The 231,656-nt window shown below is 41.2% G+C and overlaps 6 protein-coding genes across 23 annotated transcripts; 3 read left to right on the top strand and 3 right to left on the bottom strand.

Annotated features, from left to right (window-relative positions):
- Positions 1 to 1,165: 1,165 nt before the first annotated feature.
- Positions 1,166 to 45,238, bottom strand: setd5 (SET domain containing 5). 11 transcript variants are annotated; one of them, XM_044175230.1, is made up of 27 exons: positions 44,738 to 45,232; positions 42,018 to 42,143; positions 27,454 to 27,723; positions 26,458 to 26,561; positions 24,594 to 24,696; positions 23,747 to 24,009; positions 23,210 to 23,268; positions 22,897 to 23,084; positions 22,653 to 22,691; positions 22,253 to 22,543; positions 21,457 to 21,605; positions 21,182 to 21,299; positions 20,750 to 20,859; positions 18,670 to 18,919; positions 18,325 to 18,408; positions 17,996 to 18,157; positions 17,516 to 17,893; positions 17,114 to 17,374; positions 16,438 to 16,555; positions 15,897 to 16,126; positions 11,257 to 11,313; positions 10,620 to 11,105; positions 10,119 to 10,211; positions 5,021 to 5,307; positions 4,762 to 4,883; positions 4,469 to 4,557; positions 1,166 to 3,754 (listed from the first exon to the last, which is right to left on the bottom strand). In XM_044175230.1, exons 6-27 carry the CDS (start codon positions 24,007 to 24,009, stop codon positions 3,191 to 3,193), a joined length of 4,398 nt encoding a protein of 1,465 aa, XP_044031165.1. In that variant the 5' UTR covers positions 24,594 to 24,696; positions 26,458 to 26,561; positions 27,454 to 27,723; positions 42,018 to 42,143; positions 44,738 to 45,232; the 3' UTR covers positions 1,166 to 3,190. The 11 variants fall into 11 exon arrangements, 10 of the variants coding, with proteins under 10 accessions (XP_044031165.1, XP_044031192.1, XP_044031173.1 ...); XM_044175257.1 differs by having other exon boundaries at positions 23,747 to 23,979; XM_044175238.1 differs by having other exon boundaries at positions 26,458 to 26,558.
- A 1,764-nt stretch (positions 45,239 to 47,002) lies between these two features.
- On the bottom strand, positions 47,003 to 52,623 carry si:dkey-19e4.5 (UBA_like_SF and PTH2 domain-containing protein). Of its 2 annotated transcripts, none has more exons than XM_044175287.1 (7): positions 52,388 to 52,623; positions 51,352 to 51,465; positions 50,473 to 50,544; positions 50,288 to 50,362; positions 49,631 to 49,728; positions 48,641 to 48,755; positions 47,003 to 48,434 (listed from the first exon to the last, which is right to left on the bottom strand). In XM_044175287.1, exons 2-7 carry the CDS (start codon positions 51,457 to 51,459, stop codon positions 48,348 to 48,350), a joined length of 555 nt encoding a protein of 184 aa, XP_044031222.1. In that variant the 5' UTR covers positions 51,460 to 51,465; positions 52,388 to 52,623; the 3' UTR covers positions 47,003 to 48,347. The 2 variants fall into 2 exon arrangements, with proteins under 2 accessions (XP_044031222.1, XP_044031231.1); XM_044175296.1 differs by lacking the exon at positions 52,388 to 52,623 and adding an exon at positions 52,233 to 52,369.
- Positions 52,624 to 53,144: 521 nt separating this feature from the next.
- plxnb1b (plexin b1b) lies at positions 53,145 to 163,173 on the bottom strand. 4 transcript variants are annotated; one of them, XM_044175159.1, is made up of 39 exons: positions 162,693 to 163,173; positions 142,124 to 142,194; positions 100,977 to 101,065; positions 98,448 to 99,615; positions 93,610 to 93,792; positions 88,394 to 88,522; positions 87,980 to 88,080; positions 86,214 to 86,346; positions 83,808 to 83,964; positions 80,957 to 81,065; positions 77,117 to 77,225; positions 75,089 to 76,045; positions 73,855 to 73,989; positions 73,614 to 73,736; positions 73,288 to 73,381; positions 72,946 to 73,112; positions 72,542 to 72,693; positions 72,230 to 72,335; positions 70,943 to 71,079; positions 70,452 to 70,628; positions 70,117 to 70,351; positions 68,149 to 68,391; positions 66,145 to 66,324; positions 65,856 to 66,004; positions 64,338 to 64,438; positions 63,778 to 63,995; positions 63,500 to 63,678; positions 63,337 to 63,403; positions 61,815 to 61,961; positions 61,510 to 61,675; positions 60,950 to 61,053; positions 60,117 to 60,201; positions 59,453 to 59,619; positions 58,086 to 58,246; positions 57,766 to 57,913; positions 57,343 to 57,407; positions 57,018 to 57,093; positions 56,857 to 56,931; positions 53,145 to 55,931 (listed from the first exon to the last, which is right to left on the bottom strand). In XM_044175159.1, exons 4-39 carry the CDS (start codon positions 99,603 to 99,605, stop codon positions 55,827 to 55,829), a joined length of 6,798 nt encoding a protein of 2,265 aa, XP_044031094.1. In that variant the 5' UTR covers positions 99,606 to 99,615; positions 100,977 to 101,065; positions 142,124 to 142,194; positions 162,693 to 163,173; the 3' UTR covers positions 53,145 to 55,826. The 4 variants fall into 4 exon arrangements, with proteins under 4 accessions (XP_044031094.1, XP_044031110.1, XP_044031103.1 ...); XM_044175175.1 differs by lacking the exon at positions 100,977 to 101,065; XM_044175168.1 differs by lacking the exon at positions 142,124 to 142,194.
- Positions 163,174 to 170,549: 7,376 nt separating this feature from the next.
- On the top strand, positions 170,550 to 179,560 carry ube2v1 (ubiquitin-conjugating enzyme E2 variant 1). 4 transcript variants are annotated; one of them, XM_044168874.1, is made up of 4 exons: positions 170,589 to 170,894; positions 172,572 to 172,720; positions 176,476 to 176,601; positions 178,208 to 179,560. In XM_044168874.1, the coding sequence occupies exons 1-4, from the start codon at positions 170,873 to 170,875 to the stop codon at positions 178,352 to 178,354; spliced, it is 444 nt and encodes a 147-aa protein (XP_044024809.1). In that variant the 5' UTR covers positions 170,589 to 170,872; the 3' UTR covers positions 178,355 to 179,560. The 4 variants fall into 4 exon arrangements, with proteins under 4 accessions (XP_044024827.1, XP_044024809.1, XP_044024817.1 ...); XM_044168882.1 differs by lacking the exon at positions 170,589 to 170,894 and adding an exon at positions 170,970 to 171,142; XM_044168864.1 differs by lacking the exon at positions 170,589 to 170,894 and adding an exon at positions 171,387 to 171,453.
- A 15,516-nt stretch (positions 179,561 to 195,076) lies between these two features.
- LOC122865961 (transcriptional repressor scratch 1-like) lies at positions 195,077 to 199,045 on the top strand. Its single transcript, XM_044175042.1, has 2 exons — positions 195,077 to 195,602; positions 197,280 to 199,045. The coding sequence occupies exons 1-2, from the start codon at positions 195,446 to 195,448 to the stop codon at positions 198,089 to 198,091; spliced, it is 969 nt and encodes a 322-aa protein (XP_044030977.1). The 5' UTR covers positions 195,077 to 195,445; the 3' UTR covers positions 198,092 to 199,045.
- A 20,392-nt stretch (positions 199,046 to 219,437) lies between these two features.
- LOC122866214 (transcription factor 15-like) lies at positions 219,438 to 221,989 on the top strand. Its single transcript, XM_044175568.1, has 2 exons — positions 219,438 to 220,095; positions 221,217 to 221,989. Exons 1-2 carry the CDS (start codon positions 219,631 to 219,633, stop codon positions 221,280 to 221,282), a joined length of 531 nt encoding a protein of 176 aa, XP_044031503.1. The 5' UTR covers positions 219,438 to 219,630; the 3' UTR covers positions 221,283 to 221,989.
- The last annotated feature ends 9,667 nt before the right edge of the window (positions 221,990 to 231,656 follow it).

Raw genomic sequence — 231,656 nt, 5'->3', positions numbered from 1 at the left:
TAGGAAATTTTCTTGGATGGATGTGTTAAGTTCAAACACAGATGGACTTTGAAATTAGTTAAGGTTATTCGTAATGTTAAGTGATGGAGATGATTTAAATACAGTTTTGAAAGAGAAATCTGAATAATTATGTTGAAAGAATACAGAATTTCTTTACTTGTATTGAAAAATGGATATTCAGCCTTTTTACCCATCGATGAGTTAAGATGAAAAGGTGTATTTGTTGGAAAACATTGTGAAAGGTTGATTGTAATGTTATGCTCTAATTATGGAGTATGGTCATAGATGCTTTTCTTGCAATTTTCGTATCAATTTAGGCTAATGATATTTTGTAAAGACTATTTTTGAAGAAAAGGATGATTGTAATATTTTGTATATATGGTATCTATGGTAATTTATTGATCACATGACATCAATGTATTGTATAAAAGGAAACCATAAGCAGCCTCAGGAAGCACCCTGATGAAGGCAAGATAGGCGAAAATGAATTGAAGCTCGCACTGGTCTGCATCTTGCTATGTGTGCATTCTCAAAGTAAGAAAAGGAAGTTATGTTTAAAAATCATTGAAGTGTATCCACACCAAAATCTAACTAGCCCATGGCCTCTTCTATTGCCACACTCAGGGTTTTGACATACCCATACACGAAGATGATTTTTTGTTTTGTCTGATGTTTTGTTGGTTTTTATACTACGGTCCTGAGAGAAATGACATTTCAATTGACCTGTATTTTTTTATGGTTTAAAGTAAACTTGAGTTTTCCACTGAATTTCATTAAAATGGTACCAGGTTTTTAAATATATCCTGGTAACTAGCAAACAGAAGCAAAAACCAACATCACTGTGGCCTAAAGAATCCATTCTGCTGGGTGAAACCAGGCTTTGCAATGGGCAGAAAAAGAGATCATCAATCAGAGCTAGGCCTTAAAACAGCAGGAGACATTTATGCATCCTCAAGCGCTGTGTCCACTGTAGTCCTAAAATGAATCTTGGAAGATACAAAAAACTTGTCCAAAACAGTTCAGACATCTACCACAATAATGAAGTCACAGTGTAAAAAGTGAATGATTGATTTGATGAAATACCATTATCATCCGCGCTTGGACTGCTGTGACGTGTGCAAAAGTGACTCCCTCAAATGACACATCACAATGGCAGTTTTCAAAATACATTACCATCATGATTATTTTATTATCAAAATGCATTACATCTCTTGCTTCTTAAACCTTTTGGAGGGGAACAATTGAAATAGTTACTTCTATGATCTGTGTAAAAATAAAACCAAACCAACAGAATGACCTTTACAAAACAAAAAGAGAATGCAGCATCTGGTTTTTGGAGGAACCCAGGAACAGACCCAATGATTAGCTTCCAACCACCTGTCAAAGTTGGTCACTCAGACCCTAAAAACAAATGTCATGCGATAAATTCAGTGTACTATATTTTCTCCATACAGGTCTGTATCACATTTCTTTCTATACAAGTACACATGATGATACATATTGTCCTATTGTGTCTTTTAGGTTGTATTTCTTTCATTTTAAAGGTGCTGGTTAATTTTGGGTCACAATTAGATTTTTTCAAACTGTCAAACATTCATGTAACATGAGTACCCTTCTGTGTGTTGGTGGACTGGGGGGGAGTGGTGGTGGGTGTGGTCGGTCCTTGAAGTCTTCCACACATACACGGCTGTTATCCACATCCGGTCAAAAAGAAAAGTCTCGGGGAGGAGAGGGCGACTCCTGCTGCCGCCCAGCTGTCAGCTTAACGTCGGTTTGAGGTCCCACTGCGGCGGTCAGGAGAACTGTCTCTTTCTTACTAGTCAGTTTGTGAGGATCAGAGTTAAAAGGAAAAATAAAAATACAGCATTCTGTGGAAAGGGAAGCAGCTCTCACAGGAGAAAAATAGCAGCTTTTTTACCTAGGTTTTATAAACAATCCAAACACTCATTCAAAGATCCCTTTTCCGGTTTTCCTTGGTGTCACACGGAATGCAAGGATTGGTCAGAAGAAATACACATATATATATATATATATATTTAAAGAAATTCTGCAGAATAAAAACAGTCAAACCCAACATTTTAGCTTAGAAATAAAGTTGGATTATTCGCCTCTTATTTTGTTCCTGCATTCCATTGCTATATGATTAGTATGAATTTGGAGAAAAATAAAACTGAATTCAACTGATATCATGACAAGATGAATGCAGCAATATGTGGGGAACATAACTGGATTTCAAATTTATTGGAAAAAACAAGAATGCAGCACCATGATTCATAAGACCTGTATGTCTCAAGTACAATATCAGAAGTCTACAGTGAAGTTTTCCTAATGTGAAATCAAAACAGTCCAGTGGGGATGAGAGAACAGGATCGAACCCAAAACAACAGAAAATTGGAACAGACGGAGAACCTCGAGAAAAAAAGGGCTGTTTTCATTTTTAGTGAGAGAACATGGAAGCTGGTAATCATATGGAATGATCCTATCCAAGGAGAACCCCTTCTCCCCGCCTCTGTAATGCATCTTTAGAACGGATGATTAACATGTCGCCTCTGCTTGCATTATTTCCCCCTTTATAAATCAAACACTTATTTACTGCAGCACAGACTCGGCCACTCGCCAAATCAAAAAAGTAACATTGACCAATTTTTTTTTAAAAATAAAACAACTCTTGCTTTCAGTTACATATGCATCTCAGCATTTATCCAACCTGGGTACCATGACGACAGGTACAGCATTTTATAAGTTTGTACAGACATTTGTGTGGAAGTTTTTACTTTCCGACATTATAGAGCCTGTTTGCACAGTCCGGCACATGAGGAAACATTGGGGACAATTTCAAGTTACATGTGATTTCTTGTTTGTTTTTTTCCAGAATGTGTTATCCAAATCGCTTTTCCACTGATTCCGTAATGATGTCCAAAGTCAATGATTAGCTTTGTGCAGAATGCGGTAATTTGTTTTTTTTTTCGGAAAACAAAAAAGAAAAGACAGAAAATAAGAAAAGGAGAAATCCGTAAAGAAGTCCTTGCTCCTCTTAGGTCTGTACATTTCCCCTCCCCAAACTCCCTGAGCCCCATTTCACCACAGCTTTAGGGGTTGAGGAGGTATACACCTTCATACACACTCACACGCACTCACACATACATACACACACACACACACACACACACACACACACTTGAACAAGGTCCTAAAAGCTTCCTGACTGTGTCCTTACTCCGGGTCCCTGGAGGGGGGAGTGCTGGAACTGACTGAGGCTTGTCCCTCGCTGTGGGTAGTGTGTCGGTCCAGAGGCCGACAGCAGCCTGGAGCCGGCCTGCAGCGCCGTCTGGCCAGGGCTGCCTGACTTCAGGCTGCGAGAGGCCTGCTGCTGACTCCCTCTGGAGGCCTGAGCACCCAAGTCTATTTTAGTCTGCCCGGCCCTGGGTCCCGGGGTGTGGGTCCCCAGCAGGCCGCTGCTGTTCAAAAGGCTCGCTTTTAAGTGGCTGCTGCTGTAGCCGTGGCCTCCGTCCACGTTACTGCCGCCACTCTGCTGGTGTAGAGAGCCCGCTGGCGGCCTGGAGTCTGAGGAAGAGGTGGGGGTGTGACTGGGATAGGAGGATGGAGGGTGGTCCTGGGACAGTCCAGGGTGAGAGGAAGAGGGGCGTGGGTAGAAGCTCTGGCCTGATGAGGGACTGTAGGAACCCCGGAATGGAGAGTTGGAGGTTTGCTGGAGGAACGACGGGCTGTCGGTCTGCTGGTGGCTTTCTGATGACTGAACACACACAAAAGACACACACACTCTTTTGTGACTAACATATTTCTAAGGCTGCATTCGTGTCATGTGGAAAAGAAGGTAGTGAAGTGAAAGATTCCCATGGTTACAAAATTCAAGTATTCATGCCATTGGACAAATCAAGATGGCATCTGCAGGTATTAACTAACAATGAATTTCATTTACAAACTGAATAAATATTTATCTTGTTTGTGGGGCTAAAAACAATGTGCATATTCAAAAAAAAAGTGCTAAATGAGGGTTTATAAATCTTTGATGGACTTCTGTATTATTTACCAGCAAGTTGGATATATAAGACTTTCAGAAAAATGCCGGATTCCAACTGATAATTAGCAATTGAATGTTTATGTAAATGTTATAGGTCTGAAAATGCTAATTACTTCCATATGATTTAAATGCAGCATTGGCCTGACATGGCGGGTAACACATCAAAAAAACAAATAAAAATGTTGCCAAAATGCATTGAAGATATGATGACTGAAAACCAACAGGAATGTTTTCAGTGACACACTGACCTCATTAACAATACAATTAAATCGAGTGTGTCTTGAATACAAATAGCAACACAGAAATAGACACTAAACAAGGCAAATGGTTATCAGGCAGCTTGTATACTAATATCACTGTCACAAATAACTTGTCCGCATACTGGTGTTTGGGAAAGAAGTGATATAAATGGTTTGTACAGGCTACCTGGTGTGAGTACACAGAGGGACTGTATCTGTGTGGACTCTTCATGGGAGAAGCCATGCATGCTGCCTGCATCTCATATCGATCTGCATCTGAAAACACAGAAAGGAGGATCAATTCCAGCACTGAAAAAAAAAACCTGTTCTCATTAGGGAAGTTAAAGCACAAGATATACTGATGTAAATTTACTTCTGTAGTTATTCTTATGTATATTCTTGTTTTTGATACACCATAGTTGTGGCTTCATCAGCCCAATTTGTGTGCAGGGATCCCTGAAGTTTCTAATGTCTTCATACCAGATTCCTTCTCTGTAGAGCCATCACTCCTCTTGTGAATCCGTTCCATCTTGATGCTTCTTAGCACTCGCTCCAGAACCCCCTGACCTTCCCTTAGACGTTCAACAGTAGTGGGGACCATCCTTGGAAAAATCAAAAAATAAAGGTTATCTACCAGTCAGCTCTGATGAAGAACAAATCCTGAACACTATCAGATCAGTTCAAAACATGACTTAAGAACTTCCAGGTGATGTCACATGTACTGAGAGGTGTCTCTCACCACTGGTTGTTGCTGTCCTGGCGTCTGGACTGCACTGACGAGCCCTGGTGGTCTGGAGGACTGACCTCCTCTATCTGTGGGATGGAGGTGGTGTGTGTTGAGGAAGAGAATGAGCTGTGTGGGGAGGCCAGGGACTGCATCTGCTGATGGGAATGGGAATGATGAGAGTCCTGGCTGTAGTGGGAGCCAGGCCGGGTGGGGGTGCTACCCAGAGACGAGCTACTGCCGACTGGCTCTGAGTCGCGACTGCTGCCCTGCTTCCTCTTACGGTACTCCAGCAAAGACACCTGAGGCAGCAGACAGAGGTGAGGTGCTATTAAATACCTGTTGTTGGAAGGACTGAAACACAGTCTGTTGAGCAGGTTTAACATACAACTTCATGTCATTCACACTGATGCTGGGTCGCTGACTGAATCATATCATTCACCAAAACTGAGTGATGGGCAGACCGCATGCACCACACCAGAGAGGACTCACCTGGAAACAGTATAACTATTCCATATGACAGAAAGAAAAACACCTTAATCACCATGGAAATTACCTTTGACATGACAATGACACTGTATGCATCTTTTTTTTGTTCCATTCCATTAACATACTTCTAGTCATGAGAAAGGCTCAAATACAACATACTTTGGATCACTTTGTGTTCTGAATGCACTGTTAGTAACATACAGCATCTAAAGCTTTGACAAAAGAGCAGGCAACTTTAAATGCACCACGCCATGATGCAACCACATTGAAACAACTAATACACAAACACTCATTTCAATGTCCACAGAAAGTTCAAGCACACACACAACATATACACACACCTCCACTATTAACAATGAGAATGAGAGCACTCATCCCAGCTTAATGTCGTCATAACAGAAAACGCTTGTGGGAACAGAGGGGGGTATATGAAAGAGGCAGATGAGCGGGATGATGACCACACAGTCAGATACTGACATGGATGGCTCTTTGCAATTGCGTAATATTACATATAGGGGAGACTGCAGGTCAAACCAAAGCCATACTTTTGTATCAAAAAAGGTCTCGGATTGGTTTTCTGTTCCAGTACCATAAAAACTGTTTAAAGGAAAACTACGGTTAATTACAACTAGAGTTTTATTTTGAGTCATCACTTCTATTGGTTCTGATAACATTGTACTCGCCAAAGTAATTGCTGAGATCTGACAAACACCTGGGTTAGTCAAACTTATTTTGAAGAGATAACAAAGGCGAATGGGAAAAATATTGTCTAAACTGCCTGTTATAAACATCCATTACAGACTTTGTTTCAACTTTGACCTACTGTACTTGCCACAGCTGTTAACAGTGCATCTGGAAAGTATTCACAGCACATCATTTTTTCCACATTGTTTTGTTAAGCCATATTCCAAAATGGATTAAATAAATTATTTTCCTCAAAATTCTACAAACAATACCCCATAATGACCACGTGAAAGAAGCTTGTTTGAAATCTTTGCAAATGTATTAAAAAAAAAAAACATGTACATAAGTATTCACAGCCTTTGCTCAATACTTTGTTGAAGCACCTTTGGCACCAATTACAGCGTCAAGTCGTTTTGAGTATGATGCTACAAACTTGGCACAACTATTTTCGGGTAGTTTCTCCCCTTCTTCTTTGCAGGACCTTTTAAGCGCCATCAGGTTGGATGGGGAGCGTTGGTGCACAGCCATTTTCAGATCTCTCCAGAGATGTTCAATCGGGTTCAAGTCTGGGCTCTGGCTGGGCCACTAGAGGACATTCACAGAGTTGTCCCGTAACCACTCCTTTGTTATGTTGGCTGTGTGTTTAGGGTCGTTGTCCTGTTGGAAGATGAACCTTCGCCCCAGTCTGAGGTCCAGAGTGCTCCGGAGCAGGTTTTCATCAAGGATGTCTCTGTACATTGCTGCATTCATCTTGCCCTCGATCCTAACTAGTCTCCCAGTTCCTGCCGCTGAAAAACATCCCTTCAGCATGAGGCTACCACCACCATGCTTCACTGTAGGGATGGTATTGGCCAGGTGATGACGGTGCCTGGTTTCCTCCAGACAAGATGCTTGCTATTCAGGCCAAAGAGTTCAGTCTTTGTTTCACCAGACCAGAGAATTTAGTTTCTCATGGTCTGAGAGTCCTTCAGGTGCCTTTTGGCAAACTTCAGGCGGGCTGTCATGTGCTTTTTACTGACGAGTGGCTTCTGTCTGGCCACTCTACCATACAGGCCTGATTGGTGGAGTGCTGCAGAGATGTTTGTTCTCCTGGAAGGTTCTCCTCTCTCCATAGAGAAACACTGGAGCTCTGTCAGAGTGACCATTGGGTTCTTGGTCACCTCCCTGACTAAGGCCCTTCTCCACTGATCGCTCAGTTTGGCCGGGGCGCACAGCTCTTGGAAGAGTCCTGGTGGTTCCAAACTTCTTCCATTTACGGATGATGGAGGCCACTGTGCTCACTGGGGCCTTCAATGCTGCAGAAATTTTTCTGTACCCTGCCCCAGATCTGTGCCTCGACACAATCCTGTCTCAGAGGTCTACAGACAATTCCTTGGACTTCATGGCTTGGTTTTTGACGTGCACTGTTAACTGTGTGACCTTATATATACAGACAGGTTTGTGCCTTTCCAAAACATGTCCAATCAACTGAATTTACCACAGGTGCACTCCAATCAAGTTGTAGAAACATCTCAAGTATGATCAGTGGAAAAAGAAAGCACTTGAGGTCAATTTTGAGTGTCAAGGCAAAGGCTGTGAATAGCAGCCATTCAGAGACCCCACAACAACATCCAAAGAACTGTAGGTCAGTGTTCATGACTCCACCATAAGAAAGAGACTGGGCAAAAATGGCCTGCATGGCAGAGTTCCAAGACGAAAACCACTGCTGAACAAAAAGAACATTAAGGCTCGTCTCATTTTTGCCAGAAAACATCTTGATGATACTCAAGACTTGGGGATAATACTCCGTGGACTGAAGAGACAAAAGTTGAACTTTTCAGAAGGTGTGTGTCCCATTACATCTGGCGTAAAAGTAACACCGCATTTCAGAAAAAGTAGAACAGTAAAATATGGTGGCGATAGTGTGATGGTCTGGGGATGTTTTGCTGCTTCAGGACCTGGAAGACTTGCTGTGATAAATGGAACCAGGAATTCTGCTGTCTACCAAAAACTCTACCAAGGATGTCCGGCCATCTGTTTGTGACCTCAAGCTGAAACGAACTTGGGTTCTGCAACAGGACAATGATCCAAAACACACCAGCAAGTCCACCTATGAATGGCTGAAGAAGAACAAAATGAAGACTATCGCAAATGCTTGATCGCAGTTGCTGGTGCTAAGGGTGGCCCAACCAGTTATTAGGTTTAGGGGGAAATCACTATTTCACACAGGGCCATGTAGGTTTGGATTTTGTTTTCCCTTAATAATAACAACCTTCATTTAAAAACTGCATTTTGTGTTTACTTGTTATCTTTGACTAATATTTAAATTTGTTTGATGATTTGAAACATTTAAGTGTGACAAACATGCAAAAAAATAAATCAGGAAGGGGGCAAACACTTTTTCACGCCACTTTATGTACATGTAAGTTTTTTGTTTTTTATTTTTAATAAATTTGCAAAGATTTCAAACAAACTTCTTTCATGTTGTCATTATGGTGTATTATTTGTAGAAATTTGAGGAAAATAATGAATTTAATCCATTTTGGAATAAGGCTGTTACATAAAAAAGAGAAGCACTGTGAATACTTTCCGGATGCACTGTACACTCAGTTTTCCTGTGCAATAAGGGGCTATTAGCAACATTTCAGGTGTGTTCACTTTTAGTTTTATCCCTAAATAAAGTGGTTTAGATCTGGCTAATCTATTGGCTAGTTAAGGTCAGTGTTCATGACTCCACCATAAGACCAGACACTATTGGCTAGTGTACAACCTGTCTGATCATCTGACTGCTTATCATTAGACCTATTTAAATCAACGATGTTGCCACATCTCAAGATCTCAGTAAATACTATGGTGAGTACAATGTCTTATAGAACCAATAGCTGGAGGTACAAAAATAAAATTCAAGTTGTAATTATAGTTTGTTTGTAATAACATCATTTTCCTTTAATGCATTAACTTTTGTTTATCTGTTGTCTAGATGGGTCAACTGACCCAATTCTGACTCAACTTGAGTCATTAGTCACTTCAAGCTGAATTTTAGTGTGAGCGAGCAAATTCTAAATAATAACTGATCTGACTTATCTGAATATCACACAGCATATGATTCCATACACACAGTAACATTAAATATGGACAGGTGACATTTCTTTGAAAAATGTATATCCATTATTTTGGCTGGTGAACATTAATCTGGACCTTCATTTTTACTCTTTGTAACAAGGATTGATGTTGGTACTTTTGAAATATGTAGTGGGCATGTATGGAAGAGCAGGATGTGAGGTATTTTAAGATCACATATCATGTTTTAGATATCTTCTTTCTAAATATCTAGCGTGGCTTGTCTGACATGTGATGAGTTCTGGGCCAACATTGCTAGTGGCCATTGATTTTTCAAGTGCAATCCCTTATATCTACCCTCACATTTAAAGGACTATGTGATGTGATCAGCTGCATAAACATGTTAGCTCAGTGTTATGTGACTAGAAAAACCTATAAAAACTCCAAGAGGCATCCATTTGTCACATCTTTAATTCACCCTGAGCCCCAGAACTTTCCCATGGTACCTTGTGATATTGCATGTTTTTTGCTTTAAACCACACTGGTAAATTTAGCCTTGCTAGGGGTGGATGGATCATTGATCACAGTTTGGAAAGAGCCATGGATGAGATGGAGCAAAGACACATGGGCTTCATCTCAAAACCATCATGAGAATTCATGAACCACCGGCCTCTTGTTTTGAAGGCAATGGATGAACCTTTACACACTTCAATGAATTTGACTGAAATGGCATAATAACTTAAAACTCCTGCTCAAAACCTTAGAGTCATAATTCAATGTAGGTTTGGAGGAGGGGAGGGGACAGAGCTGTCGGAGCATGGGGTGGGTGTTGTATGCAGATGCAAAGAAACAATATTTACATGCACACTTCTAAAGATGTAGTTGTAGGGAGAATATTCACCATATTTTGTACTGGCTTGTATTCACTTCTTACAGCTATAGCCTGGTAATCTGGCTTCCCTGTCAGCAGACTAATGGTATGCTGGTTGGCCCTCTGCCTTGGAAGAAAAGTGGAAGAGAGACTTGGCAAAAAGTGTCAAGGAGCAGCGAGGGGGAGGAAGGGGACTGAGGGAGAGGAGGGGGGAGGGAAGGGTCAAAGCTACAGAGTCGAAATCATTTCAGATATACACATAGAATGGTTAAATATGTTTTTTTAAATGCCTGTTGCTTTTGGATTTGACCACCTGACACAAGGGACCAATTGATATATTTAAGACAAAGTCAACGGGCAAACACAGAGCAAGGGGAAAAGCACATCATGAGGTTTGGCTTTTCAGTTTGCACATATCACACTCAAAGTCATTCGTGCTTGAAAAGAACAGATGAAACTCCTTAAGATTTACCTGAAAAACTGATTAAAAACATTTTTCACATTCTTATCATTAAGATGTGGAGAACTTGCCTTCTTCTTTTGTGGTGGATTGCTGGTGTGAGGAGGTGTGCCGCTATCTGGGTAGCCTCCCCCATAATGAGGCTCGCCATAGGGTGACATGGGGCTGGGGCCCACATCTCCTAGCAGCCCCTGGCCGCTTATGGAACTGTGGAAGGACTCTGCTGGGGAGAAGCCACCTTCTGACTGGGAGAGGCGGTGGTCAGTGGCCACAGGGTTCCCCAGGTTTGCGTTGAGGGGCGAGCAGGTGTATATGAGGTTAAACTCTGTCCTGAAGGCCTGCTCCCTGTTTTGGGGGGTTAGGTCTGAGGAAGGACAGGACACTGGGTTTAGGGAACTGGTCCCTACAGATGATGGACCCTGGGAATCGTGGCCTGAAGGGCCTCCAGGAAGGGAAAAGTCATCTGAGGCAACAGCCACAGGGCTCTCCAAGCTGGAGGGGAGTGACAGGTCCGGGAACTGGGGCCGAGGGACATCAAAGTCTGTCTGAAGACAAGGCTGAAGGCAGAGAAAGAATAGAGAGAAGTGGAAAGACAGAGGGAGGGGACAAAATTAATTAAGACAAATTTGAGTAACAAGTCAGCAGTTAGTAGCATTTAACGGTTTGCATTAGCAATTAAGAGTTAGTGGCAGAGAAATGGGAGTGTACCTCAGGAGAGATGGACTCCGGCCGGTGAACAGGAGACGCCTCAGGGGATGATATGTTCTAGAGAGAAAGCAAAGTTTATTAGAAACTTCATAGTGTCAAACACACATGATGTGTTTGAAATATAAATTATGGAAATCTTGGAATCTGCCCAAGTATATTAACAGCAAATTACATTTCATTGGTGTTAAAGTCTAGCAGTTCTTGTTACTGTGTTTAATTAAAAACAAATATTTAATTATGTCAAGCACCAAAAGGTTAATTTGCATACAAACAGTTTATCCTCAATGATTAACCATGTTCCCCAGTTATAATTTTGAATAATTACAACACTAACTATACTCTAGGGGGGGTTAAATTGACTGACTTGCCCTTTTACACTGGACAAAAAGACCCGCTAACATCTGGCTTTTGTCTTCAGTTTTAAAGGGTACAATCGCCATTCACTCCCAGGTCAAATGACTCTGCAGTACACACTCAACTCAGCTTTATTTATGTAGCACCTTTCATACAAACATGTAGCCCAAAGTGCTTTACATAGTAAAATTACCACCCCACCCCCAAAAACAACTCTAAACATTTTTTAAGACTAAAATCACATTAGATTAAATTACAATAAAACAATAAAGTGATAGAAGTCAATACATAGAACTCAAGAGAATAAAAAATAAAATAAAAACCAAGGATAAAAATAATGTAAAAAACAACTTTACTCCAAATTAAAATTAAAAGCCAGATTAAAAAGATAGGTCTTTCTTAATTTCCTTTTTAAAATACCGAGAGAGGTTGCCATTCTAATATCCAGAGGCAGTGAGTTCCACAGTTTAGGGGCATAAGAACAGAAGGCACTCAGATACACAGATACTTTTATGGGATACATAAGGAACATTTTAAAGAAAAGCGGTGCAGGACCTTAGTAATCTGGCTGGAATATAAAATGAGAGAAGGTCTCTGATGTAGGGAGGAGCAAGCTCATTTAAAGCTTTATAAAAGAAGTAAAAGAAAATCAATTCTAAAAGATACAGGTAACCAGTGCAGAGTCTTAAGTACTGGGGTCTTATTTAGTTAAGACTCTGGCCACAGCATTCTCAACTAGTTGTAGTTTTCTTTAGTTGTAGTTGTAGTTACTAGTTGTAGACTTTTTGGGTAATCCAGTAAAAAGTGAATTACACTAGTCTAAACGGCTAGTAATAAAAGCATGAGTGAGTATTTCAGCATCTTTCTGAGTTAAAAAAGGTCTGACATTGGCAATATGGAAAAAATATGTTTTAATGATCTTGTTAAAATGAGAAATAAAATTTAAATAAGAATCTAAAATCACTCCCAGGTTTGGGATGTTAGATTTAACCTGTATACTAAGACCACCAAGCATTGAGTGCAGTTTTTTTCTCGTGGTGCTTTTGGTCCTATTAATAGAATCCCAGTTTTTTCTTCATTTAGCTTTAAAAAGTTTTTACCCATCTATACATTAATGTCAGAGAGACAGGCAACGAGAGCAAGCAGTGCATTGGGGTCATTTGGAGAGACCGAGATGTACAATTGCATGCCATCAACATAAAAATGGTAGTTGGTAGACACGGTGATGGTTAATAATGTTTCCAAGTGGGAGCATATATAATGAAAACGAAATTGGGCCAAGAATGCTTCCTTGAGGAATGCCATTATCAATACTTTGAGTCTCTGATACATGAGCACCCAGGCTGACAAAAAACTGTCTATCAGTTAAATATGACTGAAACCAAGCTAAAACACTGTCAGAGAGACCCACCCATTTCTCGAGTCTGTCAATACAAATTTTGTGGTCGATTGTGTCGAATTCTGCACTGAGGTCTAAGAGAGGAAGGACAGTAACATTGTTTGCATCCACAATAATTCTCAGGTTATTTACAACTTTCAGTAGTGCTGTCTCTATGCTGTGGTTCGTTCGATAACCAGATTGCAGTCTTTCTAAAATGCTGTTGTTGTTTAGATGAACAAGTAGTTGATTAAAAACTATTTCCTCTAAAAGTTTACCAAGTAAAAGTAGATTAGAAATGGGTCTGTAACTGCTTAGTTCAGAGTGATCTAGATTGGATTTCTTGTGGAGAGGTCTTACCATTGAAGTCTTGAAAGCTGTGGGGAAGATACCTGAATTAAGAGAGGAGTTTATTATACTTGTTTCTTTGGAGAGGCTATGGAAGCAGGATTTAAACAGTTTGGTTGGGATGGGGTCTATGACACACATGGAAGACTTCATCCTGCTAATTTCTTCACTGATGGTGTCTTCTCACATTATATCTAAGGATGACATCATAGATGGGGGACGACGGGCAGGGAGAGCCCAGGTCGTTTGAGTGTCTGCATTTACAATGCTTGGTCTTAAAGAGACGATTTTGTCTTTTAAAAAAATGAAGCAAATTCTTCACATCTAAGAGTTGAGTTATTATAAAGACTGAGAGCAGGCGATGGATTTAGAAGACAGTCAATTGTGGGGAAAAAAGCACCATGTGATTATTTTGTTTTTCTGAGATAATCTTTGAGAACTGGGCTGTCTTTCTTTCCTGACTGCATTATTGTACATTTTAACTTGATCCTTAAAAATATCTATAAGTGAACATGTAGTTTGCTTTTCCTCCACCGTTTCTCAGCTTTTCGACAAATTGCTGCAGTTGTAGACTTGTTTTTGTTTGCGCAGGAGCAACTGTATCTAATGAGAATCTTAATTTATCATTAAAATTGTCCACAAGGTCATCAATTGAGCCAGTGGTGGATGGAGGAAAGGTGTTCACCAGATCTGAAAATCAATAACTTCATTGTTAACTTCATTGTTAATATTACGTTTCACAACGACAGTCTCTGGACGGTCATGTGATTCAGAGAGAGTGGTGTTAAAAAAGACACAGAAATGATCAGAGACAGGGACCTTGTCTAGTGGAGTATAAAAACGTGAAATTAGGAGAAGACTAACAACGTAGCTGAAGCAGTTGAAGTCAGCCAGGTTTCAGTTAAAAATTAAAAGCTATGGACATGTTCAGACAAAAGAAATCATTAATATAAAACATCTTGCTGGAGAGGGATCTAATATTCAAAGGCGATGTGAGGATATACCCCGATATTTCTTTGTGTTATTGCGACAGCCGACTATTACAGGAATGGAGAATATTTCACTCTTCACAACTGTAGAAGTTTGGTAGGAACAGGAGGGTATTGTTAGGGTTTGACTTTGCGAAGTGACTGATCTATGACTGATTCCTAGATGTCAGTGTTTTGATGGTTTACAGGACTTCGGTGTGAGATCTATATTGTGGGCTAATCAACAAAAGGAATGCCCATTGCACAGGTCAGTCCTTTCAGCCAGATATGCAGGTGGCGCATTCGGCTGAATTTCACATCTCTGAACTGAGGAGAAGGCAGGGGTCTTTAGAGTTTCAGATTAATTAGAGTTTTAAAGTCATCCTTCAACTTTTGTTGAAGATTGATGTCATTAGACCCAACACGTGTGACCACTGAGCAGCTATCTTTTTAGCCTATACTGAGGCAGTGTCAATAAAACTGGACAAAAGAATAACCTTCTGTTTTAATTCATCTGATAGTCTGCGGATGTCTTCTTTGAGGTGAGTGATACTCCTATTTGCTTTTTGTTTGCGGCAGTCAGGACACGGCATGGCAAGGAATGTCAGCTGGGAATAAATCACTCGAAAGGAAAAGCCGATAAAAGGACCGAGGCATGAGATACGCAAGATAAAAAGTAACAAAATAAAAGTTGTTATAAAATGATTAAGATCACTAAAACCATGTTTAAAACCACTATTGAAAGCGACTACAGTCAAAATTTGCTGCTGTCAGCATGAAGGCACAAGTCAACAGGTGCTGCTCAAGTGCAACACAATGGTACGGGTATTTATCGTCTCCGGCTCCGATCGGCAGTGATGTAAACATGACACCCGGATGGACACGCAAATTTTCGCCCCTTTACCAGCGCGACTCTTTCATCTGTTTCTATCTGCGGATGTCTATAAAGGTCTCATCCATATGTTTATGTAGTAGCATGCTAGGCCAACAGTCCGTCAGCTGTGACTTTATATTCACGCTGTGATGTCTTTCAGAGCACACAAACACCATAAACACACCTGTCACCTGCCCAGCACTGTGCAGTTAACCAGAAACACTGCGGCTACACCTTAATTTTACACAGTCTATATGGGTTACACATAGCCACCACAGTAACATTGTCACTGGCCTCCATGCTGCTTTCTACTATTTATTAACCTTGTTTTCCAGCACGCTTGTGATGTTGAAAGCGAGACAGCAGAAAAAAAAACAAAACAGAAAAGGCAAACTCGTCTACTGGCAATATGAAAGGAGTCAATCGCCTATTTTTGGCAGGTTTATCCGCGTTTAAAAAACCTGGTGTAAAAAGAGTATACTCTGCCAAGAAAAAAAGGCCCATCTGTAGAGGTCATGGATGTTGCAGCTAAAAACCCAAACAAGCTAGGATGACTGACATTACAACAGGGACTAGACTTGTAATTATGGGCAGGAGAATAGATTTTCATTTAGAATGGGTTTCATTTAACAATTTCACATGTACTATGTGAGCTCTGACAGACAACTGTCAGAAACAGTATTTGTGGATCTAGGTGTTTATGTGGTTGTGCCCCTACTTCAAATTGCAGAGGTGTATTGCAGCGGCTGGCAGGCAGTGAGGGCATGGGTGAGTAGGCCAGGCCGTTATGCAGCAGGGAGCCACAGGAGGTGTGGAGCAGCTGGTGGAGGGAGTCCTCTGGGAGCGGCGGTGTGATAGGTGACAGCGGGCGAAGCAGGTGATCCAAGGGTGGTGGTGTCGTCTCTGCCATATACTTGGAGCGGCGCTTCTTAAACGGTGTGTTGAGTTCTGTGATTTTTAAAACAAATGTGGAAAAAATACAATTGCGTTGGAAGAACAGGAAAGAATACTTCTATCAAGAAGATATAAAAAACATAAAAAAAGAAAAAGAAAAGCATGATGAGACAATAGTAAAATATAAAATACTTTTATCTGGACTGCAGTTACATGACGAACACACCCTTATTTTAGTTATACTTTCAGGAATAATACCACCCAGTTAGTTCTGAACTATAGCTTATTCTTCATCTTCCAGCTTGGTGATTTCAGAAAATGCAGCAGTAAATGAGTCATCCAGATGGAGGTGGGGATGTACATACCACTGGACAGGGGGTTGGGGGTAGATCTGCTACTGGTACTTTGCTGGGAAGAGGTGGACTCTGTGCCGTCCTCCACACTGGCTGAACAGCTCTCATCCTCCAGCTGCTTTATCCATCTCTGCATAAAGACAACAGTAATGTTGGGTTAAAAAACAACAACATTTGTTTTGATTTCACAACTAGATGAGCTTTTTTAGACCTCACATTAAAAAAAAATCTTCATTTAACCAAATACCTTTGAAAGTCTGGAGGTTTATAAAAGAAGAAAAGTTTGGACGATAGAATTTAATATATTTTATAATAGAGGGTGATTGTAAATCACATGTATTCACAATTGTGTCTTTATAGACAGGTAGGATTAATTTTATGACCAATTTAAGGTACAATGGTTGTAAAAACAACTGTAGATTTTCCCCCTTTTCACCAAAAACAGCATCATACTTAAAGTGTGCAAGATTTCAAGACTTTAAAAATTGGATTCAAGAGTAAAAATGTTATACTTAACTGTATTTCAGACATTTTAAAGGTTTCAGCTTTTGATTCATTGTTTAAGGACCTGCAAACAAGCTTGTAACAGCACTAGCACTCAGCGTGAATTTGCTAAGAATGACCACATTTGTATACATTTTATATTCATATACTCCATCTTTCTATAATACCTTGCAGCATCTCTCACCTTCTTGTAGCAGCCATAAGTGCCGTCCATTTGAAGTGGGCGGGGCCGCCGTCTCTCAGGGTTGAAGGGGGAGCCGAAGCGGACGTAGTGTCTGGGTGTGGTGCAGATGAGTGATGAGTGAGAGAGGCCTGGCAGCATGTTGAGGGTGGTGGCCAGCACCGTGGGGTCAGTGGTTATCCGCAGCGGGCGCTCAACAGGCACCTCTTGGTGGACCTTCTCCCCTCCAGGGACCTTGTCATTCAACCACTCTGTCACCAAGTACTGAGAACAAAGAGAAACATTAATGGTTAACTCTGCATTTGCATGGAATATATGAAATAATAAATATGATTAGGAAAGCACTACCATAGAATAGTCAAACTCCTACAAATAATTTCTATAAATCTTCTAATGTCCTCTAACCTTCTTGGTCTTGGGATAGCGCAAGTTGCCTCTATTTATGCAGTTTAGACTGTGGCCATCTCCATCTAGTAGATGACCCCCCAGACCACTCTCTCCGCTGCCATGTTCAGCACCATATGGGCCCTGAGATCCCTCCTCGTCCAGAGCAGCACCCTGATCAGCTGATGACGCCGTTGCTGCCATCGCTGCAGCTGCAGCAGCTGCTGCTGCCTGCTGGGCGAGGGCTTGACGCTGCCGCCGGGCACGCTGGGACGAACTTGACCGGTAGCGAGAGATCCGACTTTTGGGCCGAGGTTTGGTAGGTCGTGCAGGTTTGGGGGGAGCAATTGGGGCAGGCAGGTTGGGTAATGAGGTCTTTTCTTCAATTGATGGCACTTCCTGTAAGAGAATGTATGAATAGAATAAATTAAATAGACGCAACACCATAAAAAAAAAATTAAATAAAAAAAAGATACAGATGAAACAATTTGATTCACTCACCATGACATAGGTGGTGCGTCGTGTGCTGACCCCCACTCCAGTGTTCTGGGGTATGGGGGTGTTCTCTGCGGGGTTTCCTGCCCCGTCCTCAGTTTCCTCACCCTCCTCCTTTACCTCTGCTCCTCCCACTCTCCTCCGCCTCCTTTCCAGGATATTACATGTCTACATGAACAGGCATAGACACAAGGGAGGGGAGTTACACAGGCAATGTCAGAGAATTACCTGAAACATTTTGTCTTTTGAATTACTGATATATTGCTGGAATTGGAACCCATCATCACACAGAACAAAAATATCTAGCTGTATTGGAAAACAGTTAAAGGTCATACTCTTTTACTGGCGATGGCGACCCCATTTTCATCCACCTCTCCTTCCTCTCCCTCTTCAACCTTCACCTCATCCAGCAGTCTCTCCTAATTGCACAGACAGGCAGCACATGAGGAAAACATCTTACCCAGCAGGAAGTACAAGCAATGATTGGCTAATATATTGGCTAATTATATTTAAGAACTGCAGGCCTAGTGTTTAGAACACTTTATTTTCCCTTTGTGGTCACATTAATATTTGATTGAGTTAAATCTAAGGCTATCATTGGACTGATATCTTTGTTAACCAGATTTATTTGGAAGATCCCTTCATCTTAGCTAAACACACACACACACACACACACACACCTCCGCGTCACTGGTCCCCTGGAGTTCTTTGGCCTCCTGGTGCTGGTCCAGGGTCTGGTTGCTGTCACTGGCAAGGCAGCCCTCCAGCTCTCTTCTCCGGGCTTTTCTCCGTCGGGTCTCAGCACCAACCAGAGGGGAGGGAGGAGGCAGTGAGGGGGGGCTCAGCAAGCTCTCCCTGGGTCTCAGGTTGTGCTTCTGCACCGGGCAGTTCTGGTTGCCCTTATGGCAGGCACAGTCCACTTTGTAATTACTGGTGGTTTGTTATGAGAGAGGAGAAGATTACACTGGAGAAAATCCCTTAGGTTAAGTATGGAACATAAGACATTGTGTAGCAGCAACAAGTTAAAAAACTGTTTTCAGGTAAACCAAAGGAAAACTATTACCCGCTCCACACCATTCATATTTACTGTATGTTTCTAGACAGGAATTGGTCCAATACCACTTATACTTGATATCAATGTTAAATGGCCATCATATGTACAGTGGTGTGAAAATGTGTTTGCCCCCTTCCTGATTTCTTATTTTTTTGCATGTTTGTCACACTTAAATGTTTCAGATCATCAAACTAATTTAAATATTAGTCAAAGATAACACAAGTACACACAAAATGCAGTTTTTAAATGAAGGTTGTTATTATTAAGGGAAAACAAAATCCAAACCTACATGGCCCTGTGTGAAATAGTGATTGCCCCTCCCCATTAAAACCTAACTTAACCGTGGTTTATCACACCTGAGATCAATTTCTCTAGCCACACCCAGGCCTGATTACTGCCACACCTGTTCTCAATCAAGAAATCACTTAAATAGGACCTGCCTGACAAAGTGAAGTACACCAAAAGATCTTCGAAAGCTAGATTTCATGCCGAGATCCAAAGAAATTCAGGAACAAATGAGAAAGAAATTCATTAAGATCTATCAGTCTGGAAAAGGTTCTAAAGCCATTTCCAAAGCTTTGGGACTCCTGCGAACCACAGTGAGAGCCATTACCCACAAATGGCGAAAACATGGAACAGTGGTGAACCTTCCCAGGAGTGGCCGGCCGACCAAAATTACTCCAAGAGCGCAGCGACGACTCATCCAAGAGGTCACAAAAGACCCCACAACAACATCCAAAGAACTGCAGGCCTCACTTGCCTCAGTTAAGGTCAGTGTTCATGACTCCACCATAAGAAAGAGACTGGGCAAAAACGGCCTGCATGGCAGAGCTCCAAGACGAAAACCACTGCTGAGCAAAAAGAACATTAAGGCTCGTCTCATTTTTGCCAGAAAACATCTTGATGATCCTCAAGACTTTTGGGAAAATACTCTGTGGACTGACGAGACAAAAGTTGAACTTTTTGGAAGGTATGTGTCCCATTACATCTGGCGTAAAAGTAACACGCCATTTCAGAAAAAGAACATCATACCAACAGTAAAATATGGTGGTGGTAGTGTGACGGTCTGGGGCTGTTTTGCTGCTTCAGGACCTGGAAGACTTGCTGTGATAAATGGAACCATGAATTCTGCTGTCTACCAAAAACTCCTGAAGGAGAATGTCCGGCCATATATTTGTGACCTCAAGCTGAAGCGAACTTGGGTTCTGCAGCAGAACAATGATCCAAAACACACCAGCAAGTCCACCTCTGAATGGCTGAAGAAGAACAAAATGAAGACTATGGAGTGGCCTAGTCAAAGTCCTGAACTGAATCCTATTGAGATGCTGTGGCATGACCTTAAAAAGGCAGTTCATGCTCAAAAACCCTCCAATGTGGCTGAATTACAACAATTCTGCAAAGATGAGTGGGCCAAAATTCCTCCACAGCGCTGTAAAAGACTCACTGCAAGTTATCGCAAACGCTTGATTACTTCATTTAAAAACTGAATTTTGTGTTTACTTGTGTTATCTTTGACTAATATTTAAATTAGTTTGATGATCTGAAACATTTAAGTGTGACAAGCATGCAAAAAAATAAGAAATCAGGAACGGGGCAAACACTTTTTCACATCACTGTATATGTTTTATGGACCTGTGTTGCTTTCTATGGTTGGATGTTTTCTAGTGGTTGGTTCAAAGAGATATGGGCTGAGGAGCAGTACTAACCAGCTATTGAACTCATAGTCAAATCCAATGGTGACCTCAGCGTCCTTTGTGATTTGGCTGATGGCGTAGATACACAGGTGGATCATGCCCTCAGCAATCATGTGCCGGACCTGGGGAAGGGAACAGATGAAGTTCTTCGTAAAAAATAAAATAGGTTTATTTCTTAGAATCCTTTGACACAACTTAAAAGGTACACAGAAAGGAAACATAATTGGCAAGCATTGAGATTTTTAAAAATCAGAGTCAGAATCAGAAATACTTTATTAATCCTTGAGGAGAAACTCTTTTGTTACAGCTGCTCACGATCACATCAGTGCACACAGGAATAGAAGCAAATCAAAATATAATAAACTATAATACAGGCAAGATAAATTAAGTACAAAGTGGATATAAGTTTAAATTTAAAATAAGTGAAAAAGCTTGGTGGCTAACCTCAGCATTGGGTGTACAGGACCTCCTGATGAAGCGGGCGTCATTTCCGAAGGTCCTTGCATCAACACACATCTCTACGTCATTAAACTTTGAGTAGAACAGCACAAATGGGTAAGGTCTGGAAAAATATGACGACAATGGTGAAAAGCGGTATACAGGTGGTACAACAGGTGACAACATTGGAATCTTTCTGAATGTAACCAGCTGTCTTTGGACCCAAATACTGAATGCATATAGCACAGTAGTCCAATAACACATATACCATGATCTCTTACTTTTTGAAGAAGTGCCCGTTGACTTCAAACTGTTGTTTGAGCATGACTTTTCCCCGATATTCAATGATGAGTGTGTCTGGTTCCAGGTTCTTGGCTGCTCGGAGGATCTTCCTGTGTTTCTGCACCCGCGTTACCCGCCCCAACTGGAGCTACAAAAGAGCAAATCACAAATTATTCATTTGCAAATGCAGGTAAATACTAGACACATATTAAGAGGCGACTGTGGCTTAGTAGTAGAGTGGGGGGTCGTCCACCAATCGGAAGGTCGGCGGTTCGATCCTTCGAAGTGTCCTTGGGCAAGACACTGAAATTGCTCAACCCAAATTGTAGTTGCAGTTGCAGTTCTGCCATCGGTGTATGAATGTGGGTGAATGGGGTGAATGTGATATGTAGTTGCAGCGCTTTGAGTAGTCAGAAAAACTAGAAACTAAAACTAAACTAACAAGACTTACATAATTGTGAAGGTTATTTGCCATGCAGGCAGAGCATGCCTGCAAAACCAGTAACTAAGATGTAATCAGGCTATTTATCAGATTCATCAAGTTATTTATCAGATGGACTAGACTTGTCTTTAACATTAGTCAAGAAAAAGCTAACTTGCTTTCTTTGATTTTCTATCAGTCAGTAAAATGGTTTATATAATGTGTTATTATGGGCTTAATTATTACTGGCTAATTACAGTGCATCTTTTGCAATGTTATTGTTGTACATGCATGCATTGTGACATGTAAGTAGAATCAATATATTGTTTGGTCCCAAAGTGCAATTGTGAATTTGTATCAGGACTTGGGCTGACCTGCATCTGTGAGCCCAGGACTGTGTTGTTACAGGCCAGCTCAGTGCGGTTGATGGTGTCCATGGCGTCGACTGAGGCGTGGATCTGTGTGGTGGAAGGAGGCGTTGTGGTGCCACTCTCAGTCTTTGAGACGGTGGTGCTGGCAGCGCGGTGAAGCTGGAGAAGAGTCTGGACATCAGCGCTGTACTGGTTGGCCAGAGCCTCCTCATACTGGTCCGTCCACTGGCGGATCCTGCTCTCCCATCCCTCGGCTGTGTTCTCATCCAACACGCTGGCCTCCGTCGTTGAGTTCTAGACAGAAGAAAAGATGGAGCAGGTTGAGTTTTTCTCTACAGAAAAAGAGAAGCACGAGGCTGATAGCACTGACTGAAGCATAACATAAATGTCAGGTGAATCTTACCTTCATCCTCATGGACTTCCTAGAACCCTCTCTGAAAGCCTGAAAGAAGGAAACCCATTTCAATACATGGACATGTTAAGCAACCACTATTCTACAATCAAAAACAAAATTGAGGTATTCTCAATGTGGTGAGCTTGTAACAAAAAATTAAAAGCTCCATATTGGGCTTTGATCTTAGCTTATCAATTTGTCAATAGATACACTAGATTTTTGCTAGACTCATACCAATCCAAGGTTTGCATACCTTGACTTTCTTGCCCTTCGGCGTTCCACGGGCCTTCTCCGTGCTCTTCTTCCTCTTTTTGGATTTGCTCCTTTTGACCCGGTTGACAGTAAGTTTGATGCTGGTGGGTGTATGCTGGGTGGCGGTGTAAGAAATAGTGGAGGGCGACACCTCTTCGTCACCACTCTCAGTGGCACTGCTCTCTCCAGCTACAAAAAACCCCAAACAAACAAAAGAAATGATCAGATATCATGGGAAAATAACGTCTTCATTTATATTGCACTTTACAAACTACTATAGGAAAATTAATTTACCAAAAACAGAGACAATCTACCTGAGACATTTTCCGTTTTTCTGTGTTGGCCTTCTGCTCCTTTCCTCCTGTCGAGTCCGCTACAACAAAAAAGGCAATGAAACACTTAAAGCACATGATGTAAAATGGGTCAAATCATCTTTACAAAGCACATGACAATGTTGAATCAAAAAATCGAAGCAACGAAATTGCTGAACAGACTTTTTTGGAAATGGCAGTAGATTCTGCCAGTGTAACTTTAAGACTTTATGTTTGAGGACTAATCACACCTATGTTTGAGGTTTAGAATCAAACAGTAAGATATTTTAATTGGATTATACAGCTGAAAAATAGACAGTGCGTTTGACTTGAAATTTTAACATAAAATATATAATATCTAGGCTGTCAAAATTGTACTTCTCTTCTCAATGGCCAAACTTTGTTTTGCTGCACTTCACTGTCCTTTCTCATAAATTTCCAAGACTGTTTGGAAGGTCTGATCATTACACACTTGCACCTGATGCAGCAGCTGGAACTTGTGCTCCAGGATCCCGACTGAGCAGGTTTTCCATCTCTCACCTGCAGTTGTCACATTTGATGAGCAGGCCATCAGGTGTCAGGCTGCAGTGACACCAGCTGGCCACAGCCCCGTCCTCCTCTGAGGAGCTGTCGCTGTCTGCTGAGTTGTCCTCAGTAGTTTCGTGATAGTGGGAGCCGCGTACCACGCCGTTGAGATCCATGCGGGGAATGATGGTTTGGGAGAGCGGGGAGGCGGGTGGGGTGGGGGGAGGGGGCGCGCCATAGTTGTGATCCTGACAACACACAACGGAAGACTGTTGCATCTTCAAACAACGGGTGTTCAGGCAAAAAGGGAAACGGAAAATGGAGACGAATGAAAATGAGGGCAAAAAAAAACAGGTATGTGAAACAGTACAGCTGTTAATAACGGAAGTAGGTTGTGGTTACAGACGACTAATAGGATAGACATTCATGTATTTAATTAAAATAGAAGCACCACCGATCCTTAGTTTTACTTTAACAGTTGTAAACTGAGTTATTATTTGAGCTTTTAAAATTCAATTTTCAATTAAATTTTATTTATATTGTGCCAAATCATAACAGAAATTATCTCAGGGCACTTTTCATATAGAGCAGGTCTAGACCATATACTTTATAATATTTACAGAGACCCAACAATTCCCCCCATGAGCAAGCACTTGGCGACAGTGGCAAGGAAAAACTTGCTTTTAACAGGCAGAAACCTCAAGCAGAACAAGGCTCTGGGTAGGCGGCCTCGACCGGCATTACAAAAATGTTTGTAATTGTAGCCAACTTATCTTTGATTAATAGAGATGAATACTAATTTCATACAATACGTGATGCTATGATTAGAATTGATGATCAGAACAGAGCTGTATGAACTCACAGCATATGGTAGTCCCCGATACCCATGACTCTGTGCGCTCCCACAGCTGTGGTTGTTGTAGTTTTTCTCATTCACGGCAGGGCTCGCTTCAACTGACTCAGGGCTGGAAAATAACGAAAATGATCATTTTAAAGAAATAAAAATAAAACAGGAATTATATGTATAAACAGCAGATATTTTCCACTATGCTTTTCCAAAGCTGTTATGTAAACAACTGTTTAAATAAAAGACATCAATCAGTCACTAGATGGCACCAAGACCCCAAAGTTGCTCTCCAGCCTGGGAGATTGAACAGCAATTTAGGAAATGGAATGCGGGCCGCCATTATGTTATGCAACTCCTTTTGCCCTTTAACTGAGGTCTGGTCAGACAGTGAATAACCTTGCCCCCCCCCAGGTCCTCCAATTCTGGAGCAAAGTTAATGTCAAAAGAATCAAAATGTGTTACATTTATATCCCTGGATTTTGTATATGTCAGCAGAGATGGTATATTTTTTTCATGTGTTAGAATCAATCCTCCTGACTGAGGTTTGGAGGAAACTAAAGGGTGCTGTGAACAGGGGTGGATGGGAGAGAGACCAACTGCATTCCATAAAACCTCAGTCACGTGAGCAGGCTTACCTACAGAGAAGTGGCAACTGTTCTTACTTAAGCTGTCTGTGGACATTTCCTCAAACACCACTCGATACAGCTATAGGGCCTGATGTGGAGATATGATACAAGCCTACCTCCCTTACACAGAGGGAGGGCTGGACGATACAAATTCAAAAGTAATCACAATAATAGAAAGAAAAATCAATTACAGAGATGATAATTAAGCTCCTGAGGTTGAGTTGTCTGTCCAGACAGAAATGTGCAAATGATTACAAGATAACTGAAACCTTTATTAGCATGTTAAACAAAAATGTGCTGTTTCATTCAATTTGACATAATATATACAGATAGGTAACAAATTAAAGGAAAAACCAACATGAAGTGTCTTAGTATGGAGTCAGGCCACCACGAGCCTCCAGAACAGCTTCAGTGCTCCCTGCCAAGTCTGTGGAACTCTACTGGAAGGATGAACACCATTCCTCCACCATATAACCCCTCATTTATATATACACACAACCTTTATTTAATCAGGTAATCTCATTGAGATCAAGATCTCTTTTGCAAGAGAGACCTGAGTACAGCAGATAGAAAGAAAAACAAACATAGCCAGACATAAGAAAAGGACATATAGCATTATAGACAGTCACATACGTCACTATAGATTTGAAGATGAAAGTTTATATTGTATCATTTGGTCTTATGGAGATGGTGATGGAGAGCATGGTCTTGCAAGTTGGTCCAAAATCTTCTGTAGGTGTGAAACTGGGTTGAGATCTGGTGACTGAAAGACTAGGGCATTTTATTCACATCATTTTCATGTTCACCAAACCATTCAGTGAGCCCTGGTGCATGAAAGCATCTGCAGTTGATATGTTTCTCCATTAATTTATTCAGGTTTTTCCTTTAATTTGTCCCCAGTCTGTACTTGCACAGGCCCGGTGCGACTATTCAAACTATCACATAACACATAACAGATAGTGATAGTTTCAAATTAAGATACGACAGCCTTGCAAATTCTCTGGTAAATAAAACTAAAATAAAAGTGAGGATGTTCTGCTCTCCATGTTGAGTGGGTGGAACATTGTGGTAGAGTGAATTAACTGCAATCACTAAAACTTCTGAATTTGAAGTGGCTTTGATGGGGAAGACAAAATGCCAGCCGTGGTATTTTTGTTTATCGTCCAGCCCTATACAGGAGTCAGTGCTACATTGCTTCATTTTTAGATGGTTTTGAGTTCATGTGCAACCAGCCTGACTGAAGCATCACATACTGTATTTCCTTTATTTCTGTCTGGTAAAGTTTAGTCTTTGGTGGACTGCACTTCCCATCTCTTCGGGTCTCTCCAGCAGACTTTGTGGAGAAGACAGAAAACTGCTGACAGGATATTGGAAGGAAGCATATTTATCACATCCTAAGGTGCTACAGTTGTAGAGAAATGTGAACAAAGGGGAGAGTTCTGCAACGTTGCATGGACATACTGTGCTGCTTTGGGCAAAAGAGCTGTACTACTCTATTAATGATGTAATGATGGGTTGAAATCTATTATCACAACATTATTTATTATACATTTTCTAGAGTGAATAACTTAAGCTGTTTTTCATTAGTTGGGAAACCCTGGGACCTCCTCAAAAACCACTGGAGGTTACTGACATCAAACCTATAATGGAACGGGAAAGGAAATTTTCTACTACTTGTTTCCATAGTTTTGGCCATTGATTAGTTTTGACTATTGATTATGATAAAAAAAAAATCACCAACCTGATTGCTGAGATCTGGGGATGTGGCAACATCTCCAGAACAAGCGTTCATGAGGGCAAGTGACATGAGTGGTCAGATCACATAGGTTGTTAACAAACCCCCCCAGTTTAACCATATTATCTACAGTACTTAGTCAGACATGAAAACAAGAGTTAACAACCTGAAATGTTCAGTATAAAGCTCCACTGCATTTAAAAACAATGAGTATGCACAACTATGTGCACACAGTAGGTCAAAGGTCAGGTGCTGTTCAGTACCATGGGACATTTCTGTTTTTAACTTCAACCATTCAAGTTGGTGTAGATTGATCAGGTTAAACAGGGACTTTGTTTACAACCTGTGACACGTGTTCTATTTGAGCAATGTTACTGCATCCACAGATATCAGCAAGTGAGATGGAGAGTAAAATGTTGTAACACGTATAACTGATGGTCAAAACAACAAAAATGAGACCCAGGTTGCAAATAAAGACTATTTGAGTCCCACCCAGCTGGTAGTGAGGACTTACTCTGATCCAGCAGCCATATCTGAGTAAGACGTTTCAGGTGTGGTGACTCCCAGTGCGATTACTATGCTCATGACGTCCAGCACAGCGACACGTGGGAGGGGGGGAAGAGGGGGAGGAAGGGGAGGGGGAGGGGAGGGACAGGATGGGATGGGATGGGGGGGGAGGAGGAGAGATGAGGAGAGGAATCACAGGGTCCCAACTACAGCACCAGACCACTCCAGAGGTGGGGCACCGCCGAGCCGTAGCCCACGGCTCACGGTCATGGGGGACCTGAGGAGAGAGGACAACAGACAGAGAGACCATCAGTTATACACACATACACAGCCTGGATGCTGACAAACAGCCTGCTACGTGACTCAGCGTGTCATGATGATGGAAAAAACCTGCACTTCACTGGCCACTGTGCAACTGATAAATTCTGGACTGATGCCCCACACAGCTGATATTCTTGTGTAATATACATCCTGTATTTACGTTTAACATATTACATTTTGTGAATAGCTGATTAAATTGATAACAGCTTTTATGGCACCTTGGGGACAGGTACAAGTGGAAAGTGAAGAACAGCATTCCAAAAACCCGAGATTTATGGGCCAATTTAGGGCTGAGCAATATTGCTTATAAATATCTAAATATTTTTAAGCTATGCCGCGATATACGATATATATCTCGACCTTCCATTTTCTCCAAAATAACATACCGTAAATTCTCAAATAGTGGCAGAGCCCTTTATTTCTCTCACCTGCAGAGGCCAGATGATACCAGGCCTTTATTTTCAAGCAGGCTTAAAGACAGGTCTTAATTTCTAATCCCCTCTGTTTGATAGTATATTTGATTATGTTTTAGTATGACGCCTTTTCTGATCTGCTCCTGTGTTGCCATGTTAAAGTTACTGTTTGTTTTTAATATTATTTTAATCATTTCCAGAAAAAAGTGATCAAATATATACAACATCTATGTAAATAAGTAATTTCACCCTTATATTGATTTAATAGCTTGTCACATTGGCTTTAGGAGTGATAACTGAAAACAAATAGTACCTATTATTGGTATCTGACATTCATTCAGACTAGAAGGTTATTGAACATGAACCAGTTCATCATTTCAACTAGGAACGTGACTTTGACGAGGCCACTCCAAAAACACTTTTGGAGGTATAAAATAATAAATAATAAAAAACACAATACTAATCTTTACCTACATACACAAATCTTTGTTGACCCGACATTGATTCATCTTTTCTGACGCATTAAAATATTGGTGTCCAGGACACCGTGAGTTTACCACTGTCCGACGAACACACCCATGCTCTCTGTCTCACGCACGCACGGGCAGTTCTGGGATGATAGACGACTTCACTCGCGGCTGCTTTAAACATATGACTGGCTGAAAAAGGCAATGAATCACAGTGGTAAGATCATCAATAATGACACGCTTTATTTGATGGTAGCCTACATCAGAGCAGATTGTAAGCCTGTATAAATCAGCTACCTGCCACCTGTAGATTCCTAAGTCCCGTAAGTTTTTTCCCTTCTGTTACCTACTCTCATATATGGCCTCTCTGGAATCTGATAGACGAAACTTTGTCGTAGCGACGACTTTACTCTCATAATCTCCAAATGTAGCTGCTGCCATCTTGTGGCACTCAATTTTTTTTTAAAAATGTATGCATTCTTCATTCTGCACTGGGGGCTGTTTTAGGTGAAGGGATAGATTTGTGGTACTGCTGGCTTCAGAAGCAATCGTTTTGTGATATATTTTGCAGAGGGTAGTAGTTTGTTTCACATCTGCCCTCCAGAAACTGAACCACCTCCATATGAACGACCCGCTGTTATTTGTCTGGAACTGAAGTTAAGTCAGTCAGGACAACGATGATTAATTAGTTTGGGGAGTGCAAGTCTCCTGCATGTACGCACAAACAAATTACTAAAATAACAAGCAACGAATAACTTGAATATGGCGATATGGTCATCTGCCATAACGCCCATTAAATGATACTCTAATATATCGGATATATTCGATATAGGCCTATCACCCAGCCCAATTCATTGCCTATTTAATTAATTCCACGTAGTGCATTATTTTAAATCAGAATTACACATTAAATAGTCAGTCAGACACAGTTACTGACTAGTAAATGACTATCAACATAAAATGAAGGCCTGTTCAAAAGTGGAAGCACTGTCATATAAACGGGGCACCTTAATTAGAGATCATAAGAGCTGTCTCAGTTGACACTGACAGAGGGTTGTCAAGTCCACATAACCCCAACAATACAGAGGGAAACCATCCTTACACACCTAATGAAGAACCAAATTTGCTGACTCATGCTGACAATGAAGGCTTTTGTGTGAGAAGCAGCAGAGATCTTTCATCTGCCTGCGTCTAAAATGATAACTTGATATGGACATGATGCGATAGGCCTGTGTCTCATCCATACTGAGGCTTCCAGCATGGAGGGGAGGCTATTCAAAGAGCAGAAAAACAACCAGGGGCTTTACAGCTCTGCTTACACAGAGCCTCCCATTAGGATGCACTACTAAAGGAAGCCAGCAGGAAGCGCCTTCCTCCCAGGCGCCTGGAGGGGTGAGTCATCCAACATGAGGCCTGGCCCTCTTGTCATGTGACCACACTCTGCTCAAACACTGATCCACACTCCTCGCTTGCTCGCTCTTCCTCCCTTTCCACTCAGCCACCCCAGTCAGACACAAGAGCCAGAGACGGCAGCCACGGCTGCAGATAGAGGAACAGGCCCTCCTGTGCTCCATTCACACGCTGAGTAGAGGATTTGGCTTATAGCAAGGTCATCCCCAGGGCAAACACATGCAAATTTGTTACCTCACAAACACCAGACTGATCAGATTCACCACAATACATGTCCAAAAAGCAAAGCCTGTCTTACACAACAGAAAATAACCCTATAATTCAAACATAGGCTGGTTTACAAGTCGAGAGCCACAGCAACAGGATGCATGACATTTCTTTAGTGGTCCCTTGGCTACAGCAACTGCTGCCCTCACTCTCCAGCACCAAGGAAACCACAGCAAGGCTGGGGACTTCCAATAATGTCAAGGTCAGTTCAACGGTGCTCACTGTCAAACGGAGAATGTCAGCCCCATCCAGCTGGATACACACACTGGTAGGTAGCAACAAGAAATGTCAGATAGCGTTCGGTTACAAAAGCATAACATTCTGCTACAACTCAAATGGCATCAATGAGAACAAGGACATCCAGGTGAGGATATACAGAGACAGCTACTGGATGGTTCATTTTTGGTTACCGGAAAGAAGAAGAATTAAGATTTTGGTTATTCAAGAACTGTTCCTCTTTAAGAATGACTCAAATAGACAGATAAGAGAACAGCATGAAAGGGGGCATGGAGGGTTAACACAAGTTTGTAACATACTTAGATGGTGCCCCATCCACAGCCTTTTCAAAAACCACTGACTGTTTATTATCCCTGTGGATGATAGCCACCTCGCTCCTACCTAATTCACAAAGGGAGTCACTATTTGGGCCTCTTCCAAAAGAACCAGACGGTGAACTAGGGAGGTAAATTCCATACGAAGAAGGAAAGCCTTTCTTTACCTCGCTCCCTCCTCCTCCTCCCCCACCTCCCTCTCTTCCTTGTTCGTTCCTCTGGCCATGAATCCCAGGCTCAAATTACCAGCAGGCTCAACAAAGTCTTTTCACTTCCACTAGAACAGAGGCCATTTTGGAGACAAGTCCAAGAGGGAGGGACATGCACACAAAATGAACAGCAAAGGAGACCCTCTCTTTCTCTTATCACCTCTCACATAACTCTCTCTCCCCTCTTCCAGCTTTGTTAAACCCTGGCAGAGGTGCATTGTACTACCTAAAAAAAGCTATTTGATCATCCTTTAATAAATGTGTCTCTGGGGTATTATAGCAAGTATATTTCATATAGAGAGAAAACCAACAGTGAGAGCATATGCACAGCAGTTCAAAGGCATGGACAAAAAATTCCACACCTCGTCTGAACAGAGCTCAGCACATCAAGTTTTGTAAGCGTTTAACATATTTAGGGGACAAAAATAGACAAGCCATGCAGATACAGTTCCTATAAAAAGTATAACCCACCCCATGGGCTTAAAATTATATTGATTCACAACACTGAATCATAGTGGATGTAATTAGGCCAACATGACAAAAACATCTCTACATATTAATGTAATGGAATTTAAGAACAAATATAAAAACACAAAACAACTGTTGCCAGGGTGGCTCACGAATAGTAGCTTAGTGACAGTTTTTTTCACCAACAGCTTCCCATTGCCACTCTGACATCTGTTACCTCCTCCTGCAGCATTTACTATCCAATATTTAATTTAAGTGTCCATATTATAAGTGTAAAAATTATCTACTATATAGTGCTCTAAGAAATTCCCACAAGTGTCCATAACATGTACACTGCTTTGGTATAAATTCAACAATGCAATGTTTTGCCTTTGCTCCTGAGATGATAGATATGAAAATTACAGTTATGTGACACTGTCTGTGATGGCACAAAATGATAATAATGATATGTTGATAAGTATGCAAACTTTCTATTTTACTAAGCTCAGAGTACCATATGGAGTAGTGGTTAACAACAAATTGTTTTTAACTTTTTAAAAAGATTAGGATTCATGCTAGTGCAATTTTCAAATTACAGTTACTGAAATTTTGATTAGCCAAAGGTTGTTGTCTTAACAAGTTTTAAGAGGCAAGAGTTACTGGCAAAATGATGCCTGTCAGGGGCTAGTTTACCGTTAGCTAATTAACGTCTGTGAGTTGGCCAAACTACAGAATGAAACTGTAGGCTGTTGTCTCGTAAGTGTGCTCTCCGGTGTCTGTACTATTTATGGTCTGGGATGGGCGATGTCAAGAAAGAAACACCAACATATATGAAAAGTAAAAGTTTTGCTGTTTAAGAAGACCTTCAGAGTGGCAGGTTTTTCTCTAGGTCACATCGCTTCATTTTCAGATTGGTAGTTAGCAAGTCAGCCAGAATCTCCCAGTGAAATCTTTAAGTATGGCATCATTGTTTTTAAGCTTCAAAACTCAAACGAGACCTCTGAGATTTGGGGCTGCGAAGTAAGCCTATCCAGTTTGTCATTAGTACCGTAACTGGGCAACTACAATACGTAGCTGTTCAGTAAACACAATGTCACATCTACATTGTCATTGTGATTACTTAAAAAAACAAAAACAAAAAAAACAATACTGAATAGAGCCATTGTGTGTAGAATGTACACATAGAATCACTATGTGTAGAATAGGAAAACAGAACTGAACACCAGAGAAGATTTATTTTCCAGAGAGACAACGACCCCAAACATAAAGCCAAAGCTACACAGGAATGAGTTCAAAACAAACAACAATGTTAATGTCCTACTGCACACATACACAAACCCTCTGCTTGCATTCGCTCTAGCAATTCAGCTGAACCACACATTCGTATGAAGTTGAAAGAACAAATTAAATGGGAGCATATACAGCACACTCAGTCAGCTCGCAGGGCTCGTAATGGGAAACTTCAAAGTTAGGTCACGCAAAGAAAAAAACGTCAAAGGCAGCTTGTCATTCGATTACTTCCATCACTTGCTCAATGACCTTACTGGGCATCTGGACGTTGCCTTTTGTCTACACACTACACTATTTTACCTTCACCTTAAAAGGAATAGTTTTACATTTCTGAGAAATACCCTTATCTGCTTACTTGCCAAGAGTTACATGAGAAAATCAATGCCACTCTCATATCGGTCTGTTAAATATGAAGTTACAGCCAGCAACCACTTAGATTAGTTTAGCATAAAGACTGGATGGGGGGGGGGGGAGAAACACAGCTGGCGTGGCTCTATTCCTTTAAATACTCCCTTAAAGCTGCATCATTAATTTTTTACCACTAGTGTACAGAAACAAAATTAACACAAGCTGACAAAATAAAGCAACCACTTACCACTGGTTTCTAAAGTTCTAGCTAGCATGTTCAGTGTTTGCAATGGAATTTTTTCAGTGTTGACATTCCATCTAAGGGGCTCCAGCAATTTGCCGGCTTAGGACCTTGTAAGGTTTGGGGAACATTTGTAAATTGAGTTATTAAAATGCTTGATTCAAATTCTATGCAAACAATTAATATATATCATGTTTTAATATGGGAACAGAATCTCATTACACACACACACACACACACACAATACATAAAAACATGTTTGGATTAGGTGACCGCACAAATACCAACAGCTACAATATCAGTGGATATCTTGATGTTTGGTCATTTGAAATTTAGCCTTGCACAAGAAATTCAACAGAATTACAGCATGTAACCTGCACCTACTGACCAAGAGAGACATTGTAACAAATATGAAGTATCTGGTCTTGTTATTTTGAGTATGAACTCATAATTAAATTGTTTAAACTTAACGGGTAACATTAAAGACATACCACATCCTCTATAATATTGCAGTAGTAGAGCAAAGAACTCTGATGCAATGTTAAATAATTTAACATTGCCTTCCTCTTTTTATTTACCAGTATAGTTTTTTTGGGTTTACTAATTTAGTAATGTTATTTAATCTTGTATATTACACACAAAGAAAAAAAAAAAAACATACAACAAACAAACCCGCAAATACATAAGAAAGACCAAAAATCATTCACCTAAAAGTGTGCATTGTTCATGTTGGTTTTAATCAGCCATTACAATTGTGACCAACACATTGAATACATTGGCACGGTATGTCTCTGACTGGTTCATGGGAGGGTGTCAATCAATGCCGAACATGGTAAAGTGGTCTATTCACGATGTCCACATTTTCAGCTTCAAGGAGACCGCTAGGATGGTTATACATACACATACTGTATATGAACATACATTAAAAATTTGGGTTTGAACAGCATGTCCACCTGTGCCTCGCCGAACCTCCACAACACATCCAGTCCAGTGAGATTACACCAGCCCCCTCAGTCTGCCCCCGCACACATGCTTGCTGTACAAGGCAGGATATGAATATATCTGCCGTTCCCCAGCACTGCGCAGGTCGAGCTGCACTCTTTGAGCTAAAGCAGGAGGAAATTGAAGATGAAGAACAGGCAAATCAATATGGCCTGGCTTTAAGACAAACGGGATTTGGCCAGGAGAGAGCAAGGCTCATTGTAGATCTTATTTCACATTCACCCTAACACATTTACAATATCACAAAGAGGTAAAAACACACAAACGACGTGATGTCAGGGACTCTAACATGGATTTTATACAAAACATTTGGCCACTCACTACTAGCCTGCTTCATGTCACACAGATATGAAGCAAAAACACACACAAATGGAAACCAGACAGCTGAATAACGATTGTAGTGTGATAATGTAAAACGGTGGCCTTTAGCACAGGCAGGGCTTGACAGTAATGATTGCCAGGTTGCCACTGGAAACCATGATGAGAAATTGGCAACCAATTCTTGGCGTTTGGTTACTATCAGTGGCAACTAGGAATGGGAATCGAGAACCAGTTCCAGTTCAGAACCGGTTCCAAATTGTCCTCTGAGCCAAATTGTCCTCTGAGCTTATCAATTCCTTTTATCGATGCCGGCATGCCGGTCGCGCTAGTTTCTCTCCTCTGTCTGCTCCCTGTGCTTCACCGAGGCTGAGCACACAGACGCAGCGGAGCGGAGGGGAGACAGTAAACAAAGTAAACATTACTCGAGTTGACGGCAACTCGTTACGTAATGCTGAAATCCCCCCAAACCAGTCAACGTAGAGGAGGGAAACACTAACGTTACTCTGTTACTACACTGTGTTCAGACTAAGAGATAATAAAACAGTCCCATTGACGCTGAAAACCAGTGTAGGCCTACTTTTTTACCCACATCAGGAATCAATAAGGAAATAGACAAAGAATTGGACCGATAAGCAGAATCAATAATGGTACTGGTATCTATATAATCTATCAATTCACATCCCTAGTGGCAACCACTTTAACATATAAAAAATAGGGACAGCAAACAGCAAAACATACACCTTAAAATAAATATATTTTTATTATCAGTTTTTTTTTGTTTTGTTTTTTACACATTTGTTGCATTAGTGATATTTAAATATTGCTTTAAATAGAGTCGGAACCCGAACCAGACAACGCTGCACGTGAGTTGGTGCGTTTACTCGCGTGCACACAGGCATCTGTTTTAGAGACAATAGTGAAGCAAATTAAGTCAACATCACGAACGAATGCTGGTATTTTGATTACCAGGAATTAAAGATGGACACGTTAACTGATAACACAAAAGATTCAAATTCTGTTAAATATCACATATAACACAAAGTACAAAAATTTTTGGTCGCTTACTGTAATCAAGCTTTTAAACATTCTCTTATGTCACATTTTCATTATTAAGCGGACGCATAACTGCACAGTATCTTAACTACTCAAAATATAAGGTGACTAAAACTAGCAACCATATTTTGAGTTTCGGCAACCAAAAGCTGATGCCTGGTTGCCAGCCTGGCAACCACTTTTAAAAGTTAAAACTTCCAAAACTCTCTGAACCAGGCAAAATAAAATAATTATGTGGTGCAATGGAACAAACCATTTCTCACTACAGCAGCATAATCATAGGCCTTTACCACAATTACAAAGCACAAGATGAAACATATGGTTGCTGCAGAGCAAGCTCAGGGTTTCCGCCAGTGTATTGCAAGCCCGGTGGCCTGCCAGGGCCTAAGTTGACCCCACACCGGGTCTTGGCAACGGAGAATTTATTATTATTATTATTATTGTTTTTTTATTTGAATTTTTTTGCCTTTATTTGTTAGTGCAGCTGAAAATAGACAGGGTGAGAGAGAGAGGGGATGACATGCAGCAAAAGGCCCTGGGCTGGATTTGAACCCGGGCCGCAGAGGTAAGGACTCAGCCTTGGTACATGGGACACACGCTCTACCAGGTGAGCGCTTCGTTTTTTAAATGCATTTTTAAGATGTTTTTAAGCTACAGTTAAAGTGTGGTGGCTTGGTGAGAAACATAGATATAATGGTTGGAAAGCTCACCAGCGACATCTGTTGGCTGAAACGTGAACGCACTATAGGAATTCAGCAGGTGTGAGATCAGTGTTCTTTACCGTTATTGTGTGCAGAGTAATGTTCAACATGTGACACTTCCAACTATCACAAGCTAACGCTACCTAGCAACCTTAGCTACCTAGCTAAACAGTCAGTAACATCCTTTGTGACGCTTAGGGATAATGTCAAGGAGGAAAAGGTAAAAGCCAAAAAACCAGACAAATACTGGAGGTGATGGCGATGAGGAAGAGACTGCTTCCATTCGCAGCTCCACTAAGTCAACAACATTAGCCCTGCCTCAGGTCGATGAAGTGCAGCCGGGTACAGCAGAGCACCCTGTCCTTTGTAACGGCGTTAGAACAAGAACAGCCGAGTATCGATAACATTAATGTTACTTCAAGCAAAAGTAAACACAGAATCACTGGGTGGAATCCCGACTGGATGGTCGACCCAAAATATAGCAGATGGCTATATAAGACAGAACATGGTAAGCTAAAACCTGTTTCTGGCTATTCCTTACATACAGTGGTGTGAAAAAGTGTTTGCTCCCTTCCTGATTTCTTATTTTTTTGCATGTTTGTCACACTTAAATGTTTCAGATCATCAAACTAATTTAAATATTAGTCAAAGATAACACAAGTAAACACAAAATGCAGTTTTTAAATGAAGGTTGTTATTATTAAGGGAAAACAAAATCCAAACCTACATGGCCCTGTGTGAAATAGTGATTGCCCCCTAAACCTAATAACTGGTTGGGCCACCCTTAGCACCAACAACTGCAATCAAGCATTTGTGATAACTTGCAATGAGTCTTTTACAGCACTGTGGAGGAATTTTGGCCCACTCATCTTTGCAGAATTGTTGTAATTCAGCCACATTGGAGGGTTTTTGAGCATGAACTGCCTTTTTAAGGTCATGCCACAGCATCTCAATAGGATTCAGGTCAGGACTTTGACTAGGCCACTCCAAAGTCTTCATTTTGTTCTTCTTCAGCCATTCAGAGGTGGACTTGCTGGTGTGTTTTGGATCATTGTCCTGCTGCAGAACCCAAATTCGCTTCAGCTTGAGGTCACAAACAGATGGCCAGACATTCTCCTTCAGGAGTTTTTGGTAGACAGCAGAATTCATGGTTCCATTTATCACAGCAAGTCTTCCAGGTCCTGAAGCAGCAAAACATCCCCAGACCATCACACTACCACCACCATATTTTACTGTTGGTATGATGTTCTTTTTCTGAAATGGCGTGTTACTTTTACGCCAGATGTAATGGGACACTCACCTTCCAAAAAGTTCAACTTTTGTCTCGTCAGTCCACAGAGTATTTTCCCAAAAGTATTGGGGATCATCAAGACTTTTGGGAAAATACACTGTGGCCAAAAATAACTTAACTTTTTGGAATGGCTGAATTACAACAATTCTGCAAAGAAGATTTCACACCACTGTAGATAATAGATTCCTTAAATAAGTGATCAGTTTGGATCTCTTGGTTGATCTAGTACAGTAGCTGAGTGCATTTTTTTTCTTTTGTTGAAAACACAGTATTCCAAGACTGTACATTGTCAGATTCTGAGACTCTGCTATAGTTGTAGATTTTTTTAAATGTATGATGAATAATTGACTTATTCATAACAACACATTACATAGTAATATTTTAAATTCTCCAGTCAGCTTTTAGAACTGACTTAATGGATCTGTGTTATAGCTTTTATAAATTCTCAATTCCACAATTCCATCAGTGATTCTGTTATCACAGAACTATAGGACCCTATTATAAAGAGTACGGTCTAGACCTGCTCTATAGGAAAAGTGCAATGAGATAATTTCTGTTATGAATTGGCACTATATAAATAAAATTGAACTGAATTACCTTAATACTGCCACCAGTCGCTGACCCACGCCGGGTCTCCGTCAAAAAAACCCAAAACATTTGGCCGCCGCCGGCCCACGTAAAAAGATACTCGCCACCAGGCCAAACAATTTTTCTGGGGGAAACCCTTCAGCTGCAAACACTCCTGGAGCAAGCTGTGATCAGATTGAGGCACCAGCCAACTGTTCAGGCCATTGCAAAAAAATATACACAACAAAGCTTAGTCTGCACAGGCTGGAGATGTGGGAATGACATTTGAAGAAATGATGCAAACACCTGGCACCACCGTAAGAAATGTATACTGTATTTTAAAGGGCCTGTGCCTGAGTTGTATCGTCACTGGATAATTCTTCAACTCCAGCAGTATTGTGGCTGTTGTCATGCTGAGCGGGCGAGCATCATGGAAGCGCAGTGTGGCCCGCCATTAACACAGCAATGTCCAGCTGTCTGAATGGACCGGGACCAGGCCGGGGATGAGAGACACATAATGGAGAACAAAGGCCAAGTAGGTGCTATAAGAGGGGTGGGGGAGAGATCAGTCGACAGCAGGGCCAGCATGACACAAAATCAATCATCTGTTTCAGAGAAAACAAGCCAGCCACTGTTCGTTTGAGGCTCAGTAACCTAGAGGAGGAAAAAAGAAAGGCCTGAGCAAAAATACTGCTGCCTGTCTGCTTGACTACCTCTTTATGACCTGCTTCTGTTTCCCTTTTTCCTCTGAAGTCAAACAGAGCAGGCTGCTTCTATGGAATCAATTAATTCATATCATAAATACCTAAACAAGACAGCTGCAAAATTAAAAAGGAAATTAAACAACAGAGGTATTGAAGTCAAAACCTAACCCAAATTCTTCATTGTTGTGCATCTGATTGAGATTAACATGTTATATTTAAAGCGCTTTAAAAGAGAAGGACACTTGTCTTCACAGTGGCAGTATTCCATGTCTACTTCCAAATGTGGGGAGGGATGTTTTCCAAGTAGTAGCCTAGCAGAGGCATGAAGCCCAAAACAGCCATCTTGTTGTTAGATAAGTTCATGGTCTGGCATAACATAAACCAGAGACACCCTGTCTCTCACCACGTGATCTCACTGCATGACAAACACATTTACATGACATTTCCATTTCCTCTTTTGGCCAACAGTCTTATCCAGAGCGACACAAGGGCTTGCCCTGGCTCCACGCAACAACATTTGCAGCGAAACGCATACATGATACTAGCCAATGCAAGACTGCAAGGTGTCACTCAAAGAACACTGAGGACTGGTAGCCATTTTGAACTGCTGTGGGGCTTTAACTGCCCCACTCTTGACTGTTTTAAGTTTATGAAAGAAATACAACAAACCTAAACTGTCTTGAGGAAAGGCAACCAAAATTATGGTTAATGTGTGTGAGGGGAGTGTATTTGGAAAAAAAAAACTGCCAAGTGAGGAATAAATCTAGGTTCAAGAGTTTCAGAGGCTGTGCTCTATTTTAAGACTAAACCTGATTTGAAAGCATGAGTGAATGGCCACAGATAATGCCTGTTTACAAAAAAGAATACAAAAAATCCCACCGCACTCTTCCCAACAGGAAACATTTGCTCACAGTGACAGAGCAAGGTGCTTATGAACAGGAAAAACCTGGCACCAGCCATTTCCCCTTTTGTTTTTAGCACTGCTGCTGTGCATTACAAAACGGGGCAGCTGTGAGCGGGCTGGTGTTGAGTGGCTTGACTTTGGTGCAAAAGCTGTCTTGGTTGTTTTTCTGCTGCCCTGCTCTTTATTTGCTCTCTCTCCCCGCCTGACAACACCCTCTGAGCAAACATACTTGGAAATGTGCTTGTGGATTTTGCAATCTTGATTTCACCTCACACAAAGCATGTGGGTATTTTAATCAACCATTATTTGGTCTCCTTTATTGTCCTGCTTAGTTACATGAAAGACAGACAGCCAGGACCAGAGGAAAGGGTGGGAAAGGAAAGAGAGAGGAGGGTTAATGTGGTGAAGCCTAAAATGGCTGCCTGCAGTTCAAAAGGTGGAGAGACAGAAACTCTAAATATTTGTGAGCTTTTTTCCTGCTATGCGCTCAGCCAAGTATCACAAGAAAGCGAGACACGCAGCCTGACAGTGAAAGAAAGAAAAGGAAATGAAGGACAAAACATAAGGGTGCAATAAAACAAAAATGGGGGGGGGGGGAGAGATTACGTAGCTTGCCTGCCTCACCCCCCCTTTCGGCCTTGTTTTTTTCCCCCCAGTGTCCTCCTCCTCCTCCTCCTCTATCATTATTCTCCCAAGAAGCATTGCTTCTCGGCACGAAACAGAATTAACCAGCACAGCCCTCTGCAACACTGCTCCCCCAGCGCCGAGGAAATGCTGCGCCCCATTGGAGAAGCTCCAGAGCTCCTGCACCAATAGGAATGCAATGATGAGGCAGGCGTCAGAGCAACTTGTTTTTAACCCCGTTGTGCAAGACAGCAAACCACACAACAGACAGCAGCTGCAGAGGGGAAGCTACAGAGAGGGGAAGGTACTGGTGCTGTATCTGTCCCCAAAATTAAAGGGAAAGGCAGAAGTTATCTCAAATCAGTCTAAGAACAGAAAAAAATCAGGAAAACAATCTACATGATATAACTTCTTTTTTTTTTTTTTAAATCAATATTGTTACTTTTTATATGCTAAGAAATTAAAGATTATATATATATATATATATATATATATATATATATATATATATATATATATATATATATATATATATATATATATAGGTGTGACTAAACATCTTAATATTTTTCATTTTTTAATGTAAGGAATTTAGGAATTGACTTGCACCATTTGCGACATGCTAATAAAATGTAATACGGTCAAACTACACTTCAGAGACATAATGCACACTACTGCTTCACACTTATGTGAATTTAATCTTTCTGCTTCCATACAGATGTAGAGCCACAACACTGGCTTGGTCACGTCGGCACAACACATATGAAACCTTATTAACATATCAATAGCTACACCTGCCCTGCATGTAATGATACAGAGTGTCATCAGCATGCAAATGTAAAGCTAAAAAGGACAGGGTACACCCCCCCCCCCAAATCCCTCACAGCAGCACCCCCTGCTCACTCTCTCACTCTTCTCCAACCGTCAGCACCAAGACAGAATCCTGTCTTGTTCTTTTGGAAATGGGCCAACATCCTGCTTCACTCCTTCTTGTAGGAGCACACACACAAACCAGCGTTTACATTCTGTGCAGCGTACGATCCAGACTCATCAGAGCACAGCGCTCACCTATTCTAAATCATCAGAACCAACAGTTACATTTCTTGGTTCGTAACCACTCTGTGAATGTGAATGAGAGAGACAGATATTATTTCCTTAGTAAACAGAAAACTGGGCCAGGCTAACCTTGAATGTCTGCACATTCCTCAGATCTCCAATGTTTCAGAGGCCCTTATTGGGAAAGGAGGGTCCCACATCCTGCAGACAGATCCACACACACACACAAGTACAGTACTACTCTTTCACCAATTGTTGTAACTCAACACCCCTAACACATGTAGGCTATCTCTCTAAAACATAATCTGAAGCACTTTGAGAGGCCTGGAAACCAACATGGCGGGTCAGTTCACGACAGAGCAGCAACAAGCAGCCAAGCAGTACATTCTTAGCTTTCCCAGGGTGGCAGGTTGAGTTAAGAAGGCATGCCAGGGTCAGGGGGAGTGCTGGAGGGGCTCATGTTTCCAATGGTTCTGAGTGGCCAGGTTTGCAAGCTGCAGCCCACACAGTCTATTAAAAGATGTGAAACAGATTCAGAGAATGTCAGTCACAACCAATGAAAACAAGGCTCAGCACACTACAATCTGGCTTCCAACAGGCATCGAGATCAATCCAAATACTTGGCTGTGGCTGAATACCCCCCACAGGGAATGGGTGTAATCTTTGTTCTTATGATGCAAAATCTACAAAGACTCAGGGGGGAAAAAAACAATGTTACTTGAAGCCACAATCTCAATCAATTTTCTGTGTGGATTTTAACCACGTTTTATTGGAATGCACTTGATTAGTGAGAAAAGTTCTTTTAGTGAGCAACCAAGCACCAAACATGACTGTGACTATGACTGATTCACTCTGACACCAGACTTTGTCCTCTGGTGATATTAAAGCATTCAATCTAATCCTTTCAAAAAAGATTTTTTGACTGAGAACAAAAGAGTTATATGGCTGAACTATGACCAGCTGAATTTATGACACGTCAGACACAAATATCCACTGCAGGGAAGGTAGTCACACATCCGGTGACACATTCTTCTTTCTCTGTGCTTGCTGTGTCCACTGCTCCGGACTCGGTGCAGCACAATGCGAGCCTACGTGGTGCAGCTGAGTGGAGCACAGCCACTCAGGCGACGGTTAGCGCAGCCATTTGTGCTCAGAAAACGCGGGGTCCTAATAAATTTAAAAAAACATACTACACAAGAGAAGGGCGCTATTTAAATCACTCAGCCATTTCACAGTATAATTTGTCAACTGTGGGTGTCGCTGGCTCACAGTTCTCAGTATGCTTCATTTTACCTAAAAATTAATCCTTCGTCATTAACTACACTGTGAAAATTACAAGGCACAGCTTAATCTTGAGACCAGGTATTGATCCCCGAGGTGAGACGGAAAGTGTAGCATTTTCTCATAATCAAGAAAAGATCTGAATTATCAAAAAAGGAAATGGTGATGAACAACATTACATAATGTTATAACAACCGCTACGATGCCTTTAACTTGGTCGAAACTTGGGATTGCTACATTCCGGCTCAACAATGCTACTCGCACTTACTCTCGCGTTGAAATAAAAAATGGAGGCTAAAAAAGGAAACAAGAGCTCCCCTCTAAAATACCACCCATTTCTCTTAACCGCCACCGAGGCTGGGGGTTGGTAGGTGGGGGAGGTGAATAACAGCAAGTCACTACCTAACTGACTGGTTTTCTGATTGCTGGATCCCACACGCAAGGAAAAAGATAAGAACAAATAGAGAAAACACAACCGAGCTTCCAGCTTGATTCACACGCCTCAGCGAAGTTAGGAATGTTAGCAAAGACAAAAGCATTAACATAATGTAGCCAAACACCACCATATTTTTCATAAAACTTAAAACGTATTAGTCCAGAAAACCACAGCAATAATGAGTTCAGTTTACAAATACGTCTTCGGGTGTATGCATAACGAAATGTTCATAGTGTGTGTGTGCTGTAAAGTACTGGTTCAGAATAAGGACACACTCAACTGGAAAACATCCAAAAAGTTAGCTAAAAGGCTAGTATAGCATTTGTTAACGTTGACCAACACAGCGGTTGGTTGCTTAGCTAACAGAAGTCGTCAATAATGATCAAATTGCAAGTTTTGTCATGGATGACTTAAAATAATTCGACAGTTTCGTGGTCCTGGAACAAAATTTAACACATTACTGTCAAACGAACAATGCAACAAATTGTTTTGGTTCTAACGAAACAACTTGGCATATTACCTTACGCGGTCTGATTCTAAACTTCCTCGCCCAATAGATGCGGTGTAGGTCTACTCTAAATTTAACCTAATGACAACAATGCAACAAACACGATTGAAGTAAGTTACCTACAATGTGCTGCTGCTGATGTTGTTTTGACTGTGTAACGTTAGGGTATGTTTAGCCTCTGCGGAAACACATTATCGAAATTTGCTCAACAAATCATATTAATATTACCACCATATTATTTATTAATGTTTCAAAACGACACCCATTTGTAGTTTAGTGGGCTTGGGGCAAAATATAATTCCTCTAATTGGTAATGTAACTTAACGTTATAACGACAGCTAAGTGTGACTGGTCTGTCCCTGGTATAAAAACTGAGAAAAACCTGAACGTTAGGCACACTTAATGGACTAATATGTTACACGAGCCAAACTCCTGAAAACTTGCAGAATGTTGTAGAGAGATTTGGGGACATGGTTGCTTGAAATAATGTTATAACATTGGCTATTATATAACTACTAATGTGGTGGATTCCCAGACTAACAAGCTAGCCATCAAAAATAACACGAGGACCTGATCAAAAAGCCATGGAAGATCAGCCCAGACACAGCCAAGAGCAGCCCTGCAAGGCAAGTCCATCGACATGGGGAGCTTTTGAACCAGCCAAGCAAGCCAACTGAAAGTCGAAAGATAGCAGGGGTAACCAACTTGTTCTAATAAACTTAAGCGGACGCTAAGTAGTTAGTTAGCTAGCTAAGTTGGTTAGCTTCATAGCTGTTTGGTTGACTGAAAACATGGCCAGTATCTGTCTGTTATATTTATGTTACTGCCTCAGTTTACAGAGGGTGATATTAACAATTAACACAAATTTAAAGCACTCACCTAAAGAGGCATTCCAAACTTGTACACGCGAGGCAAATTCATGTACAGTAGGAAGTCCTTAGAGTATCCCAACATCAAATCCAACCAGACCAGTAGGCCTGTAGGCCGGCCTCGGAGTCTCCTGTATCCTTTGCCCTTAAAAGTAGCTCCCTCTCCACGGGTAGGAAACAAACTTCTTAGTGTCTCCCACGCATAGGCGGAAAGTTAAATTCCCTGTCCTGTTCAGGTGCACTGCATCCATTTAGTGTCTATTATAGATCCCCGGTGGATAAATCCATTTATTTCAGTGTATTGTATATTTACAATCGCTATTTATAATGGGGCTGCTGTATGTGATACAGGGCTCTGATTCTGTCTCGGGTCCTTACATTCGCAGAGTCGCCCATCCCCCTCCTCACCGGCATCGACCGCGGGTCCCAGCGAAACTGACACACAACCACACCACGGGGTTTCCCTGGCGACCGTGCAGGGGCTCACTCCTTGGGCGGCCCTTGCCGTGATATCCCGCCTCTCGCCGATGATTCGACAGCAATGTGTCAATCATGCTACGCACGAGCTATACATGCACGTCTTTGGTAAATTACAGCGTCGATTATTTTTTTCCGTCAACTACGTAAAACGAGGCGGGCACTATTTTGAGGAGGGGTGCGAAAATACTGTTCCATTATATGTGTGTACTGGTGGCGCACAAGGAGGAGAGCAAGAGAGAGTGGCTGGATTTGGGAGACAATTTGACACCCAACAGAGGACCTGTACCAAGTTTCGGGAAACGCTCGTTATTAAATTCATGGAATTAATTTTAATTCGTTAGTGGGATTAATGTTTTTTTATGAGGGTTACATTCATCTATCTAACGTGGAAGGAGATTTCATACCAATACATAGTAGCAAGCGTTAGCTACACGGGGTCTCTGGGGCCCAGGTCCAGGGACACCAGAGGCAGGGTTAGCCCACTGGGTCAGCCCCACCTACCGGTATGTCAGATGAATGGAGTATGAGGTGTCGCTCTCGTAGCATCTGGTGAAGGGTTGGACAGGGAAAATGACCAGTGATCCTGGGTTGCATCTACTTATTACTGGTCCCTCCTACTTTTGTTCTCGCTTCCGAAATCAGTCTTTTCCCACACTTGGCAGACAGAAAAAGTGACCGACACAACGAAAATACCCCTATTAGCAGCGGCTCAATAAAACTTAACTATTCCTGGGAGTTGTACCAGAGGAACAGGCGAAAAAACGAGCGTAACTTTTGAGACGCAGCCCTTGTTTCTTGTTGAACAGTGTAACATTATTGCCTTAGCCTACCACACACTCTGGATTTACAAACAAAGCGTCAAACGGAGACGTTATTTTCAACAGATACAAGTAAATAAACAATACTTTTGACATTTGGACTATTTATAAACACACAAAGTCACAATGACGCGATTGGTTTCTTGTCATGTCATGAGACGTGGGGGGCGCGATTCTGATTGGCTGTGGTGATAAATGCCAACGTCATTTGTTGCAGAGGTTTGACGAGCGATGAAATTAGACAGCAGAATAATACAATTGTTACAATGCGGCTGTGGGGCTTCCATAATAAAACTGACTCTGAGCTTCATAAAGCATAATTAGTTAAGATAATGATGGTTGTCAAAGTACTTGATATTTGCGTATGGATAAATATGATAAAGTGAAGGTATAGGCCGAAAAAAGCAGTGATACAATTGTATTTGTAGACTCCCTTTTGCCACTTATTTCCGATCAGTGGCACAACTGTAGGCTTTCCCTTGACATAAAATAAACACTTAACGTGCTGACAGACTACGAGAACGGTAGTATGTTATGGAATTCATGTCGTAGCCACCATTACACAAATGAGGTAATATTGAATCAGTCCACGCAGGTACACTTTGCCATGAATTCGAAATAGGTGTTAACACAATCTAGCCAAGTCAGAGACGAAAATGTGAATTATATAACAGTATGAATACCACCAGAATAATTTTCGAGCACGTCATGAGGTTAATGATTGACGAACAGTTTTACAAGTTTCCCCAGCCGGACTGCCATGGTAGGCAGTGGCCATTTTTAACAATACTGCCATTGTTACTGCGGTGAAAAAGCAATGTCATATGGCCAGCCCAAACCACGCACTGCAACATGGCTGTGTTCAACCCTCCCCCACACTGCTTTTACTGCCACAGCTCCAGCAAATCTCTTTCATATGCATAGTCAGATATACATGTGTTCGGGTCTGTAAGGCAAAAACAGATTCAGACTACTTGTTACTTAATCTGGAGGCATTTTAATTGTCTCCATAGTCTGAAGCACTCACGCAAATGACAGTATAACACTGGAGATATCACAAAGTGTGAACATGTTACTAAAATTGACATAACTTTGGGATTCCAATGGTCTGTTCAAATATACATTTCATATTGCATGCATGACGCCATTTTAACAGGATTTCTGTTACAAATAAAATCTTTGACATGAAGCTAAGAAATCTGGGAGTGGCAGCTCATGCCCACAAATATTTGTTAATGAGAACATAGACACACAACAGCATCATTCTTTGTGTATTAAGATTATTAGTGTGCAAGACTATTCACCAAATCCATAACAATTGTCATACACACAATCATCTGCGTTCTCTCAAGGTGTAAACTGATCAATTTAATTACTGTAAACTATCCACGACAGACAATCAGAGTGCTTAAAGTTAGGCCCAGCACAGACCTTTACTACATGCCATTTTGGCTCCACAGAACTTCTCGCCCACCATCAAAGTCTACCAATAAATCCAAAAATTATAATTTAGGATTTTTTTTTTTCCTTTTGCATAAAGAAAAAACAATACAACAAAGTCCAGTAACTGTGCATACTGTTTAGGATGGCACACCACAGATTATACAGTATATGGCCCTAACAGGCGTATGTATACAAAATATAGCCATTTATCAATAATAAGTAATGTTATTGAGTCTATAGGATAGGGATCTTTGGGAGAATAGTTGCATACAGACACAAAATCATTTAAACGTCAAAAATGGGTGTTCACATATTATCAGTTAATAAGTTACCCTTCACCTAGGAGTAGTGAATCCAACAGGGAAATACTACATCTGCTATGGGTAGAATTATAATTACATTATTAAGCTACAGTACACGGCCCCTTGAATAAGCATACACTACAATATTGGTCGACCACCAAAAATACTTAATTTAACTCTGCCATATCTGAAACTAGACAACAGACTAGATGTGTTTGGAAATTGATTAAGATTCTAATAGGACTCTTCTAAGTAGGTGGCCTGTTTAAAAAAGAAAAGGTCACCAGAAAAAGACTGCCTTTGTCTTGTTCCCTTATGAAGAACCGGTCTCTCTCCCCTCCTGCTCTCAATGGCTGACTAAGCAGCTCAGACAAAGAATGAAAGGGAAACAAATGGCTGAGAGTTTTGTTTTCTGGTGTTGGGACATGTCTCGTTTCCCCTCGTCTTTAGGTCTTTTTTAAAAGGTTGTTACACTCTTGCATGCCAAGACTCTCCCTGCTGCTGGGAAATGCTGCCCTCTGCTGGTTGCACTGTGGCACTGCAGAGCCATGCCTCCCCCACTGTGGGTTTGAGCCCCTCAGAGCAGCTTCAGACTCCCAGTGACATTGTTCACCATCTCCTCCTCGCCCATGATGGCCAGAACAGTGCGGGACCCAGCCTCCACCTGCCAAAGACAACAAGGGTTGGTTTAGTGCCGACATTCTCAAATGTCTTAGCGCCAAGGAACTGGGCAACACTGACAAAATCAAATATATTTTTTGACCAAATATATTAGTACTAATAATGTGATAATATCCTGAGAATGGCTATTGGTGCCTCCAAAAGACATTTACACACACAATAACTTTGAAAATGGCCTTTTTCCTTCACCTGGGTAAGCCCTGCATCCTGGACCAGGTAAGTGGGGAGGCTGAGGCTCATGGCCAGGGCCTGCAGCTCCAGTAGATGAGCCACGTTGGTGCCCTGGACCACCACCTTCTTGGCTCTGTATCAACACCATACACATTTCGTTTTCATCATTAATGTTAATTAGAATGTACTTAATTATTCTACAATATTATAAATGCTGGCAAAAGATGTATCTCAAGAATTATTTCTGTAGTCAACAATGTTAGCAGTGAAACACTTGACTGCTGAGCAATTCTACAAAGCGAACAAAGCCCAGAATGATGCCAGAACAAAGACACAGACAGCAGAGCAATGATTGGAAAAGAGAAAAGCAAAAGCAGCACAGCTATCCTGATACAGTTGAAAGATTACTTCTTTTTTTAAAGTCAAGAGACTAAGGGCGACAAGCGGTTAAGCAAACCTCCTAAACAAAAATGAAAGTACAGCAAAGTGTGAGAACACTTCAGGAACTGAAGCATATATGGGAGTAACCTCCTGAAATGAAAACTGGGATGTTGAAGATAGCAGAGCTTTAGATATGGACACTATAACATTCCAATATTTTTACCAAGGTCTTTTAAGAAAATATTTTCAATCAAATGTAAAAGATAACTGTACTGCAGAACTCTGCATAAGAGTAAAAGTTGACGTGGTGGCACTGTTATGGCTTTTTAAGATTATTACTTTTAATAATTGTTTTCAGATTGCTAAGTTGTAAAGTTCAATCCTTGCAACTCTAATGCTTTGCTTTATTTATTTCTTGTTAAATGAATGGTCATTAAGAGTGAATTACCAAAGATATAACATAACCTTAAAATTAGCACATATTCAGTGTAAACCAGTAAATTAATTTTAAGGCCTTGCCACTGATCTGACACCATCTAAAATGTGGTTGTTTCAATAAAAGATACATAACAAATGCATGACTTTTCAGTGCATCTCTTACATACTAACATACTGTACAGGCCTTACCCACTGTGGTCCCACTTCCAGGCCATCTCCCTCCAGCTGTTCTTCTCCTGCAGAGCCTGGTACAAACCCACAGCAGCATGGCCAACCTGGGCTGCCACCTGCACAAACACAGCACTGAGATTAAAACATACACAGGAATATGTCAAAGTTTTCATCCATACTGAAAATGGCCTGTATGTGCGACCAAGTTCAAATAAAGTTACATATTGAACTTGAAAAAAATAACCCTGCACTAAATGCATTTTTTCTATCAGAATGCAAACTCAACCTAAATACAATATTTGCATGAAATCTCTACAAATCACTGTTTCAGTGCAACTGATTTGAACATAAAGTACTCGCACCCAGAGCAAAGAACCTGGTAGGTGTTAATTATTGGAAGCACCTGGAAAAATCCAGACTAATGCAAATTAAATACGGGCTTTGTGAAATAACACAACACATGGTAGCTTTACATCACTGGAGTGATTAAATATAGAGGTAAGAGCTTAAAAGTCAGAAGTCAGCTTGGCTAAAAAGTTCTTCCTCTTTTTGTCAGCGGAGCAACAAACCACAACTGAGCTATTGTTAAATATCAGGAAAACACATTCTTTAGGATGGATTGTGTATTTGAACACAGCACATATCCGACACAGTCACTGGCACCACTGAACTTACCTTTCCAACACCCATGGCAAGGTCCATGTTCACCACAAACACCATCTTGAACATTAGGTCATCATCTCCCTCCTCCTGAAGGTCAGAGCAGACAAAAAGAGACCTGAGATTTGGCTTTAGACAAACTCCACGAGGTCTAATGTACCAAGGTGTACCTGTGGGGACTAAGGCTAGCTTATGGGCACCTCATTCTCCAGCTTGTTGAAGTAGTACATGGCCGCCTCCTCGGCAGACACATTCCGGGTATGCAGAAGTGCCTGAAGTGGTGAGAAACAATGAAAAAGGTCAGTGAACAAAGCAGTGAATTATAGTTTGGCTATGCCGGCAATAATTTTGGCTGACCAATAATAAACTAAGAAATACATTTATTCAGTTTAACCACATATTTTACAGTTGGTTCACTCACACTGCTCAATTAATACTTATTTGGGATAGTTAACTATTGGTAGTTTTGAGCTGTTGGATGTAACCACAATAAATAAATTAAGTAATTAATCAAGTGTCATGCTTTTGTCAAGCTTAGTCAAACTTTTTGTTTTAGCTGAGGTTCTATCCCTGTAGCATAAATAAATCCTGGTAGAAACTGTCCTTGAGGACACAGCATAAACTATTTCTGGTGATCATTTCGATATTCTACAGCTAAGAGTATGTTATTGAAATTATTTTGAGAGCATTATAATGAGGTAATATTCTCCATGTGTCAGTGGTGAATTATGATTTTAGGCATGAGAGTTGTCAAATAATGTATGTTCACATCATATAGTATGGATCATTAAAGGTCAGCAAAGGTGCATTCACAACAACAATTAAAGGCAGTGTCGGTGACACGGGGGAAAAAATAGTGTGCATGATTGAACCATTAAATTAGGTGTAATTGATAGGGTTTAAAAGGATGAAATTTGGCTGACATGAGGTATCCATGTTTGTATTCTTTTCAGACACTTAAGTATTATTTACTGCCAAGTCAGCTACACCACAGCGTTCACAAAAATCCAACATTCCCAGTAATAATTATCATTGATGTTGATGTAAATGTAGCCTACATTCTGAAACAAGCTGCCCACCTGTTTGGCTGCCTCCTCTGGGATGTCCAGCTCTCTGAGCTGCTGCAAAAATACAGGATTGACATCCTGAGAGCCCGAGTCTGGGCCTGACTGCTCTGATGGCTCCATTCTTGACTGCAATGGGGAAAACAGTAATACTGAACACCCTGCACAGCACTAACCCACATGAAATAGGATACCACTGTCAACATAATTTACCACATTAGACTAAAAATGACAAATATAACTATATAACTCGGGTCAACAATGAAAAACATCAATGAGCACTTTTAAACATATGCATCTTTATTCATCAGGCTCTTGTAAAAGACATTTCAATGTTCTGTATACATGATTATATATATGGATGGGCGGATGGTTTATTAGCACAAAGATGACACGCTAATACAATAAACGGAGGCCTGAAGCCCTTAAATACACAAGTTGAAGCTGGATATATACGCGATTTATTTCTACTGGTAAACGGTCAGGTTAAAACCATAGACTGTATATACAGTCTATGGTTTTATCCAAAGTTAGTTGAATAGGAACATTTCGTAAAACGTCGTTCGTTAACATACTTTTCCTAGCTAGGCCGTATTAAAAATTTAATGAAGTGCGATTTGACGTTCTCTTCATATGCGAGAAGAGACTATGAAGAAGACTAAATATAACGCTACCCTAAATGACAGCCACAAAGTGTAACAAAACAAGTCTATAAGTTAGCTATCGAAAGACAACGTTAAGCTATAGCTAGTTCTGCGCAGGTGACAGTTGTTAGCACACCAAATACGTCCAACACCATTCACATTAGCATCGAAAACAATGCAGCTAACGTTAGCAAAGTTACTTTTCGTTTAGACTAACGTTTTTAGTTAAGCTATTTCAGTAAGAATACTAACCACAAATTGCACTAAGATGCTTAACGTTAATGCTTTCTTGTTAATTAAGGCAATCTTTCTTTCCCAGCAGCTGTTGGTACAAAGGTAGCTAACATTAGCATCAGCCGCTACCACTAACTGTACTAGCTTCAGTTCAGCAAGTTGCCTGTAGTTACCTGTTTTGCGCAGCTAGCTCGACAGCAGGAACAACGACGGCGACTTCCCCGCGGTCTCTATCAGCCTTAATTTTCACCTGCGACGGAACAATTTCTGTTTGAATGTGGAATTACATTCAGTGAGGCTCCCGTCTGTACTGTCTTCACCGTTACTCCATTTTGGACCCTGTTGGCATAGGATTCTGCCTCAGTGTGGCGTTACAGATTTTCTGGTGATATTAATTATGTGATATGCGCGTGCACAGAGCAGACGTAGCCTACTCACTTACTCCTACTCATAAACGTGAGGGTGAATGCCGGCTATTGAAAATTGAGTATTTTTATAACCTGATTATCACATAAGTGTGCCATTTGTTGACTTAAAACCACTATGTACATCCCTTCAGATATTTTAATCTGTGAACAGGCGAGAATGTACTTGACTTTCTGTCTTGTTTTATCCTGTTGCAGTTGAGTAAAGATAAATTGTTTGTAGGTGTTAAGGTCGGTAGTTAATTATTAAGATACAGTAGATATATTTGTTTAATTGACTCGGTAGACTACATCTCAGCGTCCTGATCTCCACGGTAACCTCGGCCTCATGAACGCGCATAGCACCAATAATTGGCCCCGGACCGCGTACACTAGCAGTGGCATACTGTCCATTGTTACAGTCGGGACCACAGCGGTCCGTTTTCAAGCCCTAATTCATTCACTTACATATTAACATCTTGAGGGACTCAATATGAATGCTATGTTTTTGAAAGAAAACAACACATCATTTTAAGAATACTTTATTACATCACAATCTGCGAGAAGTTACTTCTCTTATTATAAACAGGTTAAATCACTACAGTTACATTTTAAATCAGTATGCACGATGATGTTAACACACAAAATAAGAAACATCCTTAAAACCGCTCCTTGCAGAGCCTGCTCTACATTGCCAAATTTATACAGCCTAACAACAGTTACAGTTTTTCCCTCAGTTGGCTTGTCTTTATCGTCACTGAGCTTTCACCCCCATCGGAACTGACAGTGTAGGACAAAACAAACCATCTGTTCATATGAGTCTTTAGTTGCTTGTGTGTGTTAAGCAATGTAGTGATAAACCTACGGACTACATTCTGACATTCTGAGCCTGGAACTGGGAATAACACACTTTAGGCTCAACTGACACACATCAGCACTCTTCAAAAGGGGGCATGGACAGTTCTGAAAAGAAAATCCTTTTCACTGTCATCTATTTTGGTCACTGATGACTAGGGCTGGGTATCAAATCTCTTTACTTTTTAATTGGAGACTACACTGTCTATAGCACTGACTTGAGTATTGAGAGACTGTTATGCACCAAAGCTGGCACTGAATTTGGTCAGGTTCTCAGTTTTGTCTTCTCATAGTGTCATATTGAATTTAGTTTTTTGAAAAATGTGCATATATTCAGCAAAGTAAGGTAGTGAACAACTTATTTTGGTACTGAAACAATGATGTACTGAATCTATTGGTACAGGTGTGTCAAAGTCTGTTTCCCTGTAGATTTGGGTTTCTCCTTGCACACACCTGAACCCAACCAGTTATCTCTGCAATGCCTAACCATAATCTTAACGTTAACCTAAATTAAGCCCCGACCACAAAGGGCAGTGCTATGAGAAACACTATTTAAAAGGGGAAACAGATTTTGACACCAGACCGGCATCAACAACTGTCCAACCATACCCAGCCCTTCTAGCCCCTAGGAAGCCATCTCAGTCGGTCATTTAAATAAGAAAAACATAAGCAAACATTAGCTCGTGTTTATAAGATCTCTGTGCTCCAACCAAAAGCAGAACAGTGTGACAAGATCAACTATACCTACTGAGCCAGTAGTAGTATAATCAGTACATAATCTCTATCAACTTGACAAAACAAAATGCCATAAGACCTTCAGCACATGAAGCAGTGTCACCCTGGGTTCTGTGCAAGAAGTGTATACCAACCATGATGTCAATACCAAAACATTTCAACACGTACCATCACCTCGGCTTGGAGCGGAACAAGGTAACCATGTTAATAAACTGTTCAAAAGCTAAAAGGAATGTTAAAAAATGTACAAAATAGAAATATGACTGACTTGCAAAATATAACACGGCGGTGCACACTAAGAATCCACTTCATTAATACGAGTTACTTTATGGAAGGATTTTTGTTTTTCCTCTAACATCTTTCCAGTGACTTGTACACTATAGACACATCCACATGAATAAGTATAAAAGGAAGAACACAGAAACAAAAAGAGTTAACGGTCACTCAGTCGGGGTTTAAGTACCTTAAAATGCTCCAATGAGCAGGTTCTGATTTCAATCTCACACAAAGGAAAGAAAATCATGAACTAGAAATGTGTGTGCGTGTGTGCGTGGACCGCAGCAGGTGTTACTGTATATGTGCACGAGAGCAGATCTGTGCTGTGCTGCTGTACTGGTAGTTGAAGCTGGTTGAAATGTACGTAGTGTTGGTGTTGGGTCAACAACATCACAGAAACATTTTTTTAAAAAAAAGAAAAGTATTTGATGCAGCAATTAGCTTTAAGTAAAGGGGGTTATAAACAATGTTGTGACCAAGGTTTCATTCTTAAACATGTGTCCATTTAAGAGAAAAATTCTAGTTCACTATTTTTTGAATACTACTGACTTAAACATCTAAAATATAATTACCAGTTACTTCAATTACTTCAATACTTGAATACCAGAAATGTGAAAATACATGATGTAGATTGAAAACCAGGGCAATATGGATAACTGTGCGCACACACACGCACCATACACAAATCACCATACACACACATAAAGAAATAACCTCTGACCGTACAGCAGCGACAAGCACACAAGGCATAAGAGGTACCGCTTCATAAAATTCACTCCAGAGGGAAAACAGTGACATAAAATCCCCCTTTAATAAGTCTTCAAATCAGATCAGCTGACTGTGGACCAGCTGGTTTCCTTTACGTGAGAGCTGCTGTGTAAGCCTGCAAAGTTTGAGAGCTAAAACTCAGTTTTTCCTCCAAATGTCTCGTCATAAAGTTAATGGAGGGACAGCAGGCCTGACTGGTGTCTTTTACACATCTTTGTCCAGGTTTGTTCGGTGTCCACGTGTTGTCCTGCTACTACAGAGAGCTCGGGGCCTCAGAGTGCCCAGACTAAAGTCACCGATGCATCCTTAGCTAACACCAAAAAAAGGCAGAAGGTGCTGGGATGTGAACTTCAATGCCAACCTGAATCTTCTGATTCTTAAAAAGTTTCTTCTAAAGCTTACGACTCCTTGACTCCAACCCTCCCTCCTGAAAGGAAGGTTGGTACTATCTTCCTGTTTGTCTGTCTGTTGCTCTCCTGCTTTTCAGTTCAGCCTGCAGGGGGGCAAGTCTCTTAATTCCCCTCCCACTCCCAACCCGCTCTGTTCGTCGTGGCTCTGGCGAGTGTTTCCTCTGTCACAAGTCGGTGACTTTATTCTCCACGGCAGCTGCGATCTGCTGCAGTCTGTAGCCGAGCTGCATCTTCTGGGCCGTGGTGTCCTCTTCCAGTGCCGTGATGATCTGATGAGAAGGAGAAGATGGCGCAGGGATGGATGGAGACAGAGGTAAAGAGGAGGAAAAGTGAGATGACAAACACAAAAGTAAGATTTTTCATTCCTGTAAGCAGAAATGCACCAAAAGAAAAAAAAAACATAAACTCCCATTACCAATCTTTTCAAACTGACAGAAAAAAATGTTGTATTTCCCGTTTAAAAAGGTTTTTCTTTTCTTGTTTTTTTCCATATCCAAACTGAGGATACAGCGCAAACTTGGTTACCAGCTCCACCAAGTCTGTCCTAACCTCAACCGTTCTGACTGATGGCAGTGAGAGACAGGACAGATGGAGAACTCAAAAAGCAAAGTATGTATCTACATTTCAGACATCCTGGAAGGAAGAAATACCCTTCCACCACCACTCTACCTGTACAATTGTAAACCATGCTGGTGTATGAGATTATGAGTGTGTATCATCTTTGGAATGAATAAATGAACTCCGTTATTAGTTCAGTTCACTTTACAGGGCATATGATCCTAAATGGTGAGAACAATTTAGCTATTTGATATTCTAAATTACCTTTCTAAATTATTTGATGAAGATTCAAGTTTTTGTACAGTAATACGCTCAGATATCCCCTCAATCACTGACAGCCTCAAGTCCTAACAATCAAAATAACCTGGAATGCAGGCAACTCCCCATTAGAAAGCAACTGAATTAACATTCAGCTCCACATTTTCAGGCAGAAGTTGTTACTTTTGATATTTCACATTGACCTCCAGAATATAGGGTAAACACAAATTAGTAGTCTAAGCAAGCCATCACTGATTATATTGCTTTATATTGTGGTGCATTTTTTCAACTCTACTGTGCACATTATCACATCTTTGTCTTGTGCCATGACATCCTGTTACACCTTTACCGCTGAGGCAGCCTGAGAGGTAAACACACCTGGTCGTAGTATTTGTTGATATACTTGTACAGCTCGTGCAGTGCAACCAGGTAATTGAGCTCTCCAGAGTAGTTCTGAAACACAAACCATTCAGGTCATATGTCAACCTCTGTTTCTGTAAACTGTATTTCTCTATACTGTGAGGTGTGGCAGCACTCACCCTGGACAGTTCAGCCAGAGCAGAGTTCATCTCCTGGTCACTGGCTGAGATGGTCTGCCTGATGTCAGCATAGTACCTGCAATAATGGCAATTACGATCAACTTCATATGCATGACTGAGATTAAAAAGTGCTTTAATAAGCTGGTGGAAGCACATTTTTTACTAAGAAATACATATAAACTTTTATAAACTAACTGACCTCTAACCAAACAGCATTTTTTATCATTGCATATTTATTATATTACAGAGCCAAGCCATACGTCATATTGTCCAGGGAGCTGTTTTAGAATAAGTCGTAACCAGTTTTAATTCAATCTGAACCCACCTTTCTACCATCTGTTTGTAGCGGGGGATGTCTCTGGCATACAGCAGCTTGTTGATGGGAGAGTCCTGCTCAAAAAGAAAAGAGGGAATGAGAAGCAGAGAGGGCTTGTCTGAATGTCAGCTCCATTTGTGACTGCTGTAAAGCCATCACCTGCGACTGACACATCGTTCACAGCCTCAACTTTTCCTCCTTTTTAAACATTTTCTTGTCTTCCATCATTCGTGTATCTGAAAACGCCTTTTGTTCAGTCTCAGTTATGTAGAAAAACAGGTGGTACAGTAGCTTTTTGACTGAAACCACAAAAAACTATTTAACATAAAAAAATACATAATGGAAAAGTGTTTTTTTTATTATAAATCAATCCTCTCTAAGTTCTAATGTGTAAGAAGCTTCTACATGCTCCCTCCCGCCATCCAGACTCACCCGTCCCAGCTTGTGCTCGGCGATGGTGCAGGAGTCCATGAAGGTCTGGGCGATGACCGAGAGCACGGCGTCCACGTGGTCCGAAGCCTGGACGTCAAAGATAAACTGAGGGTTCTTCACAATGTTGATCCAGAAACGCAAAGGGAGACTGGAGAAATAGAGGAGACATAAGTTATTATAACTGAGTTGTTGTTTCGAGATCCAGCTTGCATCAATCTTTGAAGTGGTTGGAATTAATTATTCATTATTTAAAACATTAAATACAATTGTGATTCATGTGACCACCCGGCTCTCTGTGTCTGTGAGAGTCTATACTGTACCTGTTGGTCTTCCAAATGTGTATCGTCTCTGGGTCAGCGATGCCGTGTTGTCCCGCCTGGTCGTCCAGCAGGTCAAAGAAGTATTTGACAGCCAGCGGGACAGGACGACTGGTACTCAGGATCACTGTGAACAGATCGTCTACAAACTTCTGCAACGTCCCCTGAAGAACATGGCGGAGGAGGAAGGAGAGTCAAAATGATTTAGTGCTGAGGTTTGTTTGCTACTAAGCAATAAAGTACACATTACAGGACAGGAGTGTGTCAGTGCGTTAACTGTGGACACGTGTGTACCTGCAGCATGTGGGTGTGGCTGTTCATCTATATCATCTACACTTGGATATAAGTGACTGTTGTTGCTCGATTCTTATGTGAATTATGTACCAAATTCATACAGCTAAGTTTGAATGGAATTTTTTAAAATCAAACTTTATGAAATATTGTAAAACAATTTTGCACATGTTTGAGATAGAAAAATAGTTTTTCCCATGAAAAAATCATGCTGGAATAATGGAAATGATAATCAACTTGCATGGACACACATAGAAAATGAGCTTGCTGCCCCCATTGGGCCAATAGAGGCATTGTCACATAAAAGTGACATGGATAAAAGTTCAAGCTGTTACATGTCTCTCAACATAAGCAAGGATATTCTTCAATTTGGAACAATCAATTTTAATAGGGGAAAAAACTATTGTGTGGGAATCATGGTTGGATAAGAATATTAGGAAAGAATCTCCCCAGTTGTGTTTATCAGGAGACAGGTCTCTCCTACCACCAAGTACAGTACGGCTAGAAAGTTTGCGAACCTTTTAGAATGTTCTGTATTTCTGCATAAATGTAATCAGATCTTCATTCAAGTCCTAAAAATACATAAAGAGGATCCAGTTAAACCAACTTCTGGGGAGAATAACAATGGTATTGAGAATTTCCTCCATTTGTACACTATCTGCCTGACAGTGGACTGGTGAAGGCCAAACTCTTTAGAAATGGTTTTGTAACCTTTTCCAGCCTGGTGACCATCCATAACTTTTTGTCTGAGGTCCGCAGAAATCTCCTTTGAAATCCATGGCACACTTCCACAAACCTGTGTGGTGAAGACCAGACTTCGATAGTAAAGACCCAGGTTTATATTCTTTCAATAGGGCAGGGACGCTAAACTCACACCTGATGGTCATTCCATTGATTGAAACATCTGACTCCATTCACCCCTTTAAATTGGTGTGGCTTATTTTACTGAACTGATAATCTGTAATATGTTGTCTGTAAGTTCATAAAAACTTGAATTACTATTCCAACATGTCATTGGTGTGTGTGTGTGTGTGTGTGTGTGTGTGTGTGTGTGTGTGTGTGTGTGTGTGTGTGTGTACCTTCATGGACAGCAGGCGGGTCAGGTAGATCTCAGGGATGGCCTTGGCCCTCTCTCTCTCTCTCAGGCTGCCTCTGCGGTGTTTGGGCAGCTCAGGCTCCTCACTGGCTTTCACCAGATGCCACAGCCTCACTCCACCTTCATCTGCATCCTCCAGCATTGGAGTCTCTGCACAAGTCAATGTTTTAAAAGCTTTATTTAATATATTTCACTGACCAGTGGTGCCCTGCTTCAACATCAGATATACAGAAAGCTCATAATTTTCATATTTTATTTATCAAAAACAGTTATGGGAATATTAAAAAAATTGGATTTTAGCACAATCACTTTGTAGTTTCAGGGTAATTTTGTGAAGAGTGATTAAAATCAGTATCAACAAGCCCAAATCAACAACTGGGAGCTGCCCAATACAGTCCAAGTGCCCCATTCCCCATGCAAGACATGTTCAATACTTTCTGCTGCCTAGATTAATTTTACAAATTATAACAGAGTGGTATGCTAATAACAGAAATGTTACTGTTGCTGTTGTCGTACACATAGAAAGGTGGTTAGTTTAGATTCAGTAAGGAGTGTAGTAGAATAAATGATTTTAAGGTGGCAGTTTGATCACCAGGAGGAGAAACATGATTCATTATTGCAATAATATTGTTCTCATGTTAACTCACTCTCTCCCGCCACGTAGTCATGGTTGTCATGGTGAATGTGTTTGGTGTGGCGAGGGACCAGTGCTACTGTTGCACCATCTGGGACCTGATGAACAACACAAAAATATACAGTTAGCATGATTAGGTTTTAGGTTCCTGGGAACAACATCAGCATCACAGAGAACCTGACATGGTCCTCTCACATCTCCACCCTGGTCAAGAAAGCTCAGAAACAGCTGTATTTCTTGAGGAAACTTAAGAAGCCAAGTTCTTATTAACTTTTACAGAGGAGCAATAGAAAGCATCCTGACTGGAAACATCACAAACTGGCATGGGATGTGCACAGCCCAGGACCGGAGGGCTCTGCAGCGGGTGATTAAAACCATTCAGAAGACCACTGGTACCAACCTACCGAGCATCAGTGATATTGGTGAGGTGAGCTGCCTGCACAGAGTCCAAAGGACACTAAAGGACAGTACCCACCCCAGGCACAACCTGTTCACCCTGCTGCCACTTGGAAAGAGGTACAGAAGTATCCGTTGTCGTACTACCAGACTTCAGAGCAGCTTCTTCCCTCAGGCTGTGAGACTCCTTAATTCATCCTCAGCACTCCACCATGTAAAATAGTTTTCATTTCTATGACTTATTATTTATTCACTGTATATATATATATATATATATATATATATATATAGTAGCATAAAGGGAACTACAAAACAGAATCTTATACAACCCTGTGTTGTAAAATGATCGATAAATCTATCTTGTATTAGACCACAAACCCCATTTTTACTTTTTAAACATATTGCATTTTCTTTGAAGAGGAAGCATGTTAGTGAAGTGTGAACTTTGACCTTGTAGTGCTGCAGTGTGTTGAGGCGTTTCCAGTTGCCCTGAACCACAGACGTCAAGTCCTCGTCTGACAGGATGAGATGACCAGCAACACCAGACCGCCACTCTGAACAAGAGACAACAGCCAGACAGTCAGCAGTGTGTGTGAACCTGTCTAAGTGTGTGTGTACACATGCTTATCGGTGCCAAATGTAACATATTTACAATGGAATATGAAAATATATAAATATATGCACACTTCCGGGTTTCTTTCCAGTATTTACTCCAGCTGGTGCTTTGGTTAGTAATGGTTCTTATATCAGTATTAACAGCATATCATCTGAACGCAATGATAACTTGGGTGAAAGACTGACCAAGTAATGAACTTTTCTTGCTGTAGGGGGCACCACAGCTCAACAAATGTAAAAGAAAACCCTTGAAGGCAACTGTACCAATTCAGAATTTCTCTTCCTTTACTGTCACAGATGTAAGTGTGAATAGCAAAAATGCTAGAATGGATTTTATCTGTAAATAAATCTGCTCTGAGCATCAGGTGTGTGATGTGGTATATATGGATTCTCACCCAGGTCCAATGAGTCGGCGTGGGGTCGGTGGGAGAAGGAGGTGCCCTTGTACACCTGATCCAGCAGTTTCTCTTTCACCTGTGTGATTGTGTCACAGTCCAGCACTTTGGAGGGAAGTGGCTGGGTCTCGTTCACTCCTCCACCCTGCACCAAAACATTTAGAGTCTGCAGAAGAAGAAAAAAGGAGGGGTGAGAGAATGAAAGAGGGTTTTTTGAAAAAAATCTTCCTGACGGTAATGGTGGATGTCTGGGATTCTTTAATTAGATGAAAATTATAATTTTGTTTAGTCAGAGTTCTCCTCACCAGCGTCTTGTACTCCACGTCCTCTCGCAGCAGGCGGTTGTCATTGAGGGTGTACTTGGCCTTGCCGGTCACAGCGTCCACTGGTCCTTTATCTACCTGGTGCTTTATGGCCCTGAACAGCATGTAGAGAGACTCCCCCGCTGAGTCCTGCACAAACACCCACACCCCCACACTGAAGTCAATTAGTACTGGCCCAACAGACTGCAGGAGAGAATGAAGGGCTCAAATGACACAGACACAATGACAAGGACATTCTTTAACCTCCTTTAAATCAGTTACTCACGACTTTGTGCCAAAGAGGCGCAGCAGTTTGCATTCTACAAAATGAAGGAAACCAGAAATTCTTCAACTATTTACTTAGAGGGGCAATATGTAGGATTTGGCCAGAATTCTAGTTTAAAACATTCAAAAAATGAACTAACCTTATCAACAGAATGTGGAGAAGTAACTGAAGTGCCAAAGTGCCAACTACACATACTAAACATATTTTGATGTCGGACTCCACAGGCGACAGAACTCATCCTGCCGGCTTGCAGCCACTATGTTCTCCTACTTGGTTCAGTGATCTTAATTTGGTAAAATATAAAACTTCAATTCTGGATTTTTAAGTTTATTTGACGAGCAGAAAGCCACACAGCAACTCTTTGGCATGGTAGCGAATGCTTGTGTTTTCTCCCTCAGCGTAAACTGATGTGACATCTTGTGGCCGTTCCCATAAATACCGACTGTGCCTCAAAAGTTGATATTCCGATAGTATAGCCAGAGACGGTTTAGGGGACTGCTTCCTTCCAGGGGTCAGCTAGGACCGCTTATGGTACGTGTCCACAGGGTCGCACCGATTTCCCAGCATTGGACGCTTGATAGGTGTGCCACTAGATGTCATGATTGACAGGTGCTCTCCTTCCCTGAAACACAACAGGAAATACTTCCTGGCTGCACCAGACTGGATGAAGGCTTTCACTTGTGCTCCCGGATTTCAAACCAGACCAACATGCCGGCTCGTTTGGAAACTCTCTCTCATATTACGAAAATAGTTCACCGAAATGTGTTTCTGAAAACATTTAGGCGAGAAATAAGCCATGCAGCTGCTGAACCTGTCTTCATTGTCGACAACGGTTAGTTGATACGTTTTTCGGGAGTTTTCCAGAGGTGGAGAGTCGCGCTGGGCGCACCTGATTTGCATAAAGTAGCCTAGGCCCAACTTTATGCTTTCTTATCGATTTTCTTCCTAGTTTGCTCTGTATGTCAATCAGTTGTATAAATGCCTTTTTGTCTCAATGGTGTGAAATCTAATCTAATAGAAAGTTGGTAATAAAGAGAATTTACACTATATGTGTTTTCTCAAGGTCCATTTTATCACCATGTACCAGGGCTCAAATTGGCAACCTTCTATTCACAAACACAGATCAAATCCTGTAAAATGTTATTGTTCTAATGTTATTAGAAACCAAAGTGTCAGTGAAAAAAATACATTTCATTGTTGTAGCAGAAATATAAAATCATGTCTTATGTGTTGACTGACCCTGAGGAAAGCATAGAGGCAGATGGACATCCAGTTGGTCAGCAGTTTCTCCACCACCGTTTCTGTTCTGCAGAGAAAAAACACAGAGTTTTGAATCACTACCAAACATCTTAAAAGCACCTTGAACCTATAACCACATGCTTTCTCTCTTTCTTCTTCTTACCGTCGCAGCATCAGCTTGGGGTTCTTGGCCACATACTGCTCCACCAGGTCGTTAAGGAGAGTTTTGAGGATGTCAGTGAAATACTCCAGTTTGCCGTGCAGTGCCACCGTCAGCAGGGAGGCCACGTAGGCCCTGTCTCTGGGAGAGAAAGTCCGCTGGCTCTCCAGAGTGTGAATGAACTGAGAAGATGAGAATGAGAAGATTATCCCTCTGCTCAAAATGTAGGTATTGTCTTAAGGCCTCACTCTACTCATGACACTGACGGTGACGATGACTACCTTGGTGAGGAAAAGTTTACTGTTGAGCAGGTTGGACAGCTGCACCAAGCCCTGCTCCACCGTCTGCCGCCGACACTCCTGAACGTCCAGGTCTCGCCTCAGCGGAGATTCCCGGTGGCCAGGGAAGAAAATGCGCTCAGCGTACATCCGGTAGTCAAGAAAGGGGATGCCAGAGCCCACCAGGTCGCTGGACATGTCCATCATCTCTGTCATCAGGTCTGAGTTAGGGTAAGGGAGGTGGGTTGAAAGATCAGGTGGTATTGCTAGAAGCTCTTTTGTCTTCAGCTTCCACTATATATTATATTGGAGTGCGCACTGGGAACTGTGTCGGGAGACTAAAAGTAAACCCCTCTGCAGCAGCCATGTGGGATGTGAGGAACATTTCATCCATGAGGTGTGATGTAATGGTATAATTTCATAAGGCAAGTGTGAAAACAAAATGGATCTGTTGGCCTCCATAAACTAAAATAAACTTTCTTGTTCCGTCTCCGGCTCTCCTCTCCCAACCTCCTTCCTCTTTCCTGCTCTCTCCTGTCATGTAACTTTTCACATTCTTTTACCTGTGAACTCTTTCTTGCAGCGGTCTCTCACGCTGGTTTCCAGGTTCTCCAGTTGGATCTGGACCTTCTTGTAGTCTCTCAGAGCCTGCTTACTCTTTCTCCTGACAGACACCAACAAAGACAGGAACAGAGGGTCAGGCAGGGATAGAAGAGAGAGTAAAGTAATACCAGTTTCACACTGGATTAGTGGAGACCCAATGAAACTGTGAAAAGGTTGACTCAAGTCATTTGAACCAATAAACCCCCACCAGTAAGGATCAGGGTTAATCGTGAGGTCATGCTGGGAAAATGGAAACACTGCCTGATTGGGTAACACCCAAAGGTGACAATCCTGATCCTATAGTTCTCAATGTGACACTTTTCAAAAACTTCATGACTTTACATGATCAAGTCAAAGTGCCATCATGACCTAACAATGTTCTTCCTTCCAAGTCAAATAATGTTGGTTGTCTAAAGGTTCCGGGGGGTTTCACCATCTGAAACTGGGAGACGGCTGCGCCTCCCCCCATCCCAGTTCTACATATTTTTATGTGGATTTATGAATGTTTATTCGCAATGGACACAGAGACAATATCCTCGGAAAGTGTCACACTGAATCTAAACATATGTGCATTATATCTGTGTTCAGATTTGACTCAGAGAAGGAGCACTATTTTTGATGCAAACTGCAGCAATCAGGTGCTAAGGGTTTTAAAGTACCTTGATAGCCTCCATGAGCTGTATGTCTTAGCCACTGCTGACCATGTTTATAAGCAGGCCAAATCAGTGGCCAAACTATAATAACTGACTTCCCTTGTTTTTAGAACACCTGCATGCACCTGTTCCTCTCCCCTCACGCAGTCTCTTAGTCTCATCAATTTAATCATTTATTGCATAGAGAATTCTGTTGCCTACTTTATAATGTCTGACAGAGCAGCAGCACTGAATGACAGGACATACAATTGGGACTCTCATTTAATTGCTATTTGCTCACATGCTGTATGTAAACCATTTTGTTGGATATTCATAATTTCATCCAAGTGCATCCGAGTGATGATTATCATTGTTGTACAAGGGTTTCTTGTTTTTTTTAAATCCTCTTCTGCCACACACTGTGAGAGGAAAACAATCTTTTTTTACAGAATGATCTGACATGAGAGGAATCTCAACTTAAAATTTGCTCATTCACAGTGTTTCATGTTTTATTAAAATTCTTTTTTTGGCACATTAAGGATGATAATTGATAAATGTATCACAGCAGTCTTAAGAAGACAGATTAAGAAGTGCACTCTATCTCTGTGCATAATAACCTTGTGCTGCTGCAGCTTTTATGGTAATCTAATCGCATTATCATCAAGCCTCAATAAGCTCTCAATATCATCAAAATATTGCTCTATAGTGCTACTAGTGGTCAAAAACTCCACAGTGCACCTTTAACTTACTTTCCAATTGACCAGATTATGTGTCAGTTTTCTTTTTCTATACTCAACTACACAGTAAACATGCACAAAAACACAGACACACAGTCCACCCACTGACCTGTAAATGAGCACAATGATAAGGACGATGAGGGCTACTATGGACGCCCCGACCCCAACTCCAATCTGAGCTTCCAGGGGGAAAGTGGACAGGCTGAGGTTGTCATACTGAACCTTACCCAGGGAGAAGTTCAGGTTGCCCATTTGGACCTGAAACACACAAACCAGACCCTTAATTTATCAGAGGTTTCAAACAGCAGTGTCCTGCTCACACAGTCCCACCCTCCTTGACTGGTCACATGCTAAAAAGATTTTTCTGTGGTTTTAAAGTGAAAGCACGGAGGACTCACTGTGAATTCAGGCAGATTGTCGGAGCCCTCACGTTTCTTGCCATTGGGTCCTGGTGCAGGCTGCTGAGGTGGCGGCTCGCAGTACAGATGGTTTCTGGTCAGGGTCTTAAGAGCACACACACCCTCCCCGACCAACACTACCACCTCGTCCTTAGTGATGGCCAGGTCCAGGTTTTCCCCCTGAGAACACATGGAGATGGAACTATGTTAAATCTATTTTCACTTCCAGTTCTTGTCATTTTTTTTCCTCTGTAAATTTTCAGGCCATACAAAAAAGTGAAAAACATATATTTATTCAATTTTATTCTTATATTTAAAAGTAGACACTATGGTTTCAGTTTTTTTACTGAGTGCAGTTTTTATGTTAATCTTTCTCTGTGACAACTGTTAAACACCTAGTATAAACAATAGTTTTATTTATTATAATAACCTGTTTAAGCATGATTCATGCTACTGTTCTGTTGTTCTACCACAAAAACAAATACCACTGCTAACAACCCAGGCTGTGGCAGTAGGCCATGATAATCCAGCTCTGAATTCAAGTACTTGCCCAGGCTATGTTAACAGTTTTCTGCTTTTTTCCCCAGACAGCTAGTCCTATTTTGTCATTTGTCATTCAGTCTGATGTCTGTTGCACCAACACTTTGGTCATGCGTGAAATACCCAAACACCTACTGGATGGACTGTGTTGTTGGGGGCAGTAGCTCCTGGTAGGGTCTCCCAAGGCAAACTGGTCCCAGGGGAGGGGCCAGACTAAGAGCGCTCTAGGTAAAGGTAGGGGACCTAGGTGTGCTGACGTGGAACGTCACTAGAACCATTCTGTGATGCTGGTTGCATCAGTTGCCCAAGATGAGAGGTGCCAGCGGGTGTGGGGATACTCATAAGCCCCCGGCTAAATGCCACTGTGTTAGAGTTCTCCCTGGCCTCTATGCGACTGTGAGTCACTGAGAGGAAGGCTCTGATGGTTTTGTGCTTATGCAAAAAACGGCAGTTCAGAGTACCCGACCTTCTTGGAGTCTGGTTTGGGGACCTCAGAATTACATGTCTGCTCTTTGCAGATGATGTGGTTCTTGTTGGCTGTGGTTTGCAGTCTACTGTGAAGTAGGTGGGATGAGAGTCAGCACCCCCAAGTCTGAGGCCATGGTGCTACTGCTACCTGCCCCCAGATAAGCAGAAGAAAATGGATGGATGGATGGATGGACAAACAAAAATTTTGTTTACTTTCAGAGTTACTCACCAAAATGCATTGTGTGCATCCTTGAGGTATGAAAAAAAGTGTAGAGTGCCTCATAAGCCATTCCTCATAAAATGTTTGCAAAGCCAATTTTTTAAGTATTTTAAATCCTGCATTGTGTACATCCATGTTTACTAGTTGGCAGCCTTGTTCTTCACTACCTTTGTTGGTGCATTGCAGCACATCTTGGTGTGCTGCAGCCAACTGTCGATCAGTGGAATAATAGGATCCATTGTAGGATTGTGTATCGCATCACCTGCAAGCGTGCATGTGCATCCTCATCCGTGCTAGAGAAACTCCATGGGGAACTTTTAAGTTGTCACTCTGTGTCCATAACAGCAAAGTCAATGGTCATACAGTTGGCAGTAGTTTTTGCTGATAGTGTCACTTCTTCCTTATTAAATCAAATTGTGCCTTACACACATCACTTTTATATTATGGTAAAATGCAGTACAGATAACATTTTAAATAAGTGGTATTGTGTAAATTAAATGCACTCGTAAGTGACTTACATAGTGTATATGTTTTAAATGGACAAACGCCAGCATACACAGCTGTTTTGGTGGGTTTCTTCTGCTACAAATGAACCGTTTGGACAAATGCATAAACAGATGAGTCTGGTTGTGGTTTTCAATGTAACTGGGGCCTTACACTTGTAAATATAACAATTAAGGGTTGTAACATTAGACAAACTAACAATGCCATCATTGCTTCAATTAGTAAAACAGCTACTTCTACAGCTGCCCGTCTATCACTGCCTTTCCTCTGACCTCCAGCTGGATGAAGCTGCCAGGGTTGTAGCGGTAGGCCTTCAGAGGGTCCTGCTGGTTCAGGGGCCGTAGGATGGGGTTGGGCTCGTAGCTGAAGGTCTGAGGGTTGAGACTGCCGAAGCCAAAGCGCAGGTTGTCCAGCAGAAACTCCACAGTGACCTTTGACTCCAGGATAGAGGAGTCCACCATAGGAGAGCGGCACAGGATCAGGGAAGAGGAGTTTACCTCACAGCGCTCCATGAACTGATGAGACCGGGGGGGTGCACATAAAAAAAAAAACCTTTAAGGGCATTCCATCAGAAATCAATCACTTTCTGACCTCACCCCTTTCAATTTGAACAATTTGTTTCCTACATGTTAACCTATATGAGTGTTAGAATGAGGTTTGATTAACCAGAATGACCAACCATTCAGGAGAAGGGGGCCCCTCAAAGTTGACCCATATTTGAATCGCACCCCACTTAAAGACATATATATACACATATATCTTCTTAAAAAATAAACATAACAGTGTGGTTCTCTTATTATCAGAAAGCTTACAAACCAGGTTATCCACAATTTCAATACTTTTGGACCAAAATAAATAAATTAGCAAATTTGGTTATTTTTTGGTCTTTAAACCTTAATTTACCAAAAATGCCTAAACTCAGATTTTTTTAAATTTTTTAATATGTTATCGGGCAGACACTTCTTTATATCTCCTGAGGTTTTCATGTTGTGCCTGCTATCAGTTGAGCAACAGCAGAGTATATGTTCTAACACATATGAATCCTTCACGTTGCCTATTTATTAAATTACTTTTTTTATTTATTACTTCAGTTTTCCCATGTGTTTATCATCACATGACTACAAAACAGAAAATTAAAATGAAATTACATAATAAGGAAGCCCAAGTCAGCAAAAATGTGTAGTGCAAAGTCAATTTTTATTTTGAAGCCACTGGGGTCAAGGGCTGATGATGCTTTGCTCATTTCATTTGGACTTAAGACAGTATATTCTGCCACTTGCTGTGTATGGCTCCACTGCTGTGAGCACTTACCCAAATCAACCACCAGTTGATCAGGAAGTCTTGGGAAAGTAAATGATGTGGAAGGTCCCTTTTGGAGCAAAATGTTTATTTTGTACCTGATGCTGCTTCAGATCAACCTCTTTACTAGGACAATATCCCCGCTGTTGAAGTGGAATACTTCACAATATCCCAATGGCTTGCTGAGAAAGAATTTCTGAAGCTGCATTTCAGTCAGGCAAGAACTTGGGCTTCCTTATTATGTAATTTCATTATAACTTTCTGTTTTTTAGTCATGTGATGATAAACCAATGGGAAAACTGAAGAAATATTTAATAAATAAGCAACATTAAGGACTCATGTGTTAGACCATATACTCAGAAGTCTACTGTTGCTCAACCGATAGTGGGCACAACATCAACACTTCAGAAGATGTAAAGAAGTGTCTACTGTATAACATATTAAAAAAATTTAAAAATGTAGTTTAGGCATTTTTGGCAAATTAAGATTTCAGGACAAAAAAAAAAACCATCACCTAATTTGCATAATTTATTTTGGACCAAAAGTATTGAAATTGTGGATAACCTTGTTTGTAAGCTTTCTAATAATCAGAGAAGCATACCGTTTGTTTGTTTTTTTAATTAAAAATTATTTTGTTTATTTTTGAAGAAGATCTCTGTGTCTTTAGCTGGGGTTTGAGTCCATTATGGGTCAACTATTAGGGCCCCCTTCTCCTGAATGGTTGGTCATTTGGTTAATCAAATCTCATTCTAACACTCACTCATATAGGTTAACATGTAGGAAAAAATGTGTTCAAATCGAAAGGGGTGAGGTCAGAAAGTGATTGATTTCTGACGGAATGCCCCTTTAGTAAAGAAAGAAACTTTCTTTGAGTTTAGAAATAACAAATCAACACATACACGCACACGCACACACACACACACACACACACACACACACACCTGCTTGACAGAACAGAGTGGGTCTCTAGGACAGATAGGGTCAGGCACTATCCTCGCTGGCATTCCCAGAGTCTTATCCTGGTCCTCTCCTTGCTCTCCACTCCTCCTCTTCCTTCTCCTTCGCTTCCTCCTTTTATTCGCGGTGACTGACTCAAAGGGAGAGACGGTAACCACCATTCGGGGCTCCTGCACCACATCCAGATTGTGGCCCGACACATAGATCAGCCGACCACCACTAAACAGACAAAAACTCTTAAATTTCACAGCACTTAAATTTTTTAAGTAGGGAACAAGAGGTGAAGGTTTAGAGATAAAGGTCAGATTCCCAGACTCACGCCAGAAAGCTCTTTGTTGGTGTAGCGTGGGTGATATTGGGGTTGTGGGTGTAGCAGTAGGCTGAAGTGTGGAGGTGGCGCTGGCTGTTGCCGTAATGCAGGGTGACCTGGTGATCTCCTGTCTTATTACTGCTGCCTGTCACACACTGAACACTGGACCTCTGCACCTCTGACACACTGAGGAAAGAAGGAGGAGGCACACAGGAGAGACAGATTAATAAATGATGTGATACTTTATTGACCCCATAGAGAAGTTATATTTTCTCATCCCCCCTCGAGGAGGTCAAAGGTCAGACTGACAGAGGGAACATTAAATGAAGAAGCCTTTATGGTGACTAAGAGAGAAAAAGCAGTAATAGCAGCTTCTACATTAAAGCTGCCTTTGAATCAACAACAGACTGCTCATCATTCAACCAATAAAACACGACAACCTCCGCAACCTCTGTGTGATTGATTGATTGATTGATTGATTGATTGAGTGAGAGACTTACATGTTACAGGGCACCCCTCCCACAGTGATGGTGAGGTCTGAGGGACGTCCTGTCAGCAGGTTTCGGCCAGTGATCGTCAGGGACGTTCCTCCGGCTTTGGGCCCCCTTTCAGGATACACCCCCATCACAAATGGGTCCTGAGAGGGAGTAGAGGATGGAAGAAGTTCATATTCTACAATGTGCTCTTACTTTCCTATGACTTATATATACACACATATATACAAACACATATACATACATACATACATACATATATATATATATACACATACATACATACATACACACACACACACACATACACATCCATACATATGTACATACACAAACATACATACACACACATACATATACATATATACATTCATACATACACATATATATATACACATACATACAGTGGTGTGAAAAAGTGTTTGCCCCCTTCCTGATTTGTTATTTTTTGCATGTTTGTCAAATTTAAATATTAGTCAAAGATAACAAGTAAACACAAAATGCAGTTTTTAAATGAAGGTTGTTATTATTAAAGGAAAACAAAATCCAAACCTACATGGCACTGTGTGAAATAGTGATTGCCCCCTAAACCTAATAACTGGTTGGGCCACCCTTAGCAGCAACAACTGCGATCAAGCGTTTGCGATAACTTGCAATGAGTCTTTTACAGCGCTGTGGAGGAATTTTGGCCCACTCATCTTTGCAGAATTGTTGTAATTCAGCCACATTGGAGGGTTTTTGAGCATGAACTGCCTTTTTAAGGTCATGCCACAGCATCTCAATAGGATTCAGGTAAGGACTTAGGGCAGGTGTGGCAGTAATCAGGCTAGAGAAATTGAACTCAGTTATGTTTTAACAGATGGGGCAATCACTATTTCACACAGGGCCATGTAGGTTTGGATTTTGTTTTCCCTTAATAATAACAACCTTCATTTAAAAACTAACTACATTTTGTGTTTACTTGTGTTATCTTTGACTAATATTTAAATTAGTTTGATGATCTGAAACATTTAAGTGTGACAAACAAGCAAAAAAAAAATAAATCAGGAAGGGTGCAAACACTTTTTCACACCACTGTAAATACATATATACATACATACATACACACACATATATACATACACGTACACATATACACACACATTCTCATTTGTGTGTACTGTATGTCTGATATTTAGATGTTTTTTTTTGTCATATGCTTTATCTATTTGCTACTGCAACAACACAATTTTCACAAACAGGTCAACGAAAAGCTTTTCCAATCTACAATAATTTTAATCTAATCTCATGTACCTGGTAGCTGAATGTCTGGGTGGACAAGCCAAACTCTCCTCCGCTCACTTTAACAGACACATGGCCCTCCTTCTCTCCTCCACTGGCTTTGGTCCTGCACACAATCCTGGAAGACAGACATCTCTCTTGTGATAGTTGTTCTTAATAAACAACACAGAGTCATGTTTAATTAAGATGAGAACAAGTGAATGACACTTTTGTAAAGACCCATATGCTTTGTAGTCTCAAGTTTAGAGAAATCTGCTCAATCCACAAAGGATTCCATTAAATTCCCTTAAAAACATGAAAATCAAGATATATACCACCCCATACCTGGAAGAGACCTCGTAGAGGCTGGGGATGACGGTGCAGGCCACCCCAGCTACTGACACAGAGTGGAGGATGTCTTCAGCCTTCTGGCCCAGGTTGGAGCCTGAGATGGTAACCATGGTGCCGCCTTCCAATGAACCAGAGAGTGGCTCAATCTGAGGGAAGTCAGGAAATGCTTCATCTTAAAAGAAATTTTCTGGATGCATGGGGTATCTCTTTCTATTAATGATTGATTTGTAAGTGCCAATTTATTTCAGTTTCAATTTTGAAAAACTGATTGGGAAAAAGAGCTCTGATCTGAAATATGAAGATACATTGTGACTATAAGCATCTGAAATGTTGTATTATGTGTCTCCCACACTCCCAAAGTAAAAAGGTAAGTGGAGAGGTCAAAGGGCAGTACTCACAGAGTGGATGACAGGGGCAGGGCACGTCTGCTGTACGGGTTCACTGCAGGAGTCTGAATACAAGCAGCTGGCATGAGCGCCACCACACCACACACAACCATACTTCTGGTCAGCCGTATGGCAGCGGCTGCAGTCAGAGCGGCCCACAGAGCAGTTGTACAGAGTCACTGAAGGCAGAACAGACAGACAAGAGCGTCAGTCAATGTTTAAGTGTGTTAACATTGAGTGTTTTTATTGGTGTTGGGTCTTTGGAGAAAAGACTTGCACAAACACTCTCTGAGGATAATAGCCGTATGTTGAGAGCAATAAAGTAGCAATCTAATGTAAGGACTTTGACCTCACCATATAGATCAGGAGAGCTGTCCACATGGAAGGTGTCCCTTCTCTTCACATACACCATGGCATTGTATTCCTCCACTGGAGCAGAATATGTGTACTGGACAAACAACAATGGTTTCATTTTTAAAAACTACTATTTGTTACACAGTCACAATATCGGACATCAAAGTAGACAGTTTAATCCTGCCTCAAAAAACATTAGTTTATCATCATGAATTACATTTACTGGATCTAAGTTCTATACAGTGCCCATGTGGTTAAAATCTGTATATTCCTGTCTGGACAACATTTTGTTACAAGTTATAAAGAGTGACTGCAAATAATCAGACCTGGTGTAGTTGACAGGTGATGTCAAAGTTTGATGGATTCATGTCATCAGTCTCTACGTAAGCGTCTACCACCACCGTCTGCCCCTCGATGACCAACACACACTCATACTCCAGCTCTGTGTCCTGAACACACAATAACTTGTGTTTGGTGAAGGGATCACCAGCAAGGCAAATAGAATCATCATTGTCATGTGTTAAGGCAGAGAGTGTGTGTGTGTGTGTGTGCATGTGTGTGGTGTACCTGATAGAGGTGCAGGTTGTGGGCCAGTAAGGTGATCTTCCTCTCCTCTCTGACAGGGAGCAGTGATGAACCTTGGACCTTCTCCACACAGGGACAAGCTGAGGAACCCCAGCTGACATAGGAGCCCTCGTCCCCCTGTTGCCCAATACACACACATACAAAGTATAAACACACAAGTCCTCTCCTCCTCACTCTGGTTATGTTTACATGCACACACAATATTTCCTTATTATTCCTCCAGTGAGGTGGCACAGTGATGCTGCTGATCAAACTAACCATTTACTGTTTACATTAAAGCTACTGGCATTTTTTAAATGTGATTATAGCTTCTTTCAAATTATTCTGATGGCTTGAGTTTACTTGTAGAAAAATGAGACAACCCTGGCGTGCACAGCTGTGTGCAACCTTTTCTTTTTTGATAGTACAACTGGGGGGCACCAAAGTAGGACATTTTCAGATTTTACACATAGATGCTGTAACACCACTAAGCTGGAGACAGTTGCCTTCAAGGGGAACTCTACCGATTTTACACATCTAAGTCTGTTTACAGGTCTTGGGGAGTACTACTGCATATGTGAAAAAAAAAGTTGTATAAAGTCTTTTGTGGCTCCAGAGGAACCCGAGTGAAGTCTGATAAGTTGCCTCAAGTGATGTCACTTGAGTCAGTGTGGTTGGGGGTGTGGAGTTAGAAAAATGTGATCTTACCAGGCCTCTGTAACCCGCTCCTCATTTCTGCTAGAGGCTAGAGGCTACATTAACCGCTACCGTTGGCAGCCAAGTTGCATTATGTGTAATGTAGGCACCAGGTTTGACAAGGAAGAAGAATGTGTGGAATAAAAAAGATGATATCTCTGGTTCTGCTGCATCGATTTGGATCCTTTTTTAAACTATCCATCGTGCTGAGTTCGACAATGTTATAAGAGTGCAATATATATAAATATATATTACACACACATACACACACACACACACACACACACACATATATACACTGCAGTTTTTCTTGGGATCAGTTTATACAGCAAAGAAACAAAAAGAACACAGGTGTCAGACAGCAAAGGAAGAGCAGGGAAACAAGGGCAGACAGGGAAGCTGGTTTGAGCTTTGTTCCCATAGGAACTCCTGCAGGAGTACAGTGCCCAGTCAGGAGCTGGGAGCACTGGGAGGCTGGGAAAGCTTTGAGAAGAAGAAGTAGAAGAAGAAGGAGACGGAGGAAGGAGGCAGCTGAACTCACCGGGAGGAAGGCGTCAGCTGGGTCATACTGGTAGTCCAGCTCTGAGTCAGTATCCAGCAGGTGGGGGTAGGATGGGGGGACATGATCGACCTCACCGTCACCTGACAACACAGTGGCAGCTGAAAATGTGGCTGTGTCATTTTCTGACTGGATGGCACTCTCAGCATGGTCTACTTCTTCCTTTGGCCAGAGAAGCACCTCAGGGTCGGTGCCTGGGCTTCCTGCCACAGTCTGGGAGTCTTGTGTGGGCATCGGGGTGGGAGTCTGGGTCAGGTCCTGGTAGAGAGAGGTCTCAGAGTCCGCTGCTTCGCCCAGAGGGAAGGGCGTGGGCAGGAGGAAATCAGATGAGACCGGGGTGGGAGGCTCTGCCAGGCTCAAAGCTCCCTCAGCTTCCTGGGTGTTGCTGGGGGGCAACTCCGTCACCACCTCCAGGGGAAAGGAGTCCGGGTCATTGGGCGGGATGATCAAAGGCATCACAGGGTCCAGATCTCCACTTAGACCATCAGCCATTGTGACGGGCACCAACTCTGCGGCTACCATGACGACACTGGTTGTAACTGCAGCGCTTTCTGTGTCACTTTGGGTGACAACAACAAGCTCTCCTGCTTCAGTCTCTTCTTCCTTCCTGGTGGTCACCTCTGGGGGTAGAGGTGTAGTGGGTGCTGGTGTGGTGTGTGGCAGGGTGCTGGCAGGCTGAGGGGGCAGGGTAGTGAGTGATGTGGTTGGCTCAGGGCTGGTGGTGGTCGTGGGTGAAATAGTGGGTGCAGGAGGGGTGGTTGGCTCCTGAGTGGTTGCTACAGTGACAGGGGTTGTGGTTGTTGTTGTAGCAATAGTTGTTGTTGTTGTTGTTGTTGTTGTTGTTATGGTGGTGGTTGTCAGGGCAGCTGTTGTGGTAGTGGGTGTTGTGATGACTTTAAAAGGTTTGGTTGTGGGAGGAGCTGAGGTGGGGAGTTTAAACTGGGGGAGGGAGGAGGAGGGGAAGACATGAGGGTGAGAAAGAAATAAAAAACTAATGGAAAATAACCAATAACTGAACTTAAATGTGATGTTAAATGCATAACCTGCTATTATTGTTGCTTATGACACATGCACAGCAATGACTTTTCTTATAAATAATGTAGGCTTGTATTGGCATATGAGGCACAACAAAACATTAATGGGCATTGATGTATGTATGTAAAAATACATTATTTCTGAATAGGAAAACTTTGACCATTTATCTACTTACCAAGTTCTTAGGAATCAAAAATACTGCTGTTAAGTAGTCAGTGCAAGCTCATAATTTTGGGTTCAGACCAAAGTGCTTTTAGTTTGAAAAAATACCACTGAACCTGTAACTGAAGTTTTATTTTAGAACTTAAATGAATGACGGTGTTGTGCAGCTGTTGAATGAAGAGGAGAAAATGTGTATTGAAGATATAATTGATGTTTTACTCCTATTACATGCTCTCTGCCTCCTTAAAGGTATCCTGTGGAGTTTTTGACCTCTAGTAGCGCTATGGAGCAGTTTTTTTTTTTTTATGAGTGGGTCCCCTTTTGCTTGTCTTGTGCACACACACGTTTAAATGTTTTATGGAGAAGGAAATTCATTCATCTGCTCATTAGATCTCGAGAATACACACAACGTGTTTTGGTAAGAAATACTGGCCACTGAAAATTTGCAATTCTGATTGGCTGCTAAGTGTTCATTAATTTCTTGTCTTTCGTGTAGCTGAACACCTACGAGACAGGTGTTTGTTCTCAGTTGTAAATTTTGCACCAGTATTAAACTCTATGTAAAAACAGCAGCAGTGTGGCGCTTGGCGCTTGTGCTATTTGTGATAACCAATAAAAAAAAAAAAATAGTTACCTGCCACTCGACAGCTCAAATTGAATTTCAAATGTGTTTGATATTTGCATCAACCTGGATGTCCAAATCAACTAAAGGTACGCAGAGCAAAGAAGTCGAAAGCATTCAAGTGTCTTACTCTTTGTATTTTACACCTCAGTGAATGCTGTACAATTTGATATTCAGTTTGAGTAACTTACATGTTGGTTGTAGATGATCACCCCCTCCTCACAGGTGGGCTTGTGGGTACACAAGTGCTGGTGAACACACCAGTTACAGCCCCATCGGCTCAAAACACAACCACGGCAACTGAAATAACAGATTAAGAGACATGAAATGTTAGCTTCTGTGGAATGACTTACAGCAAGGCAAGAAAAAAGCAAAGGGGAAGAAAAAGTAATAGAAATAGTATGGGCTTTTTATCTAAAAGTGGGAGAAGGGAGGAGAGAAAGAATGGTATAGAGAAAGACAGATACAGCTACTGTAGCTTGTACCACACAAAGTAATCAAATTGCTACCAATCTGGCCCCAGTGGTAAGAAAGGTCAGTGATTTAATTGAATTGAGCCTCAGTTTCTTATCAGGATGGTGGGACGAGGAGAGGAGGGCCACCACAAACCGAGAGAGAGAGGCTAGATAGAACGAGATAGCTAGAGATAGAACGAGCATGTGCGGAAGGATATTAAGCAAGCATTCGATACAGTGATGTTCAGAAGGTAAAACAATTTAATCCATTTTGATTAGGGCTCATTATTATTAAATTTTCTTAAAGTTATCAAAACAAAGCAGCTTTTTTCCCCTCAGTTTCTCTTCACTTTCTGTTAATGGAAGTATATTCTGAATTGTCCTCACCACCAGAGGTCCCAGTTTATTGTAAACTGTGTCATAAACGCAGTACTTCTTTTAGTTGAGTGGAAGCATAAAATCCAGTCCAGAATCTGTTTAAACTGCCTACATGCACTGGCTGGTGTAGTTGTACGACGAAAGATAGCGTCAGCGATAGCTGCTGCTCAGTGTGTTCAGCCACCAGCGTTTTCAGTTAATCTGGACTACACAGCCCTCTCAAATGTTCCACTGTAACTGATGCAATGTGTGCCGGAAAGGAAAATTAAGGAGTTGAAAAATAAAATGAGCTAGTCCCCTTCCACGGAGGCCGCCATGTTTCTACAGTAGCCCAGAACGGACAAACCAAACACTGGCTCTATATAGGGCCGCGAGTTTGCAGCCACCGTAGTTTCTCCTACACACTTGGAACGGGACGGTGATCCGAGCGGTATTCAAATGGTTGCAAACTGTAATTTCAACACAAGATGCCACTAAATCCTACATACTGGACCTTTAAAGCTGGAGTGTGGGACTTTTACATATAAATGAAGTCTGTTACATTCCAGCCCTTGCCAAACAAGTTCACATTATGCTTAATAAGCCTATCACCGGCAGGTAAATCTCTCTGTATTTTCGCAGTATACCAGAGTTTTTAAATCTGATGTTTGTGGCGACATTCCCACGCAACCAGCAATGATTGGTTTGCCAGAGCAGAAGTGGGGAGCAACCCAGAGCCATGTAGAGAAAAAAGAAAGTCGGCGTTCAGAGGAAGGATTACTGTCAAAAAAAGAAAGTGATCAACAGCGAGGACAAACACGGATAACCATTGGTGGCTTTAGCTTTTCCTCGTTGGAGAGCGCTGAGAGAAGGGACTAAGGGCAGACAGATGTCACATTACTGCTCTTGGACAGGTTGGTAAAATATGTGGAGTAGGCTATGTAGCTATTAGAATTACTCTACCCAAATAATGGATTACTGTCTTGGAACTGTGGAAATTTCTCTGTATTTTTGTAACTATTTCTGAACACGAGCCTGGGCGAGCTCACCGTAAACATACAGTACATCATAAGCATGCGTCAACAGTGTTTGTGTTATTACTCTCACTGCCAGAAGGGGGGGACAAACGTTCCGCACTCCAGCTTTAAAACAGTATAAGAGAAATAAGCTCTGTGCACTGCAGAACAGGAGGTTCGGGTAACTGCAAGGCAAACGTTGAGTCAGAAAAAATAATTGTCAGGCCACAAAAGTATTAGATCAATGATCTTTTGCTTCATGAGCAACACTTTGTAAACCTAAAAACTTGTTTGAAGTGACAAAAAAAAAAGATATGTAACTAACATCTCACAAAACCATGTAGATGGAAACTTTTTGAATGACTGCATATGTAATTTTGGGCTATGTTTTCAGAGGGTTTATCAACACAGGTAAATGCCATCAGAAGTAAAAACATTAGCAAATATGTGGCTGTAATTATTGACAGAGCATGTGTTACATACAGCTATCAGCTAGAGATAGATAGCTCTATGTATCTATTTCATGTAACAGATACATTTGGATTATTATTATTTCTAAGCCTGCTGAAAGTTGCTCCTTAGTGTTATTTTTGGATTTTAGCTACATTACAATTATTTAAAGAAAAGTCACCTAAGTCAAATAATCATTGGGCCTCATGCAAGAACCACTGCCACAAACAGATTTGTTTTTACATACGAGTGATTTAAGGGAATTTTTGGGATTCAACAATTTACTCATACTTAGAATTTTCTCTTAGGTACTAACAAAATTCCTGAGTGATCCAGACCAGTTGTGTACAGATACTGCAGTCTACAGAAGAAATACACAGAAGATCCGCCCACTGTGTTAATGGCTCCCGTCAATGTTTATTGAGCAACGTTTCGATGAAACATTTTTTTGACAATGCCTGACGAAGATCTGTTAGATCGAAACGTTGCTCAATAAACATTGACGGGAGCTACTTGTACAGTGTGCAGATCTTAAGTTTGATTCTTCACTTCAGTTTGTTTTTTGATCTAGCATCTGTAAAAGTTTTTTTTGGATGTGCATACCCTTCACCCTTTGTCTTTCTTCCCAAGGGGAAAGACACACACAACTTATCATCATCGTCATGGCTTGCCAGTTTACGGAGAGATTTAAAAGATTTTTTTGATTTTATTGGCATTTAGACATGGCAACTTATAGCATACGGTTCTAGTTGTTTCTGCTGCCTCAGGGTCTTTATGCAGGTGGCTCCAGGTCCAGGTGAATATCCACTGTTGCATATGACAGTGTAACATCACCCGTCATATGTCAACATACTCTCTTGTGCCTCTCTGTGACTGTCACATCTGCTTGACTATGTCCCTCTATGGACCGCTTTGCTTTTTAGCATCGAACTTCATGTCAAAGAATTTTTCTGTACTTCTGTCACAGTACGGCACTGCTCTGATGACATGTTGTTGGCAGCTGTATTAATATTTTCTAATTGTCTCGGGTTCCCTAATATGACCTTATACGGAAATTTAGGGGAGTAGATTATGCTAATGATCAAATCTTACAGACGAGCACCTACTTATCAACAGGTGGTATTCATCAGCCTGAAACGAGCAATTTAAGGCAGGTTTGTGCAGATTCGAGGGTTTGGTAAATCCCAACTTGGAACATTTGTACGAGAAAACTTTGCTGAAAAAAGTTCAGTAAAATATGAAAAGCGTGAGGCCCAATGTCTTCCACCTCTCATATGATGGAGATCTATCCTGAACAAAGCCAGTCAGTATGGTATTGTGGTAACAGTTAAACCCAGGCTCAAGGTGCACAGCTGAGCCATATGATGTGTAGAGATGGAAAGAAAGTGAGTGAAGGGCAGGAGGCCAGTGCCTGCAGCCTTCATGGGCATACGTTGAGTATATATAATAAATTTTTTGATATATGGACATGAAAGAACGTCTGGCTGAAGTATAAGAGAGTATTAAAAGTGTGGGGTCACAGGTTTGGAGAGAAGAATTAAAATCAGGAAAGCAAGTGAGAAGAAATAGAAAAACATAGACATAAGACAAGTGAAGGGTGAATTGATGGGAGGGACAAAGAATGAACAGGGTACAAAATGCAAAACAGCAGTCCCAGACAGAGAATAAGACTTGATTATATGATCTGCAGTGAGCACAGCAGATCGGGAGAAGACAGGAGAGCAGAAGTGATAAATCATCCGCGGTAACTCACGGCATGCTGCCAGATAGCTGCTTAACTGCTGTACAGTCGTAGAAGGTGAAATCCCTCTCTGTGACTGCGACATTGCCAAAGCGAAGAGACAGGGTGACTGTGACAAAGTCTGGGGAGAACAAAACACGGAGAGAAAAACAGCATAAGGAAGACCTGAAAACAACACAGAGTAACATCATGTTTCACCTGAGCGAGCACGGCTCTAAAAATATTTGGCCAGGCTTATCGTCTCTTGATTCAGAAAGTCTTTCTCAAAACAGTGAGAGAATGTGGGAGAAGGTTTGGGTCCAGACAGCTAAAACACAGAGGCCTAATAGAACCCATGTGCACCCTCCATCCTCAGCCCAGAGAGTACAGACATAAACACAGCATAGCTCCAGGCTGTGAGGCTTCCCTTCTATCAGACACATGCTCAACACAGAACAGGAACTTTGTAAGTTGCCCTGTTTTAAAGCAGCACGAGGCCGTACTACATGGGTACATTTAATTAAAAAATTACGGAATGCTTAAATTTGGGTCGTAATTATGACCATAAATTCTATCAGTTGTACTCACTCATGTTATTTCTGAGATCAGGGAACAGGACAACATTGCTCAATCAAACTCAGACGAGGAAAATCTAGCAATCAGAAATTCAGACAGGTTGCAAACAGGCCAACAGTTTATCCAGATTACCTAAATCACTTTATTTGGGGATAAAACTGTGAGCACACCCAAAATGTTGGTAAAAATTCCTCATTGCACAGGAAAACTTTGTGCACACATCTATGGCAAGTACAGTAAGTCAAAGTTGAACCAAGAAATTGGTTTGTAAACTGTGATGGATGCTTACAACAGACAGTTTGATTGGCTAATTCTACTCCCAACTGGTCTGATCGTCTCACTGCTCATGTTTCTTGACCTGTTTGACCTCTTTTTGCGATGTGTTCATAGATCTTGGCAGTGTTGTGCAAGTTCACACTTACAGCTAGCTCAAAGTTCAGTTCACACAGATTAAAATGAACTAGTTCACGTTCATTGAGAGTTTGACTTGGGTGGATGAACATATTTCCCAAGACGGGTCGGATGCTTCAGCTCTATGTGTCGTTTCAAAAATGTGTGACCCAACAGATTCTGTGACCCAAAACACCGGCATCTTGGGTGCCGTAAAACAGCGCGTAAACGACGGTCACGTTCATTAGTTGCAAACAGATACGTTTAGTTCACCGTTCACCAAAAACACGAGCACGTTCCATGAACGGTGCTCTTTGAGCACGCTCATGCACAACACTGGATCTTGGCAATTAACATGGTGAGTACAGTGTTATTACTGATAGAAATGATGACCAAAACCCCAAAATAAGAAGCTGTATGAATTTTCCTTAAAATGTGAACATGCTAAAGGGACAACAGATCTAAGGTGAGTCCAGTGTTTAATTTGACTTTAAAGCTTTTTCTGTGGTTTGGTGCTGGGCAGGTAGTGTACAGTGGGTTTAGAAGAGCTTTATCATTAAAAACAGCTGCTTGCTGCTGCTGGAAACCTGGCTGATGAGAGCTGTGAGAGTGAACCAAAACAGTTGAGTTGTGGGCCGTAATACCGAAACAATGAGCTGAAAGATGTTAAAAAAACTCAGTAGAGCTGACAGGAACTGCAGAGTTGAGTGATAATTCTTTGTTGGTTCATCACTTCAAGCAGTTCCTTTCACATTGCACATAGTCATTTGATCCCTTGTTATGATAAAAAACACTGATTAGTGCAGCTTTAAGGTTCCAGCTTGTTGCTTCCTGTGGGTGGAGAAATACCCATATACCCACTAGCAGAATTGAATTTGGAGTCTTTGGGTCTTAATTAATGTTTGTGAGATGCTATTTAATGTTATTTACTTATTTACTTATTTTTTATTTATTACTTGTTTCACATTTTCACATACAAAATTTGCTGGCAGATGAGGATGACATTGAATACATTTTGGACTTGTAGACAACCCAGAGTTCAAAAACTGTATGACGTGTTTTGCACTTCAGAAGCTGAAGTCAGGTGAGAATCTAATCTTCAACTTTGAAGCAACAGTTGCCCTTATAGGCCTTCAACTCTGTCTTTTATTAAGCGAGTGCTGGCACTAACCCTCCTTAAGTAAAGATAAGCCACAGTTAGATCCTTAAATACAGCCTGTGTGTCCATATCTCATCAAACCCCCCCCAGCTGAATCTGCCTGAGCCCTTCACCCTGAGAACTACAACAGGCTGCAAGTTTCAGGAATGCAGTCATGAGAACCAGTGTGTGTGAATGTGAGTGTGAGTGTGTGAGAGAGAGAGAGAGAGAGAGAGAGAGAGAGAGAGAGAGAGAGAGAGAGAGAGAGAGAGAGAGAGAGAGAGAGAGAGAGAGAGAGACACAAATCATGTGAATGTTTGGGTGAGTGTGACCTTTGTAGAGGCTTCAATTTTTATTGAATTCTTTTATCATTGCCACTGACTTACTATAACAAACAAGCTGCTCTCAGCACGCTAAACAATCACCCAAACCTAAGAAAACCAAAGCCCATATCAAAGCATAGAATCATACAATCACTAGATGAATTGGATTTATGTGGAATTATATGCTTTAAAATACAGATTACTTCCTGCTGTGTAAACTGTCTTAGCCTAGATTAATGGACACAGGGATTGAACCGTATACGTGTATGTATATCTGGGTATGCAAACACACACATACAAACAGAAACAATCATGCATAAAGATTAATTTCATTACAGGATGCAGCCAAAACCTCCAGTCACAAAGTTGAAAAGTTCAAACCAGTAATTAAACTCCAGCTTCATCAGCTTTGCTCCAGAAACAACAAATGTCAGGTCAGGGGCAAAAACGCACTCACCCTGTCCCGGAGGCACCATGGGCACTCGGCTGGTGTCCGGAGAATGGCAGGTGACCCCGGTTTCTGTGACAGTGGCAGGACAGTGGCTGTCCTGGAAGAAGCAGGAGTAGGACTCGTCTTTCTCTAACACTGGAAGTCCTGGGACTGACAGAGACACCTGAGGAAAGTCGAAATATTAACACTGATTCAAACTACTGGTAGATCACTTCAGACGGAGCTACTGTACATGTGGTAGATTTCAAGAGTCCATATGGGATCCATGTTTGCAGATTAGACTTAAACCACATTGAAACCACATTTATAGGTGCAGATTCAGATGAGATATCTAGAGTTTCTTTCTGTCCTTTCCCCCACGGAATTTGACATTGCATGTGACAAGAAGATTTTTAAGAGCAGAAAACAACCAACATCCAGCAGCAGACTGGTAGACCATGGAAAAACATTGTATAGAAACAGAATAAGAGCACAAAGTTCCCAAATGCAGCAGGCAGTTATTGCACAGAAATCTGTGCTATTACAGAGGACAGTGAAGGTCATAATGACAGTAAGTGATTAAACTGTCTGAACAAATAAATCTTATCTGCTCAATTGTAAATGTCAATGATTTGAAAACTAAATTAGATTCCTCTGCTGCAGGAACATGAATCATACCGATCAAACTCCTTGAGTTATTAGTATACTTTTTGTTATTTCTATTTTGGCTCCACCTGTCTTCCTCATTCATGTGGTGTTTCCTGCACTGCAGTTCCAAGATATCATCTGACAGTCAAACAGTACGACCTGCAGTGAGGTCTTTCCTTGGAGTTTCTGTAGATGAAGTTTGTTTTGTTTACTGTCAAGTAAAAAAAAAGCTGGCATTGAATGCCTGATCTAATGTTTGGTCTACTGAGCTCATGTAGTGATGTTACCATCTAGTACCGAGCCTCATATTGACAGGTGGAAGCAATGCACCAGGTACATAAACGACAGTGGCTAATTCATAGTTTTGTCATGAATCAGTTATTAACTGGGCTGGGAGTTCCACCTACTGCCTACCTGTCTCACCTGAGCTCTAAAGAGCTAGAGAGATACAGTGTTAAGATAAGGGAATTTCACGTATTCCCCTACACCGCCATGGTACTTGTATGGATTAAACCTTAATTGATTCTATTTAGTTTAATTAGTAACTTTATGAGTGGCCTATGTTTCCAGACTCATCGTACCACACCATTTTGAACAAATGCAAATGCTATTTTCATTATCTATTAATATCCCAATTGTTTTTTCAATGAATCATTTGGTCCATAAAATTTCAGAAAACAGTGAGAAACGCCCCTTAAACAATTTCCTAAAGCCCAAGGTGATGTCATCAAATTGCTTGTTTTGTCCAACTACCACCACAAAACCCAAAGATATTCAGTACTATCCCATAAGGCAAAGAAAAGCAGAAAATTCTCACAACTGAGAAGCTGGAACTAGAAATATTTGGCATTTTTGCTAGAAAAATGACAATTAATCACTTATCTAGATATTTCGCCATTACTTTTTCTGTCGATCAACTAATCAACGAATCATTTCTGCTTCACTGCAAAGCTTTCCGAAGTCTTTGGGCCGCTGTCAGAAGCTGTGACGTCAACTGCAGGACTTCAATACCAGATTCATGACAACATACACCAATTATATACATTAGACAAATAATATGCCAAACATTTAGCCTATTGAACTAGTCACATTATACTCACAGTTACAGAGAAACATGCATTCTAATTTACACCCACCCAGGTTATTTAGACATTCAACTTCAAAGACAAATGTTCTTGAGTTGAGTCCTGTCCTATGATGTAACACAGTGTGTGTATTGTATATATTTTTGCCTCTGCCTATCCACAGGCACCATCTTCCACATAGATGACTGATGTTACTGTGCTTTTCTCCTGAACTAGGACATGACAGGACAGGGCTCTGATCAATATCTTCTCTTGATGCCCTGGCACTTAAACTCACATATCAAACACACACACACACACACAGTACCCCCAGCCAGCATACAGTAAATCTCCCAGCACAGCTGATAAGAGATTCTAGGATGAGTTACAACGAGGTGATACGTGGGCCTGAGTGTTATGGTGTTTTGTTATGTTATTATTGAAGGGAGGCATGTACAGGCAGAATATGATCTTGGACATACTGTACCCACAATACAGGAACCTGTGCTTTCTGTATTGCAAGATATTCTTGAGGAAAGCCTGTAGGTGCTTGAGGTGGATGATTTAATTAATCTGCAGTCAACAGAAACCAAAAATAGATGTGTTGCCTCATCCTCCCTAAAATACTTTGTAAGAATGTGTACAGACGGGCAGATGTTCGTCAGGAGTTTTGTTTTGCTCCTTTGCTGCTTGAGCTTATGTAACGGTATTGCAGACTTACCATCCTGCTCTCCTCCCTGCTGACGTTGGAGGGGCTGAGGTCCTGGACAGCCAGACACTGCGTCTCCATGTCAAAGCTCCACAGCCACTGACCTGGCTGGTTCCCACGAGCACACTCTGACTGTAACACACACCTGCAGGAAAACACCAAGAATTCCCTGTTACGTCATGTAGACTACCTTCACTATGTTGTGAGCTAAAGCCAGGCTCTCCATCTCTATCTCTCACACTACATACTGCAAATCCATAAATAATACTGTGACTGTAAAACTGCACACCAACTCCTTCCTGGATTGTTAACATGTTTTTCTAAATTGTTGAGAGGTCTGGTTTCCACTCCAGCTGGACTGAAAACTATTTAATGTAAGGAATATGTGAAACAAGTTGAAAAAAATATATATATAAACTAGGAAAGACAACCCGATTCCAAACAAGGAAAGTGTAAAAACGGGACTGTTATGAAGCCAGGAAGAATGGAAGAAAATGAAAGGAGTAAAGATGGAAAGAGCGGAGCAGAGAGAAAAACATCTAGGTGAGAGGGGGGTGGGAGGCCAGGTGGTGAGGCAGAGCAGAGAGGAGAGGGGTGGAGACACAGATGGGATGGAGAGGAAGATTTCTTTCATCAGACTCCAACACAATCCTAGACCACACAGTCAGTTTTATAAGATGACTTTGCAAAAATACTTCAAAAACTAACAAGGGTGCTGACTGGTCATACCAGACCAAGCTTTACTTGGTCTGGTATGACCTAGCTTATACTGGCTAATGCTAGCTAATGTTAGCAAACTTTAGACAGATATTGCTGTGTAACTGACATAACTGAGTCAGTTTACTGACTTAATGACTCGTGGAATCGTTATTTGAGGCCACAGTGGCCGCTGTTCAGTGGAAGTTATATAGACTGGCTTTAACAGTAACAATGGAAGTTTATAATATTTTAATCTGGTTACTATTAATCAGTAGCTTTTTCTGTGATAGTGTGTTTTGGATGATTTTCCCCAAGTCAGAAATGATACTTTTTACACGTTTCAACTGAAGGAGGGGTGAGCAATGTACAAAAATAGACAAATGTCGATCCTGCCATAGCTGAGCCAAAATGGATAAATCTAAACATATATTCAAATGAGATTAATACAAAACTGACTGACTGAAGAAAGAAATCCCTAACAAATGACTCCTGTAGCCAGCCAGCGCTTTGTATTTCTAGCCATAGCCAGGCATGACTATAAGGATGGAAATGTCGGTCAGGCGATCCACCACTTTGTTGAGATATTTCAGTCTGGACCCACTATTAAATGGATTGCCAAGAAAAGTGGTACAGATATTCATGTTCCGCTCGGGAAGAATTGTAATCACTTTGATGATCCCCTGACTTTTCCTCTAGCGCCATCATCAGGTCAAAATTTCAATTTGTCCAATACAAGGAGATCATGGTAAACATAATACCTGCTTAACATCAGCACGGTAGCATTGTCATTGTGACTATGTTAGCATGCTGACATTAACAATTAGCTCAAAGCACTGCTGTGCCCAAGTAGTCTTGATAAATGACAATCAATTCTGAAAATTGTCACAGATTAATATATTTATTGATCAACCAGTTGGTTAATGGATTCATTAATTGGTATGTGATGTCTGCATTTTAAAAGAATCCAAAACTTGTGCTTTGAGTACAACAACTTTTTTGTTTCAATTTCAGACATGCTTTCTAGGATGCTAGATAAGGACATATCCAGGGCTGGAGTTCACTGCTGGGGTTTATCTCACCTTCCCTCCAGGACACACCAGCCACAGTAGGGGTCGTGGGCCAGCAGGCAGGAGTGGCAATCTGGGTGCTGCTGGCATTCAGCCACCGGCCTCTTCTGCAGCTGGAACCAGAACGCAATCATGTTCAGTCGTGCAAACTATGCACGCTAAGCTCCCAGAAATCTGATTAAAAAGAATAGGTGGCCCACATTTTGCAGTGGAACAATGCAAAATTAAAATATGGTCATTAGAATAATCCTAACTACAGGCTGCCTTACTGGAAGAGAGAGAACTGGGGCAGAAACAACAGAGTCTAAATGAGTTCTGTTTAGCTTTATTACTACAACACAGGAAGGACTTGTCTAGAAAGAAAAGCATGAAATGAGACTACAAGGGTGCATTCACTGTATGTCTCATCTCTGTGTGTGCATATACCATGTTATGGGTCATGATGAAGAGATGCTCCTCTTTCTGGTCCAGGATGAGGTCTGAACTGATAGCTGTGTTCTGCTGAATGGAGATGACAGAGTACTCCTCCACCTCGCCATTTGGCCCCAGGAACACCTGAGGAAATGTACATATATACATGAACGTTGGGATTAGTTTAATTATTTTTCCTTATTGCAATTTTCAAAACACCATTATGGCATATTTTATATTTTTCACAGTGTAGCTTTCACTTTTAAGCAAACATGAATGTGAAGTCCCAAAAGTGCCATTATGGAATCATATTAGCTACTGAGCATGCATGTCTACAGATCCATCTCCATGACAGCTGAGCAAACTCCATTCACTGATGAAGACCGTGTGATATGGTGGAAAGCTTTGAAAAAAGCTAATAAGTGGACGTCGAGTTGGGGTTGTTATGTCAAAAGTTTAAGCAATTCAACTTGAGAAAAATGGGAAGAAGTAGTTCAATGGAACTCTAAAAGAGTACTCCACAAATTCAGCATTGCAATCCTAAAACATTGTTAGACTCACGATGGACAGTATAAATCAAAACTGATGCAGCAGAACCAGAGATGGTCTTTTTTCTTCTTCCTTGTCAAAACCTAGCATTACCCAGAATGCGACTCAGCCACTGGTAAGCTCACTTCTTTCTAACGCCACACCCCCAGATGGTTTTCCATTTTCAAACTTGTAGTCAAGTGACATCACCTGTCACTGACATCACCAGTTTAACAGATTTCACCCAGCTCCCTCAGGAGCCACAAAAGGCTTTCTACAACTCACATATGCAGTAGCACTCCCCAACACCTGTAACCAGATTGTGATGTGTATCGGTGGAGGCCCTTAACACTGATAAAGGTAGGTTTGACAGTATGAAGAGACAAATCCAGATAGTCAGAGCCAACAGACAACATTAGGAGGCATATGTGAGCAGTCTGACATTGTGCTGGCTGTTAAAAGTCCAGAGCTGCTGTAATGTTGGTTAATATGAGAGGGCAGCTTGACCAACTGCTTCACATCAGCAAAAAAAAAAAAAAAGAGACAGCAATCATCCTAATGGGAAAATCCACAGGTCTGGAAGAAGAGTGGATTCCCCGATCTACCCTGGGATGTGCCAGGATGCCTCCCTGATGCCAGGCTAATCCAGTCCTCCAGGTATGTGGAGCTATGCAGTCTGACACTCTTTGATCCCACAGACTGTCCAGGCTTTAATGCATGTCCATCCATCTTTTGTTAACAAGGAAGGAATACGGAATAATTTCAAGGTTTTTGTGGGCATGACAAAATTTGTCTACTCTGAAAAAACAAAAAATCCGTCTAATAAAATATAAACATAAAGAGAGATTTCAAGGGAGGAAAGTGAACTGTAAGAAAGAAAGTTAAGCTGGAAGCTGCATAACAACCATTGCATGCTTGCTGCACAAAACCCCTCCTTCTTCCTCCATTACGCACTGAGATGACCAAAACAAACATTTAGAGATGGAATCCTAACTGGTCAGCAGTGCATCTTCATACAACAGTTTATAAGACTGGTGAGGTTTCAGGAATTAGACTCCCCCTCAAATCATACTGGCTCCTGTGTCTTGAACATCAGCTTGACTTTTAGTTCTCTTGTTATTCCCAGTAGCTGCAATTAGCCAATCACTGCACACCATGTTTATCTGCCAGGGGCCTGAGGTCAACAACACTGGCAGGGGGCCAACATGTCGCAATCACAACACAAGGTTAGATTAGATTTTCTTATCTAAATATATACAAACAACAAGGAAATTTAAGGGAACGTGCTATCTGAAGATTTCTGCATTGCTCAACCTTCCTTCAGTCAAAACATGATTAAGCAAAAGTATTATTTTCTCTGTCAGTTTTGTTATAATTTTTTTTTGATGGTTCCAGCAGTTTTGAGTTCTTGGTTTCTATTGAAGCTTTTTGTAAGAAATTGAAAAATACATTACAAATTAGCTAGTCGGTCTGGGCAATAATGCTATATTGATTCACAGAATTTTGTAAAGCAGTAATATTACATGATCATATCATCACGATACAATTCCACTGTTTTCCAAATCAAGTAATGACCAGTTTAATCTAATGACACACCTGTCCACAAACTTTTGAGTACTTTTGGTCTGTTAATGCTACAGCGTGGAATATTCTAAACAATAGTGCGCTTCCAATTTTGTGGCAACAGTTAGCACTAATGCCCTTGTGGCTGAATGGGAGCAAATCCCTGCAGCCAGGTTCCAGCATCTGGTGGAAAGTCTGAAACCAGAGGAGTGGACGCTGTTATTTGAACATGTGATTCCAAAACCATGGCATTAATGTGCTCCTATATCATATATGGCTGTAATGGCTGAGTGTCCACATACTTTTGGTCATATCGTTTATTTCATGTAATGTCAACAAAGCTTTGGAATGCCAATACAGATGGCAGATAAAGACAAAGAATAAGAAAAACAGACAAGAAGCTCCATGATTTATTGTGAGAACGAGACATCACAGATAATCTCTAATCTAAAGAGGAGAGCTGCTTCAATCAGATGGGAAATAAACTGAGTGTGAAACTGAGTGAACAACAAGCATAGAGCCCATTTTAAACTAAAACACAGTGTCAAACAATCTTTAGTATCAGTACAGTTCAGAGAGGAGGTAAATAAATGATTCTGGCTCAGATGTCAGCTGTAGACACAGTCATGGCTCATAACTGGAGCTAGGACAACTCATCCATTCTATAATTACAGATAATGCAGAGAAATAAATTACCTAAATAAAACTCTGTTGGTTCATTAATAAATGAATGTTTTGCATCACATATACAAACAAGAATCATATTTACAGCAGTTTATTTGTAAAATCAGCATGAAAAGTCCTCCAGCAAAAAACAAGCCGCTTGATATCTAAAGTCAGTATCAACTAGTTATTGCGTTATTGTTTTGTCAACCCTTCTTAGTTAGGGGACATTAAGGATTGAGGGGATTAAGGATAGCTTCACATATTAGGCTCCATTTTCTGGGATGTGCAGAGTTTCAAATATAAATGCAGCAACTCAAATATCCTGCCAAGAGCAGCAAACTGAATTTTTTGGACATGTTGAAGATCCTATGGTCATCATGTTTTCCGTTGGTAATAGTGCGCTATTTTATTTACCATCAAAACGATCCATACAGTAACCATCTGCAGTTAAATACCACCATAGTGCCATAAATGAAATGAAAGTAGAATTTAAAATGCAGTCTAGTTTTTTCATGTTGTACATTTATATTTCTGAAAACATTTTTAAAGTTTCAGTCAGTTAGATTAGTCTTTCGGTTTGTCAAACTCAGACTGCTGAAGCTCATAAGCCTCAGCTGCACTTGAGAAAGCATTGTTAACACAGAATCAGGACTGTGGATTTTGTCGCCTACATTGAAATCTCTTTAGCAAGGGATCTTTTCAGTGCCAGAATAAACAAGAGGAATGATTAGACCAACCAAAAACTATTTTACTGTACATATGGGCTTGTGAGCATTCTATTAAGATAGAATTGAAAGAATATGAACCTTTAATGTCTGTATTAAATTTCATGGCAATGTCAACTTAAGCGAAATATTCGCTCTTATCCCTGGCCTCTATGAACCTGCGCATACACGGTTTGTGCGTGGCAGACAGACAGACAGACTGGCAGGTTGACAGATACAGATGCGAATGTGGCGGGTGAAAGTCCTTCTGAGACAACTCTGTAGCTAGCCACAGTAACAGCTAACTTTTGTACAGTCGGTTCACTGGCTGTTTCGTTCGAATCAACAGAGTGCAAACAAAAACAAAGACAAAGAAAGAAAGTAAGTAAGTGTCTGGACCCGTGGTGTTATTTGTGTCTATAAGTCTCTGTTTTTGCTTAAAAGGTTTGTTCACTTTGCTCTCTTTCTGCACAAAGACACAAGAATCACGTTGGTATTCTTCAATTGGACAATCCCCTTTTACACATAGAGTACATTAGGTGAACAGTTAAGGGTGCTACCAAAGTTTGAATTTAGATGTTCATTGTTGGTGGTTGCAGTCAGGAGGACACAGACTGACAATGTGTCCATTAATAACAGTGACACTGACACTAACACCGTCTGCTGTTATGAACGATAGCTCTACATAATTCTGAATGAGTCTCTCTGTTAGGAAGTGCACGTGTCTGCCAGTCAGCAATGACTCTGCACAACACAAGTATGGAGCTCCGTTATCTGGTCACAGTGATGTGAGGCTCAGGGTTTAGCTGGCTCTGTGTGACGTAACTGTTTAAAAATTACGTTAATGGCTGTCATTGTGCTATTTCTGCTTGTGCAGGGGGGCCCCAAGCACAAGCCACCATTGAAAAAAACTGACACAAAGAGCCAACTGTGAGGAGGCGAGCTCACGATCTGTAAACTCCTGATATCAAGGGGCCTCCCTACAACCTTCCTGCTCCACTGACCTTCTAGCTCAGTCCAGTGTTTCAAGTTATTAATCATCAAAATAAACATATAGAATAAATACACTATTGTTTGTGATCAACAAGCCCAACACTTGTGTCCAATATTTCTTTACATGTTCTTTTCAATTAAATATGGCTGCTTTCCCTTTTGCTTTTCTCTGACTTTCTATCCACAGCAGCACATTCCTTGTGTCTCCTCGTGTCTGGCCGAGCGTCACTGTGACCTCGTCTGAATCCACAGAAAACCGCCGTACGTGACCCCACCGTGACTCAACTCCTCAAATCCATCCTCAATGCGTCATGGGTGTATTCAAACCTGTACTCAGAGCTGTCCACTTGTGATCGGATCACCAAGGACGCATGTTAATGGCAAGTGTAAACAGAGCCTGAGACCATTTTAGACCTCGACTGGTTGGAAGAAGAATAGAGAACAGCTGGTGTCTGAAGGTGAACAGAAAAAATTGTTGAATTGGGCAGCTACCATGCCTGTGCAGGGACAGATATTAGTTATATGAGAAATACCCAACACGTTACCCAAATAGGGTCTGAACTCAAAATAGTGACACAAGTTGTCGAGTATGTCAGACTATTACTTCATATTTCCAGCAATAACAGCACAATCTCTGCATAACATCACAGATTGCACATATACAAAGTACACCGTGTTAGCGATTTTGGTGTGTGTGTGTGTGTCTGTGCAGAAACACAGCAGAATGCAAGTTGCAGCCTGTCTGTGCATGCCTTAAAATCTGTGACACCATGTTACCTTGTGCAGGTTCCCTTTGGAGTCTCCCAGGAAGGCAATGGTATGTCCCGCCCGCACGCTGACGGCCACAGCAGTGAGACGAGCGGACGGGCTGTCCAATATGGTCTCTGCTTCTACGGCCATCCTGCTGGCCATCGGGCTGGGGGTGTGGTCAGAGCCGCAGGGGTAGGCGTCCAGAGTGTTCTAATAGTGGGAACACACAAGAGGAAAATCAGTGTGTGGTGATGAACACGTCATGAACATGTCATATTCAGGTAACATGAAGATTAGATTAAAAAAAATAAATAACACATCATATTACACGTGAAATGTAAACTATACTGCTCGTTTTGTGCCAAAAGAAGCCCTTCAAGTGATTTGTTATTCATTTCTCAGTAAGTAAGCCAGTTACCAAAAATAAAACAGCAGTGTTCCTATTGTGGTAAGTAAAATCCCAGCAGGATTTATTGTGGAGGGGTTGGGGTTTGGGAGCAAACTATCACTGGATTCCAGCGACTTCTACACTCAGTGCTTTAAAGATTACAGACAATTTGTTTTTGGTTCCACAGTTTGGCAGCAGGGAGTCTTTGCTCTGGCGGCAGGGTTGTTGTTTTTTGTTCCGGGCAATTTATTTTTGTACGAGAACGTTTGAAAGTGGGGTCATTGCTTCATCATTGGTAATCTCAACAATAGGAAGTAGAGGCAATGAACCTGGGAGCTCTGCCTGTTAATGGCTACTTGTTTTGATGGATTACATGTAGTTGGCTGGTGTGTTGTTATGAATGGACTCCTTATTTGGCTTGCTCTTAAGAAATAGAGACTGCTGATACACAAGCACTGCCTAACTCCACACTTAAATATTTTCCTGATTTCTGTGCAAAGCTGTCCAACTTTAAACTTGGTTGTAATAACAAACAGCTATATATAGGCCTCAGTGGAGTACTGATTAAGTTAACCATGGGTGATGGACAGTTTAGGCAGCCTGTTTTGTCCACATCATGAGAACCCGACCATTAGAGGAAAACAAGCAGGAATGACAGCATGCTAAGAATAGCCCCAAACTACATTATGACTACTGAACTACTTGTGAAGTTATGACGTCCAGTCTAGGAACATGACCTGGAAGCTTAAAGGCTGGCGTGTCACTGAGTGCCCTAGCTGATGGGAGCTGGTTATTACACTGTTGCTGACACATGCTGACGAGCACTGTGCAGACTGCAATCATCTGGACATTTAGCCATAAACACTGAGGGCAGTAATAACCACGAGGGAGTAAGATAACGAGAAAATATTGCTAAAGTTGCATTTCGGCCACCAATGTTTGGTAGGAGTCCTAAATCCTGTTCATCAATAATAACAAAGCCTGTTCCCTGCAGCTTAGACCTTGCGTGAGAGTCCGTCCCTGGTGCAGATGGGCTGTCAAGGGAAATACTAATCAGGGATGAAGCTGCTTTGGTGTTATTTGGGTACAGGGATCCAATTGAGATTTGACATCTTAATGACACTGTAAGTCTCTTTTCAGCTCCAAATCGCTCATTATTGTTCCCCTCTAGCCATATGTTTTGCTTCCCCCCTTTTTTCACCTTCACTTTCAAAAACATATATTCATCATATCTGTCCCGTCCACTTCCTACCCCACCTATTTCCTTTTCTTTCACTTTTAGCTTTTGATTTTCTGCTCCACTGTGCATCCGTATCCCTTAATGTCTTGTTCTCTGTTCTCCTTCAGAGCCTTGTCTCTGCCTGGTGTGTCTTTACCCGTCCTTGTCAGGCCTTGTTAAACATTACCCTCAACCCCACCCCACTAAGAAGGGCTAATGCCGCCCATTTATCCCTCCCCGACCAACAATTCTATTGAATTACACTGTCTTACTACAACAACTACACCCCCCTCAGGCCAATCTGTTGTACGCGGCTACACAGTTTGAGAGGTCAGCGCTGCTCTAGGTCCTCAACAGAGGAGGAAGAGATAATAGAGGAGGATGCCAAACTAGCCCATGATGTTCATCTAAGTGCAATGTTTACATGCAGCAAACACCAAGATGCAAACACATGAACACACCACATAAGGTCAGGCTTTCCAGAGTAGGTGTTTTTAGAGGGCCAATCTAATTCAATCCCTCCCCCACAGCATTACATTTGTCTGTTACAAAAATGTCAAATTTAATTTCATCCTCTCTGATACAAAGGTCAATTTACTGTAATAGGACAGCCCTGGACAGCTTCAAATGCATGGCACCAACTTTGGCAGATGAAAGCTTTTATTCAGTATAGCCATCACAGAATAAAAGAAAGAAAAAAGAAAAGAATCGGACAGCATGTTTCTCTGTAAACAGAACAATGAAAACAAGGAGGAGAATGTCAATTACATTGGGTTATCTAGTGACTGGTTCACTGTGTTCCTCTCTGCCTTTTGTTTATGTGAACATTTTCATTAATTCAGAGAAAGAAAACCTACTCCAATAAAAAAACCAGCACAGTGGGAAGGATGAAATATGTGGTCTCACATCATTCTTATACTATGCAAGGTCACTCTTATTCTTGTAGGCAGTCATTCTTAGCATGTATGCTGCTTTTCAGTAACACCCTGTCACACAACCATACAATTACACACACTGACACATGCGAGTGGAGTGGTGTAACTGCTATATGGTTCGGTATGTTGACCACTGTGCAGTTTCACTGGAGAAAGGGATGGTTAAGTGCCTTGCTCAAGTGAATATCAGTGCTAGTTAATGAGAGCTGGTAAAAGATTAAAACTGTTCTGATTGCATTTTCCTATCAGAGTCATTGTTGACGTTTAACACTTCACTTCTCTGCTGGAACTATTCCCTTAACCAACTCTACAGGTCTTTAGGCCACAATATCCAGACTAGACATGACAAATATTAGGTTATCAGTTTGTATTGGAAATTCTAACTACCATTCATTAATATTTGATTAATATTAACATTTGATCTCTTATGATTTGTCTTTGTAATACAGCGGGAGTATTCGCAAAATTCACTGTCACTCTGACCTATTGTTGCCCTGTCAGTGAGCTAGGGTATTGTTCTCTTCGTTAACGCAATATGGAGGAAACTAGCAAGCTGTGCTGAATGGATAATCCAAAATCATTTTTCTGCAGTGTTTTATAGACGTGAGCCATCTAACCTGAAACAAAGACCACCTCCACTAACGTTACAAAAATTGAATACACCTTTATGAAATAAAATCTTAACCCTCAGGGAAGAGATAAGAGCCACAACTTTAGCAAATGCTATATATTCAATGAGTGAAGGTATTGTTTAGGTTGATCCACTAAGATAGAGTTATGGCGGTTTTCTGCCTTTTAAAAATGCAACTGCCTTACAGTAAAGTTAGCATTAGGGCTGTCAGAATAATGAAATTTTAGTTGACGATTAATTGTCATACATATAATTGCGATTAACTGTTCATTTTATGCCACACAGCAGTGCTGTTGTGTTTAGCTTTGCTACTAGGCCTAAATCCATGTTGTTAATTTCAATGGCCACTCATCAAAACAATGCGGTTGTTAGCAAAGGAGTATAAATTAATCTAATAGTTTGCAAAAGTTAATAAGCAACAGGGAAACACAAAGCCATGTTTCCATCCAAGCTTGATGGAAGCAACACAATTCGCCAAAACTTCCACAATATCGCTAAAAAAGATTTTACACTTACAATTTTTTTCCTTTTGTCCATAAAGAGTTTGAGACAAATAGGCGATGGAAATGTGTTTGTCGAATGTAGCGAATATTACATGACAGATCAAGCTGTTTGGTCAGATTATATTGCACAAAAATTCTAAACTGGGTTTAAACATACTGAAATTAAGCAGCAAAGGACTGTCTGTAAATGATCTCCAGAATAACTTTCCCCAGAGCTGTCAAACGCACTGCTGCACCCATAGGGGAGACTCTCTGCTATAAATCAAGAGACCCGTTATTGGCAGCTCTCTGTCATCATCTTGCTTCGAAAAGTAAGAAATATGGTCTCAAATGAACTGAAACAAAAGAACCTAATCACAGAACCTACCCAATAGCAATAAGGTCTACACAACCAAGCTTTTTACCCCCCATGTTTTTTCCCTGGACATTGGAACCTCGTCCTCAGGTAGTCAGTTTATTTGCCTCAACCCAGTAAATGGAAACGTGCCTGTACGATCCAAAACTTGGTACAGAGTGTAAACCTTGAGTCGAAAAGGGTTTCTTATGGTATATCCACACAGCTCAAACTGACGCCTCTTGTAGATTTAGAGCAGAGGGTTTATTAATCCACTTTCCTTCATACAAAAATAAACTTGGTGATAATAAAAAAGAAAAGGCCACCATTTATCTCTGTATATTCCAAAAGTCCACAAAACGGTTGGAAAACTGTGCAGCTCCATTCTGCACCTGCAGCTGTTAACTTCCCTAAAGTGTCGTTAAGTGTCGGCAGTCAACAAACAAATAAAGTATAGTTGTAATTATTCACCTAAATTAAACATAATATGTTATGTATAATATGTGAATAGAAGCAAATATGAGAAAATATCAACATGTAAATAAATAATAGTCAACTACAAAATTTCCCTTGATTGTGGAATCTAACAATTAGGCAAAATGATCATGGTCAGCTCAAATAACTGATCAGGCGATTATGTTGCTAATAACTGGGACAGGCCTAGTTACCATGACAACAAATATGAAGTCACCTGTTAGCGTGTCACTTAAGTAAGAGTGAATGAATGGACATAAATTCTACAACATAGTTTAGGATTTGACTACATGGGTTGCATTCTAATTGATTCTAATTATGTATTAGTGCTCATTTGTTCAGTAACTACAGAAACAAGCAAATTCAATCTGCTGAACTGACCTCTGGCAGGTTGGCACAGTTGGATTTGACTTCGTACTCGATGTAGGCTGCCTCCACTCCTGCTTCTTTACCCATCTGTGTGTAGCATACGTCTCTGGTGGAGTTAATCCTGCGGTCCACATCTTCGAGGTTAAACATGCAGAGCGCCGAGTCCTCACTGGGCCGAGTTGATGATGCCAAACGAGTGGAGAAGACGCCAAGAATTTCTGAGCCTTGACTCACTACACCGTCCTTGGTGAGCCCAAGCTGGACAGCTTGCAAGAGGTTGTAAATTTTTCCTGCCCTGGAATGACATGTCAAGGGTACTTCCACATAGGAGTAATAGGCCTGGTCATCCAAACAAACACGAGAGACGTAGGTGCGGTACTCGCGTGACTGTGACTTTAGGTCCCGTCTGTAGAAGAGGAAGTATACATGCTGATGATGGGCGAATGATGCTACAAAATGATGGTCGTATTCCGAGAGACGACCAGCAACAGCCAACTTGGCAGTCTCCTCGTAAGAAAAGACAGGTTCCTGGGCAAGGTTTCGTGTGGAAATAGGTGGATGGCTGCTGGTGTAACCCCGCCCCACAAACAGTACCGGCTGCCGGTCAGGATGAGAGCGAACCACAAGTCCCACGGTGCTAACATTGGGGTGGTTAGCTGCTACGTATTGAGTATCCACCGGCCTCTCTGTAGAGAAAAGTACCACATCCACAGAATCCAGACTACGTTTCTGGCAGATCCCTTGATTGACGCTCCCGCAGGTAATAAGTTCCATGGAGTAAGGGTCGACCAGCAGTAGCTTGTTGTGGTTGCTGGTGACCCTAGCCTGAGGGCAGTTGCTCTCAGTTACGGGAGGTAAGCACTCCCGGCTGTCTGTGACAGGTCCAGTGTCATCCTGGAGTTCAAGTTGGAGGAATCTATCCAACTGGAACAGGTGATCTCGGGCCCCAACGTAGACACGACCCACACTGGTGTTGGGATGCAGGGCCAAGTGCTCAAACAGAGTGTCATTCTGGACAAAGGTGGGATAAAGACTGGAGGGGGAGGAGTCTGATCCTTGGACAACACCATCAGGTAATGAGGTGAAGGGCCAGCTGACAGCTAGCAGCAGGAGAGAGAGCAGCGTTTGGACTGCTAACACTGAAAGACGACGCACCATCCCCGGAGGCATGGCAGCAGAGCTGAGAGAAAGAGGACAGGTTGTTAGAAAGAATGTCTATAATCACTAGAACAGGAGTTGTCAAATTATTTCATGTCACAGACCTCCAAACAGATACATTACGCCATGGATCCTATATGATCATACATTTAGTTCCAGAAACTTATATGGATACGTTTTTTGTTGCTAATTTAGTATTCATTTTTGTATGGATTATAGTCTGTACTGTAGTGGAGATAGTGAAATGGGAGTCATCTTAATACAGTTTTCAATTCAGACAGTTTCAAGTAAATTATATTTAAACTTTCCATCAACCACAACAGTGGTTCACAAGCATGGAGCTGCAGACCAGTACCAGGCCACAGAACATTTGCTACCAGGCTGCAAAAAAGCGATACGATTCATCATTGACACGCCCAAAACAACAGGATACTATTGAACCCCTCACTGTTGGGGCCACTGTGTCAATGTGTCAGACAATTATAGAGTCATGAACTCTTACGTGACCTGGCGAAGAGACATGCTGGACCCCGGCCAATCATAACTTGCAGTCTTTCATGACCTGCAAGAGTACCTATGTACCTGCAGCATAGACAACATTGCCATGTTTACAGTTATGCACGGAAAAGTGCCCTGTACCACGTTGTAGAAATAGTTGAGACAAGGCAAAAAGAAACTGACACACTAGTCTGTTTGTCGGGACATCATAAAGCGCCCCAACGGGGGATGAATCGAGCATTCGTGACACTTGACACACAACATCGGTTGGTCAGGACGTTAACCGGCTGATAACATCTGGTCTGATCCCGGCATTGAGTGAAATACAAAAACCAAAGTCACATGAGAGTTTCTTCAGAGGAAGTTGGATATATAAATGCCCTAAACCATGAGATATAAAACCCAAATAATGGATCTACTTAGAGTCTAACCTAACCGTCAGCGAGTTTGCAACAATGTTGTCAATAAAAAAAATTATCCATGGTGCAAAAAGGTTGGGGAGCCCAGCTTTAGAATCCTCTCAAGGATCAATGGAGGCCCCCTGAAGAACCACTGCCCAAGAGGAACTGTATAAGCTATACAGTTCCTATAGTGCACTGAACAGTATATGGGCCAAGTAAACACACCCAATTCTATCGCACCGGTAGTCCTAAAAGAGGGTAAACTTATATTTCTGACCTTTATCACTTCATGGTGTTTGCAAAAGTCTGTTCTTTCTGCAGATTAACCATGTAAGGACAACTAATAAAACTTTTGTTAGATAAGAAAACATTATTTGTTTCTGCTTTTAGAATCTATGACTATACCAAGAGGCATTCAACTATTTAAACAACCTCAGAAGGACTCCTTCAGCATAATAAACTATCTGAGACATCAGCTCCTCACCATTTGTTTCCAGTGGTGTTTTACAGAGGCATGTCACCTCTTGACCTCCCAGCAGCTTGGGTTTAAAAACACATCCTTCTGGACACAACCTGCAACACAAATAAAAGATAAGATACATCAGTATATAGACACCCAGAGTGATTTACGGCATCAGATGCAGAGATGAGAAACCTTACCCTAAAGGACATTACTGCATGTTTGCTACAAACATTGACTGACGTTCAAACACCTTGTATTTTTTGGCATCACTGCAGTCCACTAAAAGTCGTGGGAAGCTCATACCCATTGAAATTCCTGTCAGAGCTATGTCTGACTGGCTACATCCGTTTTTGTGTGTAAAAAAGCTCTCAGCAGAGGCCAAATCAAGTAGTGTCAGTCCAAGAGGGCTTTGAGTGCCACACACACTGTCCCAGTATACAGTCCTCCGTCATTGCTAGGATACAAGGTACAAAACCTTTTGGTTTCAGAGTCCCTGCCAGAAAAACAAGTTGCTGTGAGGTAAAAGAAGATGGCATGAGAACCTTGAGAGGGGTAAAGTTCCCTTGTTTGGGCACCTGAATCTGTGGTTTCACACTTACTTTGTCAAATACTGAAATGTCTCCTATAGTTATGACTGCTAAATTACACTCAATTCTCTTTTTCACTCCATAGTATATCCTCTTTCCCACTCATTATATCCCCTTTTTTTCTATCCACCTCTCCTCCTCCATCGCCTCCCAACACTACATCACTGGCACAGAAGCAGGATTATCTCTTACGAGTTCAGGCGAATCTCCAGTGGGCTTATCCAAAGGGTTCACCCCATACAGACAGATCCTCACCCAGTGTGTACACACACACACACACACACACACACACACACCCACACCCACCCACCCCTCTTTCCCTGCCACACTAGGAGTATTAGAAAGCTTGCTTTGTTGGTGGCAATCTCCTGTGTGTGGGAATAAGAGTAAAGGCCTGGCCTGGAAAGAGGACAAGAAAGGGCACAAAAAACTATTTACTAGAGCACAATAATTATCATTGATGATAATTGTTATCTATATAATTTCAACTAAATGTGAATAAAATCTAGAACTCCTCATCAGGCACATCCTTGTTTGTTTTTCCACTCAATGACATGCTTATGTAAAACTACTTACAAGTACAAGCAGAGGCACAGAGGTCAAGCAGACTGATTGATGCGTCAGTGGCTGAAGCCGAAATCATGAAATCTAAACCAAAAGACAGACTTCCTTCTTTGACCCCTGGTGGTGGGGGGAGTGAGTTTTCCTACTGGTTAAAAGCTGTAACTCTGTGGCTAAAGAGCCTGAACTCTGTAATCAACGTGACACAGCCCTGTGCAGATAATCCTGAGAAAGCACCAGTCCGGAGCCTAACGAAGCAGAGACAGGAATGACTGGCATGTTAACTCATAGAAGCACTAGGTCAACAAATACAGTGCGTCTCCTGTTTCCTCCTCTATCCAACGGTTTCTGCAAGATGGATTTATATTACTCCATCGTGGGTAACAGTGTCAGATTTGAGCACAAGGTTGTCTTCTTCAATAACTCTCAAAATTTGCAGGCTATCACTCCACTCATCCAAGAGCAACAGGCCAGCCAAGTCCTCATCTATCTATCATCTATAAATTTGCTGAAAGCTGCAAATCAAATAGCCAAAAACTACAGTAAACTGGGCTGCCATCACTCTGGGCCAACCTCATTTGGAAGAGGTTTTCTCTTTCCTGCAGTGAATAATCCAATCACACTCAACTTCATCCAGAGTTTGAGACATATGAGAACAAGAGAATGGACTTCTGATTCAATTCTCTCACATTAAAAATCACATTTCGCCTCCAAATGGAAGTCTTTTTTTTGTGTGTCTTCAGCAAGCCAAAAGGTATCAGTTTGATGAGAGGAGAGAGGAGGAAATGTGTGCCTGTAATTGCTTTATCTAATTGTTCCTTTACTTTTAGGTAACTTTTATAACCTATAACTATATAAAGAAAAAGCTGAATGAGAGCATCAGTCCAACCTGCAGTGTGCCATAAATTGAATTAATTATGCTATGCCTCCTTAGCAGTAATGAACTGTTGATATCAGTAGTCAACATAATGTTGTTTATACACAGAGTGCATTAGCCATGACCTGTAGTTGGCTTGGATTGTGTAATTTCCCTCAAAAACTGCAATACAGTTCTTTTGGAAGGTGGCTGACACTTAACGCAATTTTTAGTGAAGTGGCATTTTTATCACCTGGAATATGCAAGGAACAAATGTGTCCTAAGGCTGTGTTCAGACAGACATTAGCACTGTGTGAAATAAAATGCAGCCCCCTCTTTAATTTCAAAGAGACCAGCCCACTGTAGCACTGTGTTGGCAGAATTACAGAATGTAATTCTACAGGTAGAATTACCTACTGTGCAAACACATTCTGGGGTAATTCCACAGTTTACCTTGCAACTGCTGATATGAAATGACTCCCACTATAATAACTTGTTGTAAAATCCTTCCTCATAGTATTGTAAACTGCTGTGCAGTGTTTCAGCATCTGATAAGCTTTCAAACTCACAGATCTATTACTCCAACTGGCCTTGATGAATTGTATTTCATGTTCTAATAGGCACCAGAAGCAACATGACCCCACCAACATTGCCCCAAGTATTATTTAAACAAAGTGCTGTTTTTGATCTGAATGCCAAGTAAATGACTAGATAGCTAGAAAAGTCTTGCTATCTAGTCATATTAGAACTACGTGGCTGGTTGAAGGTGGTGATTGAGTAGACACTGCTGTGGTCCTCTGGACCTTTAAATGTGGATATGTTCACCAACCATGTTCCTCTCCTTGCCCTTGCCTTGAGTTCAGCTGGTAGCCAAATATCCTTTCAGTCATTCAGATGACTCATTGTTGTAGAAGAAGGCAGGGCCATGACAGACTGATGGATCCTGGGAGGATGGTTTCGACAGGAGGATGGTTACACTGAGCTGCCAAAGTTGGTGCAAGCAAATGGGGGAGGGGGGACTTTGTTCACAAAGGAGAGATTAAGTGTAAATGCACTTCTAAAACTTGTACTAATGTATTGTTAAGAGGACAGGTAGAAGATGGACAGAGGTAGAATCCCTATATGACAAACCAGCATCTACCAACTTTGACCCACCACAAATGGACTGGACTGGAGCCTGAGCTGCAGCCAAAAGACTCCACAACACAACGAAGCATTCCTGAGAGGCACATTCAATTGAGCCATCATCTGCTTCATTGAGTCCAGCCTTTCATTCATTTTCAATTCAGCTATTCTATATTCTGAAGGAGACAGAGAAGGACAACAGCAGGGAGGGGGAAAGAGCATATTTGAAGTGAAAAAGCTGGCAGAGAGACATTAGCGGACAGAAATGGGGTTACAGGAAGACAATGGTGAAAGGGGAAGACAGGGGTGAGACAGAGAAGGGGGAAACGACGGGTGAAATCGCCACAAACAAGTGCCTGCAAGCCTCAGTGCTCACTGAGAACTGATGGAATGTGACTAATGATAATAACAGAGAGGAGAGAGAGAGAGAGAGAGAGAGAGAGAGAGAGAGAGAGAGAGAGAGAGAGATGAGGTGGCCATTAATTACAGTGCCTACCCATAATGCCCCATTCAACACCCACTCATTCGCAGAACAAGGGGGAGGGGAAATAAAGCAAGTTTCTAATTAGTGAAGTGATTGTGAGCATATACACACACAAACGTGCACCAGCACACACACACGCCTGTAATGACAAGTCCTCCTCTGTGCATTTTAAACAAATAAACACACTCCAAAATGCCCACAGACACACACGCACACATACAGGAATGGTGGGACTCAGCAAGGCCTTGAGTGAACGCAGCCATTTGCAATCAGTCATTGCCTTTACATCAACAAACAGTGTTTACAAAGGATGCTTTAGTGGCTGTGAGAGTCCACCGCGTTCAGTTACACAAACACTGGCCGTCAACATCCTCCTCCTGTTCTCCACAACTGTTACTACTGTGATATACGAGCTGTGTAAAGCATTAGGGCTACTTTGTAACACCTAGCAGGAGGGACACCAGGGCTTTGCAAATGTTCACTATTGTCCCTCTGGAAGAATGGTTCTGGACAGGACCAAACTGTGTGCTAATTTCTGCAGAGCAGATCTAATATTAAAACCTGCATGTGTGGTGATTTGTCGTACCAAACATCAGGTTTGACAAGTTAACACATACAGTATTTCTCAATAAAGAGTAGAAGAAGTCACTGGTTCCACAGGTATTTGTCTCCACTGTAAATTTGAAGTTTCTTTAAATTACATTTCAATGTTCCTCAACATAGAAACACAGGAGTCTCCTGAATAATGTAACAATGCTATATGTTTGTTATGACCATTAGTTATAATTACTTCCACTTCATTTCTAAGTAATTACATGTTATGTATTTTGGTAGGGTGGATGGCCATAAATACAACAATACCCATGAGCCTCAGCTGCCGCTGCTATGGAGCTGAAGCCAGTCGGAGAACAATCAAAGCTGTGGAAAATTCAGACCACTTTGTTGTAAATAAAACGCTGCACCATAGTTATCAAATGTATCCGAAATTGACCCAGAATCTGAAAGCGAACTAATTTAAACTTCTGAATCAGTCTTCTGCAAAGTGTCATCTTTACGTTGTATTCAGGCAATATCGGCCGAATGGGAAGAATGGGAACACCTCCTGTTATTTTAATTTGGAATCGTTCATGCATCATTCCAAGAAGGTTGGAAGATGGACAGACCACATAAGTATCTTAAATTAGCTGTTTTTAACTGTGTTTCTAGCAGACCGTTAACAACTGATACCAGATACAAACAGCTGTATTACAGTTTATATTGAATTTTATTAAGATGTAACTGCTAGCAGCTATTTTGCAACTTGTTTGTTGACTTTTGTTCTTTTGCCAAGTGGGACACATCATCGCTGCCAGAAACTTTTTATTTTCAATTCGGAATTCCAACTAGGAGGCTGACGTGAACGTTTTCCCCCCACTCGGCTGCTCTTAAGTATGTTCAGAATGCTAAGACATGAACGTTGCGTTAGTTTCAGCTTGCCGTTAGCAGAACACGCAACAGAATGTGACGCTCACAGCTGAGTGTAATCATTTCCTTCTGATTAGTAACACATTTCTTTGAAACTCCAACTCAGTCTTCCTTTGGGTGGTGTAGCAAAGGTTTAACTGTACTGTCCCATGCTACAGTTTCACCACCCTGCAGGTAGAGCTTTATAGTAACTATTAATAACAGTCTCAGTCATAACATCAGAGCAGCCATATCACTCAGCTTGCTGCATTCTGCCAACATTGCTTCTGGAGATGTTCTAGCTGGACACTGAACCTGCACAGCTGTCTATTATAAAATGTGAGATTTCCACTTCTTATATGGTATGAAAAAAAGAGCGTGGTTGTGGAAATCAAAACAGATTGCTGGCACATTGTCACATGGGTTGTAAATCTTTCTGACCTCATCTGCTTTCCATAACGTGTTTTGAGAAAGATTGTCCATCTATAATTTTAAAATACTGACTCACAAAGTTTCATCAAATTTTTTTCCATTGTATTTAATAAGCATGTGCAGTAGTAGCAGCAGTAGTTACTGTACTGTGTCAGAACTCAGTTGGTGCATTCCGTCTCAGCCACTGCATTAGTCTGCCCGCTGGCGCTGGAGCTAGGGCTGGACAGCCCGGCTGGCTGGCTGACAAGAAGTTATTTATAGAGAAACCCCCAACAACTGCCGTCCATCTAAAAGAACACATTCCTCCTCGGCTGATGAACTTCAGAGAGAGAGGACGAGGAAGAGGAGGGGAATCATCGCCCTGCGCTCTCTTCCGGAAAATGTCCTTCTAGAAATGAAGACATAAAAGTCCCTCAGTTTCCCTGATCAGGCCCTTTTAAGGGATAAAGTCCCCTCAATGACATGACAGTGGGCTTTTCTGGGCATGATTCAGTGGCCAGAGGAGAGCCGCATGTCGCTGCAGAGGAGCTGGGTGGGTAAAGGAAGTTCCCATGGTTGTTAAACTTTATGGCCCTGAAGAAATCAGCCAGGGGTGACAGAGGTTTGAGCCTGGATACAAGAGAGGACGGATATCCGGGTCTCAGGGATCACGCTCTATGTTTTTGGGTGTGCATGCAAACGTGTGCATGCGTTTCCTTTTTTCTCGTCATGAATCCGTGTCGCTCTCTATGTTAAGAATGCTGTTCACTGGGCTGAGGTCAGATGTGACGTCAGCCACTAAAGGACGATTTGAGTTTTTTTGCTTCTCTTTTACATTTCACTATTTTCACGTTGGCTGGGACAGTTTTTTCATTTTGGCATAAGCAAAGACACTTCACATGTCTAAGGCTCACCGACTTTCATTCAAAACGGTACAGAAAATAAGACTACAGACTTTTAATTCAGTCAGTAAATGTAAGACAACTGCATTTTGCAAAGCTGCTAAGTTAGCATATACATTTAAGATTTATTATTTGATATTTGTACTCACACTCAGGAACACCAGAGCCAATATGAGATAGGAGGTTATTTTAACTTCTTATTTCTAATTCATTTTTGTCCATCTTCCTCTTAAAAATTTAACTACAACTTTAATTAATAGCTAAGCTCTAACTCTTTGATTACATTGGGATCTGCCTTCTGCCTGTTAGCACATCATTCCAGTGAATAGACAAACCAAAACAAGAGGTTTCTACCAGCAAGCAATGCAAATGCAATACAATTTTAACACAATCCCAGCTAGAGTTTAAATCAGTGCCTTCGTTTTATTGGCAGTAGTGTCAAAGTATTCACTTAAGCAAACAAAGAAGAAAAGAAAAATCTGACAGGTTTGACAGTTGTTGCTCAGGAAATGAGCTCCAATCATGCTGCAATATAGTCCTTTGAGTCATGTCAACATTATAAAAGGACATGTCTCTGGTGGAATTAGATGTTAAGGGGCATAAATGAGAGCAAGTGGCGAGTCATCAGGGCTATCATTAACAGTCAAAGCTGCCAGACAGGAAGCTATTAAAAGTCTGAAGAGTTTATCTGGAATGTAACTCAGATGCAGACAGGTGCAGCTGGCAGCACACACATCATAAAGTATCTACAGTAGCAAAAGCAATAACTTTTGAATGCACTCAAGCAGCAAAGCAATAATGCTTCAGGGTAAGTTATAACTCATGTCTTCCACTCTGACATTATTTGGATTTGAGATAAAGTGTTGGTGGTGCCTTCATCATTAGCACACTAAAGCCCGGAAACACCAGAACAGTTCAGAGAGACACAGTGATGCGGCAGGTTGCAGCATAACTCTGCACAGAGCAGAACATGTACTCACAATACTGTAAATACAACCGTAATACATATCCTGTACTATGGCCTCCTGACAATGTTCTCTGCACACCTTCCCATAAAATACAATACAGTTAGGGCATTTTGAAATGCTGATATATTAGGATAAATGTCTTAATAACTGAAAACTATGTATTTAAATGAGTAATATTCAGTCTGTCACATATTTTGGGAAAAAGTTACAACAACTTCTCTATATAATTGCAACATCCCATGTTCAATTGCAGCCGGGGACATATGTCACCTGTGTCATCTTCACTGTCTGTCTCATAATGGCTACATGCAACCCCCCAAACATATTTGCTTTTTGCAGACAGTTTTATACTGACCACAGGCACAAATTAAATTGCTAAAACGATTGCTTTAAACCAGACACTGTGACAGAGTGTTTAGACTTGGGGCAGGTCTATTGTAGTATTAAAAATACTATTAAGTTACTATAGTGCTATTTTGCTTTGTTATTTCATGCCATTATCAGTATTTATTGAGAAACTGTTTCCATATCATAATTCTACAAAAATACCTGCTGATGGAGAGACCTCAGGATTGAGTATTCAGATTCCAGAGGTTGGTCCTATTATGCTACATAACCTCACCTGTACTGGGAATAGTGTTTATTATAACAGTGAACCAGAGGTGCACTGTCATGGAAGTGCAGATCTAAGCTGGATCACACTCACAAGTATTCATACTAATAAGTAACTTCATGACAAACATTCAGAAAAGCAGCCTATTTGCTGTATTTAGGTTAATCTGAAAATCACATGAAAAAAAACTTACTAATGCAAGATTTAAAAACAACTTTCCATAGATCAAATATTCTGCAGTTTGCTAATTTTACTGACTCTGAAGGAATTTGGCTGATGTGCAGCAAAACCAGCAGCTCTTTTGAGTTTATTTTTCTCCTTTTATTTCTTCAGTTTTTATTATTGAGAGAATACAGTGCTGTGTGAGTCTGTGCAGTCTGTCCTCTTCCAGGTGGAGAGGAGGTTGTGCGGCTCAGGGCTTATCTGTGTGGCGACACCTGAAGTTGCTCAATGTCCTCCCGGATCCATTCTTCATACAGTGTGTTTAAAATTAATCTATACATTTGTCATTCTGATTGTCCATACTAGAATTTTATTATGTTGGTCTATTCCGTACACACACGGTCTGTCCATCCTGGGAGAGGGTTCCCTCCTCTGTTGCTCTCCCTGAGGTTTCTTCCAGTTTTTCCCTGTTAAAGGGTTTTTTGGGGGAGTTTTTCCTTTTCCAAATCGAGGGTCTAAGGACAGAGGGTGTTGTATGCTGTACAGATTGTAAAGCCCCTTGACGCAAATTTGTGACATTGGATTATATAAATAAAATCTACTTGACTTGAGGTGTCCTTGCCACCAGAAGTCCCTGTTTACAGAGAATTGAGCTGTACACAAAACATTTTATTGTCTCAGGGCATAAAATCTAATTAAAAAGCCACTTTAAAACAATTCATTTATTTAAAAAAAAAGTTTTAGTTTAGACTGGTTTAAATTAAAAAGTGATTATCCTTGCTATTTTCCAAAAAGTAGAAAGTATTAGTTATGTTTCTATACAGAGAACTAATATGTGTGGGTGTGTTTCTCTTCAGTGTTGGACATGCTGGTCATAGTTGCAGGTGCGTAGTGTACACGTTCACGGTGTAACCTCTGTACCACAGTGGGTTAGGCAAAGTATAGAGTGTGTGTGTGTGTGTGTGTGTTAAATCCTAGTGTATAATTCCATTGTTGGCAGTCCCTGTGGATGGCAGCTGTCCAACGGGACACTCACATTTACTCAAAATAGAAGGGTGGGGACACACAGAGACCCACCCAAACAGGTTATCATTATCAACTTAAACACACTGAGAAACACTCTTGGACACTGTATTTAACTGCTTAAGGGTCTGAGTGGTTCAACGGGACAGCGCGTTCAAAGACGACAACCATCACTCCCACAGACAGCAGGAAGAGACACTTGACCAGGTGAGGCGGTCATCAGACAGAGGTGGAGCCTTATGTTCAGAAGTGAACCATAAAAGTCAGAATGGGCTCTGAGGCGAGGAAGGATTAGGTTTTAGAGATTAACAAGAAGCATTAGAGAGGAGGGGTTAAAAAAAAAGAGAGGAGGACACATTATAACGATATGTGACACCAATAAAATAAATAGTAAAACTCTATGAAAATAAGCATTCCTCCACCTCCAGTGGGAAGCACTGAGCATGTTACCAGCTGAAGCCTCCAGAACTCAGTGCTGGAGTAAAAATCAGTGCCAAGTCATTGCAGTGAATAGCTCTGCTGTTCCACAAGGAGCTTCGGTGGGCAGGACAGCAGTTATCCTGAGGCAAATTAGCCAAACACAACCTTTGACATTGGTCTGCTCTGTCCCGCCAGCTCTGGCCCTGCCCACAACAGATCCTGGGCCAGTGGTGGACACAAGCGTGTGGCTACAGGCCTTGGTGGACGGTGGGTTTCCACACTGTCGGCCATCTTGTGCCCACAGGCTTTTTGTTTTGAGTGGACATTGAGGAGCAGTTGGCTAATATATGCTGCAGACAGCAGACTTTTTGTTACAAATGTTTTCTTCACTTTCTATTAGTAGATGAAAAGCGGTCCTCAGAGGACCCTGATTGCTGTAAACTGTGCCAACACTGTCCTCTGACAACAGGAAACAAAAACACCTTGATGCACTGCAACATAAAATGTTTTTTGTTTTCTCTTCCAGGTATTACTGGATAAAAATCTGTAAACATCTACAACAATGAGCCTTGCATATACTGTAAATTCAAAAGCATTATTTCTATCCATATATCATATTAATCAATATATCACACATCTCCCAGAAAAAAAAAAAACTTGAGCAGATTATAACACTTAAATCAGAAAAAGCTTACAGAGGCCAGTTAGTAAACACTTGGACAGATATATAATTTTGACTTTATGGCTCTTGGAAGCTACAGTCTGTGTGTCTCTGCTCCACCGGACTGTGATATCAGCTGTAATCATGCCCATATAAACAGTACAAAGTCACTGTCTAGCACTAACTTGCTGGGAAGGGTAAAAAAAAATATGTGAGAGTCAATGTGTGTGTGTGTATGTGAGAGTCAATGTGTGTGCGCATGTGTGTGCACGCTTGTGTTGGGCCACATTTGTGTTTTCATGAGGCAATGCCTTCACAGGCAAATTATAGCTTGTGTTTTTACATGCTGATTATGGCGAGGAGAACTATGCACACATTATCAGAAAGAATGCAGAAACTCCTCTGACAGAGAGGAAAAGTTTGGAAGGACAAGAGCTATTTTTTCCTGTCCACTCATTTTCATCACCAAGCTACACAGCACAGCAGCAGTAATGGGCCTATAGGTAGCTGGAAAAGAGAGCTATTGTTGCCTTGACATACGGTTAGAAATGCAGCACTTAAGAGTCAACACGTGACAACGTGGTGAGCAGGACTGGGAAAGTAGGAACTCTCTGATAGACAAGATGCTGAGATATTTAATGGGTGAAAAGCACAAGAACCAAAGTATGAGTACAACAAGGTTTGGCTAAATTATACAGGAAGTCATCTGATGCACATTATTCATATACACTGCCACTATATTTCCCAATCGCCACACATTAAACCACTAACAGTATGTCAAAAGTAAAACAGTAAAGCACTTCATTGCTGACATATAGATGCAACAACACTCTTTACAAGTCTATTTAGGCCTTCTCATGCATCAAATGCACGCATCAGCACACACTTTCAGACAGTCTCGCCTCAAAGGCATGCATGGTGTCACTTGGTTGTGCACAAGAAAAGTGACAGCGGTAGTTGTGTGAAGAATGACGGTGATTTGACAAACAGTTTGTTTGAAGCATAGTGAGACGTTTAGGCGAGCAACAAGAGCTGTTGTCTGTTTACAACAGACGTTTAAAAAGGTCCAGTATGTAACGTTTAGGAGGAGAAATATTTATAATAATAATAATAATTGAATATAATATTTATGTAGTATGTTTTCATTAGTGTATAATCACCTGAAAATAAGAATTGTTGTGTTTTAATTACCTTAGAATATATCTACAGAGAGAGCAGGTCCCCTTCTATGGAGGCCGCCATGTTTCTACAGTAGCCCAGAACAGACAAACCAAACACTGGCTCTATATATGGTCAAACTTATGACTTGTCTAATCATCTGGTCATGTTGCTTGCGCTAGCCCTCAATTGCTAATTTATTAGGTAAACCTAGCTAAAATGAAAGCAGTCTAACACAACACCCCATTTATACAGTATCAATGAAGGCAGACTAAATATTAGAAAAACAAGTCAGTATAACGCAACACAAATACAAACTACATCCTCCAAAATGACCATACAGATGAATCAACACCTCTCAAAAACACTTTCAACAAAAACTATTAGAACCTTCATGAAGGTAAGATTTATTGCAGGACTGTCGTTTTAGCTAGCTAGCTAATTAAATTGGCAAGTGAGTGTATGTCACTCCTTGTTGATAACATAACAACACATGTATTTTTACATACAGAGATTTGTTGGGTCTCTAAAGAATATTATAAAGAGTACAGTCGAGACCTGCTCTATAGGAAAAGTGCAATATAAACAAAGTTTAATTGAACTGAATATACATGGCCTGCAGAAATCTAACTGTGCACACTAGGTTCCTCTAATCCTTTACCCTGATTACAGAATCTCTCTCCCTCCCTCCCTCCCCTTTTGGCTTGTTTTGTCGCCTGCTATATGCCGTTGTAACTTAACACACCTCTCTACGTGGCTCTGGTAGGGAGGAACCAAAACAGTTACTGCAGAAAGCCAATAGTAACATGATTACTGAGGTGCATGTCAAGGCACTAACTATGTCAGCAATGATGTTGTTCTAAAATCTCAGCAGTTAATGTGATGAGTAAAATGCTATAACTGAAAGGATTGATGCAAATTAGACCCTGTGGTGAAAAAAATTACTACTACTACTACAATGTTACTCAAACCCTGATTTTAAACAAACATTTCGTTAAATCGTCACATCATTCGGACTTCACACACCCATCAGATCCTCCAGCCAGCCCTGTTCCACCTCCACCTGAGTGTCTCTATGCCTCACCAGATAAAGTGCTGGTTCAGGGCTTGTAATTCAACTGGTCTAACCTGCTCTGAAGGCACACTCTCACCCTGACAGTCTTATCTTTTGTTTGATGCTGTGTGTGAGTGACTGAACAAAGCCAGAAGCTGCTCCATATTCATGACTCAAGTCACAGGAGAGGGGACCAGACACACACACACACACCCCTCAAGCCTTGACAGCTTGTTAATGCTACTTGGCCTTGCAGTACAGGATTTCAGGCCGGCAGCACAATACTGACTCTGAGAATTGAACCAATAGTGCAGCTGCGAAATGAAGTGTGATTGGTCAAAGTTTCCTAGCAACTGAGAAGAAGACAGTATCCCCAGTAACATCAACATTAAAACTTAATTTTCCTGTCTATTCCTGTGTGTGGATCTCAAGAGCAAGTCAGCAGACCGTCCAAACACCAATCCAAACTCTCTAACCAACTGTTTTGTGATTTTGTGATTTCCTCCAAGACCAATGAGCCAATTGTCTCCAAATATGGCACAGGGCCTCTATGGATGCCGTAACTACAAGATATCAAAGATGGCTGCAAAGATAGGCCACTACTGACCAAACAGGCATTCATGTGACAAAATCACATCTATTAGATGGATTGCCATGCCATTTGGTAAAGATATGCATGGTGCCCAGACGCTGAACCCTAATGACTTTGGTGATCCCCTGACTTTTCATTTAGTGCTACCAGCAGCTTATTGTTTTCAATTATTCTGTGAAATATCTGTTAGCCTGGTAACATGCTAAATTAAGATCCCCCCTCAAATCGCTTACTGATGAGTGGCAATGCCATCCCCCTTGTTAGCATGATTACCAAAATCCATCCCCTTGTAAACCTGCTCAAAAGATGCTCTGTGCTTTGTCTTGTAGTGGCGCTTCACATTGCCGCTTTTAATAATCGCCACAGTCTCGGAACATATGAAATGTACTGGTTTTCATTCCCCAGGAACCACAGGCAATTTTAATAAAATTATCCCACCCAAAACCGGCGCTCAATGGAGGGCTGATAACGGCACTGAACTTGGGAATTGTCACAAATCGCTCAAATAATAGCTTGCCTCCTGCACATGTGGGCAGTAGTAGCATTATAAAATGCTGTATTTAACTGCACAGCAGCTGCTGGCATTGACAACAAGGTCAGCAATGTCGGTTCATTATCCATGTTTATCAGGGAAGGACGCGTTATCACTGATGAGACCAAATCAAGAAGCGAACGCGGGTGTCTCCGTCATCCTTCCATTCCACCCTAAAACCTGGTCAGGAGCACTCAGGGCCTCAGACTGGGCCTTCCAACAGGACAATGACCATTAGTGCACAGCCAAGACAATGCAGGACTGGCTTAGGGACAACTCTGTGAATGTCCTTGAGTGGCTCAGCCAGAGCCCGGACTTGAACCCAGTCGAACATCCCTGGAGAGACCTGAAAATGGCTGTCCACTGACGGTCCCATCCAACCTGACAGAGCTTGAGAGGTTCTGCAGAGAAGAATGGCAGAAAATCCTCAAACCCAGGTGTGCAAAGCTTGTCACGTCAAACGCAAGAAGACTCGAGGCTGTAATGCTGCCAAAGGTGCTTCAACTAAGTACTGAGTTAAGGGTCTAAATACTTATGTCAATGTGATATTTCAGTTTTTTCTGTTTAAAATATTGCCCTAAGTTCTAAAATTCTGTTTTGGCTATGTCATTTTGGGATGGGGTAGTGTAGATTGAGGGGGAAAAATAATTTTACAATTTTAGCATAAGACTGCAACATAACAAAATGTGAAAAAAGTGAAGGGATCTGAATACTTTCTGAATGCATTGTATATCATTATTGCAATATAAAATTACATATATCATGACAGAGGATTTTATCCGTATTGTCTGCTACTAGTGTCACGGCACACTATCTCCCAATTGGCTGTCCCGCATGGCTTTCAGGCTATGGGGGTGGGCTTACCTAGTCACAAAGCCGGTGTTGGGTGAAAGGGTGTGGCCGTAGTGATTAAGGGAGACTATTCAGAAAAGGTGCGCGACCAGCGTTTTTGGAGATGTTTCTCTGAGTGCCGCGACGGAGAAGGACCGTCGGCTTTCCCCGTTTTCCCTATAAAGTCTTGTTTCAAGTTATTGTCCACGTGTTTAATGTCTATGTCAATGAAGAACTGACACTAAACAATGTCGGACCACGGAGAGCAAGCTGACCGAGTGACGGCATCAGATCACTGCAGGGGCAGTGAGGCAACAGGTAGGCCCATACACCTTACCTTTAGCCTGGCAGCCAAATGCTCATCTCTGGAGATTCATATGTGCATGGGCAGCCAAGCCCTGGAAGCCCCAGACACGAGTGTTAGTACCCCAAATAATAGCATCAAGTCTCCAGGGTTGTATTTGCCGTGACAGTAGCCAAATCTTTTAAGTCAAAATACATTAAGATTTGGCACTACAGTTGATCCCATAGTGCTTAGATCCTGTCAAGTACTGCTTGCAATTATGTTGATTTACATTTCAATGTAGGTGAAAATAAAGATATGGGGCTGAGGTGGAAGTGAAGCAAAGTGGGTTAACTGAATCATCATGGCATTTCCTAATCACTTTCTGGGATAATAATTTTACATGCTAAAAACTCTTTCCAAATGTGAAGACAGTTCTGGGATTTTCCAACAAGACATTAAGCTCAGTACCCAAAATGCAGGCAACATAATATTGGGTGAAATGGATAAATGCGCAAGAGAGTGAGGTCAAAGAGAGAAAAGGCTGTGTGTCAGGGATTATCTTTTGCATTATTGGGGCCTGGTCCATTTAAACCATTCTAACTTAGTCTGTGGTTTAATTATCATGGTCATTTTTTAATGTTGCTCTACAGTAAGAAGATTTCAGTTTGGCAATTATCTGGGATTATCCACTGTCTGCTACTAAAAGTTGGCTTTAAATTGTCATGACTGCATGTTCATCTGCCTTTCATTTGCTCATAAATGCAAAAAATGTTTTTAAATACTGTTTTTTTTTTTTTAGTTCGACTTCATAATTGATGTTTTGAAAAAGTGACAGCCCTACTAGCTACAGCTAATGTTGGTATAGTTGGCACTGTTGGTACATTGTCGTGAATAAGAGGGCACTGTGCTGAAAAAATTATTTCTAGAGCTAAAAACAGAACATTGGTGTTATGAGTGTGTGTGTGATGTTGACATTGTGGCAAATAAACACAGACTGCATAAACAGTCCGGTAGTCAAAGTCATACAAATAAAGTAAAGCAAAACATTTATTTCACAGTGTAGCCAATTTTTCTTGTCTAAGCTTTAAAGACATGCTAGTGGTCAACAATCACTCAACACAGCATATGCTGCAGTATTTCATGGAGCAATGAAGCCAGTATATAAAGGGACACTTGGCTGATTTTAGCGTTGCCATTTAACAGCTAAACAAACCAGTTGACAAATCACCACTACAAAAATTTAATTCCTTTAAGATTTTATTGGGATTCAGGAACTTCCTTCTCCATGGTTGAAATAACTTTGTATCTAGGGCAAAAAGTTTAACATTTAAAAACTATGGACCTCCTAGAAAAACACACACAAAACACTTGAAACATGTTCATTCAGCATCTTACCTCAAGACTCAAAAGAAATCAAACATGAAACACTTACAGATTAACTAATCTTGTGCACTTGCACACACATAACTTAGGTAACCAATGATATCTGAAGAGACAGGAAACAATAGTGCAAAATAGGGGTGTCACGATTCTCCAAATCCACGGTTCGATTTGATTTTTGATTTTAAGGTCGCAATACGATTTAAAGTTTATTTTCAGCGCTGACGGCTATGCCATTGTTTGACTATCGAGTCTTGATTTGTAAAGATCAACAGATCATTGGTTTTATGCCCTGACAACTGTCCTTTACATTTTCAAATTCTTCTTTAAAAAGATTATTATTTCAACAATCAGTTAGAAGGACGGGTAGCACATGGTACCGGTGTGTAGCATAGCCTACAAACTGTAGTTTTTCTGTCAAAGAGGGGTTCGTTGTTGACATAACTCACGGGGAAGGCAAAATGTTGCCACACCGGTGACTTCAGGCAGCAGGATTTTACAGTTCTGTTGTTTCTCCGTCATCTCCGACTCCAGCAGTGGCCTTGGTGTCTTGAAAAATGCAGCTGCAGGCTACCGGTAAGCTACGCTGTGTCGTCTTGGAAGTGCTGTTTTTGATTTCTTCTGACATGCGCAGTACACACGCAAATAGGCAGGGGTGGAGAGGGGAAAAAAAAAAAAAAAAAAAAAAAAAAAGACTTCACCGAATCACGGATCCGGCTTTTGATTTCAAAGGTCAAGAACGAAAACTCACTTCGATCAGTTTTCAATTTAGAATTGAAATCACCTCTAGTGCACAAATGCTCTATTTAGTGGGAAGAGAGGGGTTAATATTTATTCCATAACTCCTTCATGCTTACACTCAAAATGGAACTATCACGGTAGTTAAATAGTTAACAAGGCTGTTACTTCATTGTCCACAACAGGCACCAAGGAGTTAGACTGTAAGCATACATTTGATAATTATAATTAATATTAAAGAGTGCGGTCTAGACCTGCTCTATAGGAAAAGTGCAATGAGATAACTTCTGTTATGAACTGGCGCTATATAAATAAAAGTGAATTAAATGAGATTGTGAACGATCAATTTGTGCACAGACATTATTTCTTTTGCTCTACATGATGAAGAAAAACTGGAAACAGGTTCTGGAAACAAGATGAGCTGTGCTGCTATAACAGAGCTCAGTAAAGGATTAGCCTCCAGCAGTCCTCCGAAACATTGAACAACTGTTTGATTTCCAACCGACATGGCACCTCCAAGCACGCATACACATTACACGCTCTTTCTAGAAACAAGTGCCATAATCCTCTTTCCCTACAGCACTGGTCTTTTTCTGAGCAGCAGTTAAAGTGCCCACTGTTGCAACCTGAGGATAATATTAAAGGCAGTGTTCTTGAAGGAAGGGCAGTAGAGGTGATTTTGCAAAGCATGGATAGCATGCTCTCACGGAGTGGTAGGGCAGACCTGCACACAAACACACACATATATAAAGGCTCCTTTCTGTGCCGGCCTGGGCAATAACAAGGACAGTGCAGAGAGAGTGAAGGGTAAATGTTAGTGTGACTGCTGTGTTGTCTGGTCCTCTCTGAATGCTGTGTGTGTGTGTGTGTGTGTGTGTGTGTGTGTGTGTGTGTGTGTGTGTGTGTGTGAGAGAGAGAGAGAGAGAAATACACCGCTACACAAAGAGCCTCTTTGTGGTCCCATGCGGTTAATGCTGCTTTTCCATAGTGTCGCCTTAAAAAAACATTAGGGTCTATGTTGCTTATGGAGCCACGCTTGTTATATAACATGAAAAGGTGAGAGTTAAGCAGTAAAAGGACCACTGCAGGAGCTTTTTTAAACTAAACTAGACTGCAAAAGACTCTGGTGTGCAGTAAAAACTAAATGTTTTTGTCATCAGCATCAGATTTAAAAAATCGTTCTATCGAAGTTGGAAAGCAGAAGTGCTGCCTGTCACTCCACAGTTTTGAAAAGCCATGAAACCATAAAGAGCCTCGGGCTCTCCCACAGCTCTGAGTCAGATAATGGGATGATACATAGGTTGATAACCAACACAAACATAGAATCAAGCACTCACACAATCAGAGTTGCTGGAGGGCTCAACCAGATATAATTATTTGTGAACAAATCTGTTCAGGAAAACATAACTCCACTGGCTCTTGCTACCGATTCTCTCTAAAAGCAACACCATCAAAATCAAGTGAAAGTCTGTTTCCCAGAAAGCTGAACAAACAAAGACGATAAGATCTGGCCATGATGAAACTTTTTATGACTGTCGGCCCACGACAGCCATCACATTTGTGTGCTTCCTTGTTTCTGAACTAGCGACGTGGTTCCTGAAGCAATACCTCTGCATTTTCTAGAAAAGAAGACGCTTACGTCATTCAACAGAGTACAAGCCATATCCACCAAACATCCACTGAGGGCACTGGGGATAATCTCTATCCTAAACACATTCCTGTTGACTTCCACAGCTGGCCGTCTCTCTTCGCCAGGCTCTGTTAAATGCCATGGATTCCTCTTGGAGGTGAGCATCGCTGTGCTGGACCTGCTGCTGCTGCTTTACCCCAGCTTTAGTGCTTCAGGCTGGGAGAAGAAACCCAAGCTCAACAGCCAATTATGGAGCACAGGAGGGGGATATGCAAAATGTGATTAATATTTCTGGATATGTCACGGGGGAGGGTAGATAGTGTGTGTGTGTGAGAGGAGGAACATTTTTTGTGTCTCTGTGGATGCATTTCTAAGTATCTGTGCAAGTTCATATTGTTAGTAAAAGCCTCAAAGGGAGGGCTGTGTAGAGATATGTGTGTGTGTGTGTAGGCCACAATGTGTCACATAAGCTAATGTAACACCATGACAACTACAGCGAGTTACCTTTCAGTGTGATAGAGCCTAAGAACCATGACACTGTCTGAAGCGATGAGTGATCGCTAACAACAAACCTGCTCTGCCACAGTAGACCACCCTGTAGGTGGACTTGCCATCGTGGTTTGGGCCACCCTAGGTGATCACGCCATTATGAGGCTGCTGCTGGCCGGAGCAAAGCATGCTGGTCCAAAAGAAATGACACACAGAGGAATGTCATGGAAAGGAGATGTAAATTAAAAAAGAAAAATAGATAAGAGATCTGCACATTTGTGCATAAATTGCATAAATGTTGTTTACCAATGGACAGTGTGTGTGTGTGTGTGTGTGTGTGTGTGTGTGTGTGTGTGTGTGTGTGTGTGTGTGTGTGTAGTCGACAGAGGGAGAGATATTATCACTGTGAATTTCACTCATCTCTGCCTGTTTTACAAGCAAAAGGTTACAATAAGGTGCTGAAGGACACGAGTGTCAGTCTGGTTATTTGGCTGCAGAGGTGCAGAGGGATAGAGGGAGAGGTAAAGGGAGGAGAGAGGAGTTGAGCCTCCTCTTCATCACCCACCCTTCAAGACCCATGTCTGTCAGTCATTCCCTGATATTGTCAGAAAGCTGTCTGGCTTTCCTGAGCACTAGACACTTATTCCCCCCCACCCCTCTCCCCAGTCTGTCTCTGAATTACACTTCTGAATATTTTCCTCTCATTTTGGCATGAGCCCTCACACCTAACCTCTTTGGTGCTGTTTAAACAAACTCTGGAGTGTTAGCCCATTTGGTTCTGTTCGTTTAGCTGTCAATCAGACAGACAGACAACCGGACAGAGACCGCTTAAAAAGGAGGGTCTCGTAACGGTTCCAAGTGGAATCTGGTGTGGTCCATTTGTGGTGTGAACACAAAGCAGACCAACCACGGTATTTTATGATAGTAGTTCATTTTCTTGAATTCATGCGAAAATCACGTTCACTATCAAATCAATCTACCGATTGTCAACTGTCAAGAAAGCAATCCCCTACAAGTGATTTATATACGATATATAGATTTATCATTTAGTAACCAAGTGCAAGAATTTTCACTGATACATCAGACAATGAAAAACACTTAACACAGAGGTGCGTGGATTTTTTTTATTTTATTTTATTTTTTTAGCATGTCCTCAATAACAAAAATGAGCAAAACCTAGGGACCACACAGTAACTATGCCAACTCATTGTAATGTTACGGTACAAGATGCATCATATGCATCCTGTTTCTAGCTGTCAGTCACCAGAATTTGATTTTCCCATGTAGGTTGAGACAGCCTGACGATGCAGGATGACACTCACCAAAACTGTCCAGTGAATGAGTTCTATCAGGCAACAACGTCAATAATGGTTTTACTGAGCTGCCTTGGTTTGTCCATCAGTTTACACCTGTGGTTCCAAAACTGGGGGGTTGAACAACATGGAGTGAGACTATAGCCCTTTTTCACAGCAGACAATGGCTGTGTCTGAAATCACCAACTATTTACTATGCAGTGCACTGTATTTACCCTCTGTCATTTTATTAGAGCGTCTGAATTCTGAGTGCCTATAGTGACCTGAAAGATTCCCCACAATGGACCAAAAATAAATAAAGTAGTGTCAGGACAGGTACACTACCACAGACGGTTCAGAAAATAGACAACGCACTTAAGAGTCATTTCCTGTATCTGTGTCATGTGGATTTCGCCACTGGCCCGCCCCCTTTAGGAGACTAGCGGCAGGTCCTGAATCTCTTCACTCCAATGTTAGAAGTGAACGTGAGCACAGATTATGAGCGATTCGAAGTAAACATTGGACCCATTTTTCACAAGCCACATCTTTCGAACATTCTGACACTAAAATGGCATCTTTCAGACAGACAAAACAGGAGAAAATTAACTTTGATCGAAACCTGTCTCTGTCTCAGCAACGCACTCTCGCGAGATCTGGCGACATCTCTTCTCTAACCGTCGGTCCGGTTTCACTGCAGTGCTGCCGACGTCACTTTCCAACCGGATAAAGAGGAATTTAAAAGGGACTTATACACTTCCTCCTTTAATTCGTGGTTTCACGTATACCATTTCATACCATTGGCTTGTAATGGGTCATCTTTTGTTAGAGCATCTTTGACAGTACTTTCTACTAACAATCCCACAATGCAATGCGTTACATTTTATACATGCGAAAACTACCGCTGTGCAACACTACACCTGTCAGTGATGATGCAAAAATAATGATGATTCATCATTGTCCAAAATCTCAGTTTACTGCTCATTAGAGAGTGAATTACATTTGTTATATAAGGAGTAGTGAATGTTTGAATGAGGGTGTGATTTTGGACACAGCATATGTCAAACATAGGTGTAAAATTGCAACATTGCATTGCAATCATTACTGGAATGGATCCACCGTTAATCATATTAGTTCCTCCTGTGCTTTTCCTGCTATGACAGGTCAAAATGTCTGCTGTGAATGCTGCGCTACAAATCGGATTCATTTGGGAACGATAAAGAGACAGTTCTCTGATCCTGGCATGATGCAGGTTATCAAGATTCATTCAGAAAGCAAAATGGCATGTAAAATTTAAAATGGACAGACTTTTGACAGGGAAGAAAATAAAAAACTATGATGTTCATCAAGCAAACACATCAGCGATAATGTTATTTCAACACAATTCAACTTTGCTCCTGTTTCTCCAGTATTGTTACCAGATAATATCTAGTCAATGTATGTGTTGGGGTGCCATGAAATCTTTTCAGCTTCCAAAAGGAGGCATGACTAAAAAGTTTGGCAACCACTAGTTCATACTAACTTTTGACTAATTTTTACTATAACTCTTTCTTTAACATCTTCCCTTACTTTTGCTCAATGTCCACAGCTACAGCCAGGCTTGTGATTTACCGCTTCTACTGCATTTCCTTCTAAGCAATTCTGACACAATCAGGCTTTTATTTTATGAATCGCTCCATTGCACATCATCTGCTACTAAGGAAAAATACTAATACTAAGGAAAAACAAGTGACTAATGGGGCTGGAATCAGTATGTTCACTTCAGACTCCATTTCTCACTCTGCTCTGGAGGCCTGGCAGTACAGATGCAGCAGTGCCTCACCCGAGCCCCATGCTCTTTCTTCACTCCCTCACCATTAACAGCGCAGCAACTCTGAAGCAGCTCTCGGCATTCAGAGTTAAATGCTCACAAAGGGAACATTTCCCTCTTAGCTCCAAGCTCCTCCTGGAAATATACAGTACAAATCTGCACAACATGTTTTAAAAGGTGAACCCAGAAGGAGTGGGGTTTCAATTAGACATTAGACAATAGGGAATGTAAAAAATTTAAAAAAGGTCTTGAAAATGTATCCACATTTGAAAAGAGCATTACTTTTTTCCTCTAGGAAGCACACAGCGGAGCAGCCTGTTTTTGCTGTGGTTGAATATATACACAATGACATCACTGTGTGTGCTGCTTGTTGCATGGTGACATTGTTTGGATTTTGGTGGTTCATGCAGTGTTCTGGGTAGAGGTTAAGTCATATTTGGGTATTTTCAGCTGTGTGATGGCTGCTTAAAGACTGTTCGCTGTGCATTCATCAAAAGTGGGGTTTGAGGAACTGAAAGGCTTTCATTTGAAAGCAGCAGAGTTACCTTCACACTCTGTTTAAGGCAGCTGATGACGTTGAGGCTTTCTGCAGTTGAACGTAATACCCAAACTGTGTGTGGGTAATATATGCAACCTTAATATTTTTTGACTACCAACGAAACTGTGCCTTTAGAACTGAGTAGAGAAAACTAGGAGCTGGGTATTGTTAGAAATTATTTAAGTAAAGAAGCTCAAGTTTTCAAATGTTAAATACTGTCCAAACACAAGCAGCCGTACAAGAACTTTGCCTTAAAAAAAGTTAATTTAAATCCAGAACTATGAATCTGACCAGGGGCTCTGAAAGTCGAGAAAGGACTAAAAGCAGGACTGGAGAGATACTGTATTTATGTGGGGTCCTAACCTTACTTTTAGCAAAGAGAAGGACTACTCATGGAGAGAGTGTGACATGACACTTTCAACCGCCAAGTACAAATAATGATGATGTACTCTGAAGTACAAATAATGATGAGTATCGGACAACTGAAAAATCTGACATACAGAAAATAGCACCGCTTTCTATGTGTAGGCTTTATGTCTATCGGTAAATAATCAAGATTATGTTCTCCAGGTTATATACGCAAATTTACAAATCTAAAATCTCAGATTTACCAATCAACCATTTGAACAATATGCCGTTAACTCGCATGTCTTAAAAAAGGCAAATCAACTGTGTGAATCAAGTCAGCTGTGTGGAGTCAGTGCTGTCTCATCACATCGCTGAGCATCATGGGTATACTGTGCAATGTTGCACAAGCAGACTGCAAATCCTCTGCAGGCTGTGGTGGACCTCTCCACTGAGAACATGGAATCTTCTCTTCCAAAGTCCAATTCGCTTCTCAACTAAACCCTCTGTTAACTTCTGAGTCTTACATGTGTTATTTCTGTAGTGTTATCCTGTTTTTGGAAATACACATACAGTTTCCAATATGAACATATTTCTCAAATAAAGCCCCGCCATCAGCAAATCATAATACATAAATAAATAACACAGCAATTCACATGAATGCAGCTTGTTTTTCCATAACTTCATGCTGAGTGGTGGTGAATTGAATGAAACTGTGAATTACCTGAGGAGTTGTACCAGCAATCAAAGTTCGATTACCGTTGAAATTGTTGGTTGCCACAGATCTTTGCCAAAAAGGCAGCAAAAACCTAGATTTCTGCAGAGAGAGTGTGTGTTTTCATTTGTATCCTGCACACAGGCAGTCAAAAAATTATTCAAACCATCTTTTAATAAGCTCATTGTCATCAAGCCTTCCCAAAACATCGCTCCTTCCACAGAATGACTCTGCCGACAACACCTAACACGGTAGGAAACTTCTGGAGGGTTCCTAAATATTGATAGGAACCATTTCCTAGGTAAGGAAAATTGATACAGAATAAATACAGGCCCAAATATTCAATGCCAACTTTCTTGACAGTTTTTTTTTTTTTACTTGGTGCTACAGGGGAGGGTCCAAAAACGTATTGAGGTACGATAACCAGCCCAAGTGAAAACTGTTCAGCATTTAAAGTTAGCACTGCGATGGTTGTCTTGTCTGCTTATTCTTCGATCAGATATTGTCTGTTGATTGTTGATTTAAATCAAATTTTGCTGATTTGATACTATATTTTATGTATATGTGTTTGTGTTAAAACATTACAAACTGATGCATTTTAGATTATTTATGCATTATACTGGCATCTGCACCGAAAAACTTTCAAATGATACCCACTACTAGACACAATGGGGAATAAATGGAAGAAGAAAAGTAATGTATAGGCTGTAAATGATACTTCAAGGAGGAGAAAGAAAGCGAGATCAGTATGTACAGATTAATGCAGGAGTAGTGTAAAGTGTGTGTGTGTGTGTACACATTTGTTGGATGGTAAAGAAATCCACAGTCAACTCTCACACTTCCACTCTAACAGTCTCATTCATCATTGTGCCCAGACAGCACAAGGGTCACCAACCCTCTCAGTCTGTGTGTGTGTGTGTGTGTGTGTGTGTGTGTGTGTGTGTGTGTGTGTGTGTGTGTGTGTGTGTGTGTGTGTGTGTACACGCATGCACACACGCACAGACACACACACACCTCATTATACGGAAAGGCAGGGGATAACAACACCCACCGCCTCTGCTCTGAATTCACCCAAAGCATCATTCACATCTAAACAAGGTCTGAGTGACCTGACCTTGGAAGGCAGGCAGCAGCCAGCACGTTGCTTTCATCTAGCCAGGAGGCAGGAACACAGGTAGATAAACAACACCACACAGCCAAGAGGAGCAGCCAGGACTTCTGCAGCAGCTATTTTACTGATATCACCCCAAATATTTCAATATTTGGTCAAATAAATCTGACCTGGTCCACCGACGATGGGATGGAGGTTAGTCCCTGGCCACAGCTACTCACAAGAAGTGAGGTTGCCAGGTTTGAGCAACAATGCCAGGAGAGGGTGGCACTCAATGGCGAGAGGTGACTTTTTACACAGACGAAAGGAAGACAAAACATTTTGTTGTCACAACAATGAATTTCAGATGCCACATAAAAAGCAAAAAGACGGTAGTTAGATATTTACATAGCAACCAATCAGAATCTTGTACTCGAACGAGGGAGAAGGTAGAGACTGGCAACAGTAAAAAATGTGTGTACCGTCTACAAAACCTACTTATCCATGAAAAAAAACATATATGGAACATTACTACAAATCCAAATAATAGGTAGACACTGGATAGTACTCCAGTGAACAGAAGTGACAATACCTCAACATTTTTACATGGAGATATAAAGAGAGGAGGACTTCTACAGTACATATAACCCTAAATGATTTGTTTGTTTTCTACCTCTACCACTCATTTCTATTTTTTCTATGCCAATGCATTTTAAAATCTACCAATTTACCCCATTTATATCAATGAGGGTAGGCAAAATAACACAAGGTCCTCTCTGTATAATGCAATATAGTTCAACAGAAACACATCTACACATCACACAAACTACATCCTCCAAAATTAAAGTTGAATCAACTCCTCTCTAAAACAGTTTCAACAAAAACATAATATTATAACCTTCATGAAGGTAGGATTTATTGCAGGACTGTTGCATACGACTGTATTAGTTTTAGCTAGATGTACCTAATAAACTGGCAACTGAGTGTATGTTCCCCACAGGATGAACTGCAATAACTTCAGTGCTAATTACCAAATATTAGCATGCTAGCATGCTAAGCTAAGATGGTAACATAATACGTGCTAAACATCCCCATGTTAGCATTGTCACTGCAAGCATGTTAGCATGCTGACGTTAGAAACATAGCATAAAGAACCCCTGTGCCTAAGTACAGCCTCACAGAGCCGCTAGCGTGCTTGCAGATCTTTTTTGGCTCCTGTGACAACCTACATGAATTGACAGACACTATTATATCTTATATATTGCTTTGTGAAAGTAATACTACTCGTATAAAAATGGTTCAAATCTTTCCAAATAATAAATTATGGATAACCTGCGATTTGAAGGACTGTATTAACGAGAAAAAACTTGCCTTTACTAATGGGAATGCAGAGGTTGTCAAGGACAAGTGATGTGAACTAAGAAGAAAAAAATTGAAGAAAGCGAAAACAAAGTACAAGGATAAGGCAGTGCTAAGAACATAGGAAGGTCTAAACCAGATGATGGGCAGGGAGGGAAAGGAGAAACTTATTTCTCTGTCCCACCTTTCTCCATCCTTTGCCAATGACTAAAATGTATTTTATAGCCAATTTGATAAGATAAACTTCTATGATGAATTCCCAGAATATGTCCCAATTACACTCACAGAATATGAAATCGCATCAAGTTTGGCTTGTATTAAGCCCAACAAAGCCCCAGGCCCTAGAGGTAGAGTGTTAAAAGATTGTAATCACCAACTAAAAGGAGTTCTAACTAAGCTATTTCAGCTTCTTATACTTATACCAACTTGGTAATTTATTTTCTGACCTGTATTATAGTGTATTATATTTTTTGCTTAGTACTCCTGTGTGCACTGACGTGATAGTGAGCTGCTGTAACAAAAGAGTTTCCCCTCGGGGATCAATAAAGTATTTCTGATTCTGATTCTGTTTCTTCTGTTAGAGACATCCCTCCTCCGGGATTGAAGCTGTTATTTTTTAAATTTTGACAATTTAACCAGGAACAACACATTTGTTAAGGTTTTAAGGACTATGGCTGTCGGTAGTTGTTGTTTATTTTGTTTAAATATGCAGAACTGTAATTTTATGGGTTATTGCTGTTCGGACGATTAAGCTAAGATAGCTAATATGTGCTAACGTCAGTGTCCGTTTAAGCTAATATGTGCTAACGTCAGTGTCCGTTTTTTCCACACTAACTGGCAACTGTACCACGTGATATCAACGTCGTTATACTATTGGCAGCCTTGTTAGAAGCAGGAACCAAACATCAGACATCTCACACAGAGATAAACAAAACATTCATTTTGGACCCATCCAAATTTTTTTTAATTATTATTTCACAATAATGTTTTTTTTGTTTTGTTTTTGTTTTTTTAGGAAAAGTGGTACTTTCATTCCGCACCTTTCTAAAAGCTCTGTGGATGGATTTTTTTAAAATATTCGTCTGCATAAAAATGTTAATATATAGCCTTTTAGTAGCCCTACTGTAATAGTGAATATATTCTCATTTCAAGTATAATGAGGGCTGCATTTAAAAAGAAAATACATAACAGAACTTTTGAAAAAATGTGCAGCCGAAAATAAAGTGGATCATACTGGGCTCTCAAATGATTCGAATTGAAGGCACAGAAAATAAGTGGATATATTTCCTCAAAAGATTTTTGCTTATATGAGACATGCTGGTTTTGAACTGCCCGTGGGGAAGTAGCTTAAAAGCTGTGTTTTTGCTGTCTGAAGCCCCACACCACCTGCCCCCGCAAAGAAAGCATCTCTGATCACGTGTTTATTAATATTAAACGTGTAACGTGTTCAAATTGCACCAACTTTGACACTGCACTCCCTTGGGTCATCAGAAATACACCCGCCGTGTGTGAAGTTGATCAGATCAACGGTTGTCGAGAAAATCGAAGGACAGACATACAGAGATTCCTTCCTTTATAGTTAGGTAAAAGCAGTGAATCAGAGTAATAAAACATTATTTTCTGATTGTTTCACAGCGGTTACATTCTAAAGCTCAATTAAACACAGCCACACCTCCACACAACCCTGCGGGAAGGTGCCACTTTGCCTGATTTTGTGGGACACACATCGTCCGGTCTCCAGCCTCTCTGCTCTGCCTGTGTGTGTTCAGCTTAGACCAGTGGTCAAACAGACACACAGACCTGCAGCTGACGAAGCATCTGACGTCACCGCAACCCGCTTGGAGGCAGTCGGGCGCGCTTTTGCCCGACTCCAGAGAAGGTCCATCTCAGGCGCGGTGCGGCACGGCACAGCTTGGCGCGTTTAAATAATGGGAATGGGAATGCAAATCAGCGCAGCATGCTTTGACTCAGTGCGACAAAAAGTGCCAATAGAAAAGCCCTATATATTTTAATCATGTGTCAACTCTTCAGAACTGGTGCTTACCAAGCACCTTAGAAATCAATGTCAGTAAGACAAAAGAGCTCATCATACAAAACAGCAAAGCAAAATTTACTGCAGCCAATAATTATTAATGGGCAAATGGTGGAGATAGTTGATGATTTTAAATACCTTGGTACATACATTGACATTAGTCTTACCTACAAGGAAAATACTGACCTATTTTTAAGAAATGTTCACAATGCCTCCACTTGCTACGCAAGCTCAACAATTTTGGAGTGAGCCAAAATATCCTGGAAATTGTGTATAAGTGGAAAGTATTCTATCTTTTAACACGATCATGTGGTATGGTAATCTGAACATCGATAGGAGGAACAAGCTGCAGAAAATAGTGAATATGGCCTCCAAAATCATAGGGAAGCCACAAAGGCAGCTAAGTAGCATGTATGAAGAACTGTCAACGAGTAGGCTAAAGCAAACAGAATTATTACCAACCCTTCTCACCCACTGCACAGGGAATTTGAACTTTTACCCTCAGGAAGACGTTATAGACTACAGATGGCCAACAGAAATATATACAAGAAATGTGCTGTTAAGGTAATAAATTAAACTAGGATCCACACCTAAGACTATGAGGTACACTCGTATATGAAGTATATTAAAGACTTGTGTATTGTGAGTTGTATTTTTTTATGAATGTGTATTGCTGAGACATCATTTTCTTGCATTTTGTATTTCCTCTTTTACGTATGTATTGTCGTATGTATGTTTTTATGGCATGTCTTATGGTGAAACCAAAGGCAAGTTTTCGTAATCGTAATATCAATCTTTTGAGCATGTTTGCCAAAATGTTGTGGTGTTCCTTTAAAACTTGTAAATACTGAAGTGAAAAGCTATCAGTCCAACATTCAGCACCAAATCCAGCTGCCCCTTTGACCCCATTGTAGGCAGCTCTGAAGACTGAGCACTGGTTCAACATTGTTGGTAATGGGATCAATGAGATTACGCAGCGTCAGGTACACAGCTGCCCGGGCACTGATAAGCTGGGTGTGTGTGTGTGTGTGTGTGTGTGTGTGTTGGAGGTTGTCTCACACACACACACACACACACACACACACACACACACCTCCCACTCAGTGTTATGACAGGCCACCCCCTCCCAGCCCCAGGAGGTAAAACCCGCCACCAGCTCTCTCTCTCTCCACTCTGAGAGGAAAAATCCATAATGTGCTCGTCTCATAGAGCTAAACCTGGAGGGGCCACTGGTGCATCTCACCTCACCATCTGCATGTAATGACGGTCCCAGTCAATTCGCAATGCCACCAGTCCAAACCAAGCCAAAGTAAAGACAAGAGGATGCATTTCTGTAAAAAGGGAGGTGGGAGTGTGTATGTGGGGGATGATTAGGAGCTGGGACAGGTCATGGGCTTGATTTATGACTCATCCCAACAGTTGTGGTGCAATCAAAACGCACCAGTGGTCCCATTCTGCATCCATGTCTTCCTCCCGCGGTAGCTGGGCAAGGGAGACTGGGGAAAAAAACAGGAGTGTGTGTGTGTGTGTGTGTGTGTGTGTGTGTGTGTGTGTGTGTGTGTGTGTGTGTGTGTGTGTGTGTGTGTGTTGGGGGTTGGTTAGTACTGTGTGAGCACCTCTCCCTCCTGTTCCAATACAAGGGTTGGACAGCTACATTAAAAATACAATAAGCACCCTCCCAGCCCCCATCAGTCTCCTGCTGGTTGCAACTACCAGTTTGTGTGTGTGTGTGTGTGTGTGTGTGTGTGTGTGTGTGTGTGTGTGTGTGTGTGTGTGTGTGTGTAATCAAAGCATCCAAAGAGATACATTGAGCATCAGCATAATCAACGTTTTGAGAGGAGCTGTGCCAATTTCAGCCAGGCTTCTTGTACTTTCTAATCTTAAAAGCTGCTCACTCTCAGGTTTAGTAGTCGAATTTATCATATGAAAACTCCAACTGAGAGTGGTTGAATTTGACCTGGAAGAGAAGTTTCATCCTGTTAGCCTCTGCCATCTAATATCCCATTCAGTCCAACAGTGACATGGGTTTCATGCATGTTAGTGGTTGATCTAAATGGGTCAACAAGCGTCACTTGACCTGGCTTCATGACCTTTGTCCCAACCTGGGTTGAAAATGGGTCAGATATTACTTCTTGCATCATACGTATGGGATGAATATCATGCCATATCTCGAAACTGAAAAATAAAAAGCTTTGAAAGCTTGAAACGGGTTTTGCAAAGATTGAAACTAAGATTTAAAGGCTTGCATAATGTTTGATAGGCTGAAAAAATGTCTGCAAACATTATTTTGTATTTGAGGTTTCCTTCTTCACAACTGCAGCACTCTTTACAGTGTTTCTCCAACACATTTTCAGAGTTTCAAATTTGTCACTGTTTTCTCGGTGTATTAGTTTGTTTTCCAGGTTTGAAACTTTGTAAACGGTGATCTGAAAACTGGTGCGCATATGTTGGGGAAAAAGCTTTGAAACGTTGTAACTTTAGTTTCGAAAGGGCGAAGCTTTATTTTATAACTTTTGCGCAGACTATTCTTTCAGAGCTGAGTTTACAACACCCATTTTCAGAGATCTGCCCACACAGTTGCGAGTTTCCGAGTCACATGGTTTCTGGCAGTGCTGTCTCAGAGCTCTCTGGTCTGAAACAGACTGGCCTGGAGGCATCTATCATTTTTCCAACTTACTTTAGATGAAACCACGCCCACGAAAGCCTCATCTGCATATGACAGCTACAGTGGGGCCGCTCAGTTTCAGTACGCTGGTGCACCGCTTATTGGCGAGGGCCAGGAAAACTGTTTAAATGGAGTGTAATCTGTCCGCCAGCGGCAGCAACCACGTAATTGTCAGCTGACAAAACAAACAACAATGCCGGGCTACAGGGCAAAAGGTAGCTTTCCTAGTTGACAAATAACTGCCAGCTTGGACAGTAATGTTCACAGTATGATTTTGTGTAAGCCTGAATGACATTCATCAGTTCTCTGTCTTATCAAGCTCCCTTGACTTGTTTGTGTTTGTACCGGCCATGTGGTTGCGGTGACGTAAACACTGCTCTCACCGCCGGCTAAGAGAACTGTCAAAGGTGTGCAGACAGTAGCTGCGCTGGATTTGATGAATTTAATGTTTATCAGTAAATTCAAACGAGACAAGGCAGGAGAACTGATGTGTTTTCTGGTTTCCCCTCTGATGTCGTCCAGCTGCTCGGCCTCAACTCTCGGTGATTTACGGAGTTTCCTGATGGACAGATAGCTTTACTTCTTGCTAGAGTAACCGCTAACTACTGCTAACTGTAACTGCCGTTAGCTAGTTAGCGCAGTTAGCCATGCAGCTAGCGGTCCTATTTGCTGACTCTGCCCAGACTGGGAGCTTGGAGTACCGGGGGAATGGTGGTGTTACGGTTTACACCTCTAGCACAAGAGCTTTGGACCACCGAGGGGGGGTTGGGGGGTTCTGGGAGGGACCCAGCAGGGAATGCTGGCAGCTCCTTAACAGATCAACAAAGAAGAATGAGACACACACACACACACACACACACACACACACACACACACACACACACACACTAGCATCAGCCTACACTATACAACCAGCCTCGTTCTACCCATGCAGGATCAGAGCCACTCTGCTGTGTGTACACCTCCACTCTTCCAGGTTGCAACAGGATAATCAGTAGGCAGATGTGTGTGTGTGTGTGTGTGTGTGTGTGTGTGTGTGTTTCTGGCCTACAAATACACAATCAGACAACAATAGACCTCCAACCACTGACTACAACCACACCCTGGCTCTGCCATAGACCATCAACAAACACATCTCTGTTTGCTCTTGTCTACAGTTGCAGGGGGAGTATCTGTCTGCTCTCTTAAAGTTACAGTTTATGACAGAGTTCATAACTGGTACTGATAACTGCTCTGATTCTTACTCTTGTTGATTTATTTTTGAAATTCTAATTTTGTTATTTCTATACTGCATTTTTACTGTATTTTATCCACAGATCAACAGGCACAGATCTTCTACCAGTCACTTCCATGACCTGGGACAGGATTTACCAGCCGCCTCTGCAGGGGTGCCAACACCAGAGTGCTGTAAAGTTGTAGCCTTATCAAATTGGGATCACAAAAGGAAAACACTGAGTTTGTTTAAGACTTGTCTATTGCACTGTAACACTTTGTGTCTGTACAACTATAAGAAGTGCAGTAAGGACGAAGTTGAACTTTCAAGTTTTCCTTTGATTTGTTTTTGGGGAGGGGGTTCCTCTGTATAAGGTATACAATCTGGTAAAAATGTGGACATGTTTAATGCCTCTCTGGCAGTTCATTATGGTCCGTGAGCTCTGTTGTAATGTCCAGTGCATTAGAGGTCTTCATGATCCAATCCAAAACAGACCTGTGGAAAATCTATGAGAAACCAAACGCGTTTTTAAAAAAGGAGACTATCTGAAAGGGTAGGATTATTAGATCTGTTCCAACATGCAGTTGACTCGAACAGACCCAAATTGAGAGAGCACACCAACACTGGCAACATTATGATGCTCCATCAATTAACAAGTAGCCGCGTCGAAAAGAGCAGCTTCAGAGTTCACACACCGTCTCGCGTCAAAAACACATTCTTCTCCTGTGATGACGACGTTGCACCACAAAGAAAAAACGTGCTTATTTCTTCTTTGTCTGAAACCAAGGGGCAGAACATATTTGGATTGGCTGTTTAAAGCTCCACAACAACTGCCCTGTACTTTATCTTACCGCCTCTTGTCTATGCGTGTTCGGGATGTTGCAGCGGTTATGGGAGTCATATTGAAGGATTGACAGTGTATTTCCACAGTCTCTCCCACACACTGTTATCAGCACAGTGGCCTGACTGCAGCCTAAATACTAGTCATTACTCGGTCCTCCCTGCTGGCCAGCTCAGACCGTGACTGATGCTGCACAAATGTTGACACCAGCAAACGCTCAACATGTAATTACACATTACACAGTAAATTCATGGTGAGTTTAAACTCCAATCCATTTTGTGACTGACCATTTTTAAAGTACTTTGTGTACACTGAGGCTATATTCAGCAGTTAACAGCTGTAGCAGAGCTGCAGCTTCAGTGTCTGTCAGTTTGGATTTTATGTGTCTCCTCATGCTGTGTTGTGGATGTGTGTGCACAACTAGTAAACAGCAGATGAGGATACAAAGTGTATTTGGTTTCATAGGCTGCTGGTCACCACTCCTTTGGATCTGTGGGCTTTGAAGGAGTCAGGTAACAGCCGGCAGTAGAGACCAGTAATTATACACTAACACACACACACAAAAAAACCTAATCAACATGTTAGCACAAACGCACAGCCACACTACAGTGCTGCTCCAATTCCCAAATGTCTTCATTAATTCTTCTTCACAGCAGTGAGTCCTCTCTGGTCAGGCCGGTTCTCAGAGCTACAACTACAATCAAAGAAGAGCCACTCCACAACCAATCTGCTTTGCTAATCAGCCTTCTTCAGGCCATGTGGACACGCGGTCCAATTGGCCGTCCCGTTGTCTTGTGACTGAGTTTCAAGAATCTGCACGTTGGCGAGGTCATTATGGAGACTCGGCGCCCCCCTGCTGTGAGAGATTCCACACAACCCAGGCCCAAGGAAAAATCCTAATAGCGTTTTCTATAAATACATGTTTTTGCCCATTGATCTCTCCCACAATTCATTTCAGCAGGACTTTACAGACAACTTTTAAGCCCGGTCATTTTAGCCAGTCTGCAGCGTTTCCATGCTTGTGTTTCTCTGCTCAAAGCTTAATTGGTCAGTGGATTAAAGCAAAAGGAAACAGTGAGCACCAATCCGATTTGTCAGCTGCCTCGCCCCCGAGAGACCAGTGATGGTGTCTGTGTGTAAATGTGTATGCAGTGAGGTGGGGGGTGGGTGTTATTGTGCTTTCATCCCCCGAGGTATGTGAGGGTGTGTGTGTGTGTGTGTGAGGGTGTATGTGTGTGTCAGTGGGTCAGGCCCGCTCCATCGGGACGAGCATACTTTATTGATCAGCCTCATGTGTGTTTAACTGTACCTCTGGGTATCATCTGGCCTCTATTTCTAATCTGTCCATTGTCTCTTTCAATCTATTTTTTTCTTCACTCTATCCCACCAGCCTCTGCTCCATCCATTTCCTCGTCGCCCTGCTCTGTATTGCCTCTCTTTGTCTCTTTCACCATCTAATTTAGCTTTCTGTCTCTTCTGTGTTTTTGCTCTTTCTCAGTCTGTCTATTAATTTAGTCTGTCTTGGATGGTTGGAGGGGGGAGGGAGAACAGAGGCAGAGGACGGCAAGTATAAATGGCGAGGGTGTGGTAGAAGGTGGAGGATGGAGGATTATTGAGAAAGATAAAAATATAAGAGACATTTGCCATGGTTAAGACGTGAGAAGAAGACTCCATCACATCCTTTGGAAATCTAATTAAACTATCTTAACTAGAAGAAGAGAGCACACCATTTGAATAATAAAAAAATATATATACCCTTTAATGTTTTACATAATATGGACTTTTTTAAAAATCTTGTAACAGATGTAAAAGCAATTTCACACAGCTGCTAAGCCAAAACCTCAGCAACAAACAAGTAAATAATCAAAACCAAACAACAAAACCACAGCAGAGCAGCAAATGGCATATCCTCTCATTTTAATACATTTGAATAGCAAAAAGCGGAGTGTGACGCAGGCCACGGCCCAACTGAGAATACCTAATTAGGGTTGAATCTAAAAACATTTCATGTTTTTTTTGTTGTTTTTGTCATCTTCTTTTTTCTCTGGGGCTTGGGCAAATTTGCATGCACAAATTTGGGTAGTGGATCACAAAGATTAAACTAAAAGTTATTTGTTGATATCTTCAGCACACCCTAAACTATAAAAAGGTTATTGCTCTTCCACTCCAAACCTTCTTGTTTCAGCATTTTCTGTTCCAAAGCCAGGCACAATATGGAAAGGAAACCCGTGGATGACTCCCTTTTTTCCCCCACTTGTGACAGTGCAGATTCAAACATCAAAAGCAGTACTGGTAAAAGCACTCAACCCTGCTCGGATCTAATATTCTTATGGTCTGGAGCAGCTTCAAGGAGGAGGGCATTAGAATTAAAGCTTCAGGCTGCTGAAAAGCCAGAGTCAGTTGTCAGCAAATGTCATGGAAATGGTCAAGCGGTGATTGAGATTCTGCACTGTGCTCTGCTCGTCCGGGAAGCCCAAGATGAACGTAGGTGACTTGAAATTTCAAAAAGAGGACACCATCAGTGAAATGAGTGAGTGGCCCCTATTCTCCATTCCTCTGTCTTGTTTGTGGAAGTCATGTGAAGTTCAGGCGCAGTTCATACGGCTCCTGAGACGACAATGGAGTCACAAAAAAAAATATGAGAGGATGACTAAATAACATTATTTGATTATATGCTTCTGCTTGCGGCAAGTGCTCCAACTTCCTCGCTCCAGGAAAGTCACCTTGTCTTGCTAAGGGTGCGGAGAGAAGCGAGGTGGATTGCACTTGGCATTACATCATTTGTTTGTTTTAACGCTTTCATGCACTGTCAAACAGACAAAGAAAGAGACTTTTCAAAAAATACTAGTAAACCTCCTAACTACTATTTACGTCTGAAAGAAAAAAAAGAACACTAAGAAGGCTTCAGGCAATGATTATGCCAAAACACACCGCTCATTGAGTTTTTTTTAGCAAGATACCTGCTCTAGTAACGTCTGGCTGACAAGCTGGAGCCGGACACTGCTCTTACAAAAGGCAACAGCTTTGTCATCAGGAGCATTTAGTCCCAGGGAACAAATGGCCTGCCAGTGATTTACAGTCCTCCAGAGAATGGATTTATGATTAGCAGCCACTTTCTGAGATGACCACATCCTGGTGGCTTACACACAACAACACAAGTGATAATGGATGCACTACTGACAGACTTAAACTCACTAAAGTACAGATTACAAACATTACATCCCACATGGTCACCTCTGCAGCGAAATATAGCTATTTGTTGTTTTTGCTTTCACCTCCTCAAGGGGCTAAACAGACTGTCCATTTAGTAAACCTCCCATGCTTTTTATTTGTGCCATGATATATTTCATCACATGGATCATAGAGAGTAACATGTTGTCTGTTTGGAACAACACTGTAAAGTCTCCTTCAAACTCAAACACAGCAAGGGTTCAACATTTTCTCTGGTCTGAATGAAACCGTTTGCAATTAGTTAACGCAGTCAACCATCATCACTTAAGTGGGAACTGGTCTGGGTCAGCAGCACCATGTGGCAGGTTGCATTAGTTGCACCACACCTGTCATGTCCATAGCTGAAAATGTAGACATTTCTACTTGGAGCCTGAAAGGCAGCATTCATTAATCCACTAAGGAGTCAGAGGACCACTGATGTTAACAACCGGCAACCAAATCTTACAAGACTGGTTGTGACTTGTCTTAAATGGATGTACCGTAAATGTGGATTAAATTATCGACATTATTACTTTAATTAAATTAAAGCTTTAATAGCCCGACAACAGCAGATGGTGGAAAGAGTGAAAGGCTGATGGAGTGATGGATGATTATGCTTATTCACCTCAGCAAAGGCAAAGAAAGCCTCTGCCCCACAAACCAACACCCTCGTTACAACAGGAGTTTTTGGGGAAGGTGCTCTCAACTATGAGCGGCTATTGCACTGGTATGAGACAGGGGTCGTCGTCATTAGCACGTCTCACCTCGCTTTGAGTCACACTCTGACACTGGCATTACACTGGCATTTGCTGGCAGCACCGTTTAACATCAGTCTGAGAAGACATTTCAACTTTATTGTGTCTGTTTCAATTGGAGCAGCAGACACACCTGATGGAGCAGTCAATAGCTGCCTCATGCTGATCTGATTTCTAGCCCCACCCTTCTTTAGAGTCTGTGTAGACAACAACAGTGCAAACCTATTTAACCCAAGCGATACACTTGGCAAAGGAGTACCTGCACAAACCAACAAGTAACCCAACAAACACATCACCAAGTACTGTACCTAACAGAATGAACAGGAAGTGACAAACCTAACTTCCGAGCCAAACATACCAATCAGTATTTCAGAGGCTCAGCAGAGTCCTCTGATGAAGCTTGTGACTTCAGTTAATCTGTGGACGCAGTATTTAAGCAGGTTTATTTGGTATCACTCCAGATTCTTTATCAAACCCCCTAATGTTAGTTAAGAAGTCTGATACTCTTAAAAGCACACTAATCTGCAGCCCCCCTGTCTATCCCTCCCAGCTGAGGTCTGTGCAGGGCAGGCCAGACCACTGGTTCTGAAAGACCTGCAGCAGATGTGTTGTAACACATGGTCGTGGTGCAGGCTGAAAAGCGTTTTGTTCTTGAGCCATAGCATACCACACACGAACCAAATTTCTATTTAGCAACAGCGGTTATATCATGTCTATCATATCTTGTTGTAATCAAAACAGCATGTATGGGAATGCTGTGTAGAGCTTTTCAATCAGGACTCAAATCATTTGGTGAAATGAGATGGTGACTGGCAAAGCATACAGTCTGTGTGCGGGTGGAGGGGCTCCCCATGGCCTTGTGGTCTAAAGCCAGATTTATGCTTGACCATGGAGTTACCAGGATTAGACACACAAGTTTTGATTTATACTGTAAAGTCAGATTGCACCAGCTGATGGCACCCCCCGCAACACTACACAGATGTATCGTACATGATCAGGCTGTATCGTGCTTTAATCATATTCCCCACATGGTATCTCTGTAGCTGCTGTAGTTACATTTTGAGGAGGCAGCCTGCGTGCGTAGGCGCCATAGCTACGCCATAACCCCATGCCACATAAATTCAGCTTAATAGACATACCCTAGCTTTTTTAAGAAGAACTCAGCTTATTGTCTTACATGAAAATGTAGAAAATAAAACCAAAATAAATCATGCCTGGATGAAGCAGAACAGACGATCCATTTGCAAGTCCCACCCTGTTTTGTGCACCCTTTTCCTAAATCAGATCAGAGACAGTGCGGTTTCAGGGATTCTGAATGCACTCTTATCTTCACCCCTTTCTTTAACACTGTAATCTATCTTTCACTTTGTGTGTAGAAGCAGCTAAATTGTTAATGACATACTTTGTGTTCTATCAAACCAAAACATGTATTTAAAATGAGAACATTACATGGTCTAGTTGTTTTTGGTATGAGAATGTGCGTGGTAAGGAAGCACACACACCTCACTATCCTGCGTTTCCTGTCGACATTGGTTGATAATTTCCCTGTAATCTAATGCTCAGCTGCTCATCTCCGGTTGGCCTTAGCTATGTGTGTGCGCATGTGTGTGTCTCTGTGTGTCATGATTTTATTTTCTTAAAACAATCGTAAACCAGTAATTTAGTAAGGACAACAGCAACATGCATGATTAAACTTCACCCTATTCCCGAACTACCCTGACTCAAAATCACAAGTATGGAAACGTTGTGTATAAGTGTGTGTGTGTGTGTGTGTGTAGGCGAGCGTGAGGGCTTGAATATTTTAATGTTTTACATGTAACACAAGGTCAAGTGTATGACCTTTTGAAGCAAATGAGGTGTGTGTGTTTAGAGAAGACTGTGTGTATACTGATCAGCTGGTTAAAAAGCAGAGAGGTGACACAGTGTTGAGCTATTGGAAGAGGAGGGGTGCATGTGTGTCTATAGACAAACTGAAAAAACGCAGCTATAAGCCGGTTCCGAAGAACCAGATATGTGAAATTTGTGCCCCAGGGTCGTGTAGAGTGAACCAGTGTTTGCACTTAAAATCACAGGCTCAGCTGAGTGCTGAAAGCAGGCAGTTAATGTGGACACGAGGTGACTCAGTGATAACCTCTGAGAAATGTGGTAACCAAATACGTCCATGTGCTTTTACAGAAATGCTGGTAACAAGACAAGAGTGCCAAGAGGAGCTCGTTGAAGCAATCTGACAACAAGAGAAATAATGCAAAGTTTTATACACGAGACATTAGTACACTCGGCCAGACTATGTCAGATTCTTTTTGGGGATGCACCTGTGCCACTTTTTCTCCTCCAATATAAAGTCCAGTACCTTAACTCAAGGTATTGACCGATACTGAGTAGCGCTCCGATTCTAGTGTACTTTTTTCTTTTTCAATTAAAACTTGGTAAACCTCACTGTGTGGAACTGATGGGATCATATTCCATATGTGAGGTAAGACACATCATTTCTTAACTGAGTGGAGATGTTCAAATCCCACATGTTAATTATATTGTTCTCGAAGGTTTCAAAATTCTATTGTTACAATTTTGTAATGATAGTGACTAAGAAACCGTATTTAATGTGGATCGATCACGTCTGGCTGATACCCGATCCACATAATGAGGTCAGTATCTGTGCCAATATGGATCCATGTATCAGATCAGAGCATCCCTATTTGTGCTACACAATTAAAGCTGAGAAAATTGATTCAGCCCAGTCAGAAATCTACCGGAAGAGTTAGCAAATATTTCACTGGATGGACGGTTTAGAAATTTTAGGATGTTTGTAGGATCAGTTCATTGTTGTTTCTGGTCGTTTTATTTGACAATAAGGAAAATATAGAATATCAGCAGATTTATCCTTTAATGTCCATGTCAAACAAAGAACTGTCAATCATCTATTGTAGAGCCTGCTATTGAAATGATTTCTCTTTCATGGTTACCAGAAAAACAATGACTGATCTGCAAATTTACCCTTAATTAGGAATTGCTCTTCATTAAATCAGAAGGACATTCTAGACAATTGGTTTGGACCATAATTCACAAACTTTAAGCAAAGACAAACATTAAGATGAAAAGAGGCAAAAAGGAACACTATGCATTCTCTTAAGGGAATTCCCTGCATTGTCTTGCATCCTTCCATAGAGGTAGAAGGCCAAGATATATAAATATATAATATAGAAGAGCACCAGTGGAGCTGATAGGGATTTGGGTGTGTGTTGGGAAAGTTCAACAGGACTTCACTGAACCAAACTTATGTTGGTGAACAGCAGTCTGTGGACACCTTGCCACCTCTTATTCAGCCACTGTTATCATTGAATCTGCTCACTCCATAGTATTCCTGCTATAAAGCTCCAAAAGCAAGGATTTGGTGTCAGTCTCAATGACACTTCAGCAGGGTGTATGCCCAAAAAAAAAAAAACGCCTGAGCCTTGGTCCTCCAGCTGAAGGATAGTTGGATGGTGTCTCAAACTGCCAGGCCAATCTGCCACCCTGTGATGGCCAAAGCTGAGAGGTTATGTGAAGAAACTGCTGACAGCGAGATGCAACCCTCTGCTTATTTTAAACAGCTGGCTGAATGCACAGCCCACAAACACAGGTTATGAGAAGACATAAACAGTTCATCCACCAACACCATCCGTCTGATTCAACCACAACAGCTTCCTGACTTCCCCCTCTCTGGCTTATCCTCCAACCAGGTCCTCCACACTACCCCAGCCTGGGAATAAATAGTCCTGGCTCCAATTTCACAATGTAATCAAAACACTGGGCTTTGTGGGAGCGCCCAGAGGATAGCCTGGCAGAACGGTGGGACAGAGGAGAGAGAGGAGGAGGACTTAGACAGGGAGGAGAATCAAGGAAGGGGGATCAGGCGTTAGTTTATGTAACCAAGGTCAGCTGGAGGAAAAAAACAGTAATCCTTGGCAAAAGCGAAAACAGTAAGAGCACAAGGGAGGAGGGCTGAACGGAGCAAGGGAATATGAAAACAAACAGATAAAAGTCGCAGTGGGGAAGGCTCCGTTTGCATGGCCTGAGCTTCTGGTTTGGCGTGAGGAGGAGTAATTGGGAGCGCCCATTGATACTTTAAGTAGCTGCTGAGTGTGGTGGGATGTGGTCTGGGGGGGAAGTGGACTTGACACAGCAGGAGGAGGAAACTCAAATACCATGAGACATTGTGTAATTCCGATTAACTGAAGGAAATAGTTAAAAAAAAGCTTGAGTCATTGCCCCCTAGACACACTTGGCTATTTCGGTTCAGAACATCAGCAATGGCCAAAAAGAAAGTCCTCTTTATAATGATTATATGAGAATAAAAAGGAGTTAGGGCTACCATTTTTGCACAAGCACTAATACAAAAAAGGAGAAATTTAGTTTCCAACCTGTGGAAGTTCAGTGATCTTTTCCTGCTATTTCCAATCCTTCCATGGCTCCCATGAGGATTTGACCAAACCTGGAGGAAGACAAGCAGTTAGAAAATCCACAGAGAGCATTTTTACAGCTTTCTTCCCTAAAAGCCAAAAGCATGACAAAGTACAACACAAACGGTCACAGATGAACCATAATGTGGAAACGGATGATGATAGCAGTTAGTGGCTGAAAAATTCTCCTCTACAAAGTGAGTTTAAACCATTTGCAACGGCTGCCATGTCTTCTTAATTCATGCTATGCAGGTGAGGGCCCCTGTTCTTCATACAAGGAAGCTATTGTTCAGTACAACAACAAAGACTTTGCTGAACACGACGAGGCAAGAGCAACCACAAAAGTCACCTTTTAAAAACCAGACAAATGGCCGCCACAGAGAAGAGAGCCTGGAACAACATGAAACACAACCTCCCTGTAGCACTTTCATAACACAAACCCAAAGCTACGGCCAGGAATGGTTAGGAGATCATCAGAATTTAAAAAGCAGTGAAAAAATGTAGGATTTCTAGTTGAGGTTTAAAATTTGCTCTGAGAAGAAATGTCTATCTTCTAGGGGAGTAAAAATTAACCAATGTGTATTGGAATCATTCAAACCAAATTATGTGTGAAATTTGTCTAAAATCGATTTGACTGTCAAAAAAAACAATCATTCAAATTCCACCCCTCTCCCTCCCTAATCACTACATACTTCCAAATGTGACTGTGCCTGAACATTGCATTTGCAGTCTCACAACAGTATCATAAAACATGCTCACAACTCGATAAATAAGGCGGCGTGGGCACTAACAGTAGCATTCAACCTACGGTGGTAACAGTGGCGTTAGCATCCTTTACTCCTCCCGGTTGGATGCAATAACTGAAGCCATAAGCAGTTTCATTCATAACAACATCCAAATAGTCTTACTAAAATGTGCTACCAAATTTAGATGGATGACTGATGGATGGAATTGAGGTCAACAATATCCAGTTGGCTGCATTTTAGTTAAAAAAATTAATCCTCCTTGAGAACTGACTTGAAATAGAAACGAAAATTAAAACTGGGGAAATATTACTTTTAATTAGTTACCCAAACCTAATACGCTTTAATACATGAACAAGTTAAAATATCAACTACTTTGATACTATTGAATATTGAAGTTATCAAATATGTATGGAATCAATATTAATTCAATATGATTTTTGCATCTGCCCTGGCCTACAAATCTTGTTCTCCAGATGTAAGAAAACATGTTTGTTTGGTACAGACCCACACAAATGTCACATCATCATGATTTTAATAGTTTTTTCAGTGAAAAATTATCATTCCCACTAATCGTGAATCATATCGCAATCGTAATATCCATCAAAATAATCGCAATGATTTTTTTTTAACCATATTGTGCAGCCCTAGATCAAAGCAATGAGAACTAAAACGTGTATCGGCGGCACCCCGCAATTCCTCAACAGCTCATCCTAGTTCCAGACCTCTGAATCACAGCCAACGCCTCTGATTTGTTTAGCAATTCAATCTGATTAATAAATGACTTGTTAGGACTGTTGTTGTGGCAATGTTACTGTAAGGCAGTTGCAAACAGCCTTAAATGTATCCACAATCTCCCATCTGTCAAATCCAAAATGCTTGCACACATTACCTCTCAGATAGTTTGGTGTCATGATTGTTCATGGCTTGCTAGTTTCTTCCATTTCATGTTTACAATGACAACAGCAACAGTCTAGTTTACCGATAGGGCAACAGGGCATAGAATAGCGTTCATGGCCTGTTGTGCTAATGCACAGTGAATTTTGAATGTGGATCAAGATTATTACAGGTTGAATATTTATTATTATTTTTTTTTTTTATCTAAAATTTCAAATAAAAAGTGACACCCATAGTCTGAACTACATTTAATACACAAAATGTTGAATGACAATGACACTGTATTCAACTAAACTACCGTACTGTATATTACCAAGCTCAAAACAACCAAGCTGCATGGGCGTAATGCTGAAAAACAGATGAAATGAAACGAAACCTGGATCCTTCTCGGCTCTTGCAACCCTAGTAAATTCTCATTTTATGCTTGTCCTTCACCACAGGTGTCCTGAAACTGTAACGGCAGTATCATTCCCTTGCCACAGGAGATCCAAATGACAGTCATTGTCAAGGAATGCTGCCTTAACTTGGTCGAACTTGGTCAAACCTGGAGTTTTTCCAATCCACCCTCAAGGTTGTAAAAAAAAAACTGTATAACCCTCTGCCAGCTGATCCTGCTGCTACTACCTATGCCCTCTGGCCAAGATGCGTTGGGTCTTGTTTTATGGCAATTCCCTCAGGTGAGAAGCTGGCTCAGATGCAAGACATTGACTTACTCATATATTGTTCCCATTTATCTTTGACCCAGACTGTGAGGGTGAGGCCTGAAGCTGAGCTGTGTGAAGACACGTTTGAAGCCTAAAGTTCAGGGAGCAGTTTGGTAGAATTGTGGGCAAGACTGATGGGCTGATAGGATTGACGTGACAGGAACAGGAAGGATCACGGTCTTTGATCTAATGTTTGTTCCCCTCAATGAGTTTCCTATTCAAGGATTAAAGCTGACTTGTATCATACAATGATTCATCAGGTTGAGACAGACAGAATCAGACTACAGATTGAGTTATCAGAGAGCCTGGAGTGCCTTTACTTTGAAAACAATACTGGAAACGTTCAGCTTTCGGAGACTAGAAGCAGTGAAGCAGTGTCCTTCAGCCAATAGCTCTTTTGACGCCAGGCTAAATGAAGAAATCTTATGTAAGAGCACTCACACCGCAACAGCCAGGCGCACTCTCTCACGTTAAGAGGGCGACTTGAATCCGGATGCATTTAAGCCTTAATGGCTCCCTTTGTGGCCGTGAAAAGGGACTGTGCCAATTTCAGCCAGGCTTCCCATTGTTAGCAAATGTACAGCGACTCAACTGGTGACATGGCATTTTGGCTCACCCTTGCCAAAACCAGTGAGTCACCGGCCAAAAACACCCCGCCACTCCCCCACCCCACCCTACAAAGAACTATATGGTGGGACATAACGCCCAGGAGTCCTCTCAAACTTGTCCGCGGCTCCAAATACACAAGGACCTTCTGACAGGGTTGAGAGGGAACCGACTCAACTCAGATCAGGTCAGATTAAGAAAAATATCACTGCCACAGCAAAGCGGAGGCAGGGGCCATATTTTCTGTAAACAGAAGACACATCCCTCAAAGTGACACAAAAAGGATTCTCGTGAGAAAACAGACTTCAAAAAGAGCCCATTTCCAGGCATTATAAAGTCCTAAAATTAGTGTGAGCTTTAACCCTCGACTTGGCAATGGTGGCGGATTTTGGTACACATGATGGCACCATAATGTTTTTTCTTTTACTGGCTGGAACATGTACATATCCCAAACACATCAAAAAACCCAGCTCTTCACAGGAGGAACTGACACAGCGTCACCAAAACCAACAGTGCCACCATTCCTGAGGTTGTTAAGCTCTCGGCCTTCAAACTACCATTGACAGGGTGCCTTTGGCCGTAGCCGCTCTGTAATTAAATACCAGAAATTTCAGCTTTTTTCCCCTCTCTGTTCCTCAGAAAATATATACAGGGTCTAAATATGACTTCTGCCCTGCCCTCTCAGGCTCGTTGGCACAGGGCCGATGCCATCCTGCTTCATTCCTCAACCCACATCTGGTCATTCAACCTCAGAATGACCAAAGGTTATAGCAACAACTCCCACCAGAAATAAGACAGAAAAGGCAGCCTTGGTGTCAAATAAACTGAAATAGTGTTGTGGTTGTTCCTGAGAGCCAGAGGTAAATGTGTCACTGAATCCAAACAGCAGAAATCTTCCTTGGAAGTACTCTTTGGCAGTGTAAGCAAAGGGATTAATCTTTTAACTTTATAGTGAACTAATGAGAAACTGGGCATCTATCTCTAAGCCTTAATGAGATAGAGGATGAACGCTTTCCAGCGACAGCTCAGTCATTAAGTCTAATTGTGTTCTCACACTGAACATGACAAGCAGCATGCTGTCTCTATGGCCAATTCATTCATTTGCAGTACCATGTTTTCTAATGGCATGCAAAAAAAGGATAAGCTCATCATTGTAATCTGACAACAACACTTTTAACAACACTTACAACAATTCCCCCAACTCGTATTAGCCATGATTAATTTTTTTAAGTCAGTGGGGGAAGCACACACAAGGGACATCAGCTACGCCTCATCTGTCTACTTTAATTACCAACGCTTTTCTTTCCATCCTCACTGCCTCATGCTTTCACTCCAGCAGGGAGTTTTTTGTACTATGTGACAAACATTCCTTAAAGAAAGAAAGCGTGTTGATTATCTCTTATCTATACACACACTCCCCTAATATAAAGTAATGCTGAATTTAACGCCTCAATCCCCTTTCATTTTTCAAGCTTAGAACACTGTTTTCTTGAATATACCTTAAATTCACTTACGCGTTTGACTCTTGGAATCACTGTCTGTGAAATCAGACCAGGGGTATATGCAAAATTTTGCATTCAAATGTGTTTCCCCCCTTAATGGATCAGTGAAGCGTATTACAACTTTGGACTTAATATTGTAGTTTTTGCCATGTCATAATAACCTTGTACTCACCAAAGTAATTGCTCAGATCTGGGAACTCAATAAGTTTGGTTTGTCATGTTTCTTTCCTTCTTTTTGGCAATGTTTCCAAAAGCTATTAAGCAATTAACTTGAATGAAGACAATGTTACTATTACCGATGGAAATGATGGCCAAAACCACACCAAGACAATGAGTCTTCAGCCATGCTAACATGCTCACAATAACGATGGCAACATGCCGAATGTTTAACAGGTTTAATGTTTACCATCTTAGTTTAGCGTATTAGCATGCTGACATTTGCTAATTAGAACTAAACACAAAGTACAGCTGTTGATGGAAATGTCATTAGTTTTGCAGGTATGTGGTCATAAACCAAAGTACATGACATGATGATGGCGCTAGATAAAATGTTAAGGGATCACCAAGTGATTACAATTCTTACTGAGGGGAACATGAAGAGAGACAGAGAATGAGACAGTTTACTCAAAACCACAAATGCCAACCTCATGGTGGCGCTAGAGGAAAAGTCAGGGGATCTGTAGTCCGTAGGCTTCTTCCTCTGGGGACCATGAGTGTCTGTATAACATTTCATGGCAATCCATCAAATAGTTGTTGAAATATTTCATTCTGGACCACAGTGGTGGACCGATCAAAATTGCCATTCATAGAGACACGTCGCTAATGTGGCTGAAAATAAGACCCAAGTCGTAATAATAATACTGGAATTATGCTATCCTGTTCTGGCCATATTAATCTTAATTTGGAAAGTTTTTCTAAAACTTTCAAATCCAGGTGTTTTGTAACCTAGTAACACTTATAGTCCTTTCAGACTGACAGTGCAGTCAGTGCACATCATCTGACCTGGCTTTGTGACATCCTTGCTGCAGCTGAACAATATTTGGCTTTGGTGAACAGGATTTATCATTATAAACGGGAATTTAATTGAATGGTTATTGAGGTTTCAACATTTGTCCAACTTCCTGACTCACTTAAAAAGCGACCGGAAGATAAGAGAAAAAAAAGAACATGTCTGGGCGGGCCACAGACAGTAAGTGCCTGGAAAGCTGAAACTAAAACTGTATTCGCTATTTATTGATTCAATTTTGTGTAATTGTATGTTTAAGCAGAACTACAGTTGCAGACAGGAGACTTAACTGTGATGAAAAGAGATTAACCTGTGACAGCAGTCTCATATTAATAACTTAAATATGGGTTGAACACGCTTCCCCTGTATGAAGGGGGGCATCAGTGGAAAGAGTCGCACTCCTCCTGGCTGTAACCCCTGCATCCATTACTGCGTCATGTTTTCACTCTCAGCCTCTCCCCAGGCTCAGTAGCCTGTGTCGCTGCCACACCCGTCAGGCACTTTCACACATCTGCAGAGCTCACACAAAGTCAAAGACTACAACAGTGCTCTGAGTCAATCTGATTTAGAGGCGGCAGACAGCAGGTTTGTGTGGTCATGTGGCCCGGAGCCACCAACAGTCAATTTGCTGAAGATGATGCCATGCTTAAATCATTAACAGCAGCCAGACAAAGCTTCACCTGCAGCACCAAAAGCTGGGTTGCAAAAATTCAAGAATCAAGTGTGAACTTGTTCTTTTGCTTTCAGACGGCGCTCGATAATGAATCTGATATGAAGCAGCAGCAGAGGCCCAGGGGCAATCAATGAGAACATCCCCCACTGCCACGGTGCCAAACCCATGAAGTCCACAGTCTTTAGTCCAGTTGTTCAACATGCCAGACCCCTTCCACAAAATCAGGACAAATCAGTTAGACAGAGCAGTGTCAGTGACTTTTATAGTATAACACACAGCTCATTTGTAAAGGAAAAAAGGTTTTCCATCATTACTATAACTGTTTTCTATTTTTCTTTGCATAAAAAATATGTTTTAAACTTGAATTATAAAACGGTTCCTGTTCCGAAAATCCACGCACAGATGACTTGCATCTTAATCCATCTGATTTGGAAACAAAGCTGGCCGACGCCTAATTCACTTCAGGGCATGGTTGTTTAATTTTCATTTCTTTCAAATTATGGAAAGAAAATCCCATCACGTATATGGAGTGTTTCCACTACATTCAATCAGCAGTGGCAGCCAATACAAGACTGCCACCAACACTCCCAAGGGGATTTCAACATTTCAAAATTTGATGAAATGTCAGTTACACAAGCAGAGCCACTTTTATTTTAGCCACTTCTATTCTGTGCGAAAGTGAGCCTCCACACTGTCCAAAGTGGTAAAAATACGAGATTGTTTATGAGCCGAGGCAAGGCTGCAAACTAGACAGACATGAAGCAACGGTGAGGCAGGCCTAAACTGCACTGAAGGAAACTGCAAATGGCAGTTAGTGGCTCAATTTCATAGATACAATTTCAAAAGTCAAAGGTAATTTTTATTTGTATTTACCTAAGCATTAAAGGATAAGGCTGGTGGTATTTTTCTTACTGTCAACAAATCCCATGTGAGGCTAATGCCAACTGCTACTAACCAGTATTATCTGTGAATCAAAGCCTGACATCTTATTCCTCTGTGAAGTGATTGAAGAATACTAACTAGCATACTCACAAATGTGTATTAATCCACAGCTGAAAATAGTCCCCAACAAATGAATCAATTGTTTGCTGTCCATGATCAATAGGCAGCAGACTCAACATGTGTAATCAATAAGGGCCTGGGGAGGCCATGGTCAGTATGGTCTGATGATGTCATCAGTATAGTATAGACCAAGCAGCTAGCTGGGGTTTGGGATTTGGAGGGAACATTTTTATTTAACATCCCAGTCTGAAGTACAGGTCAAACACGAGTACGAGTTTTATATTTTTATATTCACATTTATAATGCTGACTGGTGTGACGACATGTCTGATTTATTCCACACATAATTTGGAAGCAAGAAACCAAAACGAGATTAGCTTGATGAAGATGGGAGAGCTTTCTACATGGTTTCACCTCAACCAGTCACACTGGTTGCCTACTGTCTCATTTCATCACACATCCAGAGGTAATGTGAAATATGAGATGATATCTGTGGGGAGTGATTTGAAAACATTTCAGTTGCATGAAACACACATATTTTGGGTTAACCCCTGATGCAGAGCAATGAGCTGTGCTGAAACCATCACCCTGTCATCTGTGCGGAACGCACACACTTCAGAGTGCTAATGATGTGTGTTGCTCAAAAAAATTATAACACTAAAAGAATTTTAGAGAAAAGCACCAGAGGGTTTGGGTACGACTGGTTTTGGAAAAGTTTGTGCAACCACATGCTCACTGCCGAGGTGTATTACTTTACACCTGTTTAATACCAAATAAATAAAAGTTTAGGATTCCTGCATAAATCAGCCAGGGAGGTTTAAGTTGACAGGTGTTGAAAGTAGGCAATTCTAGCTTACATATGTACATATCTGTTCTGGTATGTTCGACTCCATCAGTGTTACGTCACCCATGACACCCATTTCCTTTAAGACAAGGTCTTAGCGTAAGAAATCAAAAAATTAAGTTAATTTTTTATACAGGTAAGTACTAGCATTTTATGGGATTTATGTTGAATTGAAGAGTTCATAATTTCTTATTACTTCTCAGGACTGTGTGGGCATGTACAAACTGTTTGACTGATATGTAATTTCCAGCGTGGCTCAACCTACCTTCAACCTGGGCAGATGTCTATCAGCCCGAATAACTCCAAACACCTTTGGGGGTGCGCAGGGCCTTTAAGGATTTGCAGAAACGCTACTGACAGGTGACGTGTATGCACAAACTTAGACATTAATGTTAAATCATCATTCCAAACCTTATTCCGAGGTATCATATGAAAATAAAAATATTACACACAGCAAAACTAAAGAATACCACATATCCTATCCATGTTTACCCTCTGAGCTAAAACACAAAAGACCTGTATAAAACCAAGATAACAACAGTAGACAATGTGCAGATGACTGTAACATAAGCTCATTCTCAAAAACGTTAAGGCACAATAATCAGTCTGAGCTACTCCAGTGGAAACAAAGTCTAATGTGTTTCTGTAAACTACAGCAATAATGTCAAAACAGGAGGGGCAGGTTATGCTATAAAACTTTTACGGCTCCCTTCGCTGATCATTGCTCCTGCTGAGTAACACATGAGGTAAACCACCAACACTTCACTGCCCTGCTCGGTGTCTACATAAAGAGAAATTAAATGAGGGAAGCCATGTTGGGTAGATTTTAGGAATGCAAAACAGTTTTTTTAATGTGTATTGATGATATGATAGTTTTAGCAGCACCACTGTCCACTGTTGGTGTTGGCCCGTAGACACTGTTTTACTACCGCTTTTTTATGTAGCACTGTTTCCAAATGTCTGCAATAACCAAAGGAAATGCAGACAAATAATATCAAATCGATGTTAGAATAATTATTTTGGCAGAACATTTGAACTTTTTCTTCAGCCAGTGAATCCTTGAAAGGGGAAATACTTTCCATCTTCACAAAAGTATTTTATTTTCACCATATCAATATATTGGGACCACAACAGTCCACTGTGCATCTCTACTAGCCCTGGGGGTCCCGTTTTATCGGCAGGACCCCTGCAGGTCCCAGGTTGTTGTTGATATTTCAATGGAAGGAATGTTAATGGCTGACGGCCTGACAGTCTACTAACTAACTAACTATGTGCCAACAGGACAGCACAGGAGGAGGAACACACTTTTGAAACAAATAAATAGATACAAATAAAAGGATAAAGGAATACATTTAAGTTTAAATGCATTTCCAGCAGCTAGACTGTTGCTAATAAAGTGGCTCCCAGTCAAACCATAGCTATATCAGATAACGCATGAAATAGTGATCTTTCAAGGCTCGGATTATGTTGAGGACGTTTTTGTTCTTCAGTGCTGCCTGTAATTTCCAAGGAAAATATGATGTGGAACTTCTGTGAGTATACAGTGGACTGATGTTTCACAGCCGTTTCTACATCATTACTTATTTGACAAAAGTATTTACATCGTTACAGAATTTCTCTGTTAACAAAAAAAATGTTATACGTTAATACAAATGTTATAGTTATTTTAGAGATTTAGTCAATCAAGTACTTTTTATTTATTACATTCTTTACACTGTAAAGCTGCTTGGGTGGGTTCGGGTATGAACCTGAACATGCCATTTGTATGTCAAACGGGATCTGTCTACACTAGCGCTATCTGTTTTGTACAAGGTCACCATCAACTCTGAAACAACAGTATATTACACTACAACTGAAACAGATTTAGACTTTACAGCTTTGAGCTCTATACGTTCACATCCAATCACATGTTCGCTCTCAGTAATATATAACTCCCAATGCTAAAATCACATTTGTGTGGACAAACTGGACATGCAACACCCACATTTTCTTGCGTAATTGCCCTCATGGAACAACTACAAACGTCAGTACTGAAGTGCTGTTTGAGTTACATGAACTTTGGAGGTGGGGCGAACAACACACCGACACATACCCACTCACAACCCCCCCCCCCAGAGTGCTCCATAACCCCTGGAAACAGAGGCCTGGTTCATTTGCAGCCAGATTAAAGCTACTGAGGTGGAGCGGGTGGAAAAGATTATTCCTAGTAAGCAAGAAAAAAAACCCTTAAGCTCTCCATTAATAACATGAAGAGAGTGTTATTTATGAAAGCTGTCTCAAGGCTCATTGCTATACACACGTAAGTCTAGTATGTTGTAAGCTGAGCTATTACATTACAACTTCACCTACACCGACATGAGCCCAGCACTGTGTGCAGACACACAGTACATATTCTGAAGTGTGAATTAGTCGCACAGTGTGGTTCTGGTTTTATTCACCAGGATTACAGTACAGTAAATGAGGAATGGAACCAAAATTTCAGATCGGCTTAAGGAATGTCTAAATCAAAGCCTTGTAAATCCAACCCAGTGAGGGCAACAGTGCAGCCTGTATACTGCGACACTGTGTGCCGCAGCTCAGCTTACCAGCAAGTGGCAAAGGTTGCCAGGAAACACTGCGGGCTCACAGGGCGTTCACATTCACACACAAACACACAGATGCAGTCACATATCCATACAAACATTTCAACATGAGTCTGAGTACCTCTGTGCTGTTAAAAGCTTCAGTAGGGAAAAATGGGGGTCCTGTTGTTGGTGTCGTGTCAATGCAAGGATAACAGAGCCCCGTGACCCCTGACCCCTGTGGGAGTGTGAACCAACAGGAAGTGTCATGGTAAGAAGACGCATGATAGGCAGGTTGTAAAAATACTGCTCTGCTGAGGCAACATGTCTACTGTCTGTAAATGACAAGTAAGTGACACTTTAACGGGATAAAGTAAGGTTACCAGCTCCTGTAGCAATATGATAACAGCAGTTATAACAAAAAGTTATGATGACAATTTTGATAATTTTTTAATAAGTCATTTATCAAGTTAAAAATACCACATTGACTGGTTATGGCTTCTTTCTGCTTTGCTCAATTTCATACCACTGCAAACTGAATACTTTTAGTATTGCTAGCATTTTCTAGAGCTTTCAAATATGCAATTTGTACGTATGACTTGTATACCTAAAGCCAGGTACGGTAGTTTGAGACATCCCAGGAACATTGTTCTGTACTAGTCCACCAGCAGCCGGCCAAGGTCCTGAACTTTTAACACGCCTGTCCAACATTCGTCTTTGGCTTTCCATAGCAACACCCCTTTTCCCAGGACAGAGAGGCCCTCCCCCAAGGCATTTAAAGGGAGTTGGGGGGGGGGGGTGTTCGATTTAGGGGAGCTGTCTTGAGAAAAAGGGCGTTTCTGGGGAAACTGAGCACTCACTGTTCTCCAAGAGCTTTCATGGTTGCCACTTGGCAACAGTCGGCTGTCGGTATTTCAAAATGCTGCTTTTCACGCTTGCGTGCCACGAAAAGCCATACACACTCACACGAAGTGCGAAAAAAAAAAAACCCCAGTTAGTGTCACCACAGCAGATGCCTCTTGTATTGTTGCGTCTGGAGTCAAAAGCCAAAGCAAGCTGCCTGACGTCATGTACATGATATTCAATTTCAAGCGTACTTCTAAGTCCATTCGTTTCAAATCATAAGCCAGGATGAATGGCCACCTGTCTGACCGCAGCCATGCAATGCAAAGAACAATTCAGCAAGTGCTAAAGCGATTTCACACCAATTACCAGTCCCTAAATCTGCCCATAAATCTCCAAGTTTCAAAATGAACATGTTAATACAAACACTTGACTGACTTTCAGCGTAATTTCACAAAGTTGATTTTCAAAGGAGTTGTTTGGATGTCGACGGCAGGACGCTCGAGCTCATCTTCCAGATGGTGGACACTCCCTCTTCAGCCACACCCACTCACCTGTCCTTCCTCTGAGGAGAGAGAAAAGGAGTCTGCAGTAAACACCAGCTGTTTTCCAACTGACAGACAGGGGAGGAGACACCCTCACATCCTCCTCTCCCTCTCCTCCCCCGTTCCCCCTCTTTCCTCGAGGTACGCCTTCACCTCTCTAACCCCCACTTTTTCCTCACAATCCCCATTCTCTGGTCGGCTGGTCTTTTCAGCCTCCACTTCAACAAAAGAAACAAAAGAGGCAGGGCCACTTTCCCTCTTTCCCCCCTGCAGACAGAAGGAAAAGGGGCGTGCAAAACCTGCAGACCACCCCTTCCAGAGATGCAAAGACCAAGCACAACAAAAAAGCGTCTGCAAGCAAAATCTTTTCAGCAACACATGCAAAAAAACATGCAAACTACATGCAATGCATGCATTCTAGAATTTTCCAGCATCTCTGTGGAGTATGCACAGGTATGTGCAGGTGTAGACAGTAACAGGAAATGCAAAAGCACAAACCATCAAACCCCAGTATATTTTGTCTACTATAAAAGTTGTTTACACATTCTAGATCAGCTTTCCAAAAACTAAGGCATGCGCAGTCTAGCTCAAAGTGAATGAAAAAGTATGCATGTGTGTGGTGTGTTCATGTATTTTTAAAGCTGTGAGAACTAGTTGGTGTTTTAGACCTTGGGAGTGAGGATTGTTTGTGGGGTGGGGCTATATTGGCAGCTTTTCACATGTAGCCATTTTCTAGTGTGATGCTGTGCCATGCTGTCAAACAGTCCTTTTCCACTGTAGGATCTTAACAACACGTAACGCAACATGCAGCCATTGTCTCTGGTTCTGTTTTTATTTCTGTTCTCTGCCCGCTTTGAGGACGAGTTCATGGAAGTAAATTTGCTCAGGAGGTGACACTAAATGCAAGTTCCAGCCACTTTCAGGGGTTGCTGGCAGAACTGTTGATCATGACTAGTCGAGCAGATGTTTTCTCACATCACATCAATGACAACTGCGACAAAAACAACGGTAACCACCAATTTTACTACTGCATCTCTATCAACCAGGATGACCAATACTTTATAAAATGGAGAACACTTGTTGGTCAAAATGTCCAGGCCCTCGCCGGTATTTATTTATTTGGGTAGAGGAGGCCATTCAGGGGGAGCTGTAGTCAGCGGGTAGAAAATAAAAGATTTCTCAGCATCTGGCACAAATGGGGATACAAAACACAGATGAAACAGTAGAAAAATCAAGGACCACAATGTGCACAGTGGAGCAAAATGAAACACTATAAAGTGGTTTGAAGTGCCAGACCAGTGTAAACATAAAAGCAAATCAATATCAGATCCACTTTAACCATTGCTGTCAGTCCCATAACCACTTACTTCAATCGCCTACCAAATGGCGTATACAGTGGAAATACAAAGAGGAACCATTACAAAAGCCTTACCAGATTCTTAAAACTCAAGATTATGGGAAAACCCAGGTTACAGGTTAAGTTCAAAGGGGCAACTTGAATTTGAAAGTGATTGAAAGTAACAAATTAATTCTTTGACAATGTGCTTTTAATTAAAAGGGCCAACACTTTGCTGTGTGTCATATAGTTTTTACCATACTGATCAGGCATATTTTACGTTACAAATGCACTCTTTAGAATAGTCCGATTAATTGCTGTACCAGTTCTATCAATATGCCAGGATTATGGTGCCACGACAATGTTATTCTAAGCGTCATCCGATATTAAACAGAATTAGGCTACATTTCACGATAATGTGCATTTCTCATCAGTGGGGCTCATCCCGTCTCTATTCAAGCATATTCATTCATTTTGTATCAACTAACTCGTGCCATTTTTGTGGTATTGTCTACAAGGAGGTATTCTCAAGTGTCAATTGTTTACAGAGCTGCTTCAATAGTAGTGTCCCCAAGATTACTTCGGCTTTTTTATTTTTTGGCATCATTTATCATTTTTGGATCTGTGCAGAAACACACACCCTCTCTCAGTAGAGCCACCTACATACAGCACAGACTACTCCTGTGTGTTTAGGGGTTTAGGGTAACTCTGAGGACTAGGATTAAAAACTATTTCACCCTCAAATACTCTTATGCTATTAGATATCATGAGTCCATGATGATCATTGTGATCCAGAAATTTTGTGATGAAATGTTTTAAATTACCTTTTTGTTTAACAACTTTCAATTTGCCTCCTTTACGTGTTCTGTTACCAGGTACGACACTCCGCACCGCCTGAGGAACAGGTCTGAAGCGACTGTATTCATCTTGGTGTTATATGTAGGAGACAGTGAAATTGATATGTATATATCAATAATAAGACTAAAACAAAACCGGGTATTGAACCTAACTACTTTTCGAGAGGCGACCTAACTGTCCATAGAGCCAAGTACAGAAGCAAAATCTGCAAAGAGCTGACAGTTGGAACCGAATGCTTAGTCAGGCTCTTGTCTATTTATCATCTCGTCAGATATGTCCAAATTTACACAATATTTCTGCAATTTTGGATTGAGGACATTGATGAATTTTGCGTCTTTAATGATCTGGGTTTAAAATGAGGGTCCATTAGGATCAGATTTAGATTAGGCTATACTTTAAGACAGTAAAGAGGATTTAAGATCAAGTTAGAGGTAGAGGGATTCATGTCTTCAAGCGAAGGACCTCATAGGTACAGGAGAACCGTGTGTGCATGTTTGTGTGTGTTCAGCACTCCCTCCACCCTCACCTAATCCGGGTGGAGGTCTCATCTTCTCATTGCGAGGGCAGTGACAAAGCCCTGCTCATCCATGTCACCCTATCTCACTAGCCGGGCCTCTTTCTCTGAGGGCCTTCTACAGGCGGCTGCTTCAGCTCCACAGAAGGATGGGAAATGATACGGGAGCCAGGGTTTGCATGAACGCAGGCACGAAGGAAGACTGAGAAAATGAGAGCTGCGGAAAGCGTCCAGTGTTGAGTTAGGAGCGATGGATTGTGAAGAGGTTTTGCAAGAGGGTGATCTATGGAGGTTGCAGACGGATCGGAGTGAGAAGACAGCGTGTATGCAGGATATGGGGAACAGAAAACAGATCAGATCATGCTAAATGTCTTCTGGTAGAAAAGAGTGGTGAAGTGAGAGGAGCCACTATTTCTGTATTTTGCCCCCACTGTAAATTCCCTTATCAAAGTTTTCCTTCAATTATATCCTCAATGTTACAAAATACAGACACACAACGTTCCGTTTATGGCTGTTAATTATCTCAACTTTGTTTCTCAGAAATCACATTTTTTCAGATTGGTACGACAGATGGCTCTAAATACAACGATACCCATTAGCCTCAAGGACCGGATATAGTCAAAATGGACTCAGAGGCAAACAGGGACACGGACAGTGTTAGTGTTTTACTACACTGGGTATCTGCATTCATGGACGTGGTCACACAGGGCGGTGCATATAAATTCAGGGCTACACGCGGATGGTCTGCACGGAAACTGCCCTTTATAACACGCAGGCCATTGAGGCCACGTGGATTCGTACAATTTAGTACAATTTGGGCAAATATGTTGCTGAATGTTAAATGTTTGACGTACAAATCCCGTCGAGCATTATGAATGTCAGTGATATTAGTGAGTAAAAGAGTTCTTTTGAAGTTCTCAGTCAGTCCAGTTCGAGCTCAGGAGGTAGACTGCTTGGGTAAACTATCACATCACATCACGTGTTCTCCTAGTTCAACACTGACCTCAGGCAAATACACCAGCTTCATTCATGACGGAGCAATTGTAGAGCGCGCACACACACACACACACACACACACACCATGAGCTGCATGTGGTGGAGGCATGCAGCGTACCCTGAAGAGTTAATAATTCATACTCTTACAGAGCACTTCACGTGCTGCTTCAAAGGGATTTCAACACTCAAATCTATTTTACAATCCACAGTACTGCATGTATCTGGGTCTCCATTTACATATCTGAATAATGAACAGGCTACCCTGTCTAATTAAATCCTCAGAGAAATCCTGAGGAGTGTTATCACTGCTCTTGTTATCAAAGACTTTGCTGATTCAGATAATGGACACAGAAAGGCAGGCGCTTCTTCCTGTCCAGCTTGGGGCTTAGATTTGTAATGTTCATCGTAAGCAATATGTAGAGAGATCTGAGTGAGTCCAAATGTGACCACCAGTAACTGGAGTGGACAGCCAGTCAAGTCTGAGTTTCCAGGCACAGCAGCACTCCTCACACGGACTTACCCAGTAGCAAATAAAGACAGGAAACCATCACATATTCATGCTGCTGTGACTTTAGGGGATTTTCTTTAATCAGCCTGAAACGCTACATCAAAATGCAAAAAACAAAAGCACCCCCTCTGAGTTGTCTTTTTACTTTTATCTCAACAGTTGTGTGTACAAATGTGCATAATCACTGCATGAATATGAAATGGAACTCTACTACAGCACAGAACAAATGTGCAGTATACCACAGAGCATGAAGCTACCAATTTCATTTAATGATGCATTAAAGACATCTTCAAATAATTTCCCCCACTACACTGAAACTTTTGAGCTATACATACTGTACTGTCCTCAGATGAGGCTATATTTAATGTCTGCTATCTTGAGATATCCTACAGCATGGTGGTGGTATCTAGCAGGAGGGGCGCCTCATATCAGATTCCGTGCCCATCTTTTATCCCTCCGCTCAGGGTTTGCACCATCAGCATATTGTCCCTAATCTTTGTGCATCTGTTGGCTCACAAAGCCCCATTAAACAGCGAGACCACTCTGATAAGGTTACTGACTTAATGCTCAGTGACATAATTAAATTGAGTATTTAATCTGGCCATGGGAGTGGAGGACCCCTCGACCCCTGCCGGGCAAGCCGAGCGTTCACATGTCAAGTCTCGGCTGCCCTTCCAAATAACTTGTACTTTGATCCCCTTTGGGGTGATCGTGCCCTCCAACGAGCAAGATCAAAACTGGTTGCAGAGAATGTTCACTACATAGATTTCCTGTCAGCTGACTTCACCTGGTGGTGGCCCACGGGTGGATCTTTCCCTTCATAATAGAGTCAGGAGCACATTTATCACAGAGGAAGGAGGTTTCAGCTGCCAGTATGCTTCATCAGCACTGCTTGTCGGATGGTGGTTGAATAGCTTCGGAAACCCCCTCCCCCCACACCTTTCCTACGTCAGAATTGGGGTCCGACAATTTCTTGAACTTTCCCAAAACCAACAATCCGACATTCACACCCACCGCACTCCATGGTTGGCTAGCTGTGCGGAGGTGAGAAAGAAGCTGGGGTTTTAAGTTCTGTCTTAAGCCCTCTTTCTTCATCCTTTACACAATTATTTCTGTCACTTTTCACAACCAAGCACAACACTATAAATGTCTTCCAGGAGAAACTGTCTGAAAGTATGGGGCGCCCCGGTGGCTCACCATTAAGGCTGAGTCCTTACCGCAGCGGCTGGGTTCGATTCCAACCCGGGGCCCTTTGCTGCATGTCCTCCCCTCTCTCTCTCTCCCACCTTTCCTGTCTTTCTCTGCAGCTGTCACTATCCAATAAAAGGCAAAAATGACAAAAAATAATTTGAAAAAAATCTTTAAAAAATAAATATGCGAAGTTATCCCCATATTTAAAAAAAAGATATCCCATCTCCTACCTTGGTATGCTTTTCACCCTACCTTCCAGCGTGGCTCTTCGGAACAGCTATAAACACTTTAGATTTCTGACAACACGTCTTATAAACTAGTTCTGTTTGAGCATAACCTGACCCTTACTATTCTCTATATCACATCTGACTTGGCACCTTGCAGTGACAGCTCGGTCCTGACTGTGCAATGTTCACAGACGCCCAAGCTGATGAGCTAGTGCCAGTTCATCAAACCCTCAGTGCATCCTTGACATCTCCCCACCTGTTCATTATCACAATGACAGCATAAATGTCACAACGGATGCTAAGCAAGACGAATCACAGGAGCGCTCCCTTTTCCTCTCAGACAACGTTTGCCCTCGCACCCTGACGGCACTGATTGACTTAAGTTTGCATTAAGGGCATTTGTTCAGTTGGAAGCCGGGTAATGACACCCAACCCCCTTCACCTTTTGACCTTTGGCACCTTGACTGTGACAGAATTTGTGAAGTGAATCTTGTTTACTGGAGAGGCACTTTACCACCTCTGCTGTCACGAACCCTGTCTGTTAAATGCTGACATCTGTAAAGTTGATTGCTACTTATTAGTTCAGTGAAATTAATTCCATGCAAGAAATTTGTTTAGTTCAACATTGAGAAACCAAAGAAATGGTTTACAACTTTTCAGTCTTTGCCTTAAGTTTGACTTACTTGATTACTATACTGTGTTATTCCACTGATACAACACAAGAGAAAAAAATAATCACCTGGCCCTGAAATTCTTCTTTACTTTCTCATTTTCCTTGAAATACCAGCAAGTTTTTTTCTGCAAGTTTTCTAAACTGAAATGATTGAAACAACAAATAGTCCTCTTTACTGATCTAGCACCCTTTTAAAATTCAATTTCTTCCACCACAGGTCACCACAGGTCAAACCTTTAAAAAAGGTCAAATGTGCACACCACAATGACGGCATTTATACTCAGGGCCAAAGGTAATTCCAGACAGCTCTGGGTCCTGGTGTCTGACTTTATCCAGGTACAAGTACAAGAACAAGCTGGCTACTAGTTCTGCCAGTAAACAGTCATTCACCTCAGGAGCAATGAAAACATGTGCTCCACTCAAGTCTCCACTTAAACATCCTCTCTAATTGTATACACTCACAATCTGACATGAACCACAACTTTAACTTGAGGAAGCAATGAAAAGCTTTACTTATAGTAGTCAGACCAATGTTCAGTAGATGCAGCCTCTTTATTTTAGAACTTGAAAAGTAGGGATAATTTGCATACAATGCTCCAAATTACCTTTTTGTGCAGTTACTGCTGTCAGAAATAACTTAATCCCCAAAATGTGTTGGTTTTAGAAATTCAAAAAAAAAAAAATTAAATGATTTGTAGGGATTAACTGTATAAAGATGCAATTTAAAATAAGAAAAATGCTGTTAAGTGAATGTGAAAAACCTGAAAATGTGTTTCCATTTAAAAGAGCAGCAGCAGGCACAAAGTCTGGGCACATCCTAGTTTTCCCAATGCCACCGACAATCTGAAATAAATGAGCAATTATCATCATCATCATCATCGGGAGGGGATATTCCATCTCATTTCCTGGCTTATACTAAGCCATCAATTCTGTTACGAGGCAATAGGAGCAGATGGCCGTGGTTTAAGAAGGCACTAAACTGTGAGGGGAGACCATCACCCATGGGAAGAAAAAAAAACACAAAAGGTCACAGTCTCACTGGCAGCCCCTCTGAAGAACTGTCAGCCATGACACGTGTGACCATGTGTGTATTGATAAACACAATTAAACATTGCACAAGTTAACTGTGTTAACAAAAATAACATTAAAACCAGCATCTGACCTTTTATCTTCATTTGCAGTTTATGCTGTAAATTTATATGAAGGTGGCATTTTTGACAGGGAAATGATTAAGTAATACTTTACTGGAGGAATAATCAACGTTTTTTGCAATACAGTGCTCACATATATGAATCTTGCTATATGAAATATATTTCTTAAGTTGTGATAAAGTTATTTGAGCATAGTTTTGGTCCTCTACTGATTCACATTGTGTTGTAAAATGCACATGTATGCTCCCTGAACAGAATATCAATGAAAAAGATGACCAATTATGTTTTTGTTATTACACAAATGCTCAACGAAATAAATAGCAAGACATTTTTATGAGTTATTGGGCTTCTCTGGTAAATTCGGCACACATATCATACAGAAATAAGAACGTGCTCGGATTAAAACCTCAATTTTTAGACCCGGCTGACCTGTTAATTACACAACCCTCATTCACCTACATAGTAAATCGTGATGTGTGTTATAGCGACTAAATGTGACTACTTGAATGTAGAATTTTAATTGTTTTGGTCCGGAGAAAATGTTAAAAAAAAAAATCAATTATTGAGGAACTTCAAAGTAAGAAATATCCCCTCGTCAAAGTGGCACGAGTGATGACCCCGGGGCAAGCTGTGTTGTGCCTCTAAGCTGAGAAACACTGACAATTTTGAGACTTTATCATTTCATGCCAGTGTTGGAGATTTAGTTTTATCACTTCGCATTTAATTACCGTTCAAATATGGTCACACCTCGTACAAAAAAAAATGAATTAGTGATAGCTAGTGCCTCGGAGCAACGACGCCTAGAGGACGTGTATTGGATAAGTTAGCTAACTCGAGTGAAGCACACTGTTCACCAGTTATTGCGCTTTAGTGGCCTAACTCGGCGTTAGCTAACATAGCTAATATAGGTTAATAAGCAAAAGCCTGAATGAAAAAAAAGTGGGCAAGGGTTAAATCATGCACACAAAGAAGTTTATAGTGAAAGGTTGGTCCAATAACGTTACGACTTAATTGATATTGCTAGTCACAAAACGTAAGCTCGGTCATTTAGAGGGAAACAAGTGGGAAAACACATGCAGTTGTAATTTTAACTGAGATAAATAAGAACAGCAGAGGCGGACTAACGTTACACGGCCCAGACTGCCACTCACCTTGTCCCGTGTACAACTCTTCAATCAGTTGCTCAAAACGCTGGTTTACTCTTCGTTACTGCGCAGCAAACACGTTTTCACTGCTTTCATTTTGAGTAACCAATTTGTCCTCAACCGGTGCTTGTAAACGCAGACAAATTAGCCGAGACAGATAACGTTATTTCTCGAGGTTACGAGATCACAAATTCCATTGTCGTTCAGTCCAGACTTGCAAATTTCCTCTCAGGCATCCAACTTTCACTAGTTTACACACCTAACGCCTTGGTGGAAAAAAAAAAAATCTGTGCAGTTATTCCATGCGGTAAAAAGTAGCCTAATGCTTAGTTTTGTTTCTTTCCTCTGCCTGGTTTCACTCAGCAGGTTTCTTCCCCCACATGTAGCCGGTACGTAGTGGTGGGAATGGTTCGGTGATGCGCTCAGCGCCCAGCTCTCCACAGGCGTAAAAAGGGGTTTGGCAAAGAGGATAGCTCATGCTGCCTTCAAGGGCTCCTCGTATTTTCTAAAACCAAGCTAGAAAGTAAAGTAGGCACAGTACTCTAAGTCGAATGTGTGGTAGGCCTACCCGATTTTGGTTGTAAAATAAAGTTAAATGAACAGACCCGGAGCTACTTTCCACAACAGACCAATGAAACAGTGGTGCATCCAACATCCTGGTGCAAAGTGTAGCTATTGGCTGTTACAATTGTGACAAATAGATGCTCTAAGGCCCCGTTCACACTGCAGGCAAAAGTGGCCCAAATCCGATTTTTTTGGGGGGTCAAGTGACCATGTCAGACTTCTTCAGAGGTAGTGTGAACACTCAAATCTTGCTCAGATATGATTTTTTCAAATCAGATTTAGACCACATACATATGTGGTCCTGAATCAGACCCAGATCTGATGTGAACAACCAAGGCGGATTTGATGCGATTTTTACGCCAATCTACGTCGACATTTGTCACAATTATGCGCCGGCGAATTAGCCCTAGACACAGACAGTAACATTAAAAACTTGACTAGATATGGAGAACAGCGATGGAGCGAGTCAATGGAGGGAGAGGGAGGTGTTAGACCTAATTAGTATATGGGGAGATACTTCAATTCAAGCTAAACTAGAAGGATCCTCCCCTAACCGCGAAAATGCTTACTTCCTCCATAACCTCCCGAACTTTAGTGCAACAGCGTGCTGCGTCTGATGTCATTGTTATTGTTCTTTTGCGCATGCGGGTTAGTTTGAAACCTCAAACAGTTCACACTGGAATCAGATATAGGCCACATTTTAAAAGGTAATGTGAACAGCCAAACAAAACATCGGATTTGAGCATTAAGACTTGCGATGTGAACGGGGCCTAAGATGCAACCCATGGTGCATTGATGGCTGTATAGAAAATTCAGTGTTTCTAAACACCACTGCTCTGTTGGGTTTTTGCAGTTGATGTATTGGTACTCAATCCAGATGTGCCCACCAAAACCAGAACAAGCACATCTCGAGGGCCTTTGCAAAACTTTGCAGAGGTAGGGAGGGAAACCTATCTTTGTACCAAACAAAATCTTTCTCACACTGAGCACACCCCTCGTGTTGACCGTAATGACTCTTCTCTGCCTACAAAAAGAGAGGAGACAATATTTGCAGAGCAAATTCTAAACTGTATCTAAACAGCAGCAAGTTAACACTGTTAACACAGAGAGAGCTGGACTCATCAGTGTTTTAGCTCTCACGGCTGTACTGAGATGTAAAGGATCACCGACTGTTCAGGTTCAATCAGTCAGTCAATTAATCGATCAAACTTTATTTGTATAGCACCTTTCATACAGGTTAGTGCAGTTCAAAGTGCTTCACAGATGACTGACAAGCCGATAATAAGGCAGAATGCACGCGAGCAAATAAAATAATAAAAAATGTAATAAAATAGATATATATTATTATAAAGAGTACGGTCTAGTCCTGCTCTATAGGAAAAGTGTAATGAGATAACTTCTGTTATGAATTGGCGCTATATAAATAAAATTGAATTGAATTGAATACATTTAAAAGCTATAATAACAGTAATAGAAGTAAAGTCGAGTGAAATAAAAACTAGATTAAAAAGATAAAACAAAAAATAAAAATGATGACAATGAAATACAATTAAAATAGATTTAAAAAACTAGAATAAAGAAAGAAATAGAGTTAAATAAAAAGCTAGACTAAATAAAATAGATCAAAAAGACAAAACAAAAGACAAATAGAATCAATAAGAATAATAATATAAAATATATAATAATATTAATAATAATAAAATAACAGATAAAATACAATTTTACAACATAAGTAGAATAAAATAAGTGAATAAAATATAGTAAATAATGTCCATAAACCAGTCTTAATCAAAAGCCAGGCTGCAGAGGTAGGTTTTGAGTTTACGTTTAAAGATTTCAACACTTCCAGCTGCTCTCAGATCCTCCGGCAGACTGTTCCAGCGGCTCGCCGCTTTAAAGCTAAAAGCTTTAGTCCTGCACTTTGGAACAACTAGGTTGGTAAACATGAGCATTTACTGAAACGGTGTTATGTCATATTTAGGCTTCCACTGTGGTGTTGTTAATGTGTGCTGCCGTACACTGCGAGTCCAACATTTCCCCCAGTATGTGAAGGCAGCATTAACTGCCAGGGAAATGACTGGTGCATGGCAGACCCCTTTTGGCCAACTGGAGACATGCATCCCATTCAGCTGTCAAGGTTTGATCCCCAAAGTTGGTCACTTCACAGCCAGCCATTTAAATAAACAGCAATACTGATTCTTCAGAGATAAAGTTGAGATGACTGGTTGAAAGGGTTGAAAGCTATGATGGAAAACAATAATTTAAATTTAAATGTATTTGACATGAACTTATCTCTCTTAAGGACCCCTGCGGATGCATGCCCCCACTTTAAAGACAACTACTTTTGAGTTTCTAAGCTCTGTTTACTGTTAAGTCGGCTAATACAAGGAAATGAAAGAAACAAATAAATACAGTGATGTCCTTAGCATTTTCAAACAAGCCCCAGTCCTCAGCTACAAAGAAACATGAAACAAGCAGTCATTAAGCATTAAGCTGGTCGCACTGGAACTGAAGCTGTAAATATTTCCTGTGCTCGATGATGTTGTTCAGGGTCCAGTCCTCATCTGCTACTCCTTTTACAGAGGACATGTCACCCTCTGAGACATCAGATGCATATCAATAGAGACCACACAAGATCATGAAACCCGCTGCACACACTTGTCCCTTTTAAGGAGGCTCTCTCTCCCGCTCTCTCTCTCCTTCTGTATTTTTGTCCCCTCTTGTGAAAAGAAGCCTTTTATCTCCCCTCTCTGAGCTATGATAAGCTACACTCACTTCAAAGATCACTCAGCCCCACCCACCATGCCACTCCTTATTACCAACCCCTCAGTTCAAAGACAAGACAGCAACGGGGAGGTCTGCTCTGCTCTTACAATACTATCACAGTTATGATATTCATATATAAATACACAGCAGTAAATATTGCAATCAAAATACTACACGAATGTTGTCCTTAATATTGCGACAGAATTATGTCAGAGATAAGGTCGGTACCCATCATATATCTTTATATATGCATTATGAAGTAATACTTATTATGTTTACTATGCAATATTTTATATGATGTATCTGAACTTTATATATTGCTAATTAAGCAAATGCTGCCTCACTATTGGCATGGCTTCATATCATAAAACTCTAATTTGCTGAAATTCTAATACATTTTAGATTGCAGATATCGCTGGATCTCGGGAGTTCATGCATCAAAGACTCCTTACTGACCGAGCAGAGAGGCTATACTAGCAGATTAAACATGAACAGAACATGGCAGAGAGCGCTGTCTGACATCCAAAGTCTCCCATAGGTGTTTAGTTGGGTTGAGATCAGGTGACTGTGAAGACCATAGCATATGATTCACATCACTTTCAATCTCATCAAACCATTCAGCTAGCCCTCGTGCCCTATATGAATGTCTGTATTTGTCTCCTCTCTGTATATACAGCACATACAGTACTGACTGATATTGACACAATGTAGCAAGTACATGAGAGTTTTTGCAATACCTGTTCTAAATACAGTACCTGCTGTTGGGTAGGTCTTCTGTGGGAAACATCCTCTGACACACACGAAGTGATGTGTCTTTTACATTTCTGGTTTGGCATACACCAGAGAACTTAACACGAGTGGAGTAAAGACAATAACACAATCAGTAGAAACTCCCAAATCCCATTGTCAGAAAACCAAAGGAAAAAGAAGTACACATTAGTGGACACACTGTTTGACTGACCGGTGAGCTTGAGAGAAGGAATTATTCCAGTGCTTTGACAACACAGAAACGAGCTATTCATATAACAGGGTGGAGACGATTTAGAACATGTCAGAATTTCCGCTTAAAGCCACTATTAGCAAGCTATATACAAAACACTGTAAGTGGGTAATACACTTTTTTGAAGTTGATATACCGTCATGCCCAGGAATTCTAGGGGGACCCCTCTGTCTGTGCGGCTGTTTGTGTGGATTTGTGTGTATGTTTCTCTGCACAGGCTTGAATTCAGAGCAGGGTGACAGAGAAGTGAGTGTGAATGAGCATGCCTGTCTGTCAGGAGCAGCACACTGTATTCATGTCCCTCTGAAAAACACTGAGCCATTCATTCCCAAAGTTCGTACACACACACAGCTCCCGGTCACTCTGAGAACTTGCCTTTAGAGAGGAGAGAGGAACTGGGCATGCTGGCTGGGATGGGGGATGGAGGGTGGGAGGCTGGCTGGTAGGCGATGGATGGCTGGGGGAGGTGTGGGTAAGAGTGGATAGGAGTGGGTCAGAGGGCAACCTCCCCCTCCCAGGATGTTCATTATCACATACCCAAACACAGTGACAGACTCTCCAGCCTCAGCTCTAATGTGCTTTAATACATAACTGATGGGAATAAAAACTCAGCTGTACATCAAACACATTTCAAAAACCTTTCTCTCGCTTTTCTTCCACCACTGAAGGTGGTGAAGTAGTCAGCAGCTGCCATTTTCCCCACGAATTCAGATGAAAACTAAAATTGTAAGCAAAACATATTGAAGAGAAATTTTCTGAAAAGACTACAATCCAAACAGATCCGTTATTATTTAGAATCCAACAATAGATAGCTTTATCTCCTCCTTTGTAATGACAACTGTATGACAGTCTGACAAGAACAGACCCAAAATCCTCGCCAGTCAGGCCATCAACAGTACCACTCATGCTGGTCACTGCCTGAATTACATTCTTATTTGTCGCAAGAAATAAATTTTAAAAAAATATGCAAGATTCCTCATCTGCAATATATTGAAATGTTCCGTCATATTGACGGTTATAAAGTGGGATATATCAAGAATAACTATCCTACACCCTACTAATGAAATAGTATGGTTAATAAATAATTACACAACTCTATACAGATACATACAGTATATTTTAATGATATAATATGAAACAAAAAATATTTCTGCTCTAATCGGCTCTGAGACGGGAGCTGGCTCCCATCGTTCACTTAAAGGAGCCGACTCGTTCGCGACCGACTCATCACTAGCATGGATGTATAGGAGAACTAGAGTTCTAATAGCCTAATACATCCATGCTCAGCAGTAATGAGAGTGACTCATGTCCAGTGTGTAACATTTAGGAGGAGCTATTGGCAGATATTGAATATAATATTTATAAGTATGTTTTCATTAGTGTATAATCGCCTGAAAATAAGAATCGTTGGGTTTTCGTTACCTTAGAATAAGCCGTTTTTATCTAGCTTACACAGGGAGCGGGTCCCCTTCCACAGAGATCGCCATGTTGCACCGCCATGTTTCTACAGTAGCCCAGAACAGACAAACCAAACACTGGCTCTAGAAAGGGCCTTTTGCGTTATTCGCGGCCGCCGTAGTTTCTCCTACACGCTTAGAAGGGGAGGGTGAGGCGAGCGGTATTCAAATGGTTGCAAAATGCAATTTCATCGCTAGATGCCACTAAATCCTACACAATTCTCTTTTAAATTTAAATGTATTCATGTTATGAATAATGTAATATTCTGTTCCAAGAAGGTCTTCTGAGTTATCTGGCTAACTTTGCTGGGTAAAAGCCAGAAACATCAAAACCCAAAAATGTTATAAATCAGATAATGGTCCGAGGTTCCAGATATGAGAGTTTTATAAGTTATCCAGATAAATCAGTAAAACTGCTTTTTTGGAATACGTTTTTTCAGAAATTATGAGTTGTCATAGCAAGAAAGTCACAGGTGTAACTAATAACATACATAAACGCTGTATTATAAAAAAATAAATGAATGAAAAAGCAACAAAGATCATACAGTATGATATGATTGATAGCACCCCAGCTACTAAATGGATCTGGAGGTGAGATTGTTCTGTCAACTCCCAAGGACAAGAATGACTGTTGAAGCTCAACAAAAAGATTTATTTCATTGATAAAAAGGATTTTTTTTAAAAGTAAAAGCTCATCTTATTTATTCATTTGCCTACATTGCCAAAATATTCTCAAGCAAATACAATATAAGAAAATCACCCATTTTAAAACTGCGTTTGGCTGATGTATGAGGTAGTACTAGTTGGTGGATAGGGTCACATTTTTCTAGTCTGGCTAGTATGAACACAAGGACTGTTTACAGCAACCTGTTCCAGTGTTAATATGGGAACCTGACTACTGTTTTAATCTTTCTCCGACATGTCCATGACAATTCCTAAGTTTTCCATTATTAATGACTCTGTTAACCGGGTTAATGAATTATGCTCCTAAGCGCTTTATACCAAATAAGACCGGACTAACCCCAGTTGTCAATCCGTCCCCTTGGATAAATGATTCCATTCGACGCCATAGAAGAGACTATAGAAAAGCTGAGCGCAGATGGAAAAAAAACAAACCTTCATGTTCACTACCGTCACATGAAGGAGCTACTAACCATGCTCAATCAACTCATCAAAGATGCGAGAGCGGCATATGTCTCTGTCTCTGATCAACAATAACAAGCATAACCCTAGGTTTTTGTTCAACACTATAAACCAGCTTCTAAATCCTGCCCACTCTGGTGTTCCTGCCAACCTTCGAGTTTATCACTTTGATCAAGTCACCTGTGCTGAGTTCAGCCCTATTTCCATTCAAGATCTCTCTGATATAGTTTCTCATATGCGTCCATCATCCTGCCCTACCGATATAATTCCTACTAAATTTCTTAAAGAGGTCCTGCCAGTCGTTGCCCCCCGTCTTCTCTCGATAGTTAATCTCTCTCCTCTGGCTCTTCCCCCTCCTCAAAAAAACCCTCCATAGATACCACTGATTTAGCTAACTACAGACTTCCAAACTTCCTTTCATGTCTAAAATCTTTGAGAAAGTTGTTACTCACCAGCTGCTCCAGCTGGTTGAGGGCCATAGTAGCACATCCCCATTCCATCAGATCTGCTGAATCTGTGGCTGGTTTTAAGCTGCTGCTGAAAACTCATTTCTACAGATTAGACCTTCTAAAAACACTCTGTTTGCCTTTAGTTGTGTTTATTTTAGTCATATGCTTTAATATTTGTCTATGTATCATGCATATGTATGTGTGCGTGCATGTATGTAAACATGTATAGCCTACTTGTATTTGTATGTGTGTATTTTATCCTATATGTGGAGCACATTGTAACTGTGTTTTAAAAAGTGCTATATAAATAAATTCTTAATATTTTTATTTTTATTATTATTATTAAGACAGAGATGAAAAAATGTGCATCTATCCTTTAATCTGACACTATCCATATTGTCCAGTAGATGGCGAACTCGTACTTTCAATAACCACCTGTCAGTGCAGTCCGTGCACATAGTAAAGGAAACTGCAGCACCAAGTCAAAATCAGATGCCATTTCAGCTTCTGCCATGTTCTCCCTTTCTTGAACCCAAGTGACAGTTCTTCAGAAACATCCCCAACAAATGCGACACCAACAGCTGCGCTTCATCTTCTTAAAGTTGGATGGATAAGGAGAGGGACGGTGCACGAGGAACTAACGCTTGTCTTTAAAGCATAACTAAACCAATATCATGAAGCCAGTGAAATAAAAAATATATATTTTTAAAACAACCTAATTTACGAAAAGAATGGTTACTTTTTTCTTACTGCGGACACGCGCAAGTTAACATTATACGTGCACGCTTCCGTAAAGCAGTGACAAAGATGGCGGCTGCCGCCGGATCAGGTAAGCAGACTTCCCCGACAGTTCAGACAGTATCTTTTCGGTGATTTTGCTTAAGAGGTACAATTTCCAAAATACCAAATGTGCTGCATAATAGTTTCCCAAGATTCTAGCTGCAGCGGAGTTTTGACTGTAACAGGACTCTGTGAAAGGAAATGCTGTCATTAACGCTGCTTGCTAGCTAGCTCATTAGCTAGCTAAGCTGGCCCACAGTCATTGAGCAACACTCGGCCATCTGCAACAATCTTGAGGTAGCGTTACCATTGTGAAGCGTGTTGGTCAGAGAAAATGCTGCATTAGGATTAGGTCCACATCACAGATCACATGTGTCTGGGGTATTGGTGGGTTTCTCTGTTCGCTAGGCGGTGACGCCCGTGACTAGCTTGATGGGTAGATAAGTTATTTGCTTAGATTTACGTTAGCTGGCAGCACAGCCCTGTTCAGCAACTGGAGAGTCATCGCATTCCGGAAGAAATGCTCAAAAGTAGTAGTCAATAGAAACTGAACCCAATGTATTTTACTCCACGCGTTGTTTGGCAACGTAGTCTTACTGCTTATTTAGGTACGTTAATATGAATATCTGTCCTTAGCGGTATGTTTTTACATTTGATAGTTAAGTAGGCAACTCATTAAACAGCTAGCAAGGTAATGTAGTTTCTCACACTTAGGTGCATCCTGAAACTGTTCAGTTAAAGTCGACAGATTGGTCATCCCTCTGAGGGACTGCTGGGATTACCCTTAGCTACCCCAAAGCTAATGACTTCACCTAATGCCAGGTTGGGCAAACTATTAAAAATGGTGTCTGTCTGAAGATACCCCTGCTGCCATAAATTAAGGCTGTCTATATAGCCTATTGACACTGTCACAACAGGTGATAATTTATGAGCGTAGACCCAGTTTAGTAGTACAGAATGTTCAACCTGTGGGAGCAGTTTAAACTTCTTCATGATGTCACAGCATGTGCATTTGGCCATCAAGGTGACGCAGCTGTCTATAGGTCACCTCACAGTGGTCTGCGTAGTTAACAGCCAATGCCCCCTTTCTTTTGATCATTTTCTAAGAGACATGCCAGCATCTGAGATTTTGATGGTTAGTTTTACTTTGCACAGCTGTCATAGAAAAGTTCTACCCATTCAGATGTGTCCATAATGAGAACATGGATCATGCTGCATTTAAGTAAAGTAAACATTATTTTCGTTGACTATTTCTGTCCACTTGCGTTAAAATCCTGAAGAACAGGTTTGCCGGAAAGCAACCTTACAGGACAGAAGGTCTTCCATAGGTTACGCCTGTAGAGTCATAAGCTAGGTTTCAACAATGCACATCCAGACTTTTTTGACCTGGAACACTAATGTAAATTATTTAATTCAACTAATGAAACAATTAATTAATAATCATACCCAACTGAGTCATTTTAGTATGTTAGGAGGTTGATAGGTGATACTATGTTTTAGTAGGAATCACTGCCAGATATTGCTAATTTGAAAATATATTATCAGTTCGTAAGTGATACTAGAGGCATGTTTTTTTTTTTTTACACACCTTCTTTTGGGTTAGCCTAGCTTTTGGTAAGCAGCTTCTGTTCAGGGAAATAATTTAGTATGATATGACAGAATTTTCTCCCAGCGTGTCATTAAACCAAAGTCATTTAATTATCCCTTTTTCTGTGTGTGCCTTAAGGCGTTGTAGTTCCCCGCAGCTTTCGGCTGCTGGAGGAACTGGAGGAAGGCCAGAAGGGAGGTGGAGACGGTACAGTGAGCTGGGGCCTCGCAGATGATGACGACATGACGCTAACTCACTGGAATGGCATGATCATTGGCCCCGCCAAGGTGAGCCGCCCCCAGGGCCCACAACACTTTCATACATCATACTGCTCTTCTCTTCAGTTGGCCAATAGGATTCCAGCATTGCACTGATTTGAAAAAAATGCTTTGAACAAATGTCCCTGTAAGACAAAAGGGACCATCTAACACAGTTCAGGATTGCTCAAAGTTGAAAAACAGAAAACATTGGGTGTGCTCCAAACACTTAACTGGTACAGTGACGATTTGTCCCTAATGAGTAGAGTTCTCACTCCATTTAGAACCAGTACATGAAGGGAACGTGTTGCTTGTGCTGACCTGAACCAACAACTTGTCTCGTAAGAAAAGAAAATGCCATGGTAAAACAGAGGCTGCGTTTTATTTGGCCATGTGGGTGTGCTGCACTTGCATGGTAGCAAGGGTGGGGAACGCTCTTAAATGGAATGCATGTGGTACATGAGGTTGCAGGTATGATGCTGAATCTCTATCAGCTTATGATCAAACAGCAGCAGGCAGTAGTGTAGATGCTATGGTAACACTTTTTGTTGAGGATGAGCTGTAATAAGGTGATCTAGAAACAGGCAAATATCAGATAGGGCGACTTAAAAAAAACAAAAAAAAGCTCTTTGACAAAGTGTATGCAAACTTTTTGCAGTTTAGATGAACCTCCCACAAGTCATCAAGGTAAACAACACCTTTTATTGTGTTGGTGCTCTCAGTACTCCATATCCCAGGTATGTCAACTGTGTGGAAATTCAGCATATGATGGGCGCATGTTATTAAAATGAAACCATTGTCCAACCAAAACACTCTGACCCAATGATTTAGATTTTAAATGCAAAGCAAAAAAGGTTCTGAACTCTGAAATAGACATTTCAGATGCACTTATTTGTACTTTAACAACATGCCACTGGTGAATTTACATGGGAAAAAGCAATATGCTGTGATGGTTTTGCTTGTCAGTTAGTTGGGACCATTTAGCATTTAACACCAGAGCGTACTAGGGTCTGTCCCCGCTAGGCTTGCAAAATTCTGTGACTATTCAAGGTGGAAACTGTCCATGCGAATTAACATGTATTATTATGTAACATTGTATTTTACCGTACATGTACATACTTATCATCAACCGGTAAATCCACTTTGTACACTTATTTTAATTATACTTATGTCCAATTTGTATTTAATTTATCTTGCCTGTATTATAGTGTATTATATTTTGATTTGCTTAGAACTTCTACTCCTGTGTGCACTGATGTGATTGTGAGCAGCTGTAACAAAAGAGTTTCCCCTCGGGGATCAATAAAGTATTTCTGATTCTGATTTCTGATTCTGATAACAGGAATTTTTGGGAATTAACAGGAAATAATGGGAATAAAATGGAAACATAGGGGTTATTTGCTCAGGCTGTATTTACCATGTCATATAGAGATAGAAACAAACAAACCTTTTACGATATCCTAAGCAGACATAATTATAAATCCTTCTAATAGAAATGGAAAAATCAACAATTTAGTTGAGTTGAACTTTGATTAAAGGAGTTGACTTTTTTTTAACATGGTATTGAACTTTCATTGAAGAACAACAAAAATACATGGGCTGTATGCAAACTTATTTATAAATTTATAAAAGATGTTTTACAATGAAGAATGAATGGAAATAGATTAATTAAAACTCCCCAATTAGCATGCTCAATCAAGCTGCATCCCATATGGTAACAGCTAGCTAGCAAAAACTAGCAGAACGTGTTAACAAGTTATAAACTGTGTACTTTACTTTAGGCTATTATCTGCTGATTAACTGAAATATCATAAAAATATATAAAATATATTCACTCCAGTAATAAAATCAAAACTTATCTAAAAGCATGCAGTCCCTTGGTTCAGACAGTGCAGTAGTGTTGGCTGCACATGTGATGATGAGGAGAAATCACTGTGCATGCAGAGGGTTGTAATTTTACTGAATTCCTATTTAATGGGATGCTGGCAAATTAATTGTACATATGATGGAAGAGTGCACTGCTGAATGCAGTGCATGGTTACAAGTCAATTAAATGGGCATACTTTTAAACAAAACATGCCATAAGACCTATTGCTTTTTATGTGTATTTTCCCCCAAATAATTTTATATGTAAATGTAAGTGCGATAAAACCTTAGCTAATAAAAAGCCAATATTTTATCAATATACCTGTTCAACAAGCATAAACATGTTAACATGTAGAAAGCAAATTTGGCAAATTCTTGTAAACTTACTGCTGGCGGAGACAAGCCAGCCCCTCGTCTCTCTACCAGCGGTAACTTACCTGCAGTGAATCACAGCAGCAGCAGAGGGAGGAGGACAGAGGACAGGAGGAAGGACTGATACTGACTGATGTCTGTGTTCTTCATTCTTTCTAAAGTTCACTCAGTATTTTGATGTCAGGAATATGATTTATTTTATTGACACTTTAGATTTGTTTTCAGTGAAATATTATTGAGTTTATATAGTGAATTTGCTGTTGTAAACTTGCTCTAGAAACAACATTTAGTTAGTTAAATATTAAATTCTAATCCAGTTCTGAATTTATTGTCTTTTTAAAAGAATATATTTTAAAAAAAGCAATTATTTAGTAATGAAAAAGAACCGATAAGAGTATAGATCAGAGTAGAGTATCGATAAAATCCTAATGATAGCCATCCCTAAATGATAGTTTAACACTACAGTGAGTCAAAAAACACATTTTATCGGGGACCCACTCAAATTACCACCTTTGGGTCCCATGGACTCACTACATTGAAAACCTATCAACATCACTGATAGTGAATGCTCTCTGAGGAGCTGGATGTGTTTGAGTTAGTGTAGTTTCTGTTGCAGTGCGGTAGAAGCTCTGAGGTGGAAGAGGCATGTTTTCCTAAGAGCCAAGAACATTGTGGGTGGTTGTGCTCTCTGTGGTGGCACTTGCATGGTTCAGCCTCCCCTTTAGAGAGTTAAGATGATGTAGTACTTCCTAGTGTGGTTTAGAAGTAAAGAGAAGTACATGCATGCACTAGTTAGCTTGCACTTTTGCAACATTTGAAGTGGCAACCTGGTTACAAGACTGGTTGCAGTGGCAGCAAGTTAGGGTGTGTCCCCTAGGTTACTAGAGCACTTAAGGCTGTTTCTAAGGACCAGCATCTCATGTTCACTGCACTCAACGTTTTCTGTGCAGCTGCCTTCAAACACTCAACTTAAACAAGTTAAAATCAACACTACTGTTCATGCAGGTGCTGCAGTTGTCACTGTTACCTGTCACAAACTGACTGAACACTGAATCACAGATTACTGATGTTGTGAACAGGCACAGAATTGACAGAGTATTGAGCTGGAATCAGAGCAGGGACTTCACTCAGCTGTGTTACATGTTTGTGAGTCTCTTCACCTTAACCACTCTGTCCACTAGAGGTTTGTCATTGATAAGATGTCCTCGCTTTCTGAGCTGTTGTCCTTCATCAAGCTTTGTTAAACATGTAATGAAATGTATTAATCACATGGTCCTTATCAGCGGATAAAGTTTGCTCTGTTGTCATGAAACTGTAGATGTTAGATGATTTTCTGTGATATGGTCAAAAGCTTCAGAACAAGCAAGTAAGGGGACCTTGAGTGGAGATTGTTTTGTCAACCGCTGTTCCAAGGTCAAGAATGCTCTTTCAAGCTCAATCAGCAAATGTGGTTAATTAATGGCAACAAATTAATAGACACCACAGACCATCACATTCCCTTGACTCTCACTCTTTGAGCTAACCTGTCATGCTTTCTTTAATTGCAGACTGTCTATGAAGGCAGGATATACAGTCTAAAAATAGAATGTGGACTCAGATACCCAGAGCATCCCCCTCTTGTCCGCTTTGTGAACAAGATCAACCTGAGTGGTGTACACAATTCAAATGGTGTGGTGAGTATCCACATTTTGTCACACATCAATTCTGGCCTGTTTGATCAACATTCTAAGTTAAGTTATTCATTTCAAGTGTTAAGTGGTATGTTGTGGACTGAATTAGACCAATGCAATATATGTACAATTTACCAAAACCTACTCTGCTCCCAAGAGGAGCTGCTGCTGCCAGTTAAATTTAAGACTGAACTTATTCTTCAGAGTCAGTGGTAGCTTTTAGTAGTAAGTTGTTGGAGAGTTGTTGAGTCACTACCTCCCTACTCATGTTACACTGGGATGTAGTAACATTGTTCTGCCAATCATTTTAGTGCTGAGTTTCATGAGTAAATTACTGCTTCAGTTGTCATTTACTTCAGCTTCATAGTTCATGTGGCCTCGTGTCCTTCACAGACCTTATTTTAGGTATAATGTGTTATTTTCTATAGAAAATTAAAACAGGGTTTGGCATCAGTGAACCATCTGCTGTATAGAATGGCTTTGACCGGCCATTTTATTTTGGTAAGGTTACCAGATGGTAAAATATGTTACAGAGTAATCCACTGAATTGAAATACCTAAGAAATCAAAGTACTTACCTACTGCAGCCTTCCTGTAAATCAGATATGCCATAAAGCAGTCCTTCTTATTGAATTGACCTGTCTACAACCGTCTAAATACAAGCAGTTGGTAAAAAGAAGCTACTATTGCCGGAAATCTCAAGGTATTTAACCATTTGATTAAGATTCAGGGGCCATATTTACAGACTGCTCCTAAATGGTTCTAAAATTCATAGTTAAGAGTTTCCTCTCAAAACCTTTTCACAAAGCTGCTGAGAGCCACTTTTAGTAAGGAAGTGAGAGAACTCCTGAGCTAAGAGAAGGGGTGGGGTTGATCCTGTTGCTTTTAAAGACATCATGTTTCATGATCGTGAATGAATAATTTTCATACATGAAACAAAGTAAAATATTAACTTGTTTTTTTTCCCCAGTTGACTAAACAATTCTTCATCCGTTTGATGGTTTAATTCCACATATAGGCCTAGTGCAAATTTTACTGGGTAATCCAGCCATGGCCATGAAATCATCTAATTCATTAATTTACTTATTGCAGTTGGTCATTATTTAATGTATACTTAATGAACTGTCAAACAAATTGGGGTCTGAACAGAGAATGTTTGGTTTGATAGCAGTAGGTAGTTGCAGGTAGTGCAAACCATCCTCGCTGGTGTTATTGGATTTGCTTAGAATTCTTAGTGAGCGGTTAGGATCCTCATTAACTCCCCACCACCAAAATATGCAAATCAAAACATTGACACAATCAGGGGAACTACCTGCAGCAGCTGACTGATTGTGAGTCAGGAGCTAGTTTTAACCCTAAAATGCTTTGTGAGTTTCTCTTACCTTGACCAGTTAGGAGCTACTTTAAGCTTACAGAAATCAGTTTTATATTTCTGCCTGTATTTTGATTTTAAAAAGCTCTTAAAATAAGTTAATTTCACTCTTTGTGTTGACACACTGCTTTAGCCTAAAACTGCATTCTACATATTTAATCTTAATGCCAGGCTGCACAATAGGTTTCTTATTGAGGCCATAATAAAAAGCACCCCCCCCCCCCTCTTTGCCCTTCAGGTGGACATAAAGGCGGTGACAGCGCTGTCCAGGTGGAAAAACTCCTACAACATCCGGATGGTGCTGCAGGAACTCAGACAGCACATGATGATGAAAGAGAACAACAGGCTTTCCCAGCCGCCCGAAGGCCAGGTGTACAGCAACTGAGGCTCCTGCTGTCATCCCTCCCTGACAGACACACACACACACACACACACACACACACACACACACACACACACACAGCATCTTAAACAGTTAACACTGACTCTACTACTTTCAAACTACACAACCATCATCTTATCCAAGACTCTTGACTCCCACTTCCTCCCTCGGGAGCCTCCCATTGGACAAAGGGAGGGATGCACAAGTGAACCCGACCTCTTCGCCCAGTCATCCATTAAAGTTCATGGTGCAGACCAGACATTATGAAACAAGAATACTGTACATCTTGCTAATGTTGTTTTTTTAATAATCTTTGTGTTCTACATCCAGATTGTAAAATAACAAATGACCTGATTGAGTGTACCAATTATGTGTGTGTCCGCTGGATTCTTCACATGTGGTGACAGTTAGTCCCTGTTATATGGGTATTGTGGTGAGAGATTTGAATCAACTCACTACTCAGAAAAACAAATATACTCCTGTAACCCCGACTGATATTTTAAATGTTCAGATCATTCGGAGTTGTTTTTTAAACAACAAACGTCAACATCTTGCAGTATGCCAAATGTATCCTCACGGAGAAAAAATGTACCCAAAACAATGCTTTGCTTGGTCTCCCAGGCTATGTTAGTCTCACGTTCCCCAGCTTCCACAATCCCGATGATGTGAATTTGACAAGCCTTCCTTAAATGATTGCATGTCCGGTACATGGGAATAAACTGCTACTAGACATTCAGTGACGTATGTATCAACGGGGCACTGCTGGTTCATCACTTGTGTTCTCAGACTTGTCTTCTGTGTGCCATATGGTTCATAGCGCTTTGTGATAGTGATTGATTATTAGCAGCCAGTGGGAGGGGTGTAGGGAGGGGGATGGGGGGGCTACAGGTCCTTGTGCTTTCTCTCTTCAGAGAACAAAGTTTGTATGCTTGGAACCTTTTCAGGATCACCACTGTACTGTGGCCTGTGCGGAGCAGGAGGAGCTGTGATTTTTTTTTGTTAGCTGTTTTTTGGGTTCTTGTTTTGGTTTCTTTAGTCTGTGGGCTTACCTGTGTATCCTCCATGGAGTTGTCTCTTCTCTCATACAGTGAATGCCCACTGAACGCAATGTATGGCTTTGGATGTTTATTTTATAACGGGTTGAATCTAATCAGGGTGATGGTGACCTGTTGCATGTTTTTATTTGAATTAAACGTTATTACTTTTGCACGCGTTTGTGTCATGATTCTCTAAGGCAAATTTCAGTGCATTGTATTCCAGTGGAATAGCAATATAACTTCTGCTGAAAACAGGACTCCAAACATTTGAAAACCTTGTTTTTTGACTGTTGGTCAGACGGTATAAGCGACCGTAAAGTGATTTCCATCAAAAAGGTACATTCTAAGTATCATATTCTCGCCCACTGTAGACTTGAAAAGTGGCTGTAAAAAGTTGGGAGTTTTGTTCATAAAAATGTGGCTGTGGACAGTTTGAAATTATGTCACTTACAATGAATTCCAATGGTAATAGGTTTCACGGTCGAAAAACGTTTAAAAATGTACTTTCCAGCCCACATAATCCATTATGCTGTCCATGCATATGTTCCTCCTGTTTTCAGCAAAATATGATACAACATACACTACATGCGTTTGTACCTTGCATAGTTAGCTGTTCACATTTTGTGGTTGCTCATGACAACGTAAACAATTGCAGTTATAAGCCAACCTAAGCAGCTCACCTTTTTAGGATAGGTTAACAATTTTTCAAGTTTGTCTTAAAACTAGTGCTCATATGATAATTAAAACAGGTTTTGCTTGTAATCATTCTTCCTGTTCAAGTTGGCCATTAAAAGATCCCATCCTGATGCACTTTAAATGGAAGCGATGGGCGACAAAATCTACAGCCCTTATTTTGTGAAAAAATTTATGATTTAAACGTATCAATGGTAAAAGTAAGCTGTGGAGCTTAGCTAGAGATCAGTGTGCCCGGGCCTACAGCACTTCTCGTCCATCTTTTACTGGGCTGCCAGCAAGATGCTTCTTTAAGCGTAACCAGACACAGCATCCCATTCAACAGCTGCTGTTGGTTCTATTTGCATCTTCTCTGCTGCAGGGAAACAGGACAAAGAGTGGCACATGACCTGAGCTTGGGGGAGAAAAGATTGGTAAATCAATCACAGTGGGTGATACAGCTGGGTGCCCTTCACTCCCTTATATACCATACACAGACTATCTTAAGGAGAAACAATCAGCTACATTCAATGCTGTATACAACTAAACAAACTCTTGAATTAATATAGAGGCAAAAATAATTCATCAGACAATGGATGGTGCCTTATCGATTTGAAAATGAGTTAAATATGTGGATTTGATTCAAGAACAAAACATGCTTGATAGGGTTAGATCACTCTATTGGCCCTTAAAAGTCAAATTTAATGAAATTATTATGCTCCTCCAATAATGACAAATATCAAAAAACTTGATATGAATCTTTTTACCATTTTTTGTCAGATTAATGTTCGCTGACTGGACCATCTTGAAAGTGAACCCTGTCAGAGTTCCACATCCAATGCGTCTAACAGCCCTAATGTCAGCTAGACAGCTTGGTCAGTGTGTGTGTGGGATAGGCAGAAATAAATGGACAAGTCCTCAATCATTTTAATCATATCTGCTGTGATGGACAAGCTCTCCAGCAGCCCAACTGTATCAAAGAGTGAAAGAGAAGACAACATGGTGTGCCACTCAATCAGCATAATTGTATGAACAACCCACCCTTAGGCCCATCTGACACAGTCTGGGTACAAAGAACTAACAAGTTGATTTATAAAAGCGAAGCAAACAGTGGTTCCCTTATGTTCTTTGACAAACCACCTATAGCTTTTATTGAATTACATTACAATTTAGGAGTATTCAAAGAGACTCAATAAGGAATCTATATGAAAATTGTCATTTGTGTTTTTCTGACATGACCATTTCACCACAGGAGAATTGTACAGGCAATAAAGGAAGGATCAACCCAACATACTTGGATGATGTCCCTTTAAGTTCCAAAAGACGTTTTATATAAACCTATGTGAACAACTTTTCTGTACAAACAAGTTATTTTCTTGTTGGAACAAAATCTACAGTGTGCCTACAAGTTCTGTATCAACTACTCCCACAATATCTTGTTCCCCTCAGAATAACATCCTGGTTACATACGTGTATGTACACACATATGAATGTAGGGATCTTGTTCCCAGAATATAATATCTAGTTCCCTCTGAATAAGAACCTGTTACATATAAAATAAACTTCTAAATGGATCTTGTCCCTTCAGGATAACTATCTGTTTACACACATGTATAGTGGTGTGAAAAAGTGTTTGCCCCCTTCCTGATTTCTTTTTTTTTTTTTGCATGTTTGTCACACTTAAATGTTTCAGATCATCATACAAATTTAAATATTAGTCAAAGATAACACAAACACAAAATGCAGTTTTTAAATTAAGGTTGTTATTAAGGGAAAACAAAATCCAAACCTACATGGCCCTGTGTGAAATAGTGATTGCCCCCCCTGTTAAAACATAACTTAACTGTGGTTTATCACACCTGAGTTCAATTTCTCTAGCCACACCCAGGCCTGATTACTGCCACACCTGTTCTCAATCAAGAAATCACTTAAATAGGACCTGCCTGACAAAGTGAAGTAGACCAAAAGATCTTCAAAAGCTAGATTTCATGCCGAGATCCAAAGAAATTCAGGAACAAATGAGAAAGAAAGTAATTGAGATCTATCAGTCTGGAAAAGGTTATAAAGCCATTTCTAAAGCTTTGGGACTCCAGCGAACCACAGTGAGAGCCATTATCCACAAATGGCGAAAACATGGAACAGTGGTGAACCTTCCCAGGAGTGGCCGGCCGACCAAAATTACCCCAAGAGCGCAGCGATGACTCGTCCAAGAGGTCAGAAAAGACCCCACAACAACATCCAAAGAACTGCAGGCCTCACTTGCCTCAGTTAAGGTCAGTGTTCATGACTCCACCAAGAGAAGAGACTGGGCAAAAATGGCCTGCATGGTAGAGTTCCAAGACGAAAACCACTGCTGAGTAAAAAGAACATTAAGGCTCGTCTCATTTTTGCCAGAAAACGTCTTGATGATCCTCAAGACTTTTGGGAAAATATTCTATGAACTGACGAGACAAAAGTTGAACTTTTTGGAAGGTGTGTGTCCCATTACATCTGGCGTAAAAGTAACACGCCATTTCAGAAAAAGAACATCATACCAACAGTAAAATATGGTGGTGGAAGTGTGATGGTCTGGGGCTGTTTTGCTGCTTCAGGACCTGGAAGACTTGCTGTGATAAATGAAACCATGAATTAAATCATATTCTGCTGTCTACCAAAAACTCCTAAAGGAGAATGTCTGGGCTTCTGTTCATGACCTCAAGCTGAAGCGAATTTGGGTTCTGCAGCAGAACAATGATCCAAAACACACCAGCAAGTCCACCTCTGAATGGCTGAAGAAGAACAAAATGAAGACTTTGGAGTGGCCTAGTCAAAGTCCTGACCTGAATCCTATTGAGATACTGTGGCATAACCTCAAAAAGGCAGTTCATGCTTGAAAACCCTCCAATGTGGCTGAATAACAACAATTCTGCAAAGATGAGTGGGCCAAAATTCCTCCACAGCGCTGTAAAAGACTCATTGCAAGTTATTGCAAACGCTTGATTGCAGTTGTTGCTGCTAAGGGTGGCCCAACCAGTTATTAGGTTTAGGGGGCAATTACTATTTCACACAGGGCCATGTAGGTTTGGATTTTGTTTTCCCTTAATAATAACAAACTTCATTTAAAAACTGCATTTTGTGTTTACTTGTGTTATCTTTGACTAATATTTAAATTAGTTTGATGATCTGAAACATTTAAGTGTGACAAACATGCAAAAAAATAAGAAAGCAGGAAGGGGGCAAACACTTTTTCAGATCACTGTATACACACACACACACACACACACACACACACACACACACACACACACACACGTTTATGGATCTTTTGCCCATAATATAATATCTTTCTCCCTTAGGACAACATCCTGTTTTTCACATATGCATGTGTAGGGATCTTGTTCCCTCAGAGTAACAACTTGTTTACACATACAGTATACATGTACATGGGGCTTGTTCACACTAAATAAAACCTTTAATCCCTCAGCATAATAACCTCTTTACAAATACGGTATGCATGTATATGGATCTTGTTCCCACACAATAACTTCTTTCAATTTGTTTGATGATCTGAAACATTTAAGTGTGACAAAAAAAAGAAAAATCAGGAAGGGGGCAAACACTTTTTCACACCACCGTACCTGTCATATCCTCGTTAGAGGTAGCATAGGACATTGTTATGATAAAGGTTTAATTTCATCTTTGTATGACTTGTGTCTAAGTCTGATGAATTCTCAGAATGTCATGGTCCGGCTGGCCTCTTCCTCATTCCTTGTGTTTCCTGTGGGTCCCGTGGTGGTGGGGTGTGTTCCTGCATCTACTGCCACCACCCACACCCCAGCTCTTCACCAGTTCATTTCGTTGCCTTTGTGGTAAAGCGTCTCGGCCAAGTACCTCAGTCTGATTGTTATCGTGTATTTTTTGCATTCCTGTTTGACCCTTGTTTCCTTGTGTTACTGCCTCGCTGAAGATTCCTATCGCACTCTCTGCCACACTAGACCATCCTCTCTTCTCACAGATCTACTCATGCTGCCAGCCTGGCCCTACCCTCCTGCATCATCTCCCCCACCCTCACCTGTCAATAAACTGTGTTTTACTATTACTAACCTTCCCTTTGAGTCTTGCATTTGAGTCCAGAAATCTCTAAGTTTCTTAACACACAATCTAAACTGAGACTATGGAAGGAAGATATAGATGATGAAATATCTTAAGACTTGAGTGAGGCATGTAAAAAGGCTCAGAGGTAGACAGTCATCAGTAGCCTGAAAATTACAGTATAAATGGCTGATGCGTACATACATAACTCCTTAAATTGCACAAGTTTAATGATAACATTCCTGATACTTGTACCAAGTGTAATAAGCCAAGAGGGACACCAAGAATCGGAATGTGGATCAAAGAAATGGCTTCAAACATGACAATGGAAAAAAAACAACATTGTTAGACATAAACAAAATGTTTGATGATATCTGGAGACCTTTTATGTACTTCTTAAGACATGTTAATGTTGGAAACCTGCCTCAGTAGGAACAAGCTCTGAGGGAGTAGAGTAGCATTATGATCTTGTACATTGAGTTGAGAAACACCCTTTAACTTTATTTAATCATCATTATTTTATTTATTAATTATTATTTATTTATTTATTTTATGTCTGTACTCAGTTGATAGTGATGGGGTGATGGGAGGGAGAACAGAGTGAGAGTGTGTTTTATAACTTATTCACTGTACCATTTGATGTGACTTGCAAACTGAAAACCAATAAATAATAAAAAAACGTTTTTAGGACTTTAGTGGTACTGTAAAAAATTCTGGTGATGTAGCTTATTTCTTGACCAGTATTACATGTTGACTGTATTTTTTTTTTTTTTTACTAATTTCCATGGATTATTGGATAATGCAATGTTTTCTGAGCCATAATTTTGCACCAGTGTTCAACAGTTAAGTCATGAGTCCCGGAAAAGCACATAAGAGGCAGAGATACCAGTTTTTCCACCAGACCAGAATGCAATGCAACCACAAGATAGGTTTCCATTTCGAAATGTTTTCCTCTGCCCTTATCTCCACCTTTGACTGTGAACAGCAAGATCAGATACATCTGCAGAGGCTTAGGGGATAATTTATGGAATCAACTAAGTGAAGCAGACGTAGACAAGAAAGACGGGTCGATATCGGTCCAAACATCAACAAAGCCAAAACCAACAGAGCATCTGGGACAAACTGACGAAGACTCACTGAGACTATATACACAGGTGAGGGCAGGCTAACTAGACACAGGTGAACTTAATTAGGGTGGGACAAACAATCCAAACTGGCAGGAAAAGCAAACAACGACAGGAAGTAAAACTACCAGACACATGAGGCAAGGAGAATATAAAAAAAAAGAAATAACCAAGCACAGACCCTCAAACCATGACATAAACTGTATAAGAGGATCTGAAGGAGGATTTCTTTCCTTTAGGCTGTGAGCTTTACACTTAGCCTTAGTTGCTTGTAATTTTTAATGAATGGACAAATCTCAGTGCTGCACTCATTGTAAGAGCATCAGATGAATGCCTAAATGTAAAAGTTGCCAACTTTTGGCTTCAACATCCCTGATTATCATATGAAAATCTGCGTTCACACACCATCTCGATAATTAACTCCATTGGCCGGATTGCACTCCATATGTAAAGCACAGGGGGAGTGTAGACCAGTTGTGGGAGGTGTCAGATGGTCACTGACACACACACTCCCACATCCTTTCTCCTGCACAACCCGGTGTGTGTTCAGGACTGAGCAGTGCAGTGTGGAGGAGCCCATCTGCTCGCGGGGTCAATACCACTCCTCTCTCTCTCTCTCTCTCTCTCTTTCTCTCTCACACACACACACCCGACCTGCCAATTAGCTAAATGAGACAGATTTTTCCTCAGTGTTGATTTGCATTTTTTATTGTGAGCACATGGTTTTAATACTCACATTAATGGGCTGAAAAGAAAAACGTTGCTTTTAAATTAAACAAAGAATTTATATACAGAGATTCAGACGCTACAAGTCACAGAAAATGTATAATTTTGCTTAATTCATGTTCCTAATTTGTTGTTGAATGTAACATATATAAATAATATGACATATTTCTATTTTTAGTTCATATTTAAGTAAGCAGCCATGACTGTTTGAACCTGTATGTGTACAGTCACTGCACAGTAACTACAGTAACAAGTGTAGCTTATTTCTGATCACTTTATTGGTTTTATTATGACTTTTTACACACTTTGAGCATGTGAAAATAAAAATGCCTTTCCAGTCTGGAATATAGCAACAAATGTCATTTCATTTCTTGCGCTGCGTTCAGTCTAGTATCTAAATGTCAGGCAACTTTAACACTGGTGTAGGTGTGTTTCCTCCCAAATCCTCCAGTAACACCGTTTTAACTGTAAATCTCAGTGACAGGCTGCTGACCCAGTCTGAGCAGCTCAGCTGATGACGATGTATACTGTGTCATCAAGACTTAAATATTTCCTCCCTGCTGTTCTGCTCTGAAGATCATTAACAACAAAATTGCTGAGCGAGAGCAAAACAAAATTTGAACTTTTATCAAGTACACATGTGACAGCAAGCGAGGAAAGATTTGAAAGATTAGTTTTATGTCACCTGTAATGTGGAGTGTTATCAGATGTTAAGAATGACATGTTTATGCAGTCTCATTACTCTGTGTAGCAGCACTCTATACTTTCTGGTCTGCCAATAAAATTTGTTCAAGCCAGTGTTCCACACAGCAAAAGGCGTGTTTTTCAACACATTGAAATTGACACAACAGAAGTAGAGACGATACACTGCTGGCTGGCACGTATTTTCACTTTTGAGATAAACAGCTGTCTGCAACAAAACCTTCTGCGATACATGTAAAACAGACGAAGCATCTATCGAAGGCAGCGAAGCAGAGACCAAAAAAACCCTCAAAGATGAGAGTGAACATTGGTTAAGAAGATTTTGCATATTGTTTTTTGGATATTGATGCCAGCTACCATTACAAAAACATGATGTTGTATGTTTTTATAAGATATATTGGTATTATGTAATAACAAGAACATTTGTTGACATAAGATACAATGATATGTTGTTATAAGAAGAAATTTTTCTTATAACTAGAACAAAACAACAAAAAAGTGTCTTGTTAAAACTGAATAATTTTAGGGTATAATGATAATCTCCTAATCATTATGAAATAAATATCTTGTTGTACATAATAAGGATCTCGTTATAACGTGAAAATGTTGCCATTAAAATGAAAAACTGAGCAAGTATTCTTTATCTGTTCGCAGCAATACACTGTTGTATAATAAAAATGCAGATATTTACATGTCCTGTTGCAATTCTGTTTCCTCAAAATTAGATTTATATACTACTAATCTGCAACAGCAAATACATTTTGAAAGAAATGCAATGCAATAGGAAGTTTGTTATCATTATAATGGGGAAATGTTTTCAATGACCCTCTCTGCAAAGCTGCAAAATGTTAATACTGAACAAATCCGAAAAACGTTCACTTTTAACATACGTCATTTGTTTTAGGCAACTCAGAGCACTTGGTTAAGGTTGAGAAAAAGTATGGTTTCAGTTAAATATTGAAAAAGAAAACACTCACTTGAAGCACGAGACAGGATGTGTTTATTTTTTCGACATTTAACCTAAAGCACAATTTTTACCAACCATTAACCAAAGTGCTTTAGTGGTCTAAACCTAACCAGACATGGGATGGAGGATGTGAGCCCATCTCTCCAGTATCAAAGCCCTGCATGTTGTGTGCCCACCATCCACCCTGACCTCCTCCCTACAATGCAAGAACGTAACAGTTCCTGGGCTGGAAAAATATTATCATTAAACCTATTCCAGCCAGTAATTACGTTTCCTCCAAAACACATTTGACAAGACCATTTAGTAGTATAACAATCACATTTTTAGCTTGCTAGCCACAAACTATTAGCATGTGCCTTTTCACATTCCCAAGTGCTCAGAATCTGCTGGAGAAAATACTGAAAGCACATTTCATACTGTGTGTGCAACAAGGAGGATTTTGTGCTTTTGTTTTGTACTTAAAAATCTGTCCCTCCCTCTATGCTTTCTGAAATCTGGCAGGTTAATTTTGAATTTGCTTAGTAGTGTTGTCATTGAATACCTTCCACAGCCTTGTACTCCTTAACAAAATGAGCAATAAACCAGAGTGAGTGTTTGGGAAATGGAGAGTCATCTGAGTGGGGTCACTGGGGCTGTAAATTTCTCTCCCAGTGTGACAGAGCGTCTGCAGCCTCCTGTGGCCTGGCCTGGCCTGGCCCAGCGTGGCTCTGCAGTGTGGATGGTTGTAAGGTGACGGAATGTATACCCCCCCCCCCCCCCCACCAGCCCTACAACCCTCCACCTCTCCTCCTCACACGCACACTCACCCTCACAACCATTATGAAACCCCAGCAGATGGCCAGGAGACAAAGGGTGTGTGAGGGTGAGAGGCCCCGACCTCCCCCAACACTCCCTCCCCACCTCACTTTTCCTAGTGAGCCCCCTCAACCCCACCTTGTCCAACAAGAAGCAGGCAGTCTGTTGCCGTAGTTTTACAGCTGGAACCCAATGGAACCCCCCCCCCCAAACCTAACACACACACACACACACTTGCCACGTGCCTCTCAATTAAGACAAATCGACAACGCTTACCCTTGTTCATGCAGATGTGGCAATTTAGCCTCAATTCCTCACTCCTAGTGAAACAAGCTCCTTTAATGCAGAGACATTAGCCTGAATGATTCCTGGTGTCCTATAGCAGGCGAGAGTTCCCATTTGGGGCCCCACGGCAGGTAATTCTCCTTTTGACAGTGCAATTGAACCGCCCAGCACTGAAGGGCTATTTGGCGAAGAGCCATTTAGTGTAAGTGCTCTCAAGGCCGGCAAATGACACTTGTAGAGACAATGTCACCCTCACTGACACCATCAGTTGATTGTGTATTGAACAGAAATGGAGGAGCGATGTAGGCCCCAGGCCAGGAACATGCAGCATTATTGGCTGGGCGAAGTCCAAGGTGAGTGTCCAGGGAAAACAAATTCATGTGGGCTGTGTGGAGGTCTCTGTCTATAGGTGCCATGGACACCAGGACAGGGACTGTGAGGCGATAAACTGGCTTGTTTCACTAAGGTGTGCTGCATGATAATTTTTTACAGGCAGCAGCCGAGTACAGACGCTTTCCACAGAAATGCGCTCAACATGTCAAGACAATGTCCTTGTACAGATTGAGCTCCTGTAAATGGGAATCTAGACATGCAGCTACTGTTCGTGTTTAAAAACAGGTCTTAATTCTTACTCTCACCTCCTACGTCACTGAATTTAACAAATTCAGCCCTGTCTGGTAGTTGCCCAAAGGCATTAGATGTATGAAATCACTGACTATGCTAGAGTTATACAAGGCAGATTGAGTAGTCACACGTTTACCATTTCCTCATAAAATAACTCCTGAAATGTATTTAGCATCACAGACTGACATCATACAGTGTAAAATGATCTAAGGAGCAGGAGCGAGGATGAGGTTTAGCCTAGCTTAGCATAAAGACTGGAAGCAGGGGGTAAAAGCTAGCTAGCTTTTCAAAAACTCCCCTAAAGCTGACTATTGAACATGTTGTATCTCGTTTGTTTAAGTCATACACAAACAGAAATGTAAAAATGTATCCATCTGGCCAGCACTTTTGTGATGACAAAACCCAAGGACGCAGGCCCGTAGCTACAACTGAGGACACCGAGGTCATGTCCTTGGTAATTTGTCTGGGTCTTTTTAAATGTCTTAATATATTTATTTCTTACACTGCACGGCAGCAGCTTTGAATACACAATTAGCCTACCTTGCTCCAGTCACGCTGTCTGTTATTGCCTACTCCAAAAGTGGCCCTTGCGAGAGGTTGGTGGTGATGAAGGATTGATTATTTCACTGGACACCTCATTTATCACTATAATTCATTGATCAAAAATGAGAAATACCTCTTGTTATGTTATTGCAAATAAGAATTACATTTACAGTATTTTGTTTCTTATTTTAAAGGGCATATTATGTATATATATTATATTAACTTAGAGATGGTAAATGGACTGGCTACAGCCCTGCAAAAAAATAGTTCCTGCATGTACAATTGTTTTTACATTCTGTTCATGTATGGGTTAAACAAATGAGATACAAAGTATTGAGCTTTAAAGGTGTTGGTAGGCGTATTTTTTGGATACTTTGGACAAAACCAGGATAGCTTATTCCCCCTCCTTCCACTCTTTATGCTAAGATAGGCTAATTACGCCTTGACCGCAGCTCCGTAACGTACAGACACCAGAGTGGTATTCATCCTCTCATCTCACTCTCTGAGAAAGAAATTTCCCAGAATGTTGAACTGTTACTTAAAAGATGAGTTTTCATCATATTAGTAATGTTTTTTATTTGTAAGCTTTTATAATTTAGAATATTTGCCGTATGCACCTGTTGTTTTACTATCTCATAACTTCATCTGCCATCAGACATGTCATCATTCTCTCTATCCACCACATTTTCCTCTCATCGCTCTGGTTTTTCCATTTTGGACAGCATCTGCAGCTCTCGCCTGGCTGCTCCCCCGAGACTCTGACATCCACTGGAGCAGAGGCCAGTGACATGTCTGATTGATGACCCCCAGAATGGAAAGGAGAGAGATGGACAGGTTCCTTTTATCAGGATTGAGGTCTGACTAGATTAAAATCCAGTTGTACAACGCCTCCTCCCCCCCTTTTTGGCGTCCCCATCGGCCTCCTCAGCATCCCCACTCCATCCCCTGTCAGTCACCTCACCTGATGGCTGGGAGTTTTTTCCTCATCTCCTCCGCTGACCTCTCATCCCACCTCCCCTCTCGAGGTGACATAGTGCGGACGTGGCCGATTGTGAGAGACTTTAACCAGTCACTTCCAAATTGACTTGAGGTGTTTGGTTATTTGCTTCTGCAGAGAAGTGTGAGAGACAAATCTCAGTGGAACGTTCCTAACACCATCTGCAAAAAGCTGGTTGGTTAAAAAAAAAGAAAAGAAGCATGAAATGTGTTGGAACATAAATCACAAGTCGCTCTCTGCAGCTAACCACAATCAACCCTTGAAAAAACATGCAGAGTGATGAGGGGACATTCTCCTTTTTCTCACTCACTAAGTGCTGATTAAAAGAAAAGAGACAATCACTCTCATTCAGTGGCGTGCAGCTGCCTCGTTGTCAGATGGCGGAGTGGGAGATTTTTGTGGAGGTGCTGAAAAGATGCCGCAGTGAAAAGGACCTGCGTTTGTTTTTCAGATGGCTCTCTAATGACTGGATGTGATTAACACAAATTATCTCACTTATCACAGCTCAACAGGCTTAGATAGAAAGTCTCTGGGTGCAGTCTCTGCAACGCTACTTAACATGCATTTAATCAGCAGCAATGAACAGATTTCTCTAGCAGAAATACTCCATTTCTGCCTGTGTAGTTTCTATTTGTGACTTTAAGGTAGACATTATCACAAAAATGATGTTTTCCATGTCAGCCTGTGCTTTGTTTTGGTGATATCACACCGATCCTCTGGGGAATCTCTCTGCTCTGCTCAATTTGTTCATCAATGACATCTCTGCTGTGTGTTGTGTCTAAATCCACCTTTGTATGGAAACGCACATGTACAAAACAACATTGTCACCTCACTGGCAGATTTTTTCATTTGTTTTAAGAAAATACCATTTCTAAGACTTCTTAGTGCACAAACTGACACAATTCTAGGCAAAGCTGCTTGTAAAGGATGAGGCTGGAGTTATTTTATATTTTTCATGTTATCAACAAATCTCAAGGAAAGACCAAAACCAACAATGTGTTATTTCATCTCTTAATACTTTGGAATTCAGCATGTAGAATAGCAGCCCATTAGTTCCTACTGAAGACATACAGTAAATCTTTAAAAACAGGTCATAATTATATACATTGTTTCATTTTTAAAAGAAAATTACAGTTTATTACAGCTTGGGTTTTATGTTTTTAGCTTGGGCCATTGGTAAGGAAAACACTGTATGCACTAAAGTAATGGCTGAGGTTTCAGTGTAGCGAATTATCACCAGCCTTTCCAGCTCCCCTTAGGGCGAATCCAGCTGCCTCGCAAGGTAACGTGATTTGGGCAGCAGGACTGCTTACCACCTTCTCATGTGACGTGAGGACGATAGTTGGTGGCGGTAATGCTTTGGCAACCTTGTTCTTGAAACTTCCATGCCAATAAAGTCCTTCGAACTGAATTGAATTTGAATTGAATTAATGCACCTCTAAGCTGGTTTGCCAACCGCCGCAGAAGAAGAGAGCGTCAAGAAAACATGGAGGAGGTAAATACAGAGCAGGAGGAGTTGTTTTTGTTTGTATGGAAGTTCCAAAGCAGAAAATAATAAAATGTGATGAAGTAAGGTACGGTATAGTTGTTTTAAACCATTTCTTAATTGAATTTACAGAACAATTACTGTATCGTGATATATAGCGTTACCGTGATATAAAATTACATATACCGTGATAGAAGATTTTGGCCATATCGCCGACCCCTACCTCCAGCCTTCACCTCAGACTGCTAGCCTCCGGCCTACTAACCTCCAGCCTGCTAGCCTCCAGCCTTCATCTCAGACTGCTAGCCTCTAGCCTACTAGCCTCCAGCCTGCTAGCCTCCAGCCTTCACCTCGGCCAGCTAGCCTCCAGCCTACTAGCCTCCAGCCTGCTAGCCTCCAGCCTTCACCTCGGCCAGCTAGCCTCCAGCCTGCTAGCCTCCAGCCTTCACCTCGGCCAGCTAGCCTCCAGTCTGCACTCCAGCCTACTAGCCTCCAGCCTGCTAGCCTCCAGCCTACTAGCCTCCAGCCTTCACCTCGGACTGCTAGCCTCCAGCCTACTAGCCTCCAGCCTTCACCTCGGACTGCTAGCCTCCAGCCTACTAGCCTCCGGCCTACTAGCCTCCAGCCTGCTAGCCTCCGGCCTTCATCTCGGACTGCTAGCCTCCGGCCTTCATCTCGGACTGCTAGCCTCCGGCCTTCACCTCGGACTGCTAGCAACAGTCTGCACTCCGGCCAATTAGCCTCTGGTTCGTGAGCCTCAGGCTTGCCTGTCCTGATCCTGTATCCCTGGAATTCTATGAGCATTCAATGGACAAGTTGAGGAGCCGCCCTGATGTCCAGCTGTCCTCTTTTTCACTAGCCTTGCCATTTTCAGGGGCTACCGTAGAGTCCCCAAGAGAAGGAGTGGTCCCTATGGCTCCCGACACCGATGGCTCTCTCAGCTGCCCAGATCCACAGAAACTCAGCTGATGATCCCCAGTCGGCTTCCCCTGCCGACGTCCTGCCAGACCTTCCAGATCATCGTTCACTGCCCCCCCTGCTGCTGCTAATTCTCCGGCCAACCAGAATTTGACCCTGTGACCCTGCAGGCACCCGAGGTCAGCCTGTCACAGCCGACGGGCCGGAAGTCACTGTGGGGGCCTTTTCATCCAGATGAGGGTTATATGGTTCTATGGAGGGCTGAGGGGTCTTCAGAGAGACATAAAACTGCCAGGGACATACAGAGGATGGAAGTGAAACATAGAAACGTTAAACCTGCAGGCGATGTCACAAAAATGTAGGGATTCTAGTTAAATATGTACAAGAAAGCAAGTTTTATTTGCATTACATATCCCCCAGTGTATCTTCATTTAAATGTTTGATGTAATTGCCTTACATAGTTATCTGTAACAATACCTTGTGTCATGCATCATCTGTCTATAAAGAATATCAATTCATATAACTTTCAACAGATTTCTAGACTGTCAACAAACAATAAATGAGACATGGGCATAGTACGGTTAACTGTTAGGAGGTCAGTACAGAAATATCCAATTAAAATAAATAAAATAAATATTGAATCTTTTCCATTTTCCATTCATTTTGGTGCCAAGTTGATACTTAAGTTTGGTATTGGTACCAAAACAATACCTTTTTATGGTGATGCTTTACTTTGAGGGTCGTGTAATTTCCTATAAAGTTTCCTGGAAAGAACTAATTTTGGTAGGGAAAATAGAGACAATGTTCTGTGATGAAGTGGTCACTGATAATGTAATGTAATTTAACTAGTTAGAGTTTTATTTATTTGTGCAAGTTACAATCAAACAAATGACATAAAAAAACAAACAAACAATGGAAAGTAATGTGCTTTGTGACAAAAAAAGCCCAAAAATGCAGAATTTAGGACTCCTATATCCTTTTAAAAATAAGATGTGTCTGAATTTTATCTTGTACATACAATCGGAAAAACATTAATATTATAAATTGTAAGAAGTTGAAGTTTCTGAAATAAAGGAGCTGGTTAGGTGAAAGCATTTGAACAATTAAAAAAGGAAGATAAAATGAACAAAAATAGAGAACATCTGTCAAACAAGAGAATAAGTACACTTTCAGTTTTTGATCCTTGTTACTACAGCCACAGTTTGGTTACACCCAAAAGTATGAATACTAAAAGCAAGAGATTGAGACACATGAAGGGATCTGAATGCAGATACTTGTATGTAAGTTAATAGTAACTCTGACCTAAATTTGATAAAAATGGACACAGCCCAATCCATATTCTGATCAACATACCAAGGCCATATTCTGGAAGGTTAACGTTTAAATAACGAGCTGGATGTGTGGATGATGATGATGAAATATCAGAGGTGGTGGTGATGTTAGGAGGAAAGGGGTGTGTGTTTGGGGCAGCATAGATTGTGTTAGCTACTTCATTGAAAGACAATGGAGGACAAGATGTTGTGTGTAGTGTCACCCACGTGCTTCTGCACCACTATTGTCTGCTCTGCTTCCCTGGGAAAGGGGAGACGGAGGGGTGAAAGGAAGAGGAGGAGGATGTGGGTTACACACTGCTGTGTGTGTGTGTGTGTGTGTGTGTGTGGGGAGAAGCACAGACGGCTCGTGGTAATTTGATGTGTGTCCCCGGGGATGTTTGATGGATTAATGCTAAGCAGCTCCCTCTTCCAAAGCACCACCTGATCTTTGGGGCTCGTGCCCCACATATAAAAGGCTGCAGTAGTGCTGAGCTCAGCTAGTCCAGTCATCTCTCTCTCTCTCTCTGCCTCTGTTTCTCCTTCACCACTTTCTGTCTTCCTCTCCATCCTCCCTGTCCTCTGCTTTCTCTCTCTCTCTCTCTCTCTCTCTGCTGCTTTCACTACATTTTTTCTATCTCTTTCCCTCTGGCTTTAAATCATTTCCAGAACAGATTTACTGTAAACCTTTTTTTCAGTCCTCCGTTGTTTGGCCTGTTCAAGAAGGCCGCCTGGAAGCTCAGTGCATTTCTGCACTTTTCTTTTTTTTTTTACCATCAGTCTGTTCACATTTTTCTATGAGGCTCTAGCATCAGTTTTTCATCTGGGGAAAAAAAAATGCCACGCTCCTTTTTGGTGAAGCAGCCGAAGGTTCACGATTTCTCGTCTTCCAACTACTACCATCAACACCAGCAGCACTGGGACGACTCTTACACTGTGACACATGCCATCACACAGTCGGCCACCAACTTGGCAGTGCGTCTGAGTGAAAATGGTGAGTTGACATCTCTTTGAGCTGTGTTTTCAACTTTGTTGTTCGTATTTCTGCTGCAGTAGGTATTGATTTCTTCATTTGGAGACGACCCATATGGTCTTTCACACAAAAATGGAGAAACAAATCTAAAATAACAGACAGGGATTCGTGTTGTTGTCTCTGCTGCCCAATCGCTCTTGGAAACCCCCAAAACCCCCACAGGCATCGTTCACCCCCCTTCTGTATGCCTCAGGACTTTTTTGTTTTCTAACTCGGCGGATGCTAAATAGTATTCAGGTCACGCTGACTCAATCTGCTTAATACTCAAACCAGATCATACAGCAGCCCTTGGCTTTAATGCTATTGTGTACGTAAATTATGAGATATATGTGTACACGGCCATTAGGCACAAAATCTGATGCAAGCCTTTGTCAGGTCCAACTACAAAGAAGGGAAAAAAACTCGGAGAAAGCAGATAGCCACATGGGACTGTGTTGTCCTTAGATGGTGCAGTTGCCCTTGAGTCTCTCTTATCATCCACCCCCCTCGTTCATCTCTCCATCTCTCTCCATCTGATCCTGCAGGATGTTAGATAGCCACAGGGAGTAGGATTGCAGCAACACAATCCATATGTGGAGCAGTGAGAGGTGATGGAACAGGGTTTTTAGAGGATGGGTATTGACTGGAAAATAGAGAGTGCTGCAGGTAATTCAATAAAGTGCAACATGAGCAGTACTTTGGCAGACAGTAGATTTTCATCCGTGGGATTTCTACGGAGGCTGGATGTGAGAACAACCCTGCAATACAAACAATATGGTGTGTGTGTGTGTGTGTGTGTGTGTGTGTGTGTTTGGCTTTGAGAAACATCCAAAGAAATGTGTGCTTTGAGCGGATTCACCCCCCCCCACCAGCATCACAGATCTTGTGTTTGAGTTGAATCATTTGTCCCCCAGATTTAGGATGCCAGCTGTCTGCTTCCCTTTGTGTTCCAGTGTGTGTGTGTGCGGGGGGGAATGGGCTCAATATACCATTGACTGCTGTCAAGATCAGTCAGCAGTCCCCCCTACCAAACACACACACACACACACACACACAGGGCCCAGCCCTCCCTTCCCTCTTTGCCAAATCGCAGTCCCCCACCTGTCACTCAATTTCCCCCTTACCATACTCATGAACACTCTCAAAAATGGCACAGATGGGGAATGATCTGATTAAAATGATTTAGTGATTGAGGGGATTTCACTGCTGCGACACTCTGTTTTGATCCTCCCCCCTCGGTCACAGATTCAGACGCGTTGCTGCTGCTGCCGCTCCGAGGCAGCGACAGGTGGATCGATCCAGAGCCAGAACTATTGCTTTGTGACTGTTTTGTCAGTGTCAGCACATTGTGTTTGACTTATATTCAGCCACAATGTGCCTTTCAGATTTTTGTTTCTTATGATAGCACTTGTTGAAGCCAGTGGAGCTATTGATCAGGGCAGGACTGTGCACCAAAAGACTCATTAATATTTCATTCCCAAAGCTTGCTGAACCTGGCACTTACAAATAGCTTCCTGTATAGGTTTCATATTGATTAGAGGTTTGGGTAAGAGGGCACTTTTCTTCAGAGGTTATTGAGATCATGAAGATGTTCCATTCATTTATTCCAATTAAATATTTTTTCCCATCTCTTTATTAAATGTCTTTTTCCTTTCCCAGGCTACATCCACGATTACATCATCCCCTCAGTTTTACAGAGCACAAAGGAGCCAGGTCATGAGCAGACCGGGCTCTCCTCAGGGGCCCTGTACTCCCCAGGTGGCAGCGGCGGGGACGAGTTCTCCGACCATGACATGGAGCATCCGGACAGCCCAGTCTCCAGCGACACAGTAGAGTCAGACAGTAGCGTCCCTGAATCGGAGGCGTGCACCATCGATGCCTTCCTCATCTCTGACGGCCGCTCCCGCCGGAGAGCCAGCCAGAGGTGTCCCCGCAAGGGAGGCAGTCGATCGGACAGCAGCGAGGGTGTCGGCTCGTCCGACTGCAGCCCTGCCAAAGGGAAATCCAAAGGGCGCCACGTGTGCGGCGAGTGCGGAAAGTCTTACGCCACGTCCTCCAATTTGAGCAGACACAAGCAGACTCACCGTAGCCTGGACAGCCAGCAGGCCAGGAAGTGTCCCACCTGCCACAAGGTGTATGTGTCCATGCCAGCGCTGGCCATGCACATGCTGACCCATGACCTGAAGCACGACTGCACGGTGTGCGGCAAAGCCTTCAGTCGACCCTGGCTCCTGCAGGGCCACATGAGGTCCCACACCGGGGAGAAACCATTCGCCTGCGCACACTGCGGCAAAGCTTTCGCCGACCGCTCCAACCTGCGCGCCCACATGCAGACGCACTCGGCCTTCAAGCACTACTCCTGCAAACGCTGCCACAAAAGCTTCGCACTCAAGTCCTACCTGAACAAGCACTACGAGTCGGCCTGCTTCAAAGGGTACCAAGCAGAGGACGACTGCAGCTCTGAGGACTGATTGGGAAATATTCATCTTTTTCATTTCTATTTATACATTTTTTAATAGTTCATACAAGAAAGTCAGAGAAAAGCTTGCCACTTCACTTCTCAGGCGTGTCACATGCATGCATCATAATCCTGCCTTTTGATATAAGCAATAACCTAATTTGAAATTGTTCAGGAATTCTGTATGAAATTCATAAAAAATCTCAGTGTTGATCAGAAACATAAAATATTTTATATTGTTTTTTTACAAATTGAATTGCAATAATTTACATGCAAGTATTATTTTAAATGCCAACTAGCTCTTAATTTACCTCAAACATTCCTTATTCATTAAATAATGTATTTGTGTATTTATTAATGTATTTAACTATTTATTTGCCAATTTTGAAGATTATTTATTTATTATTATTGGTTAATGTATTTATGAATTTAACATGGATTTATTGGAATCCATGTATTGGATTTGTTGAAAACAAAAGCCAAAATATGTTCTGACACGCTATATTTCTCTGTCTGATCAATTTGGTGGTGACAATAAAACCGACGAAAATGAATAATTACGGAAACTCCCTTACTCATGCCTGAATATGTGCAAAGATGAAACACACTTGAAATAATCAACCGGTTTAAAAAAAGACACAATTCACTGATTTTTTTTACATGCACAATAGCTCCGTCACTTTTTCAAAAAACTCAAGCTGAAACAAATGCAAGCCGACACGTATCGCACGGAGGCTCTTCTGACCTTCTTTGTAGAATCAGCATGGCTCCTTTCATTCACGTGGCTGCCTGCCTCGCGAGTGACGAGCGAATGTTATTTTAAATCAGTCACATTTTACAAAGTCAGTAAGCAGCCTTAAACTCGGTGAAGTTTCCATCTATATGATGGTGTAGTCCCTCATTCGTCCAGGAGTGTTCTATCGTAGAAAAGGTTTCAGTCGTAGTCATCTGGACACTGTTTTCAGAATCAAGACGTTTCGGCTCCCATCCGGAAGTCATTCTCACTTGTGAAAAAATGGGACGGGAACTAGAAATTTAAGCTACAAATCAGCACTAAATTATTTTTTTTATATTTTTAATCTTTCGTTCGAACGTGGGGGAAAAACTGTAATATTGTGTAACGACCTGTTCCAATTGAAAATGTACGGTGTATAAGCGCAACAGACTGGCTGAACAAGTTTGCCTTGTGGTCCAGCAGAGGGGGCTCTTAAAATTCACTATCGGCCTGACCTGGTGCATGCTCTGAGAAGCAACAGTGCAGCAGGACACAAGCGAGCAAAGCCGAGCTGATTGGATAATCACGACACCGAAGAATCTGAGAGGACATATTTGGGGTTCTACACAGTAGATGGCTAAATGACCTGCGAAGATAAGGCTATGTAGAAAGCAGCTGCCATCACTCTGCAGTGACAGCACACCTGAGGACTCACCTGCCAGCTGCAGCACAAGTGAGGCGGCAGCAGCGAGTGGAGCAGCTGCTGGACGGCGTCTGTCTCCTGCAGCTGTGTGACACCACACGGGGAAATAGCATATATAAAGACTGCTGTACCGAAGGGTAAGACCGTCTGACTACCAATGGATGGACATCACTGGCATGCTTATGTGACAGTATCTCAGACTCACGCATCACGCTATACACGGATATGGGCTGAATTACGTGTTAGTTTGTATTCATTCCAACTTGACTTTTTGAGAAAGTCTCCACACATTACTTCTCCGAAGATTTTGTGTTATTCTCTGTTCAGCACAGCTTGCTAGCTTTCCTTGTTGACTGCAGCAGAGCTGCAGTGGCTCAGACAGATCGCCTGTTGTGCTTACATACTGGGGATTCGAAATTCGAACATATTTCGAACAATTTTCCCCCCATGTTCAAATGACAACCCCAAATGTTTTTCACTTCACTTTTCTGCTCTTTGCTGCTCCCTAGTAATCAGAATGAATATAATCACTACTAATCCTTTGACAGAGAGAAATATGTTTTATAAATTGTAACTTTAGTGAGTAGCGTGGCTCTTTTTCAATGTGCATTTGTTCTCCCGGGTTTCCTCCCCCAGTCAGGTAGAGGGAAGAGTTTTAACTACAGATATGAGTCCTGTAGTCTGTGTATTTGTGTTAACTCTGAGCAGGGTATCTGTATTCCCTCCACTCAGTGCATGCTGAGACAGACTTCAGCCTGTCATCCTGAAAAGAAATAAAGCCTGTCCCAGCTCAGTGGCTGGATCCTCCAAAGTCTGCATTTCTAGACCCTGACAGGGCCTATCATATTTCAAAGAGCCAAGAAATGCAGCCATCCTTTGCCCAAATTTAGAGGACAAAACTGCTGTATCCTTTGACTGTCTGTAACCCATAAACATTTTGCTCACTTATTAATGCGCAGTTATTTAATGCCGTGTTCAGGCTAATCTCATCAACTAGTTACAAAAGATCATGTGACCACATTCTGTTTACCAGGCATTCAGGTGATCATCAGTCACTGGTAAAGGAACCACACGAAGTAAACCAATCACTGCAGGATGTAAAAATGGAAGCCATAAAATCCAGTGTTTGTTATGCTGGCTGCCTGGATATGTTGTTAATCACAGAGTGTTACAGAACTACACTGCTATTTGTGCATCACAACTCGTACAGTAAACTCTGCATTTTGTGGTACTTTGCTGACTGTCTGAAGGCAACTTCCTGGTGATAAACTTGGTTGATGTAGATGAGGTCAGACCAGTAGTTCCCAACCTTTTAGCTTGAAGACCCCATAAAACACAGCACCATGTCTAAGAGTTGGCAGCAGTTCAGCCAATGAATTTAGCTTCTCAGATTCTTTGCTTGGTTAGTTTACAGAGACCTGAAGACATGAAAGAGCAAAGATTAAATTAGTCAGGGGGGAAAAAGTTGTGTAGCAGAAATATATATATTTTCCTTCTTTCCTTTCTTCCCAACCCCAAGATTGAGAACCTCTGGGTTAGAACATCTCATACAGGAAGCAGCCACAGGTTCAGTCTGGCTTTTGTGGGCCATGTCCTTCAGATGATCCAGCCTCTGAATTGGGACGCAGTATAAGTGTGAAAAAAGAACATCTCAATATTTCTGTCACTGCAGTGCTTCCTCTGACCAGCAGAGGGGGCAACCATATAAACGCTACATATCCAAAATCTGACCTCCCCAGTGCTGGAATAGTCAGGACTACACACACATATGGAGGATTAATGTGTTAGTCAAAACAGCCACATTCAAAACCTGAAAATCCACAGCAGGGCGTGTCAGCAGCACCCAGTCTAAAGCCTGTCCTCCTCCCACCCTGCCATGTTAGGAGATTCCTTTTACAGTACACAGCATACATGAGTACACGCCCTCTGAACATAAAGAATGTTTTCTATTTTTTCTAAAGGATCACCATTACAATTCATAGGAAGATGACTATATTGAAACACATACTTAACAACAAAAAAGACATGTCATCAATATCTGTAAAATAAGTAAATTAGGCAACTGCTTAAATCCAGGGTTGCAAAGATGAGTACACCATTGATTCAGTCCAACAAGTATGTAATATTCTAGTACTTAGAATGTCCTCCCTTACTTTTAAGTACTGCACTGACCCATCTTGGCATCGAGTGTATCATATTGTCTATCCTGTTCCACTCCTGGAAGATGACCTCCTTGAGTGCCTCGATGGTGAGTGCTGCTCAACTTGTCTCTTCAAAATTCCCCACAGGGGGGCTCAATAGGGTGGAGGTCAGGTGACATACTTGGCCACTGCAGCACTTTCACCTTGTTCTTTCTTAAGAATGCAGACCAGAATATGGATTCCCAAAAGTCTTCACCTTTGTCAATATTGGCCTTGGCAAAGGCTAACCGGACTTTCTTGTGCTTTGGCTTCAGCAGTGGCTTCCTGCGTGGACGACAACCATGCATTCCACTTCTCTACTGTGTGAGATGAACCAGTCACTCCAGTTTGGCTTTCCATAGCTTTTGCCAGCTCTGTGGCACTTGTTTGCTGATTCTCCTGCACTTTCTAAGCAAAACTTGCTCATCACGAGGGGAAAGTTTATGGCGACAACATGGACATTTGCATCCTTTTTGAAGTCCATCCCTTTTGAATTTTTGTATCACTTCTGCTACTGTGTTCTGACTTAATAACAATGATTTGCTAATCCTCTCGGACCCTTGTCCTGTTATGTGCAATGACAATTCTCTTTCTCCTTTTCTGTGCAATTAAATAATTCTCTTTCTCAAGTCTCCAGACAATTCTCTCCCATGTGGTGCCATTGTTGTCAGCATTAATGCTGCGTTCCAGACAACTTGGAACTCAAACATTTCTGACCTCCTACTAGAAAAAGTACAATGGAACGCCACTCATTCATCTACTTTATGAAGAAGAATTCATAACCGAAGTTATCTCATTGCGCTTTTCGTATAGAGCAGGTCTAGACCGTACTCTTTATAATATTAATTACCAACCCAACAAATCCCACCATGAGCAAGCATTTGGCGACAGTGGCAAGGAAAAACTTCCTTTAAGAGGCAGAAACCTTGGACAGAACCAGACTCAATGGTGGGTGGCCATCCGCCGCTGCCGTGTTAGGTTTTGAGAGAGAGAGAGAGAGAGAGAGAGAGAGAGAGAGAGCTTTGAGGGCTTTGGGGAGGGGGGGGGATAGAGGGAGGCACAATGCAAAGACCACGTAGAATTTTATTTTATTTTTTTAAATAGTACATTAGTAATTGTAGTGTTAATATTAATAAACTAGTAATAATAGGAATGACAGCTACATGAAAAACAATGTCAGCATCGGCAACAGAGCCAATAAAAACAACTGCAGTAGCAGTTGTCGAGCAGGAACATGGGGGCAGCAGGTGGCCCACAACCACAGATCCAGTCTCTGCAGCTCCGGAGGCAGAAATACCTGCTGAAAACGACAGAAGGAGAGAGGAGAGAAACGAGAAAGCACAAAACTACTAGTATGAACACATATCATTGGTAACTGATAATGGAGAGTTGCAGGAACATTACATCATATAGGAACCCCAAATATGTCTTATTTGTTAAAAGGAATGACTGAATTTGTTAGGTTTAAGAGAGGGTGTACTCATTTATGCTGTATACTGTAAGTAGATCCTGGTCCTTCACAGCACAGTGCTGCAGCCTGACCACAGGATGTGCTCTGGGTCAGGTGTCATGAGAACTGGGCTGCTGGTCCAGACCAGACAGAGCTGAGCCCTCGGTGGCCCCCAGCCACCAACCCCTCATGGGAAATGCAAGTATGTGTCTCAATAGACCACAGACTGGAGATGGCTATTTTCAGACACAATGGCCACCATTCAAAAAACATATTCACGTCTGTACATATGTACCCACACTATAGGGGAGAATAGGGTCAACTTAGCCTGATGGGAAGAGAAAAATATACCACTAACTCTGGGGCAACATGAACCAAAAGATCAACTTTCTTCCATGTGTTGTACAGTGGTGTGCAAAAGTGTTTGCCCCCTTCCTGATTTCTTCTTTTTTTGCATGTTTGTCACACTTAAATGTTTCAGATCATCAAACAAATGTAAATATTAGTCAAAGATAACACAAGTAAACACAAAATGCAGTTTTTAAATGAAGGTTGTTATTATTAAGGGAAAACAAAATCCAAACCTACATCGCCCTGTGTGAAATAGTGATTGCCCCCTAAACCTAATAACTGGTTGGGCCACCCTTAGCAGCAACAACTGCAATCAAGCGTTTGCAATAACTTGCAATGAGTCTTTTACAGCGCTGTGGAGGAATTTTGGCCCACTCATCTTTGCAGAATCACAGAAGCAATTCCTCTCAACTCTAAAAAGCCTGTAAGTGTCTTTCAGCTCATTGTTTTGGTTGTACGGCCGTAACGTTACTGTTTGGTTCACTTTAATTAACCTCATTTCCACCAGTGAAAGGCATGTTCCTTGTAATTGAATTACTTTATTATTACCAGTCAGCAAAAGTAATTAGTTACATCGCTGATTATATTACTCTGCGTTACTCAGCTCAGCTTTGTCAAAGGTGCTTTTACCCACCCGTTGTAGCGCAAATTTTAACCAAATTTACAGAAAATCAGCAAAAGAAAATGCAAATAAATCAAAAGCTTCATGTACGTCATGATTTATTCGCTAAGTCTGTTTCCATTGCACTTTGTTACATTTTGCCTTTATTGATACACCAACTTTTCCCCCTCAGCCAAGAGTAAAAACTTTTTTGTGATATTTTGAGTTTTTTCTCATTTTTGGGCCATCCAGCTGTTTTTATGCGCAAATTGAAAATGCACATAAAAGCAGGTGAATGGAAATGCACCTAGTATGGTTTAGCAAGCAGCCAGCCTATAGTTTGGAGGTGTTTACTGACCATCAACAAAGCTTAGCCCCTCAATCTCAGTGAAGCCACAGGTTCACACAACATCTCTGAACGAAGCCTGGTGATGCCTGAATTAGTAATGGCCGAAAATGAACGAATAAATCTTTTTGAACGACTCTTTTTAGCGTCCGGTATGTACCGGGTCAGCCAGTCGAACGTCCGACTGCTCGTCAGTCATTGACTTTTCCCACTCGCCGTTATCGTAGGGTACTGCTCATGCTGCCTATGGTGAGTGAATGAGAAGCATGGGTGTAACCATGCATTCTTTGGGGGGGTCATATCCCAATACTAAGAAAATACCAATCTGTCCCCTTCAATATACAGTAATACAAAATATGTTAAATATGTCCTCCTTTTATGAACCGTGACAACAGAGCTGTCTCTTGTTATTTCCTATTTATTTTCAATTTATTTCCGTTTGTTAAGGAAAATATAAGTGTGTGTGACCCCCCACCCTAATTGTACACTTGTACACTTGCTCCCATGCACTCGAGACAAAAAGAGACAACAGAGGCAAAAGAGGCAGCCAGACAGCAGACTGATAAGATGTGGGTATAATATTGCTAGCAGCATGTCGTGTGTTGTATTAAAGTTCATTATTTCAGAGTTTGTCCGGGGCAAGAAAAAAAAGCTTGTAGAACTTGGCTAGCAGCCAACCTCCATATCGCTAGCTGTTGTCCTGAGGTCCCTGTCTCTCTTCCGGTTACTTGCTTCACTAAAACTAACATTGGTGATTCTGGATCACTGGTATCATGAAGCTGATTATCACGTGTCTCTGTTAACGCTGGGGTTTCCAACTACGAGCAGAAGAAGCAGTTTGTTAACCGCTGTGTTACACGCCACATAATCAGAACCATGAATGAAGTATTTTGATGATAAAAAACGGTCAGCTTAGAAATAATTACCAATAGTAGCTAGTACAGGCACAGCCTTCCAGATGAGCAACAGTGACCATTAGCCATTAGTGTGCTGATGGCAGTTTTTTTTTTTTGCATTCACGTGCTCCTCGGATGGTCGTTCTTCCGACTTCGGTGTGTTCATGAGCTTTAAGTTATAATGTGGAAACAACATGGACGCTACAAACAAGATGTGTTGTATTTCATTGTAATAATGAGAGCAAAGGAAACGGATCAGGTGAGCCATGAAATATGATCAGGAACACATTTTTCAGATTATTCTGACACCACATGATTGCAACAGCAGCACAAGGCTGCGGAGGTAACTGGGACGTCTGCTACTTGCCGGCTCAAAGAACGACCGTTAGTTTGTAACATTTCTGTAACATCGGATTGAGCTTACATAGCCTACCTACATACAAGTGGGAAGCTGAATCAGTGCATTAAAATTAATATTTTATCTTTATTAATGTAAACTTATACATGATGACTGGTAACGCATTGAAGAGAAGTTCTGTGGGGTGGGCAGCACTAGCTATTGAACTTGCGCCGTTGTGACGGCACATTTTGCAAAAAATATCAAAACTCGAAAGGTTCGATACATTTACATGTATCAACTTGAAGGAATACTTCGATACTGTGAAAAGAATCGGTTCACCCATCACTACCCTGAATGTAATGCAAACAAGGTCACAAATATAAATAAGACAAGTTTGGAATAACAGGAAGGCGTATTCCTCCTCTTTTTGCAGAGGATAGTTGCCTCCCCATATCTCCAGTCCCTGCGCCAAGCTAAGACGTCCTGAACGGGTCTGTCCACGCATAGATACAAAATTGATATTAACCGTCTCATCTAACTAATGGTAAGACGGTGAACAATCAGACCACGGACCGTTACTAAGATTAGTAACTGTAATGTAAATACTGAATTTCAATTTATAATTCCTTACACTACTCACTGCTGAAAAAAGTAATCACATTACTGTAACATGTTACTTAATTACTGCCCAACACTGGTTTCTAGCTGCAGCATGCAGCTGTTTTCAGTGAAAAACCTCTGATGAACCCACTGTACACGACCTGCTCAGCACCACACAGCAGACAGACACAGTTAGCAACCAGCTGGTGAACATAGTGGAGCATTTAGCAGCTAAAGAGCCAGATATTTCCCGCAGGAATTGATGGAGACCAAAAACAGAGCTAAAAGAGAGTGAATATTGAAACAAGACAACAAACTAATGTTGTTCCGTGTCTGCTGAATGTGTAAATAGGCAACTGTTTGCCACAACAACTTTATAAGGTGATAATATGTCAGTGTTGTGTTTACAGCTTGTTCTGCTGCCCACATGAGCCCAAAAAAGAAGAAACTAATAATGCAGCTTTAAAAAGTAGTTACTGTTTAATATAATGTATCTGAAACAATTAGTCAATTAATGCAGTCTATTGCCAGAAATGTAATACACAACAACTCATCATCTGTAAAAGGCTCATAGGACAGGACTGTATGTTAATCAAACAGAGAGTCCGCCCTCTGGTGCCAAGAAGTTGCTGCTCCTGCTAGTACCGACAGTCCCGACAGAGCACAAGTGAAGGCAACAGCAGAAGTCGCTAGATGCGGGTTTCAGACTTCATCCCCAATTAGAGAGACTGAAATCCTATTCCCTACATGTGCGTCTTTGACTTAAATGCCCCCCCCACACACACACAGTTACATGCAGCAGATATCTCCAGTAGCTCTGTCTACTGAGCTGCACTATTGGAAGTTGCTTTAATAAATCATTGGAAGGAAGATTCAACTGTCTGAGAATTGTGTTCTGACCAGTGACGAGTGCCATTTCAATGTCCAAGTAATACAGTCCTTTGCAGAACCTCCATTACTATACAATCATCAGTTAATCATTTAAGTCATTTACCAAGCACAAATGTCAGTATTTTCAGCTTCTCAAATGTGAAGATTCACTGCTATTCTTTGTTTTTTATTGTTGTATATTGAATATCTTTAGGTTTTCAGGCAAAACAAGCAATTTGAATATCACCATGGGCTCTGGGAAGTAAATATAAAAAAATTATCGACATATTAACGAAAATACAATTAACAATGAAAATAATAGTCATTTGCAGCCCTTGAATAAATACAGACCAATCTTTCCATAGAAGGACAAAATGAAAATGCAGCTCACTTGACCCCTTTATGCCCCATGCCCAGACTCTGAAAAGGATATAACCATAAAAACAAGCAATCACGCTCTACTGTACATGTCGGCAAACATAAAACTTCCACCACAGACAAAGGAGCAGAACACCACTGCAGGTCAACACAGCTTGCCAATCAACACAGAGGATATGACCGCTGTGTCTAGAACAGGCAGAATGACCTCAAGGCCAAAACGGATGAGTCTTTTTATAGCCTCCTTTATCAGACCTCAAGCCATGTCTGTTACATCATGTCGGACAAGGTTTTATAGCCAACTTGTAGATTTCTCTGGTGTGATAAACTCTGTTGACCCGCAGAAGCCTTTGCGCTGATGTCCCAGGTGACTCTGGAGGAAGCAGACAGACGTGGGCCTGAGGAACGTGAAGCCCAGCCTGGTGGACATTAAAGGCAGAGGTGGGCTTCTACAAAAGAATCATTGCGTGTGAGTCGACGTCCTGTTTCGCAGGGGTTGGCTTTATGTTCTGCCTGTTTGGAGGCCTTCAGGGAGCCCATGGGAGATGATGACACACTAGTTCATCAGTCTCAGGATCAAGAAACACCTGCTTCTTTTACATTTTAGTCCCATAAAGTATCCTCAGGGTGTTACACTCGTGTTGCCTTTAGCGGCTCAAAGTGTAACACAAGAAAAAGTCACCTACAAAACTGTGATTTTCACATTTGGAACTCGGGACCAATCTATGACAGTGACTTCATATAAAAAGACAAATTGGCATCTTCAGATGAAGAATTTGTCAAGTTGAGTGTTCAAAATGAGAGGTGAGAGAAGTGGCGGATGTGGCTGAGGCCATTTGTTGAACGTCTATGTCACACTGCCCCACCTGTCTTGGTTGCTCAGACTGTCAGGAGCTGTGAAAGACAATCAGCGTCTTCGGGAAAAAGCGGGGGAGAAGGTGGAGGAGGGTGGTGGGATGGGAGGAGGATGGGCAGATGAGGGCTGAGTCTTATCTTGAGGTCACATTTAGGGTCAAATGAAAGATGATACTGTTGCTACCGTACTGGGGGGTTACAGTAGCTTTGCTCTGCATGAGAAGCGCCGACTAATTTACCACGAGATGTCCAGACCGATGAATATGTCATTCAGTCATGTTCTGGGTTAACTGGGTTAACTTCTAAGCTCTCTGACTGTGTCTGGGAAACTGTACTATCCCCAGAGATGCTGCACCGAAGTCCTGGGTGGATGGATGAACAGTTTGTCAAAAATTTGTTACAGCATGTAACTAGGATCAGATAGGTTTGTTTACAACCTTCCTGATTGCTTGTGTTTCTTGTCCCATCTGACACCTTTTTAGTGATGTCGCTGTGTTGTTCCCAGATCTCAGCAATGAACTTGGTGAGTACAATCTTAACTGACAGCAATGTTTTCTAAAATGACAAAAAAGTTGTAATGAACTGTTATTATCACTGAAATTGTGAAATCTAATTCAATAAACTCACTTTTTTTGGGACAGTTTAAACCCACATACAATACATGCAGGGAACTATGCTAATATGCTAACAAGTTTCTTTAATAAGAAAGAAAGAGTTTACTGAACACTCAGCATGACATTCATTCAACTCATTATTTCAAGTAACACAATTTCAATTTAGAAGAACTAGTGATTACAACTTCTGAAATTAATATGGTCTAAATGAATGAATGAAAGACGTTTTTATTAATGTGCCATGCATACAACTATACCTTGCCCACCTTGCTCACATGGACTTACAAGACACCATAAATTCATATAAGCCAGATCTATAATGCTTCAAAAAATGCTACAAAAAGTCACAAATAAACAAGGTACATTTATTTTGTCATTTTACAACACAGGGCTGCACAATGAAATGAAAGTGGTAGCTCCCTTCACACTACACACACAGAACATATATACAAATATTTAAAATTAGAATAGAACATAATACAAAATATAATAAAAATAATACAACCAATTTGAGGAATTTGAGAGGTTTACAGACCTTAAAGTCTACAATAAAATTCATTAAGCATGTACTGTATAGTACTGGAGCCATCAGAATAATTACTAGTTAAATAACACATCTTGCCTTGGTTTCCAAGCTTTTGAGACAAACTGAAACACAAAATTAAACAGCTATTCCAAATTTTGATGTTCAGTACACCAGAAAACTTCAGGGTTTTGTTGTGCCAAAATTGTACTCTCTTAAATCATCATAGTATGTACAATACAAAAGGAAATGGAAGTCACTTTCCACTTCTCCCAGTAGAAATTATTAAAACTATTTTTATTAAGTTAATGACAAAAAGGTGATTTCCAGTATGATGTGTTTCAGTGTAGGTAAAGCAACAGTTCATCACAGTGATCAGTTCATGACAGAAGAGCATTTCCATTTGCTGCTTTCAGTGTCTGTCTGTAGAAACGGATGCATCTCATATTTACTGTTTAGTTTTAAATAGATAAAAAAGACAAACTGGGCAGTTATGAAGAGACAAAGATAAGACAAAGATGAAGACATCTCAGGCAAAATGCAGAGAAGTTCAGTGCAACATTATGACAATGATGGCTGAGCACCAAAGACAAAAAACTGTTATTGTTTTGGAGTTATTCCAGATATACAGTAGTTCTTAATAAAGATGTTAAATGCTGTTTTCATGTACATTAAACTCTAGTCTAAACTATTCAAACTATGCCACTATGTGTCCCCCACTCTCCCTTGTCACTCCTGTCAGTCTCTCTATCCTCCATCTAATGAAGCACCAACACACACACACATACACACACACATACAAAGATAAATCAAGGCCCTTTGCAGCAGGCTGTTAGGAGGAGGATCTTTTCTCTCCAGTGCAGCTGTTTCCGTGAGTCAAGTTATTTGACCGCAGTCTTTCCCAGCAGACAACTAACACTGACGGGCCAAACACTCATGGTCTCGTCACTCCATACTGTGCAGTGGGGGGTATGGCAGAGTGGAGTATAGTGCCTGATGTTGGAAAACCTGCACTGTCTTTATTTTGTCTGGCATCTGCATCTTTTCAGGGATCTGGTTTGTTAATTTTTTTTTAATATGTAGTATAGTTAAAATGAAATAACTTGCTTGTATTGGTCTTTTATTAAAAATCAGTCTGTGACATGATGGTTGACAAGATGTTTAACCCGGAAAATAAATGCATTCAACAATGACAAAATATACTTGCTTTTTTTTTTTTTAAAGGAAATTGTTATGAAATGACCGTTGTGTACTAGGTGCACAAAAATGCCAGCAAATAATTCTGGTTTGAATGTATGGTAATCAGTACGAAACATGTTGAGGGTCACAAACACTGTAGTGTCTCTACACGACACTATCACTTCTCCACCACTTCTACCATCAGTGCAAAGAATGTAAACATTGAAGTGTCTCACCTGTACCTTTTAAAGGAAGAATAAAACCAATTTCAAAATTCACAAGCTATTCAGAAATCAGAACTCTTGAACTTGTGAAGACACTTAAATCTAAAATCTGCTGCATTAAAAGATCTTTTGCAAAGCAGACATTTGTCATAGCAGGAAAAGCACAGGTGTAACTCATAACATTGTAGGCTCCTGTCTAATTAGGTGTCCAGTAAGCCTTGAGAGTGAGCCAGTATGCACAGAACCACAGCTCTGTAACTGGCACGCCTAAATAGAATGCAGCTATCGTTAATGTTGTAAGGTCCACCTATGCTTTTTCTGCTGGGAAATATCTGCTATGAACAAGCTTTTTTGGTCATAAAAATGAAAACTGTCTATTTATTAATATACTTTTTGGTCTCTTGGGGGCAGAAAGTAAGTAAACAAATAAATACTTTCACATCCAGCAGACACAGAGCAGCACTAGCATTTATTTGTCTGTTCGTTTGAGTTGTGTTTGCATCCGCCCTATGAATGTAAATCCAATATTCACTCTCCTTTTAGCTCTGTTTTAGATTCCATCAATTCCTGAGAAGACTATCTGGCTCATTAGCCACTTGATGTTTGACTCTCTTCACCTGCTAGTTGCTAACTTTGTCTGTCTGCCATTTAGTGCATGCTCCAGCATGCAGTGGGTTTATCAAGGGTTTTTGTTGTTGTTGAAGGTGACAGCTGACTGCTCTGGCTGGAAACAAGGTTGATGCCAGCACTGGGACTGAACGACAGAGGAAATGTGCCGTAAAACAAAAACAATGAGCTAAAAGTGGCTAAAAAGCTTTATAGAGCTGGGCTGGGTGATAATTATAGGTGGGTTAGTCATTACAAGAGTCATGTTCACATTATACATAACATTGTAATTCAATGATAATATGAAAAATATTGACATAGAAATAACAACTGTAAATTCTTAAAATGGATGGCCTTCCCCTTTAAGGACCTGGTGGTAACCCACCTAAGGTAATGCCACTACTACAGCTTTTAGACACTTTTTGGAGGCTTTTTTGGACATGCTTAGAATCCCACAATGGTCTAATTGCTATTTCACAAGAACAATATCCCTTTTATTGGAAAGAGTATGACAATGCATTATATTATTTGTTGGCAGCTTCTTCCCATGATACTGGTATCAAAAACCATTTAGTCAAACCTCATACTATAAGAAGTAGGACGTTCTCATTGAGCACCATTCTCACATTTTCCCCATGAGGCACTAAGTTACATTTTAATTGTTTAACTTAATTACATTTTTTTACTACTCTTTTTCTTATGCAATCGAGTGCTAAAATGTCCTCAGGCACCACAAGTTCCTCTCAGTCAGAGTTTTCAGCTAGAACTTGGGCCAAAACAAAAAAACTACAGTCTGCAAGCCAGCTAGGTGACACGATGTTCAAAGATGGTGCCTGTCCCAGTGAGCTAACTAACCTTGCTCAGATTGTAACTGATATGATTAGCATACTGACAGATGAAAAGTTTATGGGACAGAGCAGACATCCACAGAGGATGAGGTCACTTCATTGAAAAGCAATGTGGCTTCCCTACAGTAGTCTGTGAAGGTAATGGAGGAACGTATTGAGAACCTTGAAAACTGCAGCAGGAGAGACAAAATACAGATCGTCGGACTGGAGGAAGGTACCGAGGGCAGAAAACTGACTCAGTTCTTTGAATCCTGGTTGCCTAGGATGCTGGACCTCCGGTCTACTTTGCACCTTTTAGGTTGCACTGGGGTGGTGGGAGGTGGGTGGTCTGTGGGTGTTCCATCGTTTGGGGATGGTTGTGTGTTGTATTTGATGTTTGTTCTATCTGTCTATGACTAATAATAATTATCTTCCTTTGCTGGTTGTGTGTACTTGGACACCTGTAATCCATATCATAGAGCTAGTAGGCTATTTGGTGGTTGGTCTGTTACTTTTTCTTTCTGCTTATCATGACCTGTGTAAGAATTGTCAGCCTTAACATTAATGGTGTAAACCATGTGGTAGCTCCTTCAAACTCCGCTAGCTACATTCTTGTTTTTCCATCTGTTTTTAAATTTTTTTTTTCGGCTTTATTGCTGAAACACATATTACCTATGACAGAAATACATCATTATCGTCATCGGAAAAGGAAGCTGGGGTTTGGATTAAAGAGCAGCGAACTTTGAGAGGATCCACCCAGCCAGATCATCCGGACCAGGCACGACGGTGGGTGCTGTGATCGCCCCGGGAGGAGAGGAAGACCCGGGATAGGAGCCAAGCTGGCCCAGCTTGGACTAAGGCTGCCCCTGGCTAATGTCCAGTCTGGACAAAATGGGACTCAGTCTGGCCAAGCAACGAGAAATCATATACTGTTGTGCCCACATCTTTGCATAGACCTGCTCCATCAGCATCCCGGATCAAGCACTCGACAGGCCGACCATGTTCCAAGCTGACAGAGCGCAAGACTCCAGCAAGATGAAAGGAGGAGGACTCTGTGTTTACATCGATGATGTTTGGTTCTCAAACGCAGGCAAAGTGGACGGACACTGTTTCCCAAATGTCGAGCTTTTTATGTGAAGATGAAAACCATATTATCATCACTACTATCTGCTGTTTACATTCCACCAGATGCAAATTTAAAATGTGCACTGCAGAATTATTTCCTGGGTGTAATACGTGTATGTACATATGTATATAAATAACGGTATATAGTTTTATTTTATTTATTTTATATGATACCCTATTCTAATATAAATGTAATTATCTGTTATGTTCTATGTGTGTAACATGAAGGGACTTCAAACTAATTTTGTTGTACAACCTTGTGTTGTAAAATGATAAATAAATTACCTAGTACCTTGTACCTTGACTTGTCAGTTGCCCCAATCTCTCAACTTGGCCAATATAGCCCTCATCCTGAAGAAGGGCAAACCACCAGATGAGTGTGGCTCATACTGCCCAATTAGCCTGACTGGAGTTGACAGTAAAATATTTTCTAAGGTACTCGCAAGGAGATTGGAGGATCTTCTCCCGAGCCTTATCAATTCGGATCAGACCAGCTCCGGATTTTTTAGTCCGCTACTGTTCACACGATTGTACTGCAAACCCTTGCAGTAGCCATTAAACTTCATACAGACATTAAGGGAGTCTCAATTGGGAGCACTATACATAAAATTGCTCTTTATGCTGATGATATCCCCCTATTTCTAGCATCCCCTAAATTGTTAATTCTGGCTACCCTATTAGTGTTGGCAGAGTCCAGTGACATATCTGGATATAAGATGCATTTTGATAAATCCAATGCCAATGTCAATCGGTGAACTTAATGAACCTGATTTTGCAGAGGATTTTCCTCTCTGATCTAGATCAGGCTTTCTTCACCTAGGAATTAAGGTGTCCCCCAGTTTGGCTGATTTGTGGAAGTTAAATCTTTCTCCAATTATAACTGCTGTCAAAAGGAATTTGGAACGCTGGTTTGGTCTTCCCTTGTCTTTTATGGGGCAGATCAGTTTAATTAAAATTAATGTCCTTCCCCGGCTTCTGCATCCCCTACAAATGTTGCCTCTTTGGGTATCTAGGAAAGTGGCCACAGGTATTGAAAAGATGTTTGCTAAATTCATCTGGCATGGTAAAAAGGGAGGAGGATTAAGGCCCAGGGATAGGGTTAAGCTTCTGCAAATGCCAACTGGCATGGGTGGTCTTGGCCTGCCCAATGTACTTTTTTATAACTGGGCTTGCCATGCGCGTTTAATCTGGGGTTTACTACATTCATATCTTGATTCGGTTTTCTGTATAGATTCTTGTGCTTGCTCACCTCTTTCCCTATGGGGCCTACTTAACTGCAAAAAACATAACATCACTAAAGAAGTTGAAACCAATCCTATAGTTTACAATTCTGTTAAGGTCTGGAGGGATATTATTCAGTTTTCCCAGAAGAAAGGATTTGGTCTCTATGCTAATGCCTGTCTCTGGGAATGGCAACTTCACCCCAGGGAGTAGCACTTCAGTTTTTAATATATGGAAACCAAGGGGCATTAAGGTTATTGTTTATTGGTTATTCTTATGTCTTTTCTGCAACTTCAGTAACTTGATCTACCTAAGAAGCACTTATATTTCTACTATATCTACTATTTGCAAATTCATCACTTTATTAATGCACATACTCTCTCTTTACCTGATATTCCCAAACTCAATGCCCTGGAATCTTTTTTGTTGGATCAGTAGAACTCTTGCCATTTCACTTCTTCTTCGACTCCCTTCTATATTCCATTTGTTCAACCAGCTTGTACAACATCCAACGTAAATGGGAGAGGGGATTTAACAATGAATACATAGAGGATGACTGGCAATAAGCTGTTGACTGTATCAACACAGTCTTTACTTGCAATAGACTAAGGGAAACTCAAAAAAATCTCCATTGATTACATATAGCAACTTCTATTTGGAAAAAGATGGATGATAGCTTATCACATCTATGTTTAAAATTACATAGAGAAAGGGAATTATAGCTATCATTTTTGGCTATGTATATATCTATTACATTTTTGGAACTGCATATACATGGAGCGTAGTGGTAAATTAAAATTAAAAAACATATCCTGGGCTTTTTCTGCTGGGTCCACCCTCTAAAGATGTGTCACTTCCCTCTCTGGAATTTGAATTGCTGGATAAATTATTGCTTTTGGCAAGAAAATGTATTTTGTTAAAATAGATCCAAAAGTGTTTTAAGTTCATATGTGAAAATCAATAATCTGTGATCATAGAGGGGTCAGATACTGTATATGGCAACCTTTGCAATATATCAAACAACCAAATTTATACAATCATTAAAAAAAATCTCCTCAACAGGCATATAAAGATGGTATGCAATTCTAGTCCAATATACCTTTTTGTCAAATTCAGCTAATATCTCCTCACGGTCCGCTAGCTGTCCGTTCTGTGTGTGCGCTGGAAAAATAAATCTGGTGTTTGTACACAGCCCTGGCTCTGTAAATGGGAAATAAACAAAAGTGGCTCGGACCGGGGCACAAAACACTATTCCAGCCATTCCAGCCATGATTTGTGTGTCAGGTAACGTTAAATGACTTGCCCACGGACATTCAGCTTACTTTATAGTTTGCCAAGATCTGCTGCTGTTGTGATGTTAGCTATAGTAGCAGGAGAGTTGTGAGTATCGCTGTCTGGAGCTGCTGTGCTGGCTCTGGGAAACCGTCTCGTCTTTCTGGCTGTTAGCTTCGCAGCAGCAACTGCAGGGACAGTTTGCTAACCCATAACCTAGCTAACGTTAGTTACAATACTTTAGTTACATTACTTGATGTGTCGCTGTTCGCTCTATATCATGGTATTTGTCATGGTATTGGATTTCTCCAGAACTGCATACCTTTAATGGCATTCCTTTAAGTTGGTTCAGGGTTGAGGGGTTGGGGGGTTAAAGTATTTATGGTTCCAAACTGTGAGGCTGGTGGTGGGGGAGAGAAAGTGCAGTGGGGTCGTGTTGCTGGCTGGCCGCGTGTGGTAAAACACCATGGTGTCCTGCTTTATGAGTGGAACCAGGTTCTGCACAGGTCGCCGTTGTTGGTGCAGCTGAGCTGGGGGCCAGGGGCTGCCAGTGCCCCGGTTTGATGTGTCAAGGGGTTGTGTTTGTAAAAACAGGCCCTTTGATGACACTCTCTCCCTTTTCCAGCAATCGGCCTCTCCCTCCCTCCAACAGCACCAGTCAATCTGGAAGCCATTTGCTTGGTTTCCACAGAGAAAGCTCAGGCTTGATCACCCCCAGCATCTGCTGAGTGTTTATTTACCCACAGCACTTAACCCATTAGACAAACTGAAACAGGGCAACTGTAGAGCCACAGATCACATCGAGGACAGGAGCCAGCGCTGGGGCCGACTGTGTTTCCATAATCTAGAAATACACATTGTTGATGTGCATGCATCTTTTACTGCTTAGGAAAGATGCTTGGTATTTAAAGTGTGCTTTTCAGCACAATTCTATGCTTGTAGTCTAAAAATACCTTAAAGGTTTCTCAACCTGATCAACTGATAAATTATATATCTTTAATAAAAAAATATATGAAAAGGTTTTGTATATTGTCATTTGAAGCTTTTGAAAACAGACTGCAAAAGTATGCAACATTCAAATTCACATTCACAACTTGACAACTTTAATTGTTGCGGTTATGAGAATTTTGATGCCTAAAAATGGATCAGAAAAAGTGGAGAAACTGGCATAACTGAAGCGTATTTTGAAAGGCCAACAAGTCACAAAGCCTTATGACATCTAATGCCATATGCCACAGAAAACGTCCAAGTCCACTTGTACGTTACAGCCCGTTTCAGGAACCTTAGAAACTTCTGGGGATACAGTGGAGCGAGGAAAAGTATTCTTCCAAAAAGTATTCCCTTATTGGGTGTTTTGCACTACCAACATGTCGCACTAAAATCTCCCATAGGAGAGTGTATAGGCCTAGCATATGATTCACAGCTATTAGTGAAAGACATATTCAGATCGTTAATTTAAGAAAGATTTTGCAATAGTCCTGCATTCAAAAGTATTTTCAGGTAAATGTACTTAACTTAACTTAATCAAAAATTAAAGAACTCATTTATGCAGGCAGAATGACCCCTGTCAGGGTTGTATAATTATAATAATGGAATATTATTACTGCATTAATGCTTTTTAATGTTGAAGCTGGTCAACATTGAGACATTAATTACTTTAGTATTTTATTTGTTGTTGGGCAGTTTGAAGGGACAGTTCACCCCAAATCAAAAATACATACTTTTCCTCTTACCTGTAGTGCTATGTATACATCTAGATTGTTTTGGTGTGAGTTGCCAAGTTTTGGAGATATCGGCCGTAGAGATATCTGCATTTTTTAATTATAATGGGACTGTATGGCACTCGGCTTGTGGTGCCTACAGACCTTGTTGTGAGCAGTTTCATGTAGGAACTATCGGTAGAAAAAAAACGTTCCTACATGAAACTGCTCACAACAAATCTGTGGATTATCTTGCGTAACTGGGGCATGATTTCTGGAAAGAGACAGTTTTTCAAATGTATTTTTTTGGCGCTTTGAGCCCCACAAGCCGAGTGCCATATAGTTTCATTATATTAAAAAAATGCAGACCTCTCTACGGCTGATATCTCCAAAACTCTGCAACTCACACCAAAACAATCTAGATGTATACATAGCACTACAGGTAAGAGGAAAATTATGTATTTTTGATTTTGGGGTGAACTGTCCCTATAATCTCAAAAATTGCATTACATTTTAAGTTACACTTTACTGGGATAGTCGCCTACAGATAGTTTACAGAGTATTTGTAACATTTCAACAGCTTATTAGTTGAAATTCAACAATTCAACTGTTTCATAAATAAAAGTTTGGTTAAGTTTAGGCACAATAAACATCTCGGTTAGGGGATGTTCATGAATTGTCACATATACTTTATTGATAATCTCTTAAACATCTACAGACAACAGCGTTGCATCAAAAAGTTGGCTTTTGCACGGGCCATATGGATTTTTTTATGAACATCGCCTTGTGTGTAAAACCAAATCAGCTGCACACAGAACCAGAGCTTATTGGTACTGTAAGAGCACATGCTGCACACAGGACCCACTCAGTAATGTAAATTATTTTGGGATAGCGGAGAAGGGTGTTGCACGTTTTCTCTCAGTCAAGGGGAGGGTCCCAATAAAATATTAATAATGCTGGGGAGGGCCTTGCCTTTTTTATTAAGTGAAACATAAGGTTCAGCCCCCTCCCCACCCTTGTAATGTTTGCACAGTCCCTAATACAACAACCCTGCAATGGATCCTACCTATAATGTTACATTTTCTCATTTTGAGGCTGTAGTCTGTGATGCTGTTGAACTGCACTGTGTTATACTGAGATACTTCTAATATTTAGTTACCCTCATTGATATCCAGCATAACCCTGTTGTATTAGACTGCATTAGTCTTAGCCAGGAGTACCTAACAAACTCGCACCTTAGTGTATTTTTGTATATCTGCAAAGTACAGTAACTAGCTGGCAAATATTCATTATAGTAGAGTAAAAAGTACAAAATTTGTCTCTGAAATGTTCAAGTAGGAAGTGGCCTAAAATAGAAACACTTAAGTGATGTTCAAGTACCTCAAAATTATACTTAAGTGCAGTAAATGAGTAGGCTAAATGTTCTTAGTTACGTTGCACCACTTTTCACAGCATTTGTATTGTCATCAAATCATTCAGTGAACTATTGTGCTGTGTGTGTAAGCATCTGCATCCGAAGGTCACCAAACTATCATTCCAAAGTGCAACCTGTGTCATCATGTCCCTGAAATGTTTAAATAGGCTAAATGTCTGCCAGGGTTCGCTCTTTGCGCTCCACTCATAAAAACGAATGGCTCATTTTGGTGAAGGTGATGTAAGTGTCCACACCTTGCCATACTCAACTGATGCCTGTGACTTTTAGGAGCAAAAACATTTGGGAAGATGGGAGCCCCTGCCTGGATGTGCTCCACCCCCCTTACAGCTGAGGGGCTACCGGAGCTGCTATAAGAACCATCCCTGTCATGAGGACTAACCCACTGGACCAACCTATGGGGAAGTGTCAAAACAAACTGGGGACTTCTGCTGGCTAAACCTTGGAGTTACAGCGACTTTTACGCACGGCTCTGCTCTACATTCAGCTGTTTTCTACTTATAAAATAAGGGATTGCTTTCCCCCGTGAAACACTTGCCTACCCATGATGGCTTTCACTATGCTGAGGCCGGTGTCGACGCATCCCTTCTCTTACCCCACTGACCTGACCTTGATGTCGGACGACGAGGAGGGGAACCGCAGCGAGAGCGACGGCAGCACCGACCAGGGCTACGGCTGCTGCGGGACTCCGGGGTCCGGCGGCGTGGTGCGGCAGCGAAACGCCGCTAACGCCAGGGAGAGATACCGGACCCAGAACGTCAACACGGCCTTCACGGCGCTGCGGACACTCATCCCCACGGAGCCGGTGGACAGAAAACTCTCCAAAATCGAGACGCTGCGCCTGGCGTCCAGCTATATCTCACACTTGGCCAACGTGCTGGTGGTCGGGGACGGGAGGGAGGACGGCCAGCCGTGCCTAAGTGCGGTCTACAAGGGGGTGAAGGGGAGTGGAGAAGGCAAACCGCCCCGGACTATCTGCACATTCTGCCTCAGCAACCAACGGAAAGGGGTAAAATATTCAGGAGATAAGCCCTTAGACTGCCACAGAAAAACACTGGCAGTTGTCATGTTATCCAAAACTCCATTTCAAAATTGTAGGTACTATTTAAAAATGTCTTAGATCTTATAATTAGATCTTAAATCTACTGTTTATACGGCTTATTTTCAGTATACCATGCAAATCAATATACAACGCAGTTTAAACTTTTATAATTCGTCCGCCTTATAGTCTGGTACTGCACCACGGTTCCATCAAAATACACAACGGGGGAGCCCAAGTGTGTGCGTAGCCAATTTCAAAATTTAGGTTGGGATTATTTAAATAAAATGTAGGACAACTTGATGGATCATTTGTATGCCGAATTTGAAATAAAACCCTAATATTTTATTATTCATTAATGGATTTCAATGTGTGCAGGCTACCTTTGCGGATAGGGAGGGAACACAAAAGTTGTATATTTATAAATTAGGTCAGCATGAAGGAAGAAGGGCAGGCCAGTGCGTTTAGATCGCCAGTCAAATTAGAATTTTGTCTGAATATTAATTAATTGAATATTGCTTTCAAGTAGTGTAGTCCTGCTGAGCAGTAAGGTAGCAGTAGTCACTTAGTGCTGTCATATATTTTACTTTATTCTGGTGTGACATCTTGTGCTGTCACACCAGAATTAATGTGTCAGCATTGTCACATGATTTTACATCAGAATTTAGGGATGAGAGCTATGAAGTTCTGTGGGAAAATACTTTTACCTTTATTTTTATTCATCAATACATTAAATTATTTTGGAATGAATCAGTTACACTTTAGAGGGTCATATGACACTGTGGGGTTAAAATGAGCTGCCCAGTAAACTGGACGTGGTCCATCTTGGCGTTCAAATCTCTGTGTTGGGATTTAGTTTATTTATAGGTGCCATATCATTCAGTGCATGGAGATATCCTTTAAAGGAAGACAGTGTTTTTATTCATTTTAGACAGCTATGTAATTGCACTGAACCTATTTATATGCTCTTAGAAAGGTACATCAAGAACATCTTAACTTAGAAATTGTGTTTAGGTCAAAAATATGTCCTTTAGGTACACAGTGATGATGTTTGAATTGACCGTGACAGTTATTTCCCTCTTTGTTCACAGGTGAAAGACAGACGAGACTGTGTGAAAATGCATGGAAGCAGTGTGAGACAAATAAGTCGTCGATGAAACTGTCTGACTTGGCGTAGGATTGGATCTACTCTTGAGAGCAGCGCTCCACCGACCATTCCTAGAGTCTAGAAGCATCTCAGCACCACAACAGTCTTTAGGACTTTGGGAGTTTGGCTCATTAGTCACTTTACCCAATATGAAATTAATTACCTAAAGGCACAATCCAGAATCCAACTGCAAATACAATTTGAACCAGCTTTCACTTTTAAACGAACTTAAAGTTCTTCAATTTATGAACTGCCAACAGATTATAACTAAATCTATGCTATCAAAGTTTTATGATGCTGGTTTATTTACATAAATAATGTCTTTTTTTTAATCTATAGGTCAAACTCAGTCAAAGCATCAGCATGACTGCTGGACAGATATATCTATCAGAGACACAGAGCTGCTTTTGGTGCCTGTCCCCTTATGTTCTGTATTGGGCAAGGGACTAATGAGACAAACCTCCATAAAAGTTTGCATCGTTGTTTAAGATGAAACTAAGATGATTTTGGGAAGCTTGGCTCACAAACAGCCTTGTAGCCTACAGCAGAGCAGTTTCAGGAATGACGTGTGAGCGGACAGACCACTCCATCCCAAGCTGGTGCCGTGAAGTTGTGTGCAACAGGAGATTTCTGTGGGACACTATTTTGTTTGCTTTTTCATTACATGTTGTAATCTACTAATCTTTTAACTCTAAATTAAATTTATTTTTACATAGACATGGCTCACTTGTATTTGCCTTTAATGTAATGGTAAGGTGTTTTGAAGTCGTTAAAGGTTGCTGTGCTTTTGCACGGCCTGTAACATTGGTTTTAACTATTTTCATTAAGAACTTTGAATTATTGTTTCTTAACAAAAGTAGCTGTCTGTAGCTGAACGGATCACATTTTATTTCTTTTTTTTTCACTGTCATTTTAAAGTTAAGAGTCAGTTCACCCATTTTGCAAACAAAACATAATTACCTAATTTTTCTACTTTTTAAATTACCTCGAGTGGTATCGAGCCATGCAGATAGTTTTGCATTCATTTATCCAGGTTCTGAGATATCTGTCTCTTGAGATTTCTCCACCCCAATACAATACAACAACATCTCTTATGAGAGAGACAGTGTCCCCATTACTCTGGACACTCCACAGAACACCAGTGTTTCAGTGGAATTATTTTCAAATGAAGAAATAGTTCCTATGAAAAGTGATGACAGCGTGCTCTGTGGACTATCCAGAGCTACTGTATTTACACTCAAAACCTGGACAAATACATCCATAACTTTCTGCACGGCTAGATACTACAAGGGGTAAGTGACAAAATATGTTGATGTAATTTGTGTGAACTGAACCTTTAACACTGCAAGCTTAGTTTGTAGATCATTGAAGTTGCAAAAAAGTGGGCTCTGCAAATGTACCCCCTTCAGATCTTTATTTTCCTGTATGTACATGTAGAGTTAATGTAAATTTTAGGATGGCCGCAGCCCAAAGAGCAAACCACTTAACCATTACTGGCATCTTCTGCCTGTAACTGCTCAGAGGAGGAAACCTATACGGGGAATTTTACCTTCTCCGTCTGAGTAATGCCAAGGAATCTTAACAGAGGAAGTAATCAATCTCTTCCTCAGCGGGCTCTCTCTGAAATGGTTGTATCCCAGCAGTATCTGACCACAGAGAGTCCTGTCAGGGTGGTAGGTGCAGAGTGCCAGTTAGGAAGGCATGAATCAGAGTTAACTCTGGGAAAAGGTAAAGGCAAAACAGGAAAGACACAAATTAGCGTTGTTGGATCTATTGTGGTGACTGATGATTACTCATGGGGGCCATCAGGGAGTGTAGCACATTACTGGAGCCATGCCAACAGCATCAACCACAGAGAGGAAGAAGCAGAGTTTAAAGTTTGGTGTTAGAGCTGAAAAAACCTCTTGAAATGTGTATTTTCAAGTTGACAAATCAAACACAGAATCTTGTTATCCAGAATGCAACTGAAAATGGAGTAGTTAATTTTCTGTTTTCATGAATAACACTGTATTTAAGTATATAAGTTTTGGACATTTGGAAGCAGTATCCAGGAAAATACAGAAATCTGAGGGCTGATCTTTGATATGACTCTACTTTGGTAGTAAATCTCCCGGGTTGGGATCCACATATGGTGTTGATCAGTCACAGCTAATATCACCTAGCACCCTGTGTCCAGGAAAACACAGCTGCTGATGAATTAATGTTATAGATCACACCAGGAGAGCAGGGCTGTGGGATGTGTGAGAATCAGTGTACATGCAGAGACAGATAGAAATCAATTTTTTTAATTGGATGTACCAAAAGCAACAAAAAGTGCTCAGAGGACATAAAGAAGTACCTAAAGGAGGAATGCCAGCAGATTGATTTGAATAATCTGCACCACATTATCTTGCAACAATCACACAGTGTGGCAAAAGTAAAAGCAGGCAAGATGTCCACTATGATGGGTTACCTTATTCAAGCAAGCTTGAAGTCTCTGCAAGCTGATTTTCATAGTGAAATGAATGGAAAAATGTAAAACGCTGCAGTATTTCATGACGCATAAGCAACGTTAAAGGAATAGTTTGACATTTTGACGTTAAATATGAAGCTATAGCCAGCAGGCAGTTAGTTTAGCTTAGCACAAAGACTAGAAACGGGGAAACAGCTAGCCTGGATCTGTCAAGCGGTAACAAGATCCACCTACCAGCACCTCTAAAGCTCATTAATAACATGCTGTGACTTGTTTGTTTAATCCGTACAAAAGCTAACGTGTAAACGTCACAAGTTTTTAGGTTATGTGGTGGACTATTTCTAGGCTAGCTGTTCCCTGTCTTTTTGCTAAGCTAAGCTAATCGGCCACTGGCTCTGGCTGTATATTTACTATACAGGTGTGAGAGTAGTGTCAACCTCCTCATCTAACTCTCGGCAAGAAAGCAAATAAGTGTAGTTCCCAAAATGTCGACCTATTCCTTTAAGTATCATTTATGGTAAAAGGGCAAAACATACAAAATCTGCATGATCCCTAACATATACTGTAATGTCTACAGTATGAGGGCTCAAAGTAGAAGGTGTATTTAAGATTCCTGCATTGTGGATTCCTGTATTTTGGATTTATACCACTGCAGTGTATCAGTCAAAGTCTTTTTGCTAATCTTGTGTACGTATACTTTACGTATACGTTTCTTTAGAAGCTGTGCTTTCATAGAAAAATGTGAAATTTGTGCATGAGACATGTATTTCTGTCATAACCATTCCTTACAAAAGCACTCAAAAGTTACTCATTATCACATTGTGTTGTGCAACACCTGAGTCACAGCCAACCAGGGGATTTATCGCAGATTTGAAACATTTGACAACACAGTTATAACTGAACTGAATCCTTTAAATCACCCCTGAAGTGATTTTTGGAGGTACAGCCCTCTGGAAGAAAGTTATTGCACTTGCAGTCCTCCGGGGTGGCACAAATATCTGCACACTTGCATAAAGCATCCCAACCCTCCAGTTTCTCTCCACCTGTCAGTACTAAAGCCTAATTAGAAGCTGCTGTGTGAGCTTATCCTGAGCTCCACTCAATGGCTCCCAGAGGCACCCCCAGGCAGGAAGATGTCATAGAGGAACAGGAAGGAAAAGGCCTGAGTGCTCGACCCTGCCGAGGCCGTCCCTGTGAGGCCTGGGGCCCTGGGTCAGTGCCAGCTTTGACATCAATCTCAGCTGATGCTTATTTTCATTCCTGGGAAAAGCATGGCTGAACAAAACTCTGAGTCACTTTTAATTATTGTAACTCAGATTTTACAATGAATTCGCTGAATGTACATGCATGTAGTATAGAAAGAAAATATGAGAGATGACATACAAATACACTGATAATCTGTGGATGTCAGAAATTTTGAAAAATATACATACAGATTGTATTGCACTGGGTTGTGATGTAAGAACAACCATAGACTGAAAAAGAGCAACTATATAAGTGACTACAGTTTAATAGATGCAAAGTGCCTTTGACCAAAAATATTAAAAGTAGTTAAAAGTAGTGTTGTTCTCCAAAAAAGCAAAGATGGTAAACACAGAGAAGATACAGCGGTGGAACATTTCATAACTTTTGTATATCATTGGAATCCTTTATATACACAAGAGGTATAAAGGAATGTATGGAGCAACCACCTCTGACTGGTGTGGTTTTTTATTAAAGTTAGTCAAATCCCTGTACAGGACAGTATAAAGTTTCATCTGAACGTAAATTAATCTGTCAAAGTCTTCAGCAGCGCTTTCCCTGTCTTCAGTCCCACCTGGTAAGCATTAGTGGAGGATACCATGCGGCAAATAGGAAGGGCTAAGATTGCGATACTGTTCCCCTCCACCACACTTAGTCCTAAACAGATCTTTATGGTGCTGTAGCTCAACTGTTTGACACGGCAGACACCTTCCGCCCCCTCACTGCCTCAACCCTATAGTTTCCCAGCCAGCCGGACTGTCAGAGGAGTTAATGGCCATCGGACACGCACTGCGGGCCCTTTCATGGGACAGCGGCCTTGGATAGACCGCTTCCGATTTTTATGATTGTTTTCCATTGATGGGTGGAGTGGGAGAGCAGGGAGCAACCTAATCCTCTGCAGCAGCCAAACAGGCACTAACTGGGCCAGACAGAGTAGTGTGTGTGTGTGTGTGTGTCTGTGTGTGTGTAAGTACTTGTACACAGAGTTCAACTGATAAGACTACGTATTTTAAGGCCAATACTAATACATATCTTTTTAGGTTGTGGTATGCTTGCTAAGGGAATTACTTTTAACAGGTTTGTTTGTACAAAGGACTCGCTACAAAACAATGCCCTACTACAGGATATCTGAAAACTTTAACCCAAGTGAACGTGGGCACTGTGAGCTACACAAAGTCAATTTCAAGTGTTGGTGCATTTGACATTGAGAAATTGTTAATGCCGAACAAGAGTGAGCTGCAGTTTCAAGCCTCACAGCAAGGGGCATTATAGCAGCAACAGTATGATGCTGTCAGGCCAGGCAGCTACTGTACACATTTGACCTGATTTTAGATTAGGGCTGAATTTCTACCAGATGAGCTGTAATTTGACTTGCAGTTTGAGGGTGGTCACCTATTTACCCAAACGATCAACAATCTGGCAACTTTCGTTGACTGTCTGCAGTTTGAGAAATTCCACTGTCTGATTTCCCTCATGGCTGCTGTCAAACTGTAGTGAACTTGTTTTAATATTATTGGAGTTGTATTATACATGTTGTGGCTAAAACTGTAGTCCTGACTGAGACTGTTGTGATATGAAACTGAAATTTATTGCACAACAGACATCATGTTGTCTGCAGCTCCACATTATTCTTTTGTTCTTCTTACTTTCCGCTCATAATAGTATCCCACAAAGTAAAGCTGTCTTTCTGTCTGAGACAGGGTTCTCCGCACATCTCAAAGCAATATGCAGCTGAATCAGGTGCTTCTCAGTTTGAGGAGAGCAAACTTACAAGGGAAAAACAGAAGGAGTATGGCACTTGGACATTGACTATGGCAACTCCCACCCTGGGATTCACTATCCAATAAATTTGAAATCCTGTTCAACTAATTATCCAATGACAGTTGTAGACCTGTTATAGGTTGACAATATGTTGTTTGCCTCATGTCTTAACTTCTCCTTTTGACGCTAATGAAGACACAGTTCGAAACGTCTGTTTGCACAATTAAAGGCTGCAAATCAATCACTGCCTTTCTGTCTTTTAGTTGCATTTTGTTGTAACATTGTTGAGGATGTGCTTGTCTTGTTGGAATTGTCAGTGGACAAAACCAACTGGGGGTTCCATGCTTACATTTAGTGAGAGCTTGTAGTAGCAGTTGTTGAGCAGGGACATGGGGGCAGTAGGTGGCTTGCAATCATAGATCCAGACTCTGCAGCTCTGGAGGCAGAAATACCTGCTGAAAGCGACAGAAGGAGAGAGGAGAGAGACGAGAAAGAACAAAATTACGGGAGAGAGAAGATGTCGAGTTAGTAACATGCATTAATGGGATAAGAATGCATACAGATGAAGAGGGAGAGGAGGAGAGAGGAGAGAGGTGTATCATGGGAAGTCTCCTGGCACTCTAGGCCTATAGCAGCATAACTAAGGGATGGTTCAGGACTCACCTGAGCCAGCCCTAACTATAAGCTTTATCAAAGAGGAGGGTCTTAAGCCTCCTCTTAAATGTGTTGATGGTTTCTGCCCCCCGAACCCAAACTGGGATCTGATTCCACAGGAGGATTAGGAATTGCAATAATCCAGCCTAGATGTAAAAAATGCATGGACTAGTTTTTCTGTGTCATTTTGTGCCTGATTTTTGCAATGTTTTGTTGGTGAAAAAAGGCAGTCCTTGAAGTTGACTTTGTATTTCAAGAGAGTGTGCATCTTGTGAACATTAGAGGAACTGCAGCTTAAGGCATGTCAGCACTGGACTCAGCATTGAACTGTAGTGGTTGTCACTTGGGCCAAAAGACCAAATGCAAAAATTCAAAGTGCAATTAAAACACAATACTGGGGCCCATTGAACAATGCAGTGTGAAAATGTTCAGAGTTCAAACAGGTTTAGATTGTAAACTTGCCGTTTATCCTGTGGAAACATGCAAAATGTAATTTGGGGAGATCTATCCCATGCTGTCTGTGCCTCTCATATTGGTTTCCATTCATCTCAGTGTCTTCGGTCTGCATGAAAGAAAGGGGAGTGGGGCAACGAAGTGCATTGCTGTCTGCCACTGTCTTTTTTGATACAACCACAAAAAGGTGCAAAAGACAGAAATATTTCAACTTGTAGCTGTTAATAGGTATTAACGAAGTTTGGGACTTTGGAGAGACAGGGAATGATTTCCTCATTCAAATGTTTTCATACAAGAAACAAGATAGATTTTATATTACTCAAAAACAAATGTTATGTACAAAAATAATATATAGTAGATTGGTGAATTTTACATGGTGGAGTGCTGAGGATGAATTAAGGAGTCTCACAGCCTGAGGGAAGAAGCTGCTCTGAAGTCTGGTAGTACGACAACGGATACTTCTGTACCTCTTTCCAAGTGGCAGCAGGGTGAACAGGTTGTGCCTGGGGTGGGTACTGTCCTTTAGTGTCCTTTGGACTCTGTGCAGGCAGCTCACCTCACCAATATCACTGATGCTCGGTAGGTTGGTACCAATGGTCTTCTGAGTGGTTTTAATCACCCGCTGCAGAGCCCTCCGGTCCTGGGCTGTGCACATCCCATGCCAGTTTGTGATGTTTCCAGTCAGGATGCTTTCTATTGCTCCTCTGTAAAAGTTAATAAGAACTTGGCTTCTTATGTTTCCTCAAGAAATACAGCTGTTTCTGAGCTTTCTTGACCAGGGTGGAGATGTGAGAGGACCATGTCAGGTTCTCTGTGATGCAGATTTTATTGGACCAGTATATATGATACTTTTGATACTTTAATCTCATTGTGAAAACAACTTGAGCGAGATGTAGTCTTGCTGTGTGAGGCTACATTAATCGCTTTTAAATAAACTTTAAATAACAAAAACATAATTAAACTTGAGCATGGAAGTTAATTCTTGATCTTGGGAACAGTATCTGTGACAAAAATAATCTCAACCCAAAGGTAAATTTACTACATTTAGGTGATGTGATGACACCTGAGCCAGCTCTTTTTGCTGATGAAGACTGGGAGATGTGCCTGAAAGCTCAAAAAAAGCTAGTAAGTAAACTTTGTTGAGATCATTTTGTCCCATACTTAAAATTAACCAAAAACTTTTCATTATGGAAAACAATTAACATTTCATTACAAATTGTGGTCAGAAAGGAACGTCCAGTACTGCATATCAAAGCCTTCTGATAATCCAGTAAGGCCAATATCACACTGACATATCGGTCTAACAGAGCAGATGAGTGTGTGTGTGGGCGTGTGTTCTGTATGGGCGATGGTGTTGACGGACACTCTTGGGACTATTGCTTCACTCCCACCATGGAGTGGGAGGAAGCGGTGGAATGACCTGAGACATTAGTACAGAGATCAGTCCACTGGGGCAGGGCTCTGATTACTCTCTGCTTGGCTCCTGCTCCTGTGCTCTACTTCAGTCTTAGGGCGGTGGTCCTTAACACAGAGGTGGAAGGTGACTAATCTGAGGCCTGATTTCTCCCTCTGTCAAAATAATACAACAATATGTCTGCACAGACTGCTCTGATGGAGGAAAGAGGCGGACTTCCGCAGCAGCCTGATGTCCATCACAGCCCAAAAGCTTTCTTAGGTGAAGCATTGTTTTCTTCATTTTATCTTTGCCCAGTGAAATACTTTACTTCTAAAAGAGACCTGTCCCTGATTTTTACATCTTGTCATAAATAACAATATATATATATACTAATTTGATTCAACATGTGCCGTATGGGCAATCTACTAAACTGATTCTTCAAAAGGGCAAATACATTCCCATTCCGTTTTTCCCAACATAAAATTAAATTGCACTGTGCACTTCCCTTCAACCCTAGCTTTGCTTCAGAGTAATCACAGGTAGCCTGTGTTTGGCAGAGATTTTTAGCAGATAACTGTCCCCTCGATCCATAAAAACACACACACAAAGCGACATATATTAAGTTGTGACATTACATGGGAAAAAGCCTATGCATTTTTAACAAGACATGAAGAATGATCTTGGGGCCAATAAATGCAATTGTTCACTGCTTGGAGCCTCCTGTAACTGGGAGATGGATGGGAGGAAGAGTATACGTCTGAAAACTTTGAACCAGTTTCAACACCCAGAGCAATTGTTTAGAGGATATCCTCAATCAAGGCCCCAAAGAGCACAATGAATAGTCTTGCTGACAGAAACCTGCTGCCCCCAACAACCTCTCGACCTGCCTGCTGTGTGGTGGAGAAGAATGACTGTGCCGGCTCCCGCTCCAAGCACAACACCACAGTGACATCTGAATTTTGTTTTTCATTGAACGATGCCAAAAGGAGACTCCTGCCATTTTAAACAGGTCACTCGTCTGATAATGACTTAGTGGTTGCTGGCATAAAAGGGAGATCAGACTTGCTATGGTTCAGGCTACTACTGTATTCATACACATGGCCGGATTAATCTGTTATTTGGCCCGATTAGCTTGTTAACCTGTAGGTGGCTCAAGGGCAAAGATTTGTTGATGGGCCCTTATTTACAACTGCCACCTCCTTCTCAATGTGCTTTTTGTGTATGTACCCTGTCAATTTCAAGTTCCACAGTTCACACTGCAGACTATGCATGGCAGCTTAATTTTACTCAGACACCCGGAAGCCAACCAGTACGCCTGTTCTGGAACACTAGCTGCCCTAGATTATCTTTGTGTCAATTTACGGCACTGCTTTTAATTAAAATGAACTTTATTTAGCAATATGCACCATGTGAGCATAGTATAAACTAAAACAAGTCTGGTCTTACAACTACATTTTGACACAGAGACCCTCTACAAGAGGGCGCCTCAACATTATGTAGCGCCCATCTTCATTGATGTTGTATTTAGACAAATTAGCAATTAATCAAATTTAACCTCGGTGTTTCAGGGCAGTTGACCGCATTGCTCAGTTGGTAATCCAGCCTTGACCTTACAGTTTTCTACTTAGAGAAGGAATTCTTCTTCAATCAAAAAAAAGGGGGCCTATTTGTTGTAGTATTTGTTTTGAATTTTAAAAATACATTTATGTGCTTCTTAAAAGAGCGAAAAACAATAACATAAATATGGTGAAGTAAGAAATCGAGGGAAGAAGCTGAGTGGAACTGTACAAGGGAAGAAAAAGATAACAAAACATCATTATGTTAAAGTAAGTCTATATATAGTCTGTATGTTGCAGTGTTGTAAGTATATTATGTGTTTTAGTATAGTGTTGTGAATGACTAGATGTTTCCACTAGTCTTTGGGCGAGCAGACTGAAGTACAATGTGCATTTTAGAATGTTGGGGCGCCCTCTTTCGGACATACAGTAGTAAGGATTATTTCCAGATTGATTTGTTAAATAGATTTTTTAAAGCTTCCTGTCTTTTTAAATTCCTTTCAAATTCAAACAATATGTTTTGATGCTATTTCTCTTTTTTCATTTGTTAAACTATTAAAACCCTTCAGAAACAGCAAGTATAAAGATTGTAACAATAACCATGTTCTCTCCCATTATTGATGCAGCCATCCCTTTTGCCAGTCAGTGTAGAGGCCAGTCAGAGGTGTATCATTCCCAAGAGTTTGCTTAAAATCAGACCACTCATTTAGTAGGCCTTTCGAAGATTTTGTGCTTTAATTAGAGGCCCCCATTAGCCTAGCAAATTATTGTTAAAGCATAAATTTAATGAAAATTTAATGAAAGACAGATGGATAATATGTGTACTGACCTATGGGCCACAAACTCCCTAACCAGGTGTTATTTGCAGCA

The sequence above is a fragment of the Siniperca chuatsi genome, linkage group LG2 (assembly GCF_020085105.1).
Source record: "Siniperca chuatsi isolate FFG_IHB_CAS linkage group LG2, ASM2008510v1, whole genome shotgun sequence".
Taxonomy (NCBI): Eukaryota; Metazoa; Chordata; class Actinopteri; order Centrarchiformes; family Sinipercidae; genus Siniperca; species Siniperca chuatsi.
The sequence above is the reverse complement of the archived record's forward strand: the minus strand, read 5'-3'. Positions and strand labels throughout refer to the sequence as shown.

What these genes read in the sequence shown, in the direction of transcription:
- LOC122865961 (XM_044175042.1), top strand. Translation starts at nt 195,446, where the DNA reads ATGCCACGCTCCTTTTTGGTGAAGCAGCCGAAGGTTCACGATTTCTCG. An exon ending in AGTGCGTCTGAGTGAAAATG is followed by an intron (nt 195,603 to 197,279) that starts GTGAGTTGACAT and finishes TTCCTTTCCCAG; the next exon opens with GCTACATCCACGATTACATC.
- ube2v1 (XM_044168864.1), top strand. Translation starts at nt 171,402, where the DNA reads ATGTATTTTACTCCACGCGTTGTTTGGCAACGTAGTCTTACTGCTTAT. An exon ending in TAGTCTTACTGCTTATTTAG is followed by an intron (nt 171,454 to 172,571) that starts GTACGTTAATAT and finishes GTGTGCCTTAAG; the next exon opens with GCGTTGTAGTTCCCCGCAGC. An exon ending in TGATCATTGGCCCCGCCAAG is followed by an intron (nt 172,721 to 176,475) that starts GTGAGCCGCCCC and finishes CTTTAATTGCAG; the next exon opens with ACTGTCTATGAAGGCAGGAT.
- plxnb1b (XM_044175152.1), bottom strand. An exon ending in CAGCTCTCCTGATCTATATG is followed by an intron (nt 73,113 to 73,287) that starts GTGAGGTCAAAG and finishes TTCTGCCTTCAG; the next exon opens with TGACTCTGTACAACTGCTCT. An exon ending in GCCTCTATGCTTTCCTCAGG is followed by an intron (nt 61,962 to 63,336) that starts GTCAGTCAACAC and finishes GTGTTTGTGCAG; the next exon opens with GACTCAGCGGGGGAGTCTCT.
- LOC122866214 (XM_044175568.1), top strand. Translation starts at nt 219,631, where the DNA reads ATGATGGCTTTCACTATGCTGAGGCCGGTGTCGACGCATCCCTTCTCT. An exon ending in TCAGCAACCAACGGAAAGGG is followed by an intron (nt 220,096 to 221,216) that starts GTAAAATATTCA and finishes CTTTGTTCACAG; the next exon opens with GTGAAAGACAGACGAGACTG.
- setd5 (XM_044175194.1), bottom strand. Translation starts at nt 27,524, where the DNA reads ATGAGCATAGTAATCGCACTGGGAGTCACCACACCTGAAACGTCTTAC. An exon ending in CAGGACAGCAACAACCAGTG is followed by an intron (nt 4,884 to 5,020) that starts GTGAGAGACACC and finishes GATTTTTCCAAG; the next exon opens with GATGGTCCCCACTACTGTTG. An exon ending in CTCTACAGAGAAGGAATCTG is followed by an intron (nt 4,558 to 4,761) that starts GTATGAAGACAT and finishes CTGTGTTTTCAG; the next exon opens with ATGCAGATCGATATGAGATG.
- si:dkey-19e4.5 (XM_044175287.1), bottom strand. Translation starts at nt 51,459, where the DNA reads ATGGAGCCATCAGAGCAGTCAGGCCCAGACTCGGGCTCTCAGGATGTC. An exon ending in TCAACAAGCTGGAGAATGAG is followed by an intron (nt 50,363 to 50,472) that starts GTGCCCATAAGC and finishes TCTGACCTTCAG; the next exon opens with GAGGAGGGAGATGATGACCT. An exon ending in TGGAAGTGGGACCACAGTGG is followed by an intron (nt 48,756 to 49,630) that starts GTAAGGCCTGTA and finishes GTGTTGATACAG; the next exon opens with AGCCAAGAAGGTGGTGGTCC.